The following is a 288,358-nucleotide window of genomic DNA, read 5'->3' on the forward strand; positions in this document are numbered from 1 at the left end:
GAATGAACTAAGACTACAAGATAACATGAAAGTAATTAATATCCCACTAAAATAATGACATTGTTGACACACTAGTTAGTGAGTACACAAGGAAATTTGAGGGCTGAGATCATGCAGCTTATAAGTGAAAAAAGATAAAGCTTGTTACAAATTTGAGAACAATCCTAAAAATGTACACTACTTTACTAATAACAGGTTGAGAGGCTTAAAGGGAAAATATTTAAAATGATAAATAATATCAAAAAAGTTTAAGAATTTTTGCTTAGGAAACACTAAATCACCTTTCTTTTCTCTCTAAAGAAAATGATATTAAAATTATGATATGAAGGGACTATTAAGACTATACAGCTAAAGTGTAAAAAAATTACAAATTATAAAAGCATGTTAGAAAAGTAATTAATAAAAGTATCTTATTTTCCAAATTGTGTGATTAGCTTTAAAAATCTCATTAGTAATTTTCTCATTCTTAATAAGTATTCACTTTTTGAATTAATTTTCTTTTTGTAATTTTGTGTTATTTCCCTTAAAAAGAGCCCCAAATTACACAAGATTTAGGCCCCACAAAGCCTACAATTCCCCCTGGTAAAGCATTAAGAGGAAGTTAGAGATGCAAAGCTACTCACTGTAATGCTTACAGGACTTATAATATTACATCATAAAAATATGTGCCTGAAACTGTCATTAATATATTATTCAAATGTACCACAGACACCATGTTTATACCAAATAAAGTGTTATTCATTATAAACTTTAATTACTCAAAATTATCATAGGACATGTAACATGATTTTTTAAATCTCTCTTTCTCTCCCTTGCTCTCTTTTTCTCGGTGTATCTGAAGCTCCAAATAGTACTTTATTATTCCACAAAGATGTATTAGACAACCAAAGGAAAACTTGCTAAGGAAGTTGCCAAGAACAATTCAATTCTTAGCTGACCACCTAAGTTCTGCTAGGAGTTCTTCCAGGAGTCGCCAAGATGGCAGTGACTATTCAAGAGACCTCCATAAAGAGAGTTTGTGGTGTGCCTAGAGTTCCCTCACCATAGTGAGGAGAGGTGGTGGAACCTCACGTCCATTTCAGTGAAAATGCTTCATATTTCTTCTGGAATGCAGACAGTGCAAGGTGTGTGTTCAACCCTTAACTGACAAATTTAAAACATATTATTTACCTGAGAAAGTCTGAATCAGCTGAAGGAAAGGCTGGTTCAATAAATGAAAGTTGCCCAAAGAATATGTTTCTTATAGATCAGATGTTAGAGTCCTTTGTAATAAAGCTTAAACTGAAAAGGGATAGAGGATCCTAAGCAAGCTGCCAGAGGAGATGAATTTGCCAATTTTAAGAGAGTTAGAGATGGAAAATTCTCTGTGACAGGAGGGTCTACGAAACACCCATCTTCAGTAGATTTTGAGTGTTAGTCTTGGTAGTAAGTGATACGGTCTTAGAAATGGACTTCCCAGTAGCCATGGGAATAAAGAAATATTAATGTAATAGAGGACAAATGGCAGCATTCCATTGTCACAGGCAAGGTGGATGCAATCACCACAATAGGTGACAAGTTTGTAGAATGGCAGCCAGGGTTGCCTGTTCTGCTGAGAGATAAGGAGAATATTTAAAAGAACGCACAGTGTTCCAAAGCACAACACGGATGTACAGCCAATAAAGATACTGTTTCATTTATACAAACAAATGAAATTAGGAATGAATGATCAGAAAATGGAAGACAGTGTTCTAATGAAAAGTGATAATCTCCTATCAGTTTCCAGCCTCAAACCAGTTATCATACTTGGAACTCATTGACTAAAAGAGAGACCAGATTCCAAGAAGAAAGGGCACTGCAACTGTGGGAATTGTCTGCAGTAATGATTACCTAGTTTTTTTGCAAAGGGAGTCTATGACTTTTTACTCAGGTAACTGTACACTAGGGAAGTGGGAAATCCAGGGATTTTTTATTTTTATTTTCTGGCCCTGATGGGCAGAGGGTCAATGTTTTAATTGATAGAAAGGGATCCAAAGTATCATCATGGCTCATAGCTGAGTTTCTCTACAAAATTTTCTGTGTTGAGAGGACCTGCAGGGACAGATCATATTGAATAGCTGGTCCTTCTGAAGAATGTTGAGATGCAAACATCTACCCTACTTTACTCAAGTTTGGCCAACTCTAAAGGGCCATCTTAGTTTCAGGGCTTCCTGTGGGATCAACTGAGGCCTCTGTCGTTACTGCATCACAGCTCGGCCTCTCCATCTGCCTAAACCTGCTCCCTTTACTTCCTCGAAAGTGTTTCTGGAGCATTCCCCAATAAATTTCCTACATGCAAATTTCTGTCTGGGAACCTTTTACCTGGCAGTCTTACCTATGCACCACTACCCAAGCACCATCCAATGAGAGGGTATGTCAGCTTCAAACACTGACCAAGCCCAGAGAGTTCCAATAGCTGCTTTTTATTCACCTCATCTGTATTCCACTTCTGTGAATCTAGAATTAGGAAACTGGGGGAGTAGATGATCCAAGTGGAAAAATAGAAAATATATAACTATTGATTCTCTTATTTTACTCCAGATACAATCAGTCTAAAGCAGACCAGAGTTGGGAGAGGGAGAAATTTTAACTTTAAATATGCATGGGTAGGTTCACTCTGAACACTTAAATTTAAATTCTTTTCTTATAATTAATTGTTGTGTTACAATTTTATTGATATATCCCTGAAATGCTTTTATATGACACTTAAAACATTTGTCCTGTTTTGGTTATTTGTCCTACAGTTTTGCAAATACATCTGAGTTTAAAAGGAAGGAAACCATCCATCAGTCTGGTTTTGAAGCTGCTCTTGCAATATTATGATATAATTTATCCATAATTATATTAATTGTTCCACATTAACTCAGTATTGAACTTCTAAAAGTAATATCAAGTGTGTGTTTTGTGGATTTTAAACAATTGTAACATGTCAAGACAGTAAAATTAATTTCTGAAGTATTAAAAATATACCCATATCTACTGGTTCAAAGTGAATTTTAAATATGTAAAATACTGCAATGGGTTTCTCAAATAAATTAATGATTTCACATTACATGTATAAGGTACTAATTCTATAAATTTTATAACTGTATCTGCACATCTACTTTTATTTTTCTAAATGTATTATACATATGGGGTCACTTTATAATAAAGTTCTCAATTAGCTATTATGCAATACTTACTCGAGGAAGAAAAGTCACTTAGTACTTTCACATGTGTTTTTGACCTGCAAAGTGGATGGATTAAGCTAAATGCCTTTAAGGTTCTTTAGCGAGTCAATGGTTGAGTCAAAAGATCCCTTCATTTAGTTGTTAACCAATTAAAGACAACTTTACTTAGATAAACTTGATTTTATCTGCATGATTTCAAATAATATAATTTGCCTTATCCTTCACTTTTCAAAAGAATATAGGAGACATTGCAGATATTCATTACTAATATTTCAGTCTTCCATGGACTGCTTTGTTATTGCATAGACCGTGTATCCCAGTTGTATTTCTTATTCTTTTCTTAGGTAGTGGACAAACTTGAAACAAGCAAAAGTGCAAAAAACGTTTTACACTAAGGATTCCCTACAGTTAGTAACAAAACCAATCATTGCACCACTTTATTGGAGGAAAAATTTCCAAGCCATGCAATGCAACACCTTCGTATAGATTTAAATTTTCTTGCCAGAGTGTTGAACACCTCAGTATTGGGAACAGGAATAAAAAGACTTTCGATAGATCAACATTACATTAAAAAACAAAGTAATATAAGCCTGCCTAGCAAGCAGAGTGACAGTTTATATTCTAAAATATGTCACCCTTATATTTGAGTCTAATGTAATTTTTCCCCTACCAGTAGGATATCATAAAACTGATGATTTTAAAAGTATGTTACATAAATCTAATTTCATATTTCTTTACTTCTTTTTCCTTTAGTTCTTATTCTTTCAAACCAGCAGGAGATCTTATCACTCCTTACTGATTTTATAACTGCATAACACATTTTATAAATTACTTCGTAAAATTGCTTGCACAGTCAGTCTTTGCTCTTGGTGTACATACAACTCCCTAGATATTATGTACATTAGTGTCAACAAGTGAAGACAACCATAGAATTAAATGACAGGCTCTAAAGTTAAAACTGTTCTAAACAAAACTGCCTTACCTAACAGAAATTCATGCTTAAGTAAATTTGAAATTATTAATTTCCAATGACTTCTTTCTTATGTTTTAATTGATTTTATATTTTCATCACTTTTATAAGAATTCCTCAGTATCATCATATTTTTCAAATGGGAAAAATATAGATAGTGTCACACAGAGAACACATTGATTTGTATGTGATTACTTTGAGGTCTTTATAAGTAGGGCCAAGCAATAGCACGCTACTACACAGTCAACCACAAATCTTCTCTAGTCAGTTTCTCAGCAATGAAATTGTGACAAGAATCATTATCTAGCCATACAGTGAAGGATTTGTTTATATTATATTTAATTATTTACTATAAAGAATATTCTCACTTTCAATATAAATCAAAAGGATAGTTGAGAGGTTTACTTTGTAGAAATCCATATAAAATAGAATACAATTAAATAAGGAATCACATAAATTAATGCTAAAAAAGTAAGTTCAAGTGAGAGGTATGATGAACATTAAGTTGCAAAAATCTTAGTGCTTGATTATATTTAGCTATACCCCTTCTTAAACACAATAGCAAAGCGAATTTAACACATATTTCACCAAATTTTATTACTGATTTTGAGTCTGTTATGCTATTTTCACTAGAGTAACTTGTTGTATTCATTTGCTAGTGCTGCCATAACAAATACCACAGATTGGGTGGCGTAAAAATACAAAAATTAATTTTCCCACAGTTCTAGAGACTAGAAGTCCAAAATCAAAGTGCCATCAGGATTGGCTTCCCCTGAGGCCTCTGTCCTTGACTTGCAGACTGCCTTCTTGCAGTGTCCTCACTTGGCATTTTTTTCTGTTTGCCTGTGCATCCGTGGTATGTCTTCCTCTTCTTACAAGGATGCCTATCATATTAGATTAGGGAACCCCCCTTATGACCTAATTTAACCTTAATTACCTCTTTAAATTTCCTATCTCCAAATACAGTCATGTTGCGGGTTAGGACTTCTATATATGAATTTTGGGAAACACAATTCAATCCATAAATCTTATTAAGGGCTTCTTTCAAATATCATGGAGTTTAAAGACCCTTAAAGGAGAGCCCTGTATGATGTATTGAAACACATATGTTGTCAACAGAACAACTCTAGATAATGGGGAGGTGATTGTTTGGTTATGCTTTATGTGGAGGAAAAGATCACAGTCCGTTTTACAGTAACTGGAATTTCTATCAGGCTTTCTTTTAACACCACTGTATGTTGTCAATCTTAGAAGAATAAAGCAGACATTCCCTGCTGTGAAGAGATTAAGTAGTCTCTGTGCATGGCCACTGAATAATTTATTTGTCATGCATGTTTCCACTATATTGCATAAAATGCATTACAAGATGAGTAATAAATATATATATGTAGTAATGCATATTTTTACACAGAACATTATTTAAAAGATTCACAATGACCATTTCACTAATATTTTCTTGTTATTCTTTTAATAAATGACTGAATGTTAAACAGAAATTGTGCAGTAATTATGTAACATGTTTGATAAGATTTATAAACTGCCACAAATAATGTAATAATTTTTTCACATGCTTTAATCGAGAAGCCAATGCTTCCAGGTGATAGAAATAATTGCTAGCATAATTGGGGAAATTGAATTCATTTCAGCTTTTGAAGGAATATTTTTGGGGTCTAATAAATATCTACAATAGAACACTTTTAAATAGTCACTGCTTAAATGCCTATCTAGATTAAACCCAGATCCTCATTCCACAGTAGTTGCAGATGCAGAGAATTTCCAGGTAATCTTATGCATATATTCCCATCAGTAAGTCTCTAAAATTAATTTGTGCTTATCACCAAAATCCTTTATCCCAGTTGTAGCTCTTGCTGTAAGTATATAATTTAATTAAATATTACAGAGCAGTGAATTCTGAATTTGAAAGAGAATCAATTCTATGAATACTGAGTTGAATGTTTTGGAAAGATAGAAAAAAGTGAATCTCTAAAACTTATTGTTAAGTTAATGCTGATACAACTTTAAAAATTTGGAAAATTCACAAAAATCTACTTATCAACTCATGACTTCATTGTTTCTCTCTGAAGAAAAGAGCTAGTCTAATAGTATTCTATGATTGCTCAAAATAATGACAAAAGATCATAGAAATAAGAAAGGGAGAGTTGAGAAATATGTTCTACTATGAAATACAAGGTATAAAAAGATGAAGATTGCCTAAACAGGGTAGAAAAAAATTAAGTCAAAAGTATATAGACCAGTTATAAAGTTTTATAGGAAGTTATAAAAATAAAATTACCAGAGAACAGTAGATTTACGTAAAACTCTGTGGAGCAGCCCTTTCAATAAAAGGACTTGCTTGTGTGTGTTCCATGCCTTCAATTACTTGACTTTGGGTTTTTATGGAATAAATCTGGAAAGTTATCAATAGAGGTTTCCCGGCAATAGGTACTTATGTGAGAATAGCAACAGAAATAAATGACTGGGTTAAGATTATTAGAAGTAGATTATACATGTAAACTATTGACAAGGCAGTAATTCACAAACTGCTTGGATACATATAGGTAATCAACACAATTCTCTGGCACTTTACATCTAAATATTATAACCTTGAACCCTACATCTGTAAATAATATTTTGAAACAGTTACGTAGTCAGCCTAATATGAAAAACATGAATACACTGCAATTAGTATACATTAAAATAGAGCTTATATTTGAGTGACCTGAGATGTGAGGGAAGTTTTAATCACGACCATTTTAAAATTTTTTATCGACTAGTCAGTATACAATAACTCTAGGGTAATGAATTCATGAGAAAAATTATTTTCACTTTGAACATGATAAAAAGTAGTGTGTATGCACAAGGAAAAAGGAAAATGAAAGTTTTTCGTCTTGAGGCTAAACTCATGTAATAGATAAAATTCTCATTAGATCATTTTAATTATAGAAAGATGAAAAATTATTTCTTCAACACATATTCCACAAGCTCACTTCTATGTATTGGTCCAATTTTTATTCATTACATTGTCTTCTCTAAAATAGACATTTTATATAGAGGTTTCTATTCATTGAAAAAGCATGGGGAAGACAGAATTTATGTACAATTATCTATGGATGATAATTTTCAGATGTGTTACATTTATACTACATCTGAAAATGAGGCTGTCTCTAGCTTTATTCTTCTTATGTCAGGGTTATCAAAGCATAATTTACATACAGTAAAATTAATATTTTTAGATGTAACATTCCATGTACTTTGATAAATACACTTTGTATGTACTTTGTATGTACTAATGCCCTTTGTATGTACTAATGCAGGTACTTTGATCATGTAACAATAACCATGGTAAAGAGACAGGACAGCTGAATTCTATACCATCAAAAAGTCACATCATGCCCTTTTGCAGCCAGTTTTCTGTCCTCCAAAGCTATTTCCCTAACTGATGATTTTAGTTTTGTCCCCACAGATTTGACTTTCCAGAGTGTCAAATGAATAATAGAGTGTGTATCCTTTTATGACCTAGCATAATAAATTTGAGATTTATAATTTTGTTATGTGTAACACTACTGTGATCTTATTTATTATTGTTATTCCATTACATCAATGAATTGCAGATTGATTATGCATTTACCAGTTTAGGGAAATTTGGATTGATTTCAGTTCTTGGCATTTATCAATAAGGTAATTATAGATATTTATACATAAGTTTTTGTATAGACATATTTTTGGTTTTCTTTCTTGTCTGGACACGTTTTTATTATAAATTTTAGCAGTGAGATTCTGGCAGCATATTGTGTCAGATGTGGGTCATGTGTACATAAGACAACTGGAAACTACCAATAAAATGGAAAAATAGAAACAATACATGAGACTAAAATATGATTCTTTGAAAAGATTAATAAAATTGGTATTCTAAATTGATAGATAAAATTGATAGAAAAAATAGAGTAATGAGAAAAAGGAGAGATAGATTGATAGAAAGAGGGCACACACATTAATAAAATCAAGAAAGAAAGAAGATTCATCACAGCAAAGCTTACAGAAATTCAAATGGTATATATGGGATAATCAAGTTCCTTTGTTGGGTGCTTCCTGCTAACAAAATAGTCAACTTAGATGCAGTTGACAAATTTCCAGAAAGACTCAAATTACTAAAACTGATTCAAGAAGAAATACAAAATTTGAATGAATCTATAAGTAAAGTAATTGAATTGTAATTAAAGCTAATTCCACAAAAAGTTCAGTCCCGCCAAATATATAAACACCAAATAATACTAATTATTCATAAACTCTTTCAGAAAATAGAGGAAAAGAGAACATACTTCTAAATTCATTTTACAAGGCCAGTGTTACTCTGATAGCAAAGCCAGACAAAGATACAATAAGAGAAAAAAACAAAAAATTACAGACCAATATTTCTCACATAGATGCAAAAATCCTCAATAAATCTGAATCCAGCAGCATATTTTTTAAAAAGCCACAATCATGTGAAATTTATACTAGAAAAGCAGTATTTATAAAAATTCTAAAATCAATTAATGCAATATCATTTATAAAGTATAAGATGAAAGTCATGATTGTCTCAATAGATGCAAAAAAAGTTGAAAAATTCAAATCTCTCTTGTGATACTTTTTTAACACTCAAAAAACTAAAATAGAAAAATCTTCAACCTGATAAAAGTTAAGTAGGAAAAACATAAAGATAATATGATCCTCATTGGCTAAAGATGGAAGTCTTTTTCCCTTATCATTGGTAATAAGGCAAGAATATACATTCTCATCACTTTAACACTGTACTGGAGGTTCTAGCCGGTATAGTCAAGAAAGGGAAATTGGAGGAATTTTGATTGGAAAGTAAAAAGTAAAAGTGCCTTTATTCCAGATTACCGGACACCTTTTATAGAAAATTCCAAGAAATACACACACACACACACACACACACACACACACACACACAAAGAGAGAGAGAGAGAGATACTAGAACTAGAGTTTAACAAGGTCATAAAAACAATACTATATTTAAAAGTAACTTTAACAAAAGAAGTTGAAAAACTATGCAATTAAAGCTGCCAGACATTGCTAGGCAAATTAAAAATATAAATAAGGGGAGACAACATCATGTTTCTGGAACTGAAGACTCGATATTATTATGACAGTAATTATCCCCAAATTGATCTATTGTGATGGTTAATTTTAGATGTCAGTTGACTGGATTAAGGGATGCCCAGATAGCTGGTAAAGCATTATTTCTGGGTATATCTAATGATGTTTCCTGAATAGATTAACACTTTAATCAGTGGACTGAGTGGAGAAGGTCTGCTCTTCCTTAGTGTGAGTGGGGACCATCCAATTGGTTGAAGGCCTGGATAGATCTAAAGGGAAGGCAAAAGACCAGTTCTGGAGCAGAAACATCGTTCTTCTCTTGCCCTTGGACATTATACCTCCAGGTTTTCTGATCTTTGCACTGCAGTACTTGTACCATGAATGCCCCTCAACCCCCCTTCTCAGGCTGTCAGACTCTGACTGAGGCTTACACCATCAGCTTCCCTGATTCTGAGGCCTTTGGACTCAGGTTGGGCCAAGCTACTGTCTTCTCTGTTTCTCCAGCTTGCAGGTGACTTACTATGAAACTCTCAGCTTTCATACTCATGTGAGCCAATTCCCCTAAAAAATTTCCTTTCATATATCTGCAGGTTGGTTTTGTTTCTCTGGAGAACCCTGACTAATACAAGTGACAATGAAATCCATATAGAAAACCAAGCAGATATTTTTGCAGAAACTGACAATCTGATTCTAAAATATGTATAGAAAAAAGATTCTTGGAGAACAAAGCTTATACACACACACACACACACACACACACATACATGTACAAAAGTGTATGTGTTATTATAGCTCAATTAATTGCATACATGTTATTGAAAAACTGTATGTTTTGTTATTTCATTTCTACTTTCTAGACAGCCAGTCAATAAAAGTGAAGTCAAATTTTTAACTAGACCTATAACACTGTGGGATTATAATCAAAGAACATTGAAAAATAACTCAAATATATGGCTAATTTTAATAATTTTTTGATTTAATTACAATGGGAATTCTGTGAAGAGATCATTGCTTTTCCCAATGTAACCAAGAAATTATTTTCAAACATACATAATTGCTCTTCAGCTTTGTCACAGCTAGCTCTTCTAAAAATTATGTCTTGATTGTATTTGTGAAGAATCAGCATAACTATATGAATCAGGAATTGAGATAAAATGTTAGATGTGATCATCACAATGAGATATATTGATATTAATACCTCTATTAAAATATGGTGAATGCCAATACTCCTTGTCATGAGTAATTTCACATGAAAAGATAGCATTACTAATTTTCTGAATAGTTGATAGCATGGATAATTGCAGTTAATGAAAAATGTTGCAAATTAAATCTAGATTAGAATGACCAAATAGTTAGTATTTTATTTTAGGAGAATCATGTTTTCAACAAATAAATATACTCAGTTTCCAAATTGAGATTGGTATAATTAGATAACTCTTTTTGAAATTATGTATCTCAGCCAAGGGCAGTGGCTCATGCCTGTAATCCTAGCACTTTGGGAGGTCCAGGTGGGTGGATCACCTGAGGTTGGGAGTTTGAGACCAGCCTGACCAACAAGGAGTAACCCCATCTCTACTAAAAATACAAAAAATTAGCAGGGTGTGGTGGCGCATACCTGTAATCCCAGCTACTCGGGAGGCTGAGACAGGAGAATCACTTGAGCCCAGGAGGTGGAGGTTGGGGTGAGCCAATATTGTTCCATTGCACTCCAGCCTGGGCAACAAGAGTGAAACTCCGTCTCAAAAAAAAAAAAAAATATTTATATATATATATGTATATATATATATATATATACACATATCAATTAAATAATCTCTGTAATAATCATGCCAAATTAATCTTAATACAGGGCATTTGAACCTTTAACCTGTCTAATAACTAAATATTAGTGTTATTTATATTCTAAGACGACTTCTAAGGTCTTTACTAAATATCTCCCAAATCTGTGAGTTAATAAGTGGCTACAAACAATTCAAGGGCTAATTTGCATGATTCGAGTATTTGTACATCTATTTCTGAATATAAAGTAAGCTCACAGAGTCCTATTATAGATAATTAGTGATCATTACTCAACCAATTCTGCTAATATTAGGGGAATTTTTTTTTTTTTCTTGAGACGGAGGACGGAGTCTCGCTCTGTCACCCAGGCTGGAGTGCAGTGGCGTGATCTCGGCTCACTGCAAGCTCCGTCTCCCGGTTTCACGCCATTCTCCTGCCTCAGCTTCCCTACTAGCTGGGACTACAGGCACCCGCCACCACGCCCGGCTAATTTTTTTTGTATTTTTTAAAGTAGAGTCGGGGTTTCACCGTGTTATCCAGGATGGTCTCGATCTCCTGAACTTGTGATCCGCCCGCCTCGGCCTCCCAAAGCGCTGGGATTACAGGCATGAGCCACCGCGCCGGGCCGGGAATTTTATTTTTACCTAAGACTCTTGTTTGGTTTAGTGACAGTAGAACTAAACATTAGATTGGGGGCAATTATTAATTATATTGTTAATGAAGAGATACCACTAGCACACTAAGAACTGTCTGCTTCTCTTTATTTATTCTACAATTTAGTGTTTTACATTAATATTTATGTTTCTCCCTCTGATGTCTTCCTACAGAAGCATATTTTATAGACACTCCAGACAGTGTTATAAGCTGCCAGCAACTCTGAATTTTAGTAGTCCTAGTCTTCCTGTTTAGGTCTAAGTTCCATACAATTCAAACATAGCAATTGGCGGTATTAATCTTGAACAAAAAGCTAGCCCTATACAAGCGACATGCTTAAAATATATTGACATTTTGTACAAACGGAATTCACGAAGTCATCATATTTAAATAGATGACAATGACTTGCAAAATGCTCTGGTCTAAGAAGGTCTTCTAGAGTAGTTACAAAAAAAATAGAAAACATATAGAATGAGCCAACTACTTAAATAATACTTAATTAAGATGACAACATTTCTGGGCTTAAAGTTATATATATGTCCTTATTCATACATACTGTAGAAATATATTTTTATTTTATGCCCCTTTACCTTCTTTTTCAGAGAATCACAAAATATACTGTTTTTGGTCAGTTATGTCATAAAAAGAAATAGCTATTTTGTTGTTAAAAACATAAAATTTACTTTTAAAAGCATTTTTTACTGCTTTGCATTAAATAATAAGAAAAATATTCAGATGTAATTTTAAGTGAAAACATTCTATTACATTTTTATACTTAGAATTTAGATATATAAGTCAATCAAAGTCTGGCTGTATTTTTTTAAAAGCAAAAACTATCTTACTGAATATATACAAAGATGTTCAGGGATGAGCTTTCAAAGGGCAGTGAGTGAGACAATAATTCAAACCCACATGGATATTTCGAGTAAAAATCTAGTTGTCATAAAATATTGATGAACAATTTAATAAAAATACAATACTTTAAATACTATACACTCATGCTGTTCAAGAAACATACCTTTTAAAATTACAATAAACAGCACCCTATAGAAAATGTGTGTATGTGTATTTCATCAGAACAAAATGAGCTTAAAATCAGAAAATACTTGAAATAAAGTGGAGAGTGTCTGCCAATGATGTTTTCGAAGTTAAATCAATTGCTGAAATTGACTAATTTTTAACAGGCTAATGCTTAGTGAGACCTCAGAGCCTGTGAACTAGCAGGTATCTACAGTTTGGGTATGGGTGGGTCAGTCAATCTTGAACACCCTTGGCACCACTGGCTGTATGTGTAACGTTGATAAAAATTATGGCTGCATCAGTGATGGGCCTCCAGCGTGATGCACACTGCCAAAAGCAGCCTCTTCATGACCTCTGATAATTTGATTCTGCCACTGGGTTCTTGGAAAAGCTGCTGAGGCAAGCATTAGACCTGCAGAAAGGGTCACCTATTTCTCATGCTCCAGACAAGATTTTAGCCTTGAGCTGAAAGTTTAAAAAGAATAATATCCCATGAATGAAGAAAAAAATCAGCATTTTTCTGAAAAGTAACATGAATACAGGCCTAGTCACACAAAATTACAAGTGTGTGTTATTATTCAACCAATCTCTTGCATAGCTAAAGTAACATCTCCGGGAAAACTATTATTTCCCACTCAAAATGAGATGAACAGATTCAATGACTACAGATTCAATTTATTTATAATTATGCCTTGTAATTATAGCCATATATGCTGCAACTTTCTTTATTTGTACAGTAAAGGTGCATTTCATCTTGCAGCCCACCTGTATTCAACACAGAATAAGTCTGTACTACAATTCTGTAGCTGTATTCTAAAGCGAAATTAAGTATTTTTTTAAATAAAAAAAAGCCCTTTATACTTGCTTGAGTTTTAACAATGCATTAAATAGAAAGGGCAGCTTACCCTGAGAAATGTATTCATCTCTGCAGGAAGCGAAGAAGGTTTTATAAAAAGTAATGCATTTTCAGTGAAGCAACTAATTATTGACGATACAACTGGGCACTTGTGCTTCCAACAGCCAATTTCATAGACTCTCTGTCAAGTAAAATCCAATTTTAAGATTTATAATACAACTAACTTTTGCCAAAAGGAAAAATGTTAATGTAAGACAAAATTGGAAGGAACTTGGAGATCACTGGGTGGAATCTCCTCTTTTAACCAGTGAGAAAAGTCAATGCCCAGAAGGCTCAAAGGAGTTTCCTAAGTTTATACAATTAATTACTATCAAAATAAGGGCTAAACCTCAAACTATCTACTTTCAATAGAAAGTGCTCTTTAGCAAAAACAGTATTTCTGAGAAATATATTTTGATTTATGTGCCAAATATAAATAGAAAATGCAGGTATACTTAAAGCAAAAGTTTCTTTGGCAGAATCATCTAATGAGGTTATTCATTTCAATAATTCAGTCAAAATCCCGCCAATTTGATACAAATCAACAGGTCTAAATACTTTCACTCAATATTTCAAACCCTTCAAGCCTTAAATGGCTGCTCAGTCAACAAATCTGTTGACACTTGTAGAATTGTAAATGGCTATAACCTAACTGGGGTTTTCTTTTAAAACTTACCACACCTTCCCAAATATTCCCTTTACTTCCTGAGATGATATAAGATTACATAATTATTGTGATTCCTGCAGCTCTGAAATTTTAACTATTTTAAGGCAGTGTTACTTGTCTATAGAAATTTATTTTTCTTTGTATTATTTTAAACATTTACAAACATCTATTTTCTTGGAAAATATAAGTGTAATCCCATTCAACATTTAAAGTCCTATAGAATGCCCGCTTATCTGGCTCCCTGGGACAATAGAATTGTATCCGTCAGCATTCTCCCAGACTCTGCCTTCACATCTCTCTGGGAAAACTGAGCATTTCTTCTTGTATCAAGACTCTTTATGCTAATCTCTTCCCAACTGGTTTTTAAATACTTTGAGAGCAGGATCTGTATTTTTATTTACTTATTTATGCCATCCCATCCCACCATCACCACCATGTTGTCAAACTCAAGGAGAGTTTCTTTGGTAAAATGAATGGACAAATTCTATTTAAAAACCAGGGCAACAAGTGTAAAAGAACCAAAGATAAAACTACCTGTCAAATATGCAATTCTAAGGTAGCAGTGTCTTTGCTGAGAATGCTTAGGACGTACATTATAAATCCTAAGTCTGATTATAATTTTATGGCTCATACATTTGTTAAGTCCTGACTTCTTGTAAGAATGAAAATAAACACAATTGTAAAGTAGCCAAAAGGAAAATAGGGTCAAAACTTATCTTTATGTAAAGGTAGCCTGAATACACAGAAGACAGAATTTAGGTCAATATGTAGTGTTCTTAATTACCCATCTTAATAAAGAGTAAAATTAAAGTAAAAATGATTATGGATGATTAAAGATACTCTATAATGAGACATTTCTACACAATTTTAAAAGAAGATAAGTTGATTAGATATTTTTGAAAGACAATTTAGCAATAGATGTCAAAACCTTAGGCATTTTTCAACCATTTAATCTTCCCCCTCATTTTTTTTTTTTTTGGTAAAGCTATGAAAACAATTGATTTGCAAATATTTAGATATTTTATGTCAATCCTTTTTATATTTTAGGAAATAATTAAAAAGGATTATCTACATATCCAGCAATATGAATTTTAAAAAAATATGGTAATCGGCAAAATGCAAGTATAAAAAGGTATTTAACACAACTATCTGGAAAACTGCTAATGAAATATAAAGATGTTCAAAATGCAAAGGCTAAAAAAGTGAAACAATTATAATGTTAAAAAAGTGAAGTTGTAAAGCAGTATGTTAAGTATGGTCTCACATAAGTCAAATCCAGATGCACAGATAATAAAATGCTAAGAATGGGCAATTTTGAGTGGACAAATTACAGGTGGATTTTATTTACTTATTTGTAAAATATGAATTTTTTGTAATAAACATCTATTTTATTCAGCACAATATTACCTTTAATCTGTTAACATTTTGGTATGAACATAATATTTAACTCTTATTTAACTCACCTTGATGGCTACTATAAACTTCATGTCACTGGTAGTGAAATGTTATGAAACATTAATAATAATTCCCAAGTCTTACAAGTAAATATAAATGACTGACAATGACCTTACCTAGAAAGCTAATTGTACAAAGTTAAATTCAATGAATAGTCTTATATATTGCATAAATAAAGTCTCTTCAAAATTTTTCCAATAGAACCCAAAAATTCACATTCATTAGGGTAACATAATAAAAAAGAATTTTCCTTTTGTTTAATCTGTATGCTAAATGCATTTAAGATAAAAATTAAAAATTAATAGTAATTCCCATTATTAAGAGTCTTTTCCAAGTAATTAGAATTACATGCTTTCAGAGAATAGTTAAATGAATAAAAAATCTCACTTATGAAATTAATTGTTGTAAAAGTTTAAAGACTGGTGAAATCACTCTAGTGTAATTTGGAAATGTATAATGACTTTGTAGAAGAAATTTTACTTAATCTAGACTAATATGACTAGGTAGGCAATTTGAGATGCTGTGTCTTAGAATGGATGGATTTCAGTGAAAGAAATCCTAGAGTTAGAAATAAGACCAAGAAGGAGTGAAGTCACTTTGGAGTGAAAATTCAGAGCTTTTCTGGCTGGATCAGATATATCACCCTCCTGAATCACAAGATAACATCTCATATCCCACATCTCCTTATCTCATGTAAGTAGAATGGGGTAAATATTGTGGACTTTGGATGATAAAATTGAGAGGTTTGCATTTGTTCATCATAAGTTCATTTTCATTATTAGTATATGCCCAGCATTATACTAAATGGACAAAGACAAGAAGATTTCTATTCTTATGTACTTTGTGTTCTAGCAGAAAGAGACACACTATAAACAGTACATATCATATATAAGTACATTATGCATTATGTAGGAAGACAGTAAGAGTTATGCAAACAGAAAAAACATAAAGCAGAAAGAGAAATTGTCAAAAGTTGAGGAAATTGTCAAAGTTGAGGGATTGTCAACTTTGAAGAAAAAAATGTGGTAGCAGTAGTCTGCAATATTAAATAGAATAGTCATCATTTTTCTCATTGAGGAGGTGAGATTTGAGCATAGACTCAAGAAAAATATGAATTATCGATGCAGATATCTCAAGGAAGAGCAATCTGGGTAGAGAGACCCGATAAGATAGAGACCCGATAAGATAAAGCCCCTAAAGTGGGGATACTGTGTTTTATGTAAGGAACTTCATAGCTAGTGTAGCTAAAGTAGATTGACGGAGGGAGAGACAGATTAGGCAGAACTAGAAGAAAAGAAATAAGGATACATGAAGAGTTTTGAATAACGAATTTATTTGGCTAAAATTTCAGTCAGTGAAAACCTTTTAGTTGCTGTTTTAAGCAATGCTAATAGAAAGACAAGAGCAGAAATAGTGAAACCTACCTGCAGTAACACAGTGTTTGTTAGATAATGGTAGTTTAGACCAGAGTGATAGCAGTGATGAGAATGGATGACAGTCTCAGTATCTTTTGAAGGTAGACCTAATACTGGCTGAATTTTACATGGCATGTGAGAAAAAAGAGAGGTCAGTATTGGCATCAAGGTATAAGGCTTGAGCAACCGGAGAAAGGTAGTTGCCATTTTAAGATGAGGAAGACTATAGGAATATAAATATGGTAGAAAAAGATCAAGAATTTATTCAATCAATGTTTTTAGGAATTTATTCATTTCTTTTAAATTACTCAATTTTTTGGTGAATAATTGTTCATCATATTCTCATGATCTTTTATATTTCTGTGGTATCAGTTTTAATGTCTCCCTTTAATTTGTAATTTTATTTATTTAAGTCTTCTCTCTTTTTGGCTTGGTTAGTGTAGATAAAAGTTACAACAAGGAGGAAGTAAGGACTTCTTAATATTCAATGCTCAATTAAGGCTGTGAGAACATTCCTAAAAATTGTCAAAATCAACTTTTTTCACAAATCTGGAAATTAAAGTTTTGTGACAGTACAAAGACCATTTATTCAATAAAAGTAGCTAAATTTCCATGAGAACAGTGAGATTTGTAGTATTTTAATTTGCTCTATTCCTACCTTCCTCTTCCTATCTCCTCAATATCCCTGAAAACCAATGACTCTACAATTTCAACATAAATGATCAGGCTAGCAGTCACTGCAGGTGACAAAAGGATTTTGGGCTTTCCAAAAACCCTACTCCCAGAAAACTGACATTTTCTGATTCATCTGGAAGTTCTCTAAAAATGCCCACTCCCGGGACTTAATAAAAATTGAACCAGATCTCAACATTCATTTTAAGAAACTAGAAAAAGAGAAAACTAAATCTAAAGCATGGAAAAAGGAAGACAATTGTAAATATTAGAGGGGAGATAAATGAAAAAGATGTTAGAAAAACAAGAAAATCAATTATGTTAAAAATATTTCTTTGAAAAGATCAAAAATTGACAGCATTTTAGCAAAACTGACAAAAAGAGACTTCTCAAATTACTAAAATCAGGAACGGAAGAGAAGACATTACTACTGACTTTATTGAAATGGGACAGATTATAAAGGAATACTATGAGCATTGCAATTCTACAAATTAGAACATCTACATAAAATGGAAAAACTCCTAGAAAGACACAAACTATCTAAACTGATGAAGAAATAGAAATTCTGAAAAGTCTTATAACAAGTAAAGGGACTGCATTAGTAATTTCTTACAAAGAAAGGTCCAAGTTCAGATGGCTTTACTGGTGAGTGCTACCAAATGTGTAAAAATTGATTAATACCCTTCAGAAAATCTTCCAGAAACTAGAAAAGGAAGGAACACTCCAAACTCATTTTATGAGGCCAGTATTACTCTGATACCAAAATCAGACAAAGACATCACAAGAAATCTACAGAGTAATATCCCCTTTCAACATAGATGCAAAATTCTCAACAAAACACAGTTGACCCTTGAACAACATGAGTTTGAACTAGATGGGTCCACTTATACACAAATTTTCTTCAGGTTTCACCATGCTTGACACAGCAAGACCAAACTCTCCTCCTCTTCTTCCTCCTCAGTTCATGCAACCAGAAGAAACAAGAACAAAGACCTTTATGATAATTTACTTCCACTTAGCAAATATTAAATATATTTCCTCTCCCCTATGGTTTTCATAACATTTTGTTTTCTCTATTGTTTATTTTAAGAATACCACATATAATATATATAACATAAAATATGTGTTAATCAACTATATTATTGGTGAGGCTTTTGGTTAACAGTAGGCTATTAATAGTTAGATTATATGGAGTCCAAAGTTACATGAGGATTTTCGACTGCACAGTGGTCAGCACCCCTAACCTCTACATTGTTCAAGGTTCAACTGAACCAACAAATAGAATCCAGCAATATATGAAGATGATTATATGGCACAACCAAATGGATTATTCTAGGAATGCAAGGTTGATTAAACAAAAGAAAATTAATTAAGGTACCATATTGTATTAATAAAGTATAAAACAAAAACAAGTGATTATATTAATACATGGGGAAAAAGCATTTGATAAAATTCAACACACTTTTATTTAAAAAATACTCAACAATCTGTGATGAAGCAATAAATTCCTCAACCTGATAAAAGTAATCTATAGAAAAGCCCAAGATTAACATTATAATTAATGGTGAGAGACTAAAAAGCTCCTACTTAATATCAGGAAGAAGACAAGAATATCCAATCTTATCACTTCCACTCAATAACATACTGCAGGTTCTAGCCAGGCCAACATGCAGAAAAAAAACAAAAATCTAGATTAAAAAGGAAGGAAAAAAGACATCATTATTCACAGAAAATATGATCTTATAAATAATAAAAGATCCTAGGAAATCCATAAAAATATAAGCTATTAGAACCAGTATGTAAGTTCAGCAAAGTTATATAATACAAGATCTATATAAAAAAGTCAGTTGTACTTCTATGCCTAGCAATGAACAATCAAAAAACAAAAATAAGGAAAAAATTTCATTTATAATAGTACCCAAAAGAATAAAATACTTAAAAAGAAAATAAATGCACTGAAGACCTAAGTGAATGAAAAGATATTCCAATTTCATAGATCAGGTGACAATATCGTTATGCTACTAATACCGCCCAAATTGATCTCTATTAAAGTATAATGTTTATCAGAATCCCAACTTGCCTCTGTGTAGAAATTGATAAGCTATTACCAAATTCATATAGAAATGTAAGTGATCCAGAACAGCTAAAACAAACTTGCAAAGGAGGAACACATCTAGGGCATTCACACTTCCTGATTTTAAAACTTACTACAAAGGTACAATAATCAAGACAGTATGGTACTGCAATAGGGATATACATATAGATTAAGGAAAAGAATTTACAGTCCAAAAAACAACCCTTATTATTTTGTCATTTATTTTTTGTCAAGGGTGTCAAAATAATTTATGTGTGATAGAATAGCCTTTTCAACAAATGTTACTAGGATAACTAGATATACAAATGAAAAAAAGAAGAAGTTTGACCTCTGTCTCACTACAATACACAAAATTAAATGAAAATGCTTCAAAGTCCTATATGTAAGATATAAAAGTAAAAATCTTAGAAGAAAACATAAGTGTAAATTGTGACCTTGGATTTGGCAATGGTTTCTTAGATGTGACACCAAAATCACAAGTAATTAAATTTAAAAAGTAGATAAATTGAATTCAATTGAAAATAAAAATATTTGTAGTTCCATGGACATCATCAAAAGCACAAAGCAAAACACACAAAGAACTGTATAAAATATTTGTAAATTATACATCCAATAGCTAATAAGTACCCAAAATATATAACAAATCTTACAAATCAGCCATAAAAAGGTAAGTTTCTTAATTAAAAATGGGGAAGGAATTTGAATAGCCGCGTCTCTAAAAAAAAAAAATATTCAAGTGGCTAAAAACCAGATGGAAAGATTACTGACATCATTTATTTACAAAATGTAAATTTAAAGGACAATAAATTATAATTTTGCACCCAGTAGTATGGATAAGATAAAGATGAGACTGTAGCAAATATTTTCGAGGTTGTGTAGAAATTAACACCGTCATACATAGCTGGCAGGAATGTCAAATGATGTGGCCACCTTAGAAAACAGTTTGGCACTTCCTCAAAAAATTAAACACAGAATTGTCATATAACCTTTCGATTCCACTCCTAGGTTGTATGCTTAAGAGAACTAAAAACATTCACATAAAAAATTGTATGTGGATATTCATATCAACATTATTTATACTTGTCAAACACTGAAATAACCCAGATACTTACCAATTCAGTTTTTATTGGTTCATGTTACTCAGCAGTAATATGAAAAATAGAAAATAGAATTCAAGCTTTATTTTTGTTAAATTAAGGTCTGCCAAGTTTACTGAGGAGTTGTCTGTGGGAAAGTTGGGAAACAGAACATATTTCATATGTTGAATCAGCGAGAGTAGGGCTCATAAAGTGCCAATAGAAATGCACTTTTTGAAGGGAAGGAGCATAGACTGAGGGACTTCAGCAATGGTGTGAGAGAGAATGTGAAGTGGCAGAAGCCACTGAAACCCAATTTATTTCACAGGACCAGTGATAGTGAGATTTCACTAAACATCACACATGTAAGTCCTATTTGCAAGAAGCAGTTTGCTTTTGTGGCCTCTGACAAAAAAGAGGTCCTTTGAGTTGTGAAAATGAATCTATTAGGCAAGATGTAATGGACCGTCAGTAGCACAGAGAAATATTATGTAGGGAAGTTGAACAGATAAACCGAATTTTTTCAATAATGAATAATTAAAAAGAATTGACCCAGCATTTCCATAAAGATAGTAAAAGAAGATAAAAAATAAAAATATGTTTACTAGCAAAAGACTATAATCAGAAACATATTGTCATTTTTTAGGTAAGAAGTGAAATAAAGTTTCCCCCATTAATTAACAATTGGTTAGTGAAACAATCATCTCTCTGGAAGAGGGTCAAGAAATTTAAATGCAGAAATTCAGAGAAGTGGCTGGAAGATACCATGAGGGGATAAAATAAGAGATGGCATAATTCAGGAAAATTGTATCCTCCTGCACCCCCCACTCCCGCCAAATTACACAAATAAATACAAAATTGATAGCAGCCCAAGGGCAAATCGACTCTGTGGCAAAGTAACACATAGCATATTAAATAAAAATAGTAAGTACAATGAATCAGAAACAGAACTGTGAAAAACCAGAAGAAAAAAGGAGCAAAACAAGAAGACTTTTGGTGTGATGGAACTGCTGTGTATGGTATTATGATAGTGGATGCACAGTTCTATGCATCTGTTAAAACAAAAATATAAACTGCAAAAGTAAATTTTACTATCAACAGTATTGAAAAATCAACCACAATTTAAGGAAATCCAAGATGAAATACAGACTGTAACAACTGTATCTGAATATTAAAGGTGTTGGATCTGATAATGAAGGCACTAAAAAAACTTTGTAAAACTGTGTTTTAACCATATAATCTAAGACTAAAATAAAAAAGAACTGTAAACAAACACTGTATTCCAGTTGGTAAATTTATGTCTCACAAGGGTATTGATTTGCAATTCTGCAACTACTTTACCTGTATTCTAGCTTTGGACATAAATATAAATGTATTATTGATAATGAGAGCCAGGTGTCTGTCTGAGAAATAAAGAGAGGTTAATGCTACAGTGAACTCTGTGTTGCTGGACTGGAATCAGAGAGTGTGAACTCATATTTCTGTTAATGCATTCCAGGTAGAGAGCTAAGTAATAAGTATAGATATGTGTGTATAAATGGATTAGTGTATATATATATATATATATATGTCCTAATTCTCTCAGCTGACAGGGCCTCAAAACTGACACCTCCATAGCAAGGGGCACACCTGGCAACTGAATCTTAATTTCAAAACATCCTTCTCCAACCAAAGAAGCTAGGGCTTTTTGAAGAAATACCTGCATCTAGACCTGGTGCCAAAAAAAAAAAAAGTGTAAAATGAGTCTTAGAGCATTTTGTGTTGCCAGAAAGAAAAAGGAGGAATAAACAAACCAAACAAAAACAAAAAACCTAGAAGGCTTATGAAAAGAACACAGGAATGAACCGTAAATAGCTTCAATCATCAAAGTCAGAAGAATTTGTGCAACAAAACAAAAACTGAGACTATTGATTGAAATACCTTAAGTAAAATGAATACTTAGTTTATAGTGATATAATGATTGAATGAATAAATTCATGGGAGGAGGGAACATTGTACATTACAGAGTGATTCCAATTAATAAGTACAGAAGGAATAAGGAAAATAGGAAATAACTATTAGAATATTATCGTAATATTTATTGCAGGCAATATTCACTGAGGAATGCTAGAATTAGTGGTAGATTCCTTAAAGTGAAACAGGATATATGCATAGCCTCAAAATATCTTTGCCCAAATAGTGATTATTTACGGTAGTTGTTTTAATATATATCCTTAAATAATTGAATAATCCTCTCTCCAGGAATTGGAACTTAATTCTTTCCATGAGAGTTTTAACAGCTGCACTGCTTTGGGAGAATTTGGCTTCAACATTTCTTCTAGGGCAACTCTGAATACAGCAGATGTGAAATTATCATGTTTCCAGCTCGCACCCTCATGCTGAGATGACCCACTCATGAAACAACCTGAAGCCTTTTCCCCCAGTTTCAGAGAAAGAAAGAGACCCACCATTTGAGCATAGCGGTGAACTGAAGGAGAGTGCAATGACAGTAAGTGATTGGTTGTGAGGGAGGGCTACCTGCTTATTTTGTATTTTTGTGATCTTTTATCTTTCTAGTGTTTTATTTCAGATGTATCATGTTAATCTTAGAATAAATGGATATTTTGTTGTTCTCATTCGAATACATGGCTTGGTGTTTCTGATAAAACACAGCCTACGTTGAGCTGTTTTGGCCACAGCCCAAGTTCTGGCTCAATGGGCACCTAGTGTTCCATGGTTGGTTGCTCCATCAGTTCCAGGTGCTGATAGCCACTTTGCTATTCTCCTGGAAAAGGGAATCATCCAAAGATCAAGAACAAGGTTTGGGGAAGAGAAGACTTAATAAAATAATTAAAGTGGTAGAACTATTTGTATGCACTGAGTCTCTACCCTGAGTATAGAAAATGTATGTAGTAGTCTGTTCTCATGCTGCCAATAAAGACATACCTGAGACTGGATACTTATAAAGGAAAGAGTTTTAATTGACTCACAGTTCAGGATGGCTGGGGAGGCCTCAGGAAGCTTACAATCATGGCAGAAGGGGAAGCAAACACGTCCTTCTTCATATGGCTGCAGCAAGGAGAAGTGCTGAGCCAAAGGGGGAAAAGCCACTTACAAAATCATCAGATCTCACGAGAACTCAGTCACTATCAGGAGAATAGCAGCATGGGGGTAACTGCCCTCATGATTGAATTACCTCCCACTGGGTCCCTCCCATGACATGTGTGGATTATAGGAACTACAATTCAAGACATTTAGGTGAGGACACAGCCAAACCATGTTAATGTACCTCCTCTCTACATATACTTTAAAAAAGACAAGCTCAATTCTTAAAGTATGTTTTATGATTAATTAAAAAGAAATAATAAAATAGAAAATGAAAAGCTCACACTTCTGCATAATCAGTATTATTTCATAAAATATTTTGGAATAGAGGATATAAAAATAGCAGAATATGTGGCAAAGAAATAGACCTAAAAGGAACAAAATTGTATCTTAAAAAATAGATACATAAAAATTAATGAAGTATATTAATTAAGTATATGGTATGGCATTAAAAAAAGCACAACAAACAAAAACAAAGGCTGAAGAAAATGATACAAATGAAACAGAGACTAATGAGTAGCACAATAGAAAGTCAGTAAATCTCATAGGAGGAATCAAATGAAATGCTAAGTAGCTTACTTACTCTCATTTATACATATAAAGTCTAAAAATTTAAATATCTGAGAAGTGAAATCAGCAGCACATTTAACTTACATATCATAACCAAATTCTTCATTCTCCCCCACCTCACCTCAGCAACCACCACCAAGGAATGCAGTGGATACTGATTATAAAGGATTTGGACAACTGTAAGGAAAACTGGAAAACAATATGGGTATGTCATACTTTATATCGTACTCCTAGATGTAGGAAGCAAAACCAAAGAAAGTACTAGAGGAAAATGTGAGAGTTATTTTATATATTTAGAGAGGAAAATTCAGTTTTTAAAAAATGAACATTTTATTTTAGAGTAGGGTTATGTGTTAGAGTATGTCCCCCAAAACAATATGTTGAGGTCCTAATTTTTCAAACCTCAGAATATGACTTTATGTGGAAATAGAGTTATTGCAGATGTACTATAATTAGTTAAGATGGTGCCATTGGAGTGGGTCCTAACCCAATGTGACTGGTGTCCTTTTAAGAGGAAAATTTGGACACACTCTTACAGAAGAAGATGATGGTAAGACACACTGGGATAAAATGGCCGTGGAACAGATGGAGGCAGAGATTGGGGTTATGCTGTGACAAACCAAGTTCTGCTAGAAACTGGAAGAGGCAAAGAAGGATCTTCACCAAAGAATTCAGAGGAAGTACAGCACTACCAGCATTTTGCTTCTGGACGTCTGGCCTCCGGAACTATGAGAATAAGTTTCTGTTATTTTCTGTTATTTTAAGCCACAAAGTCTGTGGTTCTTTGTTCCGGCAGCCCTAATAACTAATACAAATATATTTACATTTAAAGAAATGCAGGGAAGGAAGTGTAGGATTTTCATGTACTCCACCCTCAGTTTCCCATATTGTTAACAATTTACATTTGTATGGGACACATGTCACAGTTACTAGCCAGGATCCATACTTTATTCAGATTTCACAGTTTTTACCTTAAGTATCCTTTCTATATTTGTAGATCTCATCTAGAATACCTCATTACATTTAGTCATCATGTCATTTTAAGATACTGTAGATTGTGATAGGTTTTCAGGTTTTCCTTGTTTTTGATGACCTTGACAGTTTTAAGGACTACCAGCCAAATATTTTTTAGAATATTTTTCATTTGATTTTGCCTATTTTTTTTCTTATATTAGACTGTGATATAGGTTTGGAAGAGGAAGATTAGAGGTAAGATGCCATTCTTGTCAAATCATGCCAAGAGTTTGTACTATAAACATTACCTGTCACTGTTGAGATTAAACCTTGGTCACCTGGCTGAAGTAGTTTGTCAGTTTTCTCCACTGTGAAGTTACTCTTTCTGCTTCCCTTTTCCACACTGTACTATTTAAAAGGAAGTCACTATACATAGTCCTCTGTTAAGAAGTAAGGAGTTAGGCTCAACTTCTTTGAGGCAAGGTTTGCTACCAAAACTATTTTGAATTACCTTACACAGGAAAATCGGATTTATTTATAGTTGTTCAAAATTGGACACATTCAAGATATCCTTCCATAGGTGAATGGATAAACTGTTACAGCCATACAATGAAATATTATTCAACCATGTAAAGAAATAAGCTATCATGCCACAAAAAGACATAGTGGATCCTTAAACACATATTATCACATAAGAGAAACCAGTCTAAAAATATTGGATACTGTATGATTCCAATTACATGACATTCTTGAATTGGAAAACTGCAGAGGCAGTAAGAAGATTAGTGGTTTTCAAGGGTTAAGGGGCATGGAGGAAGGGATGAACAGATAGAGCCCAGAGAGTGATAAAGGTGGTAAAATTATGCTGTAGGATACTGAGTAGACCGTGCATGTAATTGTGGATACATGACATTATTGTGAAAACCTATAGAACAATACCATACAAAGAGCAAACCCTAATGTAAACTATGGCTTTACTTAATAATAATATTGGTTCATCAATTGTAACAAATGTACCATCATCAGTGTAAGATGTTAATAATAGGGAAAGTTGTATGTTGTGGCTGGGGAGAAAGAAAAGAAGTATACAGGTACTCTCTGAATGTTCTGCTAAAATTTCTTGTAAAACAATAAAAAATAATAAATATCAAAAAATAAAAATATAATAACTATTTTTAAATTATCTATATTATTATATATATTCCATGTCTACATATATTTATATATTCTCTCTCTGTGTGTATATATGTATAGATACAAAGAGCTACTGATTTGTAAGCCCTGAAAATCTTAAAGAATTAAGATATTTCACTTGCTTCCAAAATTATTTTTTAATGACTTTAAGTGTTAGTGAATTCTGAATACTAGTATTTGGTATGTTTGCTTACTGTTTGAACTATAACTCCCTAGATGTAATTTTGTTACATGCATTGGCCTAATGATTATGAAGCAAGTTTAATTTGAACCAAAACTGTTTTTGGACAAATATGCTAGATCCATTATTCATACCTCTAGTGACAATATATAAGAGAAAATGGAATTCTTTCTATTCTATACCATGAGTTGGAGACGCCAAAACTTACGGCTCCTTAAAAATTCATTCATGAGCCTAGAAATCATACTACGGTCTTAATTTTTCTCCCATTGTCAACATTTATTTTGAATTTTGTGGTGATTACATTCATCATTAATTATCATATTCTATATATTTACCATCAAAGTTTAACCTAAGCTCAATTGGACCAGGGGCCACGTGTTTTCCCTCTGTTTCCAGTCAACTCTAATCTCAGTGCTTTGAACACGAATACACAAGTGATTTTTTCATTAGCAATGTGCTTATTTTCTCAGTTTTTGGTTTCATCACAATGCCATAGGTATAAAATTAAATTAGTTAAAATCACTAAAATGGTAGATTTTAAGTGGCCACTCCATGAAAAATGAGAAGTATATGAGGTAATGAATATATTAATTAGTTTGTTCTAGCCATTCCACTGCAATGTACATATATTTTAAAATATCATGTATATGACAAATATACACAATTTTTATTTGTCAACTTATTATTTGAAAGATATAAAATTCAATTGCCAGTTACCTAACCTATTGAACTAAAACTGATTTTATTTACAAAGAAGACATCAAAACTACATGAACCAACAATTTTCATTAACATTCATGGATTCACTCTGGTCAAACACTGATTGAGTCTATAATTGGTACTTTTTTTAGAATTTTATATTTATATATTTTAAATACATATTTATAATATATAATACATATAAATATATAATATATAAATAATTTATATAATATATTTGTATGATATATAGATAAACAAAAATATATAAATGTATACATATTTATATATTTATATTTTTTATAATTGGTACTTTTACTTTTTTAGAAAAATGTTTCCTATATTTTGTTAATAGGATAAGGTAAAACTGATACACCAAATAAAGGAATAAATTCATTTCTTCAACTTATAAACATTTATTAAGTGCTCTCATTCAGTGAAAAGTACTGTTTTGAGTCCTGTGACTCCATTAGTGGTGAGGGGTTTTCTAATCCTGAAACAGTCAAGAAAATGGTGCTGATAATAAATGATACAGTAGCCCTAAAAGCAGGGTGTTATTGAAAACCTATACTCGTGGTACATTTAGAGAACTAAAACAGTCTGAAAAAGCTGGATCAGTATGTCTATGTTTGCATGTGGTATGATTGTGGGGTGTTCGTGTGTGCGTGTGTGTGTGTGTGTGTGTGTGTATTAGGATTATATAGAGCAAATGTCAAGAGGAGGCTGAGGTGCAAAGGTGATCATGATCAAGACCTTGGTATTTCTCAATGGTAGCACTATTGGCTTTTCAAGTTGATAATTCTTCATTTTATGGTGTTGTTCTATGCATAACAGGATCATTAGCATCCTTGACATCTACATAGTAGATGCCACTTCTGCTACTAGACATTGTGACATGCAAAAATACTTCTATACTTTTCCAGATTTAGTCTAGGGAAGTGGCACTACCTACAGTTGAGACCTACAGATGTGGAAAGCATTGCTATGCTAATGTTGCTAATATTATCTTGACAATCGTGAGAAATCAATGGCTTTAACTGAGGGGAGACATAAAAATGATTGAGGACAGCTCACTCTAGCTACATAATGAAGAAATGATAACAGAGTGCTTTTTGAGGCAGACATACTCTTTAAGAGATTGCCCATTAATTCAGGCAAAGGAAGGTGGTAGCCTATACCAGGATAACAACATTGAAATGGCAGAAGGGGAAAGATTTAAAGTGGAAAGGAGATAAAGTCAACAAAATATGGTGATTGATGTGATATGAGCTGAAAGACATGAGAGTTAAGGATGACCCTAGGTTTCTGACTTGAGCAACTAGGTGGAAGGAAGGGCCATTTGCTAATTAGACAGATTTGAGTGAGGGCAGATCCCAGCAGAGTAAGAGGTAATAGCCAAAGGAGCATTGTGGAAATAATAATGCTCTAACAATTATTTTGACTGTGTGATCAGAATTTGTTCTGTTTTGCTGTGACATGTGTTTTTATTGGAAGTAGCACCATTTTTCCAAATGCTATTCCCGTTATGTTTTGTTGAGTTCTATAATAATTTGAACTCAATACACCACAACAATAGTTTATGTAATTCAAATAAGAGTAGATAATATTTTATTTTGAAAGACAAATTGGAAAATAATCATTAATTTAACATACTATAGTTTCATGTATGCACACATAAACACTACAGTTTAACTTTTTGTATATAGGTATACTAGACAATAGACAATTATTTCCACTGTAAATGATTTTATGTCAAAGCCTACAAAACAGCATCTTACCATTAGTATGAAATTGAGATGAGCCTGCATTCTTTTGTTTTTTTGAGACAGGGTCTTGCTCTGTCACCCAGGCTGGATTGCAGTGGCGTGATCTTGGCTCACTGCAACCTCTGCCTCCCAGGTTCAAGCAATCCTCCCACCTCAGCCTCCCAAATAGCTGGGACTACAGGTGTATGCCACAATGCCAGGCTAAGCCTTCATTTTTGTTTCAGTAAAGACGTTATTAAATTGTAAAAGTAATTGCACTTTTGCCATTACTTTTAATCAGCAACATATGACTTCTGGGTGTTGTGATTTAAAGTGAATGAATTAATATCTTTATATTTTACATCAAATTTTATCTTAATTTTTAAACTTGCGAGTGTCTTTCTCAAGACATATCCATAATCATGTGACAGCAAAGAATAGACAACTATGCATATCTTAAGCAATAAATCATTTTAAAAAAGTGATTTTATTTTCACAAAGTTGTAACTTAGAAAATATATTTAACGGGATTTTAATGAATATTTATAAGGTAATGTATACCATGGTGGGTAGAAGGTGCAATGGAAGTTAGAGTCTTTCACATGTTGGCAGAAATCTAAGCTTTGTCATTTATTAACTGTTTTACTTTGGAAAGTAAGTTATTTAATTCTCAGTTTCCTTGTTTATTATAGTTGTATTAGAAACACAACATAAAGTGCTAACAAACATTAAGTACGAAGTATAACAGTCTGTAGGCTAAGGGTTTCAGCCTTGAATCCAGTTGTTGGGCTTCAATTTCCAGTCCCATCTCTTTGTTGTTGTTGTTGTTGTTGAGACGGAGTCTCGCTCTGCCGCCTTGGCTGGAGCGCAGTGGCGCTAACTTGGCTCACTGCAGGCTCCGCCTCCCAGGTTCACGCCATTCTCTTGCCTCAGCCTCCCCAGTAGCTGGGACTACAGGCGTCCGGCCACCACGACCGGCTAATTTTTTGTATTATTTAGTAGAGACGGAGTTTCACCGTGTTAGCCAGATGGTCTTGATCTCCTGATCTCGTGATACCCCCGCCTCAGCCTCCCAAAGTGAGTGCTGGGATTACAGGCGTGAGCCACCACGCTGGGCAATTTCTGAAGTATTAAAAATATACCCATATCTACTGGTTCAAAGTGAATTTTAAATATGTCTCATCTCTTATGAGCTGATTGAACTTAGGCAAATTACTCTACCTTCTTGTATGTAATTTTCATCTTTGAGAAATGAGAATAATAGTATCCAACTTATATTGGATTATTTATAATTGTAAATTTGTATATGGTTGTTTAGAAGATTATGTATAAATTAAATAATTCATGTTCTACGTATAAGAACAAATGCTATACAAAGGGCACTGAATATATGTGAATTTATATTTTTATAATAGTGGTAATAATAAGAAGAGGTGTCATAATTAAGAAGCAATATTCATTCATTTACTAGATCCACAGTATCAGAAACTTGAAACTCACAATATAGAAGTCAATGTTTCTGTATGTATATTTGTCTCAATTTGTTATATACTAGGCCAAATATAGTAATTTCTGAGTATTGTATCTTTAAATATCCCTTTATTTTAATTTTTAAGGCTAAGTAAAAAGGAAAGTCACCAGGTAGACCTGATGTTGATTACAAAAATCAAGAGTCTGGTAACCAATGGACAAAATTAGTATGTTGCATCTTGTACATCCAAAAGGTCTTAATTTTTTCCCTAAATATATTACATGTAATATCAATGGTAGCCATGAAACAGGACCAGCAGCGGACAGAATTCCAGAAAAGTGGCAGAAACAATGAAAAAAAAAAAAAGCAGTTGATAACAGATAGCTTGTTTAAAAGTGAAAGACTAAAGCATGAGGCTCGTAGTAAAGTTTTATCTTCAATTTTATGTTTATGTTTTATGGTGAGAATTTCAAGAAATGCATACTTTTTATGTGGAATATGGGGACATTCAATTTATCGCAGTTCCCAAGAGTTTTCAATCCTGCATGTATATTATCATTACCTTAGAAGTTATTTTTAAAATAGCCATGCCTGTCTCATGCCTTATACCAATGTAGTTAGAAACTTTGGTGAGCAAACACTGATATGTTTAAAAATTTCCTAGTTGATTCTCACGGGGAGCCAGGAAAAGGAGTCACTGAAATATATATGCAACAAAATTGTACTAATTATACAAATAATACAAATTAAGGAACTTAGAAAGGTAATTTTGTTTAAGAACACGTAGCATATAGGAAGCAGTATTCTAAATGCTAAATGTTATGCATTTAAAATTCATTTGCTTCTGATGTAGCAAATGAAAACAACCACTTATAATGAGTACTGTTTGCATGTGAACAAACCAAGCTAAAATCCTCACAATAATGTATTCTGTCTCATGCACTAAACAGCCATGCAATTTTTCTGTATGTTTTCTTTTCTCAGAATTCATTACTTGAATAACATAAAATAGAACTTTTGCAGTCTGAATCAAATTATTATAAATTATGAATAATGGGTATTTAACAGTACAAAAGTGCTGGAAGTTTTATTTGAAAGATTCTATTAATATCATGGAAATGCAAAGTGAAAATATTTCTTCTACTATATACGTTAGTTTATTTATAAATTTATATATACCACACAAATAACAATACTAAACATGTCACTTTATTAGCCTGTTCTCTATAAGTTTAACTTAAATTGCCACTAATATGTTAATAACCTTGACTAGAGATTTCAAAATGTTAATACTCAGGATGATTTTTAAAATAATAATTTATCATGTTGAATTCAGGCTTGCTTGATCTTGCAAATCCTATATAGAAAGTAAGTTCCGTGAGTTGAAGTTGAAGCATAGATGTTATGGAAATTTAGATAAATATCAACACATTTTATAATATTTTCAGAGAGCTTAATATTATTGCAACAACAAAGAAGGCTGTATTTGGAAATCGGGTTGGGATTTGAGTTAAAGCTTCAAAATATGTGAAAAAGCTTATACAACAAATCATCTTACAGATCGCCTACATTTACATTTACATGCAATGATAAAAGAATTCTCTCTAGGCCCCCTATGAGGATATTCTCTCCTATCAAAATAAATGCATTGAGTTCATAAATTCAGTAAGCCATGATGTTTTAAAAATATTTGGGTGATGTAAATTGCTCTTGTACACTGTAGGAGATGTACTTTTATTTATATTACTGACTTTACAGAGATTTTATTTGTACTACCGGCTTCTGCAATTACAATGGATTTCCAGAATTAATGAAGTGCCAGCATGAGCTCAGAAACTTTCTGTCACCCATTTCAGAACAGGTATACTAAGTGGTTGCCTTCACATCATATCTTAAAATTGCTTTAATACATAGACCATTTTAAAATCATGGTATCAGTTTAGAACATTTTCAGAAAGACTTTGCAAAGATTTCCATTTCCTCAAAAATACTTTTTTTTTTTCCAAGTATTCTTTCTTATATAATTTGGACGAAGCAAAGTCGCTTAGTGGAAAAGTAATATTTAAAAATAAATCCCCACTGGGCCCTGGAGCTGTCCCTTAGGAAAGCATTAGTAGGAAATGAATTAATGTTTCCCAGTTTTTAGCTTTATATTTTCTGTTTTAATATTGCTTAAATGTTACTGGCTATCTGCAATAGATTTAATATTCTATAATACTATATTTCATGTACTTTCCTAGGGGTTCTTTGTCTTGTTTTTCATTTACTACATCAGGCTATTATTTGGCCACATGTAAGAACTTGGACATTATTCTGTTGTCCAGTTTCAGCTGCCAAAATACTTTTGATCAATACAGCTCCCAGAAAAATTAGGCCATAAAAAGCAATGTGTTTAATAGGACTTTTTTTTTGTCATTACTGAAACTTTCATTTTGAGCACCGAAAACTATGGAAGGTCTCAGCTCTTTCTTACCCTTTAAGTAGCTTCAGTGTGCTTCTGCTTGACTATTAAGTACAAGCTGCATATGAACATTTAGTTCATCCTTGAAGAAACACATTGAGCTTGAAGTTATTTAATGCAACCATATAAATTTCTATGTAGGTGTTTCCAGTTGCAACCTGAAGTGTATAAAATAATGGGGCAGAGCTAACAGCTTGATTTAATGCCTTGCTCCAGAAACATCTCTGCCTCTAGCAAGAAAACTAAGTTAAAAAAAAAGAAAGAAAGAAAAGAGGAAAGAAAATTCTACAGCTGTATGAACACCTAGGAAAAGTATCAATTTCCTTTATAAAACTAAGTTTGGATAAATAAAATCTGCATACAATAATATTGTATTAGATTCTTTCTTAATAATAGTTAATGCAAAGTATTTGTTTGACAAGACTTATTCTTGCCTTTTGAGTAGATTATATATGCAAAACAAACCAGGTTTACTGGTACAGAACCAGAAGCCTAATCATTTTATTCTTAATTCATAAATTCACAGGAGTAGTTTAGAAGTGATGATGTGCAGGTTTCTTAGAGTTTATGTTGCAGATCTCAGTAACAAGACTGTAATTGATTTGATCTCTTTGCCTTTAAAATAAAGTAACTCACATAAAGCCTAGGTAGTAGATTTTTATTACATGCTTTTAAAATACATGCAACATAAGCACTGAAGGAATTCATTTCATTAATGCAAGTCAAAGCCTAAAGAGGTTTCAGAAAGCTAAGCAGAGGTAGGCTTCTCCCATCTCCCATGAAAAGAACATAGATCAAAGTCTCCTATAGCTCTCTTCAAGAAAATGTCTAGAATTCATTACACATACGATGTTTTTTTTTTGCACCAAACATCACTTAAGATGGAAGAACAGCACTTGGACTTGGAAAACTTTACTATAGAAAGCCGTTTTTCTAGAAATAAGTTGTTTTGCCTTTCCTTAGGGTCCAGGTCAGGGAGTATTTACCAACAGATAATAATAGGAGTTTCAACCGAGGCTAAGGATGCCACTACATTGAAGCAAACATCACTTAATGAGTTAATTATTAAACATTTTTTATTCTATGCTCAAGCAACATCCTAAATATATCTTTGTTGTTAATAGTCTATTCTTATTGTCAAAATTATTGTATAGTTTCACATGATGAATTGTCATATAATTTAATCAATGACTTACCAGTTTTTCCTTCCTTCCTTCCTTCCTTCCTTCCTTCCTTCCTTCCTTCCTTCCTCCCTCCCTCTCTCCTTCCTTCCTTCCTTCCTTCCTTCCTTCCTTCCTTTCTTTCTTTCTTTCTTTCTTTCTTTCTTTCTTTCTTTCTTTCTTTCTTTCTTTCTTTCTTTCTTTCTTTCTTTCTTTCTTTCTATCATTCTCTACATATTTTCTCAGATATCACCCAGAAATTAAAGTGAACTTCTCCAGGCATATACATCTGTGAAGCCATAACAGACTAAAAAAATCAATATTGAAATCTATATGGGCTTTTACTAAAGATTAAACTAAACATGTACTTAAAACATTTTAATGCAAACATAATTGTAAGTGCTTCTTGGTCAACAAAGAATTCTCAGTTTGACATAATAGTTCTTTCTGCAATTTCTGTTTTTTTTTTCTTTTTTAAACAGAGGTACAAGGTATATGAAATATGAAGGGCAGAAAGTATATAACTCAATGTGATATGCCATCACTTTCTAGATAATTCCGAACATTTTAAAAGGCTTTACTGTGCCCCTTTTCAGTCATAGGCCCCAGATATAACAACTATTTCTGACTTCTGACTTCTAGTATTATAGATCAGTTTTGCCTATTCTTTCATCCCTTAAAAATAGAATCATACAGAATAATCTTTGTGTTGGCTTTTTTCACTCATCAGTATGACTGACTTTCATGTACTATTTGCATTTAGCAGTAATTATTCTTTTTTGTTGATGCACAATGTTCAGTTATATGAGTATACCACAATTTATGCAACCATTCTACTGTTGTAGGCAACTGGATTATTTTCTGTTGGGACAAGCAGGAATAAAGTTATTATGAACATCCTTGCACATGTCTTTCAGTAGATGACTATATTCACTTCTTTTGAGTATTTTTAGGGTGAATTTTTGAGTCATAGGATAGGTGTATTTTTAAACTAAATGTTACTGAAAAGGTATCTGAAGTGGTAGTAAGTTCTTGATATATTTTTAAAAATTAGCATTGTAGATCTTCACTGTAAATGGTCATATATTAAGATCATACGTTAGCAATTGCCTGGATGTAGTAAAGTCTTTGCCATGCACCTTGTTTTTTTAAGGTTAAGTGTTTCATAATTACTAGTTAAGGGACTGATCAGGTACTATTAGGAGGAATATGATGCAGAGGATTGTGATTAATATATAGTTTCCTGGGATTATTTGGCTTTCAGACAGGGTCACACAGTTGACCATATTAAGGACAGGTGCCAAGGTCAGGAGACAATCAGAATGAACTCTGAGTGGAAGATTATGTGATTGCAAGTTACTGGACACTTAGAATTCTATGTGCTTTGAGCAGGAAGAATTCAGAGTAGGGGAATAAGTGGCCCCAGTGAAACTTTTCAGATGTCAAGGGCTAGCTCCATGCTCTCACAGAAAATGAGGAGGCAGCAAAAGTCTGCAGTGACAGTCAGCTGATGCTCTGACAAACTCGAGTCAAACAGAAAATCTGAGAAAGCATTAAATCAAAAAAAATTCACTTTGCATTCCCTTTTGGCTATTTATTACTATAGTGGACAAGTTTTGTAAGGGATTAACCAGATACATTTGTAGTAAATTTGATGTATTATGAAAAGGCATTCCAAGTTTTTTACAGGTAAGCTTTAATGACCTTCTATATCAAGGTGTTGTCATAAGAAAAAGAGGTTATATGTGATGTACCAAATTAATTCAATCATTTTAACAATGTAATGTTAGCTTTTTTACATTAGTAGTACTAAACCAATGTCCTTTACTAGTTCCTAAACAGCAAGTATTTTTTGCTAACTGTAGTTGGGTTTCCTATTGAGAATGAATTATTGTTCTGATGTGATTTGTAACAAAATCCAAATATTAGTCATTGACTGTGTCTTTCTCCTTGGCCTCTACTTAAGGCCACAGGCTGAGTGGTTTAAAAGATACCCACCTTACTTATAGAGAAATTCAGCAAATATTTATTGAATTCTTGCCACCTCTGTGAAAAGGTTTTGGAGTAAATAAAGTGATGAAATGTATTCCTTATGTTTTAATATATTATTTTGTTATGTGTTTTATATACTCTATCATTTCTAGTTCTTTTTAAATTAAAAAAATTATTTATCAAATTAACTGTCTTCAAAAATCTAGGTCAACTTTCTTGTAGAATGTCATGGCATTGTAAGTACTAAGAAATATGCAAGGTGATACTTTGAATCTCTGTGACTTTCCTGTTCCCAAGAAACTTTTTATTCAATAATTTTGATTCTCATTTATGAAGAAGTCCAGAATCATTTATGAGACCCATAAAGGATCATATACCTGCATAAACCTGAGCTGTTAACCAGTCTCAAGCTTAGCTAATAATTTCAAGGATATGATCACTTTAAAGCTATAGTGAAAGCAGAAAGAGGGTTAGCAACGTCCCCAGGCAAGTCTTTCTCATAATGGGCCTACTTCTAGCCCAAGAGTAGAGATGGATTAGAGATTAGTCATCTCACCTGGTGAGAGTGTTTAGATTTTAAAACATCTTAATTTTATATCCAGTTGGTTACTGAGATTCAATGACCTTTTCCAGGGAGTCATGCTTCAAGATTCCATAGATTCTAATTTTGTTTTGTTTGCCATCAGTAGTCCTACAGGGATATTCTCACAGGAGCATTCTGTTGAAAAGATTCTGTAGAATTTGACCAGTGGGAGACTACTCAAACTTGCACATGTCCTTTTGACATGACCTCATTTTTACTTGGGCACTTTTTTACTTTCCAGCAAAAGATGTCTTAAGCTTACCTTTTTTCTTTCCCAGCTTCAGACATAGAATCAAACATTTCTCCAAGGAACTCCCAGTCTTTTGAGCAGAACGATATGTGTACCAGATAGTACTAGATTACATTGCATATAAGCCCTACCAGTGAACAGAGATAAAAATCTGTATTTATATCTCTGTATCATAGCATGAGAACGTGCCAATATATCACAGTCAAATGTAATATTATAGGTTTTTCAGACATTTTAAATAATATGTTTATAGACGTATTTTCTTATTGTGAAAACTGTGTGTGATGGTTGATTTTGCGAGTCAATGTGAGTGAATTTAGGAATATTCTGATAGCTAATAAATCACTATTAATTCTAAATCATTACATTATCCTCAATGCTTCAGTGGCACTGAGCCCCATGCCTCTTCTGCTGAAAGGGAAACCCAGGTGTTTTGCTTTTGGTTAGAATGACTGGGTTGCCCTTGGTGTGTCTGTGAAACTGTCTCTAGAGGAAGTTGTCTTGTGAGTCAGTAGACTGAGTAGGAAAGATCCACCCTCAATGGGTGGACACCATTCAATCAACTAGGATTCCAGTAGAACAAAAAGTCAGTGGAAGGGGAAATTATTGCTCTGTCTTCTGGATCTGAGACATCTATCTTCTCCTGTTCTTGCATGTCAGAACTTCAGGTTCCCCAGCGTTTGGACTCCAGGTTTGCGCCAGCAGTCCCAGAGCTCTTGGGCCTTCAGCCTGAAACTGAATGTTACACCCTTAACTTCCCTGGTTCTAGGGCCTTGGATTGAGCCATGCTCCTGGTATCCCTAGATCTCCAGTTTGCATTAAACCTATGAAGCGACTTCTTTGTCTTCACAATCAAGTGAGCCAATTCTTCTAATAAATCTCTTCTCATATATATGTATATATCTCTCTCTCTGTATCTCCTATCAGTTTTCTCTCTCCAGAAAGTCTTGATAAAAACACAAGGTTTCCCAGTAACATAAATAAACAAATAAATAAATATTTATGAATATATATGTATTCCCTATCCCACTAAATGTAGTTTCAGAATTACAATAAGTAGTACTGTTAATAAATTTACTAAAAGTAAAATTAATTGCTTTATATTTATTTTTGTCCTTAGACTGTATTTATAAACTATATAGTTCAAGTTACTATGTTTAAAGTTTACTTAAATAATTCTTTTCTCTGTATAATTAGGTTGACACAGATTGATATACAGTTAGCTTTATTTTTATATATTTTTTTGTATTCATTTTTTACTAAGCAGGTCCTTTACCATTGCCCTTGAATGCATATCTACTATAATCTTAGGCCACTTTGCTTTCCATACAAGGTGGATGACCACATATTCTCCCAAAATATCTGCCCAGTGAGAGATTTTCCTGTGCCTGTTTTAAAAACCCATTCATAGGTGAGGTTATAGAATACCTGCCAACTATTTCAGCTTGTATCCACAGCCATGCTAACCTAGCCATAAACTCAGCATATGCATTTTCATCCTCTTTCATCTGGCTACAGGGTATGCTGCATTAAGGTATAGCCATGAGATAAGGGAAAGATATTTGTGCAAAGTTATGGGTACCAATAGTGTCCTGGACACCTTCCCATGCATCCATCTTATGCCTTCTGGTTTTGGTCATCCTCTGTTTCCCATGTAACTCTTCCATCTTATAATTTGTTGTTGGACACTTCCAGTATTATCACTTGATGAATATGACAGGACTCATCTCAGAAAGGCAAGTTTCATCTGCAAATTCTTGGTCTCACAATGAACCATAACATCTCTGCCATGGCCCAGTTAGCATGCCGGGAGCTATTTGTCAAAGGACAAATAATTCTATGCTGCAGAAGAAATGACCTTGCTCCAGAGACCAAAAGCTCTCTGTTATAATTCTGTCACTGACATTTGCTGCAAACTATAAATGGTATATGTTTTTCCATTAGTGATATCTCTAACAACATAGAGTCTTTTGCTTATGCCTTCTGCATGGCTTTCTGTCTCTGGGTTCTACTTAAAGATGGCAGGTTTCGGTTCATCTAGTAGCTAAAATAGTAGCCCTAGTAAAATGATGACATCAAAACTCAAAAACCACTGAATGTTTTCCTTGTTCTCTTTGGAAGGAGGTGCAAGTTGAAATAATTTGTGTTTTGTTTTTGCTAAGCATGTCATATAAAAGCCCCTTGCCACTAAAACCATAAAAATGTAGTAATTGTGGCAGGCCCTAAAACACACACGGTTATGTCTCACATCCTGAAGCACCTGAGCTCTATAGATGCCTTCAGCATGCAAGCCAACCTTAATCACTCAGGCTAAAAAATATGTCACTAATGAAAAACATCAATGTGATATTCTATAAGATGTCAGGAGTTTCCATATGCTTTTGGACAATATTATTATAGAAAGCAAGAGAGTTACCAAAACCCTGTGACAAAGTGTAAACTTATTTGATTGTCCATTTCATGTGAATGTGAACAGTTTCGGTTTTTCCTTGCTAATTAGGTTAGAAAAGAACAAATTAACCATTGCCATTTACCATGTACCTAAGACCACATTTACCTGCTTTTGCAAATATGTCACATCTGGCATGGCAGCTGAAATGTAAGCTGCTGCTTGGTTGAGTTGATGATAGTCTATAGTTATTCTCCATGAATCATCCAGTTTCTACAAAGGGCAAACGGATGAACTGAACATAGATATGACAGGGACCACACACCTACATTATTTTAGATTCCTAATGTTGGCACTAATCTCTACCACATCCCGTCCCTCCTGGCATATGCTGTTATTTTGATTTATTAGCCCAGTGAAGGGCAACTTCAGATGCCTCCAAATGGCCTTCTCTACTATGATCTTATCACATGCCACAGGCAGAATAACAGATTCCCAGCAATTTTCATGTCCTAATTCCTTGAACCTATGAATAGATTAAGTTACATGACAAAAGAAAATTAAGGTTGCAAATGGAACGAATAATGCCAATTAGTTGATCTTCACATAGGAACGTTATACAGAATTATATGGATGTATTAACTAAGGGTCCTTAAAAATGGAAGAAAGAAGGAGAAGAAAGAGAACCAGAGAGTCAGCAGTGTGAGAAGAACTTGGCTTCATGTTGCTGAGAATAAATATGCGGAAACTGGGCCATAAACCAAGCAGTGTTGGGAGGTCTCTAGGAACTGAAAAAAAAAAAAAAAAAGACTCTATCCCTGGAGCCTTCAGAAGGAATGCAGCCTTGCTGACACTTTGATTTTAGCCTAGTGAGTCCTATTTCAGATGTCTGACTCCAAAAGCTTAAGATAATAAATTTGCTTGTTTTTAAGTCACTAGGTTTGTGGTAAGTTGTCACATAAGTAATTGGAAAGTAGTAATAGATTTAGGGACCTGGAAATTGGGTACTGATATAATAAATACCTAAAAATGGGGAAATGATTTTAGAATTTGGGAATGGGAAAAGGCTACACAAATTTTGGCTGCCATTCACCCTTGTTGGTTGTTATAAACTCACCAATTATTGCAAAAATGCACACCTTCTCCTTAACCTCTAATAATTAAGAAACTCCACCTGGCCTCTGTTGTCTTTTTGATCCCATTATCCCTATTGCCTTCAGAAAGCCAAGCTCTGTAGCATCAGTCTTGTCATTACATGGATACAATTGAGTTACTTAAAAATGGTTCAATTCTTTTAAGATGTACTTTTAAGGTTTCATTATGCAGGACAAGCACAGCCTTTAATGTAGAGACAATTTTGCCCCTTTACCGAGACAATATTCTGCTGAGTAAGCCACCATCATCCTGGGACTTACAGGATCTTGTTGGCTCAGAGGAGCATGATGTATTTTCAGTCCAAACTGTTTCCAGCCCTGTGTAAATATTGGGACTTGTTCACTCATTTTCTTTTGGTTGATTCAATACCTCTGGAAGTTTCCTCACACATATGTGATATGCTGATAATTATTCAGCTAAAGGTAGGGGAGGGAAACTTTGTAGGTTTATGGAGCTTTCTCCCTCATTCTGCATCTCTCTCCTTTCTGCTTCTATGCCCTGTGAACATTTGCCATCTTGGCCTCCCTTGTCTTCCAGCTCTGTCTCCTCAATTTAGAGTGACTCCCAGACTCCAGCTGTACTGCCCATGCTTTTGCTACATTCTGGAAAATCTTTCCAAGCAAGTTGTTTATTTTTCCTCTCTCAAGGATAACAGCCCTTCCTGATGTTTAATGTGTAAAAATGATGGTTTCATATACTTTGCCATTTTTAAAAAAAAAATTGAGAGGGTAAATTTTATCCCTGCTTGTCATGTTATCCAGAAACTGAAATCAGCACCTTCATTCTTAAAATACTCTTCCTGATTTCCTGTGTAGGCTAGATATGATTATGGAAGTTAACATCATGAGTAAGCTCCCTGATCTGAATGAGGATGAGAACTATGGTGTAGTACCATGGCAGCACTTTACTGGCAAAGGCAAAATGGGTGACTTTACCATAAGTGGAAACAGGGACACATCAAGAGTCATAATGTTTTATCCACAGGGATTTTTGTCTGTGGATATTTGGTCACACTTTCTGCAGAAATTAAATAGGTTCAAAGCCTACAACAATATTGTTTGATCAATAAAAGAAAATTGTAAAGATCAGTTGGTCAAAATTCCGATGATCTTCTGCAGCAGAGATTCATGCAGTGTCTATACTTAAGTATACCAGAGTCATTTTATTAAAGCAAACCTGGGTTACTTGACTAATGACTCTATCACTGCTGCAAGTTAACTGACTAAATCTTCTTCCGATTCTTTTTAAAGAAATATGCACTCATATACTAGAATAAATGTGAGATGGTAAAATGAAGTAACTAGACTATTCAGGTATTACTAAACACTGATTCTGAATTGACGTTAATTTCTGGGGAACACAAAATGCCATCCCAGTTCACAATTCAAATGGTCAGCCTTTGTGTGTGAGGAGGTTTGTAGCCTAATCTCTACTCAATGGACACGGTTGTTCCACTCACTAATGGAATCGTTATTTCCCAGGTTCTTAAATATATTATTAAATAGATATTCTTTGCAAATGGCAAAATTTCTACATGGATCCTTAACTCCTATATTAAAGTCACTGTAGAAAGAGATCATTGGAATCACATAGAACTCCCACTCCATGCCAGGATAGTAAACCACAGCAATAATCCAACATAGAGAGCATTCTAGAGAGTGGTGCCCCACATCTAGGACTTAAAAAATGGTGTAGATATTGACACTTACCACATCCACATTTAGTTTGCCTGTGTGTCTATGCAGAAACTGGGAGAATTGTGCAGTAGGACATTGGATTTTTGTAAATTCCATCAAATGGCAACTTTGAATGCAGCTTCTGTTTTTAATGTAACATCTTTGTAGGAAGAAACCAACACACACCATGGCACCTAGTATGCTGTGGATATGACTCTTATATTTTCTTAATGATAATTTCAAAAGCCATGAGAACAATTTTTCTTTTCACTTAATAAGTCCAATAATACGCTTTCACAGCTTGGCATTTTATGTAATATCAAATCAGTTCACTACATGGATGACACAATGCTAAGTGGTTGTGATGACCAGAAACTAGTAAGTAATGTATTAAGGCATGTGAGTGAGAGATTTGTTGACACAGTCACAAAGTGCCAGGGGCCCACCATCACAGGGAAGTGTCTAAGGGCCAAATGGTTTACAGCATGTGAAGATAACCTCTGCACAGTAAACTAAAAGCTAGTGTACTTCATACCACTACAATAGAAAATGAGGCCAGGGCTGGGCACAGTGGCTCATGCCTGTTATCCCAGCACTTTGGGAGGCCGAGGCAGGCAGATCACCTCAGGTCGGGAATTCGAGACCAGCCTGACCAACATGGAGAAACCCCGACTCTAGTAAAAATACAAAATTAGCCGGGTGTGGTGGCCCATGCCTATAATACCAGCTACTCAGGAGGCTGAGGCAGGAGAATCGCTTGAACCCAGGAGGTGGAGGTTGCAGTGAGCTGAGATTGCGCCATTGCACACTCCAGCCTGGGCAAAAAGAGTGAAACTCTGTCTGAAAAAAAAAAAAAAGAAAGAAAGAAAGAAAGAAAGAAAGAAAATGAGGTACAACACTTAATAGAATTCTTAAAATTATTATTATATGTTATTTTATTTAATTTATTTTGGCAGCAACATATAAAACAGTTCACTGTGCTACTTCTGTCCACTGAGTCATTCAATAAAGCTGCAAGTACTGAGCAGTACCACAGAAAATGGAAATTCTACAACAAATCTAGACTATAGTATAAAACTTATTTCTATTTGAAACTTATGATTCAGCAAATCTAATAAACTGTCTGGGATGAATGGAATTTGGTATATGCCCACTTTCAAATACACACAAAAATAATTTTACACCTCTAGGGTTTTATAGCAACTCCTTGTCCTCTTACGCAAATAACTATTGTTTTGTAGAATAGCTTCTGTCTTGCTACTGGGTTTTGGTAGAGAATTTATGGTTAATCATGGAACATTGGTGATTAGACAAACTTAGATTCCTTTAACTGTTCAGCAAATCTGTGAAAAGGCATAATAATGAATTATCATCAAATAAAAAAATATATGTAAGAGACTGGAGTGCATGTAGGTATAGAAGTAGTTCAGACTCCTTTGACATTGACCCTTCCTTTATTGCTTACTCAGTTGGCCCCTAAAGTCTCATGGAGAATTTATTACAAATAGCTGATTAGGAAAAAAAATTTCTTATTTACAGTTGGTTCTACCTCAGACACTGGCATTTACAACCCAATAAGCGGGAGTACTAAAGTATTGTAGTAAAGCCAGTTCTGCCCAGTGGACAGAACCTTGAGTGATACATTGGAAAGGGGAATGATCAGAAGTATGGATATACTTTGATTTATGGGTAGTTTCTAATGGATTGGCTGGACAATCAGGTGGAAAAAATGACATATTTTATGGATATCAGCCAGCATCTTTCTCCAGAGACACTGGTTTATGTTGTGTGTACTCAACCCCATGAACAAAGTGGCCATTTTGGCAGAAATAGTGGTTATATGTAGACTCAACTAAGTGGACTTCCCCTTACCAAAGCTCATTCTGCTACTGCTAAAGCTGAGTGCCTAATTTAACAATAGTAGAGTTCCAGACTGCACTTTCTTTTTTTTTTTTTTTTTTTTTTTTTTTTTTTTTTTTTTTTTTTTTTGTTTTTGTTTTTTGAGACGGAGTCTCGCTCTGTCGCCCAGGCTGGAGTGCAGTGGCGGGATCTCGGCTCACTGCCAGCTCCGCCTCCCGGGTTCACGCCATTCTCCTGCCTCAGCCTCCCAAGTAGCTGGGACTACAGGCGCCCGCCACTACGCCCGGCTAATTTTTTGTATTTTTAGTAGAGACGGGGTTTCACCGTTTTAGCCGGGATGGTCTCGTTCTCCTGACCTCGTGATCCGCCCGCCTCGGCCTCCCAAAGTGCTGGGATTACAGGCGTGAGCCACCGCGCCCGGCCCCAGACTGCACTTTCAATATGTCACTATTCTGGTGGAATCAACTAAATATTTAATGATATGTTCATTTCATTGAATGCTTTCAATTGTACAGAAGGCAAAGTTTCATTCCCCTTAGGATAGACAACTATTCTGGGGGTAGATTTGCCTTCCTTGCCCATAATTCTGTCAAAATCCATATCTATACACTCACAAATGCCTTATCCACCATCATGGTATTCCACTCTGAATTTGTTCTAATCAAGGGACTCTTTTTATAGCAAAGGAAGTTCAGCAATAGGCTCATGCCCCTGGAATTGTTTAGTCTTACCACATATTCCAGTATCCAGAAGCAACTGGTCAAATTGAAATGTGGTTCTTCTCAACTACTTTTCTGAAGACTTATGGATTATTATATAAATATAATATGAAGAGTTATGGATTATTATATGAATATATAAAATTGTTCTTTATCTTTTCCTCTTATTTTATACAAGTTTATTGAAATTTAATATTTAGTATTTACCGCTAAATATAATTTAGTACTTAGATATCGAAATATTCAGTGGGATGGTGAAAGTGTAATTGATATAGCCACTGTTGGATACAAGAACTCTTGAGACTGTGTGTCTTTATCTTGGGGACAGGATGATAACTTCTTCACTTTTACAAAAGATAGCTGTACTTTTAGGTGGAAACGTAGACTTGAGTTATTCCATAAAAGTTGAAAGGTGTGTAGAAAGATGTGACTACATGCTGAACAACCAAAAAAGGTAGACTATTCCAGTTATTATTTATTGCCTTTGAACTCCATACCCATGTTGCTTTGTCTTATTTTTGTGATTATGGAACTGAGACTGTGCAAACTACATTTCTCCTCTGTTAGCTTGATGTTATGCTTTGCCAATTGAGGCTACCATGGGATACTGCATATGTCAAGGAAGATTAAGGAACTTTTCTTGAAGTTTTTATTTGTTTCAGTGTGATAGTGAGAGGTCATTTGTATCTACTGGTTCTGGAAGCATTGACCACAATGATGACAATCCCTGTGATTCTGATACTAATGTCCTCCAGACAGTTTCTTTACAATTACAGTGGCAGTGAGCCTCCATTCAGCAGTGGGCACACTCCAACAAAGTTCATCATCACTATATGTCTGGGCATTGTATTCTCATGGGAATCATACCCATTCATAAGTGGCTTGAATCTCAACCTTTCAGAAGCTTCTTTGTATTTCTTCCTCATTTACTTATTCTTTAGCCCGAGGTATAGGAACTACATTCTGAAGTTGTTCCATCTGCTGATTGTAGAGCGATTTCTTATCTGTTTTAGTAGTTACACAACTGTTGCATAGCTAAAAATTCTTTATATTAAATTTTTCCTATTCAATTTACTGATGTTTCTGTTTCCTAACTAAACCCTGACAGACAAAGATTTTAACTGGGTTACATCTATATCTTAAAATATCCAGTGGAACTATTTATCAGTATCTCTGGATCTCATTCTTGTAAGTACAGGGTAGTATTACAGGAACAGTAAGATAAAGAGCAAAGAAGAGAGTTGAAAATGTATTTCTTATCGTCACATACATGCAGAAAAGCACCTTCATCAACAAGACTCTAAAATCAAAGAATGCAGATCTTCAAAGGAGAGGATAAGTCATATATAAAAGAGAAAGAGGAATAATTGAGAGTCATACCTAGTGGGGGATAATTGGATCCAACTAGCTGAATATAAATCTTTACATAGATTTCCTGTCTCTTAATTAGAACTTATAAATAGATAAATATGTTTTTCAAAGGTATCTCTCTACATAAGTCATAAGTGCTTGTGGACATACTTTATAAAGTATGCGTGTGTATTTTCTTAAAGAGCCTTCAAATGGAGACTAAATTTGTGCAAATTTGTTCTTTTGTTGTCTAAACTACAAATACTAGTTGATGACACTTTTTACTGGGCATCAGTGGCCTACATGGAAAAGGAAGAACACCTGCCATGGTAGCTGAGTAGGTATAGAACTTTAATGCCCCTCAGTTTTTAAGAGACAAACAGTTTCTCTTCTCTTACATATACCAACTGCCACTCCATAACATAAAAATGAATATTAAGGACTTAAACATTAAAAAGGCACTGTAAGTCTCTCTACATACAGGTTCCATTTCACCCTGATTCTCAAGTATTTAAAATGCTGTCAGTGTTATTGGAAAATGAGCTGTGGTTTATAGCAATAATACTAACAGGTATTTCATGAGTATGTTTTATTTTCAATAATTGTACATAAAGTGATTCTTATCATGGTGAATAAAGCTTATCATTATGCTATATAATAAAAATGAGAAAATAAGTCTTCTGTGAAATCAAGAAAATGAAACATTTCTTGTTAACTGAATATGAACTTGAGGACACACCTAAAAATCTGAAAAATGTAAGAACTATATATAAATATTAAAGGTGGAGCCAGATGGTCATTCAGTTATATAGGTATTAACTTTAGATTTTAAATTTTCAAGAGGAAACAATTGTTGAGTATAAAACATTTTATTTGATTCTCCAAGTTATACCAATATAATTTAATGGAAATGGTCAGATACATCATTACTCTCTATCTATTTAATTTGATGGGGTATTCGATAACTTACTGAGTTTTTCCTTAAAAACTGCTTTTAAATACAGCTTATAATTCACTACTTTCATGCATATGAACAAAGTAAGGAGCTGTACATACCACGCATCCATCAGAGGACAGATCTTCAATTGTAGTAAGGAGTACTTGTCTTTCTTGCTGCTCTATTAAGCTTAGCTAAGTAAATGCTATTGAATAGAACTAGATTCCTTGGACTCTTCAGGCAGCCGTCTCTGTTACTATTGATTCTCTAAAAGTGCACTATTGATTCTCTAAAAGTACACTACAGTTTCTTTTGGGAATGTTAAGACAATGAGCTGAATTTTATATATATATATATATATATATATATATATATATATATTTGTTCTTTTGTTGTATATATATACATATATATATATACATATATATATATATATATATATATATATACATACATATATATATATATATAGAGAGAGAGAGAGAGAGTGCATGTAAAGTGATTATCTGGTTGTTGAACAAACTATTAACAAACCTGGAAAGAATACCTCCTTAAATTCCTTCAACGTAACAAATATTTACTGCCTGTTATTTGTTAAGTCCTATTCTATGCACTTTATGCTAGTTAAGAAGTTTTTCACTTAATCCTTACTTTCAAAGACTTATTTTTTAAAATTCATAATAAGTACTAGAAACACTGGAAATATCAGAAAGAGAAATATCAGCTTAATTAAGAGAACTGCAGAGAACGGATGAGATTTTTTCTCTAACACATTTCACATATACTATAAGCAAAATTTAAAAAGTGATGAGAGTTAATGTTAAAAACATAATACACCTGGATTAAATATGTACCATAATCAAGATGCCAGCTCTGGGATAATAGAAGGAAAATAAGTATATATTTCAAGACTTAAAGAACCTTCATAAATGAAGTTAAATTATGTGTAAATTTAATAGTAATGTCATGGAAATTTGAAAGTTGAATATTGTTTCCTTACACATGAAAAATAAAGGAGAGAAAATTTTCTTCTGCGGAAACAGTATGGCAATTATAAAAATAACATGAAATTTTAAGAGAAAGGCTGTTGAGAAACTACCTTTAGGAGCAGTTCAGTATGACGATGTAAAATGTATTAAATCTAGACTGTACCACACATGAATATTATATTTAGATGTTTAGACATTTTATGGGAAGATAAGTATAATTTTGTATTTTTCATGGGATTAAGAGTTTTTTTTTTGGAAAGACACTCTGGGAAAGGTAAGAAACAGGAGAAAGGTTTATATTTATTATCCATAAATTTGTTTTATTAACTATAACAAAGTAGTGTTTTCCACGGGGGAACCATAGTTAGATGACATTTTAAAAGTGCTATGAGAAAGATAAAAGTGAAAGGCTTTTTTTGGCCAAATATGAAGTCAAAAGTGTGAAAAAATAAAGCAAAAGAAATCGTGTAGTTGTGAAATAAGTCTGGAAAACAGTTACAAAGTTTCTCAGTGTAAGACATAAAAGAAGAGTGTAAAAATCCTTTTACACTCAGGATTTCTCAGTGTAAGACATAAAAGAAGAAGTATTTTAAAATCAAATATTAATTAATCTTCAGGAGTAGACTATACTATGAATGATTCCTAAAATTTTGAGAGTTATGTAACCCTTTTATCAATAAATAGCCCAGACACATGATTCAGAAGCATTACATATAAATTATTAATTTATATTACCTAAAATTGCCCAGAAATACATAAAGCAAAGTGAAATGAGGGTAATCCGAGGAAATAAATGAATATAGACTGAATGTCAAGTGGTACATTTACTCCACCTTTCGTTCTATTACTATTTAAGTGATGTTACGAGTGGCTATTTTAATTTTTAGATATGTCATAATTTCTTTTGTTTCTCAAACACTTTTAATGAATTTTTACACATGTAGTTACGTGATGCTTTTAGAACATGTTAGAATATATAGAAAAGCAACATTTCTAACACTTTGAATATAATTAATTTAAAATATTATACATTGATGTCATTGCACCTTCTCAACATGGCAGAGTACTCTGAAAATAATCTACTTAAATACATCCGAGAGCTTTTGAAGCAGCAGAACTAAGGGAGCCAAGATTCCAGTGAGGAAAGAACTTCAGAGATGTTAGCTGATGTCACTTTTTCCCTGAAGACATTTGCAAATTCACATAACAAGTTGTCTGTGAATTCAGAATTTTTCTGGGCTAAGAAACTGCTACTGTGAAACAGAGAAAAAAGTAGAGCTTTAGATAATTTCATGGGACAAGGGAACTGAGCCTGACATGCTGCCAGATTTTCCCTCAAGATATTTTCCAACTTTTGAAGCTACATAGTGCAAGGAGAAAATACAAACAAAACTCTGCAAATGCTCTCCAAAAAGATCAGACCTTTGGGAGGCCCACTGCACTAAGAAAAACAAAGGTTGTAAGTCAGGATATGTTAAAGTTAGGAGCCTTGTGAAAACTACCATTATACCCTATTATCTGGGACAAAAAAAGTTTGACAGAACTTTAACAAAAGTGCAATCCTGACCAACTAAAGTCTCCAGTTAGTCCCTAGTGTACCTGTCTAATAAAGAAATGGTAAACTTTCAAATGAGGAGGATTAAAATAATAAATATAAAATGCAGAGTATTCAAGTAAAAATAGGCATTCTTAGTACTATGGGACCAAAACACAAAAGTGAAAACCTACAACAGAAAAAGTCACCTTATAACGACTATGAGTTCCATGTTTAATAAAATAGAGAAGAAAAAAGAAAGTAAATAAAATAAGAGATAACTACAATAAAATAAAAATATATTTATGAGTCAAATGGTGATTTTATAACAAAACAAGCCTAAGAATGCAGTAAATAACTTTAACAATAGAATCTTTGATAGTAGATAAATAGAAACTCAAATCAATATAAAACATTCAAACTGAAACACTGAAAAGACCATAATAGGTATAGTGAAAAAATCTAATTTGGGTAATTGGAATCCCAAAAAGAAAAGAGGAGAATGGTACAGAAGCAATATTGAAAAGGATAATAAAAAATAATATATCATAATTAATATTTAAAAATTGACCAACTCATTTAAAAAGCTCCTTTTAATAAAATATATAAGCCAATAAAATATTGAAATAATCTAAAATGCTGAAAAATTTATCCTCACTCAAATTGAACTATATATTCAATGCAATCCAAATCATAATCCCAGTATATTTCTATAGAAATGAATAAGCTGATTTAAAATCTGTATGGAAATGCAAAGGAATTGAGAAAAAAAAACTTTGGAAGATTTATTCTACAAGATTTCTAGACTTCAAGATATAGTAATTGAGATACTGTGATGTTGGCTTAAGGAAGGAGAAATAGACCAATGGAACAGAACAAACATCCAGAAGGAGACACACCTACATTTGGTAGCTTTATTTATGACAAAAACTGAAATGCAACTCAGTAGAGAATGTTCTGTTCAGTACATAATCTAGAACACCTGGCTAGGTTTATCTAAGGCCTGGACACTATTGGTAAAACTCCTTTGAATCCAAAAGCCATAGTTAGGTTCTCCACCCAAATTTAGGTTTAAAGGAAGACGGTCAATGTAGGGCAATGAGTCCTTACCAGGTTACTTAAAGGTATATGTTTGCTGCTTGAACCCTGACGATCTGTTGGTTCACTCCTTCTTGTTAATTTATAAAATTCCAAAGAATATTTTCAGTATTTTTAAAAGTGAAAAAAATGGCTGTATAGTATTCCATGGTGTATATGTGCCACATTTTCTTAATCCAGTCTATTGTTGTTGGACATTTGGTTTGGACATGGATGAAGCTGGAAACCATCATTCTCAGCAAACTATCACAAGAACAAAAAACCAAACACTGCATGTTCTCAATCATAGGTGGGAATTGAACAATGAGAACACATGGACACAGGAAGGGGAACATCACACACTGGAGACTCTTGTGGGGTGGGGGAGGGGGGAGGGATAGTATTAGGAGATATACCTAATGCTAAATGACGAGTTAATGGGTGCAGCACACCAACATGGCACATGTATACATATGTAACAAACCTGCATGTTGTGCACATGTACCCTAAAACTTAAAGTATAATAATAATAAAATAAAATAAGTGAAAAAAATGTATAGCTATATTTAAGTTAAAATTAACATTAAGGGTTATAAGTATAAGATGGCCATCAAAAGTGTAACTGACTATATGTGTAATGGAAGAGTAATGGAATAAATGCCTATATAGTCATATTAAACATTTGACTTCCTTGAAAGCATTTGTAAATACATTGCTTACTTGGATGGAAATTTTAATATAAATTAATAAAATTATTAATAGTTAAATGCAGTTCACAGAAGAGAATCATGTTTTTCACAGCAGGTAAAGAATTGGCACATGCATTATTTTAAGAATGTCAATAAGCCAGCTAATTTTTACTAAAATACAAGGCCATGTAACCAAAATGGAGTTCATAATTTTGCAGTGAGGAAAAGAGAATTACTTAGATAAGACTATATTACTGTGTGGGGAATAGTGGTGTCTACTTCAGTTTGGAGTAAAATATTTTATATTAAGAAAAAAAACTTAATGGTTTAACTCACTTTTCATCAGTAATACTCTTAAAGTTTGCTATTACAATATTCCAGGAAATTACCATTAACTCTATTTATTTGAAGCCTCTGTCCTGTACATCAGGAGGATTTTTTTCTCAGAAAGATGTAGTTGCAATAGCATAGTAAATCTGAAAACAACAAAAGCAATTGCACTTTTTTGAAAAATAAAAAACATACACACACACATACACAAACTCACACACAACACACATAACACAAACTCATGGTTTTGAGCTTTGTTTGATGTGGAACTTTCCACCAAAAATAACATATTTCAAACAAATTAAAGACAGAGAGTATTTTGTGTTTATTTAACGTACCCAAAGTATACTGAACTTAAATAGTGATGATGTGTAAGAAAGTATCTTATTAATGTCATAAAAATATAGTTTTACCATAAAATTTAATGAACTTCATCTATATGTAAATCTATACACTTTTATGAATGAATGTCATGATAAAACATAGAATGAAAGAAGCCAGACATACTGAGAGTAATTTCTGTATGATTTGATTTACCAAAAGTTCATAAAGAGGCAAAACATAGATTAGCTTTAGAAGGCAGGGCAGCTGTTCACTTTGAGAAGCATAAAGTTTAGGAGGCAGCATGAAAGAGTCTTCTGGGCATTTGCCATATTCCATTATTTGATCTAGATTATAGTTACAGAGAAGCATTCACTTTGTGAAAATTTACTGGGGTATAAATATGTTTTATGATTTATTTTAGCTACAGTTTGGTTTCTAAACATTTACTGACAAAATACTTTAGCCTCATAAAGTGCACTTGACAGCTTTTTCTCTATTTTCTGGAACTACTTGTATCGCACCGGATTGGATTGAACTTTCTTTTTGTAGTTGATAGAACTCACCTGTAAAGCAATCTGGTATTGAGTTTTTGAGTAAAAACATGCCTTTCATATCATTTTCGTTTCTTCCAATAATCTACTACTACTATTAAAAGACCCAATAAAGTCTACTACATTTCTCTTTTTTTATATACAATCAGTAGCAAAACCATGTTAGAATTCTGTTCTCTTGCATTCCATCCTAGTGTTCTGAGCATTTCCCCAGGTCCCTCATGTACATAGTCACAAACAAGGAAAGAAGTAAAGAACAACAGCTTCAGCAATCCTACTGTTGTATGAAATTATAGTGTAAGGCACAATGGTATTTTTCTCCTGAAATAATTACTATAATACTACATAAATTCTTTCTAGTCATAGCCATGTTTGCCAGGAAATCTCTAAGAAGCCTCTGAATATCCTTTGCAATAAAACAAAATATAGTAACATGAATATCACATTAATTTTCAGTTTGCAAATAGCATAAAGCAAAACTATATTATCTTCATTACAGCACTTTATTTCTTTCCTTTTGCTTTAAACAAGCTCACTTGTCTATTTCATTGGGTCAGAACTTACTTTACTCACCTGTAAAAATCTTTAGTAAAATCAGTATCAACTATAGGTTTAGTAAGGAGCTGTTCTTAATGACAGTCAAGGAATTCACAGGGAAGGGAAAAGAAAAAAAAAATGACCCAGAAGAGGGAGGAACAGAAGGGGAATAAATCCATGTGCTGCAATTAATCAGAAATTCTAAACTTATTAAGAGATATGTCAATAACAGTTACGTATTCTTTTCAAAGATTTTGGAAGAAAGAAAATATTTTTTAAAGGTTAAAAACATAAATGAAATTTCTGTTAGACAAAGGAGACCAATGATTCCACAGGAAAAAAAAAAGAATTTAATCATTTTTATGTAGTATTTATATAGAGATTAAGTTCATTAAATTTGATGGTATAGGTATATTTTTATGACATTATTAAAATACTTTCTTACACGTCATTACTATTTAAGATCAGTATACTCTGGGCGGGTTAAATAAACACAAAATGCTCTCTGTCTTTAATCTGTTTGAAATATGTTATTTGTGGTGGAAAGTTCCACATCAAACAAAGCTCAAAACCTACCAGTTCGTTTTATCTGTGTCATGTGTGCTTGTGTGTGTGTGTATGTTTTCCATTTTTCAAAAGAAGTGTAATTGCTTTTGTTGTTTTCAGATTCATTGTGCACTATTGCATTTTCATCTTTCTGAGAAAAAACATCCTCCCGATATATAGGACAGAGGCTTCAAATAAACAGAATTAGTGGTAATTTCCTGGAATATTTTAATAGCAAACTTTATTTTATTTTTTTGCTGAAAAGTGAATTAAACCATGAAGTTTTCTTCTTACTATAAAATATTTCACTCCAAACTGAAGTAGGTACCACTATTCCCCACATAGTCTAAGTAATTTTCTTTTCCTCATGTGCAGAATTGTGAACTCCATTTTGGTTATATGGCTTTGTATTTTGGTAAAAATCAGCTGGCTTATTGACATTCTTAAAATAATGCATGTGCCAATTCTTTACCTGCTGTAAAAAGCATGATTTTCTCCTGTGAACTCTATTTAACTAAAAATAATTTTATTAATTTATATTAAAATTTCCACGAGAGAAAGCAATGTATTTATAAATGCCATGAAGGAAGTCAAATGTTCGATATGCCTGTACAGGCATCTACTCTATTACTCTTCCATTACACATATATTCCATTACACTTTTGATGGCCATGTTATACTTATAACCCTTAATGTTAATTTTAACTTAAATATAGCAAAAATATCTTTTCATTTTAAAGAAATACAGAGAATATTTTGGTCTCATTAAAATGACACTGTTTTGCACTAAAGAACATATCCATTGAAGCAAATTTGAAGTAATATATTTTGTATCCACACTAAGCAGATAACACAGTTTGTAATGTTATTTGGCAAGTGTCAGCAATCCTTGGTTAGCTCATTTATAATGATGTTAAATTGTTTTTTCAATGTAATAGAATGTGTTTTTAATCTATATTTGAGCTCCATCAACAATTGATTAAAATAATAAAATCCCTCATACAAGATGAGTTATAAATAGTCTTTGTTAAATTAAAGCACATAATAGTGAAGTATGGGACTGTTTTAATCAATAATCATGCTAAATCCTACAATTAATTAGAATAAATTAAATCATATTTAAACTAATTTGTGTTATAGTCAGAAAGGCTTGAATCACTCATCTAGCTCTGGCCCTAACTTGATATGGTATCACAGATATTAATAGTCTATGTCTTAGTTTCCTCACCTGTGAAATGAACATAATTATGAATTTTAAATCATAGGTTTGTTTTAAGGTTAATTATGATTACGTATGTTAAATGCTTGGCACAGCACTTAGCATATTGCAATTAAACAATAAATGTTTGCTATGGTTATAAATGGTTGTTATTATTTTAAGAAAATAAAAATATTTGAGTCACAAATTTTATGAAAAGTATTTATATTCATATATTAGAGGTGAATGCACAAATTCAGAGTTAGTGAAACTTTAGAGGTAGAAGCTGAGTTTTACATTACTTTTTCTTCAAATTGTATAAACATGAATTGAAAACTTTATTATTTTTTTACAGGGTCCAATAAATTTAAGAGAAATAAGAATTCTCAGCTGCAAACAGAGGATGCTTTTTGCAATTGTGTCAAAAAGAACAATTATAAAACATAAATCTAAGATAATATTTGAAAACTCTATATAAAATGATATTTTTGAGAAAAATGAAAAAGACTTTAACAAAAGAAAATATATGCCATATTCTGGGATTAGAAGACTTAATATTGTGCAGATGTCAATTCCCTCTAAACTGATCTATAAAGCCAATGCACTTCCAGCAAATTTCTGTGATGAATATTATGTGATGATGTGATTCCAGAATTTAGACAGTAAAAAGTGAAATACAGGTAAGAAAACATTTTTTCTTTTTTTTAAGGTAAGACTTAGCTATATTAAAGTGCACAAATTTTAGAATTATAGTTCAGTTTTAATAAGGATGTAGCTAAAATTTTTACATTTTTATATATGCATGCAATTACCTCTCATATCAAGGTTTATATTATTTCCAGTCCCAACATGCTCCCTCTCATACATTACCAGTAAGATATCCCTCCCTAGTCAACTCTCCTCACAAACATGATCACTATCACTACAGAGAGTTTTATTTAAATGAAGTTATGCAATACAGTTTTTTTGCCTCACTTTTTTTTTTTTTTTTTTTTCTGAGATGGAGTCTTACTCTGTTGCCCAGGCTGGAGCACAGTGGCAGGATCTCGGCCCGCTACAACTTCTGCCCCCTTGGTTCAAGCGATTCTCCTGCCTCAGCCTCCTGAGTAGCTGGGATTTCAGGTGCCTGCCACCACACCCAGCTAATTTTTGTATTTTTGATAGAGATGGGGTTTCACCATGTTGGTCAGGCTGGTCTCGAACTCCTGACCTCGTGACCCGCCTGCCTCAGCCTCCCAAAGCGCTGGGATTACAGTGTGAGGCACTGCATCCGGCCTTGCCTCACATTTTTTTAGTTAAAATTATTCCTGTAAGGATCATCCATGCTGGGTTTTGTAGAAGAGGTTTGGTCTTTTGCATTGTTCACTACAATCCGTTTGATATACTGTCATATTTTATACATACTACTGTTGCTAGACATCTGGATTGATTTAGGTTTTGTTGTTATAAATAGTGCTCTTATAAACATTGTCTTACTTTTTTTTCTTGTTCATAAACACTAATTTTCATTGAATATATACCTAGAATGGAATTTTGGGATTATAGGCTAAGTGAAAAAAAGTAACCACACCAAGTATCCAGAGAGGATGTAAACCAACTCAAACACATATATTGCTTGTACCACTGTAAATTGAAACAACTACTTCGGAAAACTTTTTGTTAATATATACTGAAGCTGACCTTTATTGACAAAAGCTTTTCCCAAGTAGTTGTTCCAATTTACAGTGGTACAAGCAATATATGTGTTTCAGTTGATCTATAGATACCTTTGCTTGATTCTTGGTGTGGTCAGTTTCTTTATTTTAACTATTCTGGTGGATGTGTGGTAGGATTTTTGCATGTTTGTGGATTTGGCTTGCACTCCTGTCATGACTAGTGATGTTGGTTTTTTCATCATATGATTTTGGTGTATTTGTGAGGTAACTGTTCAACTTTTCAAGTTTAATTTCTAAATACTTTTTTAAAGTTAGTACTGTATGAATTCCCTTTGCCTTGTCTACCCTAAGATTGTAAACATGTTTCTTATGTTTTTATCTATATATTTTTAAAATTTACCTTTATCCTTATAATCTTTTGTTGTTGTAATTTTTGATATGGAGTCTCACTCTATCGCTCAGGCTGGAGTGCAGTGGCACGATCTCGGCTCACTGCGACCTCCGCCTCCTGGGTTCAAGCAATTCTTGTGCCTCAGCCTCCCAAGTAGCTGGGATTACAGGTGCACACCACCATGCCCAGCTAATTTTTTTGTATTTTTAGTTGAGATGGGGTTTCACCACGTTGGCCAGGCTGCTCTTCATCTCCTGGCCTCAAGTGATCCACCAGCCTCAGCCTCCCAAAGTGCTGGGGTTACAGGCGTGAGCCACCGTACCTGGCCTTATTTACCTGCTTGAAGTTATTTTGGTTTGGTGTGAGATAATTGTTAAAATTACATTTTTCCTTATGACTATATAGTTGAGCCCAGACTTTTAAATTTAAGACCATCATATCAACCACTAAATTGTACTGATGCTCTCAACATAAATCATGTGACTTTACATCCATTGGTCTATTTCCTGACACTCTCTACTGTTTTGTTGGTTTATTTTGCTATTTTTATAATAATATACTGCAAGTATCTCTAGAAAAAGATGAGATAAACTAATAAGATAAAATATGTATTAAAGCTACAGTAATTGAGAGTAAACTGATATGTGATATATTTCTTGCATTGAGTGACATGGTTGACAATTTTATTTTATTAAAGTCACATTTATGTTTCGTGCACTTTTCTGATTTTACATTTTTCAGTAAAAAACAAAGTACAACAAACAAACAAAAAAGATCCATGGAGTTGAGTCAGACAAGTAATCAGATTCTTAAAATCCAATAGAATGAGTTCTCCAACGCACACAACAAAATGTTGTTCATCAGGTAAACTAAATAACAAGACAATACAAAAACAATTGTTTGAAATTTTGTGGTTATGCATATTTAAATTTCATACTATTTTAATGTGAATGAATGAGTACAGAGGGCAATGTACATACAGGTTTTGAATCACCAGTCTGGCCTTTACACTCTACATGAGATTTTCTATGGATGGTGTTAAACTTGCCTAACAATAACAAGAAAGTTACAGCCACATGGGTAATATTTAAGTTACAAACATTTTTAGAAATTAACATAGATTGTGTGAGAGCAAGGTATGTTTTTGTGTTTGTTGTGCATTTTATTGCACATTGGTAGAAAATGCTATTAATTTTACAGATCAGGACAACATTATGAGTAAATTTTAAATTTAAACCCATAATGTAGTAACAGTAATAGGTAATATCACAATATTCTGTCTAAAAGATTCACTACTATTTTAACAGAATACCGTAGGAGAGCAAAGGAAAGGCTGATGCCTTGGAAAAATCTGGAAGGAATTCACAGAGGAAGTAAGCTTTGAGCTGGATTGAAATACATGGCATTGCTTGGGAGAAAATGAGAAAACCAAGGAAATATTCGCTGTAAAGTATTGAGACGTGAAAGAGTGGCAAGCTGGGCAAGCTGGCACATGGAATGGGTGGATCATTAGTAGAAAATGCCATTAATGTAACAGGTCAGGACCAGAGTGGGGAAAGCCTCTTTCACACATAGATACATCATGTTCTTCATTTATTCTGCAGTAGCACAGGTGTTTGTCCCAGCCTTCAGTTCTCTAATCATTCAGCCATTACTGAGCACCTGCTATGCATCAGGAAACTAACTATTTTCATGTTTCTACATGGTCAAAGCTTTCTGAGCAAAAAATACTGGCAACCTGACTTAAAGGATAAACGAATGACAAACAAGCCTTGGAAGTGAAAGACAGTAAAATATTCCAGGCAGATTTAAAGATTAATCTTCCCTGGAGCCATTTGTTCACATTTCAAAGGATGACACTACTAGTACCAATCATCATCATCCCAGTTTCATTTGCTTGCATTAGAAGGTGCTGTAACATCCTAAAGAACTTCCTCCTATCTTTCCAGAAGTAATGTGACTATGTTATAGAGAAAAAATTTCTCTCCCTCTCTTAAAAGAAGAGGGACATTATGAACCATTCCTCTGAAAGCTCTGAAGTTCATAATTTCAGTGCTTCTCTCCTGTAGTACTAACTCTACCTGTACATGGAGGTTGACATCTGCCTTGATATGTCACTTGGTGGAGAAATGGAACTTGGGGAAACAATGCCAAAACATTTTTGTGAATAAATAGTCTGCCACTGATTCAGAAACCTTGTGATTGCTGTCAAGATAAAATAAGTAAATAAAGGTACTAAAAGCCTATCACTATGTGCCAGGGACAGTTATAATTCTATGTTTAATATCTTAAAGAAAATAAATTTTCAACCTCCCCAAAATTCCTATGCTAACTTAAATATTTTTTTTTAATTTTACTATAGCTCATGCCCTCAAGACATCTTCCAAAAGAACCAGAACAGGGTCAAGTGTTATACACAGGCCATCTTATTTATTTCCTATAAGAACCTATAAGCCTCAACTTAAAAATAAAACTGAGAAAAAAAGGAAATAAGAAATAAATAATAGAAACTGAGAAAAGTAAAAAAAATTGTCAATATAGTGGACTTGAAATAACACACAAGTATCTCTGATTATGGTTCACTGTACGTCACTATATTCTTCAAGTAGATTTGAATGAAGGAAGTAATGAATGATTTATGTTTATGTGCCTCTTGTGAATTAAAGTGCACACTTAGACAAATAGATAACTGAAAGAAATAAAACAGCATTTTCTCAGAAAAATTAACTCAGACTTTTTCTGCTTGACAAATTAATCATCTTTTACTCTATTTCTAAACAGGCCAATTATGTCTCTGAAAATGGCTGCTCCATACCTAATTCTAAATAATAAACAGAGTGTCTTATACATTAATAAATTGACCTAGGTAATAATTATCATCTTTTTCTTTATCGTCATCATTGATATCATCAGGACCACTTACAATATACCAGGTAGATGATAGTCTATTTAATCCTATAATTAATTTTTAAGATAGATGGCATAATTTTCCTTCTTTTACAAATAAAGAAGAAATTGAGGCACAGAGAATTTGAATGACTTCCTAAGGTCACAAAGCTAGTAAATGACAGAAACCTGATCCCAGTTCAAGTAGTTTGGCTCCAGACCCCATGGTCATAAGCTCTGTTGGCTATTGTCTCTCCATAAGATGTACAGTGTTTCAAATAATCTCATTTTCTGTGAGCTGTATTTTTACTTTGGGAAATATAATTTATTTATGACATCTCTCATATTTGTATTACCTATTAAATGATTAATCATCTCTATGTTGAATATTCTACTTTAGATGGCCAAGGATTGCTTAAGTGAAAACTGGCCAAAATTATATTCCAAGAATGCCTCCTATAATTTCTATTAGATGTGAAAACTAGCAAATTTCCTTTAGATGTCATGCCTATGGCATGGCAGGTGTACTTTATATAATCATGTTCCATGAAATAAACATCTGACTGACTCATTTTTGTTTTGCAGGCTCAGCTGTTGCAGAGAAGTAATGATTCACACGAAAATTTAAAATGGAAAGATTGTCCTCTCCAATCGGCCCCACTTCATAATTCCCAACTCAACAAAGATTGCATTTTAGAAACATGCAACTGTGCAGATGTTTAAAATGAAGGCCATAAGCTCTAAAATCATTGCCATTTTATTTAAATATCAAACAGCTCAAAATTTGTCTGTGACAAAAATAATTTAAATGTTTTGGTAAAAATATAAAATATTAAGCATTCGGTTTTCCACTTTTGGAAACTGAGAGAGAAGTTATGGAAGCTGAATATTGGTCATGAAAGAGACTGTCATATAAAAGATATGTTATACCCATCTCTAAGACTTTTAGATATTGTAGTAGAATTAATGAAAATTATTCCAGAGCAGAGAATATACAGTACAGTGTCAGTAATTATGCATGCTGCTACTTCAGTATACTACTTATCCATTCCCCTGTTGAAAATACTTCAGTATTTTACTTATCCATTCCCCTGTTGAAGAACAAAATAAACAGGTTATATTTTTGTAAAGACATATTGGATATAGTAGAAGAAAAGAGACAGATAGCAGAGAAGGATATTCATGAACATGGATCAACAGGCAGATCCAGTTCATACATGGGAAAACACCATCAAGTTGTGGCCAGATTACCAAAAAATAAAATAAAATTGCCAAAAAAAGTACGACTCGTGAAGTTGTGATTCTCAAAATGTTTCATTCTATCTATTTCTGTAGAGAAACAACAAATTAATTGGTTTTAAAAAAAGAAATGGACTCTATAGTTTAAGCAGTTTCAGGTTCACAGCAAACTTGAACAGAAAGTACAGAGGATCCCCATGTACACCCTTCACACCCATAGTCAACCTGCCCAACCATCAACATCCCATACCATCGTGGTACATTGGTTATGGTGGCTGAAACAAAAGTAACACCTGATTATCAACCAAAGTCAATAGTTAAAAAGTGGGGTTCACTCCGTATGTTTTACATTCCAGGAATTTTGACAAATGTTTAATTCATGTATTCACCATTATAGTATCATACAAAATAGTTTCGTTGCCCTAAAATTCCCTCGTGCACCACGTATTCATCCCACTGTCTCCCCAAATCCCTTTCAACTATTGATTTTTTTAACTGTCTCAATCGTTTTGTCTTTTCCAGAATGTCATACAGTATGTAGACAGGATCACACAGTATGTAGCCTTCTAAAATATGTTTCTTTCACTTAATAATATGCATTTAAGATTGTACCTTACCTTTTTGTGGCTTCATAGCTCATTTCTTTTTAGAACTGAATGATAGTTCATTGTATAGATGTATCACAGTTTACTTACCCATTCTCCTGTTGAAGAACAATAAAAATTGCTTCCAAGATTTGTCAATTATGAATAAGCCCACTATAAACATCCATGTGAAAGGTATTGCATTGATAGAAGTTTTCAACTTATCTAGTTAAATATCAAGGAATGCAATTGTTGGATCATAAGGTAAGACTATGTTTAATTTTATAAAAAACTGCCAAACTGTCTAACAAAGTGGCTGTATAATTTTGCATTCTGCCTAGCAAAGAATGAGAGTTCCTATTGCTCCGCATCTTTATTAGCATTTGGTGTTGTCAGTGTTTTGGATTTTAGTCATTCCAATAGGTAAGTATTGGTGTCTTATTATATTAATTTCCATTTCCTTAATAAAGTATTTCTTAGTTCTTTGGGTTGCTATAACAACACCAACAACTCCATAGACTATATGGCTTCAACAATAAGCATTTATTTCTCACAGTTTTGAAGGTTGGAAAGTCTGAGATCAATGCACCTAAAGATCTGGTGTCTCATGGGGACCGAGTTCTTTGTTTATGGATGGCTGTCTTATCTCTGTGTCCTCACATGGCAGAAGGAGTAAAAAGCTCTTTCATTTTTATTAGGGCACTAATCTCATGAATGTGGACTCCACCCTCGTGACCTAATAATTTGCCATATGCCTCACCTCCTATTACTGTGCATTGGGGGTTAGGATTTCAAAATATGAAGTATGGGGACACAAACATTCAGTCTATACTAGAGTATGTTGTTGATCATTATTTCATATACTTAATTGCCATCTGTGTATATTCTTTGGTGAGGTGTGTGTTAATATCTTTTGTCCATTCATAAATTGGGTTTGTTTTCTCATTGTTGAGTTTAGGTATTTGTATTAATGAATTTTGGATAATAGTCATTTATTAGATGTATCCTTTGAAAATATTTTCTCACAATCTGTGAAATCTGTTAATTGTCTTCTCATTCTCTTCACGGTGTCTTCGCAGAGCAGGAGATTTTAATTTTACTGAAGCCCAACTCATCAATTCTTTCTTTCATAGATTGTGCCCTCAGTATATATCTAAAAAGCCATTGCCAAACCCAAAGGTATCTAGATATTTTACTATGTTATGCCCAGTTGTCCCAGCATCAATTTTTGGAGACTACTTTTCTATCTCTTCTCCATTGTATTGCCTTTGTTTCTTTGTCAAAGATCAGTTGACTGGATTTGTGTGGCCCTATTTCTGGAGTAATTTAGTTCCATTGAGTTATTTGTCTTGTCTCATGCCAATATCACATTGCTTTTATTACTTTAGTTTTATAGTAAGACTTGAAGTTGGTTAGTGTCAGTCTTCTATTGTTGTTCTTCATCTTCAATATTGTTTTGTTTGTTCTGGATCTTTTGCATCTCCATATAAACTTTAGAATCACTTTCTTTTTTATATCTGAGGATAGCTTGCTAGGATATTGATTGAGATTGTATTGAATCCACAAATCACATTGGGAAGAACTGCCATCTTGACAATATTGAGTTTTCTTACCCATCAACGTGGAATATCTCTTCATATATTTAGTTATTTGATTTCTTTTATCAGTATTTGTACTTTTCTTTGTATAAATTTAAAATGTATTTTGGTAGATTTATACCTAGATTTTCCTTTTATGGTGGTATTATATATGGTATTGTCTTTTTAATTTCAAATTTCAATTGTTTATTGCTGATATATTAAATAAATTGTTTCTTTTATAGCAACCTTGCAACAATTGCTAATTAGTTACAGGATATTTTGTCAATTCTTTGGAATTTTCTATGTAGACAATCATTTCATGTGAAAATAAGAACAGATTCATTGCTTTGTTCCTAATTTGTATGCCTCTTACTTTCTTGTCTTATTTCCTTGTGTTAGCTAGGATTTCCAGTAAGATCTTGAAAATGAGTGGTGAAAGGGGATGTTCCTGAATTTTTTCTGATCTTAGCAGGAAAGTATCCAGTTTCTCATTTTTGAGTATGATATTAGCCTTAGATTTCTTACAGCTATTCTTTACCAAATTAAAGACATTCTCTTTCATTCATAGTTTGTACAAAGGTTTTATCATGAAAGGGTGTTTGATTTTTTCAAATATTTTTTCTGAATTTATTGATTTAATCTTATAATTTTTTCCCTTAACCTATTGATATGCTTTTTATGTTAATTAACTTGTGGATGTCAGACTAACCATGCATACCTGGAATAAATCCATTTGATCATAATTTATAATTCTGTTTATACATTGTTGATTTGATTTGCTAAATTTTTGAGAATTTTTGCTTATATGTTTATGAAAAATATTGGTCTGTGGTTTTTTTTCTTTTACTCAAAATATCTTTGTCTTGTATCAAGTATATGTCTGAAAAATCCAGGGAGATATTGACTTGGAGTTATAAATTTGTGAGTATGCCCTTCAAAGCATGTTAATGTCCAGGAAGAGAATATATAATGAAAGGAACTCCAAAAGTTACTGGCTGGATACGGGAAGGTAACAGTACAAGGGAGATGGTGAGTCAACTACAAAGAAAAGAGAAAAATTAGGGTAAATTTCATCTCTTATAGTAAGTTAGGGAATGTTTCCACAGCTCCTATCTTCTGGAAAAGATTGTAACAAATTGGTATATCTTCCTGAAATGTTTGATGGAATTCACCAGTGAATCCTTCTGGGCCAAACCAATTGCTTTCTCTTCCATATTTGAGTAGCTCCTCTTTACCATTAGATGAAATCCTATTTCAATTAACAGGTAAGTAGCACTGCTTTAAAGAGTTCACTATTTAGCTATTTTAATGTAAATTACTCTTCCAAGTCACAAAAAAAATTTAGAAAATGTATAAATACCATCTTTACTACTTGTGAAAAACATTAAAATCCCCTGATAGACGGCAAGTATTGCATAAGAAGGCATTTAAACATTTCTGTGGGAAACTCTGCTGGCCAAAAGGACGAGAAACACAAAGCTATCTATGTCCTTCGGATAATTCTTGCATCCAAATAAAAGAGTTTTGGTAATGCAGCATATTATCCAATTTTAAAATGTAATCTAGTTATATTATTATCAATTTCATAATTACAGAGAATACTCTTATAACTTGGCACCAGTAGTAATGTCATTAGATTGTTTATTATACAAAACTCACTTTCAAGTCTCATCTCCAAGGTAGCAATTATAATCCTGAAACTCTCAATGACTATTGACCTCATATCTTCCATTTGCCTATAACCTGTATCTGTCATTTATACTTCCTGGGGGACAGCAATGAGAGTCTTGCAGGTATTTCACTCAAAATACATCAACCTGAGGCGACTGCAATATTCACATTAAGAACAACATCTTAGCAAAAATCTAATAGAATGTAGTGTCTATCACATAACATCATCATATATATGTTATGTATATAGATATATGTATACAAAATGTTTATGTATTATGTATAACATATGTTTACATTTTCGTGCATGGGTGTATGTATAAATAGATTAGAAACTCTTCTTTTAAGAATTATTTTTCCATGTGTTTTTTGGCTGCATAAATGTCTTCTTTTGAGAAGTATCTGTTCATGTCCTTCGCCCACTTTTTGATGGGGTTGTTTTTTTCTTGTAAATTTGTTTGAGTTCATTGTAGATTCTGGATATTAGCCCTTTGTCAGATAAGTAGGTTGCGAAAATTTTCTCCCATTTTGTAGGTTGCCTGTCCACTCTGATGGTAGTTTCTTTTGCTGTGCAGAAGCTCTTTAGTTTAATTAGATCCCATTTGTCAATTTTGTCTTTTGTTGCCATTGCTTTTGGTGTTTTAGACATGAAGTCCTTGCCCATGCCTATGTCCTGAATGGTAATGCCTAGGTTTTCTTCTAGGGTTTTTATGGTTTTAGGTCAAACGTTTAAGTCTTTAATCCATCTTGAATTGATTTTTGTATAAGGTGTAAGGAAGGGAGTTCATGTCCTTTGTAGGGACATGGATGAAATTGGAAACCATCATTCTCAGTAAACTATCGCAAGAACAAAAAACCAAACACCGCATATTCTCACTCATAGGTGAGAATTGAACAATGAGATCACATGGACACAGGAAGGGGAACATCACACTCTTGGGACTGTTATGGGGTGGGGGGAAGGGGGAGGGATAGCATTAGGAGATATACCTAATGCTAGATGACGAGTTAGTGGGTGCAGCACACCAGCATGGCACATGTATACGTATGTAACTAACCTGCACAATGTGCACATCTACCCTAAAACTTAAATTATAATAATAAAAATAAATAAATAAATAAATAAATAAATAAAAAGAATTATTTTTCCTCCTCTCAATGTAAAACATTGCACAATATGAAAGTAGATATAACCAGAACATCAGATATTTTTGGACGTTATAGGCAGCCCATCTGTTCCCAAATCCATAATGAACTTTGGACAAGTCAAGTGGGATTGATGAAAACTTGCCCAGTTTGTTTCCAGAGTTCAGAATAGGTCGGTATAGCCAAGTGAAATCAATGGATGGCACAGTTTTCTAATGGTCTTGAACTGTTTTTAGGGGCAATGATTTTTCACACAGACACTAAACAATTTTTCAGGCAATTAAAAATAGCCTCCATTTTTAATTAAACAAATTTGGCTTCAGAACACTAAAATTAGTATGGTAAATAATTTAGAAAGCTGAAATTTCTTCTAACTTGATTGTCATTACATGCTACAAAATATCTCCTGGGCCACATAGAGATTTGTTTCAAGAATGTTTTCTAACTTTGATTCTGAAGACCTCATGGAAGGCCCCGTTGACCAAGACTCATCCATCACAGGGAAAAGTAAAAGTAAATAGGAAATTGATTTTCCACTCTTAGTAAGAAATAGTAGTGATGATTAAGATAGAATGGTAGGCTTTCAGATGGGTAAAAAACCTTATTTTTATTCCTGCAAAGATAATTTGCATTTTATTCTGGAAATGCATTTAAATGAAGTCTTTTTTATGAAATGAATATTTTTCACAATGCATCTATCTCTTCAACTGTCTTTTTGAAAGTTTTTTAAAATTACGGTCAGAGAGCTTTGCCTATTTTCTTGTAATTCATAAAACAGTTTCATTGTGTGAAAATTCTAATATTTAAAAAACACAAAAAATTACAGAATTTTTTTATTCTATTGCAACATAAAAACAAAACTATAGTTAGTCAAGAGATTCCTATTCTAATTTCAGCCCTGTCAATTCCTTGTTTTGTGGGTTTGTCCAAGTCCTTAACTTGTCCTAGCACCAGGTCTGTCGTCTGCCCAGTGAAGGAATTCAACTCATCTTTAAAGTTTCCTTTTCAGCTTTGTCGTTCTATGCACTAATTTCCAAAGCTTATTTGTCAGAAATGTAGTCCTGTAGGCTATTTGACCTCAAAGTGAGGGTTTCATGATTAACTGCATTTGGAAATCTCACACTTCATTCATTTAATGTACATTTACGTAACACTCTATTGTGTGACCTAAGACTACCTTGGAGAGTCAACTGATATGTCTCTTCAAGGGAATTCATGAAGCAATTATGAAGGTAAGTGTTTAAAACAGCAATTGTAAAATATCATACCGACAAAAGGTACTTAACATTATAAGGTTCTTATTAACCTGAGAAGTCAACAAAAGAAGTGACAACTGAAAGGAGATTAAATGGATGTGTAGTATTTAACTACCAAAAGCAGGAACAAAGTTATCTCTAGTGAATAAAAAACATAAGCACTGTCCAGTGACAGAAAGCAGACCTATACGGCAAAGGCAAAGAAAGCATGTTAGACTGTAGGATTGAAGAAAAACCAGGCTTTCAAAGCCTATGAGTCAATTAAAGATTGTGCTGTTGGTGAAGAAGGAAAGCCATTCAACAAATATTTAGAAGAGGAATAAAATGATTCTATTCTTGTGTTAAGAATAGCCTGGGTGCAGAGAAAAGACTAGAACTAAACTAGAGATATCCTGAATAAACTAGACTTAAGAGAACAAGGTCACAAATGTTCTGAGGTTGACCTGTTCTTTTAGTGATGGAGATGGAATAGATTCATTACACACTTAGGTAATAGAATAAATGCAGAGAAAAGCAGGTAGAGAATAATGAGGAAGCATCTTAGGTCTCTCTCCTTGCGTATCTGACTGAGGAAGAGTAAGCTCACTGTGATAGGAGATCTGGCAAAATGCTTGACACGAGTTATCTATTGTGCTGATTACATAACTTTATTACATAGACTTAGTGGCTAAAAACAAGACACATATTATTTCAGTTTTTGTGTCAATAATCTGGTCATGATGTAGCTGGGTCCTCTGCTTTAGAAGCTCAAAAAGTTCCAGTAAAAGTTTTGGCTGGGGCTTCAGTATCATCCAAACCTTGGTTACAAAATAATTAACCTTTTAGCTCAGTGGCTGTTAGTGGTATTCAATTTCTCAATAGCTATCTATTGTGGGCCTCAGTTTCCTATTGGCTATCAGCTAGAGGTGAGGCTCAGTTCCTTCCCATAATGGCTGCTTACTTCCAAAAATCAGCAAGGGAAAGATAATTTACTAACAAGATGGGTACTACATCTCACCTGACATAAACATGGACACATGATCATGTACATTATGTAACTCATATTTTGTTCTGTTGTTTAGAAGGAAACTCCAGCCATATTCAACTGGGAAAATAACACAGAAGGGCATGAACATTAGGAAACAAGAATCAGAGTGTCAATCTAGAGTCTCTCCACTACACTTGATGTAGGGGAAGAAGATGATGAGATCAGGTTCGATTGTATCAAAAAATCCTATATATGTCTGAAAAGTTTAGGGGACTATAGACTTGGAGTTATAAATTTGTGAGTACTCCCCCTAAAGAGTACTCACTAAAGAGCCCAGGAAGAGAATATATAATGAAGAGAGAAGGAGGCTCATAAACAAAGCTAGAGGAACTCTCACAGTTACTGGCTAGATAAGGGAAGGTAATTCGACAAGCGAGTTGGGGAGCCAGGCACAAAGAAAGAAGGGAAAATACTGTGGTCTAGAAGCCACTTGAAAGAGAACTCAAAGAAAAAAGCGATGGACAGGTTTTCTTCACCTTTTGAATGTAAGCAAAAATAAAAATGAAGAATTTAAAAAATAATTTATCAAATTTAAACACAAAATTTATCAAAATAAGCAGGATACGATAACTGGTAGATTACACAAAACACAAGTTAGAGCTGAAAAAACATCTATGATCTGCCTTAGGTCATATGGATGAACAAAAATAAGAAGCATCAAAAGATTTGGAAGAGTATAATTATAAAGAAAGTTACGGAATTGTCAGGGCAAAAGTTAGAAATTAATAATAACTATTATTTACAATGAAACCTTAAAAATAATATGCCATGACTAATTAAAATCTATACAAGGAGCCACAAAAAATTTGAATTCCAGGAATTTATTAATATAGCTCTCCATATTACTATATATCTAACTGGGGAATCGTGTGGTCATTTCTAAGGCGTTGAAAAATATAAGATCCATCTTCCAACTTTCAAAACTATTACTTGACATTGTTTCTGGGTCTTAAGTTAAAAAAATGTAAAGAAGCAGTGAAATTATCTTTACTCAAGATATAATTAACAGATGTTATAGAACTAAATTAACATGTGATGTGTAATATATATTACTATAACATAACATCAATATTATTAATATGCTATAATATTAGATTAAGTGATTTAATATAATTATAATACAATCATAACTATGATTATTGATTATATTAATATAAATATATGAGAGAAATCCTATAAAAAACTACAATAAATCATAAGAAACTTCATAAAATTGAAAGATAAATATGGAGGAAAACTTCACCTTTTATATACAGTAACGTAAAATAATTAAATGACATGGAATAAGTTTAATGAGACAGACAAGTCTATCTGTATATATTTCTCTGGTATATAAAAAAGGTCCACCAAAGTTTAAAAAAAAGATGAATATGAATCTAATAGAGAAATGGACGAAACATATAAAAAGACAGAACAAGAAATACAAATGACTCTTTAACCAATGGAAATACATTCAACTATGCTCAGATTAAGATAAATACATATTAAAGTAACACTGATATAGTATTTCTCACTGGAAAAACCAAAGTAAGTGGCATCATTTTCTATTGACCAGACTGTTCTTCTAGTATGGTATGTTTGGTGTAACGACTATGGGTGGCGATTGAATAACATCTATCAAAATCTCAATATAATCCTTTTTTACTTGGAAATTTTACATTGGTGAAGTCATCCCTTAAATATACCGCATGGATGCAAAGAAAATATACCAGCATGGATGCAAAGTAATTTATTGTCTGCAGTAGAAATATTTTATTAACAACTTAATATTCTGCTCTAGATGAAAATCAATTTTATTGTAGCTAAAGAGCTGAATTCTATATAGCTGTTAAAAAGGAAAGAAAAAAACAAGAAAGCTATCTATGTACTAATTTGGAAAGATTTCTGGAATGTTCTGTTAAGTAAAAGGACAAGGTGTGTTTGAATATTATAATCTACGTATTTGTGTGCTAATCTTGGCAGCATTATTCACAATAGCAAAGACTTGGAACCAACCCAAATGTCCAACAATGATAGACTGGATTAAGAAAATGTGGCACATATACACCATGGAATACTATGCAGCCATAAAAAATGATGAGTTCATGTCCTTTGTAGGGACATGGATGAAATTGGAAATCATCATTCTCAGTAAACTATCGCAAGAACAAAAAACCAAACACCGCATATTCTCACTCATAGGTGGGAATTGAACAATGAGATCACATGGACACAGGAAGGGGAATATCACACTCTGGGGACTGTTGTGGGGTGGGGGGAGGGGGGAGGGATAGAATCGGGAGATATACCTAATGCTAGATGACGAGTTAGTGGGTGCAGCGCATCAGCATGGCACACGTATACATATGTAACTAACCTGCACAATAGGCACATGTACCCTAAAAATTAAAGTATAATAAAAAAAAAACAGGGAAGATATCTATATGTCTGTATATAGATATATACATCTCTATATATACTAGTGTATATATATATACACACACTAGTCTATGCATAAAGAAATTGGAGGGTTAAACTGGAAACTACTGACATTGAATATCTAGGTGGGGAGAGTGGATAAAAGTATGAAGTTGCTTGAAGGAAGGTTTTTACTTTATACTTGGTTATACATTTTTATTTGATGCTTGTAAATGTATTATCTCTTCAGTAATTAAATAAATGAATTGGGAAATAAATAAATGAATTGGGGAATAAATTGGGAAATAAATGAATTGGGAAAATAAAAGAGAGTAATTGCAATGTTAAGTAGGGCTAAAAAGTAAATTGATGATTGAACAGTTTCAAATATTTTTCTTCTCATTGATACCCTTAATGACAGCTGTTTCCAATTTTATATTGCATATAACGAACTTTGAGAACTTCTGCATTAATAAAACTCACATAAGAGTTTAACTAAGTGTTTTTTAATTTATGTGATTACTGAATTATTATTTAAATATTGCACATTAATATCCAAGTAAATTAGCAGTCTGTGGAATGCATTTTTGGAAATTACTGCTCTATGACATTGAAAAGTTTAATTACTTTGTCAGTCACTAACAGTTACTGTCTTAAGATTTCCGTTCTCTAGTGGACATGTTGGGTTTATTTTTTAACAATTTAATTAAAAATGCTATCAAAAGGATAGCATATATAATTATCACTCTTATGAAAAATGGTTTACAGTAGAATCATAAAGAAATAAAATTCTTAATATGCATGAGCTTGAAATTTCTTCAGGCTGAACTAGCAATCTTAATCCTTTGAATAACCTACATTTTTAATTTGATGTGAAACCATCTCAAGCTGTGTAATAAGACAAATGAGGCTACTACAATTGTGCAAAGCAATAATCAACATTTCTTTTTTTTGCTGTAAACTGTTTTAAGTCCATGCACAAGGTGAATTAAGGCGACATTTTTGTTTGTTTTAGAAAGAAGGGTGGCACGTATTCATACTGCTTTACTAAAAAGAAAATAAAAGTTGGCATTCTAAATATATACAATATCTGGGAAATTTCAAAATCATTAGTTATTTTCAAACAAATATAGAGTCCTGAGAATCACTCATTGAAATGATTTTAGGACAAAAGTAACTTATCTGCCTATCATTTGGATATAAACAGACTTATTTACATTAAACACATATCTCCAACCAATAGATTCTATTAATCAAAATAGCAGGTCTTTCTTTGAAACAATTATGATCCATGACAGTACATATAAAAATCTGTTAGCATAATGCACCTTGAAGCTGGAAATGAGCTCAGGTTTATCCCAGTGATGTGGAATGTCAAAAAAACTGATGATTGTCATAAGAATGAATTATAGTGTCTTTTTGCTAAAATATACAAACCAAATCAAAAGTGCCATTTTAAATTATATAGTGGAGTGTTTCAGAAAATGACAACAAAACTACTTTAAAAAAATGGCTTTTAGCACCGCTTACCAAGAGAATGGGTTGAAGTACAGACAATCAACACATGGCCATTCTGCATTTATTCATTAATTCATCCAGACATCTATTGAATTGATTACTCATCTATTAATTGATTTTTTCAACATATTCTTACTGAGTGTAAAGTGATCTCAACACTGGTGCTACATATATAGTTAATCCACAACCTTACCTTCGAGGAGCTCCACCATCTGGTGAAAAGATGAGAATATTCATGCTACTAAGTGTTCTTACCCTGGGAGATACAAGAGAGCACAATGGTCTAGATCAGGGTAGGCTTCTTCCAGTGGTGAAACCTGAGCTCAATCTGACTAGGTTGACTAGAAGTCAGTCAGATGAAAAAAAGTGGCTTTACAGCCATTCGTGGCCATTTGCAAAGACACAGAAGGGAGAAACAGCTAGATAGGTAGAGGGAATGACAACCAACGAATTGTTATTGAAGGAATGAAGCATCAAAACATGAGAGGAGTAGACAGTAATTAATAAAAGGTGAATTTAAGTTTGAAGTTTTAGAAATAGTTGAAAATTTATATCAGACTCCCAAAGAAAAAAATATAAAATGTAGCAGAAAAGTTTTGGGGAAAAAAATCTTATGAACATAGCCCTAGAGCATTCAAATCATATCTTATATCTAAATATGTATATAAGTGTGCTAGTCTTTTTCATTAGATTCAATGATGTTTTAAGAAAAAGTTGGAAAAATAAATGAACAAAACTAAATTGCATGAGCAAAAATGAGAGTTTAGCTTGTGTGGCCAAGAAAAAGTCTAGATAATCCAACTTTGAAGGAGGCAAGTCACATCACTCTTGACAGAATGTCTCCAATATTCTAGTGTTGGTAGAAAACAACATAAGTAATGTTGTCTCAGTCACCTTCAAAATGATAAAAATAATGTTAATCTGCAGAGTATTAGGGTGTTGTAGTTTTAAATTTCATTTATTTACGTGGATATTCCTTTTTGTATTGTTCCTTTTGGAAACCACATGCATGGAAACAAAAGTTACGCTACATTATTCAGAGATTTCTAACACTTAAACCACTGTTAGGTTATATTAATTTGCAACTACCCATCAGTTGTTGTGATTTGGACTAAGTAATTCAGTTTATTTAATCTTTAACCAATGTATTTAGGGTATTAATTAATTAATTAAAATAAGTTATCAAGTATCCTGCAGTTTCCTGGAAGTCAGTAAGTTTCTCAACATAACTTGTATGGATAAGGAGAAATTAATCAACTAAATAGCTCCACTACACAAATTTGTGGGTTATACCTAAATATCCAGTAATTCCTTCACTCCTTTTTTTTTTTTTGCTGATTATTTTTGAAAGGGTTAAATCTTTGTAAGTAAAAGGAGAGTCTTACTAGTAAATCTGTGTTTTTAAATTTTCTATATTATCACAAATTGTCTCTTTTAAATGTGGATACAAAATTTGTTTTAAGGGTGATAATGACTTTTATATAGGATAGTCTAAAAATCAACATATTGCAAGAGCACTTGTAATAATCAAATTTTCGACTTAGAGAAATATAAATTAACATCTTAATGAAACATCTAAATAGCATTAAACAGCCTTGGTGTGATGGCTTACACCTGTAATCTCAGCATTCTGGGAAGCTGAGGCAGGAGGATCACTTGAGGTTAGAAATTTGAGCCTGGGCAACATAGTGGGACCCCAGCTCACAAAAATTAAAAAAAAAAAAAAAAGTCAGCCATGGTGGCAGGCAACTTTAGTCCCAGCTGCTTGGGAGGCTTAGGTGAGAGGATTGTGCCTAGAAGTTCAAGGCTGCAGTGAGCCATGGTTGCACCATTGCACTCCAACATGGGTGACAGAGTTGAGACCTCTCACATAAATAAAATAAAATAAAAATAAATACCATTAAATGAACAAATATAATTTGAAAACAGAAGGTACTGAATTTTTTTAAAAACTGGTATAAACAGTTTATCAAATTTATTTTCTGAAAACGTAAGATGTAGAATGTTTTTAAGAAAAAGAGACCTTCTTTTCCCTATATGCCACAAAGAGCCTATCTAGTAGCCTATGTAGTAGCCTATCAACTATAGGTAGAGTCTAACTCCCTAAATTTCTAACCGTTTGATTTACTATAGAATTTGAAATATTAGATATCTAGAAAGTTTAGAAATTAAGAGCAAGATTGTGATATTAATAACATCACATTCAGGATTTACTGGTTTGCTGTCGAGCCGATAGTGCACATGCCCTCTTGCCATGAGTTCGTCAAACATAAATGGATTTTCATGTTAAGTATATACAAGTTTCTGATTTCAAATATGCAGTATTTATCTATATTAAATACTGATATTTCTTATGATAGATAAATCACTTATTTTTAGCTCCTTCATTTACATTCTCTTCTTTCAGATAAGGAGTAAATAACTTCAATTAGTTGCATAATTCACAAAATGTGCTAAATAAAGTGATATTTTTTCCAGTGAAATTAAATCACTAAAAATTTGTAGACTTAAAAGGTGCATTTTACCCACGTAAAATAAACAGGATGTCCAAATATATGGTTAGCATATTAATATGTTATAGCTAATTATTTACAATGCATGCTAAGTAGTGAGATAGTCATATGAGTGATTTTTCTCTTCAACAATTATTAGTTATTTAAAGAAAAGTGAGAAAAAGCTACATTAATCTTCAGAGCAGTTTCAACTCTCATCCATGGAACTAAATAAAAAATTTTAGAGTGCTGACTAGATGTCACACTGGCTGTAAATGAACATTTACAATTTTGAAAATGATAAATCCTCCCTCCAAAAAAAAGTTCAAAAGTTGCATGTTTAAATCACTTAAAAATAAAACAGAAACAACCAAGTCTAGCTGCAGGCCGATTAGCCTCACTCTTGCCTGGAAGAACAGACCAGCTGAGTGCACTGCCCTCAGGGGAGTTGAGTCCCACTAGGCAGACAAACCACATGAACTCCTATCGCCTAAGTTATGAGGCATTTGCAGGAATTGCCAAAGTTGACTATAGCTAAAAAAAAACAAAAAAAAAAAAACAAAAAAATGAGACATTACAACTGATACCACAAAAATACAAAGTATAGTTAGAGAATATTGTGAACAACTGTATATCAAAAAATTGGAAAACATAGAGGAAATGGATAAATTCTGAACACACACAACCTACCAAGAGTGAACCAGGAAGACATAGTAAAACTGTACAGTCTAATAACAAATAATTAAATAGAATCAGTAATAAAAAAAGTCTTCCAACAGTGAAATGCCTAGGACCAGATGACTTTACTGCTGAATTCCACCAATATTTAAAAGAAGAACTAACAGCAATTCTTCTAAAATTATTCCAAAAAATGGAAGGGGAATGAATTCTTCCACACTCAATCTATGAAGCTAGCATTGCCTGGATACCAAAACTAAACAAATACAGAACGACAACAACAAAACTATGTGCCAATATTACTGATGGGCATACATGCAAAAACTCTCAATAAAATACTAGTAAACTGAATCCAACAACATATCAAAAATATTTTATACCCATGATGCAAAAGTGGTCCAACATATGCAAATCAATAAATAAGATACATCACCACATCAGAATAATGAAGGACATAAATCATATGATCTTCTCAATAAACTCAGAACAAGCATTTGATAAAATCCAACATCCTGTCATAATAAAAATTCTCAATAAATAGATATAAAAGTAACATATCTAAACACAATAAAGGCCATATATGACAAACCCACAGCAAACATCATACTGAACAAGGAAAAGTTGAAGGCTTTCTCTCTTAGAACTGACCACAAGACAAGGATGTTTACTTCTACCACTCTTAGCCAAGATAGTACTGGAAGTCCTAGCCAGAGCAATTAAGTGGGAGAAAGAAATTAAAAGCATCTGAATTGGAAAGGCAGGAAGTCAAATTGTCTGTTTACAGGCAGCATGATCTTACATATAGGAAAACCTAAACATTCCACTAAAAAACTTTTAGCACTGATAAATGAATTCAGTAAAGTTTAAGGATGGAAAATCAACATTAAAAAGCACTAGCATTTCTATACAGCAAAATCAAACTAGCTGAAAATGAAGAAAGCAATTTCATTTATATTAGCTACAAAAAATTTTTAAATAAAAGACCTAGAAATAACTTTAACCAAGGAGGTGAAAGGTCTCTACAATGCAACCTATAAACACTGATGAAAGAAATCAAAGAGGATGCACAAAAATGGAAAGACATCTCATGTTCATTGATCAGAAGAATAAATATTGTTAAAAAGACCATACAACAAAAGTGATCTACAGATTCAATGCAAAACCTAACAAAATACCAATAACAATGTTCATAGTAATAGAAAAAAATCCTAAAATTTATATGCTGTCACAAAAGACCCTAAATAGTCAAAGTAATACTGAGCAAAAAACAAGGCTGGGGCATCACATTACCTGTCTTTAAAATATATGATAAAGTTATAGTAACCTAAACAGTATGGTAATGGAATAAAGGCAGGCATATAGACCAAGTAAGCCAAATAAAATACCCAGAAATAAATTCACACATTTAAAGACAACAGATTTTTGACAAATGCACCAAAATCATACTTTGGGGACAGCACACCCTTTTCAATAAGTGGTGTTGGAAAAACTGGGTATCCATATGCAGAAGAATGAAACTGGACCCCTATTTGCCACTACACAAAAATCAAATAAAAGTGAATTAAAGACTTAAATATAAGACCTAAAACTAAGAAACTACTAGAAGAAAACTTGGGGAGACACTCCAGGACATTGGTCTAGACAATGATTTCTTGAGAAAGACTTCAAAAGCACAGGCAACCAAAACAAAAATGGACAAGTCAGATCACATGAGCTAGAAAGATTCTGCACAACAAAGGAAACAATCAACAGAGAAAAGAGACAACTTGAAGAATGGGAGAAAATTTTTACACACTATTCATCCAATAACAGATTATTATCCCTATTTGAGGAACTCAAACAATAGCAAAAAATAAAAAATAATCGGATTAGAAAATGTGCAAAGGACCTGAAAGACATTTCTCAAAAGAAGACATACAGATGACCAACAAATATATGGGAAAATGCTTAACGTCACTAAACATTAGGAAAATTCAAATTAAAACCACAATGAGATATCATCTCACCTCAGTTAGAATGGCTATTATCAAAAAGACAAAAAATAACAAATGCTTATGGGGATGGGAATAAAAAGGAACTCATACACCATCTTGGAAATGTAAATTAGGACAGCCATGAAAAACAGTATGGACATTTCTTAAAGAGTTAAAAATAGAACTAGCATATGATCCAGAAATCTCACTACTGTATGTGTGTATATATATATATATATATGTATCCCCATATATATGTGTGTGTGTGTGTATATATATATCTATATATAATTCTATTTTTCTTTGAATATATATTTCTTATTTGTATATATATTTTTTTCAAAGAAAAGGAAATCAGTATGGTGAAGAGATATCTGCACTCCCATGTTTATTGTAGCACTGTTCACAAAAGCCAAGATATGGAATCACCTAATTGTCCATAAACAAATAGATAAGGAAAATGTGGTATGTATCTATATGTATATGTGTGTGTGTGTGTATATATATGTGTGTGTGTGTGTATCACATATATATATATACAATGTGATACTATTCAACTGTAAAAAGAATGAAATCCTGTCATCCTGTCATTCTGCAGCAACATGGATAAACCTGGAGGACGTTAAGTTAAGTAAGTTAGGCACCAGGCACAGAAAGATGAATACCACATGTATATTATTGTCCGAAAAATCACCTGACTTGATTCATTATACATTGAAGACTTACAAGACGTATCTTCTCTCTCTCTCCATTATTTCAAATAACTGTGAGTTCATCCAATGCTCAAGTGCTTTCATACTAATTTTCTTCCCTAGTCAACAAACTAATTAAACTAAAAATTGCTATGAGAAAACAGAGGCACTAAGTTTCAACTGACTTGTTCAGCGTCAGAACACTTGTCAGTGACTAAGCTGGAAGGTGTATTCCTGTGGCACCAAAACCCAGACTTCTTCATCTGGCCTCTTTGCCTCTCATTTCACTCGGGTATTTTAACATGCCTGCTTGAGAACCTCTATTAACTTGATTCATTAAATTAAAAGTCAGATAACTAGGATTTTGTAACACTGGAGATATACAATTTAAATACAATTTTTGTAAATTAAGGGGTTTTATTAGGAGTTTTAAAACTACAAAGTAATTGCAGTTTTGCATTACTTTAATTATTACTTTAATGCTGACAAGGCAACATCAACAATGTCGCATCAAGTATTTTGCCATTATGAAGGTGTTTTTTAAATTTTTTTCTCTAGGTGGCACACCAAAATACTAATATTAGGTCGGTGCAAAAGTAATTGCGAGCACCAGCATTACAAGAATTTTTAAAAAGATATAATATCTTGGACTACAAATATGTTCGTGCTAATTAAAGTGTACATATAAACTAAGCAAAATTGTTATTGTAGTCTATTTGTAATACTGTTCATTTTGTGAACAACTTTGCATCTTTGTTTTGTTTGAAACTATCAGCATGAGTACACATTATCCTATACATTATTGTGCCAAGGAAGAATTTGAGAAATGCTGTTTTAATTCCAAAAAGGGAAATTAGGGAAAATTTGCAGATCCTTGGAGGAGTTTTCAAAAAATATGAAATATTAATGTCCTTTACTGAACTTCATAACTACTATCTTATATAAATTATAGTCTTATTTCTGATAACAATAATAATTATGTATGGAGACCTACTTTTATTCAATTTGAATTATAAATGTTTTCATTGATAATTTACTACAAATACAGCAATATTTGTAGGGTTTAATATATTGAAATTTGAAATTAAGCATATTAAATAAAGAGATTAGAAAACCATTTCAATTGTAAAGGATAAATTTTATGATGGCATTTATACATATGCTTGATACTCATAGTTCTATTTATTTCATGTATTTTTTATTTGTCTTCTTTTCTGTCTGGTTTATTATTTAATTAGTTTAATGAGACCTTATTATTTTCAAACATGGAATTATTACTTATTCCTCTTTTTAAATCATTTTAGTGATTTCTCTAGCATTTAAAACATACACATTAGATGATTCATAATCAACTTTCAAATAATTGTATACCCACTCAATTGTAGTATAAAGATCTTGCTACGGTATACCAAGAATTTCACCTATCCATTTTTTTTGTGCTATTGTCATATATTTTACTTTGACTTATTTTACGAACTCAGAATACTTTGCTACTCTTTTTGCTGTAGTCAGTCAATTATTTTCTAAGAGGTTTAAAATGAGAAAAATGTCTTTTATGATTTTTTTTTAATTTTAGCCATTTCTGGAAATCTTTTTATAGCATAGCCAATTTTTTTTTGCTTGTTATTATATCTCTTCTACATGGAGAACTTTCTTTAACATTTCTTATATAGTATAGATCCGAAGTGAATTGGTAATAGCTTCACACAAGTTTGTGTTTCAGGGGAAAAAAAGTCTTTCTTTGGCTTTCATGTTTGAAAGATATTTTCGATATTTTCATGGAGTAGATTTTCTAGGTTGATTTGTTTTTTCTTTAAGCACTTTAAAGACATCACCTCAATGTCTTCTGCCTTATTGATTCTGTCAGGGTGTCTGCTGTAGTTTTTATCCTTGTCCCTTTATGTGTATTATGTCCTTTTCTCTAACAACTTTCAATATTTTCTTTCTTTTTAAATTTAACATTAGTTTTCACTAATTAGACTATGGTTTTGTTATGTTTTGGAGGGCGTGTGTGTGTGAATATGCATGTGTGGGCATTTCAGTACTTATTCTGTTTGGGTCCTTTGAGATTCTTGGATCTCTGATTTAATGTCTTCTTATATTTAAAAATGCTTGATATATTTTCAAGTATTTCTTCTGCTTTATTATTTCTCTCTTATTTTTCTAAGATTACAACTGTACATATGATAAACCATTTGATACTATTCCACAGCTCGTGTATGGCTTGCTCATTTTGCTTTTTACTCTCCTTTATTTTATTTTTTACTTTTGTGTTCCTATTAGATAATTTCTACTGATTCATATTTAAGTTTAGCCTGTTGAAGACATTCTTTATGTCTGTCATGGTGCTTAAAATTTCTTACACTTCCCTCTTCCTTACAATTTCCATGCTCTTTTTTTAAATTTCCCTGTTTATTTTATGCATGGTGTGTATTAGTAAGCATTTTGCTCAAAACCATTCAACAAGTCTCTAGGAAAGTTCCAAATTGTCCCACATCTTCCTGTCTTTTTCTGAGTCCTCCAAACTGTTCCAACCTCTGCCTATTACCCAGTTCCAAAGTCACTTCCACATTTTCAGGTTATCTTTATAGTAGTGCCCCACTTGGCCAGTACCAATTTTCTGTATTAGTCTGTTTTCACACTGCTATAAAGATACTGCCTGAGACTGGGTAATTTATAATAAAAGAAGTTTAATTGACTCAGGTCCACATGGCTGGGGAGGCCTCAGGAAACTTACAATTATGGCGGAAGGAGAAAGGGAAGCAAGAACCTTTTTCATAGGGCTGCAGGAGAGGGAGAGAGAACGAAGCAGGAAGTGACACTTCTAAACCATCAGATCCCATGAGAACTCATTCACTATCATGAGACCAGCACTGGTGAAACTGCCGCCATGATCCAATCACCTCCCACCAGGTCCCTCCCTTGACACATGAGGATTACAATTGAAGATGAGATTTGGGTGGAGACACAGAGCAGAACCATAACATGGTGTCTACCTTTATCTCTAGAAACGTTAACACATTAATCATAGTTATTTTCAACTTCCTATTTGATAATTTCGACATCTGTATCATCTCTGAGTCTGGAGGTGTGAATTGGATTGTCCCTTGACAATGCAAACTGTGATATGCTTTTTGGGCATATAATTTTTTTAATTGATGTTATAATATGTGGAATAGTAAAAACTGAGGTAAATATTATTTATGCTTGGAAATAGAAACACTTCTACTAGAATATCAGTGTAAGTGGTTGTGTCAATTTATTTAGCAGTTAAGCTGAGTTTGAGGGTTCTTTATTTGTTTTTGCTTTTACTACAGTTAACATTAATAGATTTTTAAAATGTGGTATATATACACAATGGAATACCACTCAGCCTTATAAAACAAGAGAATCCTCTTATTTGCAACAACATAAATGAACTTGGAGAACATTAAAGTAAAAACAAAATTAGCCAAGCACAAAAAAAAAAAAACAAAAATAATCAAAACCACATGATCTCATTGATATGTGGAATCTAAAAATGTTGAACTCATAGAAGCAGAGAGTAGAATGGGGCTTACCAGAGGTTAGGGGTTTAGGGGGATTGTGGAGGTCTTGGTCAAAGAATACAAAATTTCATTTAGACCAGAAGAGTAAGTCCAAGAGGTCCATTGCGCATCACGGTGACTATGGTCAATAACAATATATCATATACTCAGAAATTGTTAAAAGTAGATTTTAAATGTTTTCACCAAAAGATGATAAGCATGTGAGGTAATATATATGTTAACTAGCTTAATTTAGCCATTCTGCAATGTACACAAATATCAAAACATCATACTGTATGCCATAAATACATACAATTTCTCTTTGTCAATTAAAACAATAAAAGATTCTGTAAAACTAGAGCAACAACAGTACACTAATAAATCACTGACTTCAAATTCTCCTAGTATCATTTTTGTGTTCATTGCAAGTAGATTCGAAAGAGGATTTTCCTCAATGTTCTTTCCGCATTTCTCTCTGTGTTCTTTCCCTCTTCCAGATATGGATTGTTGCTGCTTGTTATGAGATGCTTGTTATCCTAGGGTGGGTGGAGGGCACAGGCAAGTTTCTCTGTCGTACTTACTTAGTCTCCGTATTATGTAAGCCTTACGCCCCTCAGTCTAAGGAGTGAGGTTTTGTCAATGACCCAAGCCCCTTCCTCAACTGAGACTTGTAATTGTCTGGGCCCAGGAAACAGGGGGTTTTATTCGTTTTATTTTTTCTGGTCACATTGGGTCTTCATTTCTGACCAGGGGTGGGCAGATTTTGCTATACCTCCTTCAGCAAGTTAAAATTTTTGTACCTTGGAGTGGGTGAGACTTGGTTAGGCTTCATGTATTTCTTACAGCAGTAGTTATTCCTCTCTTCCAGTTGTATAGCACCAAGTTTGGCATTCTCCCGCCCTGCTCACAGTCTTTCTCACGAACATCTGGTGGTAATCTATGAAAAAGACCTTGTGAGTGCGTGCAAACTCCTTTTCTATCTGCAGCTACCAAGTAGGACCACATTTAGCCTTTTGTGATTTATTTAAAATGCTAGCAAAATTCTTTCTACCTACTTCTGTTAAGATTCCATTTTAATCTATTCTCTACCAGGGGTAAGTCCAGGCTCCCATTCCTGTATCCTTGGTTGTACTTGTCTTTCCTTGAGTTTAAGCTAATCCATTATCCAGAATGCTCTGATCTCTGTTATGCTAGAAAATTTTATGGATTTTGTGAATATAATGTTTTCTCCTTTGGGGTTATTACATTTCCCATTTTTATAACAAAGATGGAAAACAAGAGTCTCATGTATTTGATTTTCAGTGAAATTTGGGTAATTCATTTATTAGATAAATAGCTCAGTTAAGAAACATGCTTTTTCTTAAACTGACTCCTTTATTTTCTCTTTTACATTCTTCCATTATTAGTATTGCCACTAATCATCAGTGAAATGACTGAATGACTGTCAGACATGTAGGTAAAGATTAAACCTTATAGCCTAATAAAAATTTATAGTCAATAAAAATTTACTATTTAATTATAAATTATGGCACATAATAAGTACAGCGTTTTGTTTTGTTTTATTTTGTTTTTGAGACAGGTTCTCGCTATGTTGTTCATGCTAAACTTGAACTCCTGGACTCAAGTGATCTTCCTGCCTCAGCCTCCCAAGTAACTGGAACTATAGTCACATGCCACTAGGCCTTGCTAGTTTTTTAATGATATGAGAAATAAACAGCTAAATTCACAGCAAAACTAATTAATACAGATAAAGAGTCCAATCTTGGGTTATATGACCTCCTCTTTGCTGAACCCTGGGATGGAGGACAGAAGTTTGGGGAAGGAGACACAAGACCCACTAAGCTTCATGGTAGGAGACAGAGTTTGTGCCCTGGAAATACTTTTCAAACTTTAATGTGCATGAATATTGTACAGAGATCTCATTAAACATGCAGATTTGGATATAGAAGGCCTCTCCTGGGGCTCAGGAGAAACAGATGTTGTAGACCATATTTAGAGTAGCAAGATACTAGAGATTACTTTATTTTGGATGAAAGAAATTATGTCTAATTATATTTTATAGCAGATGAAATATATGGTTTGAGAGTACATAGCGAAAACTTCAGTATCTGCCTCTTTTTCTGTATTTGTATAAATACTGCTCTCTACTTTACAGGGTTATTAGAGGAGAAAGGATTCTTAGTGCTTAAAACAGAGTCTGGCATGCAGTGGGTAAATAATTCATGTTAAATGGTACTAGGCAGAACATCTTGAATTGAATATTAATAATAATACATTGACTCAATCATTGTTTTAAGTTTATATCAACTAATTCAAAATAGAAACTATTCATCATCACTATTTTAAGCATAGGGGAATTACATGACTGAAAGATTAGGATTAGTTGATGCACTCAAACTCCCACAGGTAGTAATGGGAAAGACAAGGATTCTTCTAGCAAATCCAGGTAGTTTCACAAAAGGGCCAGAATCCGGTGCTAGTGCATAGTATTGAATTATCAAATCCAACAACTCAGAGATCATACCAGTATCAAGCATTACTAAATAAGTATCAAGGCTAAGGCAATCAAAGGCTCAGGTGAATTAAAGGGATGTCAAAGGCCTCTCCCAAGATCCTCCATTTTCTCCAGAAAAGTGCCCCTAGGAGAGATCCCCAAGAGCACCTTATGACATGGAGAGCATTTAAATTATGAAAAATCTCCATTGTATGTCTTTAGAGAGTAGTGTCACCTACATGACATTCTCTAGAGAGCCATGTCTCACAGTCATTGGGCTCTGTTGACTCTAGGTAATACTGAACCAGGGACATCTTAATAAGCACATTTCAGAGATATGATCTCTTTTTCCTGAAAAATATTAGTTTATTTGCTTGGGGATTGAATTGACTTGGAGATTACTTCAGGTCACCTTTTTTTTTGCTTTCTATATGCTTCTCTCCTTAACCAAGAAGTGAATGGATTACAGGGCAGATGCTTTAATTTTCTTCCCAATCTTTAAGAACTAAGCAATTTGGAGCGCCTTTATTTTTCTACAAAGCCTCCACTGACAGGAAAGTTTGGACAGGGAGTAGGTCATAGATTAGGTGAAAAAGGCACTACCAAAAGTCCAATCACTAGAGCAGAGAGCAAGGCACACAGTGCTGGCTCAAAGCCGGGAGGTATCACACAGGAGAAAAGGGTCATCAGAAGGCAGCAACAAAATGATCATGTACAACAGTATTAAGAAACGGTAGCAGCCGGGCGCGGTGGCTCACGCCTGTAATCCCAGTACTTTGGGAGGCCGAGGCGGGCAGATCACGAGGTCAGGAGATCTAGGCCATCCTGGCTAACACAGTGAAACCCCATCTCTACTAAAAAATACAAAAAATTAGCTGGGCGTGGTGGTGGGCGCCTGTAGTCCCAGCTACTCAGGAGGCTGAGGCAGGAGAATGACGTGAACCCGGGAGGCGTAGCTTGCCGTGAGCTGAGATCGCGCTACTGCACTCCAGCCTGGGCGACAGAGCGAGACTCCATCTCAAAAAACAAAACAACAACAACAACAAAAAAGTAACGGAAGCAGTGCTTTGGATCATGTAAAAGTTTTCAATAATTTCTGATGAGGGGGAGGTCAATCCCCATGCACCTTGCCTTGGGCCTTGCTGCAGGCTGAAGCTTCTAATTGGTAGCAGCTGCCTAGGAGCAAGGCATCTAGTCTGGGGTAAACAGCTGTAAGCCTAAGCAGATTTGGGGTTCAACAGGCTCTGTAAGAAGAGAAAGTTGGGGTCTTTATTGAGATCAACCAAAATTATACAATGTTTAAGGAAAAAACTTTCTATAATTTCGTTTCCATTAACTTCTTTATTTAAATATTCTAATTTGCCGACTATTTGGCACAGTCATTTCTATTACCTATGGCATCCCTTTACCCAATAGTTTTCTGATTGTGCTGAGTTGCCTGAGCAGAATTGTGAACTCACCCTGTATAAAACCAGTACCATCAAGTTGAACTACTCTGCATGTGGGGGAATTGCTCTGTCATCTAGTGGTTAGTGGTTTGATTGTAGCAGCACATTTTACATCATAACCTGAAATGTTAAAGCAGGTGGGACTCTGTGTTTCTTGTTGGTAAGATATGATGAAAAATGAATGAAGTGGGATTGATTTTGAAGGCTACGTGCGCCTGGAGATTGTTAGGAACCTACATCAGGGAGAGGTACCTTATATTTTACTGAAACTGAGGAACAGCGAAACTCAGCATTTCCAGGAATTCCACAAATATATTCTGAAATGTGCAGATTAATAAAAATGTTTGACAAAATGTTGACAAGTCTTTCTCACAAAACCAGCAGCAAATCTCACCAGAAAATGTGCAGGATGATGTTGGCTTTACCAAATAAATCATCATCTGTATTCTACTGGGTGATGAAAAAAAGCAACAAACAAAAACAAAACACACATTGGTATTGATTTAACATACCATGTAGCCTTCCTGATTATTTGGCATTCTGTTATAAACAGTCTACTAGAGTCTAGGGATGTTTACATCTTTGTTTATTTTTTGAGACCGTTGCCCAAGAGATATTTGTGATACTTATAAAGAAGTTATAATTAATTGCTTCTTTTTTATAATGCTTATAGTCACAAGTTTCAAAGAATGCTGAATTTTCAATGTGGCTCATCCATTTCTTCTCTTGTAACTTTGCTCATCAAAAATTCCATTTAGTTCATGATTATGGTTTGTAATTTTTACCAATGACATTCTTTCTCATCTTCACTTTTGTCTTACTCTATTTGCTACCACAATAAGAGAAGATAAAGAGTTTTGATAGCAACTACAGACATGTGTTATCCACAGACTTCCTGTGAAGCAAAAATATGTCAGGGGCAAAAGAATGTTTATAGCAAAGATTGGCAAACATTTTCTGTAAAGGGGCAGATAGTAAATATTTGAGGCTTTGTGGACTACACCGTCTACAGCAACAACTAAACTCTGTTGTTGTAATGGAAGAGCTTTCATAGACACTGTGTAAACAAATTGGTGTGTCTGTGTTTCAGAAAAAAAGTGTATTTAGAATAACAGGCAGTGGGCCAGGCTTGGCTCACTGGTCATAGTTTTCTACCCTCTGATTTATAAGCAGCAGCTTATTTTTCAAACTCAATTTTATTTCAGTCCTGAGTATTCCAACAAGTGTTTATTTTACGGGCAGCCCTAATGCATTGCACACTGGTATATCCCCAGAAAGGTTCTGTTATAATTCCTCATTTTTCTTTCAAGGTACAGAATTTGAAAAAGAATTCAGTGGTAGGTCAAAGGAAAAACCTGCATTCGTAGGAGATGCAAGGAGAAATCATGATGCTTGATGAGGAAATTTTCTCAGATTTTGCTAGGGCTGATATCCATCCTTCTCCCATGCAGAGATAGCTATGCTCAAATTTCATCAAGTTAGGGATCTTTTTACTGAGTTGCTCTGCCAACATATGCTATATCCAGTGATTAAACCAAGAACCACAATCAGCAGGTGAAGTGGAGAAACAAACTACTGATTTCAGATAAGCTCAATGCACCATGTAAACACCATAACTGATGCTGCATACTTCAGCAAAGGAAGAAGAAATGTTCCTTATTTTTCCTGAAATGAGCCAGGACAAGGGTCAAGCAACCTTGGAATGCTTATGCCACCAGCACCAGTGTGTCCAAATCTGGGCTTCTTGTTAGAATCTCCTGAGCAAAATAAATACCTTGTGATCTTTAAGAATCAGAATCTCAGAAGAGACATCGGGAAGCCCTGTTTTACAGGTGATTCTTTTGCAGCTGTTCTCTGCTCAGGTATTTGAGGACGACTGTCGAAGCATCTAGCCCAAGCCCAGCATATTGCAAAAGAGAAAGCTAAATCTGAGAGGTTAACAATTTACCCTCATCCCCCAACTGTTCCATGACAATCAGAACCATGTTCTTCTGACCAAGTTTCTTTCCACTCCATGAGCCATTTTTTTTAAGATCATGATACTCTTACTAGAACCCTCACCACCATGATGTGAGCTGGGTTTTCCCAAAATTACTTTCTGTGTCTTTCTATTGCAAACCCCAAAACTCGCTTTTAATGTTGTGGTCTCTTACTGTAGTTATACTTTCTTCTTTAAATGACCTAAATTACCTTCTTAGTCCTCCTCAGTAGAAATCGTATCCATTGTTCAAGATCCAACTCTAATCAACCGTCTTCCAGGAGGGCTTTCTGAGGCTATTGGAATCAACACTAATATTTTTTTTTCTGATGGCCTAGAACATTGATCACCTAATCAACTTGATTAAATTAACTTACATATCAATTTCTAGTTGGGTATTTTGCACTTTTCCCTTGAGGGCAGGGGTCTTGTCATATACTTCATATGAATCATCTGTAGTTAGAAGTGCTGACTCCATAGAAGATCAAAACCTATTCAGAGAATTATGTTTAGAAAAATTATTTTGTGTCAGAATAATTTAGGAGATAGGGTGTAATGACCTTCACTTTGAAATGAGTCATACAATTTTTATAGGCCACAGGCATAATGGTGAATAACTGGCAGACAGACAAGATCATGCCTTTCATTATTGGATATGTGTGTGTGTGTGAGTGTGTGTGTGTTTGTGTGTGTGTGTGTGTGTGTTTGTGTGTGTGTGTGTTTGTTTGTATTACAGTGTTCCCCCATAATATTATTTCTTAGTGTGAATTAGGCCATCCTTGACGTGGGAAAATTGCCTCATGCTATGCCCTTTCATGACACACAAGTGGAAGAAGAAAAAGTTATCATTTCGTGCAGGTCAGAAGTATGCTGCAGTACTGATTGTGAAAGAAGTAAACTGATTTTTGCGTAAATTTCCCTAACTTAAGCTCTTTTTCATCAGAGCAAATGCTAGAGGGATTTTGTTGGTGGTGTTGTCTGATCTAGGTATTCAACCTCAAACCCCAAACTCACCTGTAGAATAACTTGTGTTCTGGCATTACTAAGAATAGGTATGGTGTATGCATATTTTAGAAAATACGGCATATATTAACAATTATTGATCTTTAATAAAACTGGAGTCTAATAAAACTAAGAGTATTTACAATGTGCATATAACAGGATTCTGATATAAAGAAGTTTATTGGTGTCTTTCTATATTTCAAAGACTGTTAATTTTTATTATATCTATTATGCCATTTAATTTAATCCTCCCAACAAACCTGGATGAATTTCATTATCCTGTCTACTTTGCAGATTAAAAGCCAGATACAGAGATTAGATCTGTGACTAGGTCATATTCATAATTTTATTTAAATAGTCAACTTTAAACTTTTCTCCTCTGCCCACCATTCTCACTATACAACAGTAACAACACATATGTATAAATACAGTTTCTATTAGATTAATATTAAGTTATAAGCTATAATAAATTGATATTATATTGATGTTATGTTTAAGCACATCATCTAAAAATTTTACATATTTTTGCAATTTTTTGAATCTATGGTACAGTTATTAAAACTCACCTGTGTTGGGAGATGTTTCCTCTAAATTGTCAATCTCAGTTTTCATTATAATCCTCTTCAAAAATGTACTGTTCACAAACACTTCATAGCTTTCTGGAAAAGATATTTGTTGTCAGGTTTTGTTTCTTTTATGATGTCAGTACTATGATGAGTATATCTATATCTCATCACTGTATGTTCTGAAAATAGCATAAATTTGCCCGCCAAATTATTTGAAACACTTTTTAAAGATTCTGACTTTCGCCTTTAACTTTTTATAAATCATTAATAGCTTTTCTTCATTTCTTACATTGAAAAAGTCAGTGACTAGATAAGAGGACACATATGATCTGTTTCAACAAGAACATGAAATCTCACTTTCCTTTGATTAATGTTCTATTGTTTATTTGGTGTTTTTTTCTTTTTTCTTTTTTTTTTTTTTACTTGAAAACCATTGTATTTTAAAATTAAGTACAGCTGAGCTGGGTGGCTCATATTTATTATCCCAGCACTTTGAGAGCCCTAGGCAGGAGGATCCCTTCAAGTCAGGAGTTCAAGAGCAACTGGGCAACAAAGTGAGACTCCGTCTCTCCAAAAAATAAAAATAAAAGAATAAGCTGAGGGTGATGGCGTGTGCGTGTAGCCCTATCTACTCTGGAGGGAGGCTGGAGTCAGAAGATCAAGTGAGCCCAGGATTTGGAGGTTACAGTGGGCTATGATTGTGCCAATACACACCAACCTGGGCAACAGAGCAAGATCCTGTTTCAAAAATATAAATAAATAAGAATAAACCAAGTGCATTATTCTTATAGAGTCTATTCTCCCAAATTTGTCGATTACAAATAAAATTTAAATCACTAAAACATAGTTGTTTTGGTGCTCCCATGCTCTGCAAATACTCAACAGTCATTCAAGTCATCACCTTTTGTTAGAATTAGCAATGTACTAAAACTACACGAGGAAAATTTGGAATCAGCTGCTCCAAGGGTCCATATCAAGATTTACAGTTTATGATTATATCATTTTGCACCAAAGTGGAGCTTCTGAATTAAAGTGCAAAAATAACTAAGATGTAAAAATAAACATATGGTAAGATAATACAGATCAAATTATTAAAGAGATAATATAATTGTTGAATTAATAATTACATATTTATGATTCTTAATATGTACTTTTGATGTAATGCAATTGTTAGACTTACCTCCAAAATACTCCTTTTAAATAAATGAAGCAATTGGTCTAGGTACTAATATTACCTTAATAATTTTTAAACGTTTTTAAAATAGATTTTATGAAAACTAGGCGATATAATCAAATGGCTTCAACTTTATTATAAATGAATCTCTGGAATAAATAATCATTATTTTTTCTACATTTATCATGTCCTCAAATGTCAAATAAACAGAATTCTAGAAAAAAAGAAGAATCTATGAAATTAAATTTTCTGCTTAGTTGAGGGCATAGGGTGTGTACCTGCATTGGAATAATAAATACAAATTAACCTTTGGTAATTGGACGTCTAGACTCTTTCTCAAGTTGGATAGTCATGCCTAGAAGTCTTTGACAAATAAGCTCATGAGTTTGAAGTGACACTTTTTGGGTTTTTTGTTGTTTTGTTTTGATTTGGTTTTTAATTAGACATACTTCAGTAGGATTTTAATATAAAATGATAATATTTTCTCTCATCACCTTAAATTATACCATATTAAATAGTCAGATAACTCAATTTTTCACCACTGTTTGATCCATTCAGTTAATATTGCAAGCTCAAACTCATTACATTCTATCTGCTTTTTACCCTTCTAGAGGTCTTAAGTTGATATTCTGACTGTTCAGAGACAGAAGTGGGAAATGATTCTGGTTCTCAGATACCTGCTTTACTTTATTGAAATCCACTTCCTTTTCTGTGTTACAATGAAAATCAAATAGGATGTGTGGTGAGAAAAGGGACTTGTGGCACTACACTTAACTGGTTCTTAAATCTTTTTCTCAGTTGTTACTGCCTCTATGGCTAACCCAGCTGACCCTTGACGCCTTCTCTGTGAGCTTGTTCTCTCCTGTAGCTCTTGTTTGAATACTTTGAAGTGCTCTATAAGTATTTCCATTTTACAGATTGTCATGAGGGAGTTCCAGCTACAAGTCAATATTTTCACATTTTTTTCAGCTCTAACAAATAGAGTATAACCCTAGAGCATGTTGGTGTTGAGGTCCTCTACCCACAAGGCAGCACTAACCCAGCCAACGTCTCCAAGAGTCCGAATTTTTCATAAAGAGGTCAAACCTCCTTGATATGCTAAACCTGGGGATAACCATTCCGCTCTTTTCCCCTATCTACACTGTACCGTGGCTCTCCAATGCCTTTCTCGTACACATCTTGGCACAAGACCTAATCAGCAGGCTCATTGCCAAAGAAGATGTCCAACAGTTACATTCCCAATCTTTAATAAGGATTCTCCTTGAATCAAAATGTTTTGCTTTTCCTACAAAATGTAGGTCTTACACATTTCCAAGGATATTTGCAAGGACCATAGGGAGTAGAAGTTGGCTATCTGTGTCCTGCTATATCAACTTGGTTTAAAGGTAGGTTTTCAGTGAAAGGTGGGTTGGTTGTAAACTGTAGCCTCCTCTAAGCTGCACAGGTGTACAGGTCTATAAACATATGACTTTTATTTACCCTCGGTACTCAACCTTCCTTTTCACACAAATTAAGATAAATAATGCAATAATTATCCAAATTGCTCAGAGTAAGAAAATTTGTTCTGAGTCACTGGCATTCCTGTTTTGCTCTCTTTTCAACTTTAATCAAATTCATTTTCTCCAATTCAATACTCTGGTGGCTTTCAGGCCTTTTATCAAAAGGGCAACAGATCTGGTAGGATATTAATTATTCTGATGTTATATATTTGCTTAGATGTTAAATTCTCCCATATGTTCACCTTTTTAGAGACGTTTTCTCTTAAATATCATGTTCAAGGTTTTCTGTCTTTATAAAGTTTAGGTGATAATAACAGGCAGTTATAGTTTACTTGGGTGGAGGGGCCTTTTAAATAATCCTAGTTTGCCCTCATTCCTGGCTCTCATATTCACTTGGGGAAGTGATAAGAAGAAACAGATCCCTTTTTCTTTCTTAAAAACAAGGAAACAAAACTCTCTTCCCAATCCCATTATCTTATCAAAGACCCCTCCTGCATCTGTTCCTCTGCCTTTCACATTTCGTCACAAAAATCAGACGGTACTTCAGCAATGTTATCTCTTAGAGTTTCTAGTTCTTAAAGACCCCCAAATCCCACTCTAAATCCTAATCCTGAAAAGGAATCATTTCCACAGATTGCAAAAAGAATTGGAGAGGCCCGTGGGAAAACATGAAACCATAAAAAGTGAACTTAACCAGGAATAAGACAAGGAAGTCTGGATTTGCGAGAACTTTATGAATTAAGGAATCCAATCTAGAGCCACTGTAAGTGTCCAAGTGTCTTTGAAAGTTAGTATTTGCATTAGGATTATTATTATGATTAAATGCATATAGTTTGCAGAAATTTATCACATCAATTGATTTTATATACATATACCCAAAGGAAAGGAAGTCATTATATGAAAAACACACTTGCACACACACATTTATAGCAGCATAATTTGCAATTGCAAAAATATGGAACAAGCCTAAATTCCCATCAACCAACAAGTGGATAAAGAAAATGTGGTATACATACACCATGGAATACTACTGAGCTGTAGAAAGGAATGAAATAATGGCATTTGCAGCAATGTGGATGGAATTGGAGACCATTATTCTAAGTGAAATAACACAGGAATGGAAAACCAAATATTGTATTCTCTCACTTTTAAATGGGACACAAAGGCATAAGAGCAATATAATGGACTTCAGGACTGGGGGGATGTAGGAAGAGGAATGAGGTATAAAAGTCTACACATTGTGTACAGTGTACACTGCTCTAGTGATGGGTACATGAAAATCTCAGAAATTACCACTAAAGAACTTATCCACATAACAAAAACTACCCATTCCCCCAAAACTATTGAAATATTTTTTTTAGTATTAACTTTATTCTTGAAGACAAGTGGTTTTGATATTGGATTCTCCAAACTCTTTAATAATAATTTAACCTTATAATAAAGAAATTGCATAAGTGATATGTTCAAATAACCCAAATCGAAATTGAACTTCACATTGAAGCTTATTTGTCTTGAAATTATACTTATGACCAATTGCTAAGAACTCAAGTCTTAATACTTTTTTCCTAACTTGAGGATGAGTTATAATAAATGGCACAGGCTTTGTTCTTTTATGACCAGTGTGACATATCTGTGACACAGATGACCTTCAATAATGATGTAATAAAGATTATCTGCAATGAACTAGAAAATGGCTTTTCCTCTCCACAAGAGCTGCTTAGAGACACTTCTGATTTCAATCAAATACAATTTTTAAAAATTTATTAAAATATAAAATATTGGTGAGAGTTACATTTAAGGAAAGCATTTTTTAATCCATTTCTCTTTTAAAAAGCAATTATTGTAACCAAGAAACAATTTGCTCTTTCCTCTTTGTAACACCAAATTTATAACTTAATTACCCAAGGGACTCATTTACAGGTTATAGGAGATTTTACAGGTTATAAGTGATTTGACACTGTGCCTTAACTATGTTATCATCAATTCTAGGTCATATTGGTGAGTGTTCCTACTCTATAAATTGTTAAGCATCAGAATTCTGTGTACAGTTTTTTAGAAGTTGATAACCATCTTTATATCTTTAACTTGTTTTAATTTTTTTCAAGTTTTATAAGCTTGAAAAAATGGTAAAGTGCTAATATGCCAATTCCTAATTATGAACTGTGTAGGAATCTTGAAATGACTATTTTAATACTTTATTTATAGGATTCCCATTCCCTTGTTCCCTAACAACAAGAATTAATGAGGATGAACAAGTAATCAAACATTATCTGTGTTAAAGTGTGAAGTGAAACATAGTTTATCCTGCCATAAATCTTCCTGTCCATATGGTAAAGGTATAATATTGGCAATGAAGCTTGCAACTCCATCTGGACAGATCCTAATTTTCCTGAATAAGGCAAAGCTTTCTAAATCAAGCCATCTGTTTGTATGCCTTAAAAGAATCTGTAAATAAAATAATGCAATATGTACATGTGAAAAGAGAGATCAATTAGCTTGACATTGATTAGCACAGTATAGAGCCAATTACGAACACATATTGATAATAGTCAAATACACTATTTTTGCTGCCTTGGACCAATAAACATTACCTATGCCTATAAAGAATAGCTAATGTATGTGTTAATCATCAAGAGCCAAAGTTTATAAAACTAGAAAAGACCCCCAGTTTTTAGAAGTCACTCCAGCTATTCTTTCTTCTTGCCCATTGGAAAACCTCCACTTATTGCTTTTATCACCGCATTTAGTAGAACTCTTTAAGAAAAAAATTAACCGGCTACATCTTAATCAAGAAAATATAAGGAATGGGTACATTTTCATCAAGAAAATATAAGGAATGGTTAAAATGGGTCACTCTAGGAAAAGAGGTAGAGAGATGTATTTTAAGAAGTTGTTAATATTTGCCTATTATAAAGTAGCTTTAATATATTGTTGTAGTAAGCAGAATTCTAAAGCAGCTCTCAAAGCTGCTTTTGCTTCTAGGCATTAATCTTGTAATTAAATGACTTTACATGATGAAAAGCGTTTTTGCCCATATAATTCAGGTTACTAACCAGTTGCCTTTAAGACAAGGATATAAGCTGGATGGGCCCAATTTAATCCCACAAACTTCTTAAAAGCAGAGAGTTTCCTCCAACTAGTAGAAGAATAGAAAATCAGAGAGATATACTCAGGTAGGCCTGAAAGAAAGTAAATGTGCAGATTTTGAGCTGCTGATGGGTGCCACATGGCAAGAAAGTGTGGAAAGAATCTAGGAGAAGGGAGAATTACCTGGTCAAGAGCTAGCATGAAAACGTGGGCCTCTGTCATCTAATTGCAGAATTTCAAGTTTGTCACAACCAGTGAATTTCAAGGAAAAGAACCCCAGGAATCTCATTAAAACTTCAGACCTGACCAGCACCTTGATTTCACATGGTAAAACTTGAACAATCATGCCAAGCATGAATTTCTAACCTACAGAAACTATGAGATAATACATTTGCGTTGTTTCAGGTTGATAAGTTTTGGTATTGTGTTATGTAGCAACAGAGAAGTAATATAATTGTGTGGCAGTTTCCCATGTCTTATCCCTGAACTTGTCTGGTAAGTTAGAATGGGATGATGTGGGCCATGAGGGAACTATTAGCCCTTCAAGATTTAGTGCAAAAGCAAACTTCTGCCGGTGCTGGCATATCATATATTGCTTAATATTAGAAAAAATCAATAAAGATGAGAGATTCTCCAATGTTAGCGTCACAGAGACAATGAGGGCTCACTGCCCGATGTGCTAGAAGCCAGTACTATGACACCAGCTTCTTTTTTTTTTAGGGGGAAAAAAAAAAAAAGCTTTATACTGCAAGGTGAGTCACAAGGAGGCAGGAGTGTCAAGCTCAAACCTGTCTTCCTGCACTGTCATTAAGACAGTATTTTTATTAGAAAAGGTTTAGCAGGTGATACTGGGATTGGCAGGTGATTGGTGGAAGGTTTGGAAGTCCTTGGGGCATGCACAGTCATGCAAACTCATGGGTCACATGTGCAAATTTACGGGGGAGTTAATATGAAACATGCAGTGGAATTCAGGCTGTGACATCAACAAACTCATTTTGCACAAACTCCAGTGGAACATAGTGGTTTCAGCTGATGTCAGTCCTTTTTTCTTGCTCTCACAAGGGAAGGGAGTTTCAGCATCTCAGCAAATTGTTGTTGTTTTTTCTTGTCTGTTATCCTGCCAACTGAAGACCTTTTGTTAGTTATTGGTTTCTTATTCTTTGGTGCACAGCCTGAGTTTCCGTTTTTCAGTGAATTGTTTATTTTTTAAAATTTACTAACCTGTAAGCCTAAGAATTTAGTAAATGGTTTTCTTAACTCTTTGGGGCATAGTTTCAATAGCTTGGCTTTATTTTTCTGATTGAGGCAGATAAACATATTAAGTAGATAAAGATTTTCAATGTGTTATGATTTATGTGTCATTTATTTTAGTACTAATATAGTTAGCATTGGAGCATATGAATGCTAAATCCTCTGAAAGTTAGTGGGTTTTCATCTTAAGTGATATTATATGTTGTGGAATCCTTTAAAAACTCTGAATTTTCCATTTACTAGGATAGTTGACTAACTACAGTGTGTGATTATTTCAGATTCCTACATTAAAAAGCCAAAAATAAATATTTTAATTTCCACTTCTCTTCTTTTGACACTAGAAATTATTTTCTTTCTGGGCCTTTCATGTCAAATCATGTGAAGTGCCACTTAGTACTGCAGCCTAGAGCATATAAATAGAGATTTTTATTCATTAGGTTCAAGGTGGGAATCAGAAATCTGTATTCTATTAAGACTGGGAAGAAAAATAGTTGCACGTTCTACAGTTTGTTGGTACTTCAGCCTATTATAAAGCAGTACCACATTTGTGGTAGGACCTCAGATTCAGGTGGTATCTGTAAGAGCAGGACATAAAGAAACACAATATTATTGTTATAGTGAAACATCTAAATATGCACATGAAAAGGGATAAAGACCATAAATCAGCTCAGGTCAATTCATATTTTTCCACCAAATAATTTTATAAAAAAGTATTCAGAGCATGTTGGACTTTTGCATTTGGGATAAGAAATTGTGGACTATATTAACCTGAGTCCTGCTTTATTGTAAAATCTACTAATAATATATGTTTATTAAAAACTTAAGTGTACCATATTATGTTATAATAAAAGAAGCAATTGGCCAGGCACAGTAACCTGTAATCCCAGCACTTTGGGAGGTTGACGTGGGAGGATCACTGGAGCCCAGAAGTTCAGGAGAAGTCTGGGCAACAAAGCGAGACTCCATCTCTACAAAAAATTAGCCAAGCATGCTAGCATGTGCTTGTGGTCCCAGCTGCATAGAAGGCTGAGGAAGGAGGATTGCTTGAGTCTGGGAGATTGAATCTGCAGTGAGGCATGTTCACACCACTGCTCTTCAGTCTGGGTGACAGGGTGAGACCCTGTCTCAAAAGAAAAGAAAAGGAATAATGATCACACGATGAACTGTATTCTGGTCTATATGCTAGTCTGTGTGATAAGAATACAGTACTCTACAGCAGTATTCTCAAACTTTGGCCTAAATCAGACTTACATGGCGGTCTTATCTATATACAGATTTGCTGGGCCTACCCCCAAAATTACTGAGTCAGTAGCTCTGGGGTGGGGCTCTGGAGTTTGCATTTCTAACAAATGCCCAAGTGATAATAATAATGCTATCAGTTTAGCAACCACACTATAGTCTATAAACTTTGTCTATAAAGAAGATATCAAACATTTTAGGCCTATGACCCATAGGAGGAATTTTTCACAACTTTCTCAACTCCGCCATTGTAGCTCAAAAGCAGACATAGACAATATGTAGACATATGATCATGGCTTTATTCCAATAAATGTTTACTTAGAAAAAATATTCATGAGCCTGGATTTGGCGCATAGCCATAGTTTTCCAATCTCTGCTCTAGAGCAGGATTTCTCAACCTCGGCATTATGGACATCTTGGAATGGATAATTATTTGTTGTGAGGAGCTGTTCTGCACATTGCAGCAAGTTTAGCAACATACTTGACCTCTACCCACTAGATTATAGAAGCATCCCCCCAAATGTGATGAACAGAAAGTCCTCATACTTTGCCAGATGTCTCTTGAGGGGCAAAATTGCCCCCAGTTGAAAGCCAAAACTCTGGAAAGAAATAGGTATTAAAGAAAATTAGCATGTTGTGATAGAAAACAGTCAAAGCCAGATTCTGAAGAAAGGGAAATCTGAACAACCTGAGTGAACATTTCTGATTCTCTCTTTATCATGACTTCTGGCAGATATTCCTCTGGAAGCCAAACTATCAAGTTGGAGCCAAATTTGTGACCTATCAGAAAGCTGAATGAAACTGTTATTTTGAAAGCTTCTGAAGATTCAGATATAAGGTGCTTGCTTCAAATTAAAATCCAGTTGCTGGTGTCATGCTAGACTACTACTGACTTCAGTAAGGATGGTACCATGTTCAAGAGGCCAAAAAAGAGATCTGGAGACAGTAAACAAGACAGAGGGTTTATTAAGGGGACTTAAATACAGGGCAGTCCAGTGGCGGCAGGCTGGATAGGAGAACTGCAACCACTTATAGAAATACAGTTTATATACCATTTTCACTTAGCCCTCTCCCCCCTAGCAACCTCTATTTAACCCAGAAAGAGGGCCGTCATCCATTCTACAGCCTGCATTCCATGGGATGGGCTGAGAATTTAAGTGTTCCTCAAAGATAAAGAATGAAACCTTGTGGTGGGCATTTCCAAATTCCTTAGTTCAGAATTCCAAATACACATTCCTCTTAGACCATAGGGTCATTCTCAGAGTTTGCTTCAGTTAAATCATTGTTGTCAGGTGCATATACCATACATCTAGGTGAGTGATTTATGAGATGGATACCACCAGTTACATATTTTCAAGGGTGTATATACTGGTTAGTGGGTCAACTGGTAGAACAGACTTATCTTTTAAGTATAGGGAGAACAGACTTGCGCCACTGAGTCCATGCAGGTTACAGAGAGTCTAGCTACTCACATTCTCTCAGCAGCATCAACGGTGATTTGCAGTGTAGGGCTAAGGTGAGGTTTCTTAACATGTGGTTCTTTAGAGCAGCATTAGCATCCCCTGGGAATTTGTTAAAATGCAAGTTTTGGGTATTTACTCCCTACCTACTTAATCAAACAATCAGGATTTGGGGCCCAACAATCTGTATTTTATTTTAAACAAGCCCTCCAGGTGATGCTGATGTATGGTAAAGTAACAATCACCATTCCCATTTTCACCTGAAAACAGAAATGTTTTAACCCCCATCATTTCATCCCCTCCAAAATCCATAAAAAGAGAAGCCCAGCTTGCCAACTTGATTTCTGCCTTCCAGTGATTGTTGAGCTGCCACTGCCAGATAAATCCTGAATAACTTGAACTGCCAGATGTTGAGAAACTTTTATCTGGGAAAGTGAGTAAGCAGAGGAAGATTATAAGCCATTTAATGTGGGCATAGTTACTGGCAAGATAGAAATTAAGCTGAGGTAGAACAGGTGGCTATTATAGAGGCATAATAATTAATGGGAGAAAAAGCATTAAAAAGTCAATTTAGGTATAAGAACTCTAAAGGGCTAAAGACCACACTCTCAAAACATCTCTGGAACTAACAAACGCAATTCCTAACTATAAAGAATTAATAGAGAAATTGAAAATGAGACCAATTCTCATTAAAAGATCACTCTATTAGGTATATGACTATATCATATAAACATAAACTGAGTCTCAATATTTAAACATCCTCCAATGCTTTTAATGATTTTTGGTTTTATAGTTTCCATTATTGCTACTGGGTAACAAGTCTGAAATTCCACAACGCATTTCCAGAAAGCTCACCATGAAGCCATTATTGATGTATAAACTATTTTTATTGTGAACTAGAGAAGAACTTGTGGTGTGTCAGTTGCTCAAAATAATTACAAACATCTGCCACCCAAAATTTGAAAATCTTCTATTAATATATATAGTGTTTTAAAAAAGGAGATGTTAACATTTTTAAATTAACTATACAAAATTGCTTTTAGATTTTTTTAAAAAATATCAATTCAAATCAGTTTCTGAATTTGTGAATTTGTATCTTGGAAAATATGTATTTAAAAAGCAAAAGCAGGAAAAAAGTTCTATTAACAAGTATTTTTAAGAGCATATTTGAGATTTACCAATACTCGATTATACATATTAATATTTTTATTTGTTTTGTATCTTAAGACACTAAGATAGCTGTTAAAAATTTGAGGCTTATAGGCCGGGCGCGGTGGCTTATGCCTGTAATCCCAGCAATTTGGGAGGCTGAGGTGGGCAGATCATTTGAGGTCAGGAGTTTAAGACCAGCCTGGCCAACATGGTGAAACCCCTTCTCTACTAAAAATACAAAAATTAGCTGGGCATGGTGGCAGGCGCCTGTAATCCAAGCTACTCAGGAGGCTGAGGCAGGAGAATCACTTAAACCCAGGACGTGGAAGTTGCAGTGAGCCGGAATCATGCCACTGCACTCCAGCCTGGGCGACAAAGCGAGACTCCATCTCAAGACAAAAAAATAATAATAATAATAATTGAGGCATATAAAGCAAAATAAACAATAACAAAAACATGGAACTGTCATATTTCAAAAGCATTTTTCAAAAGTAATTTTCATTGTCTGTATAGGAAAATTTGACTTTTCAGACAGTTTTTATTTCTTTTGCATTACTCTCATTCTAAACATAATGCTCAAATTGAAAATCCATTTTTGGCAGAGTAGCTTAGAATTCCCAAAGTTACATTTTCTGGCCAAAGAAGCAAAATAAGTCTGAACACAGTTTTTAAAACTACCAACAGAAATCCTTTAAAAATATTTTACATATGTAACTTGGTAAAAAAGGTCTGCAGATATTTTACTAGGAAATAAAATGATGTTGTCTTTAGAAACTACTCTAGTAAATGAAAATCTTCTTCAGTGTACTAAACTAAGCCAGCATGCTATCATTCTAAAACAAAACAAAACAAAACAAAACAAAACAAAACAAAACACAAGTGCCTAAATCTTTTCCACTGTCTCCTTTGGCCTAAAGTATAATGTCTAGCTCCAATTAAGTGCCATTTGGGAGAAAAGTTGAACAGCTAACTCCAGGGATGTTCTGATTTTAGTTTCTGAGGAATATAATACTTTTTATTGGGAATAAAATACATTTTTTTTCACAAGAGCTTTAGGATGTCTTTTCAAATTCTTAAAATACCTGAAAAATATATACTTAAAAATATATTTATCTGTTTTAGGTATTTCAAAAAATACGTGAGTAACTGAGGTATTAGAAAATGTTAGGGCAAAAAAAATGCCTAAATAAAACCATTTAAACTATTTGGAAGTCTGCCAAGTGGGTTACACAAATAACTCCTAGAGATTTTAATAATAATCAAGTTACAATCAAAAGATGGAAAAGAGATGTTATCAATAATCTAGAAAATCTTTTTCTAAGTACTTTCTAATAAGCATAACTTACTATACTGTGGGGTTCCAGTGTAAATCCATGACACTTTCAGTGGTGAAATCAGAAACAAATACAGATATATCACCAACGGAAAATGAAACATTTCTAACACTCATAGGATTTGCTTACCCTGTCAATTCTTTCTCCACTCCCTTTGAAGAACAACTGAGAAGAGAATTGCTATATGATAGGTTAGGTTCCAGGGGAGTCAGTGAGTGAGGGGCAGGCAGCTGAAAGAACACTCAAGAGACCACAGGTAGGTGGGCAGTGGCTTTATTCAGCAGCAGCTCACTCATACTTGGTGCTTCATTTACGCATCTTACAAACAATAGTGGCCAAGAGCTAGGTAATGAGCCCTCCCATGTTATGGCTACATAGCTGTGATTATGTAATGCATGGGATTGTGCGTCTGCGCTCCAAACCCGCTGTGCCATGCTATGCCAGATGTGTACCTTGGTCTATACTTGACTGCAGTGCAGCCATCTCCTTACAGATATCTTAGCAGAGGTTGAGAGCTGCCAGTATTTAGCACTATGAATTATCAACATTTTATTAGCTGAGAAACATTGAAGACCCTTGGCTTTTACAAAGCAATTAAGTGGCAGTGTTTGAAATAGATTTTAAATTTGTCTGGCTTGAACGTTCAAAATGTTCTCCAAACTGTCTGAAATATCAAAAAGTTATTTGATAGCTGAGGATGCACTGAAACATTTTCAGAACTAACTATTGCAAGTTAGCACATGGGACATTTCCAAATCCATATCATGTGCTATTGTGCTGATACAATCATATCTTGTTCTCAAGCTTTTGTTTGTGCAACCCAGGAATTATCAAAGGGCATAACTTTTCTAATTTAATTCAGAGAGCATTTTGGCAATTTGATTCACCATTTTCTATAAAGATCGGGGGTGATAAAATTCATCTTGCTTCCGGAGGAATATGAGAGCTTCGAACTGTAATCTTAAAAAAAAAAAAAAAAAAAGAGTTTGGGAATTATTGAGAGAGAATATTTTCCCAGATTTTTGTCTCCATTAAATATTAATCATTTTTATTAATTGCTAGAATGTTGAAAACATTGAATTTAATTTTAGCCCATCCTTTTCTATTTTGCATGAGAAATGCTTTAATTTAAAAGTGATACAAAAGAATTATAGAACTTCAATGGAAACACCTAAATAAAAATATTGAGGCACTAGTCCTCTTTCAGAATTTATCAGGCTGTTCATGTTTATGCAGACTAAGTTTACACAAAGCTCTAGATGAATCAATTCTATCAAAAACATGTTTGCTTTGCTCTAAAAAAAATGAAAGCAATATAATACACATCTTCAAGACACACTGCTATTTCTACATTTAAAAATTGCCGCATTTAGTAAGGGGACAAAAAAAAAAGACAAAAAGATATAGAAAAAAAATACAAACCAAAGGAAAATCCCCGATCCTCAATTTGGCATAGACAAAGAGCTTTTAAACTTGTTTGGGGATATTACATCCATTCATTACTGCAAAATAAAATTGGTTCTTTAGACAAAATGAATTGTGCTCAAAGGCTTGACAATCCTACTTAACATAATGAAAAACTGCTTATTAAACCAGTTGTGGTCCTCCCCAAAGAACTGAGATGAATATGAAGTCTTAAATATTTATTTCCCATACTGAAGATAGGGAAACAAGGCACTTACTGGTCATAGCCCAAATCGAGCCTGTTTCTGAGCTCAGTGTAAATGAGCTAAAATATAATTAACAGGTAGTAAATATTCCACATAAGCTACTGGGGTGTAAGACACAGATATGGAAAGAGAATAGGACACCTGCCCATGGAGACAGAAGGTTTAAATCAACAGAACATATGCTCCAGTGAAATATTAGTTTCAAATATTATTGTAAACTCTCAGCAAGCCAAATGATCCGTTCTGTAATACTGCATTACTGCATTATTGCATTATAATATGAAGAAAATAGCACTTAGAAAGAATAAAGTTTTCCAACTTCTTTAAAGACCAAGCGTTTATACTTTAACATTTTTACTTTATACTTTTGATTAAAATTAGACTTGGCAGAGTGAGAGAAGGGAAATTGAAGGTCTGCCTGTTTGTGTGGCTGGGCCAATGAAAAACGTGAAAAGGTCCACAGGGTACCGAGGGATGGTGGAGCCCACCTGCAGGAGCTCAGATAATTTTTATTCTCCTTGTTTAAAAATACGCATGTATGCACATGCACACATACCTGGTTTCCTGGGTATCATTTGGATATAGGCCAGTGTTTGCTCTTAAGAAAACTCTTCCTTTCATTCCTTCCACAAACTTTTATTGAATTCGTAAATGTGCAAGACATAATGTTCAGGGAAAATTAGATACAATGTTCCATTCATAATCCCAGAGTTAGAAGATTTATACTCTTAAATCTGGTTAAAAAACATATTTTCTAACTACTGACATTCCAATATTTAGAGGAAGAAGTTGGCCACTCAAACTATTTCACAGATTTCTATGACGTTTCCTATGGCATTTATTTATTTATTTTTAATTTATCAAATTTGTTTATTAAAAATATCTATTGTTATAGAAGAATATAAATAGTCAATAATAAAACTTTCTTTCTAAGCATACTTTCCACTTTATCCTACAATAAACCTATTAATCTTTTTAACAAAATAATTTTCAATGACTATGTACTGAAGTCAAAACATGATGTTTTAACTCATAGTTCTTGGGAATATAAGTCTAGAAACAACATTGCTATTGAGTACTCAAAGCGTTATTGAGAAAATCATGTATTTTCAAAGTATAATACAATAATTTTTAGAAAATAAAGGATAAACTGTCCACTTATTAATATATAAAAACATTTATAGACCATTGTCTTAAGAAATGCAGTGTGATGATATTTCAATTTGAGTAAAAAATGAGGCTCTCAATTACAGCATTTCTTTCACTGCTAATGAGAGAGAATCTAATCTTTCTATGAAGAGAGAGAAAGTCTCACATTTCCTAGTGTGTTCCAGGATCTCCTGTATTCTTTACATTTGGAGGAATCAACCATGAAGGAGTTGGCCACGGTGTCAGCATGTGAAGGCAGAGGAACTCCAGCTCAGAGAGAGGCTTCCCTGGATCCACTTGCCTCAACGACCCTCTGATGGAATCCAGGTGGGAGAATGCAGCTGGGCAGCTTGGGAGGCTTGAATGGAGGGGAGGGAACAGTGCTGCTTTAAGACCCAGGCCCACTCCTGGGGAAGTGAGCAGAGGGCTTGGATCTTGTCTTCCTGGCAGGTTTGGCAGAGCTCTTTGTGCAGGTGTGACTCTCATGGCCTCTTCTAAGGACTACAGCATTGTTAGCATCTCTGCCAGCCTCCCTTGTTGTTGGGACAGTTTGAACCTCTCTTCTTTCAATTCTTGAACCAGGGCAGGGAACGCCTCCATCAGCTTTGCGTTGGGCTCTATCTTCACCTTTTTGTAAGCATCTAACTCCTTTTTGGCAGCACTAAACTTGTTAGTGAGTTGGCATTTCTCCTCCATCTGTGAATCTAGTGTTTCTGCAAGCTGTTTCTCACATATTACATATAGTCGATTCCTAACAGACTGAACAAGTCATTCTGCAGGCTGGGAGGTCCAAGATCAAGATGCCAGCAGATACAGTGTCTGGTGAGGACCCACTTCCACATTCATAGAAGCTGTGAACTTCTGTCTTCTTGAATTTAAAAAATACGTCTCAGGAGAAACTGTAACAAATGAAAAAATACACTGTGAATTTTGGTGCAAATAGATGACGAATTGTTATGTAATTGATGATGGTGGGATTATATTTTGAACCAAGTGTAAATGACTTTAAAAGATCTCTGAAAAAAAAAAAAACCGTGAAGCAGCATGATATTTCAAATTCCAGATGAGAGTATACCCACAGGGAGCTGTGAGGGCAGGATTCCAAGAAGCGGGAACACCAAGGAGGGCACAGAGGCTGAGCAGTGGGGGGAGCCTGAGGTCCAGGAGGTCATCATCTTGCTCCCAGGTTGCAACACAAGTATCTCTTGGTTTGGCTGCCTGCTCCTCACTTCGGTGCTGGGAGCTATGGACTCTAGAGCCTCTTGGGCTCCTACCAGGGGTTTTAGTAACTCCAAATGTAGAGGTTAAAATTTGGGACATCATATTAATTTCTGCTCAAGTCACTCATTCTCTGACTTCTCCATTAGTCTCCTTATCAGAACTGGAGATTTTTGAATGGATGCTCCAGATCTTCCCCTAGAAGTTTGTGTCTCTTCTCAACTCTGCTAGCAACTCTGAAGTACTTAGAAATATTTTTACTTTGCTTTAATTCCTTTCATTGTTTGAAAACAAACATGTATCAGCATTTGAACAGAAATGTTCCTCTTTGTGAAATTCATCTTTGCAGAAAAGCAAAAAGTTCTGCTTATTAATTCTAAAAGAAGTTGAAGATGCCATTTGATAGAGTTTGCCCATTTTAGACAGGGGTTCCCAAAGTGATGCTTAACCATGTGTGAGTGTCTCCTCACTGATCTTTGCAGTACAGAACCTTCAATTCTTGGGACTTTAACTCATTTGAAATGAGAAAAATGATAGAAAACAGTTCATGAAATATTATCTCTTGATAAACTTTTGCTTTAGTATTTCAGGCACAAATCACAATATGAGACTGAATGAGTATCTTTTTCTTCTTACATGTCAATATTTAAGTTACTTATTTTCTATAAACATAGCTGAGGAAATCACATGTTACAACTAGTAGATGAACTAAAATAAAGCTTTATATTGGCATGGATTCAAAGCTTCAAAAATATTATACAGATTAAATTTATACAATTCAAGTTGCTAGATATAGGTTGTCAAAAATTAGATAAGGAAGGCTGTTACTAGGAAAATCAGAGTCTGAATCCCATTTCTTTTACAATATCATTGTGGTCTTAGGGAGTTTACTTACATTGTGACTATTTCCACTGCTATAAAATATGTAACATCTACAACTTTTGAAAACTGGATAAGTTAGAATATGGAGAACCAAAATAATACAAGAAAAACTATGTATGCTCTCTGTATACAAACAGACCCAATTAGAAATTGAATTGCCAGCTAAAAAGAAAAACTTGAAATAATCGAATGAATGCAAAGAAAAACAGCAAACTAAAGGAGTCAGAGAGAAGATAATCTATATGGAGCTGAAATAGAGACAAACTGGTAGAAAGATAAATACAAGTGCAAACACATGAGGCAGACACATAAGTAGATAATACAATTTTGAGCACAATTTATATCTTCTCATTGTATGAAAAAGTGAAATACATGGTTAAAAAAATGGTACTAATTAAACCCCATAAAGTTTTTCATTACATTAAAGGAATCTGTTAGGAAGCAATATCTTCTGAAATAAACTTTCTCTGAAATTCAGCATTTCTTCTCTTTAATTTTATCCTATTTAATTCTATTAATATAAATTTGTTACTTAAAAATATTAAAGAGTACTATGTTTAATATTCTATTCATTTCTATCATATCTACATATTTTATTAATATACATCTCAAACAATATTGCCATGGTGTTAATAAGAGTTATTCTGAGTTGTTGCATTCTGAATGACTTTTACTTTTTTTTTCCCACTTAACTATATTGATTTAATTTCTTATAATTATCAAGCCTCATACCAGAGAAAGTTCTCATTCTTAAATAAATGAGGCTAGTTCACTAAAGAAAAAGATAAAAATTGATAATACTGTGTCTAACATATAGAAACCATTCTACATATGCAGATAATGGTAGTCTTGTGTAATGTCCAATTAAGCTATGTGACTAGCAATTTATCAATGTTTCTTAGTCATATAGCTAATACTAGATTTATGTGCTGGATTTATACCCTGCAAAATATGAGGACAGAGAGCTGGTCATCTCTGTGTTGGGAAATTTGCAAAATGCTTATCACACTTTTTCATTGAGTGTCTATTTTACAAACAGGGGAGATCAAACAATGGATGTGATCAAGAAACAAACAAATGGAGAATGAAGAAAGAGCAAAGAGACAAGAATAACAAAGATACAGCATAAGAATATGAATTGAGCTGTTTTTTCTAATGTACTTTGGACATATAAGAGGCATCTTCATCTCAGAAATTGACCTTGGACTTATCTAGCATATTATTCTTTTGTTGAACAACGTTAAACATCTGCTTACCAAATATTTGCTGCCATTCTAAAAACTTCTAAGCACTGTGCTCAATAGAAAACTGAAGTATTTCACAAAATCTATTCTCATAGTAGCTTTTTAAAAAAGATATTTCTGATTACATGTTCCACTTGTGCACCTGAGCACCTAGAGAAAGGAGACCTTGGGAGGACTATTTCTAACCAGCAACTGAAAACATCAACATTCTTATTCCCATAACCACACTTACTTCAGTATAATAGGTGATTTCACCTTTCTTAGAAGATTGAGTTTATTGACTTGCCCAAATAATGTAATAATGGGGTAAGTGTGTGTATTAGTCCATTTTCATGCTGCTATGAAGACATACCTGAGACTGGGTAATTTATAAAGAAAAGAGGTTTAATTGGTTCACAGTTCTGCATGGCTAGGAATCCTCAGGAAACTTATAATCATGGTGGAAGATGAAACAGGCACATCTTACATGGTGACAGGTGAGAGAAGTTGAGGGAAGGGAGAAGCCCCTTATAAAACCATCATGAGAAGAGCTTGGGAGAAACCGCCTTGGTGATTCAATTATCTCCACCTGGTCTCTCCCTTGACACTTGGGGATTATTAAAATTTAAGGTGAGATTAGGGTGGGAACACAGCCAAACCATGTCAGTGTGGAAGAAAAAAGGAAAAAGGAAAGAGGAAAGATGAAAATGGAGAAGAAAATTATCATAAATAAAACAGAAATACTGGGATAGAAGATATTCTGCAATGGGAACGGATTTCTGGTGAAAATGAACTTAAAAGCACACTATTCCCAGAACAGAAACCTAATGTATTCAATACAATTTTTCCTGGGATTACAGCTATTCCTGCCCCACAAGCTATAACTTTAAAGACAAATGTGTGGGTGTTATCTTTTTTTCCTTTTGATTGTAATTCATTGTTTTTCTTATTTCTTCCCAGGCCTTACTCAGAAAGCACCCTGCGCTGGCATTTCATAAGTAAACAGAAGAAATGTCCTACTTGCAAAACTCTGAATATAGCTGAATCCCTCAAGGGCATAGAGGTTTAAGCATACAGAAGTCAAAGGCAACCTTTTTGTTCTGTGAAGGTGCTGCCATTAGGCAGCTGAGGACCAGCTGTGGGACCAACAGTCTTGGGTTGGAGCCTTTTTGAGATAAAGGAAAGACAATACCTTGGACTTAAATAAGCAATTCTGCTTTCCAAGTGTTGGTAGGCAGAACAATGATCCCCCCAGAATATTCACATTTTGACTCCTGGACTTGTGAAAATGTTATGTTAAATGGCCAATGGAAGAAAAGTTACATATGAAATTAAGGTTCCTAATTAACTGACTTTAAGGTAAGAATATTATGCCTGATTTACCTGTGGGCCCAATGTAACTGCAAGGGCCCTTAAACAAGGAAGAGGGAAGCAGAAGTGCCAGAACCAGAGGGATAGCATCATGAGAAGGATTTAACTGGCCATTGCTGGCTTTGAAGATGTAAGAGGGTCAAGAGACAAGAAATGTGAGTGACCTCTAGAAGCTGGAAAAGGCAAGTAAATGGATTCTCTCCGAGTGTCTGCAGAAAGAAAAGCAGCCTTTTCATCAACTTGATTGTCACTCTGTGAGACTGATTTTGGACTTCTGACTTCCAGGACCCTAAGATAACAAATTTGTGTTGTTTTTAGAACAAAGTTCCTGGTAATTTGTTACATCAATAATAAGAAATGGACACATCAAGAAAATTTAAAAAGGAGAAAAGAACAAATAAAAAGAGTAACATAAAGACTAGATGAGCACAGGGAACTCGCATGTGTGCACATTCCACAAAAGAAGCTATAACGTGATTACAGAAAGGAAGTCATAATAAACAAATAAATGTATATTGGAAATATGGAAAGGAATACAGAGAACAATGCAATATAAGGACAGACAAAGGCATCCAGCTATGATTTTTCTCTCTTTAGCAGTTTGAAAGACAGAAAATATTCTTTTCTTTTTTTCGGTTCTGCAGTTCTGAATTTTGAAAACTTTGCAAAAAATTAAGCATTCAATTCAAATGCCAAATAAGAAAACTTTTAGTGCAAATTCAAAGAAAAATAAAAATAGGTATCTCATAGTTTCAACATATGTTCAAATCTTTCAAATTTGAGCGAGATAGGCAAGGTGCTTTAGGTTCCTTCGCTTCTCTCACTTCAAGCTATTTGTTAGTTAGAATGTTTGATTTTCTGATCCTCTGCCCAGAAAAATGTATTGCCAGTGGAAAGTATTGTCAATAAACAACCATAGAATTCTGCTTTAAATCGTTCTGATGCTTATAAGAAAAGACACGAATTCATTTTGCAGACATGCTTTTTCTGTTCACAATTGCAATTGAAAATTGCAGTGAGCTACTTAAAAGCAGAACCGTTGAATGGAACTTGTCTTATAACAGAACCAGTTTTAAATGGACAATTGTATACCTTAGAGCTGTCACCAGCCTTTAGCCTTGTACACAGCATACATGTAATCAGTTGCCATCATACATTGAAGATAGTTAAGAATAGAGTTACTGAGCATCTATTGTCATCACAAAAATGTGAAAGCTACTAAGGCAAATATGTGAATATAAACACAATCCCTGGCCTCAAGGTATTTAAAGTAAAATTGTTCTAACTACAATAAAATTCAGCACAGATATAATTTTACAGGTTGTGATGTTGAAATAAATTGAAAAGAAGAAATGGTAATACTTTGTTACATACTGTTTGGAAACATTCTGTAAAATTCTGGTTGTTGCATGTGGTGGCTTTACCACCTCTAAAGACTTACTTAGAAAATAAAAATAAATATATTCTAGAAAATACCACATTATAACTGTGGTATAATACCACACTATAATATTTAAAAGAATTAACTTTGGTCAGAGACGGTGAAATTCCAATCCTGACTGTCACCAGATGAGTGATTCAGTGCAAGTTACTCAGCCTCCCAAACCTCAGTTTCCTCAAATGTGAAACAACGTTCTTTGACAATACTTGTCTCAGAGGTTTGTTGTGAACATTGCTTGAGGTAATGCATATAAAGCAGTTGTCACACTTTACATCCTTTCACATATTAGGTGCTCAGTAAATACTTGGGTGGTGGTTGGTAGATATTTCAAATTATAAACACCTATAGATAAAGATTACTTTGATGTTAGTATAATTTTGGGATACTTTGATCTATTTCATTTTGATAAATTCAGTTCATCTAAGGAGAAATATTGAGCATATTTTTAAAAAGTAAAAGGTTAAATGAATTTAAAACAAATTTCCCTATGTCAAATATTTTAAATGTGTCTATATTTTGAGTGCAAGAATCAAGCAGAAAATTCTGATTTGAACTCAATTTCTACTAACTGAAATCATCTTAGAGCAAAAATTTTTTCCAGAATAAGATTATTTCTTTTAAAAAGGATTAACACACTAAAATATCTAGTTTGAAATTCCAATATGTACTAGGTAGCACTTTAAAACATACACAATGCAATAATTTTTCAGGTACATAGTCAAAAAGTTCAAGATTCAAAGTCATCTAAGAAATATGAAATTTATAAACCATAATGTGTAGAAATATAAAATTTATATTTGGATTTACTGTATTTTAATCTATGATAACTTACACACTCATTTTTATATTATTATTAAGGGCAAGAACTACAGCTTTTATTTTCAATTCATAGCATAATCCTGGCACAAAATAATTGTGCAAGTGACATTTTTTGAACGTATAAATTAATCAATTTATATAATAACTCAACAAAACATGAGTTAAATTCAAGATAATGGCTGTTTTATTCTTATAGGCTATTCATCTACATTTTACAATATGAGTCTAGCTCTCTAAAACAATGTGATTACCTGTGAAGAATATATGTTATTTAAAAATCTTAAAATTGTTTTAATGAGTGAGATAAACTTAAAAGCTTCACGTATGCCCATAGCAAATATCGTAATTATAATCAAAATAATTAAATATCAAGCAATATGATGGTGATTTTAAACTATGTTATTCTATTTGCCTAATTACCATTACAGTTTAAATGTACTGTTTTCTCTAGTTGTCTTCAAGATATTTTGTCTTTACAGTTCTGAAGTATCATTAGAGTGTGTATTTATCATATTTATCTGACTGATAAATGTTGTACTTCCAATGATTATAGAATCATTCCTGTCATCAGGTCTAAAAAGTTATCAGCCATTAGCTCTATTTTATTTTCCTTCTACTCTGTTGAAATGCATTTAGAAAGTCTCATTCTACCCTTCCTATCACTTAGTATTCTTTTTCATACATCTTTCCATTCACTAATTCTCCTTTAACTATGTTTAAGTTGGGGATTAATATGTCTAGTGAATTTCTTATTTCACAATTATACTTTTTATTTCAGGAAGTAAATAATTTTTCTCTTTATTTTGATAGTTTCTTGATACATGTGTATGTTTTAATGAGGATGTATTTTTCTTAATTGCATATGTAGATACTCCACTTTTTATCTGATTACTGAAACTTCTGTAGTTTCTTGGAGCTTAACTTGTTGCTTTTGGATTTAATTAACTCTTATCATTGTGGTATGCTTTATAGCGTATTTGGTAATCTGTGTTGATGAGTTTATTGCTCAGTTTTATTATATGGGAGTCTTGCAGGAATAATTTAAAATAAGAACTTAAAAAAAATTCTGTTAGTAGCTTGAGGGTACCCCCAACCTAAGACCATTTTGGTACCCTTGAGAATTACAGATTAGGTAATAAATAAAACATTTAGCTTCCCCACATGTATTTTCATCCAAAGTTTAGCCTACTAAGAAGGAATCCAACCAAAGGGCAACCCCCATCCTCCAGCTGCTGGCTAGTTTGGGAAAGTTCCCTGCAGCTTTGACTTCCTGCCTCTGTGGTTCCATCTCCAAGTTGCTAAAGCCTAATGAGAAAAAAAAATGGTAAATATCCATATCATCTCTTATGATGAAAAGCTATTATGTTTTCAAAACTTAACTAAACACCCTTAGAGGAAATGTTGAAAAGGTTTTTGTTTCCCATTTTTTCCCCTTTGAATTAATGGAGATCTATCTATCTATCTATCTACCGTTAGATTACATAGGTAAAACATAACTTTCGTTAAGAATTATTTGGGGACTCAGATCTATCTCAAAAAATTCTTGATATTTATATTTTACTTACTTTAGATATGTGAAATATTTCTGGACATATAGAACCCTTCCTGCATCCCTAAGCACAAAGATGAGCCATGATTTATAAAAACAAACAAAATCACTACAAGTCCTAAATAGACAGAAGTTAATAATTAATACAGTCATTTTAATCTAGATTTGGGATTCCTAGCAGCACACAGAGTTATAAGGATATACACTGTGGTAGGCTGAAAAATGTCCTTCTAAAATATATCATGTCCTAATCCTGGCAACCTATAAATGTTACCTTCTATGGATAAAAGTAATCTTTACAGATGTGATTAAAGTAAGAATCTTGAGATGTGTAAATTGTCCTAGTATGGGTGAGCCCTAAATGCAATCACATGTGTTCTTGTAATAGTGAAGCAGAAGGGGATTTTACATAAACAAAGCCAAATATGTTTATGTTTGAGCCAAATACACTCAAAGAAGCCAGAATTGGAGTGCCACAGCCACTAGAAGCTAGAAGAGGCAAGGAATAGATTCGACCCTAGAACCGCCAGAGTGAATGCAGCCCTGATAATAACTCTTAGCACAATAAGAGTGACTTCAGACTGCTGGCATCTGAACTGTGAGGTAACAAATTTCTGTTTTTTTAAGCCATAAAATTTTGGTAATTTGTTACAGCAGCCACAGGAAATTAATACACATGCGTACATACACAAGTGAGGTATAAATCACTGCTATATTTAAGATACTAGATTCAGAGAAGCATAATATCAAAAACTCTAATTTTTTATGCACAGGTCATTTTTAAAAGATCAGTTTTTTAATTATTCAAGAAAACTACAAAAGCCTTGAAATACATTACTTCAGAAAAAATAAATCTCCTTGTTTTATTACTGATCTTTCTTGTTTAGAAAACTAACTTTTAAGGCTACTTTCATTGTTATTTGCTCATTGTTTTCTTGTCTGGGAGATGATGACATAAAATCAATGAAGTGTTTGTTTTTGTTGCCAAAAGCCTAATGTGAAGAAATAAAATCTACTTAGGATGAAGTTGGTCCTTTTTACAACAAATAGCTTTTATTTTTAAGCCATGTTATGTGCCTATGAAAGGAAAATTTGGATTATAGGAAGAAAACAATGGGATTTTATTTCTAAGTACTTGCAAACATAACAATAGCCAATACAGTAGGCTAAATAAAAATTCTTTTTTTTTTTTTGAGATGGAGTCTTGCTCTGTCGCCCGGGCTGGAGTGCAGTGGCGCGATCTTGGCTCACTGCAACCTCTGCCTTCTGGGTTCATGCCATTCTCCTGCCTCAGCCTCCCGAGTAGCTGAGACTACAGGTGCCTGCCACCACACCTGGCTAATTTTTTGTATTTTTAGTACAGACGGGGTTTCACCGTGTTAGCCAGGATGGTCTCGATCTCCTGACCTCGTGATCCGCCCGCCTCGGCCTCCCAAAATGCTGGGATTACAGGCGTGAGCCACTGCGCCAGGCCAGTAAAAAATTCTTAAAACAAAGACATAGAAAATAATATTTTGATAAACTAGTAATCGTCAATAAAAATTATTAGAAAGAGGACTTTTAACTCTTATTTACTGTTGAAATTTCATAAATCCAATTCAGTTAATTCAAACTAAGACTACACTTTTAAATTTCCTTTATAAGGGAAAAGTAAAAGAAAACCAAAAACCCTCAATATTTATTACATTTGATTATATATTAAGAGACACAAAATGTAACTCACTATGACATAGTCCATCAATTACTATCAATATCTCCAATGGGCATAATAGTAGAAAATAGAAAAGCAAACAATGCTTTGAACTTCAGTGCTGCCCTGAAGATTTTAGTAAATAAATGCTGTCAACCATTGTAAAAATCTGTTAAGCTAAAGAACAGTCCCCCAGGCCGTCCTCAATTTTAACACTAACTGCAAGTCAGGAGAAGGTCCCTAACCTCATGCTCATGTCTGATAATTTGCTAGAAGGACTCCAGATGATTATGGAAAGTGATTATACTCCTGGTTACAGTTTATTACAGTGAAAAGATACATATTAAACTAGGCCAATGGAAGAGATGGATGGGACAGAGCCCAGAAAAGTTCCACATGAATTTCCAGTTGCTCTGTCCCAGTGGGTCATGAATAGTGCTGACTTCCTGGCAATGCTGTATGACAATGCATGCAGAATGTTGCCATCCAGGGAAGCACACTACAGCCTTTGTGTTGAGAGTTTTATTGGGTATGGGTCCCCTAAGCCTGGTTATTCACTCATATGGTTAACCATAGTTCCCATACCCCACTTTGAATCACATTGTTAAACTATCTAATGTGGCCCAATGGTCCCAGGTAAACAAAATTGGTTTTATCAGGCATGACATTCCAAGGGCTTAAAGATCACCTCCTAGGAGCCAAGGGTGAAGACCAGATCTCTTTTTACGTAAAGTTAATTTTTTTTACTACACATCTTCCTAATTTTTCTCATGCTGAGCAATTTCTTTATTTCGACTGTTGCAAAATAAGGTCAAATTCCAATGCTCTTCATTTTTACTCACCCTTATGCTCTTTTATTCTCTCTAACAGCCCAAAAACATGCACAATTCAAATGAAACATTGCTTCTAAATGCTTATTTGGGAGTTGAAAAGCTATGTCTATTTTTAAAGCATGTATTTACCACAAACTGTGCTAGAAGTTCACATGCCAGGAGATAAACTGGATTTTTCAGGTATTTGTTTAGATGCAAATTGCCTAGTTGTAACCAGTTTCTCAAAACACTATTTTTCAGCCATGTGTACATTAATGTAATGAGATGACTGTTATTTCAGTTCAAAATAAGAACTTTTCATACTAACCAAATGTTGCTGATGTACCTCTTAAACATTAAGCACAGTGCTACCAGAGAAAATAAATCATCGTGTAAGTAAGAATATGTGAAAATATCTTAGAAAACCTAACTTTTTATCCATCCATATAGACAAAATTTTAAAGAAAAATAAATAAATAAAACAAAAGGAAGATAAATGGTCTAAGTACAGAATCAGCACAGGTAGTGAGACAGAATATAATTGTGCCCATTTGTAAAACTTTCTTGATGAAATAATAGATAAGCACAGTTGTAATAGAGTAGGTGCACTGTATCCAAGTGTTTTTGTTTGAGATTATTCATCCAGTCTTAAACAAGAGTCTTAAAGAGTTGAAACAAGCCCCATCAGTAGAGGGTGTTAGATGATTTATTTTACAATTATAAACTCAATTTAAAGTTTGAAAGCTTTAGAATAATTAGTGAAGTATACTGTTTTTTTTCCAGAATGGGTATTATATTGGTAAAATAATGGTTTTGAACAGCACTTTTTCCATATGGTCAAAGTTATTTTCCTTACACTTTGAATATTTCTGATTCTCAGGCACAGATTACATTAATCAGTCATGACTGATGTGGACTGATTTTGTGGACAAGTTTAGAAGAAAAGGGAGAATAATCTGAATCCTTTAGATGTTAATTGCTTTGGTATTTCTCCCTAAAATTGAATGTGTCCTTAGATAGCTGGGATAGTTTGTGCTGTGAGCTAATCTTTGAAGAATTCATTTCATATCAATTTAAAGAGCACATTTTTTATTTTCTATTTAAATGATTAAAATTCAGTCCTTGAGAATGCTAACTAATACAGGGTGATATTTAACCTGTTTAACAACTGAGGCGAATTGTCTAACTGCTAATCAGAACAGATGCTGGTGTATCTTAAAAATTAAACTTACAAAACCTACACTGATATTACGGTAACAATTCAGTCTTTCACAAAAATGTGTTGATCCAAAATAAGAGGGAAATCTTTATACCTCAATAAAAATGTAATATTAATGGCATATAATAGCATAACATAAGTTAAAAATATTCCCAGGATTTTGCTAAAGGGATATTCTTGCTTATCCTTAAAATGACATTTCTTGACTATATTTGGTGTAGTAGGAATATCGGAAAATGCATCCACCCTAACATTATAGATAATTTGTTAATATTAGGAATAATCAATCTGGTATTCTGTACCAGGCACTCTTATGAGAGCTTCATGTAGATGAGCCAATTTAATCCTCATGACAACCTTATTAAATTAATATAATACAGCAACCTTATGATGATGACGTAGGTAGTAATATTATCACCATTTTATGGATGAAGAAAAGAAAGTACACAGAAGTTGAGTAATTGAGCAAGCTCACACAACTAGTAAGTTGCCAGCTGGAGATCAAACCTAAGGAAACTATCTCCAGAGTCAATTACCTGATAGCTATGCTGTTCGGCACTTCCCCACTTTTAGGAAGGGCTTATGCTATTATGCTCAAAGTGTTTCCTTCTTTTCAGTTCTTCTGCTTTTAACCTTGGTTTTATAAGACTTAAACATTTTCTTCTGCTTTTTTTTTTTTTTACTTTACAAAAGATAAAGTAAAATAAAATGTTAAGCAAGGACTATAAACACAAACTAATATTTTTGGGAAAAATTGAAATATAAAGCATTTCACAAGACATCAAAATTTTAATTACTCAGGTGCAGTGACTTGCATCATTACCTGGCCAGCTTTTCTAGAACTTTTACATGATGCCAAAGGAACTGTTAGCTTTGCCAAAAAGTGGCTATTTGCTACCCAGTGATGACAATTACCTGTCTCCTCCTTTTCAAATTCTTAATCTCCAAATGGGAAGTATTGTCAGCCAATTTTATAGATGTCCTTATTTGAGGAAAGGGCATCAAATCCATAGATTATGTCGAGCAGTGAATATGTCAGCAAACCAAGCCCACAACATAGAGAGTAAATAACACGTGGGACGGTGCCCAACAGGCAGCAAAGTCAAGTGATGGCTGCCAAGCAATAGTTGCTTGATCAAAGGCAATGGGCCAGGCTCTCAGGATCAGGTTTGGATTAAATGATTAAACTGCTGGGTTGGAAGTGCTCACTGGGATTCCAGCTAAACCTCTGTGCCCTAAAGGAATCCCCACAGACTGAAGCAGCTGCTACTTCTGCAACAAACCTTGTCAACAACAACAAACAGGCTGAATTCACTTCTATTTCCTTAGCTTCCTAATTAACACTATGAAACACATTATGCTTTTCTAATCCAGTTTCTATAAAAATGTAGTTGAACTAAATTATTTCTTCTTTGTTTATAAATGTCATCCTAAATATTCTCAACATTTTCTCAATATGATGCTCTCACTAGCCTCCATCTCTCTACCATATGTGGTAGAAATGAATCGATTTCCTTCCAGGCTACCTTCTTCCAAAAGTATTTCAGGCAGTTACCTGGGCTGTTCTCCAGATCCCTGCCACAAGCCTTTTTGCTCCCAGCTCTCCAGGGAGACCTTCTGGAAGAACAGGGACATTGCAGCCTATGCCCTGTTTTTCTTCTCTAAGTTCTACTGTTCTGACCATCCATAGTGCTCTAAAACAGGACTGTATGCCTGGCTTGTACATAGCATAAACCTCTACAGTTCTTGGAATTTTTCAAAGTGATACCACCTTTTTGTTTCAGTTATGCTTTAAAGTCTGCTTTTAATTTAAATATACTGTAAATTACTTGTTAATCTCACTGTACAGACGAAGAAAGGAGGCTCAAAAGGTTAATAGACTTGCTCACGGACACACAGTTAATAGTAGAAGAGCCATTTGTGGCCTCTAGGCTGGTGTTTGCACCAATGAACTAGTTTCCACTTCCAGAATATGTTACAGGCCTCTCTATCTCACTCTGGTACTTAATTCAGCAGGATATAGATAGTATGTGATCAATAATCCTCAGTGGAGTATATGAATTACCATTCTTAAAATACTATTATACAGTTGAAGTAACCCCTGCAAATCAATAAGCATAACATTTAGTTAAAGTGGCCCATGTGACTTTCCTCCACAGGAGCCATATTGTCTCCAGTGAAGTAAAATTAATTCTTAGGGAAGAAGACAATAAATTGTATGTACTACAATGATTTGTGGCTCAACACCATCTGTTAAAATCGTATTCCTTAGTATTTAATTTTTCTTATTAGGAAGCATTTAATTTAATTTAATTTTTCTCCTTAGATGTGTGACAATGAAAACATTGAACCCTGACCTAGAGGAAGCTACAATATTGGTGAAAAAATAAACAGTGAAGAGGGGTTCTTTAGTTCTTCCTTTTCTAATAATAATATAACAATGCTTTGATTGTTAGATATCTCCAAATCAATCATAGGATTTCATTCATTTAGCAGGTGTTTGTCAAGCACCCACTAAGTGTCTGGGTGCCAAGTATTATTCTGGCCTATGTGTCAGCATGCTGTGTAAAATGAAGAATGATTCAAAAAGAAAAATACCTGCTCTCCACTCTTTATTGTTAAAGGTAGTTTGAAATCAACAAGAGGAATAGAGAAGGAACTATCACATACGCATGTGCCATTTGACCATTATTGTAATGAGTGATTTGCCAAGTTAATTCATTTTACACGTGAGAAAATGTATGAAGCATAAAAGGTTAAGCAACAAGGCAAATTCACCCAGCTGTAGGGTGATCAGCTTGTCCTATTTGCCCAGGAATGCCCCAGTTTTAAATCTTAAAGTCCTTTATTCCAGATAAGCTGGGAAGTTGATCATGTTGTAACTGGTAAAGTCAGAAGAGGATTCAAATTAAAAAACCGGCAGACAAAATACAAAAAAAACGGTCTGCTCTGTTGCGCATTTTATGCTGCCTCTTTGACCCAGTTTATTTACCTGGTCAATCTTTCACGAAAGGTTTATTTTCTAGTAATCACTTAAAAAAACATAAATACAACAACTAAACATGAAAGTTATCAAATGAAAACATAAATAAATACACCCCCAAAGAATCATTTGGTGATCTTCTTTTTGGGTGCTGTATTTGCATTCAAAATAAGACGGAGCAAAATTTATCTGTGACATTTGGTATGCTTAAAGGTAATTCAAAAATATCTCTGCTATAAAATATCTCTTAAAGTGTATAGATAGGGTAAGATCATGTCAGTGGTTGGGAGAGGTAAGGATTGGAGAAGAACACTGCAGGTCTAAAGCAGTGAACAATGGTAGTCAACCAGGAGCCCATATCCTAACATCACAATCTGGTTGCACTTTGTGCTAAGAACAATCATAATTGTGTAGTCACAAAGCTAAAATCACCATAAATATAGCTGTTCCCTATTAATCACTATGAACATCTGCAACAATTACTCATGCAGAGAATAATGATTTAGCAGCTGTGCACACTAGAATAAGACTTGTGTAATATTTAGGAAGACAGGGATAATGCATATATCATTCTAACAAAAGCTCCAGCATATATGATTTATGATTTTTCCCTTAACGAAGTAATACAAATTATTGCTAGTTGGAGACAAAAGACACAAGTATATTGCCTTGAGCAATGTCTGTTAATATTTGTTGGTATGCATTTTGTAAATTAATATAACAACCACAAAACAATTTGTGTGTGTGTTTTGTTGTTTTGGTTTGGTTTTCTGTAGTTTCTTGGAAAGTTTCTCAGAGAAACTTGATTCTGAATTCACATCTACTTAATGGGTATTTTTAAAGTAACGTGATTTCTTTGCATTCTAATAGTTTAATGGTATTTATTTCCAGTTTAGATTTTATGGTATGTGGTTGAGAGCACAACTCAGGAGTTAGACTCGAGAGCACACAAATTGCAAGTCAACCACTGTGATATGTGTGTGGCTCTTCTTTTTCCTTGAGACTTTTCTTACTGGTTGCATTCTTTTTTTATAATCTTTTCTTGCTAATTACATTATTTCTTTAACTGTTCGAGTTTATTAATCTGGAAAGAAATGCTTCTCCCAACCACAACTCATGCCAACTCCCTTGTTCTATGTCTTCACCCCTTCACAGCCAAACTTCTTGAGTGTTTTGCATTCAGTTGTTGCATTCATGACCTCTTCTTCCCTACCTCTCTTCCACTCCCCCAACTGCAAAAAACTAATTTTGCCCCAACTACTTCGCTTATTCTTCAAATCCTCCTCATACCTTAATCTAATAGACAACCGTGTGCCCTGATTTTTCATGTAAAAGCGTTTTACAAAATTTGGTTTCTATACTCTGTACTGCTTTCTTAAATAGCAAATATACCTTCTAGGTCTGATCAGTATTCTCCTCCTCCAAGGCAATCTCAAAATAAGGATATTCTTTGGAGTTGCGTTCCCTAATACAATCCCGATCTCATTTATCCGTATAAATCCATTGCCCATTTAAATACTGATGATTCCTATCTTTTTCCGGATTGCTTCCGGATTGCTTTTCTGTCTCCACAGGTGCATTCCATGGCCAGTGTAAATCGAATGAGCCCAGAACTAAAACTACCAAGAACTCTACTCCCAAGGTAACCTCAGTTCCCAGCATCCAGGTCTCTGTCCACTACCCCCTAAATTTTAAGTGTCACTCATTCTAATTCTTTAACTCCCAAAAGTCTTTGACCTCATTGAGACCTTCAATCTTCTCATTGTGCCTCCTCCACTGCACATCCACTTCTCCCTTCACATAGCTGTTTAGATTCAACAACCCATTCTTACACTCATTCCATTACAAATATCCTTTGCTATATTTCTCTGGCTAAATCTGGTCTACCTACTTTGTCTGGACCAAATCAGATGAATATGTCTTTAGAGAAGAACCAAGCCAATAGGGGTATCATTTTAAATCTAGAGCCAGTAATTTCTTTCTCCCATAAATATACCTACTGTATTTACTTTCCACTTTCCTAGGAACATATTTTTACATTTCATCTCTAAGAAAACCTCCATAAATGCATAATCCTTCTTATTTAGATTATTAAGCTTTGGATTTCTAGTTCTCTGAGAAATAAAAGTATTCAAAAGATATTTTTCATAGGCTCCCCAAACTACATCCATTATCCTCCTGCAGTTGCAGCCATACTTTGATCTTGCTCATGTTATTCTTGATGATATGTTCATCTTCGTTTCTGAAGTCAACTGCTCCAATATTGTACAAGACCTATCACCTGTTGAGCAGTGATGAATAGTAATTGTCCCCTACTTTATATCATGTTTTTCTTGCCCATTAATAAACAAAATTATTTCTGTTCTTCATTAACCCCTATATCTGCCTCCAGGCATCCCATCATTTTCTTTGCTTCCTTTTAAAGCAAAATTTTCCCCAAATATTTTCATGTATTTGTCTTTTCCACTACCTCCTTTTTAAAATTAAAAGCAATTTTTCTTTTGATTTTACCAAATCAGGCTGCCACAATTGGCCTACATGTATCCAAATACAAATCAATAAATCCTAAGTCAGACAATCATAACTTGGGTCTATCTGCTGTGTTGTCAGTATTAAATGCATTTTCGTCTTACAATATTTATGACGTATGATGGCTTTACTGGGATGGAACCCCATCATAAGTTGTGGAGCAATGGTCAGTTGATAAACATTACCGTGTTGGCAATATACAACATCTGATGGTGATGCTGAATCTGTCTTGAAATACTCTCTTCACTTCGCTTTAGTGGCAGCTAGCTTATAAGACAACTGTTTAAATTAGTAAAAGGTACACTTCCCTCAGGCAGATGTAGCTCTGAGTAAAAACTTATGACTTGGTTGATAGGACACTTGTTAGAATTCAGCCTCCTCTTGCCCCCTAAGCAGGCATGCTTTTATTAGATTTGACCTGCCTAATGTACCAGGCAGCCCCAAAGACAACAGTCTCTCTTAGTTCTCCTTCTTCCTTACTGCCTGCTGCCATCTTGCTTTCTTAACCTCTAAGTGTCAAAATGATCCCCGGGCTCAAGTTTAGGACTTTTACTCTTTTCTATTAAGACTAATTCACTAAATGTTCTCATCCAGTCTCCTAACTTAAATACTATGTATGTTCTCATCCAGTCTCCTAACTTAAATACTATGTATCTATTGATAGCTACACACTGCATATCTCCCAGTTGGACCACTATTTTCCCTGAAATCTAGAATTGTATCAGCCACGGCCTACTTGACATCTTGATTGGTAGACCTAACACTATCTCACAAATACATTATGCCAAAAGCCAATTTCCTGATTTTCCTCCCAAATCCGCTTTTCTCTCATCTTTCTCTTCTTAATATTTGGGAACTCAATATTTCCATTTGCTCAGGCCAAAATTTTGCAGTCATCCTTGCCTCTTCTCTTATTATCATGCTAATCTATCTGTAAACCCTGTTAATTTTACCTTCCATAAACTCTTTAACTCAACCCTTCACTGCTAACAGACTGATCTAAGTCACTACGGCACACAGGAAACTATTACAATAATCTCCTACCTTGTTTCTCTTATTCTGTCCTTAGCAGTCTGCTATTAAGACACAAACCAGAATAACCTTGTTAAAACGTAATTAAGATTATTATTTCACTGCTCTTCTCAAAACATTTCAGATTTCCCCTCTCAGGGTAAATTCCAAAGACCTTTCCATGGTCACGGCCATATGTATAATCTGTTAATTGTCCATCCTGCTCCAGTCCTACTGGTCCCATTGCTATTTCTCAAATATGACACACACACTTTCACTCAGAGTTTTTGCACAAGTTATTCTTTCTGTCTAGAGCACCTCCTACAAGTGTCCAAATGGCTCACTAACTCACTTACTTGACGTAAGTCTGTTCAAGTAGCCCCTCACATCCTATCTCCAGTCACTTGACACATAGTTCTTCTCACTGCATTCAGTCTGTTTTTCTTACTCACGTTTATATTCCCAGAACTTAATGCAGTGCATAACACACCAGGAGCACTCAGTAACCATTTGCTAAAAGAAGAATGAAAGTGCAGTTAGGAAGTAGGGAGTAAGGCCTCTCTAGTTTTATCAACATTTTATCCTTGGCAGTTCTTTTTTTCTGTAGCATAACAAAAGTACTAGATTAATTATTGACACCTATGCCAATTAGATCATTTTCCAGAAAAAAAAAAGTCAGCATTTTGTTCACTTCTTTATAGGGAGCAACTCTGACTCTACAGATATTAGTTGGAAATACAGTCAGCGTAAGTCAGTGTAATTCTTTAGCTAAGATTTTTATTTTCCACAATCAAGTTCCAATAACCACACACATTTTTCACAATTAGCTTTGAAAATTACAGCCTTTTTCATTGCTGATGTTTTAAATAACAAAAGTGAAATCCTTTTCACAGTAGAGGTAAGATATATTTAACTTATTCTGGTTAAGCCTTTTGAAAGAATTGGTATAGAATGAGGCCTTTATTTGTAAATAATACTATAACCCAGTGTTACCACATATTTATTATTAATTAAATGCTAATGTTTATAGAAAAATTTATACATTTTAAAGGATAAGTCTTTTCTTCTTCCTTTGTAATATGCTGTATTGTGTTAGTAGACATATATATGTCTCTGAAGAATAATGTGGTTCAGAATAAGGCAGAGAGGAGAAAATGAGTTAAGAATAGTATTTATCAAACGACCCCTGAAAAGTATTGCTTCATATGAACAAAGTCATTTTCTTCAAAATACCCCTGGCAAGTGTACTATCTAAAATGATTTCTCGTTTCAATAAGCTTTATTCAATAATAAAGCTCAATTTTCAGAGAACTCAACCCTCCTTAGTGCCTCTGAATGGCTATATACTTGGTCAGCATAATTTCCTTTGAGGTTTAAATAATTTATTTCAGAATTTGGGATTCTGCTTTCTACTCCTGATTCTTGAAAAACTCATAAAGAGAACATCATGCACGCCCCTTGTAGACACTACACTGCAGTGTATAGACATTACACAAAGGATGTGATTGAAAAATTGTATACAAAGGCCCTATTTGTGAAATCATAATTAGCCAGTAAATTTACATTGGTAAATCCTTGTCTTTCCAAAAATATTCTGACAATAAACTATATATGCATGCCTATCCATATGTTTCTTATTACCAGTCTTTAAAGTCCAGTTGCAACCACCATGTTATATGCTACTAAATACAAAGAGTTTGCATTTATATGTATTTTATTTAGACATAAATGACAAAACAAATGTATAAAATGTCTATCCTCTACATGGAATAAATAATTATAATACTAAGGTATGAAAAACATTTTCACATGAAACTTTTAACTTAGCTTATTGCAAACTAGTCACCAAATACTAATATAAAAGCATAGTGCTAGTCACAGTGAAAACAATTACATAAGAAAAAGCAAACAAAATTTAGCATCCTGATAGAATGTATGCAAGAGCTTCTGAATTAAGTCCATTGCTTGATTTCACTAATGTTTATTTCTTTTTAGATTTTCAATTATGGTGAAATACACAAAACACAAAATTTACCATTTTAACCATTCTTAAGTGTATAGTCCAGTAATGCTAAGGACACTCACATTGTTGTGAAACCAATATCCTGAACTCTTTGCATCTTGCAAAACTGAAACTCTACACCCACTAAAAAACAACTCCACATTCTACCCCTGGCTCCTGGTAACCATCATTCTATTTTCTATCTCCATGAATTTGATTATCCTAAATACCACATACAAATAGAGTACCTTTGTGGTTGACTTATGTCTTTTAGCTTGATGTCCTGCAGGTTCATCCGTGTTGTAGTATGTCAGAATTTTCTTTCATTTTAGGGATGAATAATATTCCATTTTATGTATACAACACATTTTGTTTGTTAATTCATCCACACCCATGGAAACTTGAGTTTCTCCCATCATTTGACCATTGTGAATAATTTGTTTTGATATAGTAGCCATTCTAATGAGTGTGAGGGGTTTTCTTCTTGTGGTTTTGTTTACTAATGTGTTTTTTAAAATTTCTTCTATTAACAAGCCTTTTTAGAACAGGCTGGTTGAAATGATCTGGTTAAGGAAAAATGAGATGGCAAAAAAATAGCAATAGAGTGTCATTTTTTGGAGACAGAGAATAAGAAATAATAAAAAGAACATTAAAAGGCCACTAGAATCAGTACTAGAGACTACAGCGTAATGACAATATGAACTTCAAATGAAAAACATAAGTTTGCTGTAGAAATTTAAGCATCTCAGAATGAATTGGACTTTATACCTTATGGCCACATGAAGTAGTTGTTATGCCTCCTTGAATCACTGGAGACATCTTCGGTGTAAGAAAATATTTAAATATAGCTAAAGCTATATTCTCTTCAGTGTAAGAGAATATTTAAATATAGCTATAGTGAAGAGTTGTTTGTTTCATTTTTAATCATAAAAAAGAGATTCAGGTTTTTGGCATACAAAGATAACTCACTTTTTCTTCCCTCGAGTAGCTTCTCTCAGGTTAAGTTTATATAGATACACATATATAATATGCACATATGTGTATACATATTATACACACATATATAAGCTTAATATGTATATATTATAGCTATACATATATTACATATATGATACATGTATACATGTATATAAATACACATCGAGACACATGCATATATGTATGTATATACACATGTATATGCATATACGTATGTATCTCTCATATATGTATATATACATACATATATAAATATATGTCTGTGTCTCTCATATATGTATGTATCCCTATGTGAACAATAATTGTAGTGTATGTTCAAGTTCGTCATGTCTGCCATTGGTATTAAAATGTATTCTATATGTACTTTATATTCACTCTGTGTGTTTTTGTATATACACTCACCCACACAACAGATGCAGGTTAATAAACCACTTCTGTTTTCTAGGTTCCCTAGGGAATATATTACTAACTGTATTCTTTGTGAATATGAGCCCTCAGAATTTATTTTTAAATCATTCAGATGTGGTAGCTATGCCAGAGATGATGCTATTCAACAGAAAACAAGTATATTAAATGTCTTTACAACACTGTAAAGCAAATATCACAAAAAGTCCTTTTAAAATGCACCCAATCAAAGTCAATAACCAGTCAAATTTATTAGATTGCTCCTATGAGCACCTTTCCTCCTATACCTGCCTTCCCTTAGTTTTCAGACTGCGACAACAGTGCTCAGCTGTGTCTCTGCTTACACTGTTCTCCAGAGCATCCAAGACACACTCCCCCTCAGGTTCCCTGAGTTCAGAGTTTTCTCGAGTTTAAACCTGTATAGCTCCCCTTACAGAAGCTGCAGCCTATGTGGAGAGATGATGGGTACAGAATTAACATCAGAATCACTCCTGAGGCATTCTCCAAAAGGAACACTTTTAGTAGAGATGAGAACATTTCTCGACCTATTTTCACAGCACAGAATAAGCTCTGTTCTTTACCAAGAAATCTCAAAAAGCCAAAGATGGCTTTAAAAATTCAAACTATAAGGTCTTCTGATGTCTACTTCAGTAAAAATAATGAAAGAAGCCATGAAATTTTCTTAAAGCAAAAGAAACTCTAGTATTCAAACATTTCTGATTCAAAGATAGCTTTTGGAGGAAATATAAAGACTAATAAAATAAAGTCCAGAAGAACTTAACTATAACTTGAAATAAACTTTTATTCAAAACCTCACATTTTAATGTTGTTTTCAATTTTAGTTCATATCAAAACATACTATAAGATATATTTTCTCCTAAAGGTGATTAAGATAACCATCCTCTTGTACACGGCTTCATGTAAGATACACGTTATCAAAATGAAATCAGTTTGGGTAAGGTAACAGTTAATACAAGATTAGACTTATGCTTTATTAATTCTGGCCACCAAATCTCGACAACAATCCACAAAACCCAGATATCTGCAAACAAGTATGTCTGGATTTTTGTTTAAATCAAGAAATGATAGGTTAAGTTGAGAATTGATTAACTGTCTCTATACAATACATATAAAGTACACTATACTACTCAGATTATATAACCATATTACTCCCATAAATGTTAAACATGAATATTCTAAATTAATGTTAAGTACCAACATGACAAAAAATAACAAAACTATAAAACTGTTGAAATAAAGTAGTAGGGGTGCTAATTTACATAGGGTTATTTAAAATGCCTTTTTGGAGAAAGAAATATCTATTCTGAAACCTACAATATTAAAAATACTTTTGCGTGTGAAGTAGATAATTGGCAGGAAGGTGGCCAGGAGCAGGTGCTTTTTGCAAGCAGTCTCCATTATTGGAGATGGCATGCATAAAGGTAGTGGAGCAGAAACGACTATCACCTGATCTAAGAAAAGAATAAAGCTAGAAGTTACTGAAGCTCAATGGTGGCCAGAAGGATGTGAAATGAGGTTAAAGAGAAAAGTAGGATCCGTATTGAAGTCCAACATGCCTCGGTAAGAAATCTGAATGCTAGCTTAAGTCACTGGAAGCCACTGGTTTTAAGCTGGGAAGTGAAATAATCCAGTTTATGTTTGGACTGACCACTTTTGCTGCTTGCTGCTTTTGGGGAATAGATTGGAGTGGTAAGTGCAAGTCCCAAACAATCAGTTAGGAGACTGTTGCAGCAATTAAAGTAGAGTTGATAGTGAATGTGGCTAGAGGAAGGTCATTGGAGATGGGGATGTGGGGACAAATTTAAAATATATTTTGGAAGCTAATTAAACAAGATAATTGGTAGAATGTGGAAGTGAAGGAGAAGAAGAAATAAAGAGGGGGGAGGGATAGCATTAGGAGATATACCTAATGTAAATGATGAGTTAATGGGTGCAGCACACCAACATGGCACATGTATACATATGTAACAAACCTGCACGTTGTGCACATGTACCCTAAAACTTAAAGTATAGTTAAAAAAAAAAGAGAGACTCCTTACCCACAGCTTAAAACATTAAGTAATTAATGGGTGCCATTTACTAAGAAATAAGCTTATTTGGGAAGAAGGATTACATGTTCAGGGGACCCATAATGTAAGGGTAAGATAAGGTTTTCTGGAGAAATTTACTAGTAGAGTAGAAGCACACTTCATGGGTCCCTGTCTTCTCACTATCCTCTAAGTTGCATGCTTGGATCAGGTATAGCTTGCTTCACTAAACAGCATTTTCCAACAAAGGGGCCCTCTTACCCATTGTTTTACATATTCGTAGGTAATTGATGTTGAAGAAACATTTTCTTGACCACTGAATAATGTAAGTTCGCTGATAAAGAAAAAGGCTTCATAATGGGTACCTCTGGAACTCAGTTGTCTGGACTTCCTTTGTGATAGCTCAGATATGCTGAACAAAACTTGCTAAACTCCTAAAACAGGAGAGAAAATGAGTCTCCAGAGCTCTCTGAATTTGGCTGTCCTCAGAAAGAGAAAAGTCAAAAGATTGGGATGTTTGTAGGCTATGCAACAGTGAAAAGCAAGCAGGAAATTTGAAATGGTAAGGGAACAGCTGGATTTAAAATATACATTTGAATATATATTTCAGGTAAGAACCATAGTATTGATAGTCACAAACAGGGAGATGGGAGAGGACAAAAGACTGCAAATACCTATAATTAAAGGGAGGTTAGAAGGGGAATATCTGAGAAAGGAGAGTAAGAATAATTGATTAAAGAAACAGGGAAAAAAAAAAAACTCTCAGTGTATTTTCACCTTAAGCTAAAAGCTGTTGGCGGGGAGATAGACAGGGCTTCAAAATGGAAGGTATGGTCAGCTGTGTAGACTGCTATGAGTGTTTATAAGACAAACACAGAATCTGCAGACAGCTGCTGAGAATCAGAAGGGTTACTAAGTGATGTACTAAGATTCACTTAGACATTAGAAAAAAATAAATTTCTAAAATATTTTCTAATAAAAATAAACAAGCATATGTAAAAGATGTAAAATGTTTGTTAGTCAAGTGTAAAGTTATAAAATAAACTGAACATTTTCCCTAAGCTGACTTTTTGCTTCATATCTTATTATCAATTTTGACTATGTTTGTTCTAAGTCTGAGAGTAGAGCCTAGAGTCATACTTCTGGTGTGTCAGGCATTCCAGAAGCCATCATGGTACTGATTGATATTTCATAAATTACACTTATTAGAGTATTTTTAAAGGACAAAAGACTTACATGATGCATCTGTGGGGCCTGGGTCCACAACATATGCTGTACTTCCAATGCATTTATATCAGTCCAGACATGAAACTTCATTGAAACTTGTATGTGAGATTAAATTTGCCAAGTTGGCTATCAGTCAGTGTCAGAAAACACAATGATGCATGAGGCGTAGAAATACAAGCAAAAAAAAAAAAATTAGCCTGCATGATTAAAAATGTCAATTAAAAAAATCTCATTTAAAATTGTTATTTTAATAGCTTGTGTGCTTCACTGTGTTCAGCAGAAAGACCCAGTAAATTTCAAGTAAGCTCTTCAAATACTAAGATGTCGAAAGTTAAATCTAAATATACAGTCATTTTTTTGAACTCACTTTAGTCAATATAGGAAAGTTGTTTATAACTACAACTCTCTAGTGGTATTTGTTTCTAGTAACTGATGAAATGAAAATAGATTCATATTTCTACCTCAAAAGATGTGTCTAAGTGTGAAAGTTTATCTAAACATATACTTGCTGAATTTAAATCCATTCTTAGTTTTTCAATAAAATAGACATATGTGACATTAAATTAGTCTCTACTTTTTAAACTTATGAAATGAGCTTTTTTAATCTGTCTTCTGGGTCATTTACTAATTTTATGTTATTTTGTGCTTTTAAATCACTTAGATACCCAGAATTTGTATTCATGTTATCCCTTTAATGTAAGTTATATTGCAGACAATATGCTTCATACAAAAATTCTAGTTTTATAATTCCTCCTTCTTAAAAATCTAGACGACCATTTTCTTTTTAAGTTTTTAGAAGTAATACAAAACTTACACTGTTTAATTTGTTCTCTCTTCTACCTATTAATTCACAGTAATATTCTAATAACTTTCACTCAGTTTTGCCTCAATGTCCACATCAGTAAAATAAGAGTATTCAAATGAAACTTTTTATGGGCAACCTATATCCATTAAAACATTCCAGTTAAAAATACAGTGGTAGCAAATGGAGTAGGAGAGTGAGGTGTAGAAGGAAGTGAAGGAGGAGGAGCAGACAAAGGTGAAGGAGGAGCAGAAGAAGGTGAAGGAGGAGAAGAAGAAGGAGAGGAAGAAAGAGAAGGATAAGAGGATAAGGAGAAGAAGAAGAAAGAGGTGGAGGAGGGAGAGGAATAGGAGGAGGAAGAGGGGCAGGAGGAGGAGGAGGATAGGAAGAAACCTAGATCACAGGGGAACCCAATAAGGGCTTGCAAGTCTGAATAGATTTGCAATGATATTTAAGTCCATAGGATCTAAATTTTCCTAGAGAAAAATGGAGGCGGAGCATCTTTTTGGAAACAAATTACCTGCTATAAATTTGCTTTATCCTATTAAAGTTTCATGGAACTTTCAAAAGAAATAGAGTAATTTTCTGATAACTATAGATAGACTTCAACAACTTTATGAAGTGTTTAGTTTGAGTTCATTTCAGTCTCAGAAGGCACTTTAAATTTAATCTCACTTAATTTGCTTGGACATCTTTAATCAAACCACTCATGTGGACCATCAGTGATAGTTTTCACCCAGTTTTACACCTGAGCTGACTGAGGCAAGAGAATTAAATAATGTGTGCAACTCACAAGGTGAGTTAATGATGCAGTTGAAGGTAGAAAATGGCACTTTTGTCTTCCTTTTAGCCATTATTTCCCAACACTTAAACAACTTTGTTTTATCATTGGAGGGAGAATTACACATTTAGAAACCAGATATGTTAATGAGCAATCAGTAGGCTGCTGTTAAATGATTTTTTAAAATATCTTCAGAATAGAATAGGGCAAAAAGAAAAATCACATCCTTTCTGCAAGAGTTCAACATAGAAAAATAATCCCTAATGTTTATTCTTTATTTTCTTATCACTCCCACTCCACCATTCATTACAATTATTCCTACAGGAGGCTTCATAAAGTCCTATTACTCTTATGTCCACTTTTATGTGAATTTCCTACCTTTCTCTTGTGTTTGGTTTATCTAGCCTAATTCATTTATTCATTAGTTTAGTCGTTTATCTGTGATGGTGCCTTATTAGGTATTGGTTTACAAAGATAAACAAAACAGATCTCTTCCTTTAAAATGATCATAGTCTGAAAGGGAAGGACAGAAGCAACTAAACAATATAGTGTCAATAAATATTTCTAAAGTACAAAATAGGGAGAGTGTGACATAGGGAGTCCAAAAAAGATCTTAGAAAATATGATTATTAAGTCCATGCAGATAGACATTGGGTTCACTTAACAATTATTTAAAATGATGACTAACAGCATTTAACAAACCAGATACAACTGTAAGAGTCATAATATTAACTTCATGGTTTATCAGCACCAAATAGGCTCTACTCTCTGACCCAAAGCAATTGATAGAGCATGCGTTACTACTTGGTTCTTAAAGTAAATACAAGTGAGCCTACTAATACATCAACCCTGATTGATTTTAATTTTCCCCACTGTATTAGTACATTCTTGCACTGCTATAAAGAAATACCTGAGACTGGGTAATTTATTTTAAAAAATAGAGGTTTAATTAGCTCACAGTTTTGCAGGCTGCATAGGAAGCACGGTGACATCAGCTTACAGGGAGGCCTCAGGGAACTTATAATCATAGTGGAAGGCAAAGCAGGAGCAGGCATGTCTTACCTGGCCAGAGTAGGAGGAAGAGAGAGGAGAGAGGTTCCACATACTCTTAAAAAGCCAGATCTCCTGAGAACTCTGTCATGAGAATGGCACCAAGGCGATGGTGCTAAACCATTTATAAAGGATCTACCCCCATGATCAAATCATCTTCCAGCAGGCCCCACTTCCAACATTGGGGATGACATTTCAACATGAGATTTGGTTGGGGACACAAATTCAAACCATATCATTCCTCCCCTGCCCCCTCCAAAATCTCATGTTCTTATCATACTTAAAAATAAAATCATGACTTCTCAAGAGTCCCCCAAATTCTTAAATTATTCTAGCATTAACTCAAAAGTCCAAATCTCATCTGATAAAAGGCTAGTCCCTTCTGCCTGTGAGCCTGTAAAATCAAAAACAGTCTATTTACTTCCAACAGACAATGGGGCTATAGGCATTAGGTAAATACTCCCATTCCAAAAGGGAGAAATTGGCCAAAAATAGGGGCTAAGGGCCCCATGCAAGTCCAAAACCCAGCAGTGCAGTCATTAAATCTTAAAGCTCCAAAAAATTACCTCCTTTGACTCCATTTCTCACATCCAGGGCATATTGGTGCAAAAGGTAGGCTCCCAAGGCCTTGGGCAGCTCCACCCCTGTGGCTTTGCAGGGTTCAGGCTCCAGAGTTGCTCTCAAGGTCTGGTGTTGTGTGTCTGTGGCTCTTCTAGACTGAGGGTGCAAGTTATTGGTGGATCTACCAATCTGGGGTCTGGAGGATGATGGTACTGATCTGAAGCTCCACTAGATAGTGCCCCAGTGGGGACTCTGTGTGGGGGTTCTAACCTCACATTTTCTCTCTGCACTGTAGTAAAGGATCTCCATGAAAAGCAGCAAGTTTCTGTCTGGGCATCCAGGCTATTCCATGCATCCTCTGAAACCTAGGTGGAGGTTTTCAAGCCTCAACTCTTTCATTCTGTGCACCAGCAGGCGTAACACCAGATGAAAGCCACCAAGGCTTATGGTTTACACCCTCTGAAGCAGTAGCCTAAGCTGTACTTGGGTTCCTTTGAGTCACAAGTGGAGCTGGAGTGACTGGGATGTGGGAAGCAGTGTCTCAAGGGATGGCAGCTGGGCCCTGGGTCTGGCCCAGGAAACCGTTTAATTTTCCTAGACTTCTGGGCCTGTGATGGGAGGGGTTACAGGGAAGGTCTTTAAAATGTCTTTGAGGCTTTCTCCCTATTGTCTTGGATATTAGCATTTATCTTCCTTTTAGTTATGCAATTTATGCAGCCTGTTTGGATTCCTCCCCAGAAAATGGGCTTTTCTTTTCTACCACATGGTCAGGCTTCTAATTTCCCAAACTTGGCCGGGCGCAGTGGCTCATGCCTGTGATCCCAACACTTTAGAAGGCCGAGGCGGATGGATCACAAGGTCAGGAGATCGAGACCATCCTGGCTAACATGATGAAACCCCGTCTGTACTAAAAATACAAAAAATTAGCCAGGCGTGGTGATGGGCGCCTGTGGTCCCAGCTACTTGGGAGGCCGAGGCAGAATGGTGTGAACCTGGGAGGCGGAGCTTGCAGTGAGCCAAGATCGTGCTACTGCACTCCAGCCTGGGCGAAAGAACGAGACTCTGTCTCAAAAAAAAAAAAAAAAGTTCCCTAACTTTTATGCTCTGTTTCCCATTTTAATAAAAGTTCCAGTTTAAGTTATTTCTTTGCTCACTTATATAAGCATAGGTTGTTAGAAGCAGTCAGATTACATTTTGAATGCTTTGCCGCTTAGAAATTTCTTCTGCAAGATACCCTAAATCATCATTCTCAAGTTCAAAATTCCACAGATTTCTAGGGCAAGGGCAAAATGCAGCCAACTTCATTCTCAAGTTCAAAGTTCCATAGATCTTAGGACAGGGGCAAAATATAGCCAACTCCTTTGTTAACACATAATAAAAGTGACCTTTACTCCAGTTCCCAAGAAGTTCCTCATTTTTATCTGAGACCTCATCAGCCTCGACTTCATTGTCTATATGCCTATCATCATTTGAGGCATAACCATTTAACAAGTGTTTAGGAAGTTCCAAACTTTTCTTCCTCTTCCTATCTTCTTTTAAGCCCTCCAAACTGTTTCAACATGTGCCTGTGACCCAGTTCCAAAGTAACTTCCTAATTTTCATGTATCTTTAGAGCATTGCCTCACTCCTTAGTACCAATTTTCTGTATTAGTTCATTCTTGCACTGCTGTAAAGCAATACAAGAGACTGGGTAATTTACAAAGAAAATAGGTCTAATTGGCTCATGGTTCTGCAGGCTGTACAGGAAGCATGCTGATAACAGCTTTTGGGGAGTCCTCATGGAACTTACAATCATGGCAGAAGGCAAAGGCGGAACAAGCGTGTCTTACATTGCTGGAGCAGGAGGAAGGGGGTTGTGCCACACACCTTTAAATAAACAGATCTCATGAGAACAGCACCACAGGGATAGTGCTAAACCATTTATGAAGGATCTAACTCCATGATCACACCACCTCCCATCAGGCCTCACCTCCAACATTGGGGGTTACAATTTCACATGAGATTTGGGCAGGAACAGAGATTCAAACCATATCACCCATTTTTACTGGGCTCTGGAATTATAAACAAAAGGCAATGGCATTCCATTATTTGGGTGTGCATTTGGGGAATACTGTAAAAGGAAATCAAGCAAAAAGAAGCTTAAGCATAAGCCTTTATTCAAAACATCTCAGTCATTTCTTGGGAAAGAAGGGGAGAAATTTCATAGAACTTTAACAGGAATCAGCCCACGTTCTGACAGTTTCAAAACTATTTCATCAAAAATACTTCTTGGAATGCTAAGAATTTTTTGTGTGATTTGGCAGTTACTGGTAGGGCAATTGAGATTTATTAAGAATGATGAGGCAGAAGAGTTCAGGATGAAGGTCATGAACAAGAAGGAGCATGGATAACAAGTTTTGAAGGCTTACAACTCTCCTGGAAGTTAGACTAGGTCAGTGCTTTTTCCTCCCTCCAGCAAGGAGTCCTTCCACTGGACCATGCTCTAGGGTGCTTCCAGTTGAATCCCAGCCCAGAAAATGTGATCCTATACCTCCTGGCCCTTCTATTTCTGAGTTCAAGCCTCCTGCAACCAACACTTACTGGTGATTACCTCAAGCCCCAAACCATCCATTAGGCTTAATTGTGAAAAAAAAAATGATCTGCAACACGGAAGGATGTGTCACTCACAGGGAGAATGAATAAAATTATTTGGAACATGTTGAAAATTTCTAATTATGGCCAATTATAAATATATTCTGTTAAAGGAAAATATCCTTTAAGCATATGTGAATCATTCTTGAGTTGAACTATTATAAATAAGCTAATTTTAAAAAATTATCATGGCTACAAATCAAGTAAGCTTTGATGCAGCAAGCCCACATAGGGGTACCCTCATATGCTGAACAAAGATTAGGTAAACTACTCTGCTCCACATACCATGCAACATCATGGTATTCCTTTTGTAAAGAACCAAGAAACAATTCTAGAGATTTAATGATGTATTATTGAGCAAATAAATCATACTGTGCTGGTTCAGGTTAGAGAAATAATTCAAAAATTTAACTATCAAATAAAACTACTTCTGGACATAGCTAAGAAAAAAAACTTTATTCAAAGGATTATTGCAGCACAGGGAAGGAACTATTTGCAATAGCTGGAGGGAGACTATTGCAAAAGGGAGAAATCTTTAATCATAAGAACTGTAAGTATATCAAAAGTCAGGCAGAAAAGAACTCTTATGGAATAAATAAGTCTAGAAAAAAATAAGTGTGGAGTGGGTGGTGTGATTAGACAGTTGATCATTTAATTATTTGGCCTGAGGTCAGCCTATTCTCAGAAGAAAATGAGGAGTGGCTGTGTGCTAGCTCAGGGTGAGCAGGGGCCAAATCTCAGGGGCCTGGGAGAAGAGAAGCTTATTTAAAATTTGGTTTTTGGTGTGATTACTTTTGGCATCTTTGTCATAAAATCTTTACCAGTTCCTATGACCAGAATATTAGTGCATAGGTTATCTTCCAGGCTTTCTATAGCTCTGGGTTTTACATTTTAAACCATCTTTCATCCATCTTGAGCTGATTTTTGTATATCGTGTAAGGAAGGGGTCCAATTTCAATCTGCATATGGCTAGTCAGTTATCTCAGCACAATTTACTAAATACAGAATCCTTTCCCTGTTGCTTTTTTGTCAGCTTTGTTGAAGATCAGATGGTCATAGGTCTGTGGCCTTATTTCTGGGCTCTCAATTCTGTTCCTTTGTTCTATGTGTTTGTTTTTGTACTAGCATTATGCTGTTTTGGTTACTATAGCCCTGTAATATAGTTTGAAGTTGGGTAACATGATGTCTTCAGCTTTGTTCTTTTTGCTTAGGATTGCCCTGGCTATTTGGGCTCGCTTTTGGTTCCATATGAATTTTAAAATTTTCTTTTTTCCAGTTCTGTGAAGAATGTCATTGGTGATTTGATAGGAATAGTATTTAATCTGAAAATTACTTTGGGTAGTACAGCCATTTTAATGATATTGATTCTTCCATTTGTTTGTGTCATCTGATTTCTTTGAGAAGTGTTTAGTAATCCTTGGTGTAGAGATCTTTCACCTCTCTGATATGCTGTATTCCTAGGTGTATTGCCTACTCATAGGTATTTCATTCTTTTACGTGTGGCAATTGTGAATGCAATTGCCTTCCTGATTTGGCTCTTGGCTTGGCTGTTGTTGGTATATAGGAATGCTAGTGATTTTTGTATGTTTATTTTATACCCTGAAACTGCTGAAGTTTATCAGCTGAAGGAGTTTTGGGATGACACTCTATAGAGTTCTAGATATAGAATCATGTCATCTACAAACAGGGATAGTTTGACTTCCTCTCTTCCTATTTGGGACCTTAATTTCTTTCTCTTGGCTAAACTTCAATACTATGTTGAATAGGAGTGGTGAGAGAGGGTATTCTTGTCTTGTTTGGGTTTTCAAGGATAATGTTTCCAGATTTTTCCTGATCAATATGATATTGGCATTGGGTTTGTCATAGAGGGCTTTTATTATTTTGAGTTACATTCCTTCAATACCTAGTTTATTGGGTTTTTAACATGAAGGGATGTTGAATTTTATCAGAAGCCTTTCTGTATATATTGAGATGATCATATGGTTTTTGTCTTTAGTTCTATTTATGTAGTGAGCCATATAACCTAGCTGGTTGGGTAAACAGATAGTAACCTACTCTTATGCCAATCACTGAGTTTCAGCCAATCAAAGATGGCCAACCATTCAAACCCTGTTCAAATAAGGCAAGTTCCCAACTGTAACCAACCCAGCTGTTTCTGTACCTCATTTCCATTTTTCTGTATGTCACTTTCCTTTTTCTGACCATAAATCTTCTTTGACCATGTATTATTGCTAGAGAATCTGCAAACCTATTCTGGTTTGGGGGCTGCCCAATTTGCCTATCATTCTTTACTCAACTAAACTCTGTTTAATTTAATTTGTCTAAGGTTTTTCTTTTAACAGAGGTATTTGGTTAGTGGAGAGAAACAATTCAGCTAATTATTTTTGAGGCATAGCATGGGAATTTGGAGGGTCCACGTTTGTGTCTGGATTTGCCATAGATAAACCAAGTGGTTATCCAGAAGTCTTATGTAAGCATGTGGGGAAGGCTGCTTCTTTGCTGTCTTTTCTTGAAACAAAAAAGAGGGGGTGGGTTTCTTATCACTGTCCTTCCTTGTTTTCTGGGATCCTAGGGCTCAGGTAAAATTCAACATTTTCACAAGTTACTGAAATTTTTCTCTTTATTGAAAGCAATACTCTGTCTTTCTCAAATATCTTTTTATGAATAGATTTGTGGCCGTTCCCTGCAGCAGAATATAAAGAGCCACCCGAAAATTTCATTATGATACTTTCTGTACTAGAAAAAGTGGATTCACTAATCTGTGTTCCACTATCTGACTGTCTGACAAAGAAGCTTGGATATTTTTTCAAGTATATTCAGCTCTAACGGAGAAAGAATCTTCTTTTCTTCTTTCAGATCAGTATTGATTTTTCGCTATCTTAAAGACCCATATGAACATGCCCAGAGGCAAGAATTCGATTTTCTATTCATCTACTGGGTGTTTGCAGGAGGTAGAACTCTGTGTTTATCTCACACAATTGTCGTGTCTCAGCACATGTGGCAGCCTGATATTCAAAGAAACAATGGTTAGTGATAATGAAACACTAGTGAACCCATATTTTTGCAATGAAGTAAAGTTTATAAGTCATTTGTAATCAGCAATTCTAACGTACTTTGAATATGAAGTTCATGAATAACCCATAGGTTCATTGGGAAACTGTATTATGGGGCAATCATGTTACAATTTCTGTTAGTAAAACTACTCTGTAATCAATTCCATAGATGTGAGGACTGCAAAACAAATGATCTAAAACCACTTTATAAATGTACAAAAATGAATTAACTGAAATGTATTCTTTTAACTTGAAGTGACTCATGCAAATGTGAAAATGAACACACACTATTAAATGAGAACACAGGCTATTTATTCAGAATTTGCTATATCAAGACAATTAGCCACCATAATTCGCATTTGACAGAGTTTTAAAGGCTGACAGAGTTTTAAATACAGACAGAGCAGTGGAAAAGCTTCATAATGGAAAATGAAAAATGCAAAAGCTTCACGTATTCTCCGAAGGGATGTTGTAAGCATGGGGAAGCTGCAAGTGGGTTAACTAAAAATAGAGCATATTGTATGATTGGTTTAGGAGAGATATTTACTTTCTTTGGTCCTGAGTTAGAATCAGGGCTAATAATAATGATGAAGAAGAAAAAGAAGAAGAAGAAGAAAGAAGAAGAAGGAGAAGGAGAAGGGGAAGGAGAAGAAAGGGGAGGAGGAAGAGGAGGAGGAGGAGGAGAGGATGAAGTGACGGAGGAACCTGGTAGTTACTGGTCAAGCCCTAATTGTTCTGGGCCAATTGCTGCAGAGTTTTGGTTTGGCTTCCTGGGCTGGCTACTGCCAAATTCTGTTGTCATATATGGTCTGTCCATTGTTTGTTTGCATATTTAGGCTCACATAAAATTATACAGTTTATAGTAATAATTTAATGATTTTCCATTGAGACATTGCATTTCATGATAGAAAATTCTCAAGCTTATACATTGAAACAAACTGATAGAAGATAATGTGGCATTAGTTTAATTACTCCTAAGGAGTACCTGCTCTAGAGAAAAGTATGTTAACTCATCAGGATCTGTAGATTAACACTACTGTGCTAAGTTCTAAAAGAACTCAGTTAATGTTTCCATTCTCTAATATTGAATAACACATATTTAGTCCATTATAAGAAACCAGTTGTCTTTCAGTTTAAAAGACTAGCGTTTCTGCAGGCTAAAAGTATGGTCTAATATAAAACTGATACTTTCAAAAGACATTTTTTTAGCCTAGAGTAGAAATAATTCTCAAAAGCCCTAAAGATCTAATCTTGAGTATATTTTGCAACATCATTTAATGCTCCCCAGAAATAAGAAATACAAAACAGCAAAGGCATAGAAAGCAAAGGCAATAGAGAAGCAACAAAGAAAAACACAAGCAACAATGAATGAAACAATAAAGTTAAAGGCGGAATACAAGTTGAAATTAAGAACAGAGCCACTAAAGAAAACAAAGGTCAACAAATCTCTGGCAAGACTTATAATGAGAAAAAAGAAAGAAGATACAAATGAACAATATAAAAAGTGAAAATGTGAAAAATAGAAACAAGCATTTAACAAATAAAATAAAAATAGCAACAACTGCATAAACATACAGAAGAGCTAATTAACAAAAAAATAGAGAATACCAAAACTGGCACGCGAATGAATTGAAATGAGAAAAAAAATAAATATTGAAAGAATTTAAATGGTAATCTTAATGTACCCAGATTAAGATGCTGTTATGGTCAAGTAAACAATCCTTCTTACATGAGTTTATATGAAGGAAAAAAAAGAACAAAAAAAAAGAGTGAGGAATATCTGTCCATCTAAGATAATCTGGCCGGCATAACTTTGATAAAAATAGTGTATAAAATAAGACCCAAACAACAAATATACAAAGAAGAGAACATTTTAAATATAACTTTAGCTAATTCTGTGTATCTGTAATTATACAGCCTGATCAGTGACATAATGCAATTTATGTGAATTAAATTATCATACATAACTCCATATCTAATATTTTAAGGATACATACATTTTCCTGGATATTTCTGTATATTAAACACATTAGCCAGGGTGCCATTTGAGGGAAAGTGAGTGGCATTTGTGATACAGTTAAAAGAAAATATAATAAAACCAAATAAATTAGTTTTTAATGAACAGAAATCTTAGTTCTTAACAGGTTGATGGGGGAGACATTTTGATGTAACTAAAGCCCTGTGGCCCCCTCTTAAGAAATTACTGGGTGAAGCTTTCCTACAGTACTAGATGACATACCAGTCCTGAGTATTGTGGGTGTCATAAAAGGATTGAAAGTGTATTATAAAAACTAAAAATGCCATTGGTAGGAGACACAAAAAGGTAAGAAACTAACATATTTGACATTTTGGAATTTTATACTTCTACTTTTACATGTTATTTTTCTGCCAAGTAATTTTTTTTTTAACAGAGTCTCAGTCTGTCACCAGGCTGGAGTGCAGTGGCACAATCTCTGCTCACTGCAACCTCCATCTCCCAGGTTCAAGTTATTCTCCTGCCTCAGCCTCCCGAGTAGCTGCGACTACAGGTGCATGCCACAACGCCCAGCTAATTTTTTTTTTTTTTGTATTTTTAGTAGAGGTGCGGTTTCACCGTGTTGGCCAAGATGGTCTCGATCTCTTGACCTCGTAATCCACCCACCTCAGCCTCCCAAAGTGCTGGGATTACAGGCGTGAGCCACTGCGCCTGGCCTCTGCCTAGCAATTTTTAATTTGATTCCAAATGTTTGGAAACCAGAAATTAGGAAGACCTACAGGGGGAAAAAAAAGAAAACCAAAACAAAACAAATAGTCTTTTAGAAAGACTTTACAAAGCAATTGGATAAAGACAATAACACTCAGCATTAAATTTGTGAAAATGTCATTACTATTATTTTAGCATTATAAATACATTATCTTGTATAATTTCAACATTCTTCCATTTTCTGAGTTTGTTCTTAGTGCCAAGTGCAACATTATGCTGGGAATATAAGGAAAATGAGGCCTGACTTCTGATTTCAGAGAGCTCACTTTCTAACTAGTGTTTACCACATTTCCTCAAGTACCCATGTGGACCAAATACATTATTTTATTTTAGTGCCTCACATTTAAGTAAAATGTTCTTTTATTTTATTATTTGTATTTTACAATATTAGAATCTAATAATCTAATTATTTTTATGTGTAAATAATTTTCTATTATCACTTCATAATGGGATAGTTAACCAAAAAATAAAAATACATTTTTTTTTACTTCTTATAAAGTTTTAAATCTTTTTATAAAATTCTAAATTTTAGATTCAGGAGATACATGTGCAGGTTTGTTATATGAATGTATTTCATAATTGTGGGGTTTGGGCTCCTAGTGTACCCCTCACCCAAATAGTGACTACTGTACCCAATAGGCAATTTTTAAACCCTCACCACCCTCCCAAGCTGCCCCCTTTTAGAGTCCCCATATCTATTGTTTCCATCTTTATGTCCATGTGAACTCATTGTTTAGCCCCCACTTATAAGTTAAGGACCTGCAGTATTTGATTTTTTGTTTGAGTTAGTTTACTTAGGATAATGGCCTCCAGCTTCATCTATGTTGCTACGAGGGACATGATTTTGCTCTTTTTTATGGCTGTATAGTATTCTGTAGCATACACATACCACATTTTCTTTATCCCATCAACTGTTGATGGACACTTAAGTTGATGCCATGACTTTGCTATTGTGAATAGTGCTGTGATCAACATATTAATGCAGATGTCTTCATTATATAATTATTTATTTTCTTTTGGGTAGATGGTAGCCGGATTATTGGGTCAAATGGTAGTTCTATTTTTAGTTATTTGAGAAATCTTCACATTGTTTTCCATAGAGGTTGTACTAATTCACATTCCCACCAACAATGTATAAGTGTACCCTGTTCTCCACATCCATGCCAACATCTGTTATTTTCTGACTTTTTAATAATTACCACTCTTAGAGGTATAAGATGATATCTCATTGTGGTTTTAATTTTCATTTCTCTGATGATTAGCAATGTTGAAGATTTTTTCATGTATTTTTTGGCTGCTTGTATGTCATCTTTTGAGAAATATCTGTTCATGTCCTTTGCCCACTTTTCAATGGGTTTAATTTTTTTGTTGTTGTTGGATTCTTTCAATTCCTTGTAGATTCTGGATATTAGTCCTCTGCTGGAGGCATAATTTGCAAATATGTTCTCTTATTCTTTATGTTGTCTGTTTACTCTGTTGATTATTTCTTTTGTTGTGCAGAAGCTTTTTAGTTCAAGTCCCATTTGTATACTTTGCTTTTGCTTTGTTTGTTTTAGGGGGTCTAAGTCGTAAATTCTTTTTGTAGGCCAGTGCACAGAAGAGGTTTTCCTAGTTTTTTTTTTTTTTTTCTAGGACTTTTATACTTTCAGGTCTTACATTTATGTCTTTAATTCATCTTGAGTTAATTTTTGTATAAGAGGTTGGGTGTGGTAGGTAGCTCACACCTAAAGTCCCAACTCTTTGGAAGACCAAGGTGGGAGGATTGCTTGAGTCCAGGAGTTTGAGACCAGCTTGGGCAACAAAGTGAGAACCCGTCTCTAAAACAATAAAAAATTTCGCTTGGCGGTGATGTGCACCTGTAATCCCTGCTACACAGAATGCTCAGGCAGGAGAATCCCTTGAGTCCAGTGGGTCAAGGCTGTAGTGAGCCATGTTCATACCATTGCACTGCAGCCTAGGTGACACAACAAGACCTTGGCTCAAAAATAAATAAATAAATAAAAAATATTAAAAAAATAAAAATTTTACCAGGCACGGTGACTCACACCAGTAATCCCAGCACTTTGGGATTATAAGGCCAGAGGATCACTTGAGGCCAGGAGTTCAAGACAAGCTTGGGAAACATGGTTAAACCTTGTCTCTACTAAAAAATGCAAAAAAAAAAAAAAAATAGCCAGAAGTGATGGCCCATGCCTATAATTCCAACTACTTGGGAAGCTGAGGAATGAGAATCACTTGAGCCCAGAAGGCGGAGGTTGCAGTGAGCTGAGATTGCACCACTTTACTCCAGCCTGAGTGACAAAGTGAAACTCTGTCTCAAATAAAAAAATCTAGAAAATTGTATATGATGAGAGATAGGTGTCCAGTTTTTTTTTTTTTCTACCTGTGGCTAGCCAATTTTCCCAGCACCATTTATTAAATAGGGTATCCTCCCATTTTTAAAAAATTTGTTGAGTAACATTTGGTTATAGATGTATGGCTTTATTTCTGGGTTATCTAATCTATTCCATTCATCTATGAGGTATTTTTGTTTCAGTAAAATGCTGTTTTACTTACCGTAGCCTTGTAGTATAATTTGAAGTCAATAATGTGATGCCTCTGGCTTTGTCTTTTTTACTTAGCATTGCTTTGGCTATTTGGGCTCTTTGTTCATTCTTCATAAGAATGTTAGAATTATATCTTGCTAATTCTGTGAAAAATGTTAGTAGTTTGATAAAAATTGTGTTGAATCTGTAGATTGCTTTGGGCAGTATGGTCATTTTAGTGACATTGATCCTTCTAATACATGAGCATGGGATGTTTTTCCATTTGTTTGTGTCATCTATGATTTCTTTCATCAGTGTTTTGTAGTTCTCCTTGTGGAGCTCTTTCATTTCTTGGTTAAACGTATTTTTAGCCTTTGTGTGTGTGTTTGTGTTTGTGTGTGTGTGGCTATTGTAAATGAGATTGAGTAATTGATTTGGTTCTCAACTTGAATGTTATTTTATGTAGAAATGCTGCTGATTTGTGTACATTGATTTTGTATCCTGAAACTATTAAAGTCATTTATCAAATCTAGGAGTCATTTTTTGGAGGAGTCTGTTGGATTTTCTAGGTATAAGATTATGTCAGGCCGGGTGTGGTGGCTGATGCCTGTAAACCCAGCACTTTGACAGGCCAATGCAGGTGGATCACCGGAGATCAGGAGTTCAAGACCAGCCTGACCAACATGGACAAATCCCGTCTCTACTAAAAAATACAAAATTAGCTGGGCATGATGGTCCATGCCTGTAATCCCAGCTACTCAGTAGGCTGAAGCAGGAGAATCGCTTGAACCTGGAGCCGGGAGGTTGCAGTGAGCCAAGATCATGGCATTGCACTCCAGCCTGGGCAACAAGAGCAAAACTCCATCTCAAAAAAAAAAAAAAAAAAAAAAAAAAAATCATGTCGTCAGTGAACAGAGATAGTTTGATGGCTCTCTCTTTTCCAGTTTGGATGGCTTTTATTTCTTTCTCTTACCTGATTGCTCTGGCTAAGACTTCCAGAAATATGTTGGATAAGAATGATAAGAGTGGCCATCCTTGATATATTCCAATTCTCAGAGGAATGCTTTCAACATTTCTTCATTCAGTATGATATTGGAAGTGGGTTTGTCATATATGGCTCCTATTATTTTGAGGTATGTTCTTTGATGGCTAGTTTATGAAGGGTTTTATCATGAAGGGATGTTAGATTTTGATTATTTTTCTGCATCTAGTGAGATGATCATATGGTTTTTGTTTTAGTTCTGCTTATACAGTGAATCACATTTATTGACTTGCAAATGTTGAACCATTCTTGTATCCCTGGAATAAAACCCATTTGATTATAATGAATTATCTTCCTGATGTGCTGTTGGATTTGGTTTGCTAGAAATTTGTTGAGGATTTTTGCATCTATTTTCATTAGGGATATTGACCTGTACTTTTCTTTTTTTATTGTTGTATCCTGATGAGATTTTGATATCAAGATGATGCTGGTTTAGTAGAAGGAATTAGGCAGGAATCCCACTTCCTTGATTATTTGGGATAGTTTTCATAAGATTGTTACCAGCTCTTCTTTTTACACCTGGTAGAATTTGGTTGTGAATACAATAAAAATACATTTTAAGGTCACCTATTTCTTAGATTTTATTTTGCAGGATGTCAGCTTACCATTTGTTTTATTTTAAGAAAAGAAACAGGGAGAAATCTATAACCAAAGTGATTTCAGACAATGCAGGGCACAATGTCAAGGCAAATTAGTGAAACAATCTAAATGATAAATGATTTGTGATAAATGTTGTTACTATCTTTTCAGGCATGCACAATAAACTGAAATCAATTCTGAGAGAATGTTGGCTACTTGAGAAATGAAATATGCATAAGCAGAGAAAGAGCACTGGTCCAGCTGTGGGGAAAATAAGAGTTTGTTAATCAATTTGTCTCTCTCAAACATTCATTATGCCACAAATTTATTTGGAGCACTTTCTCTATGCCAGGCACTGTTCTAGGTGTTTGCAGAAAATCAAGAAACAAAACAGACATCCTGCTATTCTGGGGCTTCCTTCCAGTGTAGGAGACAACAATAAATGATAAAGAAATAACCCTATATAAAAGATCAGTTAAACATATATATATTAAGGAAGGAGAAGCAGGGAAAGAAAATATGGAATAACATTTGTACCTTAGAAAAAGAATTGCAGGAAGCCTTCTCTGAGGAGGTGACATTTAAGCTGAGATCTGAATGTAATGTGGGAATATGGCGTTCCAAAACACTGTCTGCAACACAAGGAATGGTATTCCAGAAACCAGGAATAGCTAATAGTTGGGGTCAGATGCAAAAAATCCCTAAAGTGTTTGATAAGCGTCACATGGCTTGAGCTCAATGAGTAACAGTGATAGAAAATTAAATGGAACAGATCATGTAGATTGCGGAAGTTAGTAAGTAAACATTGCCTTTCTTTGGAATGCGGTAGGGAACAATTTAATTGGTTTGAGGAAGGTCTGCTCTATGATAAGATACTGTTGGAGATGGGATGCAGGAAGGACATCAGAGAGTAGTTATTGTAAGGAGAAAACGGTATTAGCAGTGGGTGTTGTAAGGCATGCTCACATCTGGGATTTTACGGAAACTAAAATAGGAAGTATTGGCTGGAGGTTTTGGATGTGGCATGTCATAGGAGAGAGTCAAAGATGGAGTTCTGGTTTGGGGGTTGAACAACCTTGATGACTAGAAGTGTAACTTTGAAATGAACACAAAAAATTATGTTATGGGCCGGGCACGGTGGCTCACGCCTGTAATCCCAGCACTTCGGGAGGCCGAGGCGGGCGGATCACGAGGTCAGGAGATCGAGACCATCCTGGCTAACAGTGTGAAACCCCATCTCTACTAAAAACACAAAAAATTAGCCAGGTGTGGTGGGTGGGGGGTGCCTGCAGTCACAGCTACTTGGGAGGCTGAGGCAGGAGAATGGCCTGAACCTGGGAGGCGGATCTTGCAGTGAGCCGAGATCATGCCACTGCACTCCAGCCTGGGCAGCAGAGTGAGACTCCGTCTCAAAAAAAAAAAAACAAAAAAAAAAACATGTTTTAGGAATAGGGGAATGATGTGGTTCAGAACAGATTAAGTTGAATGGTTCATTTGACATTTAAGTGAAGATCTTCAGTAAACAGGTTCATAAAAGTCTGGAGTTTAGGTGTGAGTAGGTAACTGGATCTAAAAATTTGAGAGTCAAATATTCCTATTTCTTAATTGAGAATGCAGAAGAAAGGAGCTAGAGGCTGGATAAACTTTAAGGGAAACAAATGACTACTTATGATTGATTTGTTGATGTAGGTTATATGTTTAAAGTAATATTAAGAGAAAAAGCTATAATGAACTTGAGAGAGGCATTTGTTATTGGAGGAAAACAAGTCATATATCTTCTACTATAGACACAGAAATGAGTATGAAATATGGACAAGATCATGAAAAAATAAGGATTATTATTTTATATATCTAAAGATGTATATATATCTTTATATATTATTTTATATGTAAAGTTATGTATATATATCTTTCAAGAATATTTGACAATTTGTTTTGTATTTGAAAGCTAAAATTATATTAAATGTTTAAAAATTGACTGGGCAAAAGCAGGGGCAGTTTAGATCTCATCATGAAAAGATAAGAAAAAATATTTTTTTCAAGTAAATTCTGGGAACCAAATAGAGTAAATTAAGAGTTTAGATTAATTTTAACATACTAGTACAAGATTTGGGGAAAATGTAGTGATTTCTTTAGCAATGGTCAAAATACAATGATGAGGAAAATTGCAGGATTAGTAGATATTATAAAGGGTTTTGCTAAATTATGTTCAAATATTGTTATGTGAAGGAACACAAATTGATTAAAACATTGCAGTATATTTTAAGACAAATGAATATAATTCTCTATATATTTGTGGCTATGTCGGGCTTAAGGCCATTTTTTTGCAGATATTTCAGAATTATTGTTTACTTGCAATGAATTCAAGAATTTATTTTTTTCATAGGAAAGTTAAGAGGTTCAACTTGCAGAAGCAGGGTGCTGGTGTTTTTCAAAATAAATAAATTATTTTTTTATTTAAACATTTCAATAGCAAAATATTTCTTAAATATATCATAGCTGCGACAACTAGAATAAGCTACAGATGTTTTTAATAAGTTGAATAAATTTGATTTTCAAAACAGAATCACAATACCACCTTGCTTAAAGCCAAAATATATAAATTGAAAGTGAATTTATCATGTAAAGTGAAATGTAAGTGCCTTTTTTGAAACTTGGAGTACATAATTGATACATATATTGAAGTGTCTGTGACTTTTTAAAATGTCTCATTTGGTAATAGGAAAACTGATACATAACTCTTGCCTGATAAATCCCAGACACCAAAAGGAGAAAAGATAAATAAGAATTGTGAACGTCAAAGAAATGCAATTATGTGCACCCCGACATGCAAACAAAACATCAGCTACTTCTATTTCATCTAGAAAACTTTAAACATTTATATCTTCTCATTTTTGATGTTTATGAATTTATCATCATTAACAATACAAATAAAATACAGAAGATAAATAAAAACCTGAGGCTGAATAACACTTTAAATACTATCAGTAATTTCTTGTTTCATGTTTTCTACATCAAGTTCATATATAAATGTTATAAACTTACATGTGGACTTATAAATAAATGTATATGAATAACACACCACATTTATCTCTGTGTGTTATTTATATTACATATATAAATATATATATATTTATTTATTTATATATTTGACCCTTGAACAATTGTGAAGTTAGGGGCGCTGACCCACTGTGCAATCAAAAATCCACATATAACTTTAGATCTCCCATAAACAACTAATAACTTAATGTTGACTGGAACCCCTGCTGATAACATGAACAGTCGATTAACAGATATTTTGTGTGTTATATGTATTATATACTATATTTTTTCCAATAAAGTAAGCCAGAGAAAAGAAGTGTTCTTAGGAAAATTATAAGAAGGAGAAAATACATTTACTATTCATTAAGTGGAAGTGGATCATCACAAAGGTCTTCATCCTAGTCATCTTCACATTGAGTAGGCCGAGGAGGAAGAGGAGAGATTGGTCTTGCTGTCTCTGGTGGCAGAGACTAAAGAGATGGAGGAGGTGGAAGGGGAGAGAGGAGAGGCAGGCACACTCGGGATAATTTTATGGAAATATAGTTTCTATCTGACATTTTTTTTCTCACAAAATGTTTCTATACAGTACCGATGCTTCTTCCACTGTTTGCTTTAGTTTTAGTGCTTGTATCATAGAAGGGATCATGTTGTAAAAGAAGTCAGAAGCAGTCTCTAATAATCTGAACCCTTTTCCCAGATTGTTTAATGTCAATTTGTTTCCTGGCACTGCTTCTTCTACATCTTCTTCTTCATCATCGAGCACTGGTTCAGAAGCACTCACCTCTATTAAGTAATCTCCTGAATTCCATTAAGATCTATATTTTGAACTTCTCTGGCAGGAATTTACTGTTTGGGGCTTGGTGGCTTTTTCTGTAACAACAATGGCATTTTCAATGGTGTAAACCTTCCAGAGTTTAATAATATTTTATCAGGGCTCTGTTTCATAGTGTTGACAATCTTTTCTATATAGTTCTGTGTGTAATGAACCTAAAGGTCCATATGACACAATTATCTAGACGTTGAATTAGAAACTCTCTGTTTGGGGGCAAGCAGACCACTTTAACACCTTCAGTGTGAAACTCATGGTGTTCTGGTGGTCAGGGGCCTGGTCCAATATCAAAAGAACTTTAAAAGGCAGTCTCTTACAGACAAGGTGCTTCCTGATTTCAGGGACAAAGCATTGATGAAACTAATCCAGAAAAAGGGTTCGCATTCATCTGGACTTTTTTTTTTTTTTTTTTTTACAACAAAAAGACTGGCAGCTGGTGTTTGTTAAAATGTCCATGCTACCCAAAGTGATCTACAGATTTAATGTAACCCCTATCAAAATACTCATTATTTTTTCATAAAATAGAAAAAAATTTGAATTTCTAATGGGACCACAAAAGACCCCAAAGAGCCAAAACAGTCTTGAGCAAAAAGAACAAAGCTGAAGCCATCACATTACATGACTTTAAAGTATACTACAAAGCTATAATAAGCTATAATAACCAAAACACATGGGACTAGCATAAAACAGACACACAGATTTACAAAACATAATAGAAATCACAGAAATAAATGCATATGTTTACTGCCAGCCAACATTTGACAAAATTGTCAAGAATAAACAATGGGGAAAGGACAATCTCCTTCATAAATGGTGTTGGGAAAACTGAGTATCTACATGCAAAAAAATAAAAAGATATTGGATACTTATGCCACTCACAAAAATTAACTCAAAATGGATTAAACACTTACATGTAAGATCTGAATTCATAAAACTAGAAGAAAACATAAGGAAAATGCTCCTTGACTTTGGTCTTGACAGTAATTTTCTTTTTGAACATAGCATCAAGAGCACAAGTAACAACAGCAAAAATAAATAAGTGGGGCTGCATCAAACTAAAAAGCTTCTGTACAGCAAACAAAACAAGAAAATGAAAAGATAATCTATAGAACAGGAGAAAACATTTTAAAACCATGTATCTCATAAAGATTTAACATCCAAAATATATAAGGAACTAATTCAACTCAATAGCAAAAATCAACAAACAAAACAAAAAACAAATACTTCAGTCAAAAAACTAGTAAACAATCTGAATAGACATTTCTCCAAAGAAGACAAACACATGGCTAATGGGTATAAGAAAAAGTGATCAGTATCACTAATAATCAGAGAAATGTAAATTTAAACCTCAATGATATATCACCCCAGCCTGTTAGCATGGCTATAATACTAAAGATGAAAAACAACAAGTGTTGGTGAGATGTGGAGGAAAGGAAACCCTATACACTGTTGGTGGGAATGTAAATTGGTACAGCCGTCATAGAACAGAGTATGGAGGTACTTGAAAACATTAAAAATAAAACTACCGCCTGATTCAGTAATCCCACTACAAGGTATGTAGTCTAAAGGAAATATAATCGGTAGCTGGAAGAGATATCTACACTTCCATGTCTCTTGTAGCATTATTATCAATAGCCAAGACATGGAAAAAAACAATTTTTGTGAGTATGTAATTGCATGTAACCTGAGTTAAATCAAATCGCATATGCTGCCTGGTCAAATTCTCTTTTTCCTGCTTATCATATATTAATAAGGCCTAAGATACATCCTGGCTGTGGCACATGCAGACCATTCTTACTTTTGTGAACATGAATTTAGGTTTCATGTCTTATGCCGATCATCTCAGAGAAATTTATTTCTTTGTCTTTTCCTGATATTAGTTACCATGGTAACTCTCAGCTTTCTCTCACAGCCATCCTTGTTTTTTTTCCATAGATTTGGGAGACCATTATAGTATTTATTTGTTAATTTGGTGGTATAGTGATATCCTGGTTTCTATAAAGTCAGAATTACCTGTTTTGTAGTGTTCTTGTTAATTTTAGATAACTTCTTAAAAATGATGATAGACAATTTTTATGTTACTGTATTCTTGATTGAAAGTCCCAGATGTTATATTTCTCAATGTTTCTTTAGGCAAGGAAAGTCCCTGACAGGGGCTCTGGAGCTAGCAGAAATACTATTGACTTTAGGTAAACTCTGTCCAGAACTCAAAGCTCAATACCTGGCTACCACATAATCCTTTGATTCTTGAGGTTCATATTACTCTTTTGGAATTTGTATGTGTATACATTTCTCTAGTTTGGTAGTTCTCCGTGACAGGGTTAGCTGCAATTAGTAGCTGTTCTGCAGCCAGAGAGATCTGATTTGATTTGAGTAGAGTAGGGTAAATCCTCATGTCCAGGACATTGTAGAAGACAGTTGCAATCTCAGGGGCAAACAAGTGGTAAAATCCAACGGTGCAGCTGCCAGAAGTTATGATACTGCTTGATGCAAGCATTCAGCCTTTCGCTACTAAAAATGACATTAGCCATAGATTTCTTGTGGGTATCTTTTTATCAAATTGTGCATACTATTATCTATTCCAAGTTTGTTTGAAAGATATTGAATTTTATCAAATGCCTTGTCTGCATCTATTCAGGAGATCATGTTTTTTGTCCTGATATTTTATTAATGTGTTATAGTACATTAATTGATTTTCAAATGTTAAACTCACTTGGTATTCTGAGATAAACTACACTTGACTATGTCATATATTATTTTTATATAATGCTGGATTTTATTGTTAATATTTGTGAAAGACAGTTGCATCTCTGAGGGCTATTGTCATAAAATTTTCTTTTCTTGTAATGTCTGTGTTTGGATTTAATATCAAGGTAAAACCATGTATTTGTATATATCCAGTAATGTAGCCTATTGTTACTTAGAACTCAGAAAACTCCCAAACTGATCTCATTATTTATTCCACACCTGGAACTTCTAACTTCCTTTTTCTGATTCCATAGATGTATCATTCTTCCAATCGATCCCATTATTTTTCTGTTTTCAAAAACTAGAAACATGGGAGACTAGTATGTCCCAATTTTCTCTGCCTACATCTAGTCATTAACAGATGCTATTGGCTTGCATTTTGACAAAATTCCTATCTAAGAAATTGTTAGTCCAAAGATTAGCATTTGTTTGTTCAGCTTTTTGCTCCTTGTCACAATCCATAGCTTACAATAACATTGATAATAAACTAAGATAAAAAGTAAAGAGCACTGAGACACTATCATCTCAATCCACATCCTCAATATCTTCCTACCAGACTTCAGTAACAGCCTCTTCTCTTGCCAGATTTATAATACCTGGAACGTAGTTAGATGTAATACATTTTTGTAGAACTGAGCTGAATTATCTAAAAAGTCATCCTCCAACTTGTCCCTCTTTATCTTCTACTATTTTCCTACATCAGTTCTTGACTTCGAACAGTTCTCCTTCATATCCCCTAACAAGTTATAAATTTTCACATCATGCACATGTCTGATTACCTACAACATCCTAGTCTCCCTTTTTTTCTATCAAAGCAGTTCTACTGACTCTTATAAACTCACCTCAATTTTATCTCCTCTCATAAGACTCAGTCTCCTCATGAGACTGAGATATACCTCTTCCTGAGGCAAAATTAATTAGACATTCATTTATATGGTTTAAACATTTATGGCACTTCTATTGTAAAACTTAAAACTTTGTATATCTTTTTTTTTTAACTCCATTTAAATAGTAGAAGGGAATTTATGTTACTGTTTGTTTCACGTCAATTTTCTAGTTAAACCTGGTCAGTATTCAGGCAAGTCCTTACTCGAAATAATGTAAAATAATTTTCTGAAAGATGCCATTAGTGTGTTTAATATATTTGAAAATAACTAATAGAAACTTTATAATTTTCATTTGGAAAGCCAGATGCAAGATCACATATTAAATATGCATTTCACAGATGAATTTTTACAAATATAAGTCAGTGAGAACTCTATGTCTTGTGAAGATGTCATGTTTTCTTATTGGCTTCCGAGGATACTTTGGGTAAAAAAAAAATGTTTTCATATGAATAATAACACTTTCAAATTTGTAAATATATGTCATAACATAAATTTAGCATTTAGTTTAAAATAACTCTGGGAATTCATGCAAACACATTATTCAAGAATTACTCCATTGTCACAATATTTTTATAGTCATTACATTTTGCATGTTTAAACTTACTCAATTTGTATAAACTTTAAGTGATTTGAGATGTTATATTCATTTTCAAGTATCATTTATACCAAATCATATGTTTTGGCTATCTTCTCACATTTGTGGCACTCTGCAGAAATCATACACATAGCTCTAATCTCTGGGGGTTAATAATGTCAGAAATCTAGACAGATCCGAAACAGTAAATAAAAGTAGAAGCATTCTCTAAATGAAGATCAATATTCTAGATTCAAACTTCATTGACAAGACTCCTTGCAGATGATATTATATAGCTCAATGAAGAACTATTTTTAAGTGACATATTAGTTATCTATTACAGTGTAACAAATCACCACTTTCTTGATGCACCAAAAGATAGTGTATAACAATATGGTAGGTGTTTTTTAGTCCCCAGAGTTGGGAGTAAGCTGACGCGCAGCAATGATAGCTAGAACATCTAAATGTCTGAAGGCAAGTCATATCTTTCTGATATACCGAATATTTAACATGTATCAGCATTTAAAAAGTCAAACACGCTCAGGTTTCTGGGAGATAATGTAAAATATTTTAGGATGGGCCTGGTCTTCTTGTTCCAGGGCAGGGGCCCTATCAACAGCTGCTGGGGAAATAAACAAGATAGAGTTTACAAAGCGTTTTACCATTTGTAATGCTAATTTGGTTTTGGTTTTATAACGTTTTACTGAATTAAAAGAAAAAGGATACAAGAAAAGCCAAATAGTAAAGTTGGTTGAATAAATCCTGTGTTGTAAGATTTTAAAAATACAAGAAAACTAAGTTTTTATAGCAATGATGCAATCTAAACCCATCCAAAAAGAATATTTTGTAAAAAGTATAAAGGTACTTCACGTAAACATACCTCAATTATTTTTAAAGGAAAAATAGAAAAATAATGAAGCTGTAGTGAGTGCTCAAATTTAAATTCATCACTCTTTTATTTAGCATTTATATCTATATTAAAATCATCAAAACCTAAAGTTTACTGGAATAATATTGTCATATTTTTAAATGCCATGCCAATATTAAGCTATGGTTTTATAGAAATTCCTTAGACCATAATATACACTTCAGTATGTTGCCTATGGAAAGGTTGCTGCACATTGTTATACAAATAGAAGAAAGAAAATTGTGACTAATATCTGAACTCAATGCTAGATGAGAAAAAGCAAAGGATTCCTGTACCAACTGCTAAAGCAGGATTAATGTAGAGATTCATGATATACAGGCTCATTTACTATACATGGTTTTATGTTTATTATTAACCAAAAGACCCTAGAGAGTTTAGCTTGCAAACTTACTTTGAATACCATGTATGTGATGCTTCTACTCTTAGATTCTTATGTAAGATAGCCACAGACATTATTCTCTACTTGAGAATAGATCAAATAATGCCTTCAGGTGGTAAAAATTTGCTTATATTTTTAGTTTCATAGCAACACAGTGCAAAGACTGCCCCTGGAAACTGTCAACTTTAAAAGGAAGGCCAGCACATTTGAATATCATTTCTGGAGTTGGTAGCCAGTGGCTAGATGACTACAACCTCTCAGCAACTGAATTTCTCCACAAGGTTCTCCTTTAAGGGCAGCGGTCCACCTAAACTAAAATGAAAGAATTTGAAATGCAACTTACTTGCAACACTGAGAGTGCTTATGCTAACAACATAACCAGAATTTATGAAACATATGCCAAATGTAGCTTGAATTTAAAGAAGTCCAACATCTATCTGATATATTATTCACATTCCTTAAATTGGAATCAAAATGTCACTGGTAAAGTTTCCAATGCTAGCTGAAAAGTTATATGTCAAGTCATGGGATCAAGACTGCAGTTTGGAACACCAGCCTTCTAACTCTGATGCTAACCACTCTTCTGTATTCTAATTCTTAATCAGATAGATTTTTCCTATTTTATATCCCTGTCAACTGTTTAGTAATTTCCTCGCTAGGTACAGGTGTCAGTATTTGCCCTAAGATTCAGCCAGGCAGCATTTCAGTTTTCATGATTACTAAGACTAACAGAGCCAACGATCCTAAGTCAAAGGTATAAAATATCAGTACAACAGTTCACCTCTCAGGGACCAGACCCAATTTAACTCTTGGTTCTTCACTGACGTACTTCCAGGGCTAAAAGCCTTTAGTTATGCTTGCAGTTTATCCAATTCCTTGTATCTGTTTCGACCTGAGGTTTAGATTCTTCACTTTTTAAGGTTTGATTTTCTTTTAATACAACTCCAGGGTTTTATAAACTTTGTTGAAATTTTTAATTCCTCTACTAAGAAAACTCTAACTGATCTCTAACACCTGAATTTCAAAATTTTCCTTATGAAAGTCAGGTAAGAAGGAATAAAAGAAATGAAGTTTCTAGCATGTATAAATTATTACTCTAGCTGATTTATATATTTAATCTCATTATTCTACATAATCCAATGTATTACTGTACATGTGCTTTACAAATAAGAAAACTGAGCCTCATAAAAGTTAGGAAATTGCAAACATACTTCTTCCAAAGTAAAGGTAGATATGAAAAAAATTGAATATCTATTATTCAACTATTAAAAATAGAAAACATTCCATTTATATCAGTGGTTCTCAACCAGTGGTGATTTACCCCATCCCCAGGGGACATTTGGCAATGTCTGGAGTTATTTTGGGTTGTCACAGGAGGTGGGAGGAATGATACAGTTATCTATTCTATAGATAGATGCCAAGGATACTGTTAAACTTTCTCCAATCCACAGAAAATGGCTCCAGAACAAAGAATCATTGACGTGGTTGACTCTGTGTCCCCAGCCAAATCTCATGTTGAATTGTAATCACGAATGTAGGGGGAGGGACTTGATGGGAGGTGACTGGATCATGGGGGCAGATTTCCCCCTTGCTGTTCTTCTGATAGTAAGTGAGTTCTAATGAGATCTGGTTTTTTGAAAGTGTGTAGCACTTCCCCTTGGCTCTCTCTCTCTCCTGCTCTGCCATGTGAGGATGGTGCTTGCTTCCTCTCTGCCATTCGCCATAATTGTAAGTTTCCTGAGGCCTCCCTAGCCATTTACCTGTACACCCTGCAGAACTGTGAAGCAATTAAACCTCTTTTCTTTAGTAATTAGTCTGCCTCAGGTAATTCTTTATAGCAATGTGAGAACGAACTAATGCAATTATCTAGTTCAAAAGGTCAATAGTATCAAAGTTGAGAATTTTGGATGTAGATTAATAAAACACACATTTCATTTCAATTATTACAATGCACTGCTTACAATACTATTTGTCTTCAAACTTGGAACCCTGTATTCATAGAACTAATGTGTGGAATTATCCTAGGAAGTAATTACATGTAATTGATGACTAATGGGACCATAAGAATAAATCTAGAAAAGTGATTCCCCCTTGCTCTTTTATTAAATAAATACAATTCCATACAATCTTCCTACTCATAACCTTGTTTAATTAAGTTTTGGTTTGTATTAAATAAATTGAAATGTACAAAGATAAGTCACTATGAATTAATAAGAGTATAATATTGTATATAAAAAACAATGTTTGTATATAGTTGTTTGATACAGAGCTGCACTCACTGAAGTACTTATAAAATAACTGCAAAAGCAACTTGGAAGGAAACCATATCAGAAGATATTCTGAAAGATTATAAAAAGTGTGTCTTATCATGAGCATATAAAAATATGCTGATCTCATCTATCAAGAGGAAAAAAGTTGTTTCCCTACAAAACATCTTATATTTTAATGAAAGAAACAACTATAACAAACTTCAGTTGTTCAGAAGAATTTGGAGAATGACAAGTTAGTATTATGGAGAGTTGACATTATAGAATATGATAATGTAAATGCACTTGATCAAAATATATTACCAATGGCCCCTAAAATTATAAGATTATAACCTATGTACTATATTAATGATTCTCTCCAATGTATAAACTAAAATAATCTATAATTAGCAAAGAGATTACCTTTAACTAAATGCAAGTTTCTGAAATTCGTGGGGAGACTAAAAATATTTTCCTCCTGAGGTGGTGCTTTATTCTTCTAAGTCTGCTATAGCAAATTACCATAGACTATGTGGTTTAAACAGACATTTGTTTCTCACAGTTTCAGAGGCTAGGAAGTTCAGATCAAAGTGAGAGAAGTGTCCATGTCAGGCGAGGGCTCTCCCTTTGGGTTGCAGGAGGTGATCTACTCACTATGGCCTAACATGGTGGACAAAGAATGAGCTCTGATCATCTCTTCTGCTTCTTAAAAGGCCACTAATCCTTTTATGGGAGCCCCACCTTCAAGATCTCATCTAAACCTAACTATTTCCCAAAGCCTCTACCTGCAAATACCATCATATTTGGGGGTATAAATTTTATATAAATTTCTGGGGGATACAGACATGCAGTATACAACTAGTAGTTTAATCATTATTAAGAAATGTATTTATATTTCAAAGCTTTTCTTTATAAGCATTACAAGTATAATTCTTATTCTAACCTTTACATAGATTGTTATAAGTTCTGATCACTGAAGTCTGAATTAATTAGATTTTACTCTAATCTCTATTACTTAATTCATAAAGATTGAGAAAGCTTCCTCATTGGTAATTCTTAAATAAACAAAATAAATAAATAAATAAATAAATAAATAAAGCAATTCTTAAATGCTTTATGTAAGTATGGTGTCATTTTAACACAATTCCAAATAGAATGTACTTTAATATTTCTTCTTAATGTGATTTTTCATTTCTTTTGTAAGCACAGATGTAGAAACACTTAACATCACATGATTAAGTTTGCATGTCATAAAATTTCTAGGATCTTTGTGGAAGTTGCCATAAATCGGCATGTTTCTGATGCTGCTGAACAGCAGTAACTTTCAAAGAAGAGAAATTTTCACATTTTTCTGAAAATTACTCTCTCACTACAGGTTCCCATTTCCATTCAAATTTGACATATGACTCACTTTTAATCAGAGAAAATCAACCATGGAAATCAAATGCAAAGCAGCATAGTCCCATGGTGAATGTTTCCTCTAATGAGGGCTTAACTTTTGGTTACATGAGGTATCTAGCATGCAATGTTAGAACTACTAAGCCAAAAAAAAAAAAAGTGCAAACGAATCTGTGTTAAGTTTCTCCAGAAAATATCTGCACAAGAGAAATGAAAACATGTCCACACAGACTTGTATGTGCATATTCACAGAAACACTATTTACAGTAGCCAGAAAGCAGGGAATAAACCCAAATGCCAATGCGAATTGTTAAACAAGATGTGGTAGTGTATTCATACAATTGAATACTATCTTACAATATAAAGCAATGTAATATGGATACATATTACAACATAGACTGACTTCAAAATACTGTGTTAAGTGAAAGAAGCACAGCTCCATTAATCCTATAGCCACAAGGAACTGGAAGCTGCTGACAACCAAGAGAGTGTAAATGTGGATCATTTCCCAATCAAGCATCTGATGAGAACCCAGTTCTGGATGGCATTTTAATTGCAGCCTTAGGAGACCCTAAACAGAGCACCCAACTATGCCATGACCAGATTTATGACCCACTGAAACTATGGATAATAAATGTGTTGTTTTAAGCTGCTAAGTTTGTGATAATTTGTTATGCAGCAATGAGAAGTACCTTTAATAAAGCTGTTCACAAATTTCTCCAGGAAGTAAGACAGAAATTTCCCTATATTATTCATATAACTTTCTCATAATTAATGAGGTCATAATTTCTTCAGAAGTTCAAGTTCACCTAAATCATACATCCCTTTGGATCTCAGATTTTGCACTTAAATTTTTATCAAGAGTCATGATGAAAACACAAAAACTAACTTGATATAGCTTGGCTCATTTGTGGAGACTTCAAGGTTAAACCAGCCTAATTAAGATGTTAATATACTTTTTAATGATTTTGGCTCTGTTTTTCTATTTATCACACATTCTTCAAAAGAACTAAACGTTAACACCATCTGCATGCTCTCTTTTAGTGGCATAAACATTAATGTGAGATGTTTTATTTAAAAAGTAGAACTAGGCTAACTATGTGATATGATGAAGAATTTGTTTTCTTAAGCTTGAAAACAGAAAATATTTGGTTGCCTTAATATATTGAGGACCACTAGAATAATGTATCCTTACTAGATTTTCAAAATCTTGAAAAAAATACTTCAGCATATCTGTGGTTATATCAAGAAATATTACACAAAAGTCAAGTTTTTTAATATTATAAAAAATTATGTAATGCATACTTTAAGTGAACTGAGATAACGATAATGGAAAATTAGAAAATCAGATACCGATGAGTAGGACATGAAGTTGGAAATCAGTTTATCATCTTGCTGACATGAGAACTATCAACATTCACTTTCTTACTTCTCATTCTGAACAAATGGGAATGTCAGATACTAAATTTAGACTGAACTCATCAGTGCTTGGGTTCGACATGGATGGAACTGAACTATTATCAGAGTTGTACTAGATAGACTAAAAGAGCGTCAAAGGCAAAATGGTCAGGCACAAAGTATCATTGAGACTTTGGTATGGAAGGAGCAAAGCAGAGAGACTAAATTCTAATGTGAGGCAAGAATGTGTGTCTGAGAAGACAGATTCCAATGAAGAGAGATCAAAACAGCAGGAAACAAACTGAGCCAGGGTATATTTCTTGAACTGGGTACCTGTGGTCTAGCGGATGTGTGGGGAGCAAGTTTATTAAGGGTGTAAAACCCACTGAGATAGAAATGCTATTTGAAATATATGAGAGAAGGAAAGCTGAGGTAAAACTACATTAAATGAAGAGTGAATGAATAAAAACACATTCTAATAAAACTAAAGTAGTTGAAGAATATGAAGATTGTAGAAAAATTAAGGGAAGAACAAATAGGGATCTGATGGAAGCCCTTAAACAGATAAAAATAAAGATGTTTAAATACTGTGGAAAGAATGACACAAAAGGGTATTAATTAATTCCATGAACATGCCTAAAATACTACAGGTGAATGCCATAATAACAGAAGCAACAAAGCAAATAATTTGAGATGTATTATAATCTTGTAGTATTAGTGTTCCGTATATTACAGAGTTGTACTAGGATTTTAAAAATTTGTGTACTCTTGTTGGTTTCTGCTTATTAGTGCAAACTGCACACATCCTAATTTGGATATATCTGGAAAATGTGAGCTACACGTTGCACATTGCAAAAAAAAATTTTTAAGTGTGAATATTATCCCTGATATTTAAATAACACATACAAAAAAAGGTTTTAAAACAGGATGATCACTGATCATTGGCAGTGGCCAGAGTGCTGCTGCCTCTAGAAGGATTTTGAGGTCGAGTTCAGATTCAGTAGGAAAGTTTAATATTTAATTATTCATGTTTTCCATGGTTAAAAGAGGAGAGATGGGAAGTATGCCTGGTTTAGTAGTTTACCTTGTAATGCTACAATGTACTCAAAATCAGTGTGATCCATTATAGAGGATTATGCCCAATATCTGATGGTTTACCTTAACAGGAGAGTTAAATAGCAGTTTTCACTAATTCAAAAAGTTATATTGAATACATTACAGCCCTGTTTTTCTTCTTCAGTATGGGTTAAAATAAAGGAAATATATTTCATGAAGGATTTACCTTAAAATTAGAATTTTCTGAATACAAGTATGGACTCTGATATGCTTTGGCTGTGTCTCCACCCAAATCTCATCTTGAACTGTAGCTCCCATATTTCCCACATGTTGTGGGAGGGACCTGGTGGGAGATAACTGAATCATGAGGGTGGTTTCCCCCATATTGTTCTTGTGGTAGTGAATAAGTCTCAGGAGAACTGATAGTTTTAGGAAACACTTTTTGCTTGTTTCTCATTCTCTCTTTGCCTGCTACCATGTAAGATGTGCCTTTGCTCCTCCTTAGCTTTCTGCCATGATGTTGAGGCCTCCGTGCCCATGTGAAACTATGAGTTCATTAACCCTCTTTTTCTTTATAAATTACCCAGTCTTGGGTATGTTTTTATTAGCAGTGTGAAAACAGACTAATACAGATTCATTTGGCTGTTATGTTAGTGAGAGAAGTTACACATGCTGTTCAATTTGCAATGCTTTATTTAATCAACTTACAAATCATGTATGTTTCTGTCACCCTTTCAATAAATATTCTTACTTTGTATTTTAAAATAGTAAAGGGTTTTATAATAGTAATTTTCTCTGAAAATCCTTTAATTTAAATGTGCCAGTTCATTTTACATTCAAAGAATACAAAAGAAAATAATTTGAATTATGATGACCTATTCAATATATTTAATTTTTTTATGAATGTTTAGTCTTTTACTCACAAATTCAATTGTGAAGTGTAAGCAAACAAAATTTTATATTTCAATTTATATCTCTATTGGGAAAGAATAAAAAATTTATTTTTAAAAATTACTAAGAGTGATAGATCCCAACAGTAATCTCTGAGTCAATTATTTTGTGTTTTATATTTAATAAGCCTTGATCTTTCTTGTCAAATTTGGTTGCTCTAGCAAAAGAAAATGTCATAATAGTCATAGTCATATAAAAATAACAATATTTTCTTTTCCAGATAATCCTCCCAACAAAAAAATTGTATCAGCAGTAGAATAGTAACTTTTAGAATCTATGTATTCATGTCCTGTGCATCGTTACTGTCATCTATTACAAAACCTGACCAAATTTCAGAATTACATGTAGAGTTTTAAAAGCACTGATATTCCTAGATCCTAGTCCCAGTCCACTAAATCAGAATCTCTAGGATAGAGTATTCAACAAGTTATGTATTTAAAAGCTCCACAGTGGCAAGTGATCAGCCAGGCTTGAGAGCAGTTCCCACATCTATCTAAAGTATTCGTGTATACGTGGGCGTGTGGAGATGGTCAATAGCGAAGAGAAAGTCCTTGTGTTAATATTTATTGCTGGTGCACTTGTATAGTCCTTATAAAGAATCTTTTAATAATATTGACTTAAGGCCACATTTAGATCACTGCTAGCTGCTTTTTAATGATTTCTCACAAAAACTCTTGAGAATTTTTGAGCATTTGACACATGTGATATACTAGAATAGAAAAAGTGTAGAAATGAACTGTGCCAATAAAAAAGTCCTTTAGCTAAAAATAAAAATAAAAAGTTGAAAAACATGCATAGAAAGAAGAGGGTTGATTTTAGCTTAGTGACTAGATAAAAGTAGATTAAGTAACTGTTGTTGTTTTGACACAATTTAGGAGATTATTGACCTTCATTTCTTCAGTGGAGGAAGTGAGATTTGTTGCTTACAGCTAGTGATTTGAATCCAGGCCTTTTTAGTTCAAAATGCCTCACATGTCACTCTTAGCCCCTTTAGATGTCACTGTCAGTCCCTTTACTAGAGAGGCTGCCTATCTTACATTCACATCACAGGCCACTGAACTTCTTGAATTTCTTGGATGACATGGCATACTACCAAATGTGATACATAAGTATAGTGACAAAAAAAAAAATAAAAGAGAGAGTACAAAGTAAAGTTTCCTGAGACAATTTCAGCTGGAAACACAGAAATCAGTAAGATGCTGGGACTGCTGCAGGTTGTATTTCAAAGATGTCTGAGGTAGGAGGTACAAAGACCCTTTGGAAGTAAACATATCAGAAGTGGTGGGGACTAGAAAGAAACAAGCATATTTAGATGGAACTCAAACACCCATATTTATTTATTTAAGGAATCCCTGAAAATGGGTATAAACTTCCTATCAAACACAGAGATGATATGGCTGATTTAAGATGTTTCAGGCTTCATAAGACACTGTAATAATCAATATAGAGGAATAAGGTTGTAAAGAAACTGAAAATTATTTGATGAAACAAAATTGACAATATAGATAATAGAGAAATATCATGCAGAGAAGGAGGTGAGACAAAAACAGGATTTTATTTTATTTATTAATATTATTTAGAGACAGGATCTCACTATTTTGCCTAAGCTGATCTCAATCTCTTGAGCTCAAACAATCCTCCCGCCTCAGCATCCCAAACTGCTAAAATTACAGGCATGAGCCACCATGCCTGGCTGAAAACAGGATTTTAGCTAGTACTTACAAATGTACAATTTTTTGTTTTTTTCCCGAGATGGAGTCTTACTCTTTCACCCAGGCTGGAGTGCAGTGGTGCGATCTCGGCTCACTGCAACCTCCACTTCCTAGGTTCAAGCAATTCTCCTGCCTCAGCCTCCTGAGTAGCTGGGATTACAGGCACGCATCACCACACCCAGCTAATTTTTGTATTCTTAATAGAGATGGGGTTTCACCATGTTGGCCAGGCTGGTTTCGAACTCTTGACCTTGTGATCCGCCCACCTTGGCCTCCCAAAGTGCTAGGATTACAGGTGTGAGCCACCATGCCTGGCCAAACTTACAATTAATCCGAATCTTCAAGAAAGATTTTTTTAAAATGCAGATTCTTAGGAATGACACCCAAGAATCCTGACTCAGTAGGTCTGAAGTAAGAGTCATAAATCTGAGTTTCGATGGATTCCCCAGGTGAGTCAGATAGGGAATTAAATGTAGAAATCACCAGTTCTTAGAAAGAAAGCTATTCTTGGACTCTCAAAATATGAATTCTACTCTGTCACTTAGTAATAAAGCCAGATGGAAAATATTATTTTAAGTTTCTAGGCCTCGATGTAAAATTAGGGACATGAACTAGAATACAAGGCATGAACTTCTTTGCTCAACTAGAGTAGTCCATGGAACCCCAAGAGCTGAGCAGTCTTGATGAATTAGGAATGGGACCCAGAGCACTGTCTGCTTAGCCATCCTCCCCAATGGCCAATAGCCTCAGAGAGGACTTCTCAGAGCCCCTCAGAGTCCAGGTTGAAAACCATGAAATTAATGCATGCTAAGATCCCTTCCATGTCTAAGAATATAAAATCAGTAAGACTAGTTCCTGGCATATTAATTAGTTATCACTCAAATGAGGCAATTGGAAGATGGAGGGTCAGCCAGAAGTTCCAATTATTAGAACAAGAATTCTGTCTTTAGGTGGGCAGTTGGACAAATAGGCTGTTCAGGGTCAGAAAAAATGGTTAAGGAAGATGCAATGTGTGCCTCTTCTTTTGCACATGGCAGAGATACATTTGATAGGAAGTCTGACGTCTGTTATATGAGCCAAGAAATCCAGGCTTCCATGGCAAATGTCATAATGATGCATGAAGTTGTGATCCATCATGTCTTTGGGTCCATAATGGAGTATCACATCAATTCCGTCTTGCTCTGTTGACAGTTGACGACATGCTCTCTAAACTGAAAAACTAATGCCTTGCCAAAGGAAAATATTATTTAAAGGTTACTGTGCTTTTTAACTTTTTTTTTACTTTATTAACAAATAATACTGAGATCATCATCTTTATCTCAAAAGATTTAGGTATTCCTCCACAAATTTATTTTACAACCACATTCTAAGTTGTACAGACATCTATATCAATTAATGTATTCCATTTTATTTTAACCGAGTACATCTAATTTGCAAATAAAACATCCCCAGGAGGTAGAAATAATACTCTGATTTCTTTACTGAATTAGCTCATTAGTGTAATGTGTATATATACACTACTTTATTTTATGTAGTAGGAACATTTCGTGGACACTTTAGAACAGTAATTAAGTATTTAATATGTAAGATAATACCCATAGATATGTCTTTTCTATCTCTTTTTTTTTCTTATGGACACATTACCCTTTCTTGGCTCTCTAAGCCTCTCACCTTTATGCTAATAGTCACTATTTAAAAATACTATTTAAGACTCTTAAAAATTTTGTAGACAAGTACATGTTACCACTAGGGAATGTATCTGAGTCACACGGCACCAAAGTATGTTAGGAGCTGGGAATCCATATGGGTCTGTAGCAACCTCAATTCTTGCCTCCTCAGAAGAAACAATTCAACCTAGGGGCACAAGGTAGGGTGAGAGACTGAGGCAAGTTTTAGAGCAGGAGTGAACGTTTATTAAAATGTTTAGAGCAGGAATAAAGGAAGTACACTTAGAAGAGGGCCAAATGGCAACTTGAGAGATCAAGTGCACAGTCTGACTTTTGACTTGGAGTTTTATACTTTGGCATTCTTCCAGGGTCTGCATCTTCTCCCCTGATTCTTCCTTGGGGTGGGCGGTCAGCATGCACAGTGGCCTGCCAACACTTGGGAGGGGTCACATGCACAGGTGTTTACTGGAGTGTAGACATGCTCACTTGAGGTGTTCTTACCTTACGAGTCAAATGTTCCCAGAATGTCATATGACAGTTGAACACCATCAATTTTCCTCTTAGTGTGTGTGCATGCTTGAGCCCACTCGCCCAACTCCTGAGATCTTATCAGGAAGCTGCTGATCACCAGGTTCAGGGTTTTTTTCTGTGTATTGGGAGACGGCTTTTCCCTGGCACTGGCTGCAACCAATTATTATTTTACAGAGATAGTTTTAACAACTGCCTCCTATCACCTAATGATTGCCTGTCATTCCTTGGTAGGGGCCCTCTCCCGCCCTGCTCATGTCTGACTGACTTCCTACTGTAACACACATATGTTTTGAAAGATTATTTAGGAAGGAAAGTGGATATTTATCTTAAAAAATGTGTGTTCTATTTCAAAATGGTTGACCAACCAAACACAGACATTTGCCTTCTCCCCTTCCCAAATGCAATTAAAAAGATAGAAGAGTTTTCGTTTTGGTTTTTTAATGAAAATAAATAATAAAGCCATAGAACTAAAAAACATGGGGGAAATGTTCCCTAAACACAAAAAGTTTAGGGAATTTGGGGCAATATATAGCAGTTGGGCTTCAGATTAATGACAATAAAACAAAACTACTGGCATAAAACGTTTTCTCCTCGATTAAGTCCTAAGGACTTGCTCTCATAGTGGTCAGCAGACCAGCAGCATTGACATAGCCAGAGAGTTTGTTAGAATGGAAATTCTCAGGCCCCACGGTGCACCTAAGTAATCTGAATGCATTTTTTACAAAATCTCCAGGTGATTCTCATGCACAATGTAAGTTTGAGAAGCCCTGTCCTAGGGCACTGTAATACAAGCACTGTTATTCTTAGCTTAGCAATAGACTCACTTGGAGAACTTTTAGCAGCCGATCACTTTTCTTTATCCCTAAAGATCTGACTGAATTGGTCTAATGCAGATACGACTTAAACTCTCCTTGGATCATTTTAATGTACAGCTAGCATTGAGACTCTCAGGAGTAACAGGAAAGCTGTGAGAATTACCAAATTACCAGAATTACCAAAAAACTTCAGGCCAGCTGAGCTGCACGCTAATCTAAAATATTGTCTGCCTTATGTAAAAACAGCAGCAGAATGCATAAAATAACTGAAAAATAAAAACTGAGTGATCTGTGAACATTGATTTTCAGTCATAGCTATGAATGAATAATCACCTCTGTGGGTGGGATACAGGCAGCAATAATTGTTAAAGCTCCCCAGATGTTTTCAATTTGCAGTCAAGTTTGAGATTCACCAGCCCAGAAAGTGTTGGAAATGGAGACATTTGATGATAATGTCAGGACCACACAGAGAATGCAAGCAGAATTATTTATTGAACTTCCATCGTACACACAGAGTGGAGGAAAGGGTGCAATATAAACCAAGAAGACTTTTTTCCTTCTATTACAAAATAAACCATAAATTTGCATATGTTCTCCCACCTCATTCTGAAAGGAAGTTGGCCAGTTTGAACATCCTGCACAATTAGCTCTAGAAAATTATCCATTTGAGGGATGAGATTCCATGAACAAAGACTCATTTTAAAATTGCCACAGGATTCTACATCAGCAACAATTTGTAATTATGCTTAGACAATGAAACATCATTAGATATTTGGGAAAAATAAAAAAATAGAGAAGCATCTTGTGGATTAAAAGAGAGAAAGAATGAAATACAAGTGACTGTATAAACAAAAAGTTCAAGATTAAGATTTTGCATTAAAAATAAAATAATAAGGAAATCTCAGAAATCAAACATCACTGCTGGAAGTTAAATACATTAATAGTGGTACTGCAGAGTTGTATAGGCATAACCGAAGACTGAATTCAAAATCCAGAGTATGAAGGATAGAAAATCAGCCAGAAGGTAAAGAAAATAGAGATGCAGCATATGTGAAAGATAGAGAAAGAGAGTATGAAAGAGAAAGAGAATGAGGACAAGGGAAGAAATATAATCTACAAAGAATATAAATAACTATAATTAAAATTCTGACCTTGATTCTAAATTCTGGGAGATAACGGCATAATTTATACTAAATTTTAAGGGAGAAGATTTGAACCTATGTCCAACTTGACTATCATGCAGACAAAAGAGCAAAATTCAGGAAACAACAAATCCTGGAGAGGATGTCGAAAAACAGGAATGTTTTTACACTATTGAGGGGAGTGTAAATTAGTTCAACCATTGTGGATGACAGTGTAGCAATTCCTCAAGGATCTAGAACCAGAAATACCATTTGACCCACCAATCCCATTACTGGGTATATACCCAAAGGATTATAAATCATTCTGCTATAAAGATACATGTACAAGTATGTTTTTTGCAGCACTGTTCACAATAGCAAAGACGTGGAACAAACCCAAATAACTATCAATGATAGACTGGATAAAGAAAATGTGGCACATATATACCATGGAATACTATGAGGCCATAAAACAGGATGAGTTCATGTCCTTTGCAGGGAATGGATGAAGCTGGAAACCATCATTCTCAGCAAACTAACACAGGAACAGAAAACCAAACACCACATTTTCTCACTCATAAGTGGGAGTTGAATAATGAGAACACATGGACACAGGGAGGGGAACATTGCACACCAGGACCTGTCAGGGGGTGGGGGGCAAGAGGAGGGATAGCATTAGGATAAATACCTAGTGTAGGTGACGGGTTGATGGGTGCAGCAAACCACTATGGCACATGTATACCTATGTAACAAACCTGCACATTCTGCACATGTATCCCAGAACTTGAAATATAATAAAAAAATTTTTAAAAAGCAAAGATTCAGAGATAATAAGCCGATATACCCAATGTTAGAAATAAGAGAAAGGAGGGGAAGAAAGAAGATTGCAGAAAAGACAGAACAAATATTATTTCAGGACACATTCTAGGAAAGCAAATTAAATAAGAACAAATGAAGTGAAACACACACAAAAAGGTATTATAACATGTCATAAGATGCATATTTGTCTAAAAATGATTGATCATAAACCTCTGAAATTCAATATAATTGTATAAAATGATTTTTTAGAATGGTAGTGTAAATGTGGTAAAAAAGAAATTTTAATATGAGTGATGAAATAAGTGAAGGAAGGGAAAGGAGATAAACACACATCAGAGTTCTTGTCTTGTCAAAATTGATATAGAATATTAAAGGTGAAAGAGCATGTAATTATAATATTTTTGCCAAGTTTTAGCATAACTACTAGAAGAATAGAGAATATGTAATTTTAAATGAATAGGGGAAAAACAAAATAATGTTAAACATTTCAAAAAAGTCATTAAAAACATGTTAATAACAAAATATAAAATAAAGTGGCAAGGACAATCTAAAATTTTAAGTGAATAAATGTAATTAAATAGACTAGATCTCACTCTGTAGATAAAAACGCCAAGATGTGTCCAAAGTAATATTATACAGAATGCAGTATATAAACAAAATGAACGTAAAGGGAAACTTAAATTATTTGTTTTAGGTAATTCCTAAAATGGTATCATTAAGTATGATGAAAAAGAATTTAAGGAAAACTTAGAATGCTAAAAGATATAAAACCGATATGTCAGTAAGGGTTGATCAGGAAAATGGAAGTCACTCCTTGTATTGCAAGTAGGAAGGGCTTTTATACAGGAAAATAATGGTGTGCAAAATCACTGGAAGGTCATGATAAGGAAGGGTGGGAAAGCCATTACCTATCTCTATCTGCAGTAACAAAGCTTTGATTCTAAAGAGTTGAAAAGAAGTCTATGCAAATCTCAAGGATTTCTGTGAGGTCGAAGGAACTCTGTCATTTGCAGTCCTAATACAAGTACTTCAAATTTCACATTGGCTAGCTACCCATGCTACTGCTTGCTTTGAAAGAATGAGAACATTTCCTTTTCTTCAACCTTTGAAATATCATTGAAGACATTTTATTGAAAACTCATACCTGGAATCACAGAAGGAAAGGAAATTTTGGAAATGTGGTTTCTGACTTCTTTGCAACACAAGGAAAAGGAAGTGATTATAAAGCAAAATTTACAAAAGAAAACCCTGATAATTTTTTTAAAGGTACAATCAATTAAGAACACATGCATCACCTGATAAAAACTAACTTGGCCAGTTAATCAAATGTAATATCAACAGTGGTAATACATGTTGATCATATGTACTCTTCACTAGTATGATGAAATGGCACCACACATTGTTGATCTTCCTTATAATTTACAATTCCAGTCTATTACAAACAAAAAATCAGATCAATTCCAATTGATAGTCTGCAAAATACATAATCAATATTCATTAAAACTGTCATGGCCATTAAAAACAAGGAATTATGAGAAACTCTCACACCAAGAAAAGCCAGGAGAGACAGGATGACTAATTGAAATGTAATAGCTTTATTGGAATCCTAAAACAGAGAAAGGAATTAGGCCAAAATTAAAGAAATTAGAATAAATTCTGACCTTTAGCTAATAATAAAGTATCAATATTGGTTCATTAATGGTGACAAATATTCCATAGTATTTTGATGTGTGAATAGCAGGAGAAACTGGGTAAAGGGTATATACGAACTCTCTTTACTATATTTTACAACTTTTTAAAAACATCATTTTACTCTAAAATTAAAAATATTTAAAATATGTATTAATTTTGATAGGAAAATGAGCATATTAATGTTTTACCAGTTTTCATGTCTTTTTACCTACTGAGAAGTAAAATAAAACATGAAAAATAACCTGTTAATAATACACATAGACTAAATACAAAAGATGCCAAATGTTATCAATAACATATGTCACTGTGAGCTCAGTCTGTCACATTTTCCAATTTGTTTTATTTTAGAAGTAGAATTTCTGTAGGTATAGTCGTAACTTTTGAGTGAAAAGGTATTTTTCTTCAACTGCATTTGAATATTAGTTTATTTTGCTAGTGTTTGAATTATCACTCTTAAATATTTAATATGAGCATATATTTACTTTTAACATCCTCTGCTTTCTCAAGCAGTTATAATTTTGAAATTCAGTTTTAGTGACAGATAGATGCATTTATTATTTTAAATAATCAAATGTATTATAAAAATAATCAAAATCACTTATTATCTAAAAATAATAGAAAACCATTGTAATATATTGAAAAATAATTTTTAGGATCTTTCTTTTTCCAAAGTTATGTTAAAGATAAAATGACTATATACAATGAGGTCTAAAATATATAACATTTATTAAATTTATATCTACAGTAGGTTTTAAAAAGTTGCCATACAGTTCTGGAAAACTAAAAAGCTATGCACATATACAGGACTGTATTCATGCCTAGAAAATACCTGGGAAAACCATAATCTCATGCCTCTAGTTGACCCTAAGGTCCTGGCCAAGTAGAGAGTGAAGTTTTTAAGGCAGAATTGAAACCACTGGGGTATTAAACGGCTCAGCACATAAGCAGTGCTTGTCAGCCAAAAGTGGGAGAATTACTTGTTCAAAGCAATTAGGAAGATAAATTTTATTGTCAAATATTAGGTGACTGCCAAAATGCCTGAGCAGAGCTTACAGTGTTTACACAGCAAGGAATATAAATATATAATTAGTAAAGAAAATTACTAACAAATAAAAAAGCAGTAGCAATAAAACCACCAACAATAATGAATATCAACAAAATCAAACTATGCGTAGAAGGGGATTTGATTTCCAAACTTGGTTTATATTATTTAAAGTCATTTTCCATTGACAGAAAAAAATTACACATGCAAAAAAAAAAACATAAAAGCATGGTCTACATGGCAGGGAGAGCATGGTCAATAGAGACTTTTCTTTAGAAAAATCAGGTGCTAGTTTTAGTGGATAAATCTGTTTATCCACTAAAAGACAAACATGTGTAAAAAGTGTAAAAAGTTTTTTTACACTTTTTTTACACTTTTACACTTTTACACTTTTTTTTCTCCTCCCTGTGTCCATGTGTTCTCATTATTCAACTCCCACTTATGAGTGAGAAAATGTGGTGTTTGGTTTTCTGTTCCTGTGTTAGTTTGCTGAGAATGATGATTTCCAGCTTCATCCATTCCCTGCAAAGGACATGAACTCATCATGTTTTATGGCCTCATAGTATTCCATGGTATATATGTGCCACATTTTCATTATCCAGTCTATCATTGATAGTCATTTGGGTTTGTTCCACATCTTTGCTATTGTGAACAGTGCTGCAATAAACATGTGTGTGCATGTATCTTTATAGCAGAATGATTTATAATCCTTTGGGTATATACCCAGTAATGGGATTGGTGGGTCAATCCCATTACCCATGTGTAAAAAGTTAAAGTGTGAGGACATGTATTGACAAATATAGGATATCAATAAAAAGAAAGAAATTATAAAAACAAAATAGAAATTGTAGAGTTGAAAAGGATAATAACTAAGATGAAATTTTCACTAGAGGAGTTCAACAACCGATTTAAGTGGCCAAAGGAAAAAAATCAACATAATTTAACATAAATCAAATGAGATTATCTTATCTGAGAGCCAGAAAGACAACAGAATGATGAAAATGAACAAGTCCTCAGAGGACCTGTGGAACTTTGTTAATTGTACCAATATATTAACACATGTAATTTATTCCAAGATGAAGAGGAGATGATAGAACAGAGGGAATGTTTGAAAAAATTGTGGCTGATAATTCCCAAATTTGATAAAATATCAATTTATACATCCAAGATCAGCTAAGTTCAAGTAAGATAATCTCAAAGACAACCACACGTATACACATACTAAAGCTTTCAAATGATAAAGACAGAGAGAGAATCTTGAATGGAGAAAGAAAAAGTGACTTATCATGTACATGGGATTCTTAATAAGTTAATAGCTGACTTTCTGTTAGATATTACTGAGTGCAGAGGGAAATGGAATAATATATTTAAAGTGCTAAAAGAGAAAAATGTCAATCAAGAATTCTACATACAGCTAAACTCTCTTTAAAAATGTAGAAATTAAGATATTCTCAGATAAACAAAAATTGAAGAACTTGTCTCTAGGGAACCTACAAAACAATCCTAAAAGGAGTCATTCAGTCTGAATGAAAGAACATTAAAAAGTAACCTGAATCAATATAACAGTAACTTGAATCAATATAAAGTAATAAAGGGTACCAGAAAAGGTACCTATAAGTAAATATACTTATATTTTTATATAGTATTTATATCTGGTATATATAAATACATAATATATAGTTAGTATAAATAAATTTTTGTTTGTAAAACTTTTCTTATATCTTATTTAAAATCCACCTGTGTATATAACCAATTGTAACATTATGGTGGTGAATTTATATAATAATGCAGCCTGCATAATAATAATAGCACAAGTAGGGTATTGTTAAGCACAATTAGGGTATTGTTAGGAAGCTTATACTGGAGCAAAGTTTTCATATATATTGGAGCAAAGTTTTCATATATTATTTAAATATTAATTAATATTAAAATTAATATTTCCTATATTATTGAAATTTTAATATCAATTCAGATGATGTTAATTCAAAGTATATTGTATTAATTTCATTATAATTACCAAAGAAACCACTGACAAAAATTTTAAAAGTAAATATTAAAGAAAAAATATTAATTAAAATGGCCCTTGAAACACTAAAGATATCTATTTAGTACAAAAATATGGTAATTAAGAAAAGAGAGCAACAATGAATAAGACATAGACATAGAGAAAATGAATAGCAAAATAGCAAATGCAATTCCTACCTTAGTAATTTTATTCATTTGAATGGATTTCTAGAAAGGTACAAACTACCAAAACTCACTCAGTAAGGAATAGAAAATCTGAATTTATTCATAAGAAAACAGAGATTTAATTCATAATCAACAACCACTCTCAAAAAAGTTACTGGGTAGATGGCTTTATTGGTAGATTCTACCACATGTTTGAAAAATTTATACCAATACTTCAAAGACTTTTTAAAAATTAGAAGAGGAGGGAACACTTCAAACTCATTTATGGGTCAAGTAACTCTGATACTCAAACCAGAGAGTCATCACACAAAAAGAAAACAAAAAACAATTTTCCTTATAAGTATGATGCAAAAAATCCCAATTATATACCAGCAAACTGAATACAACAACTAACAAAGAGGATTGAACACCAAGACCAAGTGGAATTCACCCCAGGAAGGCAAGGTTGGTTTAATGTTCAAAAATCAGACAACAAGTACATGATAATCTTAATAGAATGTCATGTGACAAATGCAATTTCATTTCATGATAGAAACACTCAGCCAACTAGAAATAGAGGGCAGCTCTCCCAACCTAAGCAAAGCATAAGAAAAAAGCCCACTTAATATCATATTAGCTGAATGACAGAATGTTTTTCCCTTAAGATAAAAAAGCAGACACATATGTCTGTTCTTACCTCTTGTGTTCAGTACTGTACTGGAGGGTCTAGATAAACAATTAAGCAAGAAAAAAACAAGAAAAATCATGTTGGAAAAGAGTAAATAAAGCAATCTATACTTAGAAAACCTAGATTTAGTACATAGAAAATCTAAAGGCTCTACTACAATTTGTTGGAATTAATAAGTGATTTTTAGTAAGGGTGCAGGATAAAACATCAATATAAAAAGATCAACTGTGTTTTTATACACCAGCAAAAAGAATTTTTAAAATTAAATTAATAAAAAAGTTAATTTACATTTGCCACAAAAAGAACACAATACATAGAAATAACAAAAGAAATATCAGATTTGTACACTAGAAACAACAAAAACTATGTTGACAGAAATTAAAGGAGATGAATAAATGGAAAGACACTTGATATTCACAGATGGAATATTTAATATTTTTAAGATAGGAATATTCTCCAAATCGATATACAGATTCAACACAATCTTTATCAAAGTCTCAGATTTCTTCTTTCAGAAATGGACAAACTGACTTTAAAATTTATGTTGAAATACAAGGAACCCAAAAGAGGCAAAAACAATTATGAAAAAGGAAAACAAAGGAGGAAATACACTCTTATTTCAAGTCTATCTACAAAGCTACAGTAATCAGACATCATGGTGCTAGCATGAGGATAGCTATATAAATCAATAGATTAAAAGTTAATAACTTGTATTTATAATGATAAAATAAATTCATTTTTTAAAAAGGGCAGAGGAAATTCAGTTGGGGAAATAAAAATCTTTAAAAAAAATAGTGATGGGACAATGGAATATCAATGTGCAAATGAAAAATAGGACCTTTCCCCAAAACCATTTAAAATAATTAAATGAAAATAAGTCATAGATCTACAGGTAAGAGATAAAACACAAAAATTCCTGTTAGAAAAAAGCTCAGGAGTAAATTTTTATGACTTTTAGTAAGTCAATTATTTCTTAAATATTATGTCAAAACCACCAAGAGAAAAATAGATTGGATTTCTTTAAAATTTAAACTTTTTTATTTTTTGCCTCAGAAGTTGCCATCAGTACAGTAAAAAACGAGCCCCAGAATTGGAGGAAATATTGGCAAATTATATATCTGATTAGATTCTTGTATCAATTTGACAAAAGATCTAATTGTACATTCCAGCAAGGAAGATACATAAATGGTCAAAAGACACATAAAAAGGATAGTCAACATAATAATCATTACAGAAAGGCAAAAAAAAATCATAATGATATACCCATAAAACCCACTAAAATGAGTATAACTTTAAAAAAATTGTCAGATGAGGCTGGGCATGGGTGTTCATGTTTGTAATCTCAGCACTTTGGAAGGCTGAGGCAGGAGGATTGCATGAGGCCAGGAGTTCGATACCAGCCTGGGTAACATGATAAGACTCCGATCTCTATAAAAAAAAAATCTTAAAAATTAGCCAGGTGTGGTGATGCATGCTTTTTGTCTCAGCTACTTGGGAAGCCGAGGTGGAAGAATCACATTAGCCCAGGAGTTTGAGGTGGCAGTAAGCTATGATTGACCACGGCACTCCAGCTTGAGTGACAGAGTGAAACTCTGTCTTTAATATGACAATTTAAAAAAATTGTCAGATTATAAAAAGTGTTTTCAAGAATATAGGGGAATCAGAATAATCAAAAAGCTGGTGGGATTGCAAAATTCTACAGCTCCTGTGAAAAACAATTTTATATTTTCTTAAAATATTATATAGTTACCATAGACCTAGCAATTATACTTCCCATAAGACATTTTTATGAATATATATAGCAGCATATTCATAATAACAAAAAAATGGAAACTGCAAATGTAGTACATCATCTGATGAGTAGACAAAAAAAAATGTAGCATTTCCATGCAGCAGAATATATTTGGCAATAAAAAGGAATGAAGTGTTATGTTATAAAATACATGAGTCTTGAAAACATTAGGTAAAGTAAAGGAAGCCAGTCAAGGTAGAACACATGTTGTATGTATATATACAGTATCCAGAATAGGCCAACCAATACAGAAAGTAGATTAGTGGTTGCCAGAAGCTTGGGGAGGGACAATGAAGAGTGACTGCTAATGAGTATAGGGTCCCTTTATGAAACTATAGAAAATCTTCTACAATTAGTTAGTGATTATATTTGCATAGTTCTGCAGGCATGCTAAAAATGACTGAACCACATGTATGTGTATATATATATATTATATATATATTATATATATAATATATATATATTATATATATATATTATATATATAATATATATATATAATATATATATATATGAAACCTCAATACTTATTGGTAAAGTTTCCAATTCCTTTATATTGATAGACTTTACAAAGTAACATGCAAACATTTTTACTGAAGTATTGTCAAAGGCTAGTGAATAAATTTTACCCAAGAAGTCTCAGGGTAAATTCTGAAGTTCAATTTCCTCTCACTGAACTTTGCAATTTATATCATGCTACATTTACATGTGATGAAAAGTGGTGCTAATTTTGCTTCTCCATCATACATTTGCATTTATTTTTCTATAGAAAAGGTGTTTTTTTTTAAACTATTTGAATTACTTAACTTTCTTTCTGATCTACTCTTCCAAGCTATCTTTAGGTACTACTGATAAATTTGCTTGCTCTGGGGCACAGAATACTTTATACATTTGGAATAGTCATATCTCTCTGTTTGATATAGACAAATCCATGAGCAGTCCTCTGCCAGGTAATTTGCTTCAAAGTAAAATTGTTGTTACGTGGTGTGAAACATATTATCTTAACCCTAGTTTTCATGATAGTTTGGTGTCATGTTAGAATCTAATAGTCTTAGCCATTAGCATTTTCTTTTGACCGAAGGAGAAAAAAATCCTAATGGTGTATAAATTAGGAATTTATATACGCCAAATAGTGGTGTGCCACCATCACACTCCTTGGGAGTTACCAAATAACAGCTTCACATAGATTCTATTATCTCATGTTACGCCATTTGGAAATATTTTAATGGTTGGCAACCTCCAGGTAAAGCAATACGATATTTTTTTAATGGTTGGCAACCTCCAGGTAAAGCAACACAATCTTTTTTTCTTTTTCCTGGATATCTTGTATTTCAATAGACCTCAAGTTAGGATGTAATTTTCATTAGCACGAAGACTGTACTTCTACTTTCAAAATCTCAGGTTATACCTCATACAAGTAGATATATTCCTGGGCAGGAATTCTATGCATTTACTGACTTTTAGAATTACTCCTTTCAAAGGATTCCAAAAATACCCCCCAAGAAATGATTTTGTAGTACATTGAATTATTTGTCCCAATTGTTTAAAAACCTTTCTGTGTTCAAGCCCTTTTCCGTGTGATGTTGCAGCTCCTACCACAATGGGAAGAGTGTAATTTTCTGTCCCTTGACATTGAGACCCAAGTTGCCTTGGTCAATGTAGTGCTAACAGATGTCATACAAATCAGGCTCTTAATGTCTTTATGGAGTATATATTCTCTCTTCTGCTTTTGCTTTCATTATGAGAAGATGTCCTGACTAATCCACTTGTTCAAGTAAAATGAGAGACGTTGAGAGCAAATCAGTACCCAATCTGTGGTTTGTAGTCTGGCCTACCTGGGTGCAGTCTGAATCAGCATGACTTTCAACTGTGTGTTCAGTGCTATTGTAGTGTCATTGCTGTTATGCCCGCTTAGTTACCAGAGCTAAGGAATATATGAATGTTTACTAACTTTCTTACATATTAACTCTGACTTATATATTATGTAAAATATAATCCCAGCACATTGAGAGGCCAAGGCTGGCAGATCATCTGAGGTCAGGAGTTCGAGACCAGCCTGGCCAACATGGCTAAATCCTGTCTCTACTAAAAATACAAAAATTAGCTGGGTGTGGTGGCACATGCCTGTAATCTCAGCTACTTGGGAGGCTGAGGCTGGAGAATTGCTTGACTCTGGGAGACAAAGGTTGCAGTGAGCTGAGATCATGCCATTGCACTCCAGCCTGGGCAACAGAGCAAGACTCCATGTAAATAAATAAAATAAAATAAAATAAAATAAAATAAAATAAAATAATTATACACATATGGTATAATATATATATAAAACTAAAAGTTTACACTGATGCCTGTCATTCCAATGCAGTTCTTTATAGTTCATTTTAGCCTTCACCTTTTCCTATTTATAATTTTTTTCTAGCAGTGAGAAACCTGACTCTCATTATCTATATTATCTTTACTTATTTGTTGAATTCTGGTATATACATAATTTCAGAATAAGGATCCTATACTGCTGTGAGAAAACTTCCTTACAATATTACAGCACCTGAATGATCATTTTGTTTCAAGCCTGACAATATTCACTCAAGATACAATAATTCCCTCTTATTCATGGGGGATACATTCTAAGACCTCCAGTGTATGCCCAAACCTACAGATAATACCAATACTTACACAGTACATTTTTTCCCTGTGCAAACTATACGGCCACATGAAAACTTCCCCTTCATCCTTTGAAGGTTTGCTAAACATCAACTGACAAAATGCAGATTAACAGGAAAAAGACATATACATTTTATTTTAATGTTCACAGCACAGAAGTACACAGGAGAACAATTACCCAACTTCCCAGTGGAATATAGATGTTTATGTACCCTTCTTCATGGCAGAAGGGGAAATGGGGAAAATGTGGCAATTTGAGAAACACAAAATGAATTTTAGGAGGAAATAAGTGGACTTGGAGAACACACAATGGCCTGGGACAAGGTCTGCTGGGCCCACAGAGCAGAAAATTGTTTGTGACAAAAGTCTGTCCAGTGAGTACTGGATTTTGTCAAATGATTGTGCTGCATCTATTGAGATATTCTTAAGTATTTTTTAGATTGTTAAAATGATGAATTATACTGATTGATTATTTAATGTTAGGCCAACCTTGCATTGCTGACTCTGATATATTGTCTTTATTATTCATATTGTATTCAACTTGCTAAAGTATTGTTTAGGGCTTTTTTAAAAATTTCTGTTCATGAGACATACGGTCTTTTTTTTCTTTTCTTGTAATATCTATATCGTTTTGGTAGTACATTAATTCTAGTCCCATAAGAATTGGGAAGTATTTTCTGTATTTTTATTTTCTGGAACAATTTTTGTAGCATTGGTATGGTTTTTTGTTTGAATGTCTGATAGAAATCACTAGTGAAGCCATTTGTTTCTCAAGTTTTCTCTCTGTAATGGCTTTTAAATGCAAGGTCATTTTTTAAAAAGAGATATGAGGGTGTTCAGTATACCTATTTCTCCATGAGTAACCTTTAGTAGTTGGTATCTTTCAATAAGTTGGTCGATTTTGTTTAAGTTACTAAATTTATTGTTCCAATAATATCTCCCTATTGTTCATAATGTCTCCCTATTAAGCTTTTAGTGCCACTGGAAAATAAATTGATAATTTGTGTTTCTTTTTCCAGCCAATCTAAATAAAGGATTAACAATTTTATTAATTTTCTGTAATGGGTTTCATTGATTTTCTCTATTATTTTTTGAGTTCTATTTTACTGGTTTATTTTCAAATATTTATTATTTCAACTCTCCTTACGTTGAGTCTTATTTTTATTTTAATAGTTTCTTTTTGAATTTTTATTTATTTATTTTCTTTAAACAAGAGTATTGCTCTGTTGGCCAGGTTGGAGTGTTGTCGTGTGATAATGGTGTGCTGCAGCCTCAACCTTCCAGGTTCAAGTGATCCTCCTGAGGTAGATTGGACAGAGTGGTCATACAGCCTTACTTAAAGGGGAAAACACATGCCAAATGGATGGATAAAACAAACTGCCCAATAACGTACAAACAGCATCATGGACTCATGGTTAGAATGTTCTGCAGCAAAGAAGTAGAAGAGCAGAAGGAAAAATTCCCAAATTTTTGCAAGTGCAGAAACCTACGATTAGTGTCCTTGGGCTGACCTGTGCTCATTATAATAGTAAAAACACACCCACGGTGGAGATTTTAGATGCTAATGAGACATGTGATGTATATACTAGCACGTACAGCCACTCTGCATGCAGGTTTAAGAAACCACCAATAACATGCTGAATAGCAACACCCTTTCCCATCCCTTTGTGAATCATCATGTAAAATTCCCATAAAGGGATGTTCTTCAGTGCCATATGGTGCTGTCTCACCAGTTGCACCTGCTTTGAGCAGCCTGCTCTGATCAGCTCTCAGAGTGCACTTCCACTTTGCAATAAACGTCTTTAATGACTTTCACTTTGGACACACTCTCAAATTATTTTGTGCAGCCAAATCAAGAACCTGAACTGGCCCACTTGCAACACCACTACCTCAGCCTCCTGAGCGGATGGGAACACAGGCATACACCATCACATCTGGCTAATTTAATTTTTTTTTTTTTTTTTTTTTTTTGTAGAGACAGGGTTTCAACATGTTGCCCAGGCTGATCTCTAATACTTGGGCTCAAGTGATCACCTGCCTCAGCCTCTGAAAGTGAGCCACCATGACTGGCCTAATTTTTTTAATTGACATAAAATTGTATATGTTTATCATGTATAACATGTTGTTTTGAAATATATATATATATACACATTGTGGAATGACTAAATCAAGCTTATTAACATATGTATTACCTCAAAAAGTTGTCATTTTTTTGTGGTAAGGACACTTAAAATATAGTCTCTTAAACATATTTCAAGATCACAGTATATCATTATTTACTACAGTCACCATGTTGTACAGTAGAACTTATTCCTCCTATCTAAATGAAGTTTTGTAACCTTCTACCAATATCTTCACAGCCCCATATCACACCATTGCCCCAGTCCCTGGTAACCACCATTCTATTCTCTGCTTCTGTAAGATCAACATTTTTAGATTCTACTTATGGGTGAGATCATGCAGTATTTGTCTTTTTGTGCCTAGTTTATTTCGCTTGATATAATGTCCTCCAGGTTTATCAATGTTGTTTTAAATGACAAAATTTTACTCTTTTTTGATAGCTGAATAGTATTCCATTATGTATAGATACCACATTTTCTTTATTCTTTAATCGACTGATGGACACTTAAGTAGATTTCATGTCCTAATATTGTGAATAATGCTGAAATAAGTATGAGAGTACAGATATCTCTTTAACATACTCATTTTATTTCCTTTGGATATACATACCCAGTGGTGGGATTGCTGGAATTGCTGGATAATAGAAAAAGTCCATTTTTAATTTTTTGAGAAGCCTCCTTTCCATTTTCCATAATAGCTATACTAATTTACATTCCCACCAACGGTGTGCAAAGGTTCTCTTTTCTCCACAACCTCACCAACATTTACTTTTTTCTTTTTGATAATGGCCATTTTAATAGGTGTGAGGTCCTTTCTCAATGTGGTTTTAATTTGCATTTCTCTGGTGATTAGTGATGTTAAGCATCTTTTCATATACTTCTTGGCCATTTGTATGTCTTCTTTTGAAAAATGTCTATTCAGGTCTTTGCTCATTTTGAAAATCAAGTTGTGGCCTGGAGCAGTGGCTCGTGCCTGTAATCCCAGCACTTTGGGAGGCTGAGGCGGGCGGATCACAAGGTCAGGAGATTGAGACCATCCTGGCTAACGCGAGGAAACCCTGTCTCTACTAAAAATACAAAAACTTAGCGGGGCGTGGTGGTGGGCGCCTGTAGTCCCAGCTGCTCGGGAGGCTGAGGCAGGAGAATGGCGTGAACCCGGGAGGCAGAGTTTGCAGTGAGCCAAGATAGCGCCACTGCACTCCAGTCTGAGCGACAGAGCGAGACTTTGTCTCACAAAAAACAAACAAACAAAAACAAGTTGTGTTCTTGCTATTGAATTGTTTTAGTTCCTTATATATTTTGAATGTTAACTCATTATACAATATATGGTTTACAAATATTTTCTCTCATTTTGCAAGTTGTCTTTTCACTGATGACTGTTTCTTTTGCTGAACAGAAGCTTTATAGTTTGGTGTAATCCCATTTATCTATTTTGGCTATTGTGGCCTGTGCTTTCGGGGTCATATCCAAAAATATTATCGTTCAGGCCAATACCACGGAACTTTCCCCTTGTATTTTCTACCAGTATTTTTACAGCTTCAGGACTTACATTAAAGTTTTTAATCCATTTTGAGTTTATTTTTGTATGGTCCAATTTCATTCTCTGCATGTTGGTATTCAGTTTTCCTAAAGCCATTTATTGAAGAGATTCTTCTTTCCCCATTTTGTGTTCTTGACTACTTTGTCCAAAATCAGTTGGCTGTAAATGCACGGATTTGTTTCTGTGTTTTCTATTCTATTCTATTGTTCTATATGTTGGTTTAATGCCAATATTATGCTGTTTTGGTTACTATAGCTTTGTAGCATATTTTGATGCCTAGTAATGTGATGCCCCCACCTTTTTGTTATACATTGCTTTGGCTATTTGTGAGCTTTTTGGTTACATATGAGTTTCAGGATTGTTTTTCTATTTCTTTGAAAAAAATGACGTTGATATTTTGATAGGGATTATATTTTTGTAGCTATTTTAAATCAAATTATTTTCTTGATTGAATTTTCAGATAGTTTGCTATTTGTTTATAGAAACGCTGTTGATTTGGGGATGTTGACTTTGTATTTGGCAACTTTTTAAATTCATTTATTACTTCTAACAGTTTTTTAATGCAGTCTTTAGGGTCTTCTTTATAGAAGAACATGCCATCTGCAAACAGGTACAATTTAACTTCTTCCTTTTCAATTTGAATGCTTTTTATCTTTTTCCTTGCCTAATTACTCTGGCTAGGACTTTCAGGACTTATTTTTCTAGTTTCTTAAGGTGAAAACAAAGGTTATTTATTTGAGAGGTCTTGCTTTTGCCACTGTAAGTATTTATTGTTATAAATACACCCTAATAATACTTTACTGGCATACCAAAACGAATGTGTTGTATTTTAATTTTCATTAAGCTAAAATGCATTTCAGTTTCTCTGTTGATATTGTCTTTGACTTATGAGTTTTTAGAAGAATGGTTTTTTTAAATTTTGATATACTTTTGTTTTTTCTTTTTGTTATTGATAGTCTATTATATTAATAATTTCACTGTGGTCAGAGAACATTCTTTGTATTGTGAATTATTTTATGACCCAGAATATGGTCTGTCATGGTAAATTTTTTGTGCGCTAGTAAGGAATCTGTATTCTACTGTCTTTGGGGATAATATTCCAAAAAGTTTATTTAGATCAACTTGGTGGGTACTGTTCCTCACATCTTTTATATTTGTACTGATTTTCTGCCTACTTTTCCCATCAATTATTGAGAAAGAGGTATTAAAATCCTGGCCTGTATTTATTTGTTTGTTCATTTCTTGTTGAAGTTCTATCAGTGTTTCTTTACATAATTTGAAGCTCCAGAAAGCATTTAGGATTGGCATGTTATCTTTTTGAATTGACCTTTTTATTAATTCCATGTTACCTTATTTTTGGTTCTTAGTAATACTCTGTTTTGAAATCTACTTTGTTGTTAATGTAGTCACCATTGTTTTCTTTTTATTAGTGTTAGTACAGTATGTTTTTTTATAATACTCTTTTAACGTATTTGTTACTTTATATTTGTAATACATTTTTGTAGACAGCATGTAGTTGAGTTTTGCTATTTTTATTCAATATAACCTCCTCTTTAATTTGTACATAGACACTATTTATATTTAGTGTGATTTATCCAAATAATTAGGTATAAATATTGCTTTTTAAAAAATATTTGTCTCTATAGGTTTTTGGGTTTTTTTCCATTCTTCCTGTTCTCCTTTTAGATTAAATATTTTAGGGTCTCATTTTTCTCTCATTGACTTATTGTCATTTTCTCTCTCTCTTTTTATTTTACCTGACGTTTTCTGATTTATAGTTATCTATCACAGTCTAACGATAAGTGACACTGTACTAACATTAGGTAAGAACCTTAAAATAGTACACTAAAATTTTTCCTCTCCTGAATGTTTTACTTTCATGTTAAAAGTTCCACACTATTTACATCTTTTTGTTTATAAACAGCGAATAATATTTTAAAGATATTTAAATAAAAATATATTTACATAAAAATATTTAAATAAAAATATTTAAATAAAAAAATAAAATATTTAAATAAAAATATTTTATATTTACATAAAAATATTTTTAAAAATTACATAAAAATATTTAAATATAGATATTTAAATAAAACTATAAACTCTTATATTTTTACTGATGGGCTACCATTTCTCATGTTCTTCTTTCCTTTGGGTAGATCCATATTTGATTTGGTGTCAATTTCCTTCCTCTAGGATGATTGCCCTTAATATTCCTTGTAGTGTAGGTGTGCTGATAATAAATTTGTTAAGCTGTTATACATCTAATAATTACAACCTTATTTTACATTTATTTTTGAAAGGTATTTTTACTAGACATTGAATTCTTGGTTTGTAGATTCTTTTATTTCAGTATTTTTAAAATGTTGTTCTACTGACTTTTTATATCTTTGTCTGGTAAGAACTCTGCTATCATTTATCTGCTATTTATTCATCTGTAGATCATGTGTCTTTTGTTTTCCCAGAAACTTTAGTAATTTTTTTTTTCACTGACTTTTGCTGTCTAATTAGAATGTGTCTTTAATTAGTTTTCTTTGTATTTCTGCACTTGAGCTTTCTTGTATTATTCGGATCTGTGGATTTACAGCTTTCATGAAATTTGGGAAAAAATGCATATTATTTTGTTAAATATTTGTTCTGCAACTCTTTCTCATATCTCTTTCACATTAAGTATATTAAGCTGCTTAAAGTTACTGCACAGCTTTCTGAGGCCTTTTAACTCTTTGAGTTTTATTTTATATAGTTTCTATAGTTATATCTTCATGTACACTATTCATTTTTTGGCAACATCTACTCTGTCTTTATTTCAGTCATTATATTTACCATCTCATATATTGTAGTTATTACAACTTATATCTAGAATTTATATTTGCATTTTTTTTACCTTTCAGGACTCTTTAAATTTTTGATCCTTTGGAGTACAATTATACTTACTATTTCAATATTCTTGTCTGCTAATTCTAACATTTCTATCAGTTCTTATTAGTTTTCAATTAATTGAGCTTTTTTTCTTCATTTTGGGTCACATTGTCCTACTTTCCTTGCATGTCATATTGAATGTCCTTCATTGTGAATTTTACCATGTTGGGTGCTAGATATTTTTGTATGCCTATACATTTTCTTAAGTTTTTCTGAGACTCATTTATGTTACTTAAAAGCAGTTTCATCCTGTCACATCTTGTTTTTACCTATTGTTCAATGGGACCAGAGCACTACTCAGTCTAAGGTTCGTTATTTCCTAACACTGAGACAATATCCTCTTTGTAATCTACCTAATGCCTTGTGGCTTGTGAGGTTTTGCGGTCTGAATAATTAGAACATCACAATTCCCAGACATGTATGTGTGCTGGCTACTGTTTCCTCCTCAGGATTCTGGAGTTCTTTCTGTGTGCAGTTTCCTCTTCTCTGATAGTCGGTCCTATGATCCCTACCTTCTCCTTTGCCTCCCTGGAATCTCAACTCTGCACCTTCAACTCAATAAATTTTCCAAACTTGAGCCATTGCCTAAAAACTCTCTCAAGACAGTAAGCTAGGATAATCATATGGCTCACTTTGTTTGTTTATCATTTCCTAGGGAATGTTGCCTGATGTCTGTTCATACCCAATGTCTAGTGTCTATTGTTATGTAATATATGTGTTCTTTCTGTTTGTTTGTTTTTAAGGGAGAGGTCCTTATTTGTTTTTTTTTCCAGTTGAAAGGATAAGTCCATTTATCTATTTTTTAAAGCAGCAAATAAAACTGGAGAACAAGATCTTACATAAATGCTGACAGACCCAGGCCTGTTGGGAAAAGCATTAACAATGAAAAATATCCTAAGACAGAGCTAGGTTAGAATCTAAGATTTATATCCTGGACAAGTTATTTAATCTCATATAGACTCAATTTTCTCATCACATGTAAAGTGTCTAGCAGGGTAGTATTAACAGTGGCTTAACAAATTACAAGTGATGTATCCTTCATTGTTTTGTATAATGTCACCTTTGATAAACAATTGAATAAGCATATTCTTTTAATTATAGAAACTAAGTCCCTTAATTCTGTAGCCTAATCCACTGTACCTCTTCAGAAATTGTAAGAAACAATAGCTTTATATGTGTCTCTTGAGTATATGTGTTTGATAGATTTATTTTCCAATTTATATACCTTTGACAGAAATGTTTATATTCTCTCTTGAAGATTTGCCCATTAAAAGCCCCATTTCCTACTCTCCTTAAATTTACTCTTCTAAAGTCATATAAGATTTTGTATCTTAAGGCAGGGCAGATTGTCCAGTGAACTTGCCCTAGCCATTCATGCCTCAGAGGTTTTAGTCTGTCTGTTGAGCAACTACAGAACTTCTCCTCCTCCCCCGCCTCATAAATTATGCTTCCTTCGTAACCCTGACCAAGATCACTTTTCCCATGAAACACTTGATTATCATGTTCAAACTTTCTTTAAATTCTTTGCTTCTCTCACACAGTCAGTACGACACATTCTAGCATTTATATCTACATATTTGTTCACTCATGGCTCTTTTCTTTAGGATATAGGACCCTGCATAGATAAAAATGAGAGTGATCTGTTCAATTATCATGAGTCCAGATAGTTGGGAAAAGGTGAAGAGATTGTTTTTTGGTCAAAGACCCCAAGGAAATGGGCTAGGCAATTTCTGTGCCAAGGCTGAAGGCAGCTAGAACATCCTAAGCCTGTCTGCTTAGATCTAACTTGTCTTGCCAACTCCTCTCATACCTATTTAGCCTCCCTCATTTCATTAATATTTACCATCCTGCAAAAATCCAGTATCCAACAACCTCTCTATACCTAATAGAGATAGTGAGCTTTGCCACCGTGGTCAAAGCTCAATCATCTCTTGGTTGGATGGTGACGATATCCAAACAGCTGGTCCTAGCCCTGCCTTTGTTTTTGTTTCAACATAGAGTGCAGGAAAATCTCACTTAAAGTAAGGCCAACCTTGTTAGTTGTCTGCTCAGGGATCACCTATGGCTTCTCATCTCACTCTGAGTAGATCAGAACAGTGTCTGCTGGATTGTGAGAACTCAATAAATATGTGTTGAATGATTAAATGGTGTAATTGAATATGCAGTGGACAGCTTTTGTACTCTCCCAGATTGGGGGACTCTAAGTTTCTAGCTAATTCCACTTAATTCCTCTCAGGCATGTGTGGGTAGCTTTTCCTTTCTTACAGCCTCATTTATGGATTTCCATAGCCTTCCTTTAGTCTTCAAGAGCTAAAAATTCCCAGGGTTGTCAAATTGGAGGTTGTCTGAGACCAGTCAGAGCAGGTACCAATGAACTTCAAGGCCACAGAGCATCACTCCCATCAGAAAGTCACAGGATACTTGTTAGTATGTTGCCATTGTCAGAGGAAGAGCTTTGGTGAATCACAATTGGAAGTTCAGATGATACATGGCATAGATAATAAATGATATTCTTAAAGGAAGGCTAGATGGCCTGTTGGTCCTAACTGGGTTTGCACACAGTTCTTGGTGGCTAGCAACAGAATGTGCTCACTGGAGTAAGGGCTGGAAATAGTGAATGCTATCTCAATTTCCTACCACACCACATGGTACTTTCAGGTCTGGTTTCCTCATCTCAGCCCTCAAAAATTGCACCCTCTCTGCTTTCCTTCTCACTTACCCTAGAAAGTCTATTCTATTCTTACAAATAGGAAGACTTGCTTTTACTCATCAAATGTTTTACTCTCTCTTTGTCCATACATTTGAGATCCTTTCTTTTATATCAGAGAATAAAACTTTTAAAAGGTGAACACCAAGGGTTGACTCCTCTTTTCTATTTTCTGTTGGGTTATCTTTTCCATGGAATTCTAGAAAATTTAACAAGCAGATGAATGGCCTAGGGATTAGAGAAAATTAATGGGTTTTTTTTTCATGTTTTTTTCCTTGCAAGGAACAATTTATTTTCTAATAATTCTCTGACAATGTTTCTAAAAGTGGCGTTCAGATCACTTGAATAAGAATCATCTGTGGTCTGGAGATCCTGCTGCAGACATTTTGAATTAAAATTTCTGAGAATGAGCTCTGAAATTCTAATTTAAAGAAGAAGGAAAAAGAGAAGAAAGGAAAAAGACTGTGATCATTTATGTAACATCATTTTTCCTTATATGAAGGCTTCCTTCTTGAAGCTTCTCATATCTGAGAGTTAGCTCATCCTTCCATCCCAAAACAACTTTTTCATTTAGTTTCTGTTATTCACTTCTCTCACTTTTTAATTCTCCTATTAAATAGCCTTGCCTTCTAGATTCCACTACTGGCTCCTCTTCTACTAATCATTAATGGTGGAACACCTGAAAGTATCCATTTTGAGACATTTTTTTCTTCTCCACATTCTCTCCCTAGACTACATCATACAACAACCTAGTGTTTTTTTTTTCCTCTGTGACTTCCTCTACACTGATTTTCATACTCATTTTGTAACCTTAAGAGGTTCCTTGCCTGAAGCACATGGGAAATCAACATGTAGAGACAACAGCAGAGAAAAGATTAATTGTAGGGATGCTGGATGAGGATACAGAGGAAACCTCAACTCCATCTCCTCAAGGAGTTTGGAGAGAGGGGTTTTAGGGGTTTTAGACTTGGTTGAAGAGTGGAAATCATTGATTGGTTGAAGAGTAGGGTGAAGTCATAGGATAGAAGGCTGAAGAAACTGTTTTCTCATGCTGATTTTTTCCTCTGTAAAGAGGTCTTCAGACTGGTTGGCATCAGCTGTTTCACTGGAATTTGGGGTCTGGAAAACATTTTAAGCAAAAAAAAAAAAAGAAAAGAAAAAAAGCCTGTTTTTTCAAATTTTATTTTTCTTACCATACATGTTGAACATGAAGCATTAATATCAGATCCAGCATTGAGTAGTACTAATGCCAGTTCATGCCAGTGTTCTATAAAATGGATATTTTATCTTGACCTTTAAAGGAAGTTGGTAAAAATGTAAACAAATCAGGAGTTTTCCTTCTTTTCATAGCTTTATAATTTACAAAATCCAAAACATGGAAGTGTGGCATAATGTGACTAGGAAAAGTTACATGAGAAAGATGGGTGGTTAGGGTCAGGGCAAGGCTTCTAATCCTATAGGATAGCTCTGCAAATAAATAGCCAAACATTTAAATCATTATACGCAAGGAAGAGAGGCTAACCAGGCTCTATCGTAGTGGTTAATATTCATATAGGGAAGCTAATCCTGGGCTGTGATGCAGTAGTTGGAATTTCAAGACAGAACTGATGATTGCGGTCATACATATAGGACAGGACACCAGCCTGTGGAAGTAAATAAGGCATCAGTGTCTCAGTCTAATGGTCTGGCATTCAGCAAGCCTCAAAGTATTTTTGTTTTGTTTTGTATTTTTCCTCTTCAGGGTAGAGGGTAGTAGGAAGAGGAAGGGTATGTCCGTTAAAATACTTATCTATGTCAAGCGCTTTGCTGGATATTTTACAAAGAATATCTTATTTAATATTTATAATCAAAGGTGTTATGAGCCTTCTTCCAGACATACCAAGCTTGAGAGAAAAAAATGTATTTTATACCTCACTTAGAGAATAAGACTTTCTTTACTTCTGTAAGGCTTAGTCAGGCAGGAACAAATTAACCCTGGGTGGACTTGAATCTGCAAGTTATGTTCTTAAGTACTTGCAGCTGAGTGGAGCCAGTGTAGCAACCAAGACACTAGGCACCCCATGATCTGGGCAAGGATCAAGCCAAAAGGATTCTGGTAGTTGCTGATTGCTTCATTGCCTCAATTTAGCTGCGGGCTTGCTTCTTTGCCTAATGGAAAGGTTATGGGCTTTGGGAGATATGACTTCATATTAAAAGCAATTTTGTTTTCCTGGATAATTTTTGATACTAGGAGAAAAATTGAATCCTTTATAGAATAGTAATGAGAATTAAATTATAACACAATAACTCATCAAAAGACTAACATTTATTAGGTTATTCCTAACTAGTCTCTTTTATTTGCCCTTCTGTGTTCCCACAAGGCCAAGCACAGAGTTTCTCAATCCCACATGCATATCAGAATCATATATGAAAGTAATTATAAAAATATGACAAAGTTATACTCCACAGGAAATCTAGCACAGAGCCCTGAAATCTATATAATATTGGAAGATTCCTAGAGGAGATGCAAATGCAAAAGTCAGGGTTGAAATTTCCTGGCCTAGTACAATACTGAGGGCTCCATAAATGAAACATTGATTAATTGATTATGTAGTAAAAAAGCAAAGAGACATGATGAAGAATTTTGCTAACATATAACTGGAGAGACTTGTGAAGCACATTGTGTCTTATGTTTGAAGAAAGAATCTGGTATTTTCTAACATCATTAACACTTGTTGTTAGCACCATTTTAGACCAGCTGCCAGGAATTTCAGCACAAAAGGATTTCTTTGTAGGCTTGGAAACTAATAATTTGAGGTAAAAACCAAGTATGTTTGCCATAACAAGGGAAGTGAAATTTCAGAAAGAAGTAGGGTTTTTTTATTGCTTTTTTTTTTTTTATCTAGATGCTATTGCTCTGATCTTAACAGCATGTGACCTTCTTCGTAACATTTGATGACCATGCTTCAAAAGAAATAATCTAAGAAGGTGTAAAATTACATTAAAGATAGTTTAAATTAAATACAACTTTCTGTTAATCTGATACAAATACAATGTTATGATATTATTTCTTGCAAAGTCATAAATTATCAGTTGTTGACATTATGTTGAGTACTATTTTGACAAAATCTCCCTAAGTTTTCATATTCAAACCAAGCATTTTTAGGATTAGTTTAGGGAAGAGGTAGTCTTAGGTGGGTGAGTGTGAGGCTTCTAGAACATCCTTTTAGGTAGATTTCCTTAGTGCCATGATCTGGGATTTTGACTTAGTGCCCTAACAAATAGGTGTGCCTGAATAAGTGTTAACAGATGATGAATTCAGTGAGCATAAAAGGTTCTGATTAATTATAATTGAGCTGGCCAGCTGCTGAGACAAAGAAATAGCCTTGGCCATGCGACACTGGCTTTTACAAGTTGTCATCATTTCCATGTCCGTCTCATAGCCACAGCTTACAGAATGCTGCTCAGGGGGCATTTCAGAGAGGAGCTACTGGGAATTTTAGCTTAATCTCCCACTAGATTGTCAGAGAGAGGATCAAGTCAGGACACCAAGCTTCTAGAGAATTAATGCGCCGTTCTAGGGTGAGGCAGCCTTGAGGGAGAAAGAAACAGCTCCAAAGTATCTTAGCATTGTCCTCAGAGTTTCACAAAATAATGTCTGCTGGACAAAGTAGGCCAAGGACTATTTTTATACAAGTGTCAGCTAAGAATGGTGTTTCACACGCACAGGCATGTTTATTGCAGCACTATTCACAATAGCAAAGACTTGGAACCAACCCAAATGCCAATCAATGATAGATTGGATAAAGAAAATGTGGCATATATACACCATGGAATACTATGCAGCCATAAAAAAGGATGAGTTCATGTCCTTTACAGGGACATGGATGAAGCTGAAAACCATTATTCTCAGCAAACTAATACAGAAACAGAAAACCAAACACCACATGTTCTCACTCATAAATGGGAATTGAACAATGAGAACATATGGGCACAGGGAGGGGAACATCACACATCAGGGCCTGTCAGTGGGTGAGTGGCTAGAGAAGGGACAGCATTAGGAGAAATACCTAATGTAGATGACAGGTTGATGGGTGCGGTAAACCACCATGGTGTGTGTATACCTATAACAAACCCATATGTTCTTCACATGTATTCCAGAACTTACGTATAATAATACAAAAACCAGTTAAGAGTATAGATCTTACATAAAATGTTCTTACCACCAATAAAAAAAGATGCAAGGAAACTTTTGGAGGTGATGGATATGTCTGTTACCTTGATTATGGTGATGGTTTCACAGGTGGATGCATATGTCCACCCTTCAAACTGTACATACTTAATATGCTTAGTTATTTGTATATCAATTATATCTTAATAACGCTGTTCAAAAATAAATTTGAAAATAAAATTTATTTTCTCCTCTTTTAAAAAGTAAAATGTTTAATAATTATCAAGAGCATTACAAATTTCTATAATTTATAAGAAAACTGCTTTTGTGCTGTTAATACAACCCCTTCTAAAACAAAACAAAACAAGAATGTTGTTTTAAATATTTAAAGAGTTCAAACAAACACAAAATTATTTGACAAACTGTTTGTAGCCTACGCATCCTAAAATATTCACTACTGGACCTTCACAGATAATGTCTGCCCACCTTGGTCTACCTAATCCTTGTGTGCCTTTTACTGAGTGGAGGAGGAAAAAAAATTCTTCAAGTAATCTGATGAACTTGAGATTCTCAAGTCTAGATGACAGCTGGGGTCATTTTTTTACTACTTTAAACAATGTTTTGGCCCTCAAGTTTGTATGTATGGGTTCACACATTTGTTTATTCATTTTCTAAATTTGTTATTCAAAAGCATTGGTAGTTGGAAATATATGCATCTATAACTCAAAGACAACATCAGAAATATTTGAACACAGGAGAAACTAAAGAAAAATAAGGGAGAGGGAAATAATGGCATTCCCCATTACCCTTATTATTGATGTATATATAAAAATACAATTTATATATGTTCATATGTTTTTATATATGCTCATTTTATAACAGGAGCATTTATATTTATATTTATATTTATATGATTTTATAACATCCTGGGAAATTGAATGATCTATATAAATGTTTCAAGAGATGTTAATTGTTCCCAATAATCTATATTGTCTACTGGGCATATTATGGAGGTTTGTTATTAAAATACTTACAAATAGATTTTTTTTTTGATTTGGGTTTTAGTTATACCCTGGGCTTTACATAACTAAAAGAAAAATATCTTCATGGATATCATCATGAAATGCTGATTTTTGTTTTCTTCCTTTCAAATTTTCCAGTTGCATGTGACCAAAATTTGCTATATCAAACTACATTTTTGTTATTTGAACTAACAAAAATTGAAATGGCCAGATGTAAGAGTTCCCTAAAAGAAACAACCTAGTAAATGGAAAAAAAATCCAGAGTCTGGAAAATCATGCTATTGTTAGAAATAAGAAATTTTCCAGAAGGGGATTTTAAATGGATTCTATTTCTTTTTATAAAATTTGAGCAGACATGAAACACGATTCATCAATTTTACTATCAAAACCTTTCATTGCAACAGAAAATTGTTCCAAACTGTTATGATAAAGCTTTTAATAATGAATAAAATATAATGCTAAAAATATTATGTCAACAGATACAATAAAATGGTATTCAAACCTATCATGAGTTTCAGTAAATCATCTTCACCAACTCATTTCCCTTGAATATGAGAGACGTGTGATGTCATTCTTCCCTGTGGATGTTTTGATGGCGTGTAATAGAAAATAAGGGTGTACTAAAATTTGAGGAAAAGGCATAGCACGGTGAGGAAACTACAGACAGCAAATAACTGCATCAAATTACACATAAGAATGAGATACATATGAGTTACAGTAAATTACAAGAAAGTAGACTGCATATAGTTGCATTATTTAAGCTGAAATATGTTAAGAAGGAGAGAAAGAAAGACTCATTGTGGTGAGGAGCTGTTAACGTACACTGGATGTGTCAAAGTCAGTTTTCGTCAAAGTCAGTTTTCAGCAAAGTCAGTTGTCAACAGGTTGTAGACTCTTTTTGTAAGTGATACAACTCTCTAGGTAGCATATAGTGAAAGAGGTAATGACACTGTAGGGGTCAAAAAAATTACTCTTAAATTTGAGTGAAAGCATCATTGTTTTGTGGTAATTTGACTGGATTATGGTAATTTGGGTTTCCTGATGGCTTAGAAGATCAGATTAATGACATAACAGGGTTTGCATTGGAAGTTTCTCAGAGCTAACACATTCTAGGTCTCCTTAGGATTTCAGTTTCCTGTCACCCTCACACTTATCAAAAGGTGTAAGAGTATTTGAGAAAATCATCCTGGACTCTTTAAAATATAAATCCTAGCAGGTATCAAACTTCATGTTTGACCTGTAGGAGATGTGGAAGTTTTCAGTAGTTTTTGCTTATATTTTTTCAGAAAGATGATAATTTATCCTGAAGACAGTTTATGGAAATAATGCAAAATTTTCCCCCAACCTTGACAAAATGTTTTTTTAATAAATGTGCTTTGATCCGTAAAAGGTCCTCCAAACTAGTCTTCTTTTATATAAACGTATATGCAAAGAAGGTTATTCTTATATTGTGTTTTACATATATTATGTATTATTATTATCTATATATTACATTTCTATTAAATGGTCCACTGTCAAGAGGAGTTTGTGACTTCTCTGAAAACTGATAAAACTAGGCCCAAGAACTGCCTTCATTTATATTCTCTCATGAAACATATTCTATCCATGAACTTAGTGTCAGCTTCTAGAAATTACTGTGTTACAGAAGTGCTAAAAGATATCTATGGATCTAATTACATAAACCCTATAGTCACATTTTTTAAAGTCGTCACTGTATTGTTGCAATAGAAGCTTTATTAATTGAAGTGAATAAATGAGCATTATCTAAAAGTTATCTAAACATTTTCAACCAGTTCTCCTTAGTGGCATAATTGCAGAAAATCTTAACACTTGGAGAAAGCTAAAGCAGACATTTCTTGACTTCAAAAACATTCCATTTCTATATTCAAAATATAGCCAACTTTTCAAAAATTTAATCTTGTTGTGCTGTTTTATATCTATCAAGAACCAATTATGGTAAGGGTTACCACTAAGGAAAGAATGGTGTGTGGAAGAGGGAGCAAGAGCTGAGAGAGTTTCTCCGAATCAAATTTCAGATTTCTGTGACATACATGTGTGAAATTCCACAGAAGTCTTTTTGATTACTACAGATTTTCAGTCTTTATTTCTGACATGAAATTAGAAAACTAAGAATGTAAAGCATATCACTTTGAAAATAAAGCTGTCGGCTGTTATGAAAATAAAATCTGTGCCGTAATAATACTCCTGGGTTATTTTTTTTAATGATGCTGTCAATATGTAAAGTGTAGTTAGCAGCACACATTTAATTTACTTTGTAGAGATTTTATCACCTCTGTTACCATAATATATCTTGCATCCCTGTTTAACGATTTTTATTTGTTTGATGCATTCATACAATACAGTTGGGGCTTAGAGAACAGTCTTTGTCTAAATAATTATGTATCTGGGTAAGAAAAGTATCATACTATTTGAATCATTTGCTTATGATTTTACAAGAATGTAGCATCCCTACTAAATGGTAGGTATTGGGCCAGGGGTTTTCACATATTTTGCCTAATTTTATCATCAATATACCTTTTGGAGATGGACATCTCATTATTTCCTGTGAGGAAACTCAAACTCAGAGAAGTAATGCCCTAATAAATGGCATTGCCTAGATTCAATAGCAAATCTTTAAACCTGGTGCTATTTTCATGATTTCATAATAATCCACAATAGATTGAAAATAAGTAATAAATGAATTGCTGCAGTTGCTGCAAGCCTCATGTCTTTAGATGAAAGATAAGTGATTGAATTTCCCAAGAGGAGAAGAGAAATTCTCTCTTAATTGTCCTTGAATGAAGGAAACATTTTGTTCCATGATCTAATGAATATCTTATACGGGAAAACTTTCTCAGGTTGTAGGGTGTGATTCCAGCCAAACGGGGCCTAATGAGGCTCCAGAAAGCAAGAGGCAAGAGATTGCAGTAAATTATAACAAGATAACAGGGCAGACCTTCATATGGTCATGAAGAGTGTTTACCACCAGGAAAGATGGGAGATTTAGTTGTTGTAGTTGGCCATGTTACCAAATGAGCATTGTTTGTACAGCTGTGATCATTTCCCTGATGTAGTCAGACCAGGATGTCCCCATTCTTGGCAGATAATTAGTAGTTGCAGATGACAAACTTTCACCTTATCTTCCCCAAGCTGTACTGGAAAGACATTCAGAACGCCCAGTGAATTTAGAGAAAATGCACTTCTCAGTTAAATAGCCCTTGTGACGTTCTATGATATATCACAGCAATTTGTGGAAACAATTAATTGCAGATGCATCTACTTGTCTCTGGAAATAAAAGGAAGAAAATATTCACCAGGGCTACTGAGTGATGTAACATAAATTACACATATTAAGTATCTTTAGGTACCCCAGTTTAAGGACCTCCTTGGTGCTTCCGGAGAATCAGCTACATTCTTTTAGGCAGGATCCCATCTGAACTCTCTCTGCTGAAATTATGTTTGTAGCTCTAATGGATTTGTTCAATTCACTGCTGGACAGGAACTGAAAAGCTGATGAAAACTGTATCATTTTCAATTTTTAAAATGGCTTTTAGGTCCATGCTAATAAATTTTGAATCCATAGTTCTTAAGTTTTGGTTTAAGCACATAATTCTTATTTTGTTTACTGTCTCAAGTCTTAGTATAAAATGCTATGCTCATGATTCTAGGCCCTAAAGAAAAATTACCTGTCAGCTTGAATTAAAAGTAGTTTTTCAAAAATATTTTAAGAAAAACCTCTCGTTCAAAAGTACTAAACAACCACAAACCTTTTGTTCACATATTTTTAAATGTACAGAGGGAGATAAAAAGCAATGAAGAATATACATTTCCATTTATTTATTACTCTCTATATTACTATTTTTAAGAACTTTGTTATAAATACTGCTCTACGTAAAAATGATGGAAAATACTTACTAGAGGGTAGCATGGTATAGCACAATATGCAATGCATCAGGCTTGGGTAGCTCTAGGCTAATTTTTGTTGCTCCTCGGTTATAAGTCTGAACATGTCATTTAAGGTGTTTCGTTTTCCCATTTATAAAGTGGGAATAAGAAAATCTAATCCCCATTATTTATTGATTGAGTTATACTATGTTTATTTCCCAAAAGGATATCTAGGAACTTCATAGTATTTACATACAAATTTTGCTTGTTTGCTAGACAATGCCACTGCTTGTTAACATACTAATTCACATTAACTAGTGAGAGGATTTTAGCTTTCACTGTTAATAAGCTCAATACAAGCCAATGGTGTCCTGTGCTCTTGCATTAATAGAAGTGAGGTTAGGATGGGGCTTCTCTACTCTGCACTGGGAAGACCTCACTAGTGTACTGTGTTTTCTTCTGGAAAGCTCACTTTTGGAGGTCTTTTAATCATATTGAAGAATGTTCTAGTACAAACAGTGAGAACATTGCTGCTCACTGTAAATCACGACATGAGAAGCTGCCTGCAAGGGCTGAGAATGTTTCATTTGGAGAAGAAAAGTATGAGGAACTTGATAGCTCTTTTTGATTATTTAAAGATTCATATGTGTAGGAAAGTCTGGATTCATTTTGAGAAGTTCTGGAGGATAGGACTAGAGTAAAAGGTGGAAATGATGGGGAAGAAAAATTTAACTTAACATAAAATAATTTCCAATAACTAGAACACATCTCAAAATGGATTGTTACTTCTTTCGAGAATGTATTTCTCAGTCCTGCAAGTGTTTAGTGAGAGGCTAAAAATACACTTTCATGAACTTTCATAAAGAATTAATCTAGGCCGGTCGCCGTGGCTCAAGCCTGTAATCCCAGCACTCTTGGAGACCGAGGCAGGTGGATCATGAGGTCGGGAGATCAAGACCATCCTGGCTAACACAGTGAAATCCTGTCTCTACTAAAAATACAAAAAAAAAAAAAAAAAAAAAAATTAGCCGGGAGTGGTGGCAGGTGCCTGTAGTCCCAGCTACTCGCGAGGCTGAGGCAGAATGGCGTGAACCCAGGAGGCGGAGCTTGCAGTGAGCCGAGATCATGCCACTGCACTCCAGCCTGGGTGACAGAGTGAGACTCTGTCTCAAAAAAAAAAACAAAAAAAAACTAGATTACCTTTTAAATCTTAAAATCCCTCTTCTATTTACATTTGAAATTTTCTTGTTTTTATTACTCTTTTTATTAATCACAATTATCTGTAAGTCTAAATTTCTTTCTAAAAGGTACACGTGAAAATAAAATAAAATTGCATCATTATGTGTCCTAAATTGGTGGGTTCTTGGTCTCACTGACTTCAAGAATGAAGCCGCAGACCCTCACAGTGAGTGTTACAGTTCTTAAAGATGGTGTGTCCTGAGTTTGTTCCTTCTGATGTTCGGACGTGTTCGGAGTTTGTTCCTTCTGGTGGGTTCGTGGTCTGGCTGGTTTCAGGAGTAAAGCTGCAGACCTTTGCGGTGAGTGTTACAGCTCCCAAGGCGGTGCCTCCGGAGTTGTTCATTCCTCCTGGTGAGTTCCTGGTCCCACTGGCCTCAGGAGTGAAGCTGCAGCCCTTCACAGTGAGTGTTACAGTTCATAAAGGCAGTGCAGACTCCAAGAGTGAGAAGCAGCAAGATTTATTGCAAAGAAGGAAAGAACAAAGCTTCCACAACGTGGAAGGGGACCAGAGCAGGTTGCCGCCACTGGCTCGGGCAGCGTGCTTTTATTGCCTTATCTAACCCCACCCACATCCTGCTGATTGTCCCATTTTACAGAGAGCTGATTGGTCCACTTTACAGAGAGCTGATTGGTCTGTTTTGATACGGTGCCGATTGGTGCGTTTACAATCCTTGAACTAGACACAGAGTGCTGACTGGTGTATTTACAATCCTCTAGCTAGATGTAAAAGTTCTCCAAGTCCCCACAAAATTAACTAGACACAGAGCACTGATTGGTGCGTTTACAAACTTTGAGCTAGATACAGGGTGCTGATTGGTGCGTTTAAAAACCTTGAGCTAGACCCAGAGTGTTGATTGGTGTGTTTACAATCCTTTAGCTAGACATAAAGGTTCTCCAAGTCCCCACCAGATTAGCTAGATACAGAGTGCTGGTTGGTACATCCTTAAACCCTGAGCTAGACCCAGAGTGCTGATCGGTGCATTTAGAATCCTCCAGCTAGACATAAAAGTTCTCCAAGTCCTTACCTGACTCAGGAGCCCAGCTGGCTTCACGTAGTGGATCCCGCCGCGGGGACGCGGGCGGAGCTGCCCGCCAGTCCCACGCGCGCGCGCGCGCGCTCCCGCACTCCTCACCCCTTGGGCGGTCAATGGAACCGGGTGCTGCCAAACATGGGGCGGCGCACGTCACGGAGGCCCGGCTGCCCGGGAGCCCGCCGCAGTGGCGGGGGGCGGGGCTTGGGCATGGCGGGCTGCAGGTCCTGAGCCCTCCCCTGGGGGTAGGCGGCTGAGGCCTGTTGAGAATTAAAGCGCGGCGCGGGCGGGCTGGCAGTGCTGGGGGACCCGGCGCACCCTCCACAGCTGCTGGCCCCGGTGCTAAGCCCCGCTGAGCCTGCGCCCACCCGGAACTGGCGCTGGCTCGCGAGCGCGGCGCGCAGCCCCAGCTCCCGCCCGTGCCTCTCCCTCCACACCTCCCTGCAAGCAGAGGGAGCCGGCTCCGGCCTCAGCCAGCCCAGAAGGGGGCTCCCACAGCGCAGCAGCGGGCTGAGGGGCTCCTCAAGCACTGCCAGAGTGGACGCTGTGGCCTAAAGAGGTGCTGAGAGCGAGCGAGGGCTGCTAGCACGATGTCACCTCTCAATTACAGTGTTGTAGTTTAACATAGCTAATCTTGGCTTCATGAGGCACTGTCTTTTCTGCGTTGCCATTTGGTTTGTGAGGTATTTAAGTACATGTTTCCCTTTTGACATTATCTTTAAAAATCTTTAAAAGATTAAGAGTTGAAGGAATCTTAAAAATTTCTAGTCTGATAATTTATCCCAAGTTCTTAATCACCCTGTAATACCTTTGGCCAGGGTTTTCCTGCCTTGTGCTTGAACTCTGAATAGTCTAGCATTATAAATTCATTTTAAGTTTGTTATTTGGAACTCGACTCAATCTTATTATAGCTGTGGTTTGGCTATAGAGAGCAGAAAAAGACTGTCTCCTCCCTTGTTCTATTGCCTGTAATTCTATTAATGCAGCCTAAGCTTTAGATGATGTCTTGTAGCAGCTAGAACTGACACTTCACTTATTAATTCACTTGTGCATTCAGCAAATATTTAATGAATGTCTACTGAGTACAAGGCTTCAGTTTCAGGTAAACAAGGAGTGAGCAGTGGGCTTTTACATTTTAGTGAAGCACATGTAGAGAAAACACTTCATTCTCTTTCATAAAAGCTCTTGTTAAACCATGGTCTCTATTGGAAATTATGAAGTAATTATTAATGATGTGTAGGACATTACGTTTTTATTCTATTTTGTTAGGTTGTGTTTTGTTTAAATATTCACTCCACAAATTTTGTATGTTATTTCAGCATTTGAGGAAACTGTCTTCCTGAACTCCACAAATTTTGTATGTTATTTCAGCACTTGAGGAAACCGTCTTCCTGAACTCCACTGCATCTCAGGTAACGTTGTATTACATGTTCATCTATCACTCTTCTCTTGTGGAAAATTTTTAAGCTACAATTTGATCAGCACTGGCAAATTTGTCTGGCATGCTAATAAACCCTCTGAGGTACTAACTGACACTGCTCTATATTAGTAATTCCTGTTCTAGATGCAAAATATAATAAAAATAGAAATAATATAAATGAAAAATGTAGACTGAAAAGAATAAGATAAAGCAACAAATATAAAAAAATTTAATAAACATCTCTTCATATGCTGGAAAAAACATTATGTTCTCAAAATTTTATTAGATGTTGTGATACAATGAGAATTAAAGACAAATGCGATCTCAATCCTCTTGAAATTTGCCATCCAGTGGGGGGAACTGGCATTAATCCAAAAATCCAAATAGTCACGCAAATATATTTAAAATTTCAGTTCTGATATAAATTTTTTAAAAAAGGTATCTATCTTTTAGAGATACATGTTGAATTATTTGAGATGAAAAGGGAATTGTCTCAAAATAATCTGGGTGGGGAATGGGTGATGGCATAATGAAATAAGACTACCGTGAATTGCTGGTTTTTCATTATTAGTCCATTAGAGCTGGTATAGCAAAATACCATAAACTGTGTGGCTTATAAACAACAAAACTTTATTTCTCACATTTTTGAGGTGGAAAGTCCTAGATGGAGGCACTAGCAGATTCAGTGTCTGATGAGGGCCAACTTCATCATCCATGGTACCTTCTCACTGTGTCCTCACATGGTGGAAGGAGCTACCTAGTTCTCTGTGATCTCTTGTATAAAGTCACTAATCTCAATCGCGAGGGCTTCAGCCTCAGGACCTAGGCACCTTCTAAAGGCCCTACCTCTTGATACCATTACCTTGGTGGTTAAGATTTCAACATATAAGTCTGGGGAGGACACAACATTAAGACCACAGTGATGTCTTAAACCTTTCATGCTGCTGTCACAAAATACCATAAACTAGGTGGCTTAGAAACAATGAGAATTTTCTTCTCAGAGTTCTGGAGGCTGAGTGGAAAGCCCAAAATCAAGGTGCTGGTAGATTTGGTTTCTGATGAAAGCCCTGGTTTATAGACAGTCATCTCTTCAGTGTGTCTTTACATAGCGTAAAGGGCAAAAGAGTTCTCTAAGGCCTTCTTTATAAGGGCACTAGTTCTGTTTACTAGGCCCTGATGATCTAATCAATTTCCAGAGGCCACCTCTTAATATCATCACCTTGAGGAATTAGGATTTCAACATATAAATTTGAGGGGACACACTCAGACCACAGCACTGGATCTCAGATGGGTAAATGAGGCTTCATCATGCTCTTCTATTTGTGTATATCTTTGATATTTTCTGTTAAAAACGTTATAAACATGAAAATTCAACTCTGACAGGTGGTACGGAGGAAAGGCAGCCAGTTTGCTGACAGCACATAATAGAGGGATTTCATAAAGTCAGGGAAGTCAGGAATGGCCTCTGACAGGAAGTGATGCAACATTAGACTGGAAGAATGAATGGGAGTGTGGAGAACAGATCCCTATACCCATTTGGAGCCCTACTGCAGAGGGACCCATACCATATCTGAGGGACAAAGGGAGCCAGTGTGGCTGGAAGGCTAGCAGAGTAGTAGGTGTAGCTGGGGAATGAGACAAGGACACCGTAAGAAGTGATCTTCATGTGTCCTAACAACAATAGGAAGCCACTGAAGGATTTTAAGCTTGGAAGTGACAAAATCATATTTGCTTTTGGCTACTATGTGAAAACTGACAGTAGGGGGCTAGAGTGATGCAGGTGGACTGGTTAGGTACTGCCAGTTTTTTCCAGAAAACAGCCTTGTTACATTAGCACCCTAAAGCTTTAGCTTCCTTTAGTTTAGACATATAGCCTTCCCTGTTGATTTTATCACTTTCATATTCTATAATTCTATCAGCTTTCCTCTAGCTTTTCTTTTATCTTCTTAGTGCGAGTCTCCTTCACCTCCTGTCTGGAATACATAACAGCCTCGACACTCCAGCTGCATCTACTCAGAAGCATTCTTTGCCCAGGAAACTCGTCCTTTTAAAAATGCATATTTCATGAAGAGTTTTGGGCATAATCACGTTTGGCTATCATAGTTTAACTAAAATTGAGTTCTTTTGTTCAAAAGTGTGCATGACGGGGTTGCTAGAAAAATTAAAAAAACAAACAAACAATATCCAGTTAAATCTGAATTTGAGACAATGAATCTAAAGTCTAAATATGTCTCAAAAATTAAGACATATAATACTTATATTAAAATATGGGATGGGCAATAGTTAGGATTTACCACTACAAAACATTATTTTCTGTTTATTGAGAAATTCAAATTTAATTGGCCATTCTATTTTTTTAATTTCATAATTCTGACCATTCTAGAAGTTTGAAAGCAAGTAAATGCCTGTTCATGTAAACCATGAGCCTCAGTGACTATGCCATCCACTTTATGAACAATGGAAAACAATTATGGAAACCTAATTCCAAATATATAGTAAGTTAAAATGGAATATTGCATTCAGTACATATGACAGAACTGTTATTTTGAATATAAAGAAGTATATAGTTTTAATAAATGGAAAATCAGTTTTCTACTTGCTCCCATTAACAAAGATTGAACAAAATATTTAAAGAATATTGGTGAGGAGGGAAGCCTGCCTAGCATCTTACATTTGTAGGTTCAGACCTGCCTTAGGTCTTGTTCTTATTCCTGTCTGTGGTTTTCTCTCTGCCTCTGTTATTATGAGCAGAGACTTACACCATATCATGATGAACACATGGTCCAACAATAGTTCCCCAGGTGAAAAGAAGTATCTCTACAAAATTTCCAGGAGGCGTTTGACAAAGAGATTTAAAAATTACATGAAAGTAATTATATCTACTGCTTGCCTCCCCACATGCCCTTTCCTGGTATTACTCCATTTGTATTGTTTTAATATAAGCTGGCAACTTATCACATTGGAAAGTGAACAGATGTGGTGCATGGTGCACTTAACAATCCAAAGGGCATTAAATTTAAATAGAGAAACTATTAATATTTATAAATACAAATGACTTATTTAATTAGAGCAAAATTTCATTAATACAGGATCTTTTTAAAGCACTGACTCTTAAGTCTGTTAAAAATGAAGCACAAGAGTGAATGGGAGTCCAGTTTGAATAATTCTGATAAAGAAATTCTGTAACGTTTTCTTGCAAACAGTTGTTGTAAGTCCTCTGATAAGATATTTATGCTACTTTGATGATATATAGACATTTCAAGTACCTTATAAAACACAATATTAAAAATGTGACATATCAAGTTGTGCTTTAAAATTTAACTCTATTAGAATAGTAGAAATATTTAAAGTTATGAATTTCATATATTTATTGATAAAATATATTTTAGGTGAAAATGCAGAACTTATTTATAATGTAGAAATACTTTGTTTATTTTTTTCACTACTGTGAACATCATGGTTGTACTGTAAAAAAACCCTGATCTGCATACTGGGTTTTTTCTTATAACAGACATACATGGGCTATTACACTTTCAAGCACTTTAAAAAATATATGGCACCTAAAATCTTGGGGAAAAATATAATACAAATGCAAATTAGTTGAATCAAAATAATATGTTTTTATTAATATAGTGTATTTAAGTTTAAAAGGAGCTGCTTTAATGGAATCCCACAGGATTTATTTTAGAGCTATTGGATACAGTGTACTGATCATGAATTTCAGAGATGAAGAAATGAAGATGGATATATATAAATGTGCAAATGGCTATAATAAAATATTATGTGCAATGAAGATTCAGCAGAATTTCTGCAGAATAATGAAATGGGCCATTAAGAAGCAAATATTCAGCATCCTGGGAATAGAACATGACTTATGAGAAAAGTTTAAATGTTAAACAAAACAAATTTTAAATCTCTAAACAAAGATCTGTATGCTTAATGGGTGCATTCTGTTTATTTGATTTAGATGTACATGATTTCTTAGGGGGCGGTGGGTTTCTGAAAATGTTGATAACAAGAAAGAAACTGGGCAGAAAAGTAGATTGAACAGCTAAACTGATACAAATGAGGATTATGTTTGAGACACAGTGTAATAGGGAACAGATGGGAAGACCATTTTCTATGTAAACTTATCATGGCTAGGCTCCAGCTAGCTTCAAATGAAGTATTGGCTATCATCTCTTTAGAAGATCCAGGCTTAAGCAGAACTGGGCTCTAGTTCAATTAGCCAAAAGTCAATTCACCCAATGACCAGTTCACTTGTTTCTTTTAAATATTTTAGTTTTAGTTGACGAGTTTTCCTTTTTTCTACATAAAATCTTCAAAAGTTTTTAAGGTGCTTCTGATTCCTATCCATGTTGCTGTATCTAGAGACCAAGGAAGGGAGAAAAAGAGAGATTGTAGAGCAGAGGAACATGTTTTTGGATATAGAGAATTCTTGTCAATATAGTCTTTATAAATATATTGAATATGTTTTTATTATATATTAAAATATTATCGATATATTTATCTAAAAGAGAACATTAACACATTAGGTAAAATTTATCTTTTAGTGAATAAATTGTTATAAAAATGTTTCTTTTTTTGAGAGAGACAGAGTCTCACTCTGTCACCCAGGCTGGAGTACAATGGCATGATATCGGCTCACTGCAGCCTCTGCCTCCCGAGTTCAAGTGATTCTCATGCCTCAGCTACCCCAGTAGCTGAGTTTACAGGCACCCGCCTCCACGCCTGGCTAATTTTTGTATTTTTAGTAGAGATGGAGTTTCACCGTGTCGGCTAGGCTGGTCTCAAACTCCTGACTTGAAGTGATCTATTCACTTCGACCTCTCAAAGTGCTGGGATTACAGGCATGAGCTACCACACTAGGCTGTCATGAAAATACTTTTAGGAACTTCATAATTACATATATTTATATAACTATATAACATATTAATAAATATTAACAATATTGCCATAGATATTTTAGAATACCCACATTTATTTATAGTTCATTTTAATTTTATTCATAGGTCCCTCAATTCCTGATCCCTTCTCTACATTTCTTGCTCTACCGTGGTTCTCGCTTTCTTCCCTCAATCACCTGCTTCTTAAATGCTGGCATGGGGGACAATTGATAAGATAGAATTGTGTATGTATATATTTATAAGATAGAATTAGAATGATAAGAAACAAATTTGGTGAGTTCATGTATTGACTGGAATCTGTGGCATTTAACACTGGTTGAAGCAAGGTTTTTTCTGTTGACGAAAGAAAATATACAGAAATTTGGAACTTAATCCATAAGATAGAATGAATTAAAAGCCTAATTATTGGCTTGGAATTAGCATTTTATATTCCTTTTTGTGTCATACCTATTTTGGCTAGATATTCATGAAGATTCATGATTTAAAGCAATATTTATTTAGGGTTAGTTACCATTATGTAAACTTAGTAATCCTCCAGTAGATTTGCCACTTCGTCCTGGTTTTTTAAAAAATTACATACATTAAGATCTCCCATAGTAAGTCTTTGTATATGTGTATGTGTTTATTCTACCAATTATACTACCAACATTTCCTTAGTAAGTTGGGATTAACCAAACTAAAGGAGTGGATAATATTTCATGTATGTGATTTATTTGTTTCCAGATAATGCTATTAAATAAGAAAAATGCTGAAATTAAAAGAAGGAATAATGTGGAGTTTGCTTTTAGATTAATTTATTTCAGAGATTTAAGGAAATGCATACATCAAAAGCAAAGTATTCCCCAATATTTTGAATAGAATAGCCTTAGAGCTTCCCATTCCACTGGGTGACAAAGTGCACATTGTTGTGCTGTGAATAGGTCTCTTGCAGCCTTATCTGGTTACCCCTGTGTGGTCGATGACACTAATAATAATCAATTTTACTGAACGCTTTAAGGGGTAGGTGATTAGCCATCTTATCTTATAGCTCCTAGGAAACAAACAAAACACCCCAAAAAACATAAGTTAAGCAACCATTGTCTTTTTTGATTTCTTAAAGAGAATTTAAAAAGCTTAGTAACACTTATTAATTCTAATCAAATTCACATTGAAAGGATTGTGTTCTGAGAAAATAAATGAATGCCACCAAGGAACATCCCTTGCACTCCTATCACATCAAGTTAGATGTAATAAGTAGAAAAGCTGAACACTACTTCCAGAAGCTATTATTCTGAGAGACTCATTTGGTAACCAAAGGAAGATATTAATGGGTGAATTTTTTGATGACTATAATGGAAATGAAACCTTCACAGAGTGCTAATAGATGATAGCTTACTGTTTTCTTGATTTCCAGATGTGCTGTTACCTGGGAGTTCATTTGAAAAACAGGGGACAAAGCTGAGAGTCATCATTATACTAAAAATAAAGATGCTTCAAATCTGAAAATATTTATAGAGGCTTGCTAGGAAAGATAACTGTTAGAACTTTGGTTCAAATGAATGAAAATATTGAATTCCAAAAAGCATCCAATGAATGGCAGCTTTGTTCACTTTAAATTCATACAATTACTCAGATTCACTTAATATGTTTTATTAAATGTCTTTATTAGTAGATAGAAATGATTCATGAAGCAGTATATTAAGCTATCAACCCATATAATCAAGTTTCAATTCCTACTGCAGGAATATTTTTGAATTTGCAGTATCCAAAATATTTCCTTGATGCCTGGAACTTGTTTTGTAAGAAATGACATTTCTTAATTTTTATTTCAATGCTGATTTCTTACCAACTCTTTATGATTATCATGACCAATGTAAACCTTGGTTCACACCCTTTTTCAAGTTACCACAAATTCCAAACTTGTAAAATTAGAAAAACTATGATCCATAATTATATTTTTATAATTGTGGTTAGTTCTCATTAATATAGGTATTATCTATACTACACTCCAGTATTTATTCTGGAGAAAGTAATCTATTAAATAATGAAATATGACAAATATGTATTAAGATTTGGAAATGTTCTCTTTAATTACATAGTATATTAATGTAATTTGTTCAAAGCAGCATATGTTGTCATAATGAAAGTTTTCAGCCAAAATTCTTTCTTATAGCCAAATAGATATTTGAAATAGTCATTGCTGCTGAAAAATAAACAATTAGATAGGGAAGAAAGATGTAGATGTGATTTTTCCAATATTTCCTACCCCTCTTAATTTATTCAGGCCACCTTTTCCTTTAAGATCCAAATAGAATATATCCACATCCACAACACTTACGTGAGGAATCCTTTTGGTATCCTCCTTAATATCTTTGGCACTTGAGTAACATGGAGTAGAGGTCACATTTCATATATGTCAGTCATTGTTTCCCTCCTCCTCTTTCTTAGCTGTAACTCTGAGCACCTGCTACTTGCTGTCATGTCTTATTGGCCAATTGCGTCCCATGTTGAACATCACCCTTGTATAGGGCTGTGAAGAGATTTAGAATTTACCCTATTTGCAAACTAACAGGTTAGCTTGCCACAGTTTCATGAACTCTAACAGGCAACACGAGACTCCTGGGTCAGAGACAAATGACAAAGCATTATCCCTTACAAAGCATTATCCCTTACCAATGTCGTGGCCAGATAATCACCATTTTGTCATTTTCCTAAGCTTTGATTCCTATAATGCCACATAACAAATAGAGTGGATTATAGAAAGGAACCCTGAGTTTAGAAAATCCCAAACTCTTCAATACACTTTAAGAAGAGAATATTTGCCCCCAGAGAGCAGCATTGTCTTTATTACACCAAACAGCAAACAAACCTGCCCTCTACTATAGAGAGAGACATTATTTCTGTCTTCAAGGCTATGAGCTATACAAACATCCTTAGAAAGATCGTTCAGAACAATAAGTTGTTTAGTGCCTCTGCACTCATGTATCCCAACACGTTCTTATTTTCCACAGTATATTCCCAAGGTTGTCATGTCTGGCAGAATATTATTGAAGTTTTGGCGATAAAAGAGTTCCAGAAAACAGTATTTAAATTAATCTTTAACCACTATTCTTAGCAATTTTTTTTTTTTACTCCAAAGAAGCCATTTGTCATTTGTCATATCCCTTAGAATATCCCTCTTATCTCAACGTATTTCAGGGACTTATTTTGGTTCTGCTGAGCTAATCTCTCCTCCCTCTTGGTCTATTCTCAGAAATTCAAATTTCTTCTCTTAATTATGCAGGTCATTTTTTCTCTTTGTTTTACCTTGTGTTTCAACATGAAGCTTTGGCCATACTTGAGATACCAATGGCAGAAACTGACCATATTCAGAGGTCCATCAAAGCCATTTTCAAAAAAGAAAAATGAAATAAAGGATGGAAGAAAGAAAGGAAAGAAAGAAAGACAGAAAGAAAGAAAGATAATTCAGAAAGCATTCAGATAATCCTAAAAGCCAAAGTCACTAATTCAGTGAATGTTGAACTTAGCCTCAGTTCCTTCTTTTTATCAACAATTATTTTTAGTTGACCTCAGGACAAAGGGTTCTGCTAAGCATAAACTTTAAGGAAGTATTATGAGATGTCATCCCGTATTTTTTGTTCCTCTTGGTTGAAGGCAGGAAATTTACAATGTAAATAATTGAAATACAAAGGATCTCTGATGTTAAAATAAGGTACTTGAGAGAGAGCAATGAGCTATCTCCCAAATGATATAAGCCACGTAGTTTATTTTGATTCTTATGTGCTGCCTACCTTGAAATCTATTCTCTATAATTATGTGGCTTCAAGAAATATTTTATTTTGCCCTCTTGCTATATAAACAAATTATGTAGAATTCACTTAAAAAATAATCTCTGGTAAAAAGATGAAGAAGAAAACTTGTTTCCCAACATTATTGTAAGGCATTGTTATATATATTGTACAAATAAATAAACATATATAATAACTTTCAAGATATGCATTATATAAGTGACTCAGTGAAATATAAGATTAATAAACCCTAGTTTCTGATTCACTATTCTCATCTGCAGGTAAAGTTTATTCCTTAAAAAAGGAAAATAACAACAACAGAGCATATAGTCATGAAGGAACTCTTGTTATCACAGCAAATAAAGTGAAGTAAGGGAAAATGGCTATGGGTTGCAGACTACAACTCAAATATGCACAGCTACACGTATTTAAATAGCTGAGGATGAAAGTCTTTTATATTCACAAACAGGTTATGTGAACTGAGTTGGTTAACTGATAGGTAAAAAGTCTCTGTATTTATGAAGGAAATAATGTATACAGTGGCCCATTTCCAAGACAAAGTGCCTTGAATCAGCTTAGGTCAGCAAACTACAGAAGAAACAGGATATACTAGGCCCCTGCTTAGACAGCTGACACCTGCTTGTCAGCCTCCCTCTTTTCACTCCCTTCTTCCTGCCTTAGTTGTCTTCACCCAAACCAAAAAAGTTTAGTCTAAAATGAAAGTTTACTAGCCTGCAAAATAGCTCACTTTGTCTGTTCTTATCAGCCTGCCCAGCTGCTTAGATCGTAAGTCAAATACTTAAAGAGCTCGTAATCTAACTAGGATTGAAATGCATTGTGGGCTGCAACAAAATGCAGCAAGACAACCCTAAAGAAAACACCTAAAGCCCCTACTCAATAATCAATAGGCGATGTCCAGGAAGATTGTGACCCCATAGTACCCAGCCTATGAGGAAAGGGGGAGAGACCTCTGCACTAGGGAATAAATTGCTTGTTGTGACTGTGCTGGGTGTTCCTGCCTATCAGACACCCTATCTTGCAAGACCGTCATTAAAAGTCTCATTTTTTGGCCATGCGCGGTGGCTCATGCCTGTAATTCAGCACTTTGGGAGGCTGAGGCAGGAGGATCATGAGGTCAGGAGATAGAGAGCATCTTGGCCAACATGGTGAAACCTGTCTCTATTGAAAATACAAAGATTAACTGGGCATGGTGGCACGCGCCTGTAGTCCCAGCTTCTCGGGAGGCTGAGGCAGGAGAATCGCTTGAACCTGGGAGGTGGAGGTTGCAGTGAGCCAGGATTCTACCACTGCACTCCAGCCTGGTGACAAAGTGAGACTCTGTCAAAAAAAAACAAAGAAAAAAAAAAGTCTCACTTTCACTGTTCTCTGGGTCTCTGAGTCCCTTCTTTGGGCTTGGACTGGTGAGTTTGTTTCTCACAACCTGGTGGCCCTTATGAGGATCTCTGTGCCTGCGTGGAGTGAGACTCCAGCCAAGAGGGGAGATGCGTTCTACCAGATTTAAGTGACCCACCCTCTCCGGGTGTCCTAGCTCCCTGCAGAAGCCTTGGCCAAACCTGAAACTTTTATTCAGGAGGCAGCAGAAGTGACACACGGAGAAAAGCAGGCACTGTGGCAACCAGGCAACCTAGTGCATGAGCCAAGGTAAGAAAAGTGGATTCTAACTACTGCCTTGGTGGTTGGGCATTTTCAGAGATCTCAGGGTGTGTAAGAAACCTCCAGTAGGGGGGGTTGAGTACACAGGGAAAAGCTCAGACACAGAGACTAACCGAAAATGGGAAACAGAAATTTTAGGCCTAAGGAACAAATGAAAGAGGTAAGTAAAAAGACCCCCTCTGACATTCTCCCAGATAGTCTGTTGGGGAGAATGTTGCAGGTTTGAAGGTATAATCCTCAAACCAGGGACAAGGAAAATCAAAAGATGATGAAGTATTGCTGTTTTATCTAACTCAGAAAGCCCATTTATCAGCCTTTGGTCTTTTGGCCTAAGTTTGGCTCAGATGAAGATTGGGTGTGTGAAGCTTTAATTCTCTATGTCAATGATAAAATTCCATTCTCACAAGAGGAGATGGGTTATGCTCTTTGTTGGTTTGTTGGATTAGTGAACTAGCCCCATATTCCCCCTTAAAGAGGAAGAAAAAGCAGAGTAAGGAGCGCTTGTCCAGTGAAAAGCCCTGGGATCCCCTAACATGGTACCCCCTCACTGCACATACATCTCACAAAGTAGAGGACAGGTAGATCAGGGGGCAACAGGAAGGCCGGAGGAAAAGGAATCTGGGGGTCATGAAGGAGCTAAACCCAGTCTTGCCTTAAATACTTATCCAAACTTGAGGAAAGAATTAAAACAATGTAAGAAGGACATTGAGAATTTCCCTCTTCCTTCTAAACAGCAGCTGTCTAACATGTACGCTCTTAGAGAAGTCCCTATGGGGCAGGGAGAAGTTGGATTTGTGAGTGTGCCTTTAACAAGTACGAAGGTTAGGAATTTTAAAAACAAAATGAGGCCACTCTTGGAAAAACCCCTCAGTTTAGCAGCTAGATCAATTTTGAGGACCCAATTTTTATACTTGGGCTGAGACAGTGTCAATCATGAATGTTCTGTTTACTGGGGGAGAGAGGGGAATGATTATAATAGGGCAGCCGTGACCATTTGAGGGAGATAGCATCTTCTGGGGCAAAGAGTCCTGCCAGCTGAGCAGAAATTCCCAAATGCAAATCCCAGTTGGGATAACAATAACCCCAGAGATCGGATCTAAATGCAAGATCTTAAGGAGCTAATAATAATTAGAGGAATTAAAGAGTCCACTCCTAGGACATAGCATGTCTCGAAAGCATTCAAGATCCAGCAAGAAAAAGATACTCCCTGTGCATTTCTGCAGAGGCCCAGGGATCAAATGAGAAAATATTCAGGATTAGATCCGGAGGACCCAGTTGGGCAAGCCCTTTAAAAGGTTTATTTTGTGATGAAAAACTGGTCATAATCGCTGCAGACAATTTTCGTTGGTTATAGATGATGATACTTATTATCCATTTCAATCATAGCTTATTCTCTTGCTGCGTTTAACTGCATTACTCCCCATGGTTTTGCTAAGATGATACAAAACTAAGTAATTTAATTAATGTCAATTCATGACTAGTTAGTTCAATCTAAACTAATTTGTTTTTTACATTCCTGACTTATGTTTGGCTGCTAAGAAATGATAGCTTAAATGCGTCTAAGATAAGAGCAGGGATTTTGTGAATAATGAATATAGAGTTTGCCAGAGTTGAGAGCATATATATTGTGAGAAACAAAATCACCCATCCAAACTGAAAGAATGGACTTAAAGAACAGTGAAAGTGAGACTTTTAATGACAGTCTTGCAAGATCGGGTGTCTGATAGGCGGGCACACCCAGCACGGTCACAACAAGCAGTTTATCCTCTAGTGCGCAGGTTTCTCTTGCATCATGAATTGCTACAGATTATTGTCTTTCAGTTTCAGTGGGGTGATTAAAGTTAGTTTTCATCTCTTAAAAATAATTTCATATTAATCACCTTGCACAGTTTCTGGTATGTAGAAAGGGAGAAATAAACATTAATATTTTATTATCATTACTTATATAATATTTAAACGATTAGCCATATAAAGCTTAGTAAGAGGGCTATGAAAAAAGTATAAAGGACAAATTATTATTATCTGTGCAAACTTCGCATAACTTTTCCATGCTATCTCTAACCTTTTTGATGAACACTTTTAGAAATTAATTGATGTAATGTGTTTGCTGCTAAGTAATGAAAGCCTCCTACTGGGTTAGGTTTTTGTTTATTTATTTTTTGACTTTTTGGCTGTTATAGGTGTCATTTAGAATTTGGTTAGCATTTACGTAAGAAATTTATATGTCACTGCTGGATATATACCCAAAGGAGAGGAAATCAGTATATCAAAGAGATAAGTAAATATTCTTAAGCAAGAATTCCTGAAATGGCTCAGTGAGGAATATCCATTTTCTGGGCATGTTGTGACTCACAGGCAGCTTGTTAAGTCCTGCCAGCTGAACAGCCAGTCTTCAAATAACCATCTTCTTTCACGGTGTGTCAGACGTTTATCTTCTTCCTACCTGGCTGACCTTGCCACATGTGTTTCACAATACACCCTTGTTTCTGTTACAGCCAAATATTTATTCACCCACCTTGACTTCCTTTTTGCTTCTTTTACTGGTCAATATCCAGCTGCCCATTGCTTTCACCTCACTTTAAGTAGTTGCAAGTAGTGTTTATCTGAATTTTTTTTTTTTTTTTCTGATTCAGATTCAACCCAAATCTGTATTTTGTGACTTTTGGACTTTGAAATTTGATTCCAGCCACCAACTTCCATGCAGTCTTTTCACAGAACTCTCTAAGAGGAATTTCTTCAAAACACATTGCTGATTTTATTTCATGACTCTTCAAGCTCTTGATTCATTCCCTTTTTTCTATTGTTACTTTTTAGACTTAATGGTTGCATTTATTTTTGTTATTAATATATCCACAGTCAGAAGGCAGGAAAACTATATCCAATTCCCAGCGAGTGGATGTTCACTGACATCAGACTAAGTCTCCTTTTAATGATTATTTATCCTATCTGAGTTTGGAGAAGTGAGAATTTAATAAAAGGAGCATGGAAGAGAGAGAGTCTATACAAGACAGTAGCCTCCTACCTGGTGAATAAAGCAATTACCTCAACTACATGTATGTTTTTCTTATATGCCACATATCCATGGGTTTATCAATACAGAGATGCTTCAAAGTCAATTTGTAGAAATAATCTGTTAGTCATGTAGATATGATAAACTAGCAGATATTTTAGTGTGGCTATTGTCCATATCAAATTTTAGTAGGAGAATATTGAGGAGTTCTGCTTCTGATGAAAAACCTATGTGTGATTTTTAGGCCTGACCAGATGCAGCTACAAAGACTTTATTTGACAGGCCTCACCAGGGAAACTGCCCTACCCACACCAGACTCGGTGCCCAGTGAAGGGTACTGCATTCTCTGAAGGGAGTTGCAGTCAAGAATACAGGCTCTCTTTGCTGGTCATAATCTTTCACATATTTGCATTTTTAGTTTGATGCTTCATCTGAGGCCATTAGCAAAGGTACTCTTCAGGTGTTTCCAGGGGTCTCTTTTTAGAGGAGAAGGGAGAAACCTTAAGGATACTTTCCCAGACTGATTCAGTAATCAGTACTTTTCCATTCCTAGCTTCAAACTCACCCCCTTCCCACCTTCCCTCTAGCCCCACTCAAATCCAAAAAACTGACAAATACTTTTGTTTGTAGATCCCTGAAGAGTGAGACAATCCCTATGTTTGCTTTCATCCTCCTGACTCTCACTCTGTGTGACATTCTATGGGGGAAAATGGAGCAGGGGAAGTGAGCATTTCTTCTGGTTTTAGACTCTTGCTTACACCATCACAGTAAGGGACTAAAGACTGAACTCTTTATTTATGGCTTGTTTCTTTGATTGGTGACTTCGACACCAGACAGCTCAGTTCTGTCTCTCCCAGCCCAGCTGAGCTCCTGACAGATACATGTGTAGAAAATAAAAATAACATCTATTTTTCTAAAATTAAATAATTAGTAATTAGTTTTTGTATTTCAAAAAATATGTCTAAATAAAGTAGCCTATATTTTGATTGAACCTTTTTAAGTCACTTATATTTTCTAAATTAAATAATTTATAATAATTTTAATTTTCAGTAACATAAAAATAATTTTGTATAAAAGAGATTCCCTTTGTTAACTAAGCTAAGCTGGTGATTTCAAAATGAAGCTAATTAAATACAATTCACAGTTGATTTAGGATTCTTAGATTGCTAATGAAAATACAGCATCTCAAGTCCAAAAATATGAAATCCAAAATGCTCCAAAATCTGAAACTTTTTGAGTGCTGACATGACTCTACAAGTGAAAACTTTCACATCTAACCTCATGTGACAGGCTGCAGTCAAAATGCAGCCAAAACTTTGTTTTATGTGCTAAATTGTCAGAAATATTTTATAAAAATTACCCTCAGACTATGTGTATAAGGTAAGTACAAATATAAATAAATTTTGTGTTTAGATTTGGGTCCTGTTCCCAAGATATATCATTCTGTATATGCAAATACTCCAAACTCAAAAATAAATAAATAAATAAATAAATAGATAGATAGATAGATAAAAACAGAAACACTTCTTGTCCTAAGTGTTTTGGATAAGAGACACTCAACCTGTATTGCTATCACAAATGAAGGAAAACAAATAAATGTACAAAAAGTTAGCTTCTCTCACAAATTTTATTTTATTTTAATAAAGCTTCAAAAATTATAAATAATGTCTAAGCAGATTTAGAATCTCAACAATAAATGCTTAGCCTTAGAGTACTGCATTTTTGTATTATAATTTGATGGCCACTTCTTGCATGGTTTCTACAAAAATTAAACAAGTTCCTCACCCATTTTTATCAAATATATTTTAAGACACAGTTTGGATGATCAAAAAGGAAGTGGTAAATTTAAATATTTAATATATAGACTCTTTAAGACATTGGTATTTATTTAAAACTTTGTTCTCAATTATTTTAATGTGATGTGGTTAGTCACATTTAAACAAAAAAAAGAGTTTTTTTCTTATTTATCAGCATGAAATATAATAGGAAAATAATATTTATATGTTAGAAATTTACACTTTTGAGCATTATTGCATAGAATTACAGAATAATGAGCTTGTCTTCTCTTCAGGAAGACAGTAGGGCAGAATCTCCTAACTTTTGGAATAATCTCTGATGGATAGTCGTGGGTTTGTGTCAGTCAGTTATAAGCCCCAGAAGGGAAATAGCTCATGATACTTTTAACAATTAATCATGTGTCTGTAATGACATTTGCACAATTAATTCTAAACAAAAAGGCAAAATAAGTGATCTTTGCATTTTCACTTGTTCAAAGTCAACATTTGTATTTTTTTTGAATTAAATACAATTCACAGTTGATTTAGGATTCTTAGATTGCTAATGAATTTAATGAAAATGGTGATTTTCAACAGAGAAAATCAATTTTCTTGAATATGACTTTTGCATCTTGTCTTTAATATCACTGTGTTTTTGTAGCCAAGACGAATGTGGTGTAGAATAGCAATCAGATTTTTGTCAGTTCTGTAGGCATAAATCCAGGGTTTAAATTTAAAACCTGAATTAAGTATACCAGATATGGATGAAGATTTACTATAAAATTCCATTATCCCTGACTCCAGGAGATTGATATATCCTTGGATATTTTTTTAAAATGCCATGCCTTTTCTTGCCATTTTTGCACTGCTTAATGACACTGCTTAATGCACTGCTTAATATTGTTTTTCTTCCCTTTTCTTTGGAACAAGCTTTCAGTATTTAATACTGGAATGCACAACTTTATGATGCATACTATAGCATTCATTTTTCATAATGTGATGAGTGATCAATTTTAAAGCACTTGCAATTCTTCTGTAATGTAATATCTAATGTATAGAAGGTTTAGTACTTGGAACTTATTAGAAGCAATGCTTTTCAGAAAATAGAGATATTTATCATCATATTATTCCTAGTCTAGTTTTTCTCTATCTTTGCTCATGTGTAGGTCTTGACATTTTAATTTAGTCCCACAGGGAAATTATCTTCTGCCATTTCCTCTCTCAAGACTTAGAGTGAGTTCAAAAGAAGCCATGGACACAGAGAAAGCTCTCCTTTGGGGAATTTGACCATAGAATAATTTGAATGAATGCTACATATTTTTAAAAAATTGTATGCAATACAACAGAATATAAGATTAAGTGTCAATGAAGAGTAACATAACAAACTCAGCAAGATGACAGGAGAAAGGGAAACATTTGTTCCTTATTTAAATAGTCTCATTATAATTTTCTGTGCTATTCAAGTTTACCAGGGACTGTTAGAACATGACTTTTGGAGTTAGGCTTTCATGAGTTCCATATCTTGCTGGATTTGCCCTTTACTTAGACTATCACACTATCACTTTGACAAGTTAGTTCAGCCTTCTTATGTTTTTATTTTTAAAAAAGGAAAGGAGGCCAGGCACGGTAGCTCACACCTGTAATCCCAGCACTTTAGGAGGCCAAGTTGGGTGGATCACGAGGTCAACAGATCAAGACCATCCTGGCCAACGTGGTGAAACCTCATCTCTACTTAAAAAAAAAAAAAAAAAAATACAAAAATTAGCTGGGCATGGTGGTGCAAGCCTGTAGTCCCAGCTACTCAGGAGGCTGAAGCAGGAGAATTGCTTGAACCCAGGAAGCAGAGGTTGTAGTGAGCTGAGATCTCACCACTGCACTCTAGCCTGGTGACAGAGAGAGACTGTCTCAAAAAAAAAGAAAAGGGAAAGGGAAGGGGAAGAAGGGGAAGGGGAAGGGGAGAGGGGAAAGGAAAGAGGAGGGGGAAGAGGAAGAAGGGGAAGGGCAGGGGGAAGGGGAAGAAGGGGAAGGGGAAGAAGGAAAAGGGGAGGGGGAGGGGAAGAAGGAGAAGGGGAGGGGGAGGGGAAGGAGGGGGAGGGGAAAGGAAAGAAGAGGAAGGGGACGGGGAACTGGAAGATAAAGGAAAAAGGAAAGGAAAGGAAAAAGGGAAGGGAAAGGAAGGGAAGGGAGGAAGGAAAGGGGTAGATTTGTTGGATGTTTTAGACACGAAAATGAGCTGGGACTGGTGTTTTCCCATATTCTCTCACCCTTCATCAAAAGCAGGAGAGGTTCAAGGCCTGAGTATTTGCCTCTGGATGGCCATTGCTGGTATATTATTAACTTCTCTTGAGGTCAAGACAATACAAAACTCAGGTCTTCTCTGCCAGGGATCCTGTCTAGGAAATACTGAGTGTTTGGGGGTAGTTTCAAAGATTTTCTAAATAGATAGTAAGTGCTGAGAGTATTTTACTTACAACTTTTGGGTGAAAGTTTTTTTTATTATTGTACTAATAAGTAAATTTCTACTAAATTTGTAACTAATTATTTCATGTATCCAAATAAGCACATTTTAAAACAAACTACTTAATATTTAAAACTAAAAATATGCCATAAAATTTCAAGTCCTTTTCTCTTCAAGACAATAAAGCTACAATATTCTTTTAAAAATTGCTACACGGATTGTGAAAAGAGCCTAACATATTGCTTGTCACATAGCATGCTCAATCAATGTTATTCCCACATTCCTCTTAGCAGGTCCTGTTCTTCATCTATAGTGAATTGCTTTTGATTTCAAGGTCTTAGAAAAAAGCTTTTTCCTAAGAAAGTAAATTATGTTATTGTCAAACTACTTTTATAAAAATGATATGTTGGATTCAGTGGATAACTTTACGGATTGGTTTTCTAAATATGCATGAAAATGCTAGATTTTTATTTTCTGAATCATTGCTGTGTTGATGATTGTTTGCCCACTTTATTACTTCACTGAAAAACAAATGGGATCAAAAAAAATGTTGCTACTCTTCTCTTTGGAAGCCTCGAGTCATTCTGGATCATATAGTATATTCTGTATTCTGATTGATGTTTTAACAATGTAGTGTTGCTATATTAATACTATATTCTTTAAATTGTAATATTTGTTATAATATTTTTGTTTACTTTGAAACTACAGAGTCTACACTTTTTATCAATATAACATTTTGTGAATTATAACAAAAATATATAAATATTGTTTACTAAAGAAAACATAGTCAAGCTTTGGAAGGATTAAAGTTAGTGTTATTCAGAAGTCTTACTGAAGACTATAGACTGAAGCCTGTAGCTGTAGGGCAGTTCTGCCAGACTGCTCCTGCTTAGTGTTTCAGCCACTGCTTATATACAAGTGGTGGGGGTTCAGTATGTGCAAAATCACATCAGACTTGCTCAGGAGTTACATTAAAGCAGAATCACATCAAGCTTTGGGTGTAAGGGTACATTTGGTTATAGATTACAGAAGCATAATCACTACCCCTGTCAGAAGTTATCTTATATGCAGGGAAAGGCAAGGACTAGGGTCCTTTATCTTTTAAGAAAAATATAGTAGCTCAGACAAGAGACACTGAGGGCTCTGCACGCTATCCTGTTTTATTTCCAAAGCCTCCCTTGAGAGAGCTGCAGATGGTAACAAAGTCAGGGGTTTGTGAAATTTTGCTAGCAAGCAGAAATGAGCAAACGTGGTTTGTAACATTTGCTACTTTGTCTCACAATATATTCATGAACTTCACTTGTGATTAAGAATAAAACTGCATTTTAATATAAAATTTACATGCATTAAAGTAAAAGATTGCTGGTTGTAGATAACCTAGTTTTACTGGCACTAATGTCAACATTTGCAGTAATACTATTGTATTAGTCTGTTTTCATGCTGCTGATAAAGACATACCCAAGATTGGGCAATTTACAAAATTGTACCCTAAAACTTAAAGTATAATAATAATTTAAAAAAAGAAAATAAACAATAGTGAAATAAGAGCAAAAAATAAAAAAATAAAGAGGTTTAATGGACTCACAGTTCGATGTGGCTGGGAAGGCCTCACAATTATGGCAGAAGGTGAAAGGCATGTCTGGGAAGGCCTCACAATTATGGCAGAAGGTGAAAGGCATGTCTCACATGGTGGCAGAGAAGAGAAGAGAGCTTGTGCAGGGAAACTCCCCCTTGTAAAACCATCAGATCTCGTGAGACTTATCCACTATCATGAGAACAACATGGGAAAGGCCTGCCCCCATGATTCAATTACCTCCCACCAGGTCCTTCCCACAACAAGTGGGAATTCAATATGAGATTTGGGTTTGGACATAGCCAAACCGTATCAACTATGAATTAAGTTTTTAAGTTTTAAGTAGCGATGTGCTGCGAATGTCTAAGAACTGGCCTCAGGGAGGGAATCTGGTTTGAAGAATTTGCAGGCCTCCATAGTATAAGTAACTACCTCATCACCATATTCAAACTATCGATAGTTTAAAAATCTGCTTGAAAAAAATCCTGAAAATTAAAAAATAAAATGGCTCTTGTGAACCAATGTCTTCGGCCAGTCTTAGCACTATATTGGGATTAAGTAAATATCAACTGTGACATACAGGCATGACTTTTTTTTTTTTTCATTGTGCCTTGCTTTTGTGCACTTCACAACATTACAATTTTTACAAATTGAAGGTTTGTGGAACCTTACATCTAGCAAGCTTATCAGCTCGGTTTTTTTCAACAGCATGTGCTTGCTTCATGACTCTCTGTTACATGGTAATTCTCACAATATTTAAATTTGTTAATTATTATCATATCTGTTATGACGATCTGTGATTATTCATCTTCCTTTTTCTGCATCAAAAATTTTAATAAAGAATAATATGCTTCTGAGGGAAAACAGCTAAGCTCATTGGTCTGTAGTCCTTTGAATAAAGCAATATGATACTTGTGGTAGTATCCAGACTGTGGAGCCCACCCTGTCTTCCATACGGTTCGGAGGCCTTCCACTTGGAGACAAAAATAAGTCTTGCTCTTATTTTAGGAGGGATATATCCACTGAGATGAGAGGTCAAGCTAGGTTTTTAATGAAATTTATTTTTTGCTTTTATTATTTTTTAATTGACACATACTACATTCATTCTGCATGAATACATTCTGCATATGTATGGGGTAAAGTGTGATATTTTGATACGTGTATACAATTTGTATAATCAGGGTAATTAGCATATCTATCACCTCTGACATTTATTATTTTTGTGTGAAGAACATTCAGAATCCATTCTTCTAGCTATTACTCTGAGCTTCATTTTCTTCTTGTCAGAATATGTACAACAGCATGCCTAGAAAGACTTTGTTTCATTGCAAATGTTTTGCCACAGCCAACATGTTCACATGCAAAATGGCACCTTTTTTCTCATGGAAAGGATATGGATTTGTAGAGTAAACACAGTTGTGTAGGTTCTTCCAGAGACTTCTCTTGTATGTCAAAAATATCCCTTTCTGGGGCATGAGTGTTCATATGTTGCTTAAGATAATGTTTAAATGTTTTCTGGCCTGCTTCATATGTTGTTTCCTTTTTATAAGTTTCTCTCACATGTTTCAAAACTTCTGTTCATGCTTTCACCACAAAAGAACACGCTTTTTGACATATAGAGCCCGCATGGGCCTTGCCGCTTGCTGGATGGATGGGGAAAAATGCTTCCCACATCTTTCCTGGGTACAGTTGAATAGTGGTTCATTGGTATGCTGGCAGTGATGGTTTTTCAGCTGCTGATGTTCGTAAAGGTCTTCTTCCAACCTCCAAAATTGCATATGTATATTTTTTTTTTTGCTGGTTTTCATGTTTGCCTGTAAAATGTCTCTTCAAGTTTGATTTTGTGTTGAATTTTTAGATCACAGCTACTAGCTGCACAAACATATGGCTTGTCTGCAGTATGATCAGGACATGACAACTCAGATGTTAGTCTCTTGAGGTGGGTCTTGCCACACCCTTCACAGTCATAAACAAATGGTTTCTTCCCCATGTGATTACAGGTGCACATTAAGCTTCCAGGCCTTTTTGTAAGTGGTGCCACACTGGGGAAGTAGCAGATGACCCTCCTAAGAAGTGTGTGAAGGGGGAACAAGGGAAGGGAGAAGCAGTCGCGGGGCTAGACTCTCACAGCCTCCTTGAATACATCAGTGATGTATCCTGGAGACCAGAGATCAAAGTCAATGGCTTCAGGGTGCTCAGGCCTGTGTTTCTTGGCCCAGGCGTTTCCATACTAAGCCACATACTATAAATTGGCCACTGGCCAGTGATTTTTGATGTTACTGTTGTAATTGTTCTGAAGTGCCACAAAAAGCTCCCATATAGGATGATGAATTTAATTCATTCACTTTGTGTGTGTCCTAAGTGCACCATTTACCAGTCATTCCCCCTTCTCTCTTCCTTACCTCAGGACTCCTTATCCCTTGCAACATAACAATATTTTAATTAGGCTAATTAATAACCTTACAATGGTCTCTAAGTGTTCAAGTGAAAGAAAGAGTTACACATATTTCACTGTAAATCAAAAGCTACTAGTGATTCAGTTTAGTGAGGAAAGCACATTGAAAGAAGAGATAGACTGAAAGCTAGGCCTCTTGCACCAAACAACCAAGTAGTGAATGCAAAGAGAAAGTTTGTGAAGAAAACAAAAATTCCTATTCCAGTGAACACACAAATAATAAGAAAGTTGAAATAGATTTATTGCTGATATAAATAAAATTTTAGCAGATTGGATAAAAGATAAAACCAGCCACAAGATTTCCTTAAGCCAAAGCTTAATCCAGAGCAAGGCCCTAATGCTCTTAAATTCTATGAAGGCTGAGAAAGGGAAGGAAACTACAGAAGGAAAATGTGAAGCTCACAGAGGTGGCTTTATGAAGTTTAAGGATAAAAGCCACCCCCATAACATAAAAGTGAAAGGTGAAGCATCAAGTGCCAAATAATATAGAACCTGCAGCAAGTTATTCCGAAGATCTAGGTAAGATCATGGATGGAAGTGGCTGCACTAAACAGCTTTTCAGTGTAGGCAAAACAGCCTCCTATTGGAAGAAGATGCCATCTGGGATTTTCATAACTTGAGAGAAGCTAATGCCTGGCTTCAAAGTTTTAAAGGACAGGTGGACTCTCTTGTAAGGGATTAATGTAACTGTGAACTTCAAAGCCAATGCTCATTTACAATTCTGAAAATCGTAGAGCCTTTAAGAATTATGCTAAGTCTACCTTGCCTATGTGCTATAAATGGAACAGCAAAGCCTGGATGACCTTACATCTGTTTAAAGCATGGTTTACTGACTACTTCAAGTTCATTGTTAAGACTTACTGATCAGAAAAAAAGGTCCATTTCAAAATATTACTGCACACTGGCAATGCACCTAGAAACTCAAGAGCTCTGATAGAGTTGTACAAGGAAATTAATATTACTGTCATGCCTGCTAACACATCCTGCATCTGGTGGATCAAGGAGTAATTTTGACTTTTAAGTCTTACTCATCAAGAAATATATTTTGTCAGGCTGCCATAGACAGTAATTCCTCTTATGGGTCTGTGTAAAGTAAAGTGGAAACCTCCTGAAAATGATTTACCATTCTAGATTTCCATTAACAATATTTGTGATTCATGGGAGGAGGTCAAAATGTGAACTTTGAATGAGGAGTCCGAGCAAAATGGCCAAATAGAAGCTTTCACTGATCATCCTCCCCGCAGGAACATCATACTTGACAACTATCTACACAAAAAGCACTTTCATAAGAATCTAACAGCATGTAAGCAATCACATACCCGGTTTTGACTTCTTATTGCTGAAAAAAGCACTGAAGAAGGTAGAAAAGACATTCTTGAATTGCTGAAAACACCCCTTACCCATCCCCCAGCTGCGGCTGCATGGCGTTGAGAGAGAATTTGTGCGCTTTGGGTGAGGGAGAGCACAGTGATCGGGGGACTTTGTATTGAAACTGAATGCTGCCAGCCCTGGGAAGAACTCAGCTGGTGCCTACGAAGGGTGCATTTAGACCAGCCCTAGCCAGCGGGGAAGTGCCCTTACCAACAGTTGAAAGCTAAATTTCTTTAAGCCTCACCACCTCAGGCTAAAGTAATCTGGGGTTCTAAATAAACCTAAAAGGCTGTCTAGGCAACAGAGACTGCTTATGTCACTCCTCCCTGAGCTCCAGGAAGCTCAGCAGAGAGAGATACTCCATTTGTTTGGGAGAAAGTAAGTGAAGAGAGCAAGAGTTTCTGAATAGTAACCCAGAAAAATTTTCCAGACCATATCCAAGACCACCAAAAAGTCTGAAAGAACTACAGTTTCACTGGGCTTGGGGTGGCCCCTAATATTGATATGGCTGCAGTGACCAAAACCTTATATCACAACACCCAATTCCCTTTAAATACCTGGAAAGCCTTCCCAAGCAAGATGATTAAAAATAAAAGCAGAGTGCAAAGACTACAAGGAATTCCTAAGTCTTCAATGCTCAGACACTGTTGTATATCCACAAGCATGACCATCCAGGATAATATTGCCTGAGGAAATGAACTAAATAAGGCACCAGGGGACAATCCTGGAGAGACAGAGATATATATGACCTTTCAGATGGGAAAATAAAAATATCTTTGTTGCAGAAACTCAAAGAAATTCAAGATAACACAGAGAAGAAATTTAGATTCCTATCAGATAAATTTAACAAAAAATTGAAGTAATTAAAATGAATCAAGCAGAAATTCTCAAGTTCAAAAATGCAATGGCCCTTCTAAGGAATGTATCAGAGTTTCTTAATAGCAGAATTGAACAAACAGAAGAATGAATTAGTGAGCTTGAAGACTGGCTATGAAAATACACAGTCAGAGGAGACAAAATAACAAAATAATAGAAAGCAATGAAGCATGCCCACAATATCTAAGGAAATAGGTCCAAAAGGGCAGATCTAACGATTATTGGCCTTAAAGAGAAGGTAAAAAGAGAGACAGTGGTAGAAAGTTTATTCAAAGGGATAATAACAGCTTTCCAAAACTAGACAAAGATATCAATATTCAAGTAAAATATACAAGACTATCTCAAGATATTTAATAATTAAACTCCCAAAGGTCAAGGATAAACAAAGATTTCTAATAGCAGCAAGAGAAAAAAGAAACAAATAATAAACAATGGATGTCCATTATGTCTGGCAGGAGATTTCTCAGTGAAAACCTTACAGGCCAGGAGAGAGTGGAATGATATATATTTAAAGCACTGAAGGAGAAAAAACTTTTACCCCAGAACAATATATTCAGTGAAAATATCTTTCAAACATGGAGGAGAAGCAAGACTTTCTAGACAAACAAAAGCTGAGGGCTTTTGTCAACACCAAACATGTCCTACAAGAAATGCTGAAGGGAGTTTTGAGAAATTCATGAAAATTAATTCAGAAAGAAAAAAGAACAGTAATGAGCAATCAGAAATCACCTGAAGGCACCAAACTCAATGGTAATAGTAAGTACACAAAAAACAGGCTAGGTTAGGCACAGTGGCTCATGCCTGTAGTTCCAGCAGTTTAGAAGGCTGAGGTGGGTGGATCACTTGAGGTCAGGAGTTTGAGACCATCCTGGCCAACATGGTGAAAACCCATCTCTACCAAAAACACAAAAATTAGCCTGATGCGGTGGTGAGTGCCTATAACCCCAGATACCCGGGAGGCTGAGGCAGGATAAATGCTTGAACCTGGGAGGCAGAGGTTGCACTACTGCACTCCAGCCTTGGCAACAGAGTGAGACTCTGTCTCAAAAACTAATAAATAAATAAACAAACAACTCCCCCCCACCCCAGAACCCACACTATTATAACACTGTAATTGTGGTATGTAAACTACTCATATCTTCAGCAAAAAATGAAAAAAATAACTGATCCAAAGTAATAACTGCAAAAACTTTTGAAGACATAGACAGAACACTAAGATAGAAATAGAAGCCACAAAAATTTAAAAAGCAAGGAGACGAAGTTAAAGAATAGAATTTTTATTAGTTTTCTTTTTGCTTGTTTATTAGTATGTTTGTTTATGAAATCAGTATTGTTCCCATCAGGTTAAAATAATGGGTTATAAGATATTATTTACAAGCCTCATAGTAAACTCAAATTTAAAAACTGCAATGGATACCCAGAAAATAAAAGCAAGAAATTAAAATATACCAAGAGAAAAAATTTACCTTCACTAAAAGAAAGAGAAGAAGGAAAGAATGAAGGAAGGAAGGAAGAGGAGACCACAAAAAAGACATAAAACATAATCAAAATGGTAGAAGTAAGTTCTTACTTATCAATAGTAACAGTGAATGTATAATAAATAGACCAAACTGTTCATTCAAAAGATATAGATTGTGGCTAAATGGTTAAAAATAAGATCCAAAAACCTGTTGCCTACAAGAAATATCCATCACTTATAAAACACACATAGACTAAAAATAAAGAGATGGAAAAAGATATTCCATGTAAATGGAAGCAAAAAAAGAGCAGGAGTTGCTATGCTTACATCAGACAAAATATATTTCAAGAGAAAAACTATAAAAAGAGACAAAGACTGTCATTATGTAATGATAAAGGGGTCAATTCAGCAAGAGGATATAATAATTGTAAATGTATACACATACTCAACACTGAAACACCCAGCTATGCAAAGTAAATATTCTTAGGGCTAAAGAGATATACCCATATACAATAATCACCAGAGACTTCAAAACCCCACTTTCGGCATTGTACAGATCATCCAGACAGAAAATAATCAAGAAAACACTGGACTTAATCTACTCTAGAGACCAAATGGAATGAATATATATTTATAGAACATTTCATTCCGTGGCTGAAGAATACACATTCTTCTCTAGAGCACATGGGTCATTGAAGGATAGACTATATGTTAGGCCACAAAATATGTCTTAAAACACTTTAAAAAGTTGAAATCATTTCAAGTACCTTCTCTGACTATAATGAAATACAACTAAAAATCAACAAGAAGAATACTTTCTGAAAGTATCCAAATACATGAAAATTGAACAGTATGCTTCTGGATGACCAGTGGGTCAACAAAGAGATTAAGAAAGAAATTGAAAACTTTCTTGAAACAAATGATAATGGAAACCAAACATACCAAAACCTATGGGATACAGCAAAAGCAGTAACAAGAGGAAAGTGTAAAGCCATAGGTGCCTATATCAAAAAATAATAACAACTTCAAAAAACAACCTAATGATGCATCTTAAAGAATTAGAAAAGCAAGAGCAAACCAAACCCAACGTTAGTAGAAACACATCAGAGTAGAAATAAATAATATTGAAACAAAGAAAATAGTACAAAAGATAAAGGAAATGAAAAGGTTTTTTGAAAAGATATCAAAAATTGAAAAACTCTTAGCCAGACAAAAAAAAAAGAGAGAGAAGACCCAAATAAATACCATCAGATGAAAAAGGAAACATTGCAACTGATACAACAGAAATTCGAAGGATCATCAGTGGCTACTATAAACAACTATATGCCAATACATTGGAAAATCTAGAAGAGATGGATAAATGCCTAGACACATACAACCTACTAAGATTGAACCATGAAGATATCCAGAATATGAATAGATTAATAATGATGAGATTGAAGCTGCAATAAAAAATTCCCCTAGCAATGAAAATCCTGGGAGCTGATGGCCTCACTGCTGAATTTTACCAAACATTCGAAGAAGAACTAATGCCAATCCTACTCAAACTATACCCACCCCCCCAAAAAAAGAGAGATAGAGAGAACACTCCCAAACTCATTCTATAAGGCCAGTATTATTACCCTGATACCAAAACCAGTCAAAGACACATCATCTTCATCAAAAACAACACCACCACCCACCTAAACTCACAGGCCATTATCTCTGATTAACACTGATGCAAAAATGCAAAATTATCAACAACATACTAGCAAATTGAATCAACAATACATTAAAAATTAATTCATCATGAGAAAATTATATTCTTGAGATACAAAGATGGTTCAACATACACAAATCCATCAGTGTGATACATTATATCAACAGAATGAAAGATAAAAATCATATGATAATTTCAATTGATGTTAAAACAGAATTTGATAAAATTCAACACTGCTTAATGATAAAAATCCTCAGGAACATATCTCAGCTGGGCGTGGTGGCTCACGCCTGTAATCCCATCACTTTGGGAGGCTGAGGCGGGCAGATCATAAGGTCAAGAGATTGAGACCATCCTGGCCAACATGGTGAAACCTCTTCTCTACTAAAAACACAAAAAGCCCACAAATATTCGCCGGGCGTGGTGGTGCATGCCTGTAGTCCCAGCTACTCAGGAGGCTGAGGCAGGAGAATCACTTGAACCTGGGAGGCGGAGGTTGCAGTGAGCCCAGATCAAGCCACTGCACTCCAGCCTGGTGACAGAGAAAGACTTCATCTCAAAAAAAAAAAAAAAAAAAAAAGGAACATATCTCAACATAATAAAACCCATATACGACAGACCCATAGCTAGTATTAGGCTGAATGGAGAAACAATGAAAGTCTTTCCTGTGAGATCCGGAACACAACAAGGATGCCCACTTTCACCACTATCATTCAACATAGTATGGAAGTCCTAGTTGGAGTACTCAGATAACGAATAAAGGGCATCAAAATAGGAAGGGAAGTCAAATTATCCTTGTTTACAGATTATATGATCTTATATTTTGAAAACCCTAAAATCTCCACCAAAAACTCCTAGAATTGATAAACAAGTTTAGTAAAGGTGCAGGATAAAAAATCAACATACAAAATCAGTAATATTTTTGTATGTCGAAAGCGAACAATCTGAAAAGAAATCAAGAAAGTAATGCCATTTACAATAGCACAAATAAAATTAAATACCTAGGAATAAACTTACCAAAGAAGTGAAAGATCTCTACAATGAAAACTATAAAACATTCATGAAAGAAATTGAAGAAAACATAAAAAAGGGAAAAATAATGGTTATGAATTGGAAGAATCAATACTTTTAAAATGCCTGTACCACCCAAAACAATCTACAGATTGAATGAAATGCCTGTAAAAATTCCAAAGATATCCTTCACAGAAATAGAAAAAAATATCTTAAATTTTATATGGAGCCACAAAAGATCCAGAATAGCTTAAGCTATCCCCAGTCAAAGAAAAATCCTGGTGGAATCACACTACCTGACTTCAAATTATATTAATATTATGGAGTATACTAACTGAAGCAACATAGTATTGGCATAAAAGCAGACACACAGATCAATGGAAGAGAACAGTGAACCCAGAAACAAATCCATACATCTATATTACACTAATATTTGACAAAGCAACCAAAAACGTAAATTGTGGAAAGGATAGTCTCTTCAATAAATGGTGCTGGGGAAACCAGATGTCCATATGCAGCAGAATAAAACTAGATCCCATATCTCTTACCATACACAAAAATAAAATCAAAATGGATTAAAGTCTTAAAGCTAAGCCCCCAAACCATGAAACTACCCCCCCCACACACACACAAATTGGGGAATCTCTCCAGGAAATTGGATGAGGGAAAGATTTCTTGAGTAATACTCCACAAGCACAAGCAATCAAAGCAAAAATGGACAAATGGAGTCACATCCAATTAAAAAGCTTCTATGCAGCAGAGGATAAAATCAAAGAAGTGAAGCAACAACCCACAGAATAAGAGAAATCATTTGCAAACTACCCATCTGACAAAGGATTAATATCTAGAATATATAAGGAGCTCAAACAACTCTATAGGAAAAAATCTAATAATCCAATTAACAATGGGCAAAAAGTCTGAATAGACATAAAAATGGCAAATAGGTATATGAAAAGGTGCTCAACATCACTGATCATAAGAGAAATGCACATCAAATCTACGATGAGATATCACCTCACCCAGATAAAGTAGATATTATCCAAAAGACAGGCAATAACAAATGTTGGTGAGGATGTGGGGAAAGGGGACCCCTGTACACTGTTGGTGGGAATGTAAATTAGTACAGCCACTATGGAGAACAGTTTGGAGGTCCCTCAAGAACGAAAAATAGGCCAACCTTATGATCCAGCAATTCCAATCCTAAGTGTATACCTAAAATAAAGGAAATTAGTACATCAAAGAGATACTGCACTTTCATGTTTATTCCAGCACTATTCACAATAGCCAAGATTTGGAAGCAACCCAAGTATCTATCAATAGATAAATAAATAAATAAAGTGTGGTACTTATGCACAATGGATTATTATTCAGCCATAAAAAGAATTAGATCCTGTCATTTGCAACAACACGGATGGAACTGGAGGTCATTATTTTAAATGAAAAAAGCCAGGCGCAGAAAGACAAACTTTACATATTCTCACTTATTTGTGTGCATTAAAAATTAAAACAGTTGAACTTATGGAGATAGAGAGTAGAATAATGGTAACAAGAGGCCGGTAAGGATAGTGGGGGTAGTGGCAGGGAAATGGGGATGGTAAGTGGATACACAAATATAGTTAGATTGAATAAGATCTAGTATTTGATAGCACAACATGGTGACTATAGTTAATAATAATTTAACTTTACATTTAAAAACAACTAACATAATATAATTGGATAGTTTGCAACACAAAGGATAAATGCTTGAGGTGACGGATACCCCATTTACCCTGACACAATTTTTAGACATTATATGCATGTATCACAATATACTATATACCTCAAAAAGATATACACCTACTACGTACCCACAACAATAAAAAATTAAAAAACTTAAAAGTAAGGTAAAATAAATTAAAATATTATATTGACATTAACAGGAGTCTGAAAGAAGTTGATTTCAACTCTCATGAATGATTTTGAGGTGTTCAAGACTTTGGTGAAGGATGCAACTGCAGATGTATTGGAAATACCAAGAGAACTAAAATCAGAAGTGGAGCCTAAAGAGGAGACTTAATTGTTGCAATCTCAGGATAAATCTCGTGATAAAATTTCAATGAATGAGGAAATTTTAGCATTTTTTTGAAACATATATATTAATTTTTTAGCTATATCCCATTGTATTATTTTTAGTGGTTGCCTTGGATATTACTGTATTTATCTTATCACAATCTAGTTCAAGTTAATATTGTGCTAATCCAGGTACAGTATAGGAACCTCACAAAAATATGTTTTCATTTACTCACTATACCTAGAGCTACTATTGACATATATATTGTGTCATTACACATTATAATACAAATGATTATATATTATTACTTATTATATATTATTACATAAATTATTATAAGGCTTACCTTAAATGAACATATATTCTCTTAAAAATATTTAGAGAAGTAAAAAATATATATGTATACTTTTAATTTACTCACATATTTACCATTTCTGATGCTCTTCATTTCTTCCAACATATTCAAGGTAGTATCTGACGACATTTTGCTTAGACTAAAGAATTTTCTTTCAGATTTATACTTCTTTTTGTTTCTTGGACCTGTAAGTTAGTATTGTTTATCTAATTATGAAAGTGTTTGATAGTCACTTCAAATATTTTTTGCTACTCATTTTCATTCTCTTTGTTCTTTCTATGACTAAATTTACATTTACGTTAAACTTCTTGATAGTTTTCTACATATAAGTAACTGTTAATTTTTTAAAAATCTTCTTTTTCTGCATATTTCAGATTGAGTAACCTATATTCATATTTTCAATTATTAATCTTTTCTTCTGCCATTTCTAGTATGCTGTTTATGGCACCTACTGAATTTTTAATTTCAGTATTAGTTTTTAGTTCTAGAATTTCCATTTTGTATAGTTGTAAATCATCTATTAATATATCTTATCTATTCACAGTAGGATTTTTTTTAGTTGTTTGAAAACAACTTTTAATATTCTTGAAGATTATTTACAGTAGTTGTTTTAAAGTCATAGTACATTAAATTCAACTGCTTATCATCAATTTCTCTTAACTGATATATTTTTCTGAGTATGGGTCCTACTTTCATGTCTTTCATCCGTAGTAATTTTTGTTTGAAAACATGACATTTTAGATAATACATCGTGTCGACCCTGGATTTTGTTATATGATTTTGATGACTTTTTGTTGTTGTTGTTGTTTGATCCATAGTCAGTTAACTTGCTTGCACTTGAATTTCTTCTCTCCCAGAGTACAGCAGCTACTTTTACTTAGTACAGATAGATTCCAGCTGCTGCTGTTTTATCCTGGCCCTGTGGATCGTTGCTGTGACTATTTGGTTTGATAATTACCCAATAATTTGGGGAGGTTTTATGATTAGATTTTGGAAGGAGGATTACCTATCTATTTCTTGTTTGGATACTTATTTAAATTACCAGTTGTTCTGCAAGCCTTGAACGTTTCAATCTTTTGACACCTGAAGCCAATAATGTTTAATGTTCTGCTGCTTGATATGGGAATGGGTAGGGGAGTGCATACAGTTTAAAAACATATATAGGAAACTCAGAAACCTCATCTTTTGTCAATCTCTTTCAGGATTAGTTTCCACTCCGGACAAGCCTTCTTTTTCATGGAACCCCTGGTGCCACCTCTACACATATATATTTTAGTTATTGATGTGGGAATTTGGGCAGTATTTTTACTCATATTTTGTGTCTCATTCCTGTTGCTTTTTTGCTTTAAATATTTCTCACTTAAGTTTTCAATTAATTTTCCAGCCCCAAATTCTCTCCTCTATCACCTTAAATTGAAAATTCTGTAGTTTTGCAACCGTTGTAATCATGCATGTGGGTTGGAAAATCAACCCAAGCAAGAAAGCCACAAATTCACAACTCTTTATTTTGCAGATGGGTGTTTCAAAAATAAAATCTAATTTGTTTTATGTCTTGATTTGGCCACTTTTAAATGCCTGTAGGTAGTTGATTTTCTAAAATATATTTTGTAGGTATTTTGTTATTATTACCTATAACACGTTTCGTGTAGCTGCTTCATTTGCCTTAATTACCTGCTTCTATTCACGCTCAAAATGAACTTTACTCATGGCTCAATATAACACACTGTTGCTTCATGAGCTTTCCATATGTATAATTTAAGCCTGTACTCCAAATACCAACTTTTCATATTTCTCTCTTGAAACTATCAAAAGAGAAAATCTTTATGTGTTATCTAATTACCTAAACATATTTGGTCAGAGTGTCAGTGCTGGCCGGGCTACATGTTGTCTTTCCTTAGGTCAGTTGCTATTCCCTAGCCTAATTAATAATGGCAAGACTGGCAAAGTCTAACAAGGTTCAGAACATGTACCCCAGCCTGGCTCAGAGAGGTAATAAATCTCCTAGGCTTTCTCTGTAACCTTGATCAACTTGTTAATTAAATAATTTTTTTGTAAAGGATGTGACAATGAAAAGCATTACAATTACTATTACCAGTTTAGAAGAAACCCCATAATGCTGAAAAAAATACATTTTGTTTTAATTTTATTTAGGTGATGAAAAATTAAAGTTTTTGCAAGTGAAGCTTAATTATTTTTTTAAGAACCTGTAAAACTCAGTGAAGAAATGTACGATTGCATATTGAAATTTAGAACTTAAAATGTCCTTAATGTTTAATGTGTTCGACTACTAAATAGATGAGTTTCAAGATATAATTTAACATTTCATAGCCAGATAATGACATAACAAGACTAGCATATACATCTTTAAACTCCAAGTCTATTGCTCCATTTGTTCTACACTTCTGCCAACATATGTAGGCTTATATAAAAAGAAAAAAAACCCAAAATACTCGCACTATAACACTAATCTGAGGAATATTTATGCCAACTTTATATAGTAAAGTCCTTTAAATTATGTATATATACTTTGGTGCATCTAACTGTGGTACAATATATGAAGATGTTTAGTAAATTCTACAATCTTCACAAGATTGCTACATTATATAGTTAAAATTAATAATTAAAAGTATAAATTCTTGATTAGATTAGAAATGATTTTAAAATTTTTCATTCAAGATGGCAGACTTGATAGATATATAAATTATTTTCTTTCATGATAAATCATAAACATGAAATATATATATTTTTAAAGACAGAAACTCTTAACAAATAAAATAACTAGAATTTAATAATCAACAGACAAAAGATTTAAACACATTTCTGGGAGATGAGAGTGGATTGAAAAAGAGATAACAGCTGAAAAAGCCACAACCTATGCAGTGTTTCTGGTCCAAGTGAATTAGAAGGGAGCTGATCTGCCATAGAGAGTAAGAATTTCAGAGAGGCTCTGAATTCTGCAAAGTTGGCACTGTATAGAAAGGAAGAGAAAGAGATGCTGCAGACAAGGAAATATACAAAGTCCATATGAAAAAAAAGGCTTGATACGTTTCCTTATCCTGCATGCCAAATTGCCACATAGGGTTGGTTGGGGGAGGCTTTCTCTAAAGAAGTAGAATGTATTATTCAAGAGAACATGATCCTGTATTTGGATCTTTTTTTTTTATTATTGATTCAATGTGCTGTAAGTAGTAGTGTCATCAATTTGGAGACATTTACTCTTCAGAATTCCCAAACTATCTTCTATTATTACCTAGATAATTTCCTGCTGATAATTTATATTACTAACTTGATAATTTTGTATTATCTGTTCTCTCTTTCCAGTACTCATATTGGTTGAATACTATTTTCACTGTGTTTTGATCTGTAGTCTAATATTTCTGCAAATATTTTCATTCTCACTAATATTCATGTTTTCTTAAAATATACATTTATCAGGTAATAATAGAAGTTAGTTTAGCAACCCTGAAGAGCGTTTCCAAATTGATGCCACTGCTACTTACAGAACAATGAATCAATTAAAAAAATAAAGATCCAAATAAAGGGCCATAGTTTGTGAAATCTCAGAATGCCAAACGTAAATGTAAGATCCCAATGACTTTCAAAAATCAGAAATAGGCCACCTACAGAGGACTAAGTTACAGGAGGATTAGATCTTCCACCAGCAACAATAGGTGCTGAAAACAACCTAACCGAGTTTTGAGAGTGTAGAGGGAAATAATGATGTTTAATTTAGAATTCTAAACCTAGACAAAATACAAACAAGTGTGAAGGAAGAACACATCAATTTTCAGACGTGTAGTTACTGATGCCACATAAAACTGAAAGCTGCTTTTACTTCAGTGAAGAAAAATTATAGATCAAAAAAGAGTACTACAAGGGATCAAGAAAACATTGAGAGGATTTAGAAGTCCCAGGACAGCTTGGATTCACTAGGAGAATAGAGATATGAGACATAAAAGGAATTCAATAGAACATATAATATGATGAACAACTTCATAAATCCAAAATATAATAAAACTACTTGGTAGAGCACAAAATGGAGAGTCAACTTAAACTTTATATTATGAACATTTCCTTTCTGTAGTACATGGCTAACATAGAACTTAAGAGTAGGAAATGTAATTCCAACATACAACTTCCCTTTGCAGAGAATAACATTTTTAAAATGTAACCATGATAGTTTAAATATTATATTGGTTTTGAAATTTCAAATCAACACATCCAATGATTTAAGAAGAGTTAACAAAAATGTAATAAACCTGTATCTTCTTATGTCTTCTTACTGTATTTAATAGCAAAGGAAATGGGGGCTTGAATATATTATTGGAAATTTTAGAGTTGTAAAGTCAGGTTAGTGGTAAAGCAATATTTTCGGAGGGAGTACGTGAATGGTATGAGATATAATCTTACCTACTGTATCAGAAAGTCACTAAGCAATATCTAAAGTTGACAGACCATAGAATATTATTTAGAGATGTGGAGTTAGTAACAAAATGAACTAAAAAAGCAAAGATTGAAAGAAGTTGATGGTGAGGAAAGAAGAAAAAGGATTAGTCTGGGGGTGGAAAGAAAAAGATTGAGGTAGGAATGTATTGTTCTTCATTATAAACATTTCAATATAATTTTACTCTTTAAAAACCCTTTAATAACTTTAATAACTTTAATACACCCATGTTCATGTATTACTTTGATCTTTTAGAAAAAAATCTAATGAAGCAGAAAATTACTAGAGTATAGGGCATTACTAGAAACAGTGTGTGTGTTCATGTTTTGGTCTGGTCTACCAATATAGATAATAACTTGTTGGAGGCACAATCTATCATCAAAACAAAACAAAATTATATGCTTCCTACATTATACATCAAATAAAAGGCAAAATCTCCAGGAATAATTCTTAATAGTGGATTCAAAGATTCAAGTAGTAGTCACCTTCAATATAATTATTTAAGCTAAACATTTTTTAAACTGCAGACAACAAGCTAGCAGTTTGATTATGTTGAAAAAATATCCAGCTCCTATGTCTAGGAATTATTTGAAGATTAACAGACAAATCCATTTAGTTAAAAGTCCTCAGGAAACACACATTTTATTCCACGTACTAAGTGCATAATTGAAAAAGGAATTTTGTTAAGTGATTTTTTTGGAGAGTAGCTATCTAGGAGTGAAAGTTTTAAGGCAATTTGATTTCAACAGTGAGAGTATGATTTTGTATATATGGAAATATTCTCTCAAAAAATTGCCTTAAGACATCATTGAGTGTATGCCATGGTTTCAATGGTGGAATGAGTTAATTCACATCATAGGGCCAAATAAAAGAATCAGAAATAAATTGAATTGTCTATCTGTTGTCCTGATAAAGTGGAAGTTAGATTTTAAAAGTTCCAACATTACTCAATTATGCTCTCTACACAATGCATTTTAACTAAAAAATATATTGATATCCTGAACGGCATTTGAAGGCTATTTGATAAGATTTCACTGAGCACGGAAGATCCTGATAACTATATTGACTAATGGTAAGTAAAGAATTTGTAACCATAGTGTTTTAATGACTATAGCTTTGTAATATAATTTGAAGCCAGGCAATGTGATGTCTCCAGCTTTGTTCTGTTTACTAAAGATTGCCTTGGCTACTCATGGTGTTTTGTGGTTCCATATACATTTTAGGATCACTTTTATCTATTTCTGTGATAAAGGATATTGAAATTTTGTTAAAGATTACACTGATTTGTAGATCACTTTGGACAGTATGGACATTTAAACAATATTAATTCTTCCAAATTATAAACGTAAGATATCCTTATATTTATTTGTCTCTTCTTGAATTTCTTTTATTAAAGATTTGTAATTTTCAATGTATGGATTCTTCACCTCCTTAGTTGCGTTAATTCCTAAGAATTTCATTTTTTATATTGCTATCATAAATTGATTTTTTTTATTTTGGGGGGAATAGTTTGTTGTTAAGTGTAGAAAACTGTTACTGATTTTTACGTATTGATGTTGTATGCTGGCAATTTACTGTATTTGTTTATCAGTTTTAATAGTTTTTTGTGATGCCTTTAGGGGTTTCTATATGTAAGATTATGTCATCAGCAAACTGTAACAATTGTACTAAAATATAACACATTTAAGTTCTATTGACCATTAAATAAATTTGCACAGATTACCTGACAGCTACTGCTATCTCTGGTATTTACCCCGATGTCCATATTTCCCTGGTTCTCAGTCTCCCCACAAGGCTTCTAAGAAGCATTGCATCCTCCCTTGCTCTAATAATCTGTTTTGAAGCACAGTATTAGAGGGCTAATAAATTTGTGCCTGTCACTGTGATAATACAGTTGAGGCAAATTAATAACATTTGGCATAAAGTATGTTTAAGATAATCAAAATAAGAAGTTAAATTTTAATTAAACCATAAAAAGCTACAACTTAAATTAAAATAGACTATGAAAACATCTTAAACATCTCTGAATACATAACGAAAACCTAAACTGTTAATAGATACCCCATTATGCTTAGCTCTAAATGTAAATTATTCATCAAAATTATTTGCCAGAGTAGCAGTAGCAAACAGCCTAAAACTCAAAGGACTTGGTAGTGCTGAATGATGCTACTAGAGGAGCCCATTCATACTCTTGAAATGAAGCCTTTCTTCAGTCCTTTTCAGACATCATCTGGTAATTCCATCCTGACTCCATGAAACATTGCTATAGGTCAGACACTTGCCTACCACTAGCCTCTCTGCAGGAATGGGGAATGGAGTTGCCTTCTTCATGAGCCGGATCATTTGTAGGTGTGCTCAACCATTACCGCCATGTGGAAATTTCTGACCCTATTTTTCCCCCTTTATTTTTTCAAGAGGCACTGTAACATAGAGTCACACATGTTCAACTCCCAACTCCATTACTAGTACTGTGCTTGCAGGAAAGTGGTTCATCTCTTGAAGGCGATTTCTACCAAGCAGAGTGTGAGTAATAACTGTACACATCCCACAGAATTCTTACCATAACTAAATGAAGTTATGCACATAAAATGTTTGGTAAGCAGCATTTGGCACAGAGTTGGCACTACATAAATATTAGTTATATAATTTCACTTTTTCTTCTTCCATTCTTCTGCCAATAGTACCTGCAGACAGCTATTAAACTCTACAAGAGCAATTATAAATAAGTGCAGAATATAATAGTGTGTAATCCCAGCACTTTGGGAGGCTGAGGCGGGTGGATCACGAGGTCAAGAGATTGAGACCATTCTTCTGGCCAACATGGTGAAACCCCATCTCTACTAAAAATACAAAGATTAGCTGGGCATGGTGGCAGGCACCTGTAGTCTCAGCTACTTGGGAGGCTGAGGCAGCAGAATCACTTGAACCTGGGAGGCGGAGCTTGCAGTGAGTGGAGATTGTGTCATTGCACTCCAGGTTGGCGACAGAGGGAGATTCTGTCAAAAAACAAAAAAAAAATTAGAAGATAATAGTGATAGCCAATGCCATGAATAACTGGGTTTAAACAGATTCTTGGCCTACTCTAAAGGTTAAGGAAAAAACAGTCCTTCTTTATCTTAGAGATAGTCTATGCTTTTCTTGCTAAAATGTATATCATAATTTACACTTGCAAAATGTCTATTTTAATGTAGATTGACAATTTACTGATAAAATCGTTTGACAAAAAGCCTGAAAAGGTGGATAATAAAAATGCTATGCATTCAAAAACCAGTGTGAAGATTTCTGGATTTTTTTCTACCATCCTGTTTCAGACAGAATTTATTTGTGTATTTTTAAAAGGAGCAACATTTAGTCTCTCATCTATCACCGAACTAGAGTAGATTTCCAACAAGTATCTAGGTTGTAAAATTGTTTTAGGAAACTATGATCACTACCTTTAGGTTCTATTTTTTTTTTCATCCAAATGATTTTTGTTCAAATGCCCTTTCAATATTCACTTTCGTGGCAGCTAAAATGCTGTCACAGTGTTCTCAAGATGCTGTCAATGCTACTCTGTAGTAAATAACATTATAATGTCAATGCATGACTAAGGAAGTGACATGATGTCAAGGATGCACTCAGTGTGGTTGTATCATAAATTCAATGGAAAATGCATATTTATGGAGACCTTCGTAGGATGTCAAAAGAGAATAATGCAGATGTTACATTACTGAGAAAAAAAATCAGAGAAACTTTGTTAAAGATGATGGAAATTCTACTGAGTAAAGGGAATGAATTTCAAGTCTTGGCAGTCAAAGTGCCTTCAGATTTCTAGGTGTTTTTATATATCCCGTGACAACTCTGAGGACTATACTCGCCCCTCTCCAGTCTGCCACCCAACCCAGTTGCCAAAGCTTGATGTCCTGGGTCCTGAGAGGGTCAAGAGACATAGATTACAACCTGTTTCACCCTTGAATTACTGATAGCACTGGATAATTTCTATTTATACAAAAGAAGGAGATCCTTCTGCGGCCGTAATTGCAAGCCCTGCTCCCTTTGAAGATTCTTGTTCTTCTACTATGCTTTGCACCAGAATGAGAAGAGTGGAATTGAGGTTTTGGAACTACCACGGCCTGCAGGTGAAGAGAGGGGTGTGTCTAAATCCAGTTAATGCCTGAATTTATTTTATTAGGAAATATGCCATTTGGTTTAAATATTAAAATATCACTGCTACTAGGCAGATAACAAATGAAAGCTTCTCTTCTGGTGTCTTCTTTTCCCACCTGCATCCCTTTAAACATTCCCTCAAACCACGATGGGAGTTAAAATTATTTTCCTTCTCCTTACTTTTACTGCAATCTCATTTTATCTCCTTTCTCCATTGATGTGACTGACCTTGTATTGTTATGATTCTGCTCTTTTTTCCTCAAGTTGGTGGGATAAGAGGATAGAGAGAAATGGGTTCTATTTTTTAAATGGAATCATTTTCCATTAATCAATTAAACAATTATTTTTAGCTATAGGTAAAATGTTAGCATTGGTACTAATACCAACATGACAGATGCTCTCAGTGCTCTGAACTGTCTGGTGGGGAAGTGAGAATGCCAACTAATAATTACAAGGTGACGAATACTAATGTAGACCTGGATATTATGAAAGCAAAATGTGGCAGATGCTAATGGAACCTAGGGATCATTTATTATCATTTTCCAGTCAAAGTTATTTTAATTGCACAGAAAGGGAAGTTTTACTCTAGACCATTCTTCAACGGCTTCTATTAGAGCTTCTATTAGATTGATGGAAATAGAACCCAAGGGTAAGATAAGTTGTCTGGGTTTCTAATAACTCAGAGCTAGACAGCCACCAGGCTTCTAGGCTCACCATTCATCTACAATGATATCTCTGTCTACTCCTTTCTCTTATTTAACCACCTTTCTTTGCTATCTTTTCTTCTGCAAAGCTCTACAAGGGTATTATTGCTTATAGGACCTTATTATCCTTTCAACACCTGGGGCTACACCACCTGTGGACTCCCTTTGTAGTTCTCGGTGGAAATTCCTGATGCAAAGCAAAGAGAGAATGATTGCAATTTCCTCAATAAGTCGCTTTTTTTTTTCGTTGGCTGGGGATGGGGGTGGAAGGGTAAAAGCCCTATATGTCATTATCTAGTTTATGCTTTGTTTCTACTGGAATCAAATTTAAATTGGAAAAGTATTGAGTATGGGGCTGGGCATGGTGGCTCACACCTGTAATCCCAGCACTTTGGGAGGCCAAGGCAGTCGGATCACCTGAGGTCAGGAGTTCGAGATCAGCCTGGCCAACATGGCGAAACCCCGTCTCTACTAAAAATACAAAAATTACACCAGCCTAGGTGGCAGAGCGAGACTCCATCTCAAGAAATAAAAGAAAAGAAATTACTGGGTATGGGAGAACATTACTAATATGTCTCATATACCTCATTCCCTTTTAAAGCTATACAAGTTTCTAATTTTCTTCTCTATTTTATAACGGAATGAAATTAGTTCCTTAAAATATGAGATGAACAGGTGTTGTCAGTGGGGAGGGTGACAGGGGGGAAGTCCAGTAGAGATAAGGTCTACAAGGAAGCACCAAGGCTGGGGAAGACTAAACATTTGGGGTCACTGGGTACCTAGTTATTCTGAAGTGAGAAGAACACCAGAAAAATAAACAATATCTAGGCTACCAAAAAGTTGAAGAGATATTCAAAGGGAAAAGGCAGAAAACAGTAATACTAACCTTTACCCAGCACTTCTCTGAACAATGTAAGAATAATGATTTTCCTTGATTAGATTGTTACTCTGATTGTAAAGTCATTAATTTATTCCCAATCTAGTTGACAGAATTTTTGGGTTTCTTACTAAAAAGTGAACTTTAAATCCTGGAAGGGATCATGTCAATGTATGCTCTTGTTTGCCAGAAGGGTAGTGGAGTGTCGAGCAATCAGAGAAAATTGATCCTACTTATATGGCAGATTTGTTACATCATCTTATGAATAGATATATGTGAATTCATTTATCATAAGAATTATATTTTACATATGCATATTACAAGGGGTATGGAGACGGTAAAGAACTACTGATGGTAACCTGATGAAGAGCAAGTAAAATAACAGAAAAAATTCAGGTACAGTAAGGCCAACATTTTTGGAAACCTGCTAGTTTCTTCCTCTCTTCTTTCCTTCTTCCCTCCCTTCCTCATCATATTCCAAGCACAATTTTAGGAGGGTTAGCACAAGCCTAAGGTATAAAAAAGAAGTAATAATAAAGAGTGGAACATAAGCAAAATGATAACCTATGATAGCATTGTAAGGTAGAACCAAGAATGGGATGTAAAATATAAAAACTAATGTGCCACATGTTTGCTACAAGTGAGCCATGATTTTAATGGCTGTGATCACATTAGAAAAAACATGGTCAATTATTTCTCTAATGGAACTGGAGTGTCCCTCCCTGCCATTTGTGACTTGTTAAGATTGCCCGATGATGCCACCTTCATTCCCCATTTTCTGGCCAATGGAATTTCAAAGTCATTCCCTAGATTTTGGAGAATTCCCAAAGAACTTCTATTTTCCATGGTCACTTCTGGTATCAAACACGTGTCCCAGCAAGTTTGTTCAGGATGAGGGATGTCTTCCATCCTGTGGCTGCTGTTTCTCTTTCAAGCCAGTTTGACTACAAAGTGAAACTCACCACCTTCCTCACCAAAATACTCTCTCCATGAGGCATTTGAGTTTAGAAGATTTTACTGAGGAATTAAGAAGACTGCAGAGTATTTATTGTGTAACAATATATCATCAACCTGACAACTGTTAAATTCCTCTAATTTTGGAATATTTTTTTGTGCCAACTTTATTCTAACAATACTCAGTCTTATATTATCTCAATGGCTCCACTATCCATTTCCCTCCTTTTTTTCCATTTATTCCCCTCCCACATCCCCTAATTAAAAACAAAACAAAACAAAACAAAACAACAACAACAGAAAACCTCAGAACAATTTAACTTTCTTTTCTAGTACATTGGCAAGGGGCTTAGGTTTTTTGCTATGTTATTCTGATCGCTTACCCCAGAGAGATATTTAAGGTATTTCCCAAAACATGTACAATTCCCAATTAAGAGATTTCTAGGGCTGACTTTAAAAAAAAATAAAATGCCACTGCATTCTAGATTTTTATCAGAAAAAAAACTTATTCTTAGATGTACAACTACTTTTGACAATGAGAACACATAGCAACAGACTCACAGTTCATCCGCAGCCTAGAGCAGAGCTGTAGAGCTACAGCCAATTTGCAGCTGTAATTTGTAATGTGAGTAAAAATAAATCTTTTTATAAAGTCACTGAAATTTTAGAGTTGTTTGTGAAATTGCATTACCGCAGCAAAAGCTGACTCACATGGTGCTATGCATTCTCAATTTGACAAATATGCGTTCAGAAAGACCAAATAAAATATATGTACAACTATGGTCTTTATGTAGCTGCAAGTTAGCAAAATATTTTTAAAATAGGATGTGTTTAATTATTATTGTGCATGCCTCAGTTTTCCTTTATAGGCTAGTGATGTTCATGTAAGTATAAAGATATCTTAAATCAAAAACCATTTTATGTTTGTTTTCTAAAATTTATTTTTGTCTCATTTCAGAAAAATATATTAATTATGCCATTTTAATAAATATTTTAGCATAATTTATATTTAATCGATTGAAATGACAAAATATGTACCTGTGTTTTTGAGTTTTCAATTATTACACTTGGGGACCATTTCAAATTTAGTCTTGGTCATACATCTTTGCAATTCAAACTTAAAATGACTACTGTGTGACTGGCCCCATAACAGATATTGCTGAGTTCTTTGCAATGTTGAACAAGAATCAGCTTGTGCGAGACCTCTATTTTTCCTGAGTCATCTTTACTCAGCAATTCCCCATTTCATTTTTCTAATTTTGTTTTAACATTTTCATATAGTAAAAATAACTTTAAAAAATCTTGGTATGCATTTCTGTGAATTTTAAAACATGTAACCATGTAACCATGCATTATCAGGATGCAAAACTGTTAGCCCAAAGAAACTTCCCCATCGTACCCCTTTATACTTGCACCCCATTTTCCACCCTCCCACCAACACAAATCTATGGCAAAGGTGGATTTGTTCTTTGTCTTTATATTTTCCATTTCAGGAATATTATATAATAATATGGCATGTAATATTTGAGATTGGCTTTTATCATTTAGCACATGCTTTTGAAATGTATCAGGCTGTTGTATTAATATTTCATTTCTTTCCATTTCTGAGTAATATCCCATTGTATGGTTGTACTAGTGTTTATCTCTTTACCTGCTGAAGGACATTTGAGTTCTTCCCAGTTTTGAACTATTACAAGTAAAGCTTCTTTGAAAAATTTTTTTTGAGATATTTGTCTGAAGATTTATCTAGGATAAATATCTAAGAGATACATCACTGGGCCATATAATAAGAACTAACTTATGAAAGAATTCCAAATCATTTTCCAGAGTGTCTATAACATTTTATGTTCCTATCAGCAACAGATGAGCAATCCAGTTGCTCTGCATCCTCCCCAGTGCTTGATATTGTTCATATTTTTAAATTGCAGCCATTCTAATAGATGAGTAGTGATATCTTATTATGGTTTTAATTTGTGTTTTCCTAATGACTAATGATGTTAAATATCTTTTTATCTGATTTACTCATCTTGTATTTTCTTAGGTGAAGTTTTTGTTCAAGACTTTGCACAGTGATTAATTTGGCTTTTTATTATTGCATTTTGAACATTCTTTATATATACTGGAGAGAAGTTCTTGTCAAATATCTTCTCCCAGTGTAAAGTTTGTTATCTCTTTACAGAATATTTTAAAGAGAAAAAGTTTTAAGTTTGCTAAAGTCCAATTAATTCATATTTTTGACATTTTTACTTTTATGTTATCGTGTCTCAGAACTCCTCATATAATCCCGTCATGAAGGTTTTCTCTTACATTTTCCTGTAAATGTTTTATAGTTTTCTGTTTTATATTTAGAGCAATCATTCATTTTGAGTTAATTCTAATAAAAGTAGCAGGTTTGGTTTGAGATTAATTTTTCTTAACTTATAGCTGATCGGTTGATCCAACACTATTGATTGAAAAGATGAGCCTTTATTTTTTGAATTTCTTTTATGTGTTGATCAAAAACCAAATGACCATATGTGTGTGGGTTTATTTCTGAACTCTATATTCTGTTACTTTGATCTACATATATATCCTTTCACCAATATCACACAATATTAGTATAGCTTTAGAGTGATTCTTAGAATTTGGTAGTATTACTCATTTAAACAAAATTTATTTTTGTCAAAATGTGTTAGCTACTTTAGTTCTTTTATTTTTCAGATTTATCTAACTGTACCTGTGTAGTTCCTGTACTCAAATAGATTTTAGAACCAATTGTCTACATGCACAGAAAATATGCTCAAAGTTTGATTGGTATTGGATGAAGTCTATAAATCAATTTATGAATAAGATTTGGAATATAGACTTATGGATAAGTCACATGATTCATATTTTGTGTTTCAATTAATGAACATGGAATGCTTCTCATTTTATTTAGAGCTCTTTAAAATTTTCTTTCATCAGTGTTTTATAGTTTTCAGCATAGGTATCCTGTACATGTTTTGTTAGATTTGTATCTAAGAATTTATTTGATATCAAAACTATTTTAAGTGGTATATTTATTGCAATTTCCAATTTTACAGTTCTGGTATATTTGTATAGCCACTACTTCTTTTTATTTGTGTAACATAAAATAGCTTTTCTACATTATTTTATTCTTTCAACCTCTCCATTTAATTTTACTTCGAATGAGTTTCTTGAAAAACTCACATAATTGGGTCATATTTTTAATTTATTCCTAAAATATCTATCTTTTAATTGGTGTGATGAAACCAGTTACATTTATTATCACTGATAATGCTTGAATTTGGGTACACATTTTCTTTGTTTTCTATTTGTTGTCTCTGTTTCTAGTCCACCTATCCTTTCATCTTTCTTTTGGGTTATTTGTACATGATTTATTATCTCATTTTAATTTAGCTATAGTAATTTTGACTATATTTAATTGAATGTTTTTAGTGTTTTCTCAAGGAATTACAAAATATATATATTATTGTACTCAGTCTATTTAGAATCATGATTTTAGCACCTCAATTTGAATGTAGAAATCTTACCACCATATAAATCATCTTTAAATCTTATGCTATAGTTGTCATATATTACATGTGCATACATTAAAATAATTTCAGAAATTTTATAATTGTTTCCCTCAACTTTTAAACATATTTTAAAGAACTCAAGAGAATAAAACTATTATATTATATTTATCTATATTTTTACCAATTGATACTACAGGTTTCTTTCTGGTATTATTTATCTGCTGTCCAAACAACTTTCTTTAACAATTATTTTAGAGCAGGCCTACTGTCTATTCCTTTGGAAACAGATCATAAACTGGGAATTTGAATACTTAAAAGAGAAAAGAAAATCCCTGTAGATTACTTATGTATGAAAAATCACCTAAAATGTGTTTGGCACATAGTTGTTGCTCCAAAGCTCAGTATGAATAGGGGATAGCATTTTTAAATTGATTGAACCTATGCTACTTCATTTACATTCCAAAATATAGACACAATTAATGATGATTTCATGAGGAAAAATAATAACAAATAAATCAAGAGCAAAAACCAAATACATCTATAGCATAGTTTTGCATAGCATTCTTAGTTTTTTAAAAACGATAACTCCCTGGATATTTTTTCTTCCAATAAAATCCCAAAGTAAAAGTTGCTAAATATTTTTAAATTGGATTTCTCAATATTGATGCTATCTGTATCACAGTAAATGTATCAAAGAGTTGGAGGCCACATTGAAATTTGCAAATTATTTCCTGTTATGTAGATATTTTTAGTTTGCATAACTTATTCCAATTTTCTCATTCCTAGGTTGGGGTCATACTAAAACTGTAGAAAGCAGACTCCTCAGAGTTAATGTTGAAATGAAAGATTGAACTAGAGCTCTTTTGCCCTGCTGGGAAGGCTCCTCAGGTGAATGTTGTTTCCCAGGGGTCCTAAAGAAAGAACTAATCAACTGCATGTTTCCTAAGGGGTAAAAGCAGCCAGGGGCAAAATTTTAGGAGACAGATCATTAAAGTGCCATGTTGTGAATTCCACTTTTATATCTGATAAGCTGCTTGATTAGGTAGCCAAGGTAGATATTGTATAAACATCTTTTAAAATATCTTTTACAGAACAGTTATCAGTTTCTTGTCTCAGAGGTTTATCCTGAATAACACATACTTCAAACTTAAGAAACCAAATTACTATATTAAATTAGTTCTTTATTACTAAAAATACCTTGAATAAAGTTACTTACCATGATAAGCATATGTTTTCTCGTTCACTGAATTAGGAAATGATAGTAATGCTTTTCTCAGAGGGTTGTCATGATGATTAAATGAGGGAAAATATATAAAATCTTAGAATGGTGCCTGACACATACCAAGCCCTCCAACTAATGTTTATTATTATTATTTTGTTGCTATATATGATATTTTCAATAGTTTTGAGGTATATAGGAGGTAGTATTGTAGTTTTACATTTTGTTAGAAATACTGGCTCACAGTAACAGACTAAAACACACTGCAATTTCTTTGTGATTAGATCAGAAAGTAAATATCAATATTAGATAAAGACTCCAAAAATGTTCCATTTAATAGTTTATCAGTCAGGCTGTGTGTCATATAGTTACATGTACATACAAAAAAATCATAGAATGACCTATATAGTTTTTACTGAATTTAAATATTATGTAGACAAACAGTTAAACTACACTTAGTAATTAGCAATTATATGTCAGCTTACCCTTCTAAAAACCTCTTTATTAGTGATTAAGTTGATCACATTCTCGGAGCCAAAACTAGCCCTCAGGATAATAGGATATTCTAGAACAAGAAGATAATATCATCTATGTTTTTTAGGGTTAAATAATGAACTCCTCCACTCATAGAGTCACATGGAACTTCAGGTATTTTGTAAACACATTCACTTCAAGGTGTTAATAGTTCGTTATCTCCAAGTATATTTTCTTCCCCATCAGATGATATTGAAGCATAATTTCCTTAGAATAAAATGCATGGACTTCATATTTATACTTCAATGAGTTTTGACAAATGTATAAAACTATGTAACCTCTTCAAGATATCAAATATTTCCATTATCCCAAAAGACCCCTCCTATCTTTTTTTTTTGTTTGTTTTGGTCACTCTCCCCTACTCCCTATCTCAAGCACATACTGATCTGCTTTCACTCACTATTTATTAGTTTTATGGGTTCTAAAATTCTATGTAAGTAGAATAATACTGTGTCTGATTTCTTTTACCCAAAACATTATTTTGAGATTCATCCGTGCTATTATGTGCATTAGTATTCTTTTTGTTTTGTTTGTTTTGATGTAGTTTGGTTTGATTCTATTGTATCTTTTGGTATGAATTGACTAGGTTTAGTTTACCTATTCATATTTTGAATCTGAATTGTTTTTGTTTGGGACTCCTATGAATAAGATTGGTATGGATACTCATTTACAAGTCTTTGTGTATACCTACTTTTCATTACCTTGGACAAATATGAAGAAGTGGAATAGCTAGGTCACGTAGTAAGTGTATGATCACATTTGTAGAAAATGAGCTCCCAAAGTAGTTGCAACAATTTGCCTTCTTACTAACACTATAGAGAATATTTTCTCCTGGCTATGGCTTTCCTTTTTATGTTTTGTTGTGTTTTTCATATATTTTTATTAACATTATTTATAGTTGACAAATCACAATTGTATACATTTATTGGATACAATGTGATGTTTTGATTTATGTATACAAAGTGAAATGATTAAATGAAATTAATTAACATGTTGATCATCTCACTAATCTATCTTGGTATATTTTGAAGAGCCAAAAATTTTAAACTTGAAATTATCCAATTTATTGATTTGTCTTTCTTTCTTTTGTACTTTTTGTCTACCTGAAGGTTGTGAAAATATACCTTTACTAAGTGCCTGTGGGAGTGTCTGGCAACTTCTTGTCATTCTCTTTAGAACATGCAGATAACTTGTGACCCCTGCCCTAAGCTTTTGTTCTTGGCAGAAATTCTGTGATGGCATAAAAATTCCCACTCAGCATTTTACCACCTAGTTTATAAGATAAAGTTGCCAAGGAGACTGAAAACTATTTCTCTACATTTGCCTCTTATTATTTTTATTCACAGAAAGTTGTATCCTCTTCTATAATACTATGCTCTTCTACATTAAGTGATGGTTTGCTTAATATTTTTTATTATACTATGACAACATGTACTTTCTTTTATTTTATGAAACAGGGTCTCACTCTGTAGCCCGGGCTGGAGTGCAATGACGCAATATCGGTATCTTAGCTTACTGCAACGTCCGCCTTCTGGGCTCAAGTGAACCTCTCACGTCAGCTTCCCCAGTAGCTGGGACTACAGGTGTGCACAATCATGCCTGGCGAATTTTGAAATTTTTTATAGAGACACGGTCTCCCTATATTCCCCAGGCTGGTCTCAAACTCCTGAGCTAAAGTGATCCTTCTGCCTCTGCCTCGTGAAATGCTGGGATTATAGGTGTGAGCCACCCCACCTGGCCTGTATTTTCAATATTAGCAACAACAAAGTTTCAATATTAGTACAAACAAAATTTTAATGTTGATAAAAAGTTTATCACGAAATGTCTGAAAGGTTCATTTTCATGACTGAGACTAAACGTACTGTTTGGAATTAACTGGACATGCTCTATTGACTGGACCTTAGGAACCTCCGGAAGGAATAGTTAAAAGAATACAAGTCTAGTCTGATGGACCACATACTAGTTTCGTATCTCCAACCCATTATGTGATCTGTCAGTTTTATCCTATGTAAAGTGACCTTTGGTGTTGCTTTCAGTTTTCAGTACTATGATTTTGAGTTTATCGAGGTTAATTTTGCTTTTGTAAATAAATAAATATTCCCAATGCATTTGAAAATTAAACAATCTTGTCTCTCAGTAGTATAAGCTTCACCATCAGTCTATCCTGGACTGTGAGGTCTTTTTTAAGACAAATTCTCATGGATCTTTTCATAAATAGGACCAGCACAGTGTCTGGGAGCATAATGGTACAAAATGCCTGTTTATTAAACAGTGAATAAATAAATACATTTTATTTCCAATGAAACCCTGAGATTTTCACGTTGTTTGCTCTAAGGCATTATATTAGTAATTTCCTCTACTATAAGTGAACAGATTTATAAATGTATCATTGATATCTTCTTGCCAATGGTTTAATAATCTATAAAGAATACCAAGTCCATTTCCTACTGAGTTCACATATGTGATATGTAGAACAGTGTATTTGGTTTTTATGCTAATATGCCCTAGTAGCAAAGAGTGTGGTGGTAATATATGTGTGTTAACGATCATATATGAATAAGTGCTTATTTTAATTCTATGCCCCTAGAATTATTTTTTGTAATTTTGGCCTTTTTCATTGAGCTTGTAAGCATTTTAGAAATCTTCTGTTAAATGAAAATGGATTGTGACATTTGCTTTTTTTCTCCTTTGAGTGATTCTAAACTGCTGCAATTTACTATTCCTTTGTTAGATTGTGTAGCCTCTGTCATTTCCTTCTGGTTCGTAAAAGTTTATTTCTAGATATTATGCTCCAGTGGAGAAATAGATATACGGTGTTTCCAGAAAGAAGTCCTCTGTGACCTACACAATTCAGTAAAAAAATCTATTTCAGGATTTATAACAACTTTGTATAGAAGAATCCATAACTTTAACTTGATTCTAATAATAAACACTTAGTTTTGATGAGGAAAATTCCATTTATTGCATTTTCCAAAAGAATAACATTAGATAAGCTATTTACTCCAAGGTATATAATGGAGTCATTCTAAGCATTAGAGTCAAAACACATTCATTGATCTTGAAAGTTGGCCCAAGGCACCTCCTTGAAACTACCATAAATCCCATTTGTGTTTATTTTTATAGTTCATCTTGGCAGAATTTTTCTAAAAGTCAAAATAAAATGTGATTGGCATTCAATCTGGTTATCATCTTTTGAGCTTGAGGCTAAACTGCTTTTAACCTTGGGAGGGGAACTCAAACCCTTGACATGTCTCAGTTTATGAAGAGTCCAGCATTTCCAGAACTCCAACAAGGTCATCTCTTCAAAGCTTCCACTGGCAACTATTAAACACTGAAGTTATTAAAAGATCTTACTGTATATACTGTGTCTTTTTTGTCCAGCATTTTATTATATTAGAAACTTCCATTGTAATTTCATATTACATCATTACAAGAAGGGCTTCTTTGTGTACATTAACCCCATATTCAATAAAAAAATTCTTAAATGGCTCCATATTCCCTGCTCCAGCCTGAGACATGATTCATTATAGCATCTTTAAACAGGCCTCTAATATCAGGCACACATGGCTTATTGATTTAAAGATGGTCTCTGCAGGAAGAACTATATTTTCATGCATAAAAATATAGCACCTGGGAATTCTGTGGTGTTTTAGGTTAATATTCCTTCCCAAGATAAAATATAGGCTGTCACCAAAATGATTATTTTAAAAATTAAGGGACAAATGCTATACAAATTTTGGAAAAGATTGCAATAAGTGGAAACTTGCCTTAATAGAAGCATAAAATATTATAAAGAAAAAAATGTGTTGTTGAATATGTGTAGGACTGAATGAACAATCTAATGAGAGAGTTCTGAAAACAGTATGGAGTTTCCTCTAAAAATTTAAAAAATAAATAAATAAAATAATTAAAAAAGGAACATATGATCAATCTCATTTCTTGGCATATATCCAAAGAAAATAAAATTCATATCTCAAAGAGATATCTGTACCACCTGTTTATTTCAGCATTATTCACATTAGCAAAGATGTCTGAACAATCTAAGTGTCCATCAACAAATAAAAATTGGAGATAAATCTAGACCTAGGTATTTATAAATATAGATATATATACAATGGAATTTTATTCAGTCATAGACAAGAAATAAAATCCTGCTATTTGTGACAACATGGATGAACCTGGAGGACATTAGATTAATAGAAATAACCCAGACAGAGAAAGGGAAACTGTATAATCTCACATACATGTGGAATCTAAGAAGAGTTCAACTCACGGAAACAGAGTAGAATGGTGGCTCCCAAGGGTTTGGGGGTAAGATTGGGAGCCAGATGTGACAGGTAATGAGTTTCAGGAGACAATTCTCCATAGCATTTCTGTGTCAGCTTTCTGGACTATCTTGTCAAGGATGTTTGTATAACAAGCAGCTTTGGAAAATGGAGAGATGATTTCCCTTCAGGGAAGAGGGCAGGTATGATTCCTGACCATAATAATAAAGATAACGTCGTCCTCAAAGACAAAGATCAGGTGGGTTTGCTAGTAGCTCCTTTAATAACACTAGGATTTTCTAAGTTTGGAGTTTCTCGGCTGTGATACAAACTCACTGTGTGTGCGGTTTTCAACTGGACCACTCCATGTGGCCCCTGTTGTGTTGGGAAGGCAAGGGCCAAAAATGTGAACACGAAGCTCATGCTGCTTCCCTTGATATAAGAAACACAGTTCTTCCCTCTAACTCAGGAGTCTAATGTCTCCTGTTGACATGAAGGTTTGCATGAAACATGACTTCAGTTACGTTGAAAGTATGGTAAATTTCAGACCCTTCAGAGGTCTTTAAAAGGAAGACAAAGTCCAAGAGAACACTGTAATAATCATCACTCATGACAAGAAGGTTTTTTTTTTTTAATTTGTCTATGTGTGGGAAGCAGATTTATAGTGAAGCCGTTAACTGGGCTACAGAGCGCAGAAATAAGAACTGATTGCAGGGAAATGTAAAGCTAAATTGGGGCTTGTGAAATTTAGAATGTCAGGAAAATAATTAAGAAACTCTAGATGCTGGGCATTTTTGAGTGTGTAAGAATTGTCTGAAATATCGTCTCACCACAGATAAAATGCCTTATACCCAAAGACAGACAATAACAAATGCTGACAAAGATATGGGGAAAAGAGATCCTTCATACTCTGTTGGTGGGAAAGTAAATTAGTACAACCACTATGGAGAATGGTTTGGAGGTTCCTCAAAAAACAAAAAAATATGCTCATAAATGATCCAGCAATCCCGTTGCTGGGTTTATACCTCAAATAATGGAAATCAACATAGAGAAGATATGCCTGCACTCCTGTGTCTGTTGCATCACTGTTCATATTGGCCAAGATTTGGAAGCAACCTAAGTGTCCATCAACAGATGAATGGATCAAGAAAATTGTGCTATTTGTACACTATGAAGTACTATTCAGGCATTAAAAAAAATAAGATTTGGTCATTTGCAACAAGGTGGATGGAAATGGAGGTCATTATGTTAAGTAAAATAAACCAGACACAGAAAGATAAACATTGCATGTTCTCATTTATTTGTGCATCTAAACATCAAAACAATTGAGCTCATAGAGATAGAGAATTGAAGGATGGTCACCAGAGACTAGGAAGGGTAGTGGGGTGAGGGCAGAGGTGAAGTGGGGAAGGTTAATGGGTACAAGAAATAGTTAGAAGAATGAATAAGACCTGGTATTTAATAGCACAACAGGGTAACTATAGTCAAATATAATTTAATTATACATTTACAAATAACTAAAAAGGTATAATTGGATTGTTTGTAACACAAAGGATAAAGCTTGAAGGGGATGAACTGCATACTTTTTCATGATGTGATTATTATGTATTGCATACCTGTACCAAAATATCTTATTTACTCCCAAATTATATAAACCTACTATCTATCCATAAAAATTAAAAATTAAAACAATATTTAAAAAGAATCCTCTATATAGAGGTAGTGTGTTAATTCATGAAAGTAAATGCAATCCTAAAATCGCTTTATGAGAATGTACTCCTTCCTCTAGAGTAAACTTAGCTTAGTTTCTATAATAAGTATCTGCAACCACGTTGCCCTTTTAAGGGTATAACTTCACTATTTAATATTTTCATAATTCATTTTTATTATAAAATTAAGGTTTTTGTTAATAACCAGTTTATAGCTACTTTTCAACACTTCTCAATTTTACCTTCTTTTCATCTCTCAAATATATCTCTTTCTATTGATTTGCACTGCTCTACCATCGAATTAGTCCATAACTGCTTCTCATTCCAACAAACCTCTAATTATCCCCTTGTGTTTGATCTCTACTCCTGTCTCCTCTCTCAAATCAGGATCAACTTCATTATTTTAGAAGACTAATGATTTAAAATACAGTTTTGACCATTTTATCCTTGTTTGCACAACCTTTTGAATTTTTCTTATTACCTACTGCATAAAACCTAACTTACATGTGTAATCAAGGGTCTCAAAAATGTCCTCTTCTATAGTTTTCTTTCAGATTTTTGACTTGATTTATTGCATGTGGTTTGTCTCTGAGATTTATGTGAGAATTTTTCTTATGCATTTCACTTTATAACACGGATCTTTATTCTTATTTATTTTTTATTATTTATTGAGATCTCCATTTATTCTGTCATGTTACAGGCTCCTAAAAGTTAAATAACTTTATTAAACTTTATATATATCAAGTTCCTATTATTGTGTCTTACACCTGTTAGGCACATAGCAAAATTTACATGCTGGATAAACACATCCAGTTATACATTAACGACTATATGTAGACATTAAAAGACACCCAATTGCCCTTATTAATTTAATAGTTCAATCTTATTGTTTACTATTTATGTCTCAATTAATATACAACAATCTACAATACATATTTATGTATTTATATTTTGGCATTACAACCCCATTGATTTTCAATATACTCTGACCCTAATGGGCTAACACGATTGCCTAAGTCAATATTTTGTTGCTTAAACCAAAAATAAGAAAAATGGAGAAATATGTCAAGTTTATTTTAAATTAAATTAAGGAGAAAAGACAGAACTATCGCAATAGTTTATATTTTAATTAGATGGGAAAAAGCCATAATGAAGAAATTAAGATACATGATTTAAATATGTGGAAATCTAGATAATCCATAAAGATTTCCAAGAGTACTTCTGCTTACTGTGTCCAGGGGCTGCCACACAATTTAATTTGCAGAGGCAAATTGATGAGACTGTCCAAACAGTATATGACATGCTGTGTTGCTTCACCACACTTTTTTCAAAGCAATTCACAAGGTTGTGTCTCTAACTATGCCTTTAAGCCTCAAATTGATTACATAAATCTTGGAGGAAGCTTGAGTAGACATTGAGTACAATGGATAAATCATGAAAATTTTCTGACATATAAAATAAACATTCAGCAGTTTTGAAAGACATTAGAGACTTAATTACAAGTTAGAAGTGTCTGATTATACAATAACTATTATTAATGGAACCATTACTGGGTTTCGGGGTTTTTAAATAAATATTCTATAATTGTCAAAAAAAATGCAAAGAAATAGTTACTGGTCTCATTTTACAAATATAGAAACTGTGGCTCAAAATCCATTTGCAGCAACATGGATAAAACTGAAGGATATTATGTTAAGTGAAATAAGCCAGACACAGACAAGTATTACATGTCCATACTCATATGTGGAGGCTAAAAACATTGCTCTCATGAAAGGGGATAGTAGACTGATGGTTACCAGAAGCTGGGAAGGGTGAGGGGGGTGGGTGGATGAAGAGAGACTGGTTAACGGGTGCAAAAATAAGATTAGAAGGAATAAGCTGTAGTGTTTGATACTGTATAATATACAATAAATTATATTTACGGATACCACAGTAGCGTGACAATAATTAACAGTATTGCACATTTCAAAATTGCTAGAAGATTAGGAATGTTACTAACAAAGAAATAGTAAATGTTTGAAGTAATGAATATTGTAATTACCCTGATTTAATCATTACACATTATACACATGTATCAAAATATTATATTATATATACAAATTATATGTTGTATATCAAAATATATTATTACATGTGCCCCCCAAAAATGTATGATTATTATGTATCAATACAAAAAGGCTAGGTAATTTATCAAAGATCACATTGTTAGGAAGTATTCAGATCAAGCTTTGAACTGCTATCTCCTAGGCTTTATTCGTTTTGACTTTAAGCTTGAACAGAAATGGTGAAAAGGTATTTCACATTCATGAAATCACAAATGGGAGCAGGAGTCTTGTCAAGAGGTAAACCTGAAAGCTTCATAATTTTATTTAGTTAGGGGCTGGTGTACATTTCAAGCCAGGACATGCTCCTTAGAAAAGTGTAAGTTTTGATAGAATAGGAGAAAAAAATGTAAATACAATAGATAAAGAGTAAGGTGATTTGTGGTAGAACTAATTTACAATAAGATATAAATGACTGATAGAATAAAATTAAGTCTAATTAAAATACTACAGGAAAATTTGCCTGTTAAAATTATTTACCTTAATAATCTAAATCAATGCTATGAAATATTGAATTTACAGATTGATCATTTTTCTCTCATTTTTTTCTTAGAAATAATCTTTTAAAATCAGTTATCTATTTCTTTTTGATAATGCCACCTCTGTAGTACATATTTAATATTCCACATGTAATTACCTATTTGACTTCTAAATTTAATATACTTTATGACACAAACTTTGAACAATCTTCAACTGATTTTTAATCATTCCAGTAAAATGATTTAAAACAAAGAGCTATTTAAAACAGTAAAACTGAATTTATTTTTAAATTAATTTAATGATTAAAATATTTGTAGCCAATGATTGTGTCCCTGTGCTGTCACTCTTCAAACCATAGTAAATTTTTATGGTAGTATCTTTTCTCTCAAAAGATCTTTAAAACACTCTTGTGGATTCAGAATCTTTCTATCGAACATGAGGAATACATTTTCTAAAGGAGGTGGATAATTACTACTCATCATGTCTGATGAGGAAAGTTCTTAGTGTATTGGATGTATCATTTGGCTTGTCTAAAGCAGTGATTGTATCTATAAATATTGCTGAGATATCTGGCTTATTCATGTCCAAGAGCACTTTTAATTAGCACATTGACTTTTTAAAAGGTATTTCACATTCATGAAATCACATTTAATCTCATTTCTGGTGGCTAAGTTCTTGTCTTCTTACCTTTCTCTCTTGTTGGTCAGCATGCAATCTTGACCTTCAAAGAAGGCGGTAAGAATAATGTTGAAGTTCGCTGATAGTTTACACCAGGCAAGAACCCTTTTTTAAACTTCATTCCTGTCTCACTTAGAACTAAATCTGCTACATACCAGTCATTTCAAATAGGCCTTTAAGAGGTTTTATCCAAGTATCAAGTTTATTTATTTATTTATTATTTTATTTTATTTTAATTTTTATTTTATTTTATTTTATTTTATTTTATCTTATTTTATTATTATTATACTTTAAGTTTTAGGGTACATGTGCACAATGTGCAGGTTAGTTACATATGTATACATGTGCCATGCTGGTGTGCTGCACCCATTAACTCGTCATTTAGCATTAGGTATATCTCCTAAAGCTATCCCTCCCCACTCCCCTAACCCCACAACAGTCCCCAGAGTGTGATGTTCCTCCTGTGTCAATATAGGCTTTTAGTACTCCTGTGATTTGATCACATGTCGTAATCTCATTTCTCTCATGGGAAAAACAACTTGACTGCACTCTTACCATTCACATGTCCTTAAAAGCAATACTGAATTATCTTTTAAAACAATAGTAATAGGTATTGAATATAGCAGGCGGTACACTGGTGAGTACCTCATGTCGAGGGGATTGGGACCAAAGTGAAATATATGAAAAGGTTTCTGCATTAAAATTGAGATTTTTCATTTTTGAAACACACATTTGTTAAACACCTTCTTTGATGGAGAGAGTATTGTATTTGAAAATAGAAAAATGAGAAAAAGTCTCTGTCTTCATGTGGTTTCTAGCAGTAAAGAAAGCATGCGTACATGTAAGTAATCCACAAGATGATGTGATTATTTCCAGAAATCAGATATATAAGGCAGGCCATGAGAGTTCATGGAGGAAAAGAAGGGTCTTTTTGCTGATATATCCAAGAAAGACTTTGCAGTTACATTAAACGTAAATGTACTTTATGATACATCCATTGTACCCCTGGATATTTATCCAAGAAAAAGTGAAAACTGATATATACACTACTATTTACAGCAGCTATATCATCCAAGTCTAAAATTAGGGGAAAATTTTATTAACAGTAAGTAAATTAGGTACTATAAATAAACAATAAAAATAGCAAACTTTGCTGGTAAATGCAAACACATAGGGGAGTGTCAGAATTAATATGTTGAATAAAATAACCGAGAAAAAACATTACATATTGCAAGATTACATTTATATAAAAATGCAAAGAATTATGATGATAAAATTGCCAATAATTGTTGCCTAAAGCAAGTGATAGACTGGGGTTGGAGAGCTGTTCTCTATCGTCAATTTGCTGATGGTTACAATGGTGTACACAGCTGTCAAAACTCATTGAATTGCCTACTTTAAATGGATGCATTATGTTGTGTATAATTCTACAATGAATTTGATAAAGTTTCAAAGAAAGATTTAAAACTTAAAAAATATTAAATTCCACTAATTCTTACATGGTAATCATTGCCATGGTTTCTCAACATAGAAACTGGTATATATTAAAAAAAACTAATAAGAGTGTAGTTTTTGACATTTATGGTTGTTTGCTGGATAGTTTATGTTAAAAATAGGGATAATTTTTATTGTATTTTATTGTATTTTTACAGTATATTTATCTGTAGCTTTAAGAGTGTCAACTAGTAACTCATAGTGAATCAATAAATCTTATCATTAATATGATATTTTGGTAAGTTTAAGGTACAACTTTTAAAGTAATATTTCCCATGTAATATTACAAAAATGCCATAAGAATAATATGAGTAATACACTGACTATTAAAAAATAAATGAGCATGAAACCGAATAGTAATTTGTGAGACAAAATTTTGTTATGTATTTGTTTATAGTTCAATAAAATATTTTTGAAAATAATTTAAAATATTTAGAAATTTAACATAAAATAACTAAAATCATACAAACATGAAAAGTAAAAAATAAAATGTATTTATAAATAATAATTCCATTGATAGAAATTTAAGATGAAATAGGTTAAATATTGAGCATAAGGGACTCAATAGCGCAATAGTGACTTTTCTAATAGGAAATATGCTAAAATAAATTTAAATCATTGAAGGCTTTTTGTTATAAACCAAAAAAAAATGAAGAAAAGAGAGTTTAAGGTTGGGATTGATATGGAGGAACAGAAATGTATTCTCAATAAACTTATAGTCTTTCCCTAAATGACTTGAATACCTTGTATAGCCACTCATATTTTAACAATTTCTTATAATGGTCATAAGATTAGGAAAATGAGTGAGGGGCCCCTATAAAGTGAGAGTCCTAACTGATTTTAAACAGGAAGTTAATTTAATGAACTGAGATGATTTATCTTACGTGCTTTGTAAGCTCAGCACATGTCCTAAATATTAACATCAAAGTAGTGGTGTATGTTGATGTAACCTTCTGGAAGGTAAAGAAATAATAATGTTACATATATGAGTAAAATATTTAATATTCTATTACTCTATGTTAGAACACTGTTATTATCCTCAGAAGAGAAATCTACAAGCTTATCCTTCTCTTTAAACTTCCTCATTATTTTGATTAAACTGAACAACCTGTTAAATAAATAATTCATATTCAATCACACCTCCTCTTCCAGATCATCATACTTTCCAGGAGATGGCACTCTAACACTTTGTTTTATAGTCCATATAGCAAATCTGTAAGCCAAAGATTATTTTAGCAATACATTATATAATATCGAGTGATTTAAACACTCTATGTCCATATGTAATCTTCAATTATTGGTCTTGCGTATTAAGATTATTAGTTAGTTATCCAGGCCTGTATTAAAAGTGTGACAGGTTCTACTACAGTGTTATAATATATAATTTTAATAAATGACCTGTTTAATTTTGCAATTACATTTAAGAAAAAATTTAATCTTATAAAGAACATTAAATTATTTATGAATCAAAATGTCAGAGGTTGCAATGTTTCGTAAATAATAGTAAACTGCCAAAATGCCAGTAAAGACCAAATTCAACATGATTTACATTTTTAATAACCTTGAGAATCCCTGGAATTTTATCTACTCTTCTGTAATTTTGGTAGATTTCATAGACAGACATATTTTTGTATAAAGAAATGTTGACTTTAACATCAATAAGATATGGAATGAACCCTTTCAGTACTTAAAACTTATTTTTTTATACTTAAAACTTTCTTTCTGCTCCTTTAGTTTTTGTGTTTATTCTTATTGCATTCTACTGTACTATATGTGACCGCATATAGATATTTACTTGCCAAAGCAGCATAAAATAAATCAGGTGCTTATTTATTAGTATGGCTCAGAAAAAAATATTTATAAAGCATGAGTTCTATACCAAGCATTATGATAGGTACTAGTTGTGTGACTATGAAAAAGAAAAACAAGAAAATCTTTGGTTTTGAGGAGCTCAAAGTCTTATGTGAGGCAGGTGTGAGAACTTATACTAAATTGTTAATTTTTGTGTGATGCTGAAGACTGAACAATGGACATTTCCTTCAGTTTTTTAAGAACTTAAAAGGTATCTACAAAACCTTTTAGGGGTCTCTAAAGTAGTCATTATGCTTGTCAGGAAGAATATCCATTGAAATACAGATGAAGAACCTCTTCCACAGAGAAATTCCGACTCTCTGGAAAATAAGACTCTACCAGAGCTTAATTTTAACACTTATTCCCAATTTGAGAAGGGGATTCCTCCCCAAAGGAATAAAATCATAGTGCATAGAGGTCAGGTCTTTCTTCAAGAAAATAAATCAAGAAAGCTGCAGCCACTGAAAGGAGTAGGAGGTTGGGAGAAAATAATGCAATACCTTCGAACAAATACTTGAGAAACTCACAAGCTCAAGACATAGGCACAATGAAAGACAGATTTATTCAGATGATTTTAGAATGCATTTCCTCCCCCAAACTTAATACCACCTGGGCTCCAGCATAACAACTTAAAGAACTGTAAGATTCAGACTCTGTTTATGAGGAGAGGTACAAAGGGAAGCCCAAAGACAAAAATGTTGACAAGAACAAACACACTACAGAACTTGAAGCATCTGGCACCTATAGCCACAACAAACATTAAGTACAGAACAACCCACAGCCAGATTAACATAGATCCTGCTATTCACAATCTATCTCAGTCGCTATTACCCATATGTATGGGTAATATAGCATGTGAAAGACATGTCAAAAATGAGAAAAAAATAAAACATAAGCTGACGATACAAAGAAGTCATGAGAACCCAACTCAATTATGACACAGAATTCAGATATGAGACAGGGTATTTAAAAAGTTATGATTAGTATGTTAAGGACTATACTGGAGTTTGGCCTAAAGGTTTCTCTTTACATCATGAACTATAACCTCAGTGGAGGTATAAGCAGACTATAGCCTATCTTGTGCCAATCACTGAGATTTGGTCAATCAAATGTGGCCAACTGTTCAAACTATGTTCAAATAAGGCAAATGCTGAGTTGTAACCAATCCAGCTGTTTCTGTACCTCACTTCTATTTTCTGTACCTCATTTTCCTTTTTCTGTCCATAAATCTTTTTCCATCATGTGGTTGTGCTGTAGTTGCTGAGCCTACTCTGGCTTGGGAGGCTGCCCAATTGACAAATTGCTCTTTGCTCAATTAAGCTCTTTTAAATTTAATTCAGCTACAGTTTTTTTTTTTTTGAACAGATGGTGTCAGAAGTGGGATACAAAGTAGAGCTTTTAGCAACCCTCAGGAGTGCCAAGTGACAAAGTGAGGTACCCATCAGACCCATTGTGTCCATTGTTTTCTCAGAACAACTGAGGATTGTGATAAGTGCTCTCTTGGATTCTGAAGCTTCATAGATTTGTGTTTTGAGCTCTCCAGGTTTCTTTGAGCAAATCTCTGATCCAAATTGGGTTTGGAAGTAATGACAGAAATAGGAGTGGGCTCAAGATTGGACTGGATCTGATAATTAATTAGCTTGGATTCAGTTAGAGGTCTCTTACATCTGAATGGATCAGAAATAAACTGACAGTAAGTGAAAATATTGCAGATGGTGTAAGTATTGTCTTTTGAAAATTTGCAGGGATTTTTGTATTCTATCCATTTGTTTATTTTTATTGCATGCTTAGTGTATTAGTCTGTTTTCATGATGCTGGTAAAGACATACTGGAAACTGGGAAGAAGAGGATTAATTGGACCTATATTTCCACATGACTGGGAAGGCCTCAGAATCATGGCAGGAGGTGAAAGGCACGTCTTACATGCTGGCAGCAAGAGAAAAATGAGTAAAAAGCAAAAGTGGGAACCCTTGATAACCTCATCAGATCTTGTGAGACTTATGCACTATCTTGAGAAAAGCATGGGAAATACCGGCCCCCATGATTCAATTACCTCCCCCTGGATCCCTCCCACAACACATGGGAATCCTGGGAGCTACAATTCAAGTTGAGATTTGGGTGGGGACACAGTCAAACCATATCACTTAGGTAAGGAAAAAATATCATTGGCTAAGTTGATCAAGGGAACCCGAGAGACAAAGCCAATATTTGAAGTAAAAATGGGATGCATAATTTCTGAAGATCTGAATTCCTTCTAGCTTATACATGCATAATTATTAGGGCCCCAGAAGCAGCAAGTCTTACGGAAACAGTAAAATCTTACTAAAATATAAAGTTACAGTGGAACATTCCAAATAAGCAACACAGCACTGAAGAAGTACATTTGAAAATGAAGACTCCCAAATTATTCTCATCTAGAGATTTGTATTGATATGCAGAAGCTTCAAAAAGCATTTCATTTTTTATTAAGTATTTTATTTTTATTTAAAGACTTTATGAAAAGCAAATAACAAGCTTAAGCAACTGATTGATAAGAAAAATTAAAACTACTAACCTTTTGGCTTAGTTGGTATCCCACCCCAAAGGTGGAAAGAAAGCTATCCTAGATAAGGTGTTTATAAAAGGTAGGCTCACAGGTAGAATAGGCTTGCTTCTTTTATAGATACATCCATCCTGAGGCCTTAAGAATGCTTTCCTGTCCCTAATTGAAGGGCTGCATACTGAACTTAGTAATTTTAGCTAAGAAACAGTATGTAAGTTAAAAAAGAATACCCTACTAAACTAAAATACCCTACTAAAGTAAAATACACCTTTCTGAAATTTAATTGGCTATCTTGAAACTCTTTTGCAAAAGAAATTCACATTTATCAAGGAAATCTCCAATTTTACGGATATCTGCTATTGCATATTCAAAAATCTTACCAGTCTTTTAAATTTACATATTAAGTAATATGTTTCTTTAAGGTGCTTTTCTGGCCATCTTGTCTTAAGCGAGCTTTTACTTGAGCAGTTTTTTTCCCCTTGGTTTGAGCAAATGATGATACAATATTTAGGCCTGAAATCTTAGGTCTGTGCTTACAAAATATAAAATTTTTTGTTCCATCTAAAAGTTTTTCTTTTAGAAATGCAAATTTGTTGCCTAGTTAGCAATTGCTTATGGCAATGAAACAGGTAACTGGAAGACTGATAGACCGAGTGGGGAAAAGAAAAAAAAATATTTAAAAGCTGGTAAATGGAAATCCTTTATGAGAGCTATGAGATCTGCTCCTGTGTGTTTGTATGTCTCTATGTATTATATGTATGTGATAGTTGGTTAATAAAGCTAGTTTTAAAATTATTGGTACAATATAAATGGCTTCAAAATTATTAGTTAATTGTAATTAGATACTTGCTTGATTTGACTGTGAACTTACGTCTTTGGTTTACAGTCGCTGGATTCAGGGTTCTGGATAGGTGGCCATAACGAAATCTGGAGACATGTTCTTAGTGCCTAGACCAGCAGTTATAAGCCAGAATCGAGCCAAATTTAGCCCTTTCTTTCTCTGCTTTTCTGATTTCACCTCCTAGCTATTTTGAGAGGGGTTGTATCCTCCAGATATAGTCTTCACAGCTTCTGTTCTTATAGTCCTGACTTTCATAGTCCTCCTGGGTGCCACGTGGTTACTTGAAACGTACAATGACTGGAGAAAGACATTAGGGAGGCTACCCGTGTCATAGTATCAACATTCTTTTCAGTAATTTAAAATCTTAGAATTATGTTATGTTAAATTAACCTTTTTCCCATTTACCCCAAGTATACTCACCAGTGGTGCTTGTAGCTGGAGCATTTACCCCGAGATAATTTTGCCATGAAATATCTCACTTTTGTTATTATTTTCAAATTTCTCAAGCATATTGACTTTGCAAATAAAAAAATCATTCTATTTATAGCATTCTGTTTTTAGTAGTGGTATTTCCATATACAAAATATAGTAATTCTCAATTGCTGAAAATGTCAAATCCTAGAAAACGTAGCATTACTACATGTAACGTTAACATCATTCTTGCACAGTTGTTAGACAAAGATTAATTTGATGAATCCAATTTTTCCAAAATAGACCATTCTGATGATTCAGATGATTCTGATGTCATCTGTTTAGACAGATCTGTTTAGAAAGAACTCCAAAAACAGTTTTTATATTTTATTGTCATGTTGAAAATCAGTTAGATTTGCTTCAGCTTCAAGGAGCATGTTTTCGTAAAATTAAATGAGCGCTACAAGCAAGCTGTGCTTCTTTTTTCTAAATGGGAAAAAGGTTAAGTAATAAATAATCATAAAATATCTGACTCATCTGTAAGTTAAGATACTGAAATATTAATTATTAAACATGAGTCTAAATCTATGTATTTTGATATTACTTTTATATGGTATAGAAAAGCTAAATATGTATAGACTGTTAATAAACAATAATTTGAAGAACTATTTTTCTAAAAAATTATATTTTTTCCACAAATACTGATATAAAACAGTTCAAAATTGCTTTCTAGGGTTTTCACTACATACTAGGATTACTAAGATTTAAAAACTACTAGATATTAAAGAAACAATTCTGTATACAGAGTCTATAAACAAAAGCAATATATGTTTTTGATGAATAAATTTATTAAAGAACAAAAGTGTGTGTTAAAAACTTTGGTTTGAAGTTATTTAAAGTTTTCAAATGGAAGAAATAAAAAATAAATCAAAATGACTATAGAAAGTCAGGGAAACATGTAAAACAAAAGTCTTATGCAAATTTTGTTTTCAAAAGATGACATATTTGATAAATTTATTTATGAAGTCTTATTAAAATTAGTTTTAGTATTGATACACTAATATGACATTAAAATCTAGTTTTCTGTTTTGAACAAAATTTTCTTTAGTATTAACAAGACACAGTAAAATATTTTTGTCTTTTGAGTAAACTGCAAAAAGACGAAGAAGAAAGAGAGGAAAGAAGTATAGATAGATTCTATTTTATACTGTCTTAAGTCTTCTGACTGGAAAACTGAGTGTCCTTTTTCAAAGCTTATAGGTATTTGCTTTTACAAATATTTTAATTATCACTTTGGTTGAATGAATGACTATTGTTTTATGGTGATTTGTGATACTATTTTGGTCTAATGCTTTAAGCCTTTAACACATTTGAAAGGCTTCCCAAAATCAAATTTCTTCTTCAAAACTAAGTCTTTGTCGACCTCTAACTTCGGGATGTTACAGAGGGCCCATGAAGCATTTAAAAGAGAGGTAAACAGGATTATTTGACATATTAATTTACATGGGGTGCATTGTCAAATATGAAATAATGTTTAACCTTCTTCAGATTATATTTTAATGAAGTTATTAATATACATTCCAAAATTGAATGGGATTTCTAAAATTCTGATATGTTTGAATATGTGCTATCAATCATAATTATGGTTATTATATGAAGTTATTGTAGACCACAGAAATAACCAAATTTCCTTGCCAACTGTGTCTTTAACTGTGACTACTTAAAGTCATTTCCACAGTTAATTGCTTCTCTCTGTTGCAGTTTCTGAAAACTTTGCAAGCACACAAAATCCTAGAATATGGGGTATTTGAGGAAGTCCATTTATGAACGGATGAAAAAGACCCTGAGAAACGCTCTAGAATATGGGTTTTTGATCACATTAGAATTATATTATTTGGACTTTAAGAATTCCTGAAACTTGAATAAAGAGATTAACTGGTTTATAAACTGCTATCACAAGCAAGACAAAAATTAATAGAATACCAGGAAAATACTTTGCCAGATTTTCCTGCTAAATCAGCCAGTACTGAAATTGTTTATATATACAATTTCAATGAACAACAAGATCTCAGTAAAATTACCTATGATAACCCATCAATTATAAGTGCTATGCACCTAAATTGGAGAAACAACTGGCATTCAAAAGGACGTAAGTTCAGTGTTAAGCATGAACTCATGAAGAACCAGGATGACCACCTTGCCCTTCCTGAGTCCTTAAACCTTTTGTTATTAAAAGTTCTGCATTCCATGATTCTTCATGGAAAAGAAAAAAATATCCAAATTAAATATATATATTAGTGTGATAACTTCTAAATTACTAAAAGAGTTTACGATTAGTGTTTTCCTGAGTCATTAAAACTTTTGTTATTAAAAGTTCTGCATTCCACGATTCTTCATGGAAAAGATAAAATTATCCAAATTAAATGTATATATTAGTGTGGTAACTTCTAAATTGCTAAAATAGTTTATGGCCAATGTTTGCTTTGTCAAACACTTATTCCTGGGAAGACAATCAAAACTTTAGGTATATTCGGCTACTTGATGGGCCATTTAAACATTTATAGAGGGATTTCATTCAGTTGTCATGTTTAATTCATGTTTTCTGGTTGTATAAAAGCTTTTCCATGCTAGAGGGCTGATGTTACAACAGTAGATCATTATGCCACAGTATATTATCACCAGATAAAGGAGGCTTTCTCTGGTTCACTGACTGAGGACAATTAACCCCTTCACAATCTAGAACCCCAAGCTTGGATCTTCTGAGAACATCAGAGAAACACTGCCCTTGTTAGCCACACTGCAGTAAAACTTCAGGACCTTGAACCTTGGGTTCATAATCTCACAACTCAGAAGGCTCCCTCCATACTTTTTGAACTGTACACCCATTGGAACCATTAAGGTAAAGCTAACCAGGGAAGTTTCTCCCCAGAAGAAGACAGCATCCTTGATGAGGTCAGCTTTTTCTCAAAATCACAGATCAAGACTTCTCTACTATAATGATACTCTTATCTTTAATTTTTTTTTTCATGGCTTATACCTCTATGAAATATAGAAGTGAAAAGGAGGTCTGTTTTTTCCACTCATGGGTTATACGTATATTTGTGAAGGGTTTTTGCAGCCAGCCTTATACAAGGATAACCTCATCCCTTAATCAATGGAATATGAAGGCCCAATGTAGGTGAGAAATTTTAATGGTACATATAATGCCTCATAGTCTGAAACAGAACATCAGTCCACCCTTCTTAACCTATACCAAGGGTTAAAGAGAACATTGTTGAGAGGTCTTCACTCTTCTAAAAGGGCATCATTTGATCCTTTTTTCTATAGTTTGGATTAAATGAGGTAATGATTAGGAATGTATCCCTCATATTAGGCTGTATAGCAGATTATACTCTAAAGTCTATGGTTACACAACAGACTTCAAATTTTCTTGTGAAAGTTATGCTAAATAATAGAATTGCTCTAGATTACTTACTAGCTAAACAGAGATGTATCTGGCAGCTGCTGGCACTTGTTGTCCATGGAGAAACACATTACATTGGGTATTAGAAAGATTTAGTTGTAGGGCACTGATTAAAAGACTGCTTGATTAAAGCAAGTAGGCTCTTTAGCTAATTCATGGATCTATTTGATTTTAGTTGGTTTATTTTATGGGGACCCTGGAGTATGAGCATACTTCAGACTCTTGGTATTATCTTCCTGGTAGTCACAGTAGTAGTCTCCCTTTGCATGTATCCTCTTGAAAGTTTTAAATGTTTGCACTCAGCCGTCTCTAGAATGTCAGATGTTCTCTCTTCAACTGGAATGGCAAGAGCTGAAAGAAATGTGTGACCATGAGGGAACCATAACCTGTGAATGATATGCTGAAACCAGAAACCCAAAATGATGGTAACTGAGAGTGGCACTAAGACCCTAAATTTTGGTCATACTCTCACCTAAGTGAGAACATGACCGAAACAGGGGAAGTTTTAAACAAAATTACAAGGCCATTGTTTTGGAGTGAGCTCATGCACTAGGCCCCAAAAGATCAGACCAAACCAAAATGGAGTCACTCATACTAAATGTGTCATAATCAAACTAAGACTTTAAGGAAACATGTAGTTCCTAGAAAAGATTAGGTTTTGTTTTTCTCCTGTAAACAACACATTCCAGAATAAGAATGTACTCCCACTCCAACCCTTACAAAAAGAAAATCACCTTACAAATGGTTTTTATCCACAAATATGGGTACAAAACAATTCAAAATTACTTTCTAGCATTTTCACTAGAAATTAAAGTCACTACAAGCTGAAAACTACTAGATATGAGAGAAACAATTCTGTGTACAGACTGTATAAACTAAAGCAAGAAACGCATTTGATGAGGAAAGTGATAAAGGCACAAAAGAGTGTGTTAAAAATTTTGTCACAGTATTGTAGAAGACTTCAACATCTATCAGTAATTGACAAATGCAGCAGGAACATACTCAGTAACGATATAGTTAACTTGAACACCAGCCATCAACTTGATTTAAATGGCATTTATTGAATACGTCATTCAATGAGGGCAGGATACACAAATTTTTCAAGCTCATATGAGATATTCACCAAGATAAGCCAAATTCTAAGCCAAGAAACACACCTCAACACGTTAGAAAAATTGAAATCATACAAAGTATTCTGTCAGATCAGAAAGTAAACAGGAAGTAAATAACAGAGTGAAGAAGTTTAAAAATAATACAGATTGGAAATGAAAAAACCGTCTTTACAGGCAAAGGGCATAATTGCCTATGTAGAAAACTATCTTCAGAGAAACTATTGAAAGTAATAAGAAAGTATAGCAAGGTTTTAGATTCAAAGGCCAATATACAAAATTTATTTTTTTATATGCCAGCAATGAACAACTGGAATTAGACATTTAAAAAAATAGCAGAGATTTAAAATAGCCTTGTCAACACAGGTGTTGACTGATCAATTTTATTATTTATTTAAGCAAATGAGCAACAGAGTGCTCATTTTTTATACAATCTGTCAATACCAAGAGCATCTGCTAGATTACCAGAACTACACTGAAAGAACACCCGGTAATCTCTTTTGTTTTTTACCAAAGATTGGGCAAATTTTCCCAGCAATGCCCTTCCCCTTGACACAATACATTATTTGGAACAATTATTTTATTTCAAAAAAGGCCACACTCATTTTTATCTATTATTTCATTAATGCAGTACATTTAGTATCAATGTAGCTCTTGAGTTTGTGTTGCAAAGATAGATCCAGAAGCTATTTATTCTAAGGCCACAGGACAAATTTCTGTCTGGAAGCTTTCATAAGGAATCCTATATGGAACTTTCAAAGCCTCTATTATTAGCTCTTTTATCGGGCTGATAGGAAACCCTTCAGGAAACCTTCTCCACCAGATTTTAAATGCAGTACTTGTAAATGTGGGTGAATTATGCCCTTCATGAGACCTCCATAATTTTCTAAATTTTCTAGTCTGCCTACAATTGACCTCCCTTACCACCTGTAAGAGTAGGATTCTCTACACCCAATGTTAGGCCACTTTTTCTGCAGGACTTTGTAAAGCTTGGCTCCATATAAATTCAAACAGGACACTCCACATATGGTCTTGGTTGCACAATAGGCTTAAGTTACATCCTGGTTAAAGAATTTAAAAAAGTATTGATATTACAGAAATAATTATATTACAATATAAAGTACAGAAAGTAAAAGTAACTGCTTCAGATTTCTGGGGAGATCTCATGTCTTTGGCTTCATGTTCCAATATGGTTTTATGTAGCTGTTAAAGAATAGTTTCTTTTTTAAAGATTTTGATTTTTTTATTAATAATTCATTGCATTAATCTTATTTGTAAAAATATTATTTCTCTTAATTGCTGATGAGTATGTTTATTTTCTTTTTGCCCAGCAACATTACTTAAAGTATTATTTGAGCTCATATACCAAAAATCACATCATGATATGCCATACAATATATTTTAATGGCCTGTTAGTCAATTAGATTATCTCTCAATATTGTTGAAAGTGAACACATTAAGAAAACACATCATTTTCGGAAGGATATGCTAATCAGTTGTTAGTTTAACAGCTCCTCAAAAAAATTAAACATAGAGTTAGTTACATTATGACCTAGCAATTCTACCCCTAGGTATATATCTAAGAAAATGGGAACATTTGTCCATACAAAAATTTGTATACAAATATTTGCAGCAGTATCATATATAATAGCCAAAATTGGAAACTAGCTAAATGCTCATCAAAAGATAAGTGAATAAATAAAACATGGAATATTCTTACAAATACAAAGGAATGAATTATTGATAATTGATACAATATGGATGAACCTTGAAAACATTAGACTAAGTGAAAAACAATGGTCATAAAAGATCATGTATTATATGATTTCACTGATATGAAATGCCAGTAATAAGAACATTTATAGAGGCAGAGAGTATCTCGGTGTTTTCCTGGGGCTGGGTGTATTGGATGAAATAGGGTGTGACTGCTGGCATGGGGTTTATTTTTGGAGTGATAAAAAGTTTTAAAATTGTGCTGATTATTGCCACAACTCTCTAAATTACCAAAATCCATTGAATTGCACACTTTGGTGATTTTTTGTCAGGTGAAACATTTCAATAAAGTGGTCACAAGTATATTTTCATTGTCTATCAAGTACAATCAATCAGATTTTCTTTAAAATTGTTGGAAACAATTATACAGAAATGACATTATTTTCTAAAAACAAGTGTCGATTAGCTATTAGACTCATTGTAGCATCAACAAACATGATGCAGATTATTTATTCCCTGGGGCTAGGTACAATAGTAATATCTGGATGAGTGCAAAGAGTTTCTTTTATGGAGTGAGACAGGAGAACCAGCAGTCTCAAGAAAAAAATATATATATGGCATTGGTTCAGTTGCATGTATGCCCCTTTGGGAAGAAGTTCGGTACATCTGAATACATTTTCTAGTGTAAAATGATTGGTCTAGAGCTGATCTGCCTAAAACAGTAGCTATTAGTTACATGGGACCACAGAAAATTAAATAAAATTTAAAAATTATTTTCTTTACTAAACTAGTTACATTTCAATACCCAATAACCACATGTGACTATTGGATTATACATTTGGCAAAGTGCAGATATAGAAATTTTTATTGCTTCAGAAGTTCTGTTGGACAGTCCTGATGAAGAATTTCAAGTCTAAACTTCCTATCCTGGCCTATCTTTTTCCTGATTAGGGTTCCACACATGTCCCCAGTCCCTGCCTACAGAACAGCCCATCCCAGGTGCCTGGCAATGTGGGCTCACTGGCTTACTCCTGAATTCCTAAAGATGACAAACTTTCTTCCAGCCTCTGTGTTTTTGGAAATATTTTCCCATCTTCAGTTAAGGAAACCACGTTATTTTTCATCGTCTTATTTATGCCTTGCTTCCACTGTGAGGCCATCTCTGACTTTTAGAAACAGAATATCTCATTTCTATATACATAGTCACATAATACTTTACACATATAGATCAGAGAACATTTTTACATTGCTTAATATTGTCTGTGAAAATTTTTTCTTCTAGTGTATTTCTAGGGTTTCTGAGATGTGTCTTTATATTTTATCCCCATTGTCTAGATGTCTTGATTTCCAATATTTATGACACACTCATATCTATTTATGTCTATCAACCTAACTTATAAAATACGCATTGAAATGTGATATATTTGTATAGTGATATTAATTTTATTTTATACACTCCAGCTTTGTTAGTGGTTTATTTTACAATTCAATTATCAATTGTTGTTTTCATTATTTGCCATAATTATTTAATTGTATATGATAATTTATTGTAAGTAGGCTTGTAGTTTATTTCCAAGTATGTTTACCCTTTATCAGAGAATTTTACCTGTTTCAATGTAGGTTTCATGGTAGTATTACCCATTTCTGTCTTTATTGTTTATTGGGATTTATAAATTATAGACAACTCTAAATTTATAAATGGGCATTATTCCAAAAGTTCATTAAATTTGCTGTTTTAAAATTGTAACTTTTCTTTCCATAAAATTAGAGCTCTGAATGATAAATCTCAAAGAGTCAACGAATGCCTATTAAAACTCACGTCTTTGAAATATGCTTATAATGATACTATTTAAATTTTATTTAAAATAATGTTCTGACATTTGAAGGAAAGGCATTGCCTTATGAGTTTTGAATGAATTGTATCAGAAACACATCTCCATTGCCCTTCCACGAATTGTGGAAGGAGTAGAGAAATATCCAGGGAGCGAGAAAGGGATAGTCTGTTTCTTGCTAAAATATGATTCATCAGTGGCAGAAGCATTGGCATTGTGTGGAAACACTTCAGAAATGCAGATTGTGAGAATCTGCTTCTTAACAAGACCCCGAGATAACTCATTCACATTAATGTCTGAAAAGCACTGGGGGTCAAAAGTAGAATTTTTTCTTTTTGTAACTGTGAAAAAAAGTGCATGCCACCTCTGTCAAATATCTATGTAAGAGAAATAACTACTCAAGACCATTAATTTCTGAAAATTACTAATTCATGAGCAAAAGAATATTTCTCCTCCAGGGAATTAGGAAAGAATCAGGACCCAGGATCCCTTACTTTCTATTGGTAAGTGAGTTTCTTATAATGCTAAAAATATATTTTAAAAATCTAAAATAAAACTCTCATACACACATAAAATGAACACGTCAGAGATATTATTTAACTCATTAGTTTATGAGAGAACCAGTGAGATGTTACAACTATTTCAAATAATTCAAACACGCTCACCCACACATACAGGCAATCATGAACACTGAAGTGAATTTACAAACGAACAAGAAACTGTTGTCCGTATCGACAAGACAATTGCCAACTGGATCACCAGCTGACATAATTATTTGCATTTCTGTGGAAAGAATAATTTGCATTAGCTATATTGTAAGGCTTCTGTTGAAACAAGTAACCTGAAAATGTAAGGAAGGAAGCCAGAACACTCATTTATCACTATGCCTATTTCAAAGTATTTCACAATTTTTCCTGATGGTTAGGGTTACAGGGAAAATGTCTATCATAAAATTAAAAACTTGTAAACTTAAACATGAGGCCAAATTATTCAATTTAGTTAAAAAAAGGAATGATAACACATACTACTTGTTCTTGTCTTTTGTTTACTTGCCAACAAGATATTTTAGCTGTTCATGGTTTATTAGAATAATTTAAAATATTTAACAATGGTTGTTTATAATAATTCTATTGTGTTTTTAATATTGGGGTAAACAATTATATACTTTCCATAAAGTTAACTAATGAAAAATCTGGGTTTTTCTCTTTCCCTACACAAATACACTCACATAGCATTATGATTAATTAATATGGAATAAATTTTAGGGTTCATTTCATATAAGTTCAGTTGCCATATTTTGAAGATAAATATACCCAAATAGCCACATAAGTTTTAAAAACCTCCCAACTCCCAACTTCATTAAAAAATGATGCAAATCTGAATTTAGAAAGTATATTAGCTTGTCACTGGCACTTAATAAGATATTTAAAACTGTGGATTCCAGAAAGAATTTGGGCATATTTATTTCATGTAATTAAGGAGAGTACATTGATTGAAAAGCCCTCTGAATACCTCTCTTTACTGTATTCTGACTGTAACATTTCAAGAACTTTCCTCAAATGTCTAACAGGACAAAATAGATAAATGCAATCTGGTACTTTGATATTTATGCAGGCTTCAGCTCTATTACTTCCTTGGTAACTAATTACAATTAAAACTAGTTGGCTTAATACATCGAGTTCTTGGAAAATGCCTTGTCTAAGCTTTAGTAATTCTGTTAGTATTTTTTGAATTGTGTTTTGAATTTTCTAGCGGTAAATTTACCTTTGTAACAATATGTGCTGAATGAGTCTTACCATGCAGAAGTCCCCAAAGACTCTGAAAATAAATAAATTATTACTCTAAGCAGAACTGAAAAGGAAGATACACAAATAGCCTTAAAATCAAGGATTATGTCAGAGACAGAGGACCCTTTAGTCTAAAGTTAATTTAGAACTCTAACAACTGCCCCGTGTATCACAAGGTCCATCCTCTAGCCGATGGGGCTGCAACCTCTTCTTGGTCCTGTGTGAGCTCAGAGACACGCACTGTCTATTGTCTTCTGTTTCTCTCAGTCCCACTGAGGTTTTCTCCATACAAGTACAAACAATCTTTCAGCTGAAATTTTGAGGAGACACCTTTGCAGATGTATAGGATTCCCCACTTTTTGCAGCTTCCTCTTTGGTATTCTGCTCTACAAATTCTAACCACCTCAATCTCTTCAAACATTGACTCTGTTTCCTTCCATCAGAGATATCACTGGCCTCTTTTTGGGTTTCAACTCCCTACTTTGCAATTTGGAAACTGCCTCTTGCAGTAATGGGGCAGGGGGACAGTTGCAAGGCTCACGTAATGTTTCCATATTATCACAGACCATAGTCCTGTAATGCCCATCTTTCAATGGCTAAATATAGGTATTTTGTATATTTGGAGGATTTTCTAATTATTTTACAAGAGGAATTTCTGATAGTTCATCTTTAATGAATAAAAGCAAACACAACAATACTTTTTATTTTTATAATACATATTTGTGTGTAAAGCTCCTTCATAACATGAAGATATTTTTATTTTGTTTTGTAATATAATACAAAATAGTGTGTATTATTTACATTATATGTTTCAGCATCCCACTAAGCACACTGTTTTAACCCTTATAAGAAAATATGCTAGTTATGAGAGCAAAGCTGGGGGAGATAATTCAGAATATAGAAACTTTGGGAAAAATGGTAACGGAGGAAAGTGACAAATGTTAAATTAATGTAGACTGTATAATATGTTTATTGTTTCTCAGGCATCTCTAGTATTAAGACACACATAATAACAGTACAGAAACACAACTATTAGCGATAATTTTGCAAACTATCGTAAACCAGAACTATTGTAGGGGGAATGAATGTGAGATGGGGCTTTTTTCACATTCATAAAAAAAATAAGCTAAATTAAAAAGTGTAGTGTCAAAGACTATAGATAGGTATGTTCTTATTTTAAAAAGTTCTCTTTATTTTTCAGATCTTAAAAGTTCTATTTTGTTAAAAGACAAAATTGAAGAGTGAAAAAGTGGAAGTAGAAATCCTGATAGCTTTCTAGCAGCTCGCTGATGAGAGAAGCAAAAGGGAATTTGATATTATCTCTTGTAAATTCTGAAAGGGTAATTTACACTCACATATTTTTTAATATTTGTTTTACAGTAGAAAAAGAACAGATGTTTTCTAAAAAAATAAAAATTAACAAATATATATGCTGTCTTAAGCTAAATTTTATCTGCTACTATAAAATAGAATCATACATTTCTATATAGGAAATATATTTTTATATTATTTATATCTTACATATTTTTCTTACTTTTGTTTTATTTTAATGTTATTGTTCATTTAATTTTAGAATAAATATGTGCTACATCATTCTAAATTTGTTATAAAAGTTATTTGTGTAGCACATAATATGCATTATTATAAAAAAAGGAAGAATAGGTTACAAGTACATTATAATAAGTATTCGGAAAAAGATAAAATATCATTACATGCAAAAATATGAGTGTCTTATTTAGCAACATATAAATACACTGCATTAATCTAAGTTGTTCCCATAACTTCCACCAGAAGCATCCTGAGGGCAGGAAAAACAGACTGATGGGTGCAGTCCCCTGAGTTTCTTATTCAGTAGTTTCCAAGAGAGGTTAATGTTGCTAGTCTTAGGACTATACCTTAAGAAAGGATTCAATAGAAACATGCTTCTTTTGAGCCATTTAGAAATATGTCAATATATGTGTGTTATATCTATATAAATATGTTTTTGTTAATAGGCTTTCTGTCATTTAAAGTACTTAAATGAATAATAAATTGCTTGATTAAAATAATGACAGAAAATATGTGACCATAGTTTTGCAAAAGGAGCAAAAATAACATAAAGCTCCAAAATTGTCTGTAGTACTAAAAACTTATCATTCTATTAAAATAATTTCTAAATAAAAAATCCATAGTCCGAGAGGCATAGCAGTAATGTCCAAAGACAATTCAAAATAATTTTTATCTACTGCATGCTTTATACAACTTTTCTGAAGGAAACAGTTCTTCCTCTTTAGGAAGCTCCTGTAGATACATTTTGTTTATCATACTTCTACTTCTCCTGCTTACTACCATTCATACTTATACTTTTTCAAATTTTCTATCAATTTTGAGGAAAATGTAATCCTGTATATCCTGAACTTTAACTTTTTTTACAAGATTATGTGCTAGATTAATTGGCATAGAACCATATATCTTTCATCTTGTGCAAGTATACTTGATTTAGATATCATAAAAGGATAATTGAAAAAGAAATTGATTTTCCTTTTGGGAGTATTTTTCCATAACCAAAACTTAATAAAAGCTACAGTTTAACTGTAATTACATGAAAATTATTTAAAATGAAGTCTATAAAGTGATGCCAAAATTCTTGCTATAGAAGTGACTTTCTCATTTAAATCCCTGCCATTAGCTTTCATTTCCTATGAGATCAAATTCAAACTTTACATCCTCATCATATTAAATTCCCTTTTTCTGAAGCTGTTCTACTGCACTTCAACTGCTAGGTAACATTCTACAGATGCTGATTTATAAATGGAAATAAATGATCACTCATCTCTTCAGATTTACAGGTGTACCTCTGCTTTCTTCTCACACATAGAATGTTATCCTTTCCTCCTCTTCACTTACACATTGTGTACTGGTTAATGAAGAATTATTTCTAGTTCTAAATGTTTCAAGAAACAAGTCTCAGTAATTGCTAACAACAAATTTCTTCTCACATTCCTGACTCTTCCTACAGATTATTTTCTTTTATATATATATTTAGAAATTGATTGTATTGGCTTCTATAGGTTTTTAAAAATCTTTCATTGCTTTTTATGTAGTATACATACTGTCCTCCATAAGAGTGTTAATTTCCCATAGGCAATTTTTTGTATGTTCTATAGTTCCTAGAAATTGGCAAAATTAAGTCACTCAAAAGACTAATATTAAATTAATTTATGAATTAGTTTCTCAAGCAAAATGACAGATGAACTAGAATGAACTAGAATCATTTGGCTAGGAAGAGTTAAAATACAACTCTTTAAAATGAAAATATTATGTGTTGAAATGGAATAAAAAATTAGACAATGACATTAAAGATGGGTGCTAGGACAGAGAATGATTGAATCTCTAGAAGTTAGAGTTTTTAAAGAGTTTGTAGAAGCCCTGTTTTATGTTTTTAAAAGGAGGGGATATTTCACTTTCTGTAACGATTTCCATGTGGCTCTCTCTTAGAGGAGAGGTATTTATTAGTAGTCCCTCAGATGTGTCCTGTTCCTATAATTACATGCTTTAAAAGAATAGCAGAATTGCTACTGTCCTTGTAGAAAATGAAAAAGAGCTGAATTTAAGATGGTCAAGGTAACTTTCTGTGTATTAAAGTTTACCTCTAAAATCACTGTACACTGTGTTTTTAGCACAGAGTGCATCATTTGTGCAATAACACAAAGGCTGACACAAACAAGAAGTGTTCTTCTAACATATTCTATGTTTGAGAAGAAAGCAAGGTACCCTTGTAATTATACTTATTGTGTAATATATAATAATTTTAAATATTTAGTTTTAAAAAGTAATTATTGCTAGTGACACGTGAATGTTCACGAATAAAGAAATTTTGAATACAATAAAGGGATCACTATGACTGGAATCATCTTGCAGAGTTTTCAGAGTTTTTATGACCTTAATAGTTTCTTCCTTGAAACTATTACAATGCATTCAAAATGGAATGTTAAGGCACATGAGAGTTAGTCAAAATTTCCATTTTTTTCTCTACCAAAATTGTTGATGCTACATTTTAGAGAAAAATACACCACATATGAAATTACTGAAGCATCACATTGTGCCCCATAAATATGTAAAATTTTATGTGTCAATAAAAATAAAATAAAACTTAAAGGGCTAAATGCTTATTAATATGAAAACAAAGCAAAAAAACTGTATATTAAAAATGAAAATGAAAACAAATAACAACTAGCTTTTTATCATAATACATCTCAACCAAAGGCAATGTATATTTATATTTGTATACATATGTATATAAATATATAATAAAATATGAGAAACATGCTGGTTAATTTATTATTTGTAGTTATTTGACTGGAATCTCAAGAAGAAAGTGGACTTCATTGAAAGAAGCCAAGATTATGATTCTCACAAATATTCTTAAAATGATTGTCTCGTAGTGATCTCTAATATTTCATAGAAAGCCTAATGGAGTTTTTCTGCTTGCCTGTGTTAAGCCACAAACATTTAATTAAGGATTATCTGTTGCAACTAGTAAGTTCAATCCAGTTTCAGCAATAAAGTTTACTATTATGTGTTTTAATATATATTAAATAAGTATTTTGAAGTGTGGTGTTCCTGGTGGGAAGGATGAGCCCTATCAGAGCGTTCAGACTATAAGAAATGCAATGCTTTGGCTCTAATGGAGCTAACTTATTAGGAAAATGCTCTCAGTACTCTACTCCAAGAAGTGCTGAGGCAAGGAGCACAAAGGGGACAGGCTAACTTACCACCTGTGACAAAGTGTGACGTGAGAGTCAACAGTGTCAAGGGAAAGGATATAGAGAAACTGTACCTAATATTGAGAGTATATAGTGTGGTGGTAGAAGACTATTTAATAAAAATATGTACATGCTTTTATTGAAGATAATAAATGCCTGTGTATGGCCTGCCAGACTTTTTCTAGAGAATTTTCACTATCGTATCTGTTATATTGTTCTATTACATTGCCCAAAATGCTAATTGTGTAAGATCCAGTCCAGATCTAGCCACACAACTGGAAGAATTTTAAAAAACCATGTTTGCCTTTATCTCTGTATTGGCCATATGAAACAGCTACATTAATACTAATCAGTTTTAAAGGACAACTAAAACATTGGAAATCAAATAATAATGGTATAAGATATGAATTATAATCCTTAAAGCTAATGTAAAGCTAATAGAATCCCTAAAACTAATATTAATAATGTCATATTTAACAATTATATGATTCCATCATAAATATGGTTGTTTTTAGTTCGTTTCCATATTAACTGCCATAGACCAAGAAAGCAAAATACATTAGTCATGAAAATTTTATAAATAATTTTAAAAATGGAAATGCTATCTTGACTTTATAAATCACATGTAGATTATTTAATAGTATTGCTATACAACAGATTCAGTTGAATCATTATGCCATTTATGCAAATATGAAGTTGCTTCAAATGGATATAAAATGTTTTTAAGTTCAGTTTTTTCCCTACACTATGTATCTGAGGGTATAATGCTGTAAAATAACAATTGACAAATTAGTTATACAAATACATAATCTACTTTATTTAAAGAGATAATTTTTGTTTATTTTAGAAAATGATGCTATAAAAATACCTACAACTTACAAATAAACTTGAAAAATTTTAGACATCTTTAATCATAATTTGAGTCTTCATTTTTCACATTCTTTACATTTTTCTTGCTTTAATTTTAAGCCACAGTGAGAATTTAGTCAAGTTTATCTCAGATTTTGCACCCAATGCTACTTGAAGAGGCTATCATTGTAAAGTCTGATGTTTTTTAGCTTATAATTAGAAACACATCTGTATATTACAGGAGTATTCTATCCTGTGTAGGGTCTGCATGTTATTTGGCACCATTGAGGTAGCATGATATACTGCATTGAATTAGACAAAGTAAAAGTACTTTACAAGATAATTGCTTTTAGATCTGACAGCTCTTGGCATACTTGGTTGTTTGTAATCCAATTTACTAGAGCTTTGCTAGTATAAAATCCATCTCCTTTCAATTGTCTGCACACTGTAAGTTTATAAGCATTAGTGGTTGGGAATAATATATTTTGTTTGTTTAAAGGATACGACTACTAACAATAGGAGGCAAGGTACCTAAAAAAAGCATTGATCAATATTGTCAGCCCTCCAAATCCATAGTTCCTGCGTCTGTGGATTCAGTCAACTGTGGATAGAAATTATTTGAAAGTAAAATTTAAAAAAATTAATAAAAAATACAGCAATAACAAAAATACAAACAAAACATACAATATAATGAACTATATAGCATTTACATTTTATTGGGTATTATAAGTCATCTACAGATGATTTAATGTATACAGACAGATGTGTGTAGGTTATATGCAAATACTACACCATTTCATACAAGGGATTTGAGCATCTTTGCATTTTGGTATCTGGGGGAGTTCCTGGTACCAATTCCTTCTAGATACTGAAAGATTGTAATTGAGAACAATGTCAAGAAATAGGTGACAAATTTAAAAGGAAGAAGTCAGTGAAAGAAAAGTTTTAATCATTGAGTATAAGGGTGTCTGTTAGGGATTCATAGTAAGAATGAATGTATTTGTAAAGAAAATGAGGGATGAGAACGTAATTGGTGTTAAATGATACTAGAAGGGAGGCAAAACTAGAAGAATCCCTGAGCAAACAAAGCCAATTAGGTCTCATAAGTGACCTCAGTGTTGCTTGATTTGCAAACATAAGCAAAATGTAACTTGAGCTATTTCTTGTAAATTCTGATATTAAAGAAAAAAGCAGAATGTAAGATCAACCAACCAGAAACGGTCAACTAAGTTATAAATATATAACTAGAGAATTTCCAGTGGAATGGACTAAGTAGGGCAACTTTCTAATTGCAAATCAATCAAATATTTTCTTTACTTTACTTCCATGTTCATTCTATAAAAACCTCCTGGTGGAGCTTCTGAACCACTTCTTGTTTGCAGCTGTCTGATTCATGAATCCCCTTTTCCCAAATAAACTCTTATAATTGTACTGTGTCTCAGTTTACCTTTTAAACAATAGTAAATTTGCTCATATGCCTTTGGAGGATAAAATTTTCTACTTAGTATCTTCTTCAGATGATGAAGGAGCCATAGACTGAAGTTCTCAGTTAGTCCAGACCATTTCCCTGAATAAATGCCCCTCAACAGTGAATACTGAAGAGCCAGTTTAGCATTGTAAAACATGACTTTTTCTTTGGTCACATCTGCCTGGATCAATGTGGACAAATCAAGAACAGTTCAATCTTAGGCGGGTAAAGAAGGACAATCTGATTCTCACTTACAAAATTATATCCTGATACTCTATAGGTGGGAACCCATGGATGAAACTTGATACAACGTGTAGGGGCTGGAGTAATTATATTTGGCCATGTGCATGGTGATGTGTAGGAAGGGGAAAAATCTTTATATAGAATTAAGGGATTCATGATATATAGAGAAGAGCTGTGGCCCAAAAGAGATATGAAAAGAGTAGCCATTTAATTGTTTATGTACCATGTATCCTTTATAGACATGCCATATAGTCCTACACCATTAATAGGGAGAAGTCTTGAAAAGTTTTAGTTTTATCCTGAATTTATAGATTTTCCATTGGTATAGCATATTTTCTATTCATTTCCTGGAGATTGTTAGTCTTAAGTAATGTGTGTGCATTTTTAGGGAGATATATATATATATATTTTTAATTAAATATGATATATTTTATATTTCACTACACTATTAACACATATGTATGCATCTATTTACCTAATTATGATGTTATAATTATATTTAATGTGTACATTTTGCTCAATCTTTAAGCACTATTTCTCCTACTGTATATGATCTCTTTTAAAATCTCAGTTCAATGCCTTAAGCCTTTGCAATGCTTCCCTCAGTCTGTTACATGTATACCTGTGGTGTTCATGCATAGAATAAGGGATCCTTTTATCCATGTATTTACTTCACCAAGATTTCCTAGACTTTTTTCTCTATTTCCCCCATCCAAAAGGGCATCAGAGTTTGTATCATAGTTTTAACTTTTCATACTGCTTCATGACTTAGACTTTCTCTCTGAAAAAATCTATCAAAAAGAAATTACAGGAAACTAATTGGCAATCACTTATCCAATTTTTGACTCCCCTCAACAATCTGCCTCTTTGTGTTTACACTACAAAATTTCCAGAAAGTTGCCTTTTTAAAAAATAAAATTTCCAATTTTATCTAGAATTTTAGCTGTTATCAGAATAGCCTGTACTTAAGAGAGTAATACAGCCATACCAGAAACAGAAATGTGGCATTCTTCTTTAAAGCCATGCTAGTATGTTTACTTTTATGATGTATTTCTAGAATTTAAATAGCTAGTCATTAAGCATGTACCTTTAAAATTCTTGCCCTGAAAGAATATTGCTCAGTCTTATACTTCCTTCAACATTTTACAGAATTTATTATTTCCTCCATTTTCATTAATACTGGATATTAACAAACTTTATCATTTTTGCCACCAGAAAGGAAGAAATAAGTAACCTATCATTGCTTTACATTCTATTTCCTGATTACATATGATGCTGTTGATCCCCATTTGTATTACTTTTCAGCAAACTTTCTGATCATATAGTCATCTGATTTTGTCCTTTATACATTTTCTAAATCTCAGACACAGAGTGTTGGTTAGAAATATTTTCAATCCATTGGAAATTATCAGCAATATTGTGTGTTATTTCCCTCTTGTTTTATTTTTTGCTATTTCTATGACTTTTTGTTTTTGTCTTTATATCTCTGCTATCATTCCATGCTTGATTCATCAGAGACTCTGCCTTGATATTTAGTATGTGTAGTTAAGTATGGGTATTTTATTAGGACATATGCAATGCAGTTTTGATTAAGTATATATTTTCATTTGCCTAAGTACATAAATGGTATTGTGCTATAACTTTTATTGTGTTTGCTAATTCTTTGAGGCAACATACATTTAGAATAGTTCTATGTGGCATCTGACTGCTGCATTGTATTTTTCTGATAAGTTCCACCACATTTTACTGATGATATATACTAATGAGGGACACCTAAGTTATTCGACTCCCTGTTAATTGTGTGTAATTACAGATGCATCTTATTTATCTAATACTGACAAGTTGTTTTCTAGAATAATTGCTTAAATTCATTCTCTGGTATAATAAAGTAACTTTGCTAATTAATTTACCTGTTTTTTTTCCTTTGCCTATTTCAATGTAAGCATCTAAGTACAAAAATCATTCTTAGTTTGTTCATCTTTGTTTCCATAGCATAACTCCATAGTGTCAAATAGAGAAGACAGTCAATAAGTACTTGTGGAAAGAATAAACACAATTCCTGGTTACAATTCCATGTGATATTTACTATTGTTCATTAAAAATTCTTTAGAACATCTCCTCTAAATGCATAAACTAAATGTTGAAAATATTCTAAAAATTTCTAGGTTGACCAATGGTCTGAGAATAAATTTACTTCCATTTAGGGACCACAACATGCTTCATTTAAAGAAATCTGATTTACAAAAAAAAAATTAATAGAATACAAGTACTAGATATTTTTCTGAAAGTATTCACTGTGCAGTTCTTTAATATGTTCTCCTAATTGGCCTAAGAGAGTGTTGAAAACAGATAATTACATTTTTAGTAAAATGTTTGAGCACTGAAGAAACTTCATAAGAAATTGTTAGCAGATGTTGCTGTACAATATTAGTGATAAGTATAGATAAAATGTCTGTGGATATATAAGTTAACAGATCAAATAATTTTATTCATAGAATTCTTTTAGTGTACTCAAATTAGAAACATGTCTAAGAAGGAGTGCAATAAGTCTTTTCATTTTACAATATTGCAAAGATGAGCTCATTCTCTATCTGGAGCATCTTTGGGTTATCTTGAAGAGATACTGTCAGTAGTCCAGACTGCTGACATTGATGTGATTGATCTGAATGAGCACAGCTGTCAGGAGGTAAATTTTATTGTTACAACAAGGAGAGTATCCTTTGGAAGTTGTTCCAAGAAGCATACTTTTCATTTTTCAATAAAAATGTAATAACTGTTCAAAAATTTATGTTTTACAGAGAAGTTAACTTTCTGTTATGTTACAGGTTGTCATAATCTAAGAAAGACTCTGAATAAAACCAGTGTGGCATAGGAAGCAAGGATATAAAGAGTCACTTAGCCACTTAGCACATTTTGTGTTTTGTGAAATGGTTCATTGTGGAAATGTAATAACGCCTCAAGAACAAGATTATGATTTCAGCAGCATTTATTAAGAAGATATCCATTAATGACAAATCTGATTTACAAAAAAAGATTTTATTTTGATTTAATTTTGATTTTAAACTCTTCATTTACAATAAAATTTTTTGTAAAACATTTGTCAGTGGATAACAAATGTAGTTTGCATTGTATGGCATGAAAATTTTTGTTTTAGAGCATATGAATTAATAGATAAATTATTTCTAAGTTTCTGTAGTCATCCACTTATTCTTCCAATACATAAAATAAAAGCATTACTTTTACAAACTGCAACTTATGTTTAAGCTACTGGTTACAGAATATTATTATAAACTGCCTTCTCCAATTGTAAATCATGTCAGCATAGAAAAAAGTACTGTGTACAAAAAATTATGGATATAGCATATTATAATTAATAGAACAAGCAATACAAATGGAAGAGTTCAGTTATTATAGTCAGGAGTAGAGATGAGTGGTAGTAGAGAAAGCTTCACATAAAACATTTATTTTAGAATCCTCAAATAATACCTATAAATCTTATCTAGATTTTTTCCTTTATAATCTCTTTAATAACAAATCTAGACATTACTTGTCCAAATACATCTGTCAAATGATAGTGAAGAAAGTTGGCTCTCATCAATGACAACCTGGCTTTAGTGTCTAAGAATTACATTCACTAAGAGAGTCCTGAAAATATGATACGTATTGAGCTTCAAACTGCTGTATTTTCAGCCTCACAGAATATAGAATTTTTCTGGAGTGCACCAGTGTAAATATATATGGCTAGCTAGCCTTTGTGCTGATATATATGAGTGTATCCATAAGTATTTAGATAGTTATCCTTGGACTGTTTCTGTGGTTAAAATAAATGACTGCATGACTGCATAGTTTTGTAACATCTTCTGTGAAGTAATATTTTTAAAACTAAAAAAATTAAAAAATTTTTAAACAACGTGAACCTATTGACAGACTTTTTTAAAATTAGGCTTTTAAAAGAGGGGCTCATTTTGGGCATTGGTACCTAGATTGAAAATATGTAATTGTCAATGACGTCACCTTGAAGTAACTAATGTTCTTTCGGATTGTCTTAACCAAGTTAATATGAATATTTTGATGTAAATCATTGTCACGGTTCAAACGTATTTACTGCATTAACAAAATAGTCATTTCAACTAATAATAAATATTCAACATATGGTAAGATATTGGTTTAAAGCATGCTATTCATTCAATAAACCTCAGCTGAAATGCAAGATCATTGAATAAGCTGACAGCATTATTAGATATATTCTATCTGCATGAACTATTTGGGTGTTGTGAAAAAAACTCATAATCTCCTTTAATTAAAAATATGGGCCAGGCACAGTGGCTCACACCTGTAATCCCAACACTTTGGGATACTGCGGTGGGCGGATCACGTGAGGTCGGGAGGTCGATGCCAAGCTGACTAACATGGAGAAACCCCATCTCTACTAAAATACAAAATTAGCCAGGCAAGGTGGTGGTGCAAGCCTCTAATCCCACCTACTCAGGAGGCTGAGGAAGGAGAATTGCTTGAACCTGGGAGGTGGAGGTTGCGGTGAGCCGAGATCACGCCACTGCACTCTAGCCTGGGCAACAAGTGCAAAACTCCGTTTCAAAAAAATAAAATAAAATAAAAAAATGCAGGTGAATGTTAAAATTTGTTTCGTTTTGTTTTTTTCGTACTCTCTTACATTCTGGCATTACAAAATGCTCTAGCCTTCTCTTGTGTACTTCATGTCTCAGTCCTAGAATTAGTTGTTTCTTAAGGATCCCTGGTGTCTTTTACTGGAGAATGCTATTAGAAAGAAGGATCTATGTGCTAAGTGTGGTCCTTGCTATTGGGGTGACTTTGCTTCTAAGCCCTCTCAGGAGGTAGAGCAAGGAGATACATGCATGTATAATAACATGAAAATAAATCCGTATCTATAAATATTCATCTATGCATTCATTTGTATCTGTTTTAATCAAAACATGTTTATGCTGATATATCTAACCCTAATCTACATGGAGAATTCCAACCTCCTCTGCTTGCTTATCTGTAACAACTCACACAAATAATGAGAAACTGGGCTCCCACTGACATGGAAGGGAAGTGCTCGGAATGGAAGGGTGTAGTCCCTTTAAGTGATACAGAAGGGTGTAGTCCCTTTAAACGATATGGAAGGGAGAAGGGGAGTGCGGGGTTGAGGAGGGCATGGTCCCTGGCTAAGGCTCCACCCCCAGGCCCTTACCAGGGGACCTAGATGAGGACAGGCATTCTTGTTTTCCTGCCAATATGTTGCATTTCCCAAGACCACCCTGGCCTGCCATGCCCCCGTCCTGTGCCTATAAAACCCCTGAAACCCAGACAGACAGACATTCAGGTGGCTGGACGTCGAGGGGAGCACATCAGCAGGCACCGGCACACCAGCAGGCCACTGACCAGCAAAATGTCTCAGAGTTCGGGTGGGGCAGTCACAGGAGAGCCCGGGCTGCGGAGCTACCCAGCTCCAGGGGAAAACCATCTCCCTTCTGCCTCTCCCACCCACTGAGAGCTATTTCCCCTCAATAAAATATTGTACTCATTCTCCAAGTCCACGTGTGATCCAATTCTTCCAGTGCACCAAGGCAAGAACCCAGGGATACAGAAAGCCCTTTGTCCTTGCGACAAGGCAGGGGTCTAATTGAGCTGGCTAACGCAAGCTGCCTGTTGTCAGCTAAGCTAAAAGAGCACACTGTAACCACCCACTGGGGGCTTCAGCTGTAAACATTCACCCGTAGACACTGCGTTGGGGTCGGAACCCCACAGTCTGTCCATCTGTATCCTCCCCTAGAGGTTTGAGCAGCGGGACACTGAAGAAGCAAGCCACACCTGCATACCACGCCCTGTGAGGGGACAAGGGAACTTTTCCCGTTTCACCACTACCGGTCATCGACTTACTGTTTAATTCCAGTATATATGCATAACAATATCAGAGTTGTTCACTTATACCCCCATGGGAAACAACTTTATCAGGTACATACAGTGCTGACGCACAGCTCCTTTCCCTTTAGTCTTAAAGTCTTTACTTATTTCCAAAGTTACTTAGCTCAGCAGTTTTTTCTCTTATTTCCTTTAGTGAGATTGTCTCATACATTTATAATACAGTTAGGATACTTTCTCACAAACTCTATTCTATCTAGGATTCTGTGGCCTTGTAAATGACGTTTTAAAATTTGTATCCATTAGGCATGAATTTTTTTCAGTTTCATGTATTTACCATTGCAGTATTATTTAGAATAATTTTCTTGCCCTAAAAATTTCCCTGTGTTTCACCTAGTCATCTTTTCTCCCTCTTATGCACCCATGGCAATCATCTGTTTATAATGTTTTTAGTAGTGAATTGTCTAAAATGTCATATAATTGAAATTATACAGCATGTGCACTTTCAGAATGGCTTCTAAGATTCCTCCATGTCTTTGTGTGGCTTGGTAACATTTTTTAATGTTGAATAATTTTTCATAATATGGGTATATCTCAACTGATTTGTCTATTGACCTTTTTAACACCATCTCTGTTTGTTTCAGTTTTTGGCAATTATGAATAAAGCTGCTGTAAATATTCATGGGGAGCTTTTATGTGGATATAAGTTTTTAAATCAGTTGGGTAAATATCTAGGTTTAACTGTGTTAAAAATTATTTTAAAAATATTACCAAAAGGAATGAGAGGTTTTCAGGGGATATATGAAGCAGTATATTGCTAGGTCTTAAGATGTTTTTGAGAAAAAAAAAAAACACTCATATTATGGTTACTGTAGCATATAGAAATATTAGTGGAAGAAATAAATAAACTGGGACCATTTTATGTACTTGGCATGCTTTCAAAATTTAAAATATCATTTTATTTATTTGCTGTACAAAAATTGAACCTATAATGGTTTTTGAAGAATATAATAAATATTAAATAATTGATTAGAGCAAATGGGTATTTTCAGAATGCAGGCACAAGTGACATTTTATTTGAATTAAATAAATGAGTATATAATGTAATGCTAAAGTAAAATAGAAAAAAACATTTAAGATGCTTTGCATTTCAGGGAGGAAAGCTTGATATAGAGAAATTTTTTCGGGGTGTTGAATGCTTCTGCTCTTTATTAAAAGTGTTTATTACATGAAAAACTTCATTCTGATATCTATTGCTACTAATGAGTTTGTTTTAGAGGAGAACTTCATTTATAGAAGAAA

General features: G+C 34.0%; 1 pseudogene, besides 3 other annotated features; it reads right to left on the bottom strand.

Annotated features, from left to right (window-relative positions):
- Nucleotides 25,117-25,317: a silencer, noted in NCBI's record as "peak6701 fragment used in MPRA reporter construct". NCBI's record gives its function as "represses an SCP1 promoter by STARR-seq MPRAs in K562 erythroleukemia cells {active_cell/tissue: K562}" and the evidence as "EXISTENCE:reporter gene assay evidence [ECO:0000049][PMID:32103011]".
- GTF3AP6 (general transcription factor IIIA pseudogene 6) lies at nt 221,156-221,997 on the bottom strand (annotated as a pseudogene).
- Nucleotides 286,049-286,549: an enhancer, noted in NCBI's record as "H3K4me1 hESC enhancer chr7:118585368-118585868 (GRCh37/hg19 assembly coordinates)". NCBI's record gives its function as "activates a minimal SCP1, AML or CMV promoter by ChIP-STARR-seq in naive H9 embryonic stem cells {active_cell/tissue: H9 hESC(naive)}" and the evidence as "EXISTENCE:reporter gene assay evidence [ECO:0000049][PMID:30033119]".
- Nucleotides 286,550-287,050: an enhancer, noted in NCBI's record as "H3K4me1 hESC enhancer chr7:118585869-118586369 (GRCh37/hg19 assembly coordinates)". NCBI's record gives its function as "activates a minimal SCP1, AML or CMV promoter by ChIP-STARR-seq in naive H9 embryonic stem cells {active_cell/tissue: H9 hESC(naive)}" and the evidence as "EXISTENCE:reporter gene assay evidence [ECO:0000049][PMID:30033119]".

This window comes from Homo sapiens, chromosome 7 (genome assembly GCF_000001405.40).
Source record: "Homo sapiens chromosome 7, GRCh38.p14 Primary Assembly".
In the NCBI taxonomy this organism is placed as follows: domain Eukaryota; kingdom Metazoa; phylum Chordata; class Mammalia; order Primates; family Hominidae; genus Homo; species Homo sapiens.